This window comes from Zootoca vivipara, chromosome 2 (genome assembly GCF_965207765.1).
Source record: "Zootoca vivipara chromosome 2, rZooViv2.hap1.1, whole genome shotgun sequence".
NCBI classification, from domain to species: domain Eukaryota; kingdom Metazoa; phylum Chordata; class Lepidosauria; order Squamata; family Lacertidae; genus Zootoca; species Zootoca vivipara.
Genome location: NC_142584.1, coordinates 113461601 through 113690908, shown reverse-complemented (window position 1 = coordinate 113690908; position 229308 = coordinate 113461601). Strand labels below are relative to the sequence as shown.

General features: G+C 47.7%; 15 protein-coding genes, 1 long non-coding RNA gene and 1 pseudogene across 27 annotated transcripts; 8 read left to right on the top strand and 9 right to left on the bottom strand.

Moving 5' to 3' along the window:
* Positions 1-7521: 7521 nt before the first annotated feature.
* On the top strand, positions 7522-9620 carry LOC148687097 (uncharacterized; annotated as a pseudogene). The gene is made up of 3 exons (XR_015948290.1): positions 7522-7617; positions 7909-7985; positions 8460-9620. The product of XR_015948290.1 is annotated as an uncharacterized LOC148687097 (transcript).
* Positions 9621-15304: 5684 nt separating this feature from the next.
* LOC118081168 (uncharacterized) lies at positions 15305-33501 on the top strand. The gene is made up of 6 exons (XM_035107442.3): positions 15305-15434; positions 16324-17163; positions 17914-18043; positions 18334-19339; positions 29693-30331; positions 32661-33501. Exons 2-6 carry the CDS (start codon positions 16426-16428, stop codon positions 33475-33477), a joined length of 3330 nt encoding a protein of 1109 aa, XP_034963333.3. The 5' UTR covers positions 15305-15434; positions 16324-16425; the 3' UTR covers positions 33478-33501.
* Positions 19627-21811, bottom strand: LOC148687096 (uncharacterized). The gene is made up of 3 exons (XR_015948568.1): positions 21676-21811; positions 20894-20988; positions 19627-19820 (listed from the first exon to the last, which is right to left on the bottom strand). It is a non-coding gene; the product is annotated as an uncharacterized LOC148687096 (long non-coding RNA).
* On the top strand, positions 21881-31351 carry LOC118081203 (uncharacterized). The gene is made up of 4 exons (XM_088664222.1): positions 21881-22261; positions 24275-25162; positions 27368-27494; positions 29323-31351. The coding sequence occupies exons 2-4, from the start codon at positions 24398-24400 to the stop codon at positions 29334-29336; spliced, it is 906 nt and encodes a 301-aa protein (XP_088520348.1). The 5' UTR covers positions 21881-22261; positions 24275-24397; the 3' UTR covers positions 29337-31351.
* Positions 33502-36376: 2875 nt separating the features above from the next.
* Positions 36377-44374, top strand: LOC118081359 (uncharacterized). The gene is made up of 4 exons (XM_088663925.1): positions 36377-36698; positions 39229-40010; positions 42862-42970; positions 43284-44374. The coding sequence occupies exons 2-4, from the start codon at positions 39297-39299 to the stop codon at positions 44270-44272; spliced, it is 1812 nt and encodes a 603-aa protein (XP_088520051.1). The 5' UTR covers positions 36377-36698; positions 39229-39296; the 3' UTR covers positions 44273-44374.
* Positions 44375-48352: 3978 nt separating this feature from the next.
* Positions 48353-63274, top strand: LOC148687095 (uncharacterized). The gene is made up of 4 exons (XM_088664061.1): positions 48353-48539; positions 49868-50752; positions 52405-52519; positions 53749-63274. Exons 2-4 carry the CDS (start codon positions 49991-49993, stop codon positions 54405-54407), a joined length of 1536 nt encoding a protein of 511 aa, XP_088520187.1. The 5' UTR covers positions 48353-48539; positions 49868-49990; the 3' UTR covers positions 54408-63274.
* Positions 63275-65750: 2476 nt separating this feature from the next.
* Positions 65751-73116, bottom strand: LOC132591113 (zinc finger protein 24-like). 4 transcript variants are annotated; one of them, XM_060270925.2, is made up of 4 exons: positions 72989-73116; positions 71660-72113; positions 69811-69952; positions 65751-68859 (listed from the first exon to the last, which is right to left on the bottom strand). In XM_060270925.2, the coding sequence occupies exons 1-4, from the start codon at positions 73093-73095 to the stop codon at positions 68099-68101; spliced, it is 1464 nt and encodes a 487-aa protein (XP_060126908.2). In that variant the 5' UTR covers positions 73096-73116; the 3' UTR covers positions 65751-68098. The 4 variants fall into 4 exon arrangements, with proteins under 4 accessions (XP_060126908.2, XP_088520222.1, XP_088520220.1 ...); XM_088664096.1 differs by having other exon boundaries at positions 71660-72108; positions 72989-73077; XM_088664094.1 differs by lacking the exon at positions 72989-73116 and adding an exon at positions 72836-72942.
* A 784-nt stretch (positions 73117-73900) lies between these two features.
* LOC118081299 (zinc finger protein 879) lies at positions 73901-81692 on the bottom strand. Of its 4 annotated transcripts, none has more exons than XM_088664184.1 (6): positions 81287-81692; positions 80267-80391; positions 78964-79090; positions 77243-77338; positions 75858-75968; positions 73901-74804 (listed from the first exon to the last, which is right to left on the bottom strand). In XM_088664184.1, the coding sequence occupies exons 2-6, from the start codon at positions 80339-80341 to the stop codon at positions 74137-74139; spliced, it is 1077 nt and encodes a 358-aa protein (XP_088520310.1). In that variant the 5' UTR covers positions 80342-80391; positions 81287-81692; the 3' UTR covers positions 73901-74136. The 4 variants fall into 4 exon arrangements, with proteins under 4 accessions (XP_088520310.1, XP_088520311.1, XP_088520312.1 ...); XM_088664185.1 differs by having other exon boundaries at positions 73901-74801; XM_088664186.1 differs by having other exon boundaries at positions 73901-74801; positions 80267-80388; positions 81287-81660.
* Positions 81693-82825: 1133 nt separating this feature from the next.
* On the top strand, positions 82826-89437 carry LOC118081156 (uncharacterized). 2 transcript variants are annotated; one of them, XM_035107413.3, is made up of 3 exons: positions 82826-82961; positions 84538-84667; positions 85481-89437. In XM_035107413.3, the coding sequence occupies exons 1-3, from the start codon at positions 82956-82958 to the stop codon at positions 87499-87501; spliced, it is 2157 nt and encodes a 718-aa protein (XP_034963304.1). In that variant the 5' UTR covers positions 82826-82955; the 3' UTR covers positions 87502-89437. The 2 variants fall into 2 exon arrangements, with proteins under 2 accessions (XP_034963304.1, XP_034963303.3); XM_035107412.3 differs by having other exon boundaries at positions 82927-83147.
* Positions 89438-91504: 2067 nt separating this feature from the next.
* SURF2 (surfeit 2) lies at positions 91505-93051 on the bottom strand. Its single transcript, XM_035107878.3, has one exon. The coding sequence runs from the start codon at positions 92813-92815 to the stop codon at positions 91976-91978; it is 840 nt and encodes a 279-aa protein (XP_034963769.3). The 5' UTR covers positions 92816-93051; the 3' UTR covers positions 91505-91975.
* A 2200-nt stretch (positions 93052-95251) lies between these two features.
* Positions 95252-102336, bottom strand: LOC148687094 (uncharacterized). 2 transcript variants are annotated; one of them, XM_088663833.1, is made up of 5 exons: positions 102130-102336; positions 100596-101229; positions 98811-98937; positions 97920-98039; positions 95252-97679 (listed from the first exon to the last, which is right to left on the bottom strand). In XM_088663833.1, exons 2-5 carry the CDS (start codon positions 101130-101132, stop codon positions 96319-96321), a joined length of 2145 nt encoding a protein of 714 aa, XP_088519959.1. In that variant the 5' UTR covers positions 101133-101229; positions 102130-102336; the 3' UTR covers positions 95252-96318. The 2 variants fall into 2 exon arrangements, with proteins under 2 accessions (XP_088519959.1, XP_088519960.1); XM_088663834.1 differs by having other exon boundaries at positions 95252-97676; positions 102130-102266.
* Positions 102337-106688: 4352 nt separating this feature from the next.
* Positions 106689-114575, bottom strand: LOC148687093 (uncharacterized). The gene is made up of 4 exons (XM_088663942.1): positions 114473-114575; positions 110190-111113; positions 109920-110046; positions 106689-108440 (listed from the first exon to the last, which is right to left on the bottom strand). Exons 2-4 carry the CDS (start codon positions 110973-110975, stop codon positions 107587-107589), a joined length of 1767 nt encoding a protein of 588 aa, XP_088520068.1. The 5' UTR covers positions 110976-111113; positions 114473-114575; the 3' UTR covers positions 106689-107586.
* Positions 114576-118949: 4374 nt separating this feature from the next.
* LOC118080144 (uncharacterized) lies at positions 118950-127261 on the bottom strand. Of its 2 annotated transcripts, XM_060270715.2 has the most exons (5): positions 127096-127243; positions 126286-126365; positions 123790-124754; positions 122876-123002; positions 118950-121759 (listed from the first exon to the last, which is right to left on the bottom strand). In XM_060270715.2, exons 3-5 carry the CDS (start codon positions 124570-124572, stop codon positions 120915-120917), a joined length of 1755 nt encoding a protein of 584 aa, XP_060126698.1. In that variant the 5' UTR covers positions 124573-124754; positions 126286-126365; positions 127096-127243; the 3' UTR covers positions 118950-120914. The 2 variants fall into 2 exon arrangements, with proteins under 2 accessions (XP_060126698.1, XP_060126699.1); XM_060270716.2 differs by lacking the exon at positions 126286-126365 and having other exon boundaries at positions 127096-127261.
* Positions 127262-128790: 1529 nt separating this feature from the next.
* On the top strand, positions 128791-147430 carry LOC118080145 (uncharacterized). The gene is made up of 5 exons (XM_088664301.1): positions 128791-128954; positions 131836-132725; positions 134054-134180; positions 134722-136054; positions 145402-147430. The coding sequence occupies exons 2-5, from the start codon at positions 131982-131984 to the stop codon at positions 146081-146083; spliced, it is 2886 nt and encodes a 961-aa protein (XP_088520427.1). The 5' UTR covers positions 128791-128954; positions 131836-131981; the 3' UTR covers positions 146084-147430.
* LOC148687092 (uncharacterized) lies at positions 140472-147430 on the top strand. The gene is made up of 4 exons (XM_088664228.1): positions 140472-140628; positions 141590-142622; positions 143789-143962; positions 145086-147430. The coding sequence occupies exons 2-3, from the start codon at positions 141825-141827 to the stop codon at positions 143849-143851; spliced, it is 861 nt and encodes a 286-aa protein (XP_088520354.1). The 5' UTR covers positions 140472-140628; positions 141590-141824; the 3' UTR covers positions 143852-143962; positions 145086-147430.
* Positions 147431-147497: 67 nt separating this feature from the next.
* Positions 147498-155308, bottom strand: BRS3 (bombesin receptor subtype 3). The gene is made up of 3 exons (XM_035105076.3): positions 152816-155308; positions 148681-149032; positions 147498-147909 (listed from the first exon to the last, which is right to left on the bottom strand). Exons 1-3 carry the CDS (start codon positions 153292-153294, stop codon positions 147514-147516), a joined length of 1227 nt encoding a protein of 408 aa, XP_034960967.2. The 5' UTR covers positions 153295-155308; the 3' UTR covers positions 147498-147513.
* Positions 155309-168420: 13112 nt separating this feature from the next.
* On the bottom strand, positions 168421-222136 carry LOC118081119 (adhesion G protein-coupled receptor G4-like). Of its 2 annotated transcripts, none has more exons than XM_035107315.3 (25): positions 221937-222136; positions 221168-221309; positions 217425-218036; positions 212494-212565; positions 210260-210709; positions 206442-206536; positions 205598-205671; positions 204345-204366; positions 201296-201321; positions 197862-198004; positions 195657-195789; positions 193279-193397; positions 190841-191051; positions 186340-186505; positions 185390-185539; positions 184209-184322; positions 182162-182207; positions 181422-181525; positions 179277-179389; positions 176729-176997; positions 175227-175323; positions 173802-174091; positions 172449-172547; positions 170556-170699; positions 168421-169880 (listed from the first exon to the last, which is right to left on the bottom strand). In XM_035107315.3, exons 2-25 carry the CDS (start codon positions 221262-221264, stop codon positions 169753-169755), a joined length of 3774 nt encoding a protein of 1257 aa, XP_034963206.1. In that variant the 5' UTR covers positions 221265-221309; positions 221937-222136; the 3' UTR covers positions 168421-169752. The 2 variants fall into 2 exon arrangements, with proteins under 2 accessions (XP_034963206.1, XP_034963207.1); XM_035107316.3 differs by having other exon boundaries at positions 204345-204363.
* Between the last annotated feature and the right edge of the window lie 7172 nt (positions 222137-229308).

The window sequence follows — 229308 nt, the reverse complement described above, 5'->3', positions numbered from 1 at the left end:
GTTCCAGTGAGGCTAGCTTTTCCAAGTCCAAGTCTGGCGGTCATTTCCACCCCCACCCCTCCCCTTTCCCAGGGGGTAGTACCGCCCACTCTGGGAAGCACCGTTTGAAACACGGCCATGAGCATCTTAAATTCAGCGCAGAAACCACCGAGCGGAGAATGCAGCTGTTTGAGGGGTTCTAGGAGTACCAGCGTGTTACGGAACGGAGGGGGGTGGTACTGGCACATAAGCCAGAGGCCAGGTCCGTTTCCCCAGCCTCAGGCACACGCGGGCATGAGACCATTAGTTCGGGGGGGGGGTCCCTTTTCTTCTTCAATGTCGCACCAAGCAGCACATACACATCAAGGATAAAGTGCTACCTTTGCTAACCCTGGTTTAAACCCGCCAAGCCTAGGTGGGTAGACCGGACAACTGAACTCTATATCTGCATACTTGTGTGCCTCAGCCAATCAGGATGGTAGTCAGTTGGCAGACAGCCTATCACTTCCAAGCTACGCTCCCAACCTCCTAGCTTGGTCGCTATTTCCTTCCCAACCTTCCAAAACACCTCAGCTCAAGCCTTTCGCACGCCTCCGCCGCTGTCGGCATTGCATGCATTTCACAGACAGAGTCCCGCCATATAACAACCAGACAAAGAATCCCAAACGTTCCTAAAACACCTTCGGTTAAGCTCCATAAACTCCAGCTGGGGAGGTGCCTGCCATCAGAGAATCACAGAATTGTACAGTTGGAAGGTACTCCCACGGATCAGCTAGTCCAACCCCCTGCAGGGCAGGAATCTCAGTGAAAGCATCCGTGGCAGGTGGCCACGTGGCATCATAACCCCCATGGCATTTAGTCAATCCCAAGAAAATCCCCCCTCCCCTGAGTTCAATGGCTTAATTAATCATGCAGATTTGGAGGAACATCAAGAATATATTTTTCTTTCTGGGGGTGGGGAAGTGAGATTAATAATAAAGGTAAGGAAGATCAGCCGGACAACAGGTGTGTGGCAGCTCTTGTGCCATTGTTCTGCCTGGATTCGACCCGCTGGAAATCAAACAGAAAATGACATAAGGCTTGGAGAAGCAAGGGCTGATCCCTTCCCTCAAACCAATGGCCTCCTTTTGTAAACAGAACTTCACGGCGGGAGTCTCTCAGTGCAAACTAGATGGCATCAATTTGGTTAAGAAGGCAATGCAATATAAAGCACTGTTATCAAAGCAAGAAAAGGGAAAGGTCCAAATTTTCTCTCCTGGAAAGAAGCATTCATGGATATTCATTAAACATTTTCTTCCTATCTAAGGTTTACAGAGCAAGGAGCTATCCTGCCTGACGTGGGTGAAGGAGTTCATTTTTTAGTCCTCTGTTAATCCAATGATGCATGCATTTTCACAGCTGCAATAGGGTATTGTGGGGAGAGGAAGGTTTCCTAGAATTGCAGAGTTGTGAGGGATCCTGAGGGTCATCTAGTCCCACCCCCCGCAGTGCAGAAACCCACAACCCTGGGATTAAGTCTCATGCTCTGCCAAATCAGACATCTCAAAAGGAAAACAAGATTGAAGGTGAGGAAAATTATTAGGACTCCTAAAAGTGTGATTGTCTCTTTAAGAAGCAAACTGCAGAGGGAATTCTGGGAAAAGGGACATGCAAAGTAAAAAGCAACCCATTTTTGTTCTGTTATTTCTACTGATTTTGACTGGAATGAATCCTGCTGGGCCTGAGAGGCAGATTTAGTCTCCTCAGGAGATACTGAGGTGGGTTTGAAAGTCATCCAGATAAAAGAAAGGGAGGAGGGTCTCTCCAGAGAACGAGGCTCCTGAGAACGTGTAGAGTTCGGCTCCTGAGTCAGCGTCAGAAAAAGACACACATCCCCCTTCATAGTCCAGAGTCACCCGGATCCTCCTGGGATCCTCATTCAGGGACAGCGGAGAGTCATCAGGGGAGGTGAAGGCCCAGTACTCACCAAGCCACTTCCCCACAACCCATATTCATCCCCTCAGGGTTTAAGTAGAAGCCGCCCTTTTCTCCTCACAGACTTCCTGGCAACCCCCATAGCCCACATTTCCCCACTTCCCACAGTGACTTCCCAGAAATTTCTGCCTGCTGTGAATCCCTCACGTCCCAACACAGAAGGCATGATGTTGAATCTCTCAGGATTGTTGGGCAGGTTTTGCTTTTTCTCTCCCAATCTCACGCTTTTCCGATCCTCTGAGGGGTGAGCCAGGGATAGGCTGTGTCTGGATCCAGAGTCACATTTGCTGTTGGGGGAAAGTTGAGGAAAAGAGAGGATTAGGCAGAGTCAGCCAAGAGACAGAAACAGACATATTGTTAAAAATCTCCTTCTCCACCTCTTCCACAGACATTTTTCTTGTTCTTCCAGGAACTGGTACAGTTCTTTGAACTCCACAGTCTTCAGCCTCTCCATTTCTGTGAAAACAGAGACTCCTATTCCATACCCTCCCACATTTCTCTGGTGAAAATAGGAACGTCCTAAGGCAATGATGGGCAACCTTTTGAGCCTGGTGTGTCAAAATTCACCAAAAAAACCGAGCATAACTCAGGTGGTGTGTCACTTCGAGAAAAAAACCATAATTTTGTGATATTTATAGTTTAAATAACAAAAATGTATAATTGTTTCCCCTTTAAAAAAAGGAAAAAGGGGAGAAAAAAATTATAAAAGTTTTTAAAATTTTTTTAAATAAATAAAAAATTTAAAGGGAAAAACCCAGAGGTCTTTTCCAGTGGGCGTCTGGGCTCAGGCCTTCCTCCAACAGGTCTGCCGGTGTGGAGGTGGGGAGGTTGGGCCTGTGCTGAGGCTTCCTTTTCCACCTCGAGGCTGTCCGTCAGGTTCGCGGGATGGGGGTGGGGTCCGGCAGCTCTCCGGTTGCTGCACTGGTGGCCCCCAGTGTCCGGGCGGTGGTGGTGGTGGTTTCAGTGGCTCAGGAGCCCGTCCAGCAGCTCCTGCAGCGCTAGTCACTTTCAGTAGCTCCACGGCTTTGTGCCGACCGCCATCTTGCCTCCACAAGGCCCCCAGAGATGCGTCACCTGTGGCATTCTGCCGCCGGCCAGAAGTGAGGTCTTGGCATGCGGCCACGTGTCACCGAAAATGGCTATGCGTGTCACTGCTGACACGCATGTCATAGGTTCGCCATCACTGTCCTAAGGAAAAGCGGAACATTCCAGGTTCAAATCAGAAACTGGGATGGCTTCTGTCTATCTGGGGAAGATGGAGCCTTGGAGGGTCTGCAATTTCCAGCACAAGCATGCTGGATATTGGTATCTGAAGAAGTGTGCATGCACACGAAAGCTCATACCAATAACAAACTTAGTGAGGAGGAATTGAAGAAGCTTTTAATGAGGGTGAAAGAGGAGAGTGCAAAATATGGTCTGAAGCTCAACATCAAAAAAACTAAGATCATTGCCACTGGTCGCATCACCTCCTGGCAAATAGAAGGGGAAGAAATGGAGGCAGTAAGAGATTTTACTTTCTTGGGTTCCATGATCACTGCAGTTGGTGGCAGCAGTCATGAAATTAAAAGACGCCTGCTTCTTGGGAGAAAAGCAATGACAAACCTAGGCAGCATCTTAAAAAGCAGAGACATCACCTTGCCGACAAAGGTCTGTCTAATTCAAGCTATAGTTTTCCCAGGAGTGATGTATGGAAGTGAGAGCTGGACCATCAAGAAGGATGATCGCCAAATAATGGATGCTTTCAAATTATGGTGCTGGGGAAGACTCTTGAGAGTCGCATGGACTCCAAGAAGATCAAACCTATCCATTCTGAGGGAACTCAGCCCTGAGTTCTCAATGGAAGGACAGATCCTGAAGCTGAGGCTCCAATACTTTGGCCACCTCATGAGAAGAGAAGACTTCCTGGAAAAGACCCTGATGTTGGGAAAGATGGAGGGCACAAGGAGAAGGGGACGACAGGGGACGAGATGGTTGGACAGTGTCCAGAGATTCTTGGACAGTGTTCTTGAAGCTACCAACATGAGTCTGACCAAACTGCGGGAGACAGTGGAAGACAGGAGTGCCTGGCGTGCTCTGGTCCATGGGGTCATGAAGAGTTGGACACGACTAAATGACTAAACAGCAACAAAGGTGCTACTGGAAGGAATTTTTTTATTTTTTTATTTTGTTTCGGCTTGAGCTTCAGGTCCTCTCACTAAAGATTTGAAACCTCATTCTCAGGGTCAGGGGTCAGTTGCCTCGCAGCCCAGCCCAGCTCAGAGGGCTGGATGAATGCCACCCATTCTGCTGCTGGCTGACTGATCACAGAGAGGCCCTGAGCGTCACAGAATGTCACAGAAGACATTTGTGATGCAGGCGTTACCACAGGAGACAACAGAACTCCCTGCCTGAAATCCGGTCAGAGCCACAGAGCAGTTGCCCCAACTGGCAAACATGATGGAGGACATCGACCGTTGGTTGTCGCTGCTGCTGCTGCTGCTGCTTCTTTCCTGCCTGTGGGTAAGTAAGCCGCAGCCCAGTTTTTAAGCAGAGCTTGGACAGCCATCTGTCATGGATGCTTTTAGTTGAGATTCCTGCCTTGCAGGGGGTTGGACTAGATGACCCTTGGGTGTCCTTTCTAACTCTACAATTCTGAGCCTAGGGCTTGCCGATCAGAAGGTCGGCGGTTCGAATCCCCGCGATGGGGTGAGCGCCCCTTGCTCGGTCCCAGCTTCTGCCCTCCTAGCTGTTCGAAAACAGGTCAAAGTGCAAGTAGATAAATAGGTACCGCTCCAAGCAGGAAGGTGAATGGCATTTCTGTGTGCTCCTCTGGTTCGTCAGAAGTGGCTTAGTCCTGCTGGCCACATGACCTGGAAGCTGTACGCTGGCTCCCTCGGCCAAGAACACAAGCTGAGCACTGCAACCCCAGAGTCGGTCACAACTGGACCTAATGGTCAGAGGTCCCTTTATCTTTACCTTTAGCCTTCTACTCGCTTGTGATTACTACCGGTAGCTGCAAGTGGCTTTCAGATGCAGATCACCTCTGACAGTGGAGGCAGAGGGACAGATGCATCTTCGCACTCTCTTTGTATGGGCATTTCTGCTGCCTGGACAAAATGACCTCCCTTCCGCCTCTCACTCTGTGCTGTTCTGATGCTTTCAGAGGAAGCAGTGAGGGCCAATTTAAAGAAGGGGATTGAACAAGTTCATGGAGGAGGAGGAGGAGGAGGAGGAGGAGGAGGAGGAGGAGGAGGAGGCTATAGCTGGCTCCCAGCCACAATGGCTGTGCTCTGCCTCCACATTCAGAGACAGGAAGGCTTGTGAATTCAAGTTGCTGGGATCCACAGGAGGCAAGGGTGCTCTTATGCTCAGATCTTGCACCCACTAAACCAAGCCGCTGTCCTCTGGGTGTAAGGGAGGATGTTGAAATAAGATTCAGCCATCTGCCTGGGAGGAGGAAACTCCTTGCCCTTTGCTTCAGGCGGCAGAAAGCCTTGAACAGGCCCTGCAGACTATGAAAGGGATTCAGACCCATTCACCTCCCCACCTCCCCCCCCCACCTCTGTTGCTGTCGCTCTGTTGCCTTCAGCTCTGTTCTTTTTGCCTTGCTGTTCTCCAACAGGTTCTTCTTCATCTCAAAAAGAAGAAAATGCACCGTGCAGCAGCATGCAGGTGAGTCTTGATTCCTGAAGTGCAGGGGGTTGGACTAGATGACTTTGGGGGTGCCCTTTCAACTCTACAATTCTGTGATTCCATGAAAAATCAGACGGGCAGCATCATCTGTCCCAGTTCCCCCAAGGTCATAGAATTGTAGACACTGAGAGTCATCTAGACCAGTGTTTCTCAACCTTTTTTGGGCCACGGCACACTTGTTCCGTGAAAAAAATCACGAGGCACACCACCATTAAAAAAGTTAAAAAATTTAACTCTGTGCCGCCCTATATTATAATTATGACTGTAAGAAACACTTGCCAAATATTGCTTTCCGGCGGGTCAGTGTTGTGATTTGGCGGCCGCCAGGCTCGTTTGCACAGAGCTTTGGGAAAGAGGAGGAGAAATATTGCTTTCCGGCGGGTCAGTGTTGTGTATTGGCGGCCGCCAGGCACGTGACAATGCAAATCGCCCTTCTCGTCGCCGCACGTCGCGGCATACCAGCCAGCGTCTCGCGGCACACTAGTGTGCCGCGGAACAGTGGTTGAGAAACGCTGATCTAGACGGACCACTGGCCTGATCCAGCAGACCCTTATTATGTTCTTATGTTGCCCTGGTTCTCTGGTTTTTCTTAGGTCGTGCAGGATCCTGACCTCATATTTGCACAAGATGGACAGGAAGGTGAAGCATCTCGCTCAGCAATGGCAACGGATCAGATGCAGGTAAGGCACTCCTAGAAACCACCATGTGCTTGCAGTCAGATGGGCTTGCAGATCCAAGGTTCCTTGTGCTCTTACATAAATAAAATATATTATTCACTATATCATATCAAATAACTGGGTTAATATAACAGTTATTTATATAATATAACAGTTACTGGGTCTTCTGCTTACTCCGTTGAACTTTATGAGTTATTCTCGTTGAACTCTAAGTTATTTGATATGATATAGTGAATAAGAGCACAACCAGTTACGTCTTGTGTGTTTGTCAAAATACCATAAAACCTACAAAAGCAGGTAGGCTCAAATGGAGAAGCAAGGACACCCAACCTAAAATTATTATTTTTTAATATTCCCTACACTCCTCTTCTCTCTTCCCAGCTGAGTCTGCTGCCCCTAAAGCCCTGGTTTGGGGAAAAGGTATTTAAAATATCTTAAAACTTTGGTCTGGCTATTGTTTTCTTCACAGAGCAAGGATGCGCTGCACCGGTGGACCTGACACCTGTCACTGCAGAAACTGCCGGGATGTGCTTCCTCCCCTTTGCAGTGATTGTTGTCGTCCGTAAGTAACACCACCATTGCTTGCTGCAGAGGACTCCAATGTGGCGGGTTCAATCCCTGGCCTTGCTGCGGGTTGGACTGGATGACCCTTGGGGGACCCTTCCAACTCTACCATTGTATAATTTGGTGTTGAGATTCCTGCACTGAAGGGCAGTTGGACTAGATGAGCCTCAGTTTCACCCAGTTCCTTGCCTAACCTCCTCCAGGTAAAGGTCAATCAATCAATCAACATAATATGGACCTCTAGTACATATATATATATATATATATATATATATATATATATGGTGCATGTTTGTACGGCCGCACCTTTCTCCACAACCGCTTGCCCGATCGCCCTCAAATTTGACCACAACATCGGGTGCTCATGTGGGAGTGTCTCTATCCACTTACATTGGCCAGATGACACACGTAGGACAGGTAGAAACCTGGGTTTCTGTACAAAAAAAGTGCCCTCTCCAGTGGACATCCAACAAACAACATCCAACATACTGGCAAAATCCCGCCCACTCCCCATCCACCCCACCAAACAACATCCAACATACTGCCAAAATCCCGCCCACTCCCCATCCACCCCACCAAACAACATCCAACATACTGCCAAAATCCCGCCCACTCCCCATTTTTTTTAAGTTTCCCCTTAATTTAGACCTTATTTATGCCTCTGCGCAGGTCAAACAACCCCCCCCCCCCGAGATCCAACCCGACCCAGGAGCCAGCCTGCCCAGGGAGACAGACAACATCCACTGTCCAGGTAAGATGACACATATCGGGCACACCCTCCATAACTTTACACACTCCACATTTCCTACACTAACTCCTGACCCCCCCCCCCCATACACAACTCCCATCTCCTATCATGTCAACCCCACAACATCCCCCACCACTACACATAACTCTAACCATCACAACTTCCCCAATACCCTCTATACCTAACACACCCCTACTTAAATTACACAAATACATACGATTTATCCCAATTTTATTATGTTTCCCCTTTTTTTCACTTTTCCTTAATTTAGACCTCCTTTATGCCTCTCCACAGATCAAACAGCCCCCTGAGATCCATCCCGCCCCAGGACCAAGCCTGCCCAAGGAGACAGTCTGCAGGGACAGGGATAGGTAAGACCTTGTCTGGGTGGGGTGGGGCGCTCATCTCGCATTATTGGCCGAGGGAGCCGGCGTACAGCTTCCAGGTCTTGTGGCCAGCATGACTAAGCTGCTTCTGGCGAACCAGAGTAGCATACGGAAACGCCATTTACCTTGACACTTGGAGCGGTACCTATTTATCTACTTGCATTTTGACGTGTTTTCGAACTGCTAGGGGGGCAGGAGCTGGGACCGAGCAAGGGGAGCTCATCCCGTCATGGGGATTTGAACCGCCGACCTTCTGATCGGCAAGCCCTAGGCTCTGTGGTTTAACCCACAGCGCAACCCGCGTCCCAAAACTCATTTATGAGTATTTATTCTATAATTGAGACCTTAACATTCTTATAACATTCTGTTGCTGGTGACAAACAAGACAAAGTGAACGAAGGCCTGTTCTGACCTCCTTCCTTTGCCTTTCTGCCACCTCTCCCACCTGACCCCCTCCAGGCACCCCGTGGGCAAACATACCAGTGACCCGGCCCACCCACCGGAACCACCCAACAACATCAGCTTCCTGGACTACAAGTCCCAGGAGCTGGACTGCAAGGTGCAACGCCTGAGCTTGGCCAATGCCACTGCGCTCGAAGCCCGGAGGCCGTTGGCAACCAGCGATGCAATGAGCGCCACCCACCCACCTGCCAGTCCTGGATCTGTCATTATTCAGGGCCCAGCCAAGCTGCAGCAGGAGGCGTGCCAGTCTGCTGAGGAAGTGTGCCAGCCTGCTGTGCCGCCCAGCAAGACCCCGTTCCTGGCCCACCCGCTGGGGGCGTCGCTGGACCAGGAACAAGCCACACAGGACCTGCACCGGGCCCTGGCCAAGGGGCTCGAGAAGGGGCGCAGCCGGCCATATGTGGAGTACCGTCTGCCTGCTTTGCGGCCGCTGCACCCCCTACTGCATCCACCCGCCCACGCGGTACAGCCCTTCCCTCATGGTTTGAGCATGCTGAGTGGCTGAGCGTGCAGGAAGGCAAGGTCCACATGCCGGACTCCTCCCGGACGTGCCTGGGCAAAGAGGGGCTGCCCTCCAAGCTGGACAGGAGCAAGGGCAAGTGGTGGAAGAGCAAGGCCACTGCCCCCCAGCCTCAGGACCCAGAGAAGGCCGTCTGCCTGCCCGAGCAGCACTCGGCAGAGAGGCTGGACCTGAGGCCTAAAAGCCACAGCAGGAGCATCCCAAAACCCATCCCGCAACCGGAAATGAAGCCCGAGCCAGAATTGCCAATGCCGGCCCCCAGCACGATGCTTCCCATGCCCCCCCAACAGGTGCCGCAGAATCCTGAAGCCACTGGTTCTCTGGATGAAGAACTTCTTGCCGAGGGTGTGAGGCAAAGCCGGCAAGCCCCCCAAGAGGCAGTCCCCTGAGATGCCGTGGTCCCCTTCATCCTCTCCCGATGCCTCCAAACCATGAGGGGATCTTGCTCTACAGGCAGGACTCTCAGCTCAGCATGCCCAAGGCGCCAAGGTGCCACGGAGCCTGCAGAAGTCCGGGGCACTGCAGAAATTGTCCAGGCGACCCTCCCCAGTGCAATTCAGGAAGGCCTCGTCCAAGCAGAAATCCCGCAGGAGCAGCGTACCCTAAGCGCCTTGGCAAAGACGCTCAGCCCTCTTGCCTTTGCACGGAAAAGGCTCCTTGGCCAGAGGGCTGGGGAAGGGACTTTCCCACAGGGACCTTTGCTTTCCTTATCCTACACAGGCAGGACACCGCAGGTCTGTGTTGCTTCTGCACTTTCTCTGTCCATCCTGGGATCAAGCTGGGATGGCTGCTGTAATTCCAGGATGCTTTGCTCAAACTGGGGCAGTTGATGGGTCTGGGATGGGGGACTAGAGGGGCCCCCTTTGGAAGATCCATTCCAGCCCATCACGCACCCTGTAGTCGAACTGTGGAACTCTCTCCCACAAGAGGCGGTGATGGCCTCTTTCTCTGCCCCCCTCCCACCAACACCCCCCCCCAGCTCACAGAGAAAGTGCAGAAGCAACACAGACCTGCTGTGTCCTGCCTGTGGAGGATAAGGAAAGCAAAGGTCCCTGTAGGAAAGTCCCTTCCCCAGCCCTCTGGCCAAGGAGCCTTTTCCGTGCAAAGGCAAGAGGGCTGAGCGTCTTTGCCAAGGCGCTTAGGGTGCGCTGCTCCTGCGGGATTTCTGCTTGGACGAGGCCTTCCTGAATTGCACTGGGGAGGGTTGCCTGGACAATTTCTTCAGCGCCCCGGACGTCTGCGGGCTCCTGAGAGTCCTGACTGTGGAGCAAGACCACCTCGTGGTTTGGGGGCTTGGGGTCATCAGGAGAGGATTAAGGGGACCACGGCATATAAACATCTGGGGGCAAAGGGCCTTTCCAAGGATCCGGCTGCTAATTGAGAAATGCAACACCGTCAAAATGTGGGTGCAGCTGCTGATTCCCAGGACAGAGGACGGCAGCAACTTTGGCGTTTCTATTCAGGAAGCGACTGTGGCGGAGCTCTGAACTGTGGAGAGTGAAGCCGCTTCATACTTGGACCAGATCTCTAGATACTACATCACACGGGCAAAGCTGGTTTCTAAAATAGCTAAATATCCCCATGTGGAGGATTACCGTCGCACATTGACTGAGATGGAGGAAAAGGAATACATCAGCCTGCAGTTCATCATTTCGGAGCTCAGAAATCATTATGTGACTCTGCACGATATGATCCTAAAGAACATTGAGAAGATCAAGCAGCAACGCAGAGACCCTCTACTGAGCTGTCGACAATCTGAACTCATGAACTGTTCAGTAGGCTCAAGGCAGCCCTTTTGCCTCAGTTTATGTGGCTATCAAGATGGGGAATCTGGCTAGAAACAGTCCTCACCACACTTTTTTTGAAAATTGCTTGTTTTCCATAACTGCAAAATATATATATTATACAAAACATACAAAGAATATATACATTATACAAAATAGGCATCATACAGATTACCATTCTACAGTTTATCTAGTAATTATTACAAGTATTTCCTTTCTGTATTAATTTATCTTTCCTCTTTTTCGTTTTCTTGCATTTTCCTCCCCTAAATAAACTAGAATACCAAAGGAAACAGAAAAGAAAGAAAAATTAATTTTTTAAAAAAGAACCTGTAAAAAGTAAATATAATAAAAATAAAAATAAAGAGTAAAATAAAAATATGTATATATAATAAAAGTAAAAATAAAAGCTTTGGACTTCCGTTTAATTCCTCGAGTATATACTTATTCTTTATAATTGAATGTAAATACCTTAGTACAAACTTCTTTAGCAAATAATCTAGTACATCCTTACTTCCTTTTACATCCTAACAATTAGGATGTAACAATTAGGATGCATCTCCTCGTATCTTTTTAAAATCACTCAAACGCTTTCATGGATACTGCATTTTTACTATATTTCTGACCATATTTCTTGTACCCAAGCCTAAGAGGAAGGGCCCCCGGGGAAGTTGGACTGCGGGCTCAACTCGAGCCCAACTGGTGTTCTCAATTCGGGTTTGGCATTTCTGGGACCAAAACAGGAAGATAACCCCAGAAGCTTTCACTTTCAGCCTTGTACAGAAAAGGCTGTGTTGGCCCGTGAGACAAATCCCAATATCTGCATCAAGGTAACACTTTAATGAGCATTACCTCTACACCAGGGTTTTCTAAACTTGGGTCTCCAGCTGTTTTTGGACTACAATCCCCATCAACGCTGACCACTGGGTCCTGCTAGCTAGGGATGATGGGAGTCATAGTCCAAAACCAGCTGGAGACCCAAGTTTAGGGAACCCTGATCTAGACCAATTCACAAACACAGAGGGACTGAGAATTTCACTACATTGCTTCTCAGCCTTGGATTTTCTACCTTCCCCAGAATAATCTGTGAGAAAGCAGCAAAGACACATGCAGAAAACCCACATAAATTGATCAGCCATGTACAGTTGAGCCCCCTCCGTGACCTCTAGGATTCTGTGATTCTATGAAAAATCAGACAGGCAGCAGCATCTGATAAGTCATTGGCAGCTGCTCTGGAGAGCAACCCGATTCCAGATGCAGGAACCCACTGCTCATCAGATGCACAGAGCCAGGGAGGCAGGGGGCCACTCAACCAGGGTCCAAGAGGGGGCAAGATCTTGGCTGTCTGAGGGAATACGATCGTCGTAGAAGATCGCCTTAAATTGTTCTACCCATAACATAGATGGAATCAATGGCAGTCGATGACCTTGGGTCTGTGGGGGGTCTGCAATAACCTTCCAAAATTTCTTATGATCATTGGTAAGGATGGCTGAGAGCAACAAATCCCAGCAAGCTTGGCTGCATCTTACCTGGCTAAGCCGGATAGTTTCCCTAAGTTGCCTGATTCTAGAGAAATATATATTAGGCAATCGGGAGTTGCCTGCCTCTCTAATCTCTCTGTAGATACTCCTAATCTCCACGTTAATGCCTTTGATTTAGTTATCATTCCCCTCACCAGACCCTGGTTTCTTGGGAGGCCTGTGCGGATGTGAATGGGGCAATTCAGTTATTAAGGTGTCCATGAGTTCCTCAAACCAAGTGACTCTGGTTACTGGGGAGAGTTCACCACTCTCTACAGAGGTCAAATGAGTCACACGATCTGAATACACCAAGGTTTGAAAAAGCAATAGTGTATGCTCGTTAATTCAGATCCTTGTGTTCTGTACTGATAATAGGGCAACGAGATCGTACTGGCCTATTTACTTTGAATGTTTGTGATGCCAATAAAGGTTTTGATACTGATGCACAGAGCAGGCAAAAGAAGTAGATGGTCCCAGTGACCCACCTCGCTGTTTTGAGTCTCTCACAGACAGTGCCAGCCTCCGAAAGCAAAGAGTCAGCATGGAAAAAATGGATATAGAGAAACGCTTTCCTCCCTCTCTCATAACACTGGAACTCGTGGGCATCCAATGAAGCTGAATGTTGGAAGATTCAGCACAGAGAAAAGAAAGTTCCTTTTCACTCTCTGTGTTAACCTGTGGAACTCCCTCCAACAGGAAGCAGAGATGGACACCAACTGGGATGGCTTTGAAAGAGGGCTAGGCAAATTCATGGAGTAGAAGGCTGTATCTATAGCTCCTAGGCAGGATGGCTCTGCTCTGTTCTGCCTCCACTGCCAGAGGCAGCAAGGCTTCGGAATCCCAGTTGCTGGAAACCGCAAGAGGGGTTTGTGTTTGCGGGTTTCCTATAATGGTCACCTGGTTGGTCATTGTGAGAACAGGATGCTGAACTCGATGGGCCATTCATAGGCCTGTTCCAGCAGGCTCTCCTTATCAGGGGAAATCACACCCGGATGCCTCATTGCAACCCGATCCATCCCACAAGTGACTGATAAGCATTTGGTCTCATCCTCCTTGAGAACCTAGGAAGAACCGGCTGGATCAGACCAATGGCCCATCATCTCAGACCCTCCAAGTGTCCCTATTTTCCAGGGACTGTCCTGGATTTACAGAAGCCATCCCGGTTTATGATTAGATCCTGGAAAGTCCCGGTTTTCCTTAGGATGTCCCTATTTCCATCAGAGAAATGTTGGAGGGTAGGGAGTTACGCAACATTGGAGCCAAGGAGATAAGTAACTATACAAGCTTTAAAGGACAACTGAAGGCAGCCCTGTATAGGGAAGGTTTTTTTTATTGTTCAGTTATTTATTATGTTTTTATATATGTTGGAAGCCATCCAGAGTGACTGGGGCAACCCAGTCAGATGGGAGGGGTATTTTAAAAAAATATGATTATGGAATAGGATGTCCCTATTTTTCCCAGGGTAACGTTGGAGAGTGTATCATCTAGACCTGCATCCTGTTCTCACAGTAGCCAACCAGATGCCCATTGTGGGAAATCTGCAAGTAAGACTTTACAAGCCTGTGGTCTGTTTTGTAGCACCCTGGTTTTGGTCCCTGCTGCAGATCGCGTAGCAAGCTGTCCGTGTGTTATTTCCATGAACATTTCTTCATTTCTAAGAACCCTCTGTCTGCAATATGTGCATTTAAGTAAACATTGCTTGGTTGCAGAATGGCATTGCGGAATCCAAGCCCAGCCTGGGCCAAGGACCTTTTCCAGAGCTTCGCTCACTGGAATATGTCCAGAAGAATGGGGCTGCAAGCACTCCAGGGCATTTTCTCCCAACACTCATTTGAAAACAGCTGTAGGTGGTCTCAGCAATGTGGGGTTTATTCACACCTGCCAGATGACAATACAGTTGGGTGAAGCATCCCAAGACACCTTCCAGTAGCACCTTAAGGTGAAGGTAAAGGTACCCCTGACCGTTAGGTCCAGTCATGGACGACTCTGGGGTTGCAGTGCTCATCTCGCTTTATTGGTAGAGGGAGCCAGCGTACAGCTTCCAGGTCATGTGGCCAGCATGACTAAGCTGCTTCTGGCAAACCAGAGCAGCATACGGAAATGGCGGTTACCTTCCCGCTTGGAGCGGTACCTATTTATCTACTTGCACTTTGACATGCTTTCAAACTGCTAGGTAGGCAGGAGCTGGGACTGAGCAACGGGAACTCATCCCCTCACGGGGATTCGAACCGCCGACCTTCTGATCAGCAAGCCCTAGGCTCTGTGGTTTAACCCACAGCGAGACCAACTAAGTTTGTCATTGGTATGAGCTTTCGTGTGCATGCACACTTCTTCAGATACACATGCACATGAAAGCTCATACCAATGACAAACTTAGTTGGTCTCTAAGGTGCTACTGGAAGGATTTTTTTTATTTTGTTTCGACTACGGCAGACCAACTACATCCCAAGACTGCAACTGCTGCTTCCTTCTCCCTTCACCTGGGCATGTGCAGAGAGGAAAAGGTGTGAACATAATCAAGGGAAGGATTTCAATTCACATACACTTCCAGACAGAGGAAAACATTTTTTCTTCTACAGATGGGTTAGTGTACTTGGTCTATAACTGCCCAGATTTGTTAAAGTTGGCAGGCCTTTGGTTGATCTGACTTACATCCTATGCACTTTTAAAGTGTGTGTGTGTGTGTTTGAGGGGGCTATTGGGTTGTTTTTTTATTTTGTATTAAGTATTTTGTGGTTTTATATCTTGATTTTATTCTGTGAACTGCCCTGCAACCCCCGGGTATACTGTAGGGTGGTATATAAATTCAATAAATTATAATTAGCATTTTGGGGGGAATATACTTTTAAGTGCTGGTTTTATTTAGAATTTATTCCAGATCAATTTATTTTTAACTTTTGGCTTTTCCTCTCTCATGACACAGAAATTATAGGGGGGGAAGGGGGGAATCCTTTTAATCTTCTACTCTGTGCTCTGATTGTCACAAAGGGTTAAGCTTAGAGAGTCGGGATTTCTAGAGCGACACTTCGGATGAAATTGTTATTGAAGGCCCTCTTCCTTTTCTCCCCCTTAGCGACTCTATGGTGCTTTTCTTTGCTGCAAAGTAGAGGCTGGAAAAAGAGATTTTCAGCTCCTGGGAGGGAATCCGGTAAGTGAGAAGAGCCTTGAGGGAGGAGCAGAGAGCTCACCTGGAATAGGAAGGTTTGCTTTAGGGGTCTAAGAGGACTCCCTGCTGGATCAGACAAACCCCCCAGACCAGCCTCCTGCTCCCAACAGTGGGCAGCCAGACTTCTCTGGGATGCTCAGAGGCAGCGAGGCAGCGGCAAATCTCTTGCTGCTGTCTGCCTCCAGCATTTTGCGATCACAGGTAAACTGCTCCTGAACATGCAGGTTCCACGGAGCTGTGGTGAGTTTTAGAACATCCTCTGTGGATTTCTCTATCCCACCCCCACCCCTTTTAAACGTAAAGTCTATCAAGGACTATTCTTCATCATGGCTATATCTTGCCTATATCTGTCTTCAGGGACATTATGTCAGGGGTGGTCAGAAGTCAGATGGGGTGATTTGCAGTAGATCACTAAGTGTCTCTAAGGCTTCTTGATTGCCAGTTGATTCAAAATAGTGGCAGCAACTCCTTCTCCCACTCTGCAAAAATGAAATGAACAGCTTCTGAATGTGAGAAAGTGCAGTGGGAAACCAGAACACTGGACTCTCATGTGAAAGGGCTGTAATCAGGGTGCCATCTGCACTATGCATTTAGCACAATGTAATTCCACTTTAAACTGTCATGGCTTCCCCCAAAGAATCCTGGGAACTGTAGTTTGTTAAGGGTGCTGAGATTGTTAGGAGACCCCCCTATTCCCCTCACAGAGCTACAGTTCCCAGAGGACTGAGCATGCTCAGTATGCACGGAATACTGGCTGATGATTGGTGGGATGGAAAACATGGGGGCAGAGAACGGAATGGAGCATCCTGAGCAGGAGTGTTCCACGCTGCAACTTTTTGCTGCAGCTCCCACTGATTCTCTTTCCTTGCAGAGGCCTTGTAAAAAATCCTGGACCTGGCAGTTGACATAACCGAGAAACATGGGATAGCAGTGTGTGAGTGACCCCTGCCAAGCCCTGGAGTTAAGAGAGGTGATGGCATCCGAACGCAGGAACGCAGCTGTCTGGGCCGTCCCCCGAGATGCCCTGATGGAGGACACAGTGAAGATGGAGGCCCAGGAGGAGGAAGGAACAGGCCCCTTGGCCGTCCGCTCAGGGAGCCTCAAGGAATTGTGGGAAGGGCCCATAACAGAGCACATTAAGCAGGAACCCGAGGAAGGGCCTCGGGAGGAGTGCTGGGAAGCTCAGTGTCAGGGGCTCCTGAAGGCTGTGCGGTCTCCGCAGCCTGAACCAGGAAGCCTGCAGCTGGACAGCAATGGCCCAAGGGACACTCAGGCTTCCTTTGGAGGGCGATCAGACATCGGGCTGCAGTCTGGGCGAGGCAGGGTGATCCGCCATCTGCCTGGCCCTGGAGGAGACGTCCCCCAGCCCACCCACAGCGTTTTGGCCCTGGAGCGTGGGGAAGTGAAGAAGGAGGCTCCCAGCCAGGAGGTGGAGCGCCTGTGCTTCAGGCAGTTCCTCTACCAGGAGGCCGAGGGGCCGCGAGATCTCTGTGGGATGCTGTGGAGGCTCTGCCACCGGTGGCTGCAGCCAGAGAGGCGCACCAAGGAGCAGATGCTGGAGCTGGTGATCCTGGAGCAGTTCCTGGCTGTCCTGCCCCCGGAGATGCAGAACTGGGTCAGAGAAGGCGGGCCGGAGACTTGCGGTCAGGCAGTCGGCCTGGCAGAGGATTTCCTGGAGAGGCAGCAGGAGAACGAGCATGAAATACAACAGGTGAGAGAGCAGGAGATCAGTCCTGGGAAGAACAAAAGGAACGATGGCAAGGAGCCCAGAGGGCGAGCCGTTAGGGGCAGTTTTTGCTGACTGTAAATATGCATTGGATTGACTGCTCCCTTAGATGGTTCGAAAATGGGATCTGGCAGAATCAGCAGGGGTTGGCTCTATTGGCAAAGTAGAACCTCCAGGTTCCGAGGCAGTGTACCTTAGAACGCCACATGCTGGGGGAAGACGGGGGATGGTGGGCAACGCGCTCTCTGCCCTAACGGATCAGCTTCCACTGCTGTGAAGAGGCAGTCTGTGTTGCTCTCTGGCCCTTCAGGGCTCTGTATCTACCATCTTGAGAGAGAAGAGGGAGGCTATGTGGACGCAGGAGTGATGGATTCCTGTGCTCCAGTCCCTGTCTTGAGATGGGCTGCCACATCCTGCACCAGCTGGAGTGTTTAATGCATCCCCCTTCAAAGACAGCGCAGAGGACAGCCTTTGCCTGAAGAAGGTCTCATTGAGATTCTAGAGAGCTGGTGCCAGTCAGTGTAGGCAATACTGTGAAAGTTAGGCCAATGACCTGACTGAGTTGAAGCCAGGAAGCCTGTGGCCCTCCAGATCTTGCTTGACTCCTGTTCCCCTGACCCCTGACCCCTGGGAATTGGAGTCCCATAGCATCTGGAGAAGCTCCAGAGGTTCCCCACCCCTGAATCTCAGGCCATTCGCACCCATTTCTTTGTCTCGTTCTTTCTGCTGTTTCAGGTCCTCTGGCCCTTCAAGGAGAAAGCGGATGATTCCCCTGAGGCTGATGGGGCTCTGTCAGACTCTGGCGAGTGGCCGCTCATCAGAGTGGTCAAGCAGGAGGATACAGCTGCTGATGCCCCTTGGCTGGGTAAGGAGTCTTTGGCTGGGGGGAGTTCTCTTGGCGGAGCGAGTTATGCAAGTGAGGGGCCACCACAATAAAGGCTCTGGCTTGAGATCTAGTGCCCACCAATCTAACTGACCTTACAGGTGCACTAGCAAACAGGATCTCTGAGGCCACTCTTAGGGCCTGTGTGTGTTCCTGTAGGTGGTCCTTCAAATAACTGGGCCCCAGACCCCTTATTTGATGATCCAGGCCCTCCTTTTTCCCTGGGGAAGGAAAATCTCTCTTTCTAAGGATCCCTTTCCCCCCTCTAACAGATGGTGAGGAGGAGGAGATCGTGCCAGTCAATCCTGAAGAAGCAGAACCACGTTGCATACTGCCAGAGAGAGCAGAACAGACTGTATCCCGATATGCTGACTGGGTAGAAGCATCTGAAAACCAGCAGGAAACTCACCCCCATAATGAAGAAGGCAAATCCATTCATTTCCAGCTCCCTGCCATGCCAGTCCAGCAAAGATTCCTCAAGGGTGAGACATGCGCTGAGTGTGGAAAGTCCTTTCGCTGCAAGGAGGAGCTCACAGAACACCAGAGAATGCACTCAGGAGATAAACCCTACATCTGCTCTGACTGTGGGAAGAGCTTCTGCAGGAGGAATGTCCTGGTTGCCCATCAGAGAATCCACACCGGGGAGAAGCCCTTCAACTGCCCGGACTGCGGGAAAAACTTCAACCAGCGATCGCATCTTACGGCACATGAGAGAACCCACACGCAAGAGAAGCCCTTTGCTTGCCTGGACTGCGGACAGAGCTTTAGCAGGCGTACTGGGCTTGTGGCTCACCAGAGGATCCACACGGGAGAGAAGCCCTATCACTGCCAAGACTGCGGGAAAAGTTTCAGGCAGAGGTTCGATCTTATTCGGCACCAGAGAATCCACACAGGAGAGAAGCCGCACGAGTGCCCCGATTGCGCCAAAAGCTTCAGGAACAAATCCGCTTTCCTTGTGCACAGAAGGATCCACACCGAGGAGAAACCGTACCCGTGCTCTGGGTGCGGGAAGAACTTCCGGCATCGCACGAACCTCCTCGCGCACGAAAGGATCCACACGGGAGAGAAGCCGTACAAGTGCGGAGAGTGCGGGAAGAGTTTTGGCGACGGGTCGTCCCTCATGAAACACAAGCGAGCCCACACGGGCGAGAAGCCGTACGAGTGTGCCGAGTGCGGGAAATGTTTCTCTCAGAACGCCGGCCTGGTTCAGCACGAGAAGATCCACACGGGAGAAAAACCCTTCCAGTGCCCAGACTGCCCCAAAAGCTTCCGGGACAAGTCGGCCTTCGTCGTTCACCACAGGACGCACACAAGGGAGAAACCGTTTCAGTGCTCGGCCTGCGAGAAGAGCTTCAGCCATCGCTCCAACCTTCTCAAGCACGAAAGAACCCACACTGGGGTAAAGCCATACAAGTGCCTGGAGTGCGGAAAGGGCTTCACTCAGAAGCCAAATCTCCTTGTACACGCGAGAAGCCATTTGAAAGAGGAAGGGGAGATTGGCTCAGAGGGTGGGGAAAACTACCTCACTGGGCAACCCCAGCTGGAAAATAAAATAAGGTCCTGAGTCTGCTTTTAGAGATCTCTATTTTGTTACCATTTGCCACTGTTATTGAGTGGCAAAGAGGAAAATCAGGAGAAGAATGTGCTTTTTATCTGTGGCATAAAAGGAAGGGGAGGGTGCCAGGCTGCAGTCAAATCTCATAGCATATGGAGAGACCACCTTGAAAAGGTCCTTTCCGTATCATTCAGTAATTAAATCCTGTAGGAATAAAAGAGCCACTTAAGAATACAGTCGTACCTTGGATCTCAAACACCTTGGCTCCCAAACTATCAAAACCTGGAAGTGAGTGTTCCGGCTTTCAAACGATTTTTGGAAGCCGAGTTTGTGGCATGGCTTCCGCAGCTTCCGATTGGCTGCAGGACGTTCCTGCAGCCAATCGGAAGCCGCACCTTGGTTTTTGAACAGTTCGAGGAGTCGAATGGACTCCCGGAACGCATTCTGTTCGAGAACCAAGGTACAACTTTATCAGGAAAGCCAACGGTCTATTTAGTCCTACATCAAGTTTTGCACAGCTTAGTTTAGTTTCTTCTTCAAATGTCGCTGTCTCAGGAAGCTTTGCCCCAAAGCCACTCACAATGAACATTAACGTCTTCTCAATATACATTACAGTTAATTTATTTTAAAACAAAAACAAAAACCTGCCAATTTGCTGCAACAAATGTCAACGAATTCAGATGCAACCAAATCAACACGGTACATTTAGTATCACAGTAAAATAATATAGGCTTAATCCTCAAGTGCAGAGGTTACTGAAGTAAATACAAAAGAATGAACCTGATTTGAGTCATGCTGCCCTCCAAGGAGACAACAGTTCATGCCAACAAATGCCAGTCAGGTCAGGGTGTGTTGGAATTTCAGGCTAGATCAAGGGTGGCAAACCTGCGGCCCTCCAGGTGTTCCTGAACTACAGTTCCCATCACCCCTGGGCATTGGCTGCACTGCTTGCGGCTGCTGGGAGTTGTAGTTCATCAACATCTGGAAGGCCTCAGGTTAGCTATTCCTGGGATGGATGGTTCATTGTTGCTTCCTTCGTGTCTCTCAAGAGGAAGCTGACAGCAGCCAAAGGCAGGTGCTGGGGAGGAGGGCAAGTTGGCAATTATTTTTCCTTGCCCTACCAGGGGCTTCATCTCATAGTATTGGCCTTACTATATAGTGGCCAGATGCTTCTAGGAAATCCACACATAGGGGGCATGGAATTGGGGCAATTTTGCTGGCAATGTTTCCTGTCTTCATGAGTACAGCAAAAGGCTTAGCAAACAAATCAAACGAACCTGAGGAGCTGGGGATCCTGAGTTGTTTTCATCCTGAAGGTGAAAGGTTGTTTTCTGTTGCTCCAGAGAAGCAGACACGGAGCAATGGATTCAATCTACAAGAAAGAAGATTCCACCTAAACATTAGGAAGAACTTCCTGACAGTGAGAGCTGTTCGACAGTGGAACTTGCTGCCAAGGAGTGTGGTGGAGTCTCCTTCTTTGGAGGTCTTTAAGCAGAGGCTTGACAGGCATATGTCAAGAATGCTTTGATGGTGTTTCCTGCTTGGCAGGGGGTTGGACTGGATGGCCCTTGTGGTCTCTTCCAACTCTATGATTCTATGATTCTAAGTGAGCTACTCATTAAGTTCAGTAAGCTTTAGTTGAGCTTCCTGCATTGCAAGGGGTTGACTAGAATAGATGACCCTTGGGGGGGGGGCTCTTCCAATTAAAGGGACCCAGGTGGCGCTGTGGTTAAACCACTGAGCCTAGGGCTTGCTGATCAGAAGGTTGGCGGTTCGAATCCCTGTGACGGGGTGAGCTCCCGTTGCTTGGTCCCAGCTCCTGCCAACCTAGCAGTTCGAAAGCACGTCAAAATGCAAGTAGATAAATAGGAACCGCTACAGCGGGAAGGTAAACGGCGTTTCCATGTGCTGCTCTGGTTTGCCAGAAGCGGCTTTGTCATGCTGGCCACATGACCTGGAAGCTATACGCCGGCTCCGTCGGCCAATAATGCGAGATGAGCGCGCAACCCCAGAGTCGGTCACGACTGGACCTAATGGTCAGGGGTCCCTTTACCTTTACCTTTTAAGCTTTAGTTAAGCTTCCTGCATTGCAAGGGGTTGACTAGAATAGATGACCCTTGGGGGGGGGGCTCTTCCAATTCTTGGAATTGGAACCGGAGCAGCCTTGGTTCTGTTTTAGTACTACAACTCCCGTCATCCTTCAGCACTAGCCATGGTAAGCTGGGGCTGATGGGAGCTGGAGTCCAGCAGCAAGAAAACAAAAAAAAGGGGGGGGAGAGACACGCGTTTCCAATCCAAGCCAGGAATGCAAAATCCCCCTTTCCTCTCCCAGGAATTTCTTCCACCCCCCACCCCCGGCCTCGCGGGTCTTTGTTTCTCCCAGGGTCGGGGGCGGGGATGATATTGGGATCCACCCCAGTTTTGTGCAGGTTGCAACCCCCAAAGGGGCGAAGCCGAAAGGGTCGGTCCTTATAAAGACTTCCTCGCAAACGGGGAGAAAGTTGCGCCTGTGCGGAGTCACTTCCTGCTCCGCCTCTCCTGGGGGAAGCCTGGTGGGAGAGGGGAGACCCAAAGGAGCTTTTATGTATATACTGCATATTGCATCTCCGGAAAGCGGGAGGATCTCCTGGGATTTGAGGGATCAGGTGAGTTAAGTCGCTTGCAAGGGGCCGGGAGCTGGGGCTGCATGCAGTGCAAAAGAGAGGCGGAGGGAAAGGGAAAGGAAGATGTGATATACGAATTTCTAGATATAGATAGATAGATATAGATACACAGAAATAAAAAAGAAGCCACGAAAGGTGGGGGGAGTCAAATATATGTGTTCTAGAAATGTATGGGATTTTTCAAAGATATGCAGCCAAACAAATTACAAAAATACAAACCCCACACGTTTCTTATACACATATATTTCACTTCCTTCCCCACCCCACCCCCTTTGTGGTTTCTTTTTAGTTTTAATTTTCATACTGCATTTTTCTTATAACACCACATTACTCCATCTTTAACTTATTCTTTTTCGGAACAATACATCTAACTGCTTGTTTTACATTAATCCTGCTGATGAGCTTATTTGCATAAATAAGTTTTTTCAAATATTCCACAAATTCTCCCCAATTTTTAATTTAAAAAAAATTCTTCTCGGTTTCTTATTGCACCTGTTAACCTTGCCATTTCGGCATAATCTGTTAATTTAATTAGCCACTCTTCCTTGGCTGATACTGCAACTTTTTCCATCTCTGGGCAGTGATTTATGAATTCCTAAACCCTGCTTTCCTCAAAACATTCCAAGGCGGCATGCAACATCTGGAAACCAAGCCAGCAGAAAGCTTTAACTGGGAAAAATAATCAGTAAATACTGATTGATAGATGCAGGCAGGCACCTCGGGTGGAGGGCTTCAGAGCACAAATGGTGCTCCTGGGCATTTGTTTCATTTTTGTAAAAATAATAAATTTCGGGGCTGCCTTTCATTGCAAAGAAATAGCGAGTCACTTTATGGGGACATGGAACTTCGATCTAAGCCATATCGAGAAAGTAAAACAATCTCAGTCCAGGGGGTGAGGAGCATAGCTGCCAAGTATCCCGTATCCGCCGGGAAAACCCCTTTTTTCTTGCCGTTTCCCGGCGGTCTCCCGTTTAGGTTAAAATCCCGGTATTGTCCCTTAAATCGGCTTCGGCCCGGCGGCCATTTTTCTGGTGCCGCTTTGCCCTTCTATGGGCACCAGAAAATGGCGGCGCCGGAAGTCGCTTCCGCGCATGACCGGAAGTTGCGTGACGCGACTTCCGGTGGCGCTTTGCCCTTCTATGGGCATCAGAAAATGGTGGCGCCGGCGCCGGAAGTCGATTTTACGTGTTTCTGGTCATGCGCGGAAGCGACTTCCGGCGCTGGCGCCATTTTCTGGTGCCCATAGAAGGGCGAAGCGCCACCGGAAGTTGCGTCACGCAACTTCCGGTCATGCGTGCGCTGCCGATCCTGGATCTTCACGTCCGGAACTTGGCAGGTATGGTGAGGAGTGGTGTGGTTTGGTTTTGAAGGGGTAAATACATTTATGTGTTTCTCCTTTTTTCATATAATTTTTCAGATTTTGAAATTTACAAACATTTGTCAAACAAAAAAAATAAAAAGAGAATTTCAAAGATTCCCCTGGACTTGCCTCCTCCCCTTTGTGGGTCCTTATGTTAACTTTTTCCCTCCTGCATCTTTTCTATTAATCCAAATTAATCTATTAAATCTATTAAATCTCCATTACAACCATAGTTTGACATTAAACTACAAGTTTCATTCCAATCCTACTAATAATTTTAATTGTTTACAATGATTTTTAATGTAAATTATATATTTTCCCCAATTCCTTATTAAAATTTTGCTCCTGATTTTTAATTCTTCCAGCCATTTTTTGCCATTTTGGAATAACATACATTTGGAATAGTAACATACATTTATTTGTGTTTTTCAAGTCACTTTGAGACCTCCGGGCAACAAGCGAATAACAGATCTAAAGAAGAAGCAATAATCAGCATTGATTGGCAGCACTCTTTACACCCTGGGAGAAGGAAACTCATGTTATCAGTTCCCAGTTGGCGCTGCAAAATTTTGTTGCGGGTCCTGCTTATCCTCTCCGATTCAGAAATGTTCTTTCGTTCTTTCTTTTTCCCTCAGGCAAAGGATCCCGACCTAGAATCCAGCTGTGAACTCTGGAGGGCCTGCCATTTCCGCACTTGATTTGGTGGGAGGCTCATTTCACACACCCCAATTCAGGCCAGCCCTGGCCCCGGAACCAAAATGGCGGAAGATCATGGCGATGCATCCGATTTTGCCGCAGAGACGATCAGAAAGTTGGGTGTGAAGACTGAGAAGCAGGACCCAGTGGACACCGAGACAGGGAACGGCATAGGGAAAGAGCCTCGTGCCGCCCAGCCTGAGAGTGCCAAGGGATTCTGGGAGGGTGCCGCACTGCACCATGTCAAATGGGAGCGCGAGGGGGCAGCGCAAGGATGCTGGGAGACTCAGTGGCAGCGGTTTCTGAGGGCGGTACAGTCCCCGCACTCGGAACAAGGAAAGGCCCCACAGCCGGAACCTGGACTGAGGGATGTTTCTCAGGCCGATCTGCCTCCCTTTGAGGGAGTGTCGGAGACAGGCCTGCAGCTGAGGAGACAGGAAGGGGCTCAACTCCTGCCCAGCGGTGAAGCCCATAAGAACTCGGGGACCGAAGGCGAGGTCCTTGTTCCTGGGATGGTAAAGGAAGAGGACCTGGATGCAGAGAGTGTCCGCCAGCACTTCCGGCAGTTTTGCTACCGGGCGGCCGAGGGGCCCCGAGAGGTTTGCAGCCGCCTCCGGGACCTTTGCCGACAGTGGCTGCAGCCGGAGAGGCACACCAAGGAGCAGATCCTGGAGCTGCTGGTGTTGGAGCAATTTCTGACCGTTCTGCCTCCGGAAGTCCAGGCCTGGGTCAGGGAGGGAAGCCCGGAGTCCTGCGCACAAGCAGTGGCCCTGGCTGAGGACTTCCTGCTGCAACAATCCCGAGAGGAGGAGAGATGGGAAGAGGAGGTGAGCCAGGTGGTTTCAGCCAGCTCATTTTTTGGCCAATAATAAAAATAATAATAATACAGTGGTACCTGTAGTTGTGGACACAATCTGTTCCGGGGTGCCGTTTGCACCCTGAAAAGCCCGCAACTAGAGCGGCGCTTCTGCGCACGCGCAAAGCACAATTGAGCCCTTCTGTGCATGCGCAAAGCGCGGTAGAGTGCTGCTGCGCGTGCGCAAAGCGCGCAGAACACTTCTGCGCATGCGGCGAAACTCAGAAGTAAATACTTCTGGGTTTGCTGCGTTCGCATGCTGAAAAGACACAACCTGAAGCGGACACAACATGAGGTATGACTGTAATAATAATAAATGAATTTATATACAGTCGTAGATTGGTTGACGAATACCTTGCGACTCGAATGTTTTGGCTCCTGAACGCCAGGTGAACTTCCCTGGGAGAGCATTCCACAGACGGGGAAGGCCCCGTTCTCCTGTTGCCACCCTCTGGGCTTGCAAGAAAAACCTGGTTAATACAGATTTAGAACAGCCATGGCTTCTCCCGAAGAATCCTGGGAGCTACTTAAGGGTGCTGAGAGTTCTTAGGAGACTGCTTCCCTACTCCCACAGCTACAATTCCCAGAGTGGTTTATTAACAATCCCTTTTCCCGGGAACTCTGGGAATTATAGCTCTGGGAGGGGAGTAGGGTGTCTCCAAAGAGCTCTGAGCAGCCTTTCTTGTTGTTTAGTCATTTAGTCGTGTCTGACTCTTTGTGACCAGAGCACGCCAGGCACTCCTGTCTTCCACTGCCTCCCGCAGTTTGGTCAAACTCATGTTCGTAGCTTTGAGAACACTGTCCAACCATCTCATCCTCTGTCGTCCCCTTCTCTTTGTGCCCTCAATCTTTCCCAACATCAGGGTCTTTTCCAGGGAGTCTTCTCTTCTCATGAGGTGGCCAAAGTATTGGAGCCTCAGCTTCAGGATCTGTCCTTCCAGTGAGCACTCAGGGCTGATCTCCTTCAGAATGGATAGGTTTGATCTTTTTGCAGTCCATGGGACTCTCAAGAGCAGGGGTCCCCAGACTTTCTGCGCGGCGGGCCGGTGCCCGCCGCGCCGACCGCGCGGTGGGCCGGAGGGTAGGGGAGTGCGCGCGCAGCGGGCCGGAGGGCGGGGGAGTGCGCGCCCGTGCGCACACGCACACGGGCGGGAAAAAATCGCCAAAAATCGCTTGTGCGCATGCGTATGGGCCTCCCCCGACCCGGAAGTGCACCAGAAATGACCTCTTCCGGGTCGGGAGAGGCCCATACGCATGCGCACAAAGGATTTTCGGCGATTTTTTGCCGATTTTTTAGATCGTCGCTGCGCCGCGCGCCGTGAGAGCGGGCGGCGGCAGCAGGCGGCGGGAGTCGTCGCGGGCCGGATTGGAAGGCCGATTGGGCCGCATCCGGCCCGGGGGCCGTAGTTTGGGGACCCCTGCTCAAGAGTCTCCTCCAGCACCATAATTCAAAAGCATCAATTCTTCGGTGATCAGCCTTCTTTATGGTCCAGCTCTCACTTCCATACATCACTACTGGGAAAACCATAGCTTTAACTATACGGACCTTTGTCGGCAAGGTGATGTCTCTGCTTTTTAAGATGCTGTCTAGGTTTGTCATTGCTTTTCTCCCAGAAAGCAGGCGTCTTTTAATTTTGTGACTGCTGTCACCATCTGCAGTGATCAAGGAGCCCAAGAAGGTAAAATCTCTCACTGCCTCCATTTCTTCCCCTTCTATTTGCCAGGAGGTGATGGGACCAGTGGCCATGATCTTGGTTTTTTTGATGTTGAGCTTCAGACCACATTTTGCGCTCTCCTCTTTCACCCTCATTAAAAGGTTCTTTCATTCCTCCTCACTTACTGCCATCAAGGTTGTGTCATCTGCATATCTGAGGTTGTTGATATTTCTTCCGGCAATCTTAATTCTGGTTTGGGATTCATCTAGTCCAGCCTTTCGCATGATGAATTCTGCATATAAGTTAAATAAGCAGGGAGACAAACTAGATTTCCCAGGATTCTTTGGGGGAAGCCATGACTGTTTAAAGTGGTATCATAGCACTTAAAAGGTATGCTGTGAATGAGCACTTTCTTCCAGGACAGAAACAGCAGACACCTTCACTTTTGACTATTGAAGACCTTTTTATGCCAACGGGCCTCAGCAGCTGCTTAATTTCTATTTCTGCTTTTATTTTTCCAGGTGGCAGGGGTGTCTAAGGAGGTAGCTGCCCAGTCTTCAGAGGCAGAGCAGGCTCCGTCAGACACCTGGCAGGCGGTGCTCTGCAGAGAGGTCAAGCAGGAGGGGGACAGAGACGCCACCTATGCAGGTAAGGATGCTTTGCACCTGATTACCAGCTACAGTTACCCCAGGAGGTGGTTGAGAAATATGTCCCTCCCTCCAATAAGAACTACATAAATTGCCTAATGGGGCAGCAACCTCTCCTTGTACCTAGCTAAATAGAGAGTGAGCATGCTCTGTAACTCAGTGTTTCCCAACCTTGAGCCTCCAGCTGTTTTCGGACTACAATTCCCATCATTCCTGACCACTGGTCTTGCTAGCTAGGGATGATGGGAGTTGTAGTCCCAAAACATCTGGAGGCACAAGGTTGGGAAACACTGCTGTAACTAACCATTGAGTGTCTGTTAGAAAAGAAACAATGGAACACTGGGGGCAGGGCAAGTCGAAGTGGCCGGCTGGAAGAGATGTGGCTCAGCAATTTTACAGCGTGTACTAAATTTGTGTAATTTGGCGTTTTCAAGGTCTGCCTTTAAATTGCTATGTACCCGTATATTCCGGCATCTAAGACGACTGGGCATATAATACGACCCCCAACTTTCCCCGTTAAAATATAGAGTTTGGAATATACTCACCATATAAGAAATACGACCCGGCGTATAAGACGACCCCTGACTTTTGAGAAGATTTTCCTGGGTTAAAAAGTAGTCTTATACGCAGAAATATACAGTATATATTTATTTCTATTATAGATTTTGTTTTCTGATACTTCTGCTGTACTCTGTTTTGGAAACATGTTTTGGGAAGAAGTTTATTTACAATCTTATTGTAAATTTATTTACAATCTTAAATAAACAAACACATTGTGATATTTTGTTGTAGGTCCCATTTATTATTACAGTGGTACCTCGGTTTACAACCATAACCCGTTCCGGAGGTCTGTTTGTAAACCAAAACTGGTTGTAACCCAAGGTGTGCTTTTGCCAAAATATTTATAAGGGCTTCCAAAATATTTTTGTTTGTAATCCAAAAAAATGGGTTGTAATCCAAAAAAAAGTTTGCAAACCGGGACACGCACTTCTGGGTTTGGCGTGTTTGTCACCCAAAACATATGCAAACCAGACTGTTTGCAAACCAAGGTACCACTGTATTTTCATATTGATGATGGTGATGATATAAATTTTTAACTTACCTATTGCTAATAGTAGTCATAATTCACATCAGAGTCAGGTTAGACCAGGCATCCCCAAACTTCGGCCCTCCAGATGTTTTGGCCTACAACTCCCATGATCCCTAGCTAAGAGGACCAGTGGTCAGGGATTATGGGAATTGTAGTCCAAAAACATCTGGAGGGCCGAAATTTGGAGATGCCTAGGTTAGACCATTGAAATGAATGAGCCTGTTAGTCATGTCCATTAAATTTGGTGGGTTAATGCTGAATAGGACTAGCTAACTCGCCTTTTAGGAAACCTCCTAATTAGCATTTATCTAGAATTTTAGGGCAAAGGTTCTCAAACCATTCAGCCCCAGAACATGTTTGAGAGAGCTCAAGGCCCACCAGTAGTGGTTCAAGACTGAAGCCAGGAACAAAATGGAGATCGGGTCTGGCATAATCAGCAGGCAACAACTGAGATTACTGATACCTAATCCCTCTTTGGCGACTGCTACTTGTATCGCCACAAGGATTTAACTGTGGCAGGGAGTACCATGGCTCCACTTTCCTCAGGAAGCTGCCTTATACTGAGTCAGAACATTGCTCCCATCTAGCTCAGCATTGCCTGCTCTGACTGGCAGCAGCTCTCCAGGGTTTCAGACAAGGAATCTTTCCCAGACTGGGACTTTCTGCATGCAAAGCAGATGCTCTGCCTCGATCTTCCTTCCTGGTGTTGAGCTTGGCCTGTTGTTCCTTTATCCCTTAGCACAGAGAGACTGACATTTGGACGCTCTGCTTCTTCCAGCAGATGAACAGAAGAGGCCATTTGTGATGGAGCAAAATTGGACAGGACGTCCCGGGGAAGAAGATCCACGTGGGATATTGGCAGAAAGGGATAAACGGAGCATTGCCCAGTGCCCGATTCGGGGAGCAACTTCTGAAATCCAAGAGGGGAAGGAAAGGGGTGCAGTCACGAATTATTGGGGAGATGAGAAAGGACTGGAGGGAAATGGCAAGGGAGCAAAGGCCGACCTTGAATGCAGGAAAGCGCTTGGACACGATTCTGAAAACGAAATAAACCTTGGGCAAGAGAAGCTGTGCAAGTGCCCAATCTGCGGGCAAAGCCTTAGCAGGAGAACGGGGCTCCTTATACACCAGAGGATCCACACGGGAGAGAAACCCTACAGCTGCTCGGTCTGCAGGAAAAGCTTCCGGCACAAGTCGGTCCTTATTCGACATCAGAGAATCCACACGGGAGAGAAGCCACACAAGTGCCCCAACTGCACCAAAAGCTTCCGGGACAGATCCGCTTTGGATGTGCACCAGAGGACACACACGAGGGAAAAGCCCTATCAGTGTTCGGACTGTGGGAAAAGCTTCAGCCATCGCTCCAACTTGATTACTCATGAGCGGATCCACACGGGAGAGAAGCCGTTCAAGTGCTTGGAGTGCGAGAAAAGCTTCAGCGACCGGTCGTCCCTGACAGCACACAAACGGGCCCACACAGGAGAGAGGCCCTACACATGCGCTGAGTGCGGGAAGAGCTTCTCTCAGAGCTCCAGCCTCCTTTCGCACCAGAGAATCCACACGGGGGAGAGGCCCCACGAGTGCCCGGATTGCGTGAAGTGCTTCCGCGACAAATCTGCTTTCTTCGTTCACCGGAGGACCCACACGAGAGAGAAGCCGTATAACTGCTCTGGCTGTGGGAAGAGCTTCAGCCATCGCTCCAACCTGAACACGCACGAAAGGATACATACAGGGGAGAAGCCTTACAAGTGCTTGGACTGTGGGAAGACCTTCGCCCAGAGACCAAGCCTTACTGCACATGAGAGAATCCATTCCAAAAAGACATTGCAGGACTGCTGAAAGGTCGGGAACAAATTCTGTGTCAAGAGGAATGCATAGCTGACATCATTAGGAGACGATGCCTGTGTTTGTCGAGTGCCTTCTCCCATATTGTACCTCACCTGAACTTTTAAGATCCTCCTCAGAGGCCCTACTCAGAGATTTCCCGCCAGATGAAGGGATGAGAGTCCCCACTAGGGACAGGACCTTTTTAGAAGTGGGACCCTGGTACTTGAATAATAATAAGAAGAAGAGTTTGGATTTGATATCCCGCTTTATCACTACCCGAAGGAGTCTCAAAGCGGCTAACAATCTCCTTTCCCCTCCTCCCCCACAACAGACACCCTGTGAGATGGGTGGGGCTGAGAGACTTCAGAGAAGTGTGACTAGCCCAAGGTCACCCAGCAGCTGCATGTGGAGGAGTGGAGACGCAAACCCGGTTCCCCGGATTACAAGTCTACCGCTCTTAACCACTACACCACACTGGCTCTCCCAGAGAGGTTTAATTTGCCTGGTGCTACCTATTGGGCCCTTTAAATAACTGACCTTTTATAGTCTGGGCCTCTCAGTTATAAACTGAGTTTTTATCGGTGCTTCTTAATTGTGTTTCAGCTTTTTAATTAACTTGTTAGGAGTTTTTGTTGTTTGATATTGTATTTTAAATGTGCTTTTTCTTCTCCCAGGGACCTCTTGTCATGGGGTGACTATATAAATGTGGAAATTAACAAATGAAATGGTACATAGCTTCAGGAGGCCTGAGGTTCAGTCCTCATTCACGCATGAAGCCCTCTGCATGGGGCCTGGTCTCGCTCTCTCTCCTACTTCACAGGGTTGTTGTGAAAATGAAATGGGGAGGGGCCTTGCATGCTGTCTCTCAACCTCTTTGGAGGGAGAATGGGATAAAAATGTTAGAAAGTAAATAAAAATCAATTTATTTATGCAAAGAAAAATCGCTTGAGTAATAATAGTGTCTGTTTGGAAGGCAGGCATTGCCCCTGGTTGACAATGTGCTGTCATCGTTCCAACGAAATTCCCTGCCCCAAATCCCTTTCTCAACTATGCTGCTAAGAATTATGTGTTAGATGTATACAGTTGTACCTTGGAAGTTGAACGGAATCCGTTCCGGAAGTCCGTTCGCCTTCCAAGGCGCGGCTTCCGATTGGCTGCAGGAACATCCTGCCGCCAATCAGAAGCCGCGGGAGCCACGCCAGCCACTCGGCTTCGGAAAATAATTCGAAAACTGGAACAATCACTTTGGTTTTTGATCGTTCAGGAGCCGAAACATTTGAGTTTACAGGTGTTCGGCTTCCAAGGTTCCACTGTATCTAGAATATTTTCGTCTATTTTGCTTAATCCTTTTTTGTTTGTTCCCTTCATAGTCAGTGAATCCTATTCTGTTGGTGCCCATCCCTTGCAGTCAAAGTGAAGACTACAAGCCTAGCGTGTAAATATTGGGGAAATGGAGGTTGGGTCTGTCCCATATTGCCGATAATGTCAGACTATGTCTTAATTGAATCCCCTAATTAAATTCCCCAATTCTTTGCATTTCCTTGTTGCAAAAAGCTTTCGTCAAAAGTGAAAAGACCCTGGACTTAATTTATGTTTGTATTTATTCCACACCTTAATCCATTTTTGGTACATGAATTAACTTTAGTAATATTTTTAGCAGGTCCTGAACAAATACCATAAAACAGGGGTTGTCACTGTGGTGCCCTAGACCCTGAGCTTTCATTTAATAATAATAATAATAATAATAATAATAATAATAATAATACCCCGCCTAGCTCAGTAGCACACCATCTGCTTTGTCCCAGGTTTAATCCTCAGCATCTCGAGGTAGGGCTGGAAATGTCCCCCAACTCCATCCCTGGAGAGCAGCTGCCAGTCATTGCAGTTAACACTGAGCTATTTGGACCAGTGCCCTGACTCAGTTTCTGTGCCCTGTAGCCCCCTTTTTCTCCCCGGAGCAGGAGAGTGCTCACCTTTGGGGTTTATTTTTGTCCAAGCAGGTGGCAAGAGGCGCTGGGAGGAAGAGACTGACCACCCAGAAATGGCCGGGGATCTCCATCCGTACTGGGTCCTGCCGGGGAACGTTGAGCCAAACGTTCCCCAGCGTCCGGATCAGGGCAAAGTTTCGGTGAGCCGGCAAGGGGGCCACTCGAATACGGAAAGAGAGGCAGCACCCATTGTTTGTTACCAGCACTTCTATGAGCCGTGCGGCAACACACAGGTACAAGAGAAGCTCACCAAAGGCGGGAGAGAAAAGACATGCCCAGAGTGCGGGAAGGCCTTTCGGTGGAGGGCTGAATTGCTCACCCACAAGAGGATTCACGCCGGAGAGAAGCCGTACGAGTGCCTGGACTGCGGGCGAAGCTTTAGCTACCAATCCCGCCTCATCACCCACAAAAAGATGCACACGGGGGAGAAGCCGTACAAGTGCCCCGACTGCGGGAAGAGCTTCAGCCGGCAGCCGCACCTCATGTCGCACGAGAGAGTCCACACGGGGGAGAAGCCCTACATGTGTGCCGAGTGCGGGAGGAGCTTCAGCGACAGGTCTAACCTGAACACGCACAAGAGGACCCACACCGGGGAAAAGCCGTACCGGTGCTCGCACTGTGGGAAGAGCTTCAGCCAGAGCTCCACGTGCATGAAGCACGAGAGGATCCACACGGGGGAGAAGCCCTACAAGTGTGGGGAGTGTGGGAAGAGCTTCTGCCAGCGATCGCAGCTCACCAACCACGAGAGGACCCACACGGGAGTGAAGCCCTACAGATGCTCCGTCTGCGGGAAGGAGTTCAGCAGGAGGACGGACCTTGTCACTCATCAGAGGAGGCACACGGGGGAGAAGCCCTACATGTGCCTGGAGTGCGGGAAGAGCTTCGGCGCCGGGTCAAGTCTCAGCGAGCATAAGAAGACCCACACGCGGCAGAAAGCGCATCGGTGCTCGCACTGCGAGAAAAGCTTTGCTCGTGCTGCCGACTGTACGAGGCACGAAAGAAGCCATGCGTCACAGGAGTCGCAAACCGTTGGGTTGGTCCCAGGGCTGTTTGTGGGCACTCCGTGTTTAAATAAATAAAAAACACCGCTTTTTTCACCTTAAGCTGAGTTCTGCAACATGTGTGTTATGCAAATTTTGCAAAATCTGCATGTCATTGCTCTTATTTTGCATATTCCATTTTTTCCACTTAAGCATGCATACACACACACAAATGTGTGCTGACCTGAAGCAATCCTGTTCGGCATCTCTGCCTTTTGATGCTTCAACATGCATTGCCCCAACTTTTCATGCACATACTTGCACTCATAAGGACTAGAAACCTGAATTATTATTTTAAAAGAAAGCAAGTGGAGAGTTGCAGGAAGCAGAATTCTGCAGCCAGTGCTGATCCAGTTCTGTGCTGTGGCAGCACTCTGCCCCGGTTGTCCCTTATTACAATAACTATCCCTTCATTTGGGATGCATTTTCCGTCCTTTTTAAAGAATACTTGTTTAATCCCAGTGCCCCTTATGTCAGTGAGAAATTGCAAGAGGAGGATCAAAATCAGCCAGAAAATTCCAGAGGGCTGTAACTTTGTGGGATGTTCCACAGAGGGCTATAGGTTCAATCCCTGGAATCTCCAGGCATGTCCCTTGCAGACTGGGTCAGAATCATGCTGGCTTGCCTCACAGGGTTGTTGTGAAGGCTTACAACTAGACGGGTGTCAAGCACTTTTGAGCACTTGAAAGCGCTATACAAATGTTAGGTAGTATTTATTATAAGAATGGATTGGTATTATTACAACGATAAGCCTCCGAGGAATTCAAGGTGGCACACTGGTTCTCTCTCCTTGTTTTATCCTCAAAATAATCCTGTAAAGAAAGTTAGGCTAACTGCCCCAAGTTCACTTACTACCTGGCTGAGTTAGGGTTTGAATGCTAAACCACATGACCTTGTACTGAATGGGCGCTTTTATTACCCAAAGGGCAGGCTGGGGGGGGGGGGGGCAAAAAATAGACTCATTTTTTAAGGGGGGACTTTGCTTCCTGTAGTAATACTTATCTGCTTGGAAGCAAGTCTCACTCATTTCTGCGGGGCTTACTCTCCCACTGGCTGCAATCCTACACTTACTTACCTGGGAGCAAGCCCCACTGAATTTAATGAATTTGCTTCTGAGTAGACAAGTATGATAGGATTGAACTGCAAGCCCCACCCCATTGTAGACAGTGGGACCTACTTCCGAGTAAACTTGCACCTGAAATCATCAGAGAATGCATCAAAATAAGAGACCAGACATTAAATTGCAGGAAAAAAATGTGCACCACTCAACCAATAGCAAGCACTTTCTGGGGTGGGGGCGGCGGATCATAGCTAAGGGGCGGAGTATCTGCCTGCGTCCCAGATTCAATCCCTGGCTGTAACCTGGCTGATAGAGATCCTCCAGTCTGAAAGCCTGGAGAGCTGCTGCAGAACTGAGCCATTTGGACTCTTGTAGAAGGAAGCTTCCTATGCCCCTACATTATATTTTCTTTCAGAAGGCGCTCGGGGCTTTGATCACTTTCAACAGAATAAAATGAATGGAGCTCCCAAACCGGAAGCCGATGGGGCAGTTTGTGACTCAACCCTTTTCTATCTCTATGAGCCAATAGCGGCTTTCTATGAATCTATGTAATGTCTGGCCACCAATGATTTGTGGGAGAGCCTGCACCGTAGAGATTTTCTTTCAGAAAAGTAAAGAGTGACACACAGTCTGCGTTTCTGGTTTCGAAGATGGAGGGGAAACCTATAACCTTCCAGCTTTTGCTGGACTGCAACTTCCATCATCCCCGACCATTGGCCATGCTGGATGATGTGAGATAGGAGTCCCAACAACTTCTAGGTGGACCACACTCTCCACCCCCCCCCCAAAAACCCACTGCCCAACCAATATTTTATTGTAGCTGTAATTGGGTAAAGCCCCCCCCCCACCTTCCTCAAGACAACCTACAGCAGCATAGATGGGCCTCGTTTGCATGTAATAAGAGCCTTGCTGGATGAGAATAAAGGCCTCCTTAGTACCCAGTTTCCAACAGTGGTCAGCCTTTGGGAAGCTCGAAGGCAGAACGTGACCCTAAAAGTGCTCCACTTCTCCTGATCCCCAGCCACTGGTACCATTTCTGATCCTGAAGAAGTAGCATACAGTATATAATTATCATTAACAGTGGCCGTTGAAAGCCTTCTCCTCCGTTAATTGGTCTAATCCCCTTTTCAGCGCATCTAAGACAGTGGCAGTGAGTTCCACTGGTTAACCCGGTGCCGCTTAATATTTCACGCGACTCGTATTCTTTAGGGTTTCAACGGCAGCAAACCAGCCCCAACCTGAGCTCCCGACCTAAAACCAAACTACATTGCAGGGTTGTTGCGTGCGGAAATCTCGGTCTCTCATGGCTGAGATGCGGGGGTCATTGCAGCACTGGACTACACTGCAAGGCTTTTGTGTAGTAGCAACTCAGCTCCAGCCCCACCTCCAGCCTGGAAAGGGGATATGCTAACGATGCTCCTATACTGCAGGGTTGCTGTTGCAATTAACCCGCCCATTGCAGGGGGTTGGACTAGATGACCTTTTGGGTCCCATCCAACTCTAGTGTTTTATAATTCTGCGAGTCTATCTCAGTCTAAACACCAACCTGCAACGTTGGACTACACTGCCGGGTTGCTGTAAGCTAGAGCACCCCGCCCAACAACCCATAGCTGTCAAGTTCTCCCTTTTTTTTAAAGGGAAAATCCCTTATGCTGAATAGGCTTCCTCACGAGAAAAGGAAAAACTTGACAGCTATGCAACAACCTGTAATAGTATAATAATAATTATTTATTTCTTATACCCCGCCCATCTGAGGGATAATAGGCTAAATTTGCATTGGGATCATTTGCAAAGTCAGGCTTATGTTTTTTTTTAAAAAAACCTCACAACCTTGAATTGTATGCACCAAAAAAGAGAGGAGTTATCGATCCTTTTTCCATGGTTACTTTTCTGTTACCTGCTGGGAAACCGCGGTAAAATCCTGCATCTCTCCATAGATATCTATAAACAGATCGTTGGCACTGTTTTTTTTTAATGGTTTCTCCAATGTGAACCCGGGAATTTGCTATTCGCACCATGAAATGTGTCGCTCTTCCCTTTTCTCTCTGTACTCTGTGGATTTTTGGCGAGGGCACCTCTGTGATCATTTCCTCCTTATTCTGCTGTGGGAAACCCAAGCGGAGTTTGAATTTCCCAGGCGCCGCCAAGGCGAAATCGAAGGAGGAGAAGGGGCGGAAGAAAGCCTTGCAAAAGGGATCAGGTGAGTGCATGCAAATGCACTGGAGCTTCTCTTTCCAAGCCTGTTCTCTCTCCCCCCCACCGCAGTTCCTTGAGGACTAGTGCATTGTTCAGTGTAGCTTCCCATCTAAACACAAGGTTCCTAATCTTAGTACAGTATACCTAATAGGAAGGGATGATCTTGTCAGTGGGCCTCGCCTTTTAAGTTTTCTTCCTTCCCAGCTTTTGCTGGTTCTGAATATATCAGGGTGACCTGCTGCAAAGACTGCAGAGCTTTTTGCACCTTTAATAATAATTCTGTGTGCAAAAGAGGGCATGTCCTGCTAAGCTGCACCTGGTGAAAGAACCTCTTTTGCACAATTAATTAAAGGTACAAGAGCCTGGCCCCCATTTGCAGCCAGCCCAACCCCCCCCCCAGTAAATAAATGGAACACTGTGACATATAGTATACGATGATGATAAATATTGTGTTTTGTTTTAAGTTGGCTTGCGTTGTTAAGTGTATTTTATTTGCATATTTTTGTCTGCTAATATTAAACGAAAAGGCGAGGTTTAAGGGAGGGCACCTGCCACCTTCGTTGCATAGCTTTCAATGCACCTCTTTTCCCTTGCCCTTTTGCACCTGAGAGGTGTGTTTCTGGGATTCACCCTGTTCTTGTAGGTGTACATTGTTTTAACAGAATTTTAATCCTGCGTTTTTCTATTTTTGTAACCCACACCGGGAGCGTGCTGTGAAGGATAGGTGAGAAATTCTATTAAGATAGTTCCAATACATCATCATCATTATTTATTTCAATAAATAATGATGATAATAAATTATAGCTATAATAAGCCCCAAAAAATGACGAGGAAGATTTTGATCATAAATAAAATGAGGGAGATTTTGATAATAACTAAAAATAATAAAAGTACAAATAAATAATGATGATAATAAATTATAACAATAATTCCAGTATAGGATAATGACTAATAATAATAATACAATAAATAATGATAATAATAAATTATAGCTATAATAAGCCAAATAAATGATGAGGATTTTGATAATAAATAAAAATAATTAAAGTACAAATAATAATAAATTATTGTTGTTGTTGTTGTTTAGTCATGTCTGATTTTTCGTGACCCCATGGACCATAGCACACCAGGCACTCCTGTCTTCCACTGCCTTCCGCAGTTTGGTCAAACTCATGTTCGTAGCTTCGAGAACACTGTCCAACCATCTCGTCCTCTGTCGTCCCCTTCTCCTTGTGCCCTCAATCTTTCCCAGCATCAGGGTCTTTTCCAGGGAGTCTTCTCTTCTCATGAGGTGGCCAAAGTATTGGAGCCTCAGCTTCAGGATCTGTCCTTCCAGTGAGCACTCGGGGCTGATTTCCTTCAGAATGCATAGGTTAGATCTTCTTGCAGTCCATGGGACTCTCAAGAGTCTCCTCCAGCACCATAATTCAAAATTATTATTATTATGACAATAATAATTCCAGTAGAGGATAATGAATAGCAGCAGCAGCAATAATAATAATAATAATAATAATAATAATAATAATAATAATAATAAACAACTCTGGTGATGACAACCGAGGGCCTTCTCGGTGGTGGTGCCTGCCCTGTGGAACGCCCTCCCAACAGATGTCAAAAAGGAAAACAACTACCAGACTTTTAGAAGACATCTGAAGGCAGCCCTGTTCAGGGAGGCTTTTAATGTTTAATAGATTACTGTGTTTTATTCTTCTGTTGGAAGCCGCCCAGAGTGGCTTGGGAGACCTGGCCAGATGGGCGGGGTATAAATAATAAATTATTATTATTATTATTATTATTATTATTATTATTATTATTATTAGCCAGCTTGGATGGCTTTAAATGAGAATTGGACAAATTCAGGAAGGAGAAATCTATCTGTGCTACTAGCCGTAAAGGCTGTGCTCTGCCTCCACGGCTGGAGGCAGAAATGCTTCTGAATACCAGTTGCTTCTGAAACCACAGGAGGTGAGAGTGCTTTGGTGCTCTGGTCCTGCTGGCAGTTTCCCATTGGGGCCTCTGGTCAGTCACAGGATGCTGGACTAGATAGGCCCTTGACCTGATCCAGCAGGCAAACTTATTATGAGGAGCTATGAAGCAGATGAACGAGATGGTTGGACAGTGTTCTCAAAGCTACGAACATGAGTTTGACCAAACTGCGGGAGGCAGTGGAAGACAGGAGTGCCTGGTGTGCTCTGGTCCATGGGGTCACGAAGAGTCGGACACGACTAAACGACTAAACAACATGAAGCAGAAGTTCACAGGCAGATCTAATTTATTAGGCTTCCGATTCCACCCTCCACATGCCTTTGTGCACGACAGGAGAAGGAACTTCGTCTCTCCAGATGTTGCTGCACCACAACTCCCATCAACCCCAGAAAACATTGACGGGGGGAGTTGTAGTTCAGGAGCGTCTGGAGAACCAAACTTCCCTCACATCTGATTCTTTGTGGCTTAAGAGGATGAAAAATCTTTCTCTGGGCACCCCTTTCTTTCCTGTGAAGCACCTGGATTCTTTTTCTCCCCGCCTTTTGCAGCGAAACCTTCTTGTGGGACTGGCTAGCCGCGGCTTGAGCTTCGCCCGCCATTGGCTTGAAAAAGGAAAATGGCCACCGAGCCAGGAGATACGCTGACCTTGAGCCTACCGCCCGGTGCTGTGCTAAAGCAGAGGATGAAAGTGGAGGAGCCGGACCCAGCCGAAGTGGGAAAAGGCCTCGGGAAAGACTCTCGTGCCGTGCAGGATGGGAGTATGGGGGAATTCTGGGAGAGAAACGTGTTGGGCCACGTCAAGCAAGAGCCACAGAAGGGGTCGCAGCAGCCATGGGAGGCCCAGCTGCAGGAGTTCCTCAGAACGATGGAGTCTTCCCACTCCGACGGGAGAAACCCGCGCCAGAGGACATTGGCGTTGCGGGATGAGGCCCAAGTTGGCCCGTCTCCAGGTGACGCCAGGCCACGCCAGGTCCCTTTCCTGCCACATCCCGGAAGAGAAGCCAAAGAGGAGAGAGAGAGTGGGAAAGTGAAGGAGGAGGAAGCTGGTTCTGATGCACCGCGGCAACACTTCCGGCAGTTCAGCTACCAGGAGGGGCCTCGAGAGACTTGCACCCGGCTCCGGGAGCTTTGCCACCGGTGGCTGAAGCCAGAGAGGCACACCAAGGAGCAGATCTTGGAGCTGGTGATCCTGGAGCAGTTCCTGGCCGTCCTGCCCTCGGAGATGCAGAGCTGGGTCAAGGAATGTCGCCCGGAGACCTGCGCCCAAGTCGTTGCCCTGGCAGAGGAGTTCCTATTGAGGCAGCAGGAGGACGAGAGACTCAGAGGGAAGGTGAGAGGATTTAACGTAATAAATGGCCCATACCAAGTCAGACGCAGGTCAGTACTGTCTACACGGATTGGCAGGGGCTCTGCAGGGTTTCAAGCAGAGGACATTCCCATCTCTTGCATGCAACACAGATGCCTGAGCTACAGCCCTAATATGGTTCGTTCCAGTGGCTTTGTAAGGCCGCTCTATACATTTAAAGCCCTGTTGTGCTGCTTTAAACAGTCACGGCTTTCCCCCCAAATTCCTGGGAACTGTAGTTTATTTAGAGTACTGAGTGTTGTTAGGAGACTGTCTGCATAGAGCTGCAATACCCAGAGTGGTGTAGCAGTCGGTCCCAGGAAAGTCTGCATTGATTAAGAGAGTGAACTCAACTGCAAAAAGGGTTAATTGTGGGTAACCTTTAGGGCAGGGGTGTCAAACTCAAATTCATCGGGGGCCGCATCAGCAGTTTGGTCACCCTCAAAGGGCCGGTTGTGTCTGTAGGACTATGTGTCCACTCTTTATTATCATAAATTATTGTCACTGCATTCAATTATTGCTGTTTTTTGTAATAATGTAAGCTCATTCCCGCCCCCACGCGGATCACATTCCTGCGTCGTGCCACGTGTGTGGGAGGGGATGTAAATGAGGGAAATTTGAACAAAAGGTGGGGATCGACGGCTTCCGGGGGGGGGGCCTCAACTAAACCTTCGGCAGGAAGGAGAAAGCCACTGCTGGGATTAAAAACCTGCAGATGGAAAGAGGGCTTCCCTCTCCCGCCCTGCGCACACCCAAACCCCGCTAGGCAGGATGCCACACGCTGCAACCCACCCCATGCTTTAGAGAGGGGCAGGAACATGCGGTGCAGCGTCAACTCCCTGCTTTGCTTTTGCATCCTCCCTCCTCAGCGCCAGAGTCCCTTCCCCTCGCGCTGAGGGAGGGCAGTGGATTTCCCGAGGAGGAAGGCGGCGGCAGCCCCAGCGGACGTGCATCTTCGCCTCAGAGCTGCTCTTCCCCCCACCCGCGCTGTTGTCGTCTTCGCCGCCGCCTCTCCCTACCGGGACTGCAGGCAGAGGAGGCTTGAAAACCTCCCCCCCCAAAAAAATTCCCCTCCCACCTACTCAAACCGCAAGGCGACTCCATCTGGACCTCTACATCACGAGGGGCTGAGAGGAGGCGGCGGCAGAGCGGGAAGAGCAGGAACCCGTGCCGTCGCCGCCGCCTCCGTCCCGGCCGCCCCCCGGGGAGCAGCTCCGCCGGAACTGAGAAGCCAAAGGGCGGCTCGGGGGTGGGGGGCAGAGCAAAAGCCAGGCACCCTCCCGAGTGTCTATGAGAAGAAAACGGAAGAGGGAGGAGAAACCCGGCTCCATCAAGAGAGCGGCTGTTGCGCTTCGCCTACTTCCCCCTCAGGCTCACTCCGCGTCCCTTTCACCCGCTCGCTCGCCCACCTCCCGGATGCAGCCGAGGAGAGGAAGGGAAGCGGCGGGCGGCGGCTCCCCAGTGCCGCCTCACTCGCTCTCGGAGACAACAGCAAAGCCCGCCAAAAAAAAATCCAGCGCTGCTCCGTCCTGGCACCAACTTTACCGGCGGCGCCTGTATGGCTTTCCTACCTCGGCGGGCTTCCTCCTCCTCCTCCTGCATCTCACTTCCCCGTCTGGCTGCTGTGCCACCGCCTCGCTCAGCCTCATTCAAAATTGAAATTCCCTGGCCAAGGCCGTCAGCGCGGCTCCAGCGCCCCGGCCTCTGCCTGCAGCCCCGCCCCCGGTTTTGACCCTCGGCCAATCGCAGGCTCCAGAACTACTGTCGGCGGCTATTGTCGGCGGCGGCTACGCGGGCCACATGACAAGGTCTGGCGGGCCGGATTAGGCCCCCGGGCCTTGTGTTTGACACCCGTGCTTTAGGGGGAACTAGCCAGGATTTCATTTCATTTTCACTTTTAGTTTGTATACCACCTTTCTATATTGCTATGCGCAAGGCAGCTTACAAGCTGAAGAAACAACAAAATAGACAGAAAAGATCACACACATATTATTATTATTATTATTATTATTATTATTATTATTATTATTACTACCCCACCCATCTGGCTGGGTTTCCCCCGCCACTCTGGGTGGCTCCCAACAAATACCAAAATACATTAAAATATCACAGATTAAAAACTTCCCTAAACAGGGCTGCCTTTAGGTGTTTTCTAAATGTCAGGTACTGTAGTTGTTTATCTCCTTGACCTCCGATGGAAGGGCGTTCCACAGGGCGGGTGCCACTACCAAGAAGGCCCTCTGCTTGGTTCCCTGTAGCTTTGCTTCTCGCAGTGAGGGAACCGCCAGAAGGCCCTCGCCGCTGGATCTCAGTGTCCTGGGCATAACGAGCTGATCCAACACAAAAAGTCACAGTTACTTTAAAATAAACAACTCATATAAAATATTCAATAACTGATTAGAATGTAATAGTAAAATTAAATACCAGCAAATAATAATTAAACAGTTTACGCTTATCAATTGCAGTAAAGAATTACTAAACTATAATCAATAAAAACAACAGCAAGTCACAATGCATAAAATTCCACAAAAACATACAAAACTATCTAAAAGAATCAAATTGAGAAATAAGGATTCTTGTTGGGCAGAGGGCAGGGCTGATTGTCAACAGAAACATGGCACCCGCTTTTCGTTTGGAGGAAAAGCGAGCTGCGGGTCCTCCAATCTGGAACGCAGATGTGATCCGAAATAAAAGTAGGCCGGTTAAGCAGGCTAGTTTTCAACACAATGGTCCTGAAATAAGAGGATGGGTAGGCAACACAACAATCTGTGTGCTGGTATTTTATTTTATTTTAAAAATGAGACCCTCACTGTTTCTGTCTTATGTGCTGTTCAAGGAGGCGGTACGGGCCTTCCCTGAGATGGAACGGGCTCCACCAGATACCTGGCCGAGGCCTCACTTCAGGGAGATCAAGCAAGAGGCTGACAGAGATGCCACCTTGCTTGGTAAGGCTTTTGTTTTTATTTCCTTTACTTCTTTTTTATTTTTTTAAATGTGGGGCTCTGAAATCGCAAAAGGGAATGTTGAAGCTGCAGCGGCTTGCTGGGAGAAAGGGTGGCTATCCTGATACAATCATACCCTGGTTCTCGAATTTAATCCATTCCGGGAGTCCGTTTGACTCCAGAAACGGTTCGAAAACCAAGGTGCGGCTTCCGATTGGCTGCACCATACACTTCCTTCCTGTCTTGAGCCTGATTTCCGCCCACTTTCTCTGTTAGCAGAGGATAATAATACCTGGATTATTTCCCCCCACTCTAGCATGTTCTGCGGGGACACGTCAGAAGGAGAGGAATCGGTCGGGCAATCCTGAGGAACTGGAGCCGTTTGTAGCGTTGTCAAGGGAAGAAGAGCAGAACATCGCTGGTCAAGTGGAGGACTCTGAGAACCTGCAAGGAAACAAACCAGAAGCACAAGGCGGGAAATTCATTAATTCTGAGGGTGGGTACGAGGACCTTGATGACAGCATCATGCCACAGGCAGCCGCCCTGAAAGGTGGGCGGGAAAACACAGGGGTTCACTTGGGGCAAGTCCTCAGGCTGGGGTCCGATCTCATAGTGCACGAGAGGACACTGACAGGAGAGTCCCAGTACAAATGTTCGGTTTGTTGGAAAACCTTTTGCCGCAGGAACGTCCTCATCACTCATCAGAGAATCCACACCGGGGAGAAGCCGTACAAGTGCTCAGACTGCGGGAAAAGCTTCAGCCAGCGGTCGCACTTGATCTTGCACGAGAGGACTCACACCGGGGAGAAGCCCTACAAGTGCTCCGACTGCGGGAAAAGCTTCAGCCAGAGGCCCCACCTGGTCAAGCACGAGAGGATCCACACCGGGGAGAAGCCCTACAAGTGCCCCTACTGTGGGAAGAGCTTCAGCGACCGCTCCACCCTGACGACCCACAAGAGGACCCACACGGGGGAGAAGCCATACTCCTGCGCCGACTGCGGGAAGAGCTTCAGCGACCGGTCATCTCTGATCGCGCACAACCGGACTCACACGGGCGAAAAGCCCTACAAATGCTCAGAGTGTGGGAAGAGCTTCAGTCACCAATCGACCCTCATTCGACATGAGAGGATCCATAACGGGGACAAGACCCTGAAGTGTTTGGAAGCTGGGAAAAACATCGTCTCCGTCTTGGGGGCAGATAAGAGACCCCGCTTGGGGGACAAGCCCCCAGTGCCGTGGACCAATTCTGTGAGCTGGGGAGAGCCTCTGTCTCTGAGCCTCAGCAATGCCCCTTCTGAAAAATGAAAATAATATCATAATCTGCATCAGAGGGTTGTTTGGAAGGTGACAAATTTTAAAAAAAAGGTAAATAAAATAAAGATGATGAAGCATTTTGGAAAACGAAAAGGGTGCTCATAGTCTTTTTTTGCAGATTCTGATTTCACCCTGCTAGTTTTGCTAACAGTTATTTGGAAACTTACTTTATGGTAAACCATACTTTATGGGGACAGAAACGAGCCACAGCAAACCTTGGTCTTACATGCTCCCCCCCCCTTTGGCTTTTTACTTGTGAAACTCCTCGAGTTTAATTTTATCATGACCCAGTGAGGTACAAAAAAATTATAAATTGCAATATAAATTATATAAGCTAGTCCCTCCAGTATTATTTACTGCCTTGTAAGGTGGCAGCCTTTACTTCATCCAAGCAACAATACTACAAAGAGGCCTCTCTCCTCCAAAGCTGCAACAAGTCTCAATGCAACTTAGAATCATAGAATCATAGAGTTGGAAGAGACCACAAGGGCCATCCAGTCCAACCCCCTGCCAAGCAGGAAACACCATCAAAGCATTCCTGACAGATGGCTGTCAAGCCTCCGCTTAAAGACCTCTAAAGAAGGAGACTCCACCACACTCCTTGGCAGCAAATTCCACTGTTGAACAGCTCTTACTGTCAGGAGGTTCTTCCTAATGTTTAGGTGGAATCTTTCTTGTAGCTTGAATCCATTGCTCCGTGTCCGCTTTTCTAGAGCAGCAGAAAACAACCTTTCACCCTCTTCTATATGACATCCTTTTATATATTTGAACATGGCTATCATATCACCCCTTAACCTTCTCTTCTCCAGGCTAAACATACCCAGCTCCCTAAGCCGTTCCTCATAGGGCATTGTTTCCAGGCCTTTGACCATTTCTGTTGTCCTCTTCTGGACACGTTCCAGCTTGTCAGTATCCTTCTTGAACTGTGGTGCCCAGAACTGGACACAGTATTCCAGGTGAGGTCTGACCGGAGCGGAAGACAGTGGTACTATTACTTCCCTTCTGTGGGTTTTCGTCTCCTTCTCCTGTTGTGAGTTTAAGAGCAGTTTCATGGGGCAGGGGGAACAAGACTCAGATAAGGGAAATGATGTAACTGCCCGTACCGCCCCTGCAAAAAACCCAGAATTGCTCTGATAAAATCCGATGCCCCTAGGATTGCAAATGCTTTAAAGGAGAATATTGAAACTTCCACTCCGTCACTGACTTCCAATGCCTTGCCTAGTTTGAAGCATGATTTGCTTCATTTATTTATTTGATTTATATACCACCCCTCATTCGAAGATCACAAGGTGGTTTACAACATAAATGAAAAAAATGGTGCAGAATTCACTCACAATGAGACTGGAGGCCCTCTTACAGAACTCAGCTTTCTGACATGTTTAGTGGAACTGAAGTTTCTTGGGGATGTCTTTTGAGGCAAACAGATTCCAGCTGTCCTTTTTAAAATTATTATTAACACCTTTATCTCTATTACACCTGCTCTCTGTTCAGTTAAGGTTTTGTGGCAGACTTAGCTTTTCCTGAAGACACTCTTTCCTCACGACACAAAGCAGGCCCTGCTGCTCGGGTGTCGATTAGCCCCAAATCTTCATTTTGCATGGTCCTCCTTTTAAAAAAAGAAAGGTGGTTTTCCTTTTTTTATATTTTATTTTTGCATTTTCTATTTTACATATACAAGCAAAATATAATGATTTTATCATTCCATAGTTCAAATTTTTACTACAGGTTTTCTGTCAATCCTACCATTGTGTGCAATTGTTTACAGTAGTTTTTCAAATAGGTTGTAAAAAATAAAGATGGTTTTCCTCAGGACTTTTGCAGCTGCCTTGTAATTTTTATAGCAGAGATGGGAAACCTCCTGTGACCCTCCTCCAAACGTTTGGGCAGATTCACACCAAATGCACATTTAAAGCACACATGATTTCCTGCAGAGAATCCTGGTTACTGCCTTTTATTAAGGGGGCTGGGAATTGTAGCTCTGTGAAGGGAAAAATACAGTCCCCAGAATTTTTTGGGACTGGTGCTCATTGGGACTGGTAGGGCAGATGGCAGGAAGACCAACAGTAGGTGGAGCCAGAGAGCCAGTGACAGGCAGAGCCAACTACAGTTCTAGTTTTCATAGAATCATAGAGTTGGAAGTGACCTGACCCCAAGGGTCAACTAAAGAGAGAGATTTTGTCCCAATCCTCTTCCCTGCAGAGCTGCATACTGATGACCTGTCTAGTCCAGCATCCTGTGGACAACCAGATGCCTCAATGGGAAGCTGCTGCCCCGCCCCCACCAGCAGGACCTTGTATTCAAAGCATGACAGTGGAAGAAGAATCTACCGTAGCTGTCCGGTTTCGTATCCGTTGATAGCCTTACCCTCCATGAATTTGTCTAACCTCCTTTCAAGAGGGCCTTCTCAGTAGTGGCGCCCGCCCTGTGGAACACCCTCCCATCAGATGTCAAGGAAATAAACAACTATCTGACTTTTAGAAGACATCTGAAGGCAGCCCTGTTTAGGGAAGTTTTTAATGTTTGATGTTTTATTGTGCTTTTAAGAGTCTGTTGGGAGCCGCCCAAAGTGGCTGGGGAACCCAGTCAGACAAGCGGGATATAAATAAGAAATTATCATTGATATTATTATTATCTTGTGGCTGTGATTTCCACAGTTTATGCCCTGCGTGAAGAAGTCCCTCCTTTTGTTAGTGGATCCATGCCGTACTGTTAAAGCACACCCAATGCACCTTTAAAGTACACAGCTCCCACTCCCCAACAATCCTGGGAACTGTAGCTTCGCCCTAGCAGAGCTACAATTTCCAGCACCCTTAGCAAACTCCAGTTCCCAGGGTCCTTTGAGGGCAGCAACGTGCTTTCAAAGTGCATTGTTTAAAACAGGCACCCCCAAACTGCGGCCCTCCAGATGTTTTGGACTACAATTCCCATCTTCCCCGACCACTGGTCCTGTTAACTAGGGTTCATGGGAGTTGTAGGCCAAAACATCTGGAGGGCCACAGTTTGGGGGTGCCTGGTTTAAATGTATGGGGTTGGTCTGCGCCCCCTTTTCCCATCTCACAAGTCATTTTTTACCTCCTTTCTCGCCTTTTCTCTAATTAAAAAGTCCCAAATTAAATTAAAAATAAATTTAAATTTAAGAAATAAATTAAAAAGCCTCTAATAATTAAAAAGCACCTTTCCCCATAGGGGAGCTAGATATAATTCTATAGAGCAAGGATTTCCCAGACTGGTCCTTGGAGGTTTACGCCCTCATATTGAAGCTACCGTAAGGTGATCAGATGCACGAAGGAGTTAAAGCTAACGAATCGATGCCCAGAGGGGCTAGATTTTTTTTAGGCGAGGAGGGGAGACTGGCTGCGAGCAACCCGTGAGGTCATTTCCTGTTCCGCCCACCGTTGGAAAGTAGCGTTTGAACTTAGCCAGGATGCTGTAGCTGTGGCTTGCCCCTGAGGCATGGTGAACCTGTGGTCCTCCAGATGTTGGGGAACTCAGGGATGATGGGAAAGGGGAGTCCAATAATATCTTGAGGACCACAGGTCCTTTGCCCTTTATATAAATGACAGTGATCGCAGCCAACAGGAGACAGATGAATGGGAAGGCGGTTGCTACACCAGAGACCTCCAGCCATTTCGGACTCACAGTGCAATTGTTTAAGAAGGGCATCATTTTTATATTTTTATGCTGTGAACCGCCCTGAGATCTTCGGATGAAGGGCAGTGTATGAATTCAATCATAACAGCCCCTTGGATCAGGCCAAAGGCAACCCAGCCGGTCCAGCATCTGATTCTCACAGGGACCGACCAAATGCCCGGGGGAAGCCCCAGAAGCAAGGCTTTTCTCCCGCCCTATGGCCCCCAGCCCTTCCCTTCTCCGCCTGACACCCTGGAGGGTTGCTGCCAGCCAGAGCAGGCAGCACTGGGTTAGGCGGACAAGGATTCTCACCGGCACAAGCAGGCTTCCTATACACCCCAAAAAGAGGCCCTGCGTGGTTCTCTCTCGCAGCTCACAATTCCAGGAAGAATGTATTTCAGCCATGGGTAGCAAACCCCGCTTTGTATTTCATTTAATTGAATTATTCGCTTTCTAAGGGGTTAAAACGAACAAGAGGCGCGCTTTGGTTTCCTAGAGCGGACCGGATGTTGTGGCCGGAGGGCGGGATGTAAACAGTGGCGGTCACTTCCTGCCCCGCCCACCGTGGCTAAGTGGCCTTTGAATTTCCCAGATCCTTCCGTGCTTGTTCCTGGGAGGGGGAGATCAGGTGAGTTGGAGTGGGGTGGAGGGGGTAAGTGATCCTCTTGGGGGGCAATTGTGAGGGGAGGGATCCAGGGTGGGAGGTGGGAAATGGGCAGGAAGCCCAAGGCAGCAGAGGGAGGGGGCTACTTTCCAAGCTAAGAGGGTTGCCAACTTCTCCCTTTAGCTCCTGCTCCTCTGCCTTTTAACAACTGCCTGATTTGCAGAAGGTGGTGCACTTTTCTCCCTCTGTGCTGTTTGATCAAGGCAATAAGCAAATTAATTAATATAAAAGCCCTCAAACGTCCCACGTGCAGATGCTGCTGGTAAGTTCTGGGCACTGCGCGTAAATGAGGACGTGGGCACATTTGCAGTGGGGTTGCAGGAGGGCTCGGAAGGACCCTGGCCAGGGGGTACAAGATGTGGACGCTGGCAGGTTCAGGGTATGGCTCTCGAACACACCAGGAGAAACAGTGGAGGTAACGTAGCGCAGGAACGTAAGATCAGGCCAAAGGGCCCATCCTGTGCTCATGGGGGCTAACCAGAATCCTCATAGAGAAGCCCAGAAGCGGGACTCGAGTGCGACAGCACTGCTCTCCCCCACTTGTGATACCCAGCAACTGGCATTCAGAGGCACGCACTACCTCCGAACGTGGAGGTAAGAGGAGCTTGGCAGTGGGGCTGATTTCCTGGTTTGAAAATAGACCAGTTACAGCAGGGAAAGGCATCTGCTTTGCATGGAGAAGTTCCCAGCTTCAAACCCTGATTATCTTAGGGTAGCGTTGGGAATATCATAGAGAGCTGCTGCTGGCAAGTTTTGACAACACTGAGCTAGATGGACCAACGGTCTGACTCGGGATAAAGCAGGTTTGTACCGTGGGTCCTGTTTGCTTGGATCCTGCTGCTTGCAGGTTTCAAACAGGCACCTGGTTGGCCACTGTGGGAACAGGATGCTGGACTAGATGGGCCATCAGCCTGATCCAGACTCTTGTTGCGCTCTTAAATTCTCCAGAACAGTAGCTTTTTTCTGTTGAACTTTTTTAAAAAAGGCATTGATGTGCTTTTCTAAGATTCCCAGCACACCAAATCGGGCTTACTCCTGAGCAGACCTGTGAATTCTAATCTGAGCTGGCCATGGGAAGAATCGGAAGCTGGGCAGTTTTTATTCCAGATTAAATGATCTATAACATTATCTGCCTCTGGCTGTGCCCATCATCAGCCCCAGCTCTGACCACTGACCACCTGCAACCCACAAAGGATGACCTCTGAGGGAAACCTGGCTTTTGGGTAGAAAAGGCTGCCCGTGCTTGACTAACACCCTTTCTCTGATTCTGGCCTCTGGTTTTTCTGTTTCAGGGGCCAGGCCTGTTCGGCATTTGCTTCCCCCTGCACACAATTTCCTTGCTTTGAGTGTTCAGGACTTGGTGGTGCTTCCAGGGCTGACCGACAGAATCGACTGAGGGTGGGGTGGGGGTGGAAATGGCTGCGGAGTCCAGAGATACGTCGGCGCCAGGTCTTCAGCAGGCCGAGCAAGAGAAGAGGGTGGGGGAGCAGAACCCCGCGGGGCCCGAGGCGGGGAAAGGCAGAGGGAGGGGCCCTTGTGTCATCCGTGCGGAGAGCATCCGGGATTTCTGGGAAAGAACTGCCCCTGAGGAAGCGACCCGGGAGCCCCGCAAAGGCCTGCAGCAGCGGTGGGAATCTCAGCTGCAGGAGTTCCTGAAGGCCTTGGAGTCCCCCCAGGCGGACGGGGGCAGCCCACAACTCCCAAGAAACAGTGCACAGACTTCCCTGACCCCTTTTGATGGGATGGCTGCCACCAGCCGGTGGCCTAGGTGGGAGCCAGACTCCCAAACCCTGCCTGGTCTGAGCGGAGGAGCCTCCCAGGCCGAGAGGGGCCTCCTGGCCAAAGACAAGTCGGACTGTAGGAAGGCCCAGGAGGCTGCCAGCTCACGTGAAGAGTGCCGCCTCTTCCGGCAGTTCGGCTACCAGGAAGCGGAAGGGCCCCGCGAAGCTTGCCGGCACCTCCGGAGGCTTTGCCACCAGTGGCTGAAGCCGGAGAGGCACACCAAGGAGCAGATCCTGGAGCTGGTCATCCTGGAGCAGTTCCTGGCCATCCTGCCCACGAAGATGCAGAGCTGGGTCCGGGAGTGCAGCCCCCAGACCTGCACCCAGGCAGTGATCCTGGCGGAAGATTTCCTGCTGAGGCGGCGGGAGGACGAGGGGCGGGTGGGAGAGCAGCAGGTGAGTGTGGCTGGCCCTGGATGTGGGGAGGGCACTGGGGACAGGAGGTTTATTGGGAAGAGGGGATGGGCAAGCTTTGGGTTTAAAGGAGACAAGGGGGATGGGGAGCAAAGAAGACTCAAGAGGAAAACAAAGGCAGGAGGAGGAGGAGGAAGACTTGCAATTCTGGATATTATAAAGTGCTGATTTAGATTCAAATGAAATATGCCTCGCGCCAAGTGAGGCCTTAGTTTTTCTAGCTACGCATTGTCCACATTGATGGCAGAGCGGGGGTGTCTCCCAGCCCTCCTGATATTCCAGGGCTTAAAACTGGGACTCTCTGCACAGAGAGCCAATGTTCTACCCCTTGAGCTGTAACCTCTTTCCCTAGGTTTCTTCTCCCCTAGCAATGTACTTGAATTATTGAAGGCTGCCCAGAATAGCAGGCTAGATGCTGCTAGTTTTGCCACTACAGTGGTACTTCGACTTACGAAGACAATCCATTCCGCGGTCGACTTCATAAGCCGAGGTTTTTGGTTGCCGAAGTGCCACAACAGCGCATGCGCGAAGCGCGATTTCGCACATTGCGCATGCGCCAACCACGCACGGCACTCTGTGCAGGTGCAGAACATGCACGCTGGGAGGACTTCCGGAGGCTTCGATTTCGGAAGTCGAAGCCTTCAGATGTCGAGGCATGGCTCTACTCCATCTAGCATCTAGAGGGTTGCTGGCCTGACTTTTTTGCTTGAAAGCACTCCTTGGCTACACTGAACTGGAAAACGCTATTATTAGATTATTATTATTATGGAAAACTCTATTATTATAGTACTGGTATTATTATTATTATTTTAAACCCCACTCTCTCTATATCCCAATGCAATTTCCCATTGGTGACAGATCACTGCTCTGGTGTCACATTTTTAGAACACATTCTAACGTTATAACTCACCGGTTGTCAAGTACGGGAGTTCCCTTCTCCCTTCTTGGTAACTCACTGATAAGTATTAATGAGCATTTGGTAGATTTATAGACTTTTTACTACAGTATCATGTTGCGAGCACAGAATGGCAACTCTCTGCAAGGATAGCAGTTGCCTACTCTGACTGCTCCCCACTTCCACAGCAAGAAGTGCACAAATGGGATGTCCCTCCTCCTTTGTTCTCTGACTCGCTCAGACTTCCGAGTTCGGGAGGAGGGAGCTCCCCCCACTCTCGATTGATGTATCACCCAGTTGCTCCCTCCCTTCTGGTTGCTTAGCTACTATCGCAAAGCTGGGTAGCTCCTCTCTCAACTGTGCAGCTTCTGTCTCTGCCTGTTTCTCTGCTTCTGGAAATGCTGAGAAGGGGGGGCAGGGATATTCCCCTTCCTTTTTTTGTTAGGAGCTCCTCTCCCTGCGATTGCATTCCCCAGTCCTCCGATCCAGATCAGCCCCTGGCACCAGTGTAGATTAATTCCTTGTTTGGATAAGTGTTTGCTCCAACACGAGGGCAGCCCCATGGCGAATGGGCTGCAGTAATCCAGCTTGAGAGTTCCGTAGCGCACAAACCCCTGCAACCATGATTCCTCCTTTGTTGGTGCACTGCTGGCAAGGTAGGGGGGTAGAATCCATCCACTGTTCCTGCCCCCTTGACAACTGTGTCTCCCCTGAACGGGATCCTCTTCCCTGTTTTCAGGCAATCCGCCCATTTGCGGAGGAAGACTCTGCGGAGAAGGCTCCTCCGAACACCTGGCAGAGGCCGCTGCTTGGCGGGATGAAGGAGGAAAGCGAAGGAGACGCCCCCTTGCTGCGTAAGGATCTCTGAGGGGTAGTGGTTGCTCGGGGGCGAGCTGAACATCGTCACAGCCTCCTTTGCACCCCAATGACTGGGCTGCTGTTGGGGACATGGGAGGCAGGAGTTGCCATCGGTCTACCTGGCTCAGAATTGTCGACATTGATGGCCAGTGGCTTGGTGGGCAGGGAAAACTCTTCCAGCTTTACCTGGAAATGCTGGGGATTGAACTTGGGACCTTTGGGTCTTCTTTGGGTACTATGGTGCCCTGTGCAAGGCCAAAAGCTGGGGAAGCGCTAACTGGGCTTTGGAAAGGAGGCAGGAGGACCCTAGCACCCTGTCAGAGCCCTCACACCTCCTTCCAAAACTCCCCTTGGCTCAGTGCCCAGTGTGTGCTCCTGCTCTGATTCTTCGCCCTTGTGGCCTTTGGGAGACGTCCTGCCAAGCCTGATAGCTCAATGCTGTCCTTGTTTTCTCTTGAGCAGGGCAGCCTAATGCTGGCATGTGCCACTTCTGGCTGTGTGCATGTATTTGTGTGTGTATGGAATGCGGCAGAGGGAAGCTTAGAATCATAAAGTTTACCCACCAAGGGTAATCCAGGCCAACCTTGGATTGCAGCAATCACAGCTGAAGAATCCCGGGCGGACGACCAGCCAACCTCTGTTTAAAAACCTCCAATGATGGAGGGTCCATCGTCACCCAAGGGAGCCCATTTCATGGTCAAACATTCTTCCCCGCAAAATTGAATGCTCCTTGATACAATACTCTATGCCAGGCATCCCCAAACTGCAGCCCTCCAGGTGTTTTGGCCTACAACTCCCATGATCCCTAGCTAATAGGACCAGTGGTCGGGGAAGATGGGAACTGTAGTCCAAAACATCTGGAGAGCCGAAGTTTCGGGAGGCCTGCTGTATGCTATTGAGTCCATTTCCCTGTGTGCTACTCTTCTATGTGTGGGGATTTATTATTATCATCAGTATTATTTTCATATTGAAAAGGACTTCATCCTAGAGCCACTGGCCACACTGGGGGCTGATGGGAGTTGGTGTTTGACAGATTCTTTATCTCAAGGTCATGGGTTCAAACCCCACATTGGGCAAAAGACTATTGCATTGCAGGGGGCTGGACTAGATGGCCCCCATGGTCCCTTACAACTCCTACGATTCTTTGTTTCTATGAAAATTTGGAGGGTTACAGGCAGTTCCCCACCCCTGTCCTTAATGAACGCCATTCCTTTGCCCTTTCTAGCAGGTGACGAGAAGTTGTCCAGCCCGGAGAAGAATGACCCGGAAGCTTCCGGAGAGCTGGAGCCACGTTGGATGTTGTCTGGAAGGGTCGAACAGACCGTTCCCCACTGCCCCGGTCCAGGGGAACCTTCCGAGATGCTGTACGGCGGGATTTGCCTGGAGCGGGAAGCAGGGAAGTTCATCAACTCCCAGGGGACATACGAGGACTTAGACGAGAGCGCCATGCAGCCGGGGACTCTCCTCCCCGGCGAGAGGGATAATGCCTGCCACGTGTGCGGGAAGGTCTTTCGGCGGCGCTCCAACCTGATCGCGCACGAGAGGATCCACTCGGGGGAGAGGTGGTACAACTGCTCCGAGTGCGGGAAGAGCTTCGTCAGCCGGGCCGCCTTCCTCATCCACCAGCGGGTGCACACCGGGGAGAAGCCCTACAAGTGCTCCTACTGTGGGAAGGGCTTCAACACGGGCTCCAGCCTCATCCGCCACAAGAGGATCCACACGGGGGAGAAGCCCTACAAGTGCCCCGATTGCGGGAAGCGCTTCAACGACTACTCCAACTTCATCGTCCACAAGAGGATCCACACGGGAGAGAAGCCCTACGAGTGCTCTGTCTGCGGCAAGCGCTTCAGCGACAACTCCAACTTCATCAAGCACCACCACTGAGAGGTTGGCGGGCTGTGGGTGGGGCGGGGTTTTTTGGGGGGGACTGGGGAGTTGTTTTGTCTGTACTAAACAAAAACTGATTACAGACTACATAACAAGACAACAAAGGAGCACCTCTGTGAGTGAGGGCCGTGGCAAAAAAGAGGTCCCCCATAGCCTCTGTTGCCTTCTAAAGCAATCGATCGGGTAGAGGGGGGGATGTCTGGGAGTCGACAAGGAGAGCAGGTCGTTTGCAGATCAGAGAAAAAGAGCAAAACCCTGGCTAACTTACAGTTAGTTTCTTTGTTAAGGAAAGCAGAACTAAGAACACACAGAGACTTCTAAAGGTTGCTCCTGTCTTGATGAAGCAGTTGCTTGGACTGGCCTGTAGCTCCCCCTTCACTCCCTGGCCCTCTGTGTCAGGCCCCTCCTTCTGTCTACGGTGAGCTCCAAGGGACCCTCTCCGTGTCTGCCTGGTTCTCTGCTCGGCAACATGCAATAAATGCCTTGTTCTGGGGCAGGAGGGGCCTGCAAGCTGAAGGTATCTGAAGAGGTGTGCATGCACACGAAAGCTCATACCAATAACAAACTTAGTTGGTATCTAAGGTACTACTGGAAGGGATTTTTTGTTTTGTTTTGTTTCAGCAGAGAAGCTGTAAAGAGCGGCTCTGTGGGAGAGCTGCCAAGTCTCACTCCTGTCCCTGCCCTGTGCTGCGGCACCTGTCTGATTCTGCCTCTTCACTATCCCTCGAGCTCCTTGCCTCCAGTATTTCCCAGCTCATCCCCTCCTCTGGGGTGGTGGCCGGTTTCCCACCACCAGGAGCCAAATCCTCTCCCTCTGCACTTTCCATGGAGGGGGAGGAGGGACTCTTGGTCAGGCGGCGTCCCCCACTGCTCCTCATCCAGCCAGTCCCTGACAGGGGAGCTGGTCCAAAAAAGGCCGTGGGAGGTGGCAGGCTGGACTCCTTCCCCACTTCTGTCACCTTCCTTGTGCTAGTTTCCTACCTACCCCCCCCCCCACACACATGCTCCCTTCCACCTAGGCCCGGCCCAAGACATGTTGCCACCTGAAGCAAAACAGAAAATGGTGCCCTGCTGCCACCTGAGGCGACTGGAGGCAGACCCTGTGTGCTGAAAGTGGCAGGGGAGAGAATACGATGCTGGAGAGGAGGCAGCAAGTGGCGCATTCCTGGGGGGGGGGAGTCCGCCACCCCTTTCAGCTTATCTCCGGCCTGCCACCTGAGGCGACTGCCTCACCATGCCCAATGGGTGAGCTGGCCCTGCTTCCGTCATGCCTCCTGATCCTTTCCCCCCCACTGTCTGCAAATCCAGCTGCTTGCTCTGGTCAAGAGCAGCATTTCTCAATGGTTTGAGTGGGGAGGGAGGGACTTCTCTGTTTCCTCTCCTTTCTGAGCCCCTTAACGGCCAGCAGCCATCTCTCTTCAGCAGGTGAGCGAGCCGAATCTCCCCTTGCCCACCTGCTATGGAAATCCTGCTATGCATCACGAATCCATCACCGGTATGGGGTGGGGGGCAGCTCAAATGCCTGCCAAAAATACAACCAGCCAGGCAGAGAACGGAGGCTGGAGGGGCCAGAATCTCCCTATCCCCATTCTGCCCCTCCTGGTTCCTGCCTCCTCAGTGGTGCACCTAGGTAGTTTAGGCTGTGGACAATGCTCATGTTGGAGAAGGATGGTACAGGGGACGTCTGTTTTGGAGGGAATGTGTATTTCTTTCGTAGGTGGCAAGCCGGCCACTGCTGTGTTTGGGAATCCCTCCTCCTCATTCTGCTGTTTGAGGCTCCAGATTACAGGGCCCAACAGCCAGCCCTGATGGTGCCACAGTTCTGAGCGATTTCAGCACCTGTGACGGCCGCAGAGAAGCTTGCAACTGGCTTCGTGCTTGCTGCAGGCTCTTGCTCGGCCTCTTCCCGCCCATACAAGGGTCTCGTGGCCCATCGCATTCTTCAAGAAAGAGGAAGGGCAGTAGGATCAGCGGTTAGAGAACATGCTTTGCATGCAGAAGCTCCCAGCGCCAACTCTTAGCACCTCCACCTGTGTGGCAAGGTAATAACTTGCTTCCGCACCGCTCTGTTCGTTACGCGGGTGAGGGACCATCTTTTTTTTTTTTTAAAATGGGACCCAGGAATTTAATTCCAAGCCCAGCATCAAGGAGGGGCCTGGCGTTTATTATTATAGATATTGCCATAGGGCAGAGCTCAACTTAACGTGGTTGTTCTAGCCGAACCGCCACCTAAGAAGAAGTCTGGCACAAGGGTTTCATAGGCGGCACACAAAAAGCCACAGAACATCTAAAAATTCTTGAAATATAAACCTTCTTCTACATACACCAGGAAAGGTTACAGGACATCAGAACTAAAACACACATGGCTCCATATCGGTATCTTCACCCCTGCAATCACCTTGGAGTGACCCAAATGTGCCCAGGCCACGGGTCTCAAATGTCCTCCTATCACAGTTTCTCTAGCAACCAGGCCTTTGTTGGGCTGTTGACATTCATTCCCTTATCTCACTTCCCTTCCTTCTCCTTTCTCCAGGAAGTTTTAATGAAAAGTTTGGATTTACGCTCTGGTGCCAACTAGAACACCCTGAATGGCCATTTGTAACACATTTCAGGGTTATTGGAGGTGGAATGCAGCACAGGAGGGAGGCTTGCGAGTCACAAAATACACACAGGAATCATTTGTGGGAAAGGTTAAATGCAATTAATACCGAAATATTATTAAAGTAAACAAAACACTACACCCTGGCTCTCTTATTCTTACATCATTGGGAAGGACCTCCCTTTGCTAGAAACCCTTTAGAAGTACGGCCATTTATTTTTATTTTTTTATACGGAGCCTGCTCTTCATCCAAAAAGGCTCCTGGAGTGGCTTTACAAACAGAAAAAGTCAATCCTGACCCCGCAGGCTTACAATCTTTAAAAAAAAAAAAAAGGACGACACATGAGGAAAGGGTGACAGGGAGGGAAGAGGAAAATCAAAATCAAAGCTCAGGCTTTGATTTCTTAACAGTTGTTCCCACAATGACCAGCTGGCACGGTACAGGAGAACCGACCTTTCGACAGCCAAAAGAGCTACGTTTCAGGGTGTGGTGGCTGGTGTGGTGTAGTGGTTAAGAGCAGTAGACTCATAATCTGGGGAACCGGGTTCGCGTCTCCGCTCCTCCACATGCAGCTGCTGGGTGACCTTGGGCTAGTCACACTTCTTTGAAGTCTCTCAGCCCCACTCACACAGAGTGTTTGTTGTAGGAGAGGAAGGGAAAGGAGAATCACTATCCTTCAGGTAGTGATAAAGCGGGATATCAAATCCAAACTCTTCTTCCAAATGTTTCATCAAAATCTCTTTTTGTTCTTATTTGAATCTGTTGGTTCGGGTGCTATCTAGAGCAGTAATAGAGGAGCCTTTGCCCCTTTCTATGTTGCTGGACTACAGATCCCATCGTCCCTGACCGTCGGCCATGCTTCCCGGCAACATAATAATAATAATAATAATAATAATAATAATAATAATAATAATAATAATAATTTTTATTTATACCCCGCCCTCCCCAGTCAAAAACCGGGCTCAGGGCGGCTGACACCAACAGAACCACAATAAAACATAAAAACAAATTAATTAAAATACAGATTAAAACACAGTATCAAAATTTAAAGTGCAGCCCCATTTCAAGTAGGCCATAAGTGGCTGACACCAACAGAACCACAATAAATCATAAATACAATTAATTAAAATACAGATTAAAATACAGTATTCAAATTTAAAGTGCAGCCTCATTTCAAGTAGGCCATAAATCCAAGCCATGAGGGAGAAAAACACAGGGGTCAGGCTGAGTCTAACCCAAAGGCCAGGCGGAACAGCTCTGTCTTGCAGGCCCTGCGGAAAGATGACAAATCCCGCAGGGCCCTGGTCTCCTGGGAAAGAGCGTTCCACCAGGTTGGGGCCAGTACTGAAAAGGCCCTGGCTCTAGTAGAGGCCAATCTAGCCATCTTATGACTCGGGATCTCCAGAATATTATTATTTGTGGACCTTAAGGTCCTCCGCGGGGCATACCAGGAGAGGCGGTCCCGTAGGTACGAGGGTCCCAAGTCGCATAGGGCTTTAAAGGTCAAAACCAGCACCTTAAACCTGATCCTGTACTCCACCGGGAGCCAGTGCAGCTGGTAAAGCACTGGATGAATGTGATCCCACGGCCGGGACCCTGTAAGGAGCCTCGCTGCGGCATTCTGCACCCGCTGGAGTTTCTGGGTCAGCTTTAAGGGCAACCCTGCGTAGAGCGAGTTACAATAGTCAAGCCTGGAGGTGATCGTCGCATGGATCACTGTGGCCAGATCGGGGCGAGAGAGGTAAGGGACCAACTGCTTGATGCGGCGGAGATGGAAAAATGCCACCTTTGCTGTGGATGCAACCTGCGCCTCCATGGAAACATCTGGAGGGCCAAAGGTTCTCCATACCTGCTGTAGAGCAACAGAAAATAAATTGGCTCCCTTGTCACCCTGACAGCATTTAAGACTTGCATGTGTGTCTCCTGTAATCACTTCATTGTTACTGGGAAAAGGCCCCACAGGAACAAGGAAGTGGTTAACTGGGAACTGGAATCCAGTAATACATTAATTTTGGCTTCCTATCTCTGCCATTTATCTCACTGGCCATGTTCAACACTGACACAATCACATTGGTCCTTCTTGACTCTCGGCAGCAGAGTATGAAGTTTTGCTTGGGGATTAGCAATAGATCGACTTTTTTGAAACAGTCCAAAGGGTTGTACATGGAGCAAATCCCTTCTAGGCCTTTGGAAGAACCAAAGACATGAAAAACATCACAGATTAAGTACATATTGGGTGGTGCAGTGGTGCTTTTTAAAAAATAAACCCAGTAGGCCAATATAATATAGGTAGGTTGTTTTTTGTTTTGTAGGTCTACGCACTTAGCCCCAAAGACCTCCTTAAAAGCCACTGATGGAAAGCTCTTCAAGGGCTTTTGTGGTTTCTGACATCGTTCTTCTGGCCTTATCAGTGTAGACAAAATATTTTAGTTGGCTTACCAAGATTGTTTATTCTCAAGCAATATTTAATACCACTGCTCAGTGGTTCAGAGGGAAAACAATTGTTGACACAGCTGTGATAGCATCGCCCTTGGTGCCTGGTTTAAGATTGACGTTGTGGACGAATCTGATGATGATGATGATAATAATAATAATAATAATAATAATAATAATAATAATAATAATTGTATTATTTATACCCTGCCCATCTGGCTGGGTTTCCCCAGCCACTCTGGGCGGCTTCCAACAAAATATTAAAATGCAATAGTGCGCCAAACATTAAAAGCTTCCCTCAACAGGGCTGCCTTCAGATGTCTTCTAAAAGTCTGGTACTTGTTTTTCTCTTTGACATCTGGTGGGAGGGCGTTCCACAGGGTGGGTGCCACTACCGAGAAGGCCCTCTGCCGGATTCCCTGTAACTTGGCTTCTCACAGCGCCGGACCTCAGTGTCCGGGCAGAACAATGGGGGTGGAGACGCTCCTTCTGGTATACTGGACCGAGGACATTTAGGGCTTCAAAGGTCAGCACCAACACTTTTAATTGTGCTTGGAAACGTACTGGGAGCCAATGTAGGTCTTTCAAGACCAGTGTTACGTGGTCTCGGTGGCTGCTCCCAGTCACCAGCATAACTGCCAAGTTATCCCTTTTTAAAAGGGATTTTCCCTTATGCTGAATAGGCTTCCTCGCGAGAAAAGGGAAAACTTGGCAGCTATGGTCACCAGTCTAGCTGCCGCATTCTGAATTAGTTGTAGTTTCCGGGTCACCTTCAAAGGTAGCCCCACATAGAGCGCATTGCGGTAGTCCAAGCGGGAGATAACTAGAGCATGCACCATTCTGGTGAGACAGTCTGCGAGCAGGTAGGGTCTCAGCCTGTGTACCAGATGGAGCTGGTAAACAGCTGCCCTGGACACAGAATTGACCTGTGCCTCCATGGACAGCTGTGAGGCCAAAATGACTCCCAGGCTGTGCCCCTGGTCCTTCAGGGGCACAGTTACCTCATTCTGACACCTCCGGACCAGTGGTTTTTTTGTGGGTATAGTTAACAACATGACATTGATGCAATAATAGAGCATGAAATGGAAAAATTATACTGGACCTTCCACACATTGTTCCATGTTATCAATTGTTCTGCAATGCTTCCCGATGTTATGGAACAATTGCTGTCTGGAGGGACATTCTTATGCTGTGGTGGGACCAAAACAAGTTGCAGGATTTCAGCAGAGAGCTACGGAATATAGACTCCTATAAGTGTAGCGTTGGAAGGGACTATGAGGACCATCTAGTCCGAACCCTTGCAGCTGCCCTGTACGGGGATTGAACCTGCGACCTTGGCATTAGAAACAAAGCACTCCAAATCCACCCCCCCAAAAAAACTTTTCCAGGTGCAAAATGTATTCATGTATAACAAAGCACAAATCATCTTAAGGGCACAATACAGTGGTGCCTTGCAAGATGAATTTAATTCGTCCTGCGAGTCGCTTCGTATAGCGAAAAATTTGTTTTGCGAAGCGGCTCCCATAGGAACGCATTGGAGTGCGGTTTCCCATAGGGTGCCTCGCAAGACGAATAAAATTCATCTTGCGAAGGCACCCTATGGGACGAAAAAAATCGTCTTGCGAAGCGCACCATAGGAAACTTCGTATTGCGAGTCTCCATTGAAATCGCAAAACGCATTCGTCTTGCGAAAAATTCGTCTTGCGAGGCATTCATCTAGCGAAGTACCACTGTATAAAGGAATGTCTTCTGGGGCCAACATAGAAGATCTGTTGAAAACAATGGACTTAAAAAATAATTAAGTGGGTTTACTCAGAGTAGGACTCAGTTTGTTGCTTTCTTGGAGGAAGGGTGGTTATTACCGTAAATGTTTTTAAATGATTGACAGAGGACATGAGATGTATAAGCCTGTAGAAAGAGTAAATAAGGTCCTCCCCCCTTTACCATGGAAAGCTGGACTCACCCCAGTGAAATTGGCAGGGGATGTGGCTTCAGGGCACGAAAAAAGGAGCCCTTCTTCACACAACACTAAACTTCCCTGAAATTGAATTCTGTAAGGTGCTATGAGGGCTGCTGCTTAAATGCCTTTGAACAGTTCCTGTTGGCTGGGGCTGAGGGGAGAAGTCGCTAAGATTATCTGGAGGGCACCAGGTTGGGGAAGGCTGGTAGACAACACGGAAGAGAGCACTCTTAAGAGGCTATTGACTGGCGATACCTAAGAGTGGAGCCTCCTTTCCCAGAGGCTTCTGCAAACTAAAAGGTTGGGGGTTCCACCAGGTCCCCAATGGGGAGCGGCCATCTTCCCTCCCCCCCCACCTTTTCTTACACCTTTCTCACAAGCTTCACAGAAGCAGCGATCTTGGGGTAGCAAAGCAACCTGAGTTATGTACAATTTTGGGGTAACAATACAACTGGTTTGAAGAACGTGGGAACAAAAAAAGACCGGCCTTTCTTGCGGCACAACATCGTTTGAGTGTTTATAAAGAAATAAAAACGTTCTGCTCAAGATGGTGTGCTTCATCTCCCCCCCCCTTCCGTAATGTTTGGTGTTTCCGCCGTTATTTCAGCTTCATGGTCCACCGGAGATCCTTTGGGGGCCGGTGAGCTTTCTCCAGTCCACCAAGTCTTCTCTCAAATGGTCTAGGAATGTGCAGGGACAGGAAACATCATGGCCCTCCAGATTTCATTAGGCCCCCAACTCCTCAGCCCCAGCTAGCGTGGCCGAAGGGCAGCCATGATGGTGGTTGCAGTTCAACTGTCTGAGAATGGGAGCATATATCAAAAAAGAGGAAAAAACAGGCGACATTTGATTTTAAAAACTTATTTTCATGAACACTTTTCTAGCTTCCCCCCCCCCCTGTGCAAACACTAATTGTTGAGCGAAATCTCCTTTCTCAGTAGGTCTTGCCCCTATGAGGCAGTTGAGCTGGTGCAAAACAGTTGGCTAGCTATAGACTGCAGGTGGTGACACACTTCTGCCAGCATGTAACTGTGGCTCTTGGGCTGGCTGCTTGGATGCTACTGGGCTCAGTTCAAAATCCACATATTAATTTAAAAGGCCCTTAGCAGCTTGGGACCAGGATAACTCAAAAGACTGCCTAATCCTCGATATTCCTGCCTGGTCTCTGAGATCTGCAGGGGAGTCTCCCTTAGTGGTTCTCCCTGGGTCAGATGTACAGCTCACACCCCCTAGATTTGTGGGTCCAAAATTCTGTGCAACACCCTCCCAGCTGAGTTTAGGAAGACCCCTCTCTCCCTGTTGAAATTTCAGGTGTTTGACAAAGGCCTTTCTGTTTGGAACAGGAATGTTACGTTTCCTCCCATGATTTTCTGATTTATTGTAATTGGTCCTATCCATTGTATGCTTTGGAATGTGAAATTTGGGGCTTCCCTCGGGCTTAATCCAGTAGTTGCAGTTGGTGCTGAATGCTGCAGCATGATTGCTGACAGGACGGAGGCATTGTCAGCATATACTCAGAGATCTGTGCTTGTTGCTGATTTGCTACTGGGCCAAGTTCAAAGTGCTATTAGTATACAAGTAAATCCCTTTTAGAAACCCTATCCAGATTCGTAGAACAATGATGTGTATTTTAACTTGCTTTTTAGTTTCTCACTGTTTTTTTTTAATGTAATGTTTTAAATAGTTGTTTTTAACTTTATTCTTTTCATAAACCTCTTTAAGATTTTTTTGCAATCAATGGTGTATAAATTTATGAAATGAATAAATAAAATTAATTTGGATGTATACCACTTAGAAACTTTGGCAATTAAGCAATATATAAACCCAGTCAGATGGGCGGCATATAAATAATAAAAAGTTTTATTATTGTTGTTGTTCTTGTTTCCCTTTTATTGCTTGTCCTGTTATAACTAGTAATGGCTGATTGCCTTAAGTAAAGGACCCTGCTTAAATCTTACAGTGGCAACAGAAACAAGCAGGAAATGGCAGGCAGGAGGACGAGGATCTGATGTGTCAGGAAGCTGCTCCATGTAAAGGGAGGGGTGTCAGGGACCGTGCTGAGGAGGGCTGCACTGAGGAGGAATGGTGGGAGCCTCCCCCTGCTCCTGATCAGGATCCTGACTCTTCCCAGGAGTAGGAAGATAGTATAGATTTGGAACAGTAGTTCACAGAGCGCCTTCGTTCAGAAGGCAGAAGCTGGGAAATATTTGATGGGGAACAACTAGGAGAAGAAGCACTGGGAGGGAGGGAGTTAACAGATTCACTGTCTCTGGAAAGCATCCTCAGCCGAAGGTCAAGAAGAGCAGATAAGGTGGCAGCACAGAAAGGACAGTGGTTAAGAGCTCAGGTTACAAGATGCAGTAGTGATGTGGGTAACTAGGGAGGAAGTGGGTGGAATCCTTAATTGGGAGCACCGCCATTCCTAGGAAATGGATTCTTTGTTCTCTGTGTTCATTAAAGTTTCTAACTGGTAAGAAGACTTTTTATAGCGGGCAGATTTGCATACAAACATGCGAGGAACGAATCACAGCGGGGAGGGGGGAGGACAGATTTGCCCAGTCCAGCTTCTGAGACGACAAGCACAGGACTGTGCTGTTGATTTTGTTTCTTAAAATCCAAATAATGGATTGCAAGGGAAGCGCATGCTGTCAGCCACATTTGATTAACACCATCCAAGGTTTGTAAGCTAGCAATAAACCATGGCTTATGAGCATGGTTTGTGATTATCAAATTATGGTTATACCGCTGGTGGCATGTGTGTTCAGACATTCAAATAAACCATGGTTTAGTGCAACATACGAACCATTGAAGGCTATTCCCCTCAGAGAGCTACTGCTAACAGAGTCCCCTGTGAAGAGAAATAGACTAGTTACAGGTAGGTAGCCGTGCTGGTCTGACGTAGTCGAAACAATTTCCTTGTCCTCCTTCTAACCACAAAAATCCCTCTCTTTTATAAAGTAGATTTGTCACTTGCAAGAAACAGAGCCCTTTCATCCACTTTTAACTGTGCAAACCTAATGTTCTGATATGCGCTTAAATCCCTCCTGCAAATCAGCAGCAGGATGGTTGCCAACCACACATTCAAAGCCACACACACCCCACCCCATCACAGGACTACTGGGAACTGTAGTTTGCCCCTTGTTATGCTGCAAGTCCCAGCACCCTAAACAAACTATAATTCCCCGGATTCCTTGAAGGAAGCCAACTGCACCATACATTTAACACACATTCAGACCCCTCCCCAAAACTGGAACAGCATGGAAACTGTAACCCCTCACACAGCTACAATTCCCATCACTCTGAACAAACTACAGCTCCCAGGATTCTTGGGGTGGGTGTGGGTTAATGCACTTTAAATGGTTACTGAGACTCACAGCCGTTCTGCTGCCAAGGAAATCATTTTGTGACATTTTAGTGGGTGCAAATGAAAGCACTGCCTCGGGAGCAGGTGCCCACCCTACCCGCTGTCCTGCCATCCCAGGGGGACCAGCACAGCCACCTGGGTTTTCCAGGGGGCCCACTCAGTGTGGACCAATCACCTGACTCAGTCTCAGTAAGGGAGGGGGTCTCCATGCATCTGAGCAGGAATGGAGGGTGGGGGCAAAGCTTCATGGTCTTTAAACAGCCTGCCTTGATATTTTCCTCCTCCCCTGGAGCCCCCACTCCTTAAAAGCCCCTCTACCCTCTAAACTCACCTGATCCCCCCCCTCCCACTGCTAGTGGGGAAAAAATATCTCCCACTTGAATCCACGCCTGGGAAATTCAAAGGGCAGGTCACGTGGGGAGGCAGAGTAGGAAGTAAACTCCAAGCCACCCTCTTCTCTCTTTCCTGGAATGAGAGGCATCCAGGGCCCGTCTGGGAACCGACTCGGTCATCTTAACTCTTAAGAGACCGAGGCTGTGCCCAAAACCATACACTGAAAAGCAGTTTTATAAGACTGTCCCTCCCCAATTCCATCATTTTGCTTTTTAAAGGAACTCCCAACAGGAACAGTCTCTGCTTGAGCTTCCACCAGCTGCAACAGGTAACACTCAGGCCTGAGTAGTCTGACCCTGCGGCCCTCCAGATGTGTTGGGAATACAAATCCCACGAGCCCCTTCCAGCACGGCCAAGTTGGCAAGGGCAGTGGTAGACATTAGCTTCCTTTTTCATAGAATCACAGAATTCTAGAGTTGGGAGGGACACGAGGGTCATCTAGTCCAACCCCCTGCAATGCAGGAATCCTGCCCACAGATGCCCCTTGGTGGGCTTAAACCACTAACCTTCTGCTTAACAACCAGACAGATTGACATGTCCCAGCTCTTCGTTCCCTCCTCCCTCGGGGGCCGAGGAAATGCACACATCAAAAGTATCTACTTATTTATTTCATTGAGGACATAAAAAGCAACACTAGATTAAAAAGGCCTGCCTCTCAGGCTCACAATCTAAAAATAGGTCACATTTTTAAGATGACGTTTTGGAAAGCTTCTCAATGGTCAGCCTAATATTTATCAGGCATTCTGATGTTATCGTGTTTGTTTTGCTGTGTTAAGTCTTTTTTTGGGGTGGGAATATATGAGAAATGCAAGAATTTGGAAGAAACCTATTAAACAGGCTTATAAAACCTGCTCCTCAAAATCACTAACTTGCCAAGAGGCTAGTTAGCTTGTGTTTTCATGTTGGCTGAAGTAAAGTGGGGTGAAGGATTGTAGCCTGTTAGCAGGCAAGTAGAAAAGACAAAGAGCCTTTTACCAAGCGGACTGGCATCTAAGCAGCCCACCTTTGTGCCAAACCATTCACTCACATGGAATTCCTGGCTACCAAAGAAAGTGGTCAAAGAACAAGGCTGCATTATAATGTTAGGCACACCTCCCTGCTTATTCATGCAGGGCCTCAAATATAGAGGCCACACAAAAACATGGCAGTGGAAGGTTAACTAAGGTTTGGTTTAGTGTTGTGAATCAAACAAACCATGGTTACAATCAGCTTGCAAATGAGGACCGGAAACCGTGGCTTGAAACGGATTTGTAAACCATGGTTTGTGCTAGGATTTGACGACCCCCAACAGGGAGAGTTTCAGCAAGCTGAAAATGGCAGCAAACAAGGAATTCCGAAAGATGGTTAGGATTGTAAACCATAGCTGCCAAGTTATCCCCTTTTTAAAGGGATTTCCCCTTATGCTGAATAGGCTTCCTCGCGAGAAAAGGGAAAACTTGGCAGCTATGTTGTAAACCATGGTTTGGCACAAATGTCTCAGCTAAGGCAGCGAGAAAGGGATTCAACTGACAAGTGCCCACAAACAGAAGCTTGGGTAAGGACTTCCAATAGCACAACGGGGCTCCCCCTTCTCCCTGTATGCACCCCAAAAACTGGTTTGGAGAATTCCCCGAGTAGTACCGGTAGCATGCGGGGGACAAAGAGGGAGGATCATTCTGTCTGGCAAGCTGAAATGCTTGCGCTGATAGAACAATAAAAACTAAATTCCTTTCCTGAAGCTTCTGTTCATTTTCTGCAAGGAAATCCTTGCACACCATACTTTTTAAAAGTACAATACAGCTTGCTTGCTTGCTTTTTTTTAAGACACCCTTTGGTTTCAAATCCAGCTCCTCGTGTAACAGGGAGGGAGGATTGCCATCCAAGTGCAAAGCACCCTCAGGCACACCCAGCATCCAGAAAGGAGGTTCTTCAGATCCTCCTGGCCAAAGGTTACTTGTCAGAGTGAATATTTGCCATGAGCTGATTTCTATTAGAGCCGTTTAACACAATGGTTTCTGCATTAAAAACAAAAAACAAAAAAATGTCATTGGGTCAGTAGCTCAGGCTGACTTATCTCCAATTCCCTTCCTGACTTCCTGATTCAGGAAAACCAGAGTTTATTACACACTAACTACCAAAAACTGTGGTTAGCAGGAAACAGGAAGCCTGCTTAAAAGGTGTTTTGTCCAAAGCAGGAAGTGAGAAAGCAGGAATCTACCAGCCATGATGGCTATGTTGTACCTCCACAGCCAGGAGCAGTATATTCTTCTGAACACCAGTTGCTCTGAATCACGGAGGCTAGTGGTGTTGCGCTTTCAGGCTTCCCATTGGCAGAGCTTGTTGGCCACTGTGAGAACAGGATGCTGGACTAGATGGGCCCCATCTAGCAGGGCTGCTCTGGATCCAAGCACGCAAGGGAAAGGTGGCAGCGCTCAGCACCAAAGATGGCCAAGCCAAGGGTTTTTAAGCCCGGGACCTAGCCCATCTCTTCGTCCAGTTTTCACTGCATCTTTCTGTCTGTTCACTTAAAGAAGGTAGATTTCCAGGGGGTTGCTGAGTATTTTTTTTTTTTAAGTGGGAGACAGGCCAAATAAGTCTGGGAACCTCTAGGACACGTCCAACAGATTTGGCATCTGAACCAGCTCATCATGGAAACCCAGTGGGTCACCACTGAATGTGCATTTAACCGAGACCCATAACCAATCTTAGGTCTCTCTGGTAAGCCTTACATTCCTGATTACCTGTATAATACACTTGTTTACCTAATTCACACATTACATTTTCCCGATGTACAAAAGAAGCCATCAAATACTTAAAAGGGCGGGGGGAGCATGTTAAGCAGCCTTCCGTAAGGCTTCTTCTATGCAAAACCTTCATTAAAAAAAAACCAAAACCCAATTCCAGAATATATACAGTTATGAACTCCAAAGGGCATGCAGAACCGGGCAAAGGGACCGCTTCACAACCAGTCAGTGCACTGGAAGGCCTTCTCACGGGTGTGCAGTTTCTGGTGGGTCATGAGGATGTCCCTGCGGCCAAAGCTCTTCCCGCACACCAGGCACTTGAAGGGCTTCTCCCCGGTGTGGGCCCTCTCGTGGATGACCAGGCAAGTCCTTTGGCTGAAGCTCTTCCCGCACTCGGAGCACTTGTAGGGCTTCTCCCCCGTGTGGGTCCTCCGGTGGGTGACGAGGAACTGCTTCCTGCTGAAGCTCCTGCCACAGTCGGGGCAGATGTAGGGCTTCTCTCCCGTGTGGGTCCTCTCGTGCTTGATCAGGTCTGACTTGGAGATGAAGCCCTTGCCGCAGTGCGAGCAGATGTAGGGCTTTTCTCCCGTGTGGATCCTCTCGTGCTTGATGATGTATGACTTGCGGCTGAAGCTCTTGCCGCAGTAGGAGCAGGAGTAGGGCCTCTCCCCAGTGTGCGAGCGCTGGTGCTCGATCAGCTCTGACCGCCACACAAAGCCCTTCCCACATTCTGGGCACTTCTTCAGGCGCTCGTCTTGGATCCGCGGCTGGAGAGACACTCCTCCCTTGGCCGGCTGATAGCCCTGCGGCCCGCAAACCAGTTTGTCCCTCTTGTTCTCTGGGTGGCTTCCTGGCAGACTCTCAGAGGCTTCCCCTAGATCAGGACTGTTCCACTCAGCAATCCCCAAAAGCATCTCGTGAGGCCTCGGATCAGCAGAATAGTCTGTGTTGTCCTCCCTGCACGCTCTCTCGGAACCTGCCGGAAAGGAGGAAATCATAACATAAGTCATTCCCTGATTGGGGGGGGGGGGCAGGAAAATCTCAAGTAAGCTGCCTGTTGAGGCATCTGACTGGCTACTGTGAGGTAAAAAGTAAAGGTAAAGGCAAAAGGTAAAGGACCCCTGGACGGTTAAAGGCCAGTCAAAGGTGACTATGAGGTTTGGTGCTCATCTCGCTTTCAGCCTGAGGGAGCCGGCGTTTGTCCACATACAGCTTTCTGGGTCATGTGGCCAGCAGGACTAAACTGTTTCTGGCACAATGGGACACCGTGACGGAAACCAGAACGCATGGAAACGCCGTTTACCTTCCCGCCGCAGCGCTACCTATTCATCTACTTGCACTGGTGTGCTTTTGAACTGCTAGGTTGGCAGGAGTTGGGACAGAGCAATGGGAGCTCACCCCATTGTGGGGATTCAAACTGGGGTATTTCTGGGTTATTGTTTCTGTTTTGATTTTATATACTGTGATCTTTTTATGTGAACCACCCTGAGACCTCTGGGAATAGGGCAGTTGTTGTTGTTTAGTCATGTCCGACTCTTCATGACCCCATGGACCAGAGCACGCCAGGCACTCCTGTCTCGCACTGCCTCCCGCAGTTTGGTCAAACTCATGTTTGTAGCTTCAAGAACACTGTCCATGTGTTATAGGGCAGTATATAAATTCCATGTGTTATAGGGCAGTATATAAATTCCATGTGTTATAGGGCAGTATATAAATTCCATGTGTTATAGGGGAGTATATAAATTCCATGTGTTATAGGGGAGTATATAAATTCAATTATTAACAACAACAACACATACAGATAAGTAAAATGAGAGAGCACTGCAAGGCTGTATAATTTAGAATTGCTCAATCAAGGCAACATCTCACTCATACCACCACTGCCTGACACTCACACTCAAAACAGCATAGAAAGAGGAGTCCTCACCCAACAAGGCTGCGTCTCTGTCGTCGTCATTGTCGTCCTCCTCCTGCTTCATCTCCCCTAAGACGACCCTCCGCCAGGTGTCTGAGGAAGCGTCTTCAGCAGTGGGGAAATGAGCAGCCTCCTCTTTGAATGGGCCCAACATCTGAAAAAAGAGCACAGGATGTTGAAAGGAGACGAGGCAAGGATGAGGCTGGTTGCTGGTGAGTTCAAGGGGCTGGTTTGAGTGAGCCCTAGAAAGCTTGGGATCTGGATACCTGAGAAATCATCTCTCCCTTTAGAGACCCAACCGGTCACTGCACCACCTGCAGATACAATCTTATTGTATTTATTTGTTGCATTTAATTCCCCCTGTTTTCCTCAAACTGATAGATCTGGCTTTGTCATGGTGTTCCATTGCACCAGAAGCGGCTTAGTCATGCTGGCCGCATGACCCGGAAAGCTGTCTGTGGACAAACGCCGTCTCCCTCCGCCTGAAGCGAGATGAGCGCCACAACTCCACAGTCATCTTTGACTAGACTTAACCACTTAACCATCCAGGGGTCCTTTACCTTTTACCTTAGAATTGGAAGGGACCCAAAGGTTCATCTAGTCCAACCCCCTGCAAGGCAGGAATTCGTGCCCTGGGTGGGCACGAACCACCAACCTTCTGGTTAACAGTCACATGCGTTGACCCACTGTGCCAGAGGAGGAGGAGGGTGCCTGTGGAATACTTACAAGCAGGACCCAAGCACAGGAGCCCTCTCCCCCACTGTGGACAGTGACACGGAAACTACAATTAATCCAGAATGCTGCAGCTAGACTGGTGACTGTGAGCAATACCATATCACACCAGTCATGAAAGACCTGCATTGGCTCCCAGTAAGTTTCTGAGCATAATTCAAAGTGTTGGTGCTGACCTTAAAAACCCCAAGCGGCCTCGGCCCAGTATACCTGAAGGACCGTCTCCACCCCCATCATTCTGCCCAGACACTGAGGTCCAGCACTGAGGGCCTTCTAGCAGTTCCCTCACTGTGAGAAGCAATGTTACAGGGAACCAGGCAGAGGGTCTTCTTGGTAGTGGCTCCCGCCCTGTGGAACACCCTCCCATCAGACGCCAAAGTAATAAGCAACTATCTGACTTTTAGAAGACATCTGAAGGCAGCCCTGTTGAGGGAAGTTTTTAATGTTTGATGTTTTATTGTGTTCTTAATATTCTGTTGGGAGCCGCCCAGAGTGGCTGGGGAAACTCAGCCAGATGGGTGCCCTATACCGTACTTTTCTGTGTATAAGACTAGGGTTTTGGTTTTTTTTACTAAAAATAATGTTTAAAAAGGAGGGGTAGTCTTATACACGGGGGAATCTCCCCCCGTTTTTGAGTCCCCCAAAATAGTCTTATAGACGGGGGCGTGTTATACATGGAAAAATACGGTAAATAATAATAATAATTATTATTATTCAGAAGTGTTACCACTTCCAACTGTGGAGAAAGAGCAGGACCACCATGCTAGTAGCCATTGATGGGCCACTTCATGAATTAGTGCAAGACAGTGTACTTCTGAGTATCAGCTGCTGGAGGCTTCAGGAGGGGAGAAATGCTGTCGCAAGCAGGTCTTCCTTGGGGGCTTCCCATCGGAACATCTGTTTGGCCACTGTGGGAAACAAGATGTTGGGCTAGACCAGACATAGGCAACCTTGGCTCTCCAGATGTTTTGGAACTACAACTCCCATGATCCCTGACCACTGGCCCTGTTAGCTAGGGATCATGGGAGTTGTAGTTCCAAAACATCTGGAGAGCCAAGGTTGCCTATGCCTGGGCTAGACGGAGCCCCTTTGGCCTGACCTCTTCCTGGGTCCTTCCTAACATCCTCACCAGCTCTTCCTGCCTCTCGTCCTCTTGCTGCCGCAGCAGGAAGTCCTCCACCAGGGCCACCGCCTGGGAACAGTTCTCTGGCTCCACGTCCCTGATCCAGTTCTGCACCTCCGGTGGCAGGACAGCCAGGAACTGCTCCAGCACCACCAGCTCTAGGATCTGCTCCTTGGTGTGCCTCTCAGGCTTAAGCCACAGGTTGCACAGCTCCCAGAGCTGGTTGCACACCTCCCTCGGTCCTTCGTTCTCCTGGTAGCCGAACTGCCGGAAGTGCTGTCGCTGTGCCTCTGAGCTGGCTGGCTCTTCCTCCAGGACCTCCTCCTTCACCTTCAAGCAGCTGACTTTGTCGCTGCCCCACAAGCCGCTCTCTGTCAGCTGGGTTTCTTTACAGAGGTCCGGCAGGAGGCGGGCCATCCTCTCGCTCCCCTCAGAGATGCTGACCGGGGCGACGGCTGTGCTGTTGAAGGGAGAAAATAAAAATTGGAGCTGGAAATCTTCCTTGGCCAAAGGCTACCCGCTAGAGTAGGGGGAGCCTTGCATTAAGGCACCAGCCTGGTAGCCACAGAGTCATAGAATCATGGAATTCTGGAGTCGAAAGGGACCCAGAGGGTCATCCAGTCCAACCTGCTGCCATGCAGGAATATTTTTCCTGAACCCACGACCCTGAGATCAAGAGTCACATGCTCTGTTGACTGAGCTATCTATCGGGCAGTGTGGAGGAGTTGTGGAAGTTTCTGCCTGAACTCTATGGAACACAAATTGGAGTAGGATCAAGAGATGAGAAATAAAAGCAAAGAAATAAAAGAAGCAATAAAAATATAACTAAAAATCATCTGGACGTCTAGCATGGGGCATTACATTTGCTACAAAAGGCAGAAAAATAATCGAGGTTTGTCCTCCATCAGCAATATTCAAGTAGTCCATTGGGCGGAAGGGGGGTGGGAAGTTTGGAAACCACTGGTGTAATAAACAGACTATAGTATGTCTACAGGAAAGATGCTCTTTATTTTAAAGAACGTGAGGTAGCGTTCAAAGGCATGATACCCTGAGAGAGGATCCAGATTGCCACCCCCTCATTTGCACAAAGACTTACTCTCTGCTCCACTTGAAGTGTGCATTATAAAAATAAAAATAAAAATAATAAATCGAAGGGCTCATTTTTCTGCCGCTCTCCCCTACCTGGCAGGCAGAAATCCAACCAAAGATGTTTCCCCAGCCTTCCCTCTCCTCCCCAGCCCCATGGCAGGGAAAAGCGTCCCCAGTTGCACTTCTGCCATGGAGCCCATTCGAGGCCCAGCACACACTCCCTTCCCCTCCGCCCTCCCCACTTGCCTGATTCTTTCGCAGCCACCGGAAAAGTCCTTCCGAGCCCTGATTATCTGCGCGTGGGAAAATTCAAAGGCCACTTTCCCACGGGGAAGCGGAACAGGAAGTGGCATTTGATTGTTTTTGTTCTCTCCCATTTCGTGCCGCAGAGAAGCTTCCGGTCTCTCTAGGAGGCGGGATTCCCTCACCTTAACCCTTTGCCGAGCAAAAGAGTCGTAATGCAGATTGTGACAAAGGTCGCTGGCATGGGGGTACATCAGATGTTGCTGAACTACAACTCCCATCGCCCCTGGCTGGGGATGGCGAGAGTTGCACTCTGTTAACGTCTGGAGGACAGGACATTTGGGACTAACCCTGGGTTGGGAAACCTGTGGACATTGCTGGACTCAGATTGCGTACATAGCATACATTTTGAGTACATCTTCTTCCCCACCAAACGGTGGCTGGGGAAACCCAGCCAGATAGGTATAAATAATAAAATGATAATGATGATGATGATGAATTATTGGAGATGTAATTTTCTATGGGTCCTGGGAATTGTAGCTCTTTGTGGGGTAAACTGCAGTTCCCAGAATTGGGGCATGTGTGTGCTTTAAATATACAGTTGATTCCCATCAACCCCAGCCAGGATGACCAACAGATGGCATGAAAGGGGAGGAGGAGAAGTTAGCTTTGCACAGCTGCAGTCTCCAATTGCTTGGGGAAAACCCTGGAGAGGAGGGGACCTTCAGTCTCAGCAAGGGGGACACACCTGCCGGAGATCAGTTCCTGTGCTTATTAGGCCTGACACTCCTGTGTCGATCGTGTTTTTGCTAACTCCAACTTGCTGGGCATGTGTACATAGCACCTTCCAGGGTCTAGCTGCTTTCCCAAGGAGGCTAGTGCATGGTGTTTTAAAAACAACAACCAGTAAACAAATTTCAGTACAAAACCATCATGTATTTAATGCAAAAGTTCAGAAACCCCATAAAAACCCCAGTCAAGCCCTGCTTTTGGCAGTGATCAATGCTGCTCTGGAACTTCAGAGTAGAACCAAGCACAGTGGAGCACAGTCAACAATCAATAACACATTGAGGGCCACAGCTTCCCCTTGCCCCCGTAAGACAGGAACGTCCTAAGTTCACAGCAGAGGCGGCCGGGCCAGCCCATCTCCCTCAGGTGGATTCTCTGATGTCCTGTAAGGTTCCGCCGCTCCCTGAAACTTCCCCTACTCCCGGAGGAGGCCCTGCCTTCTCCGCCAAGTGGGTCATCTGATGCTTGGAGAAACTCGACCTGTTGCTGAAGCTGCTCCGGCACTCCAGGCAGGCATAGGACTTGTTGCCTGTGTGGATCTTCTCGTGGGCCGTCAAGCTGGAGTGGTGCTTGAAGCTCTTCCCGCACTCGGAGCACACGTACGGCTTCTCGCCCGTGTGGACCCTCTGGTGGTTCTTCAGGTCGATGCACTGGGCGAAGCGCCTCCCGCACTCAGAGCACTGGTACGGCCTTTCGCCCGTGTGGGTCCTCTGGTGCCGTGCCAGGACGGGCCTGGTGCTGTAACACTTCCCGCAAACCGGGCACCTGTATAGCTTCTCCCTTGGAGGTTTTGTTTCCTGTGGCACGAGGAACGACTTCCACCGGTAAGTCGTCCCAGAATTGGTCCACACCTCTTCTCTTTCATCTATGAGGAGGCTTCCAGAGGCCTCACCTTTCTGCTCTACTCTTCCCAAAGATTCCTCTCGTGTTCCCGGGTGCTTGGAATGGAGGAGTGGATCTTCAGCCTCACCAAACATTCTTTTATCACACAAAGAGGATGGGGAGAGACAATCCCGGCTCCAAGCTTCTTCTGCAGAAGGGAGAAGAGCAGATTGCACCTTACTTGTCTGGGGGAAAAGTTTAAAAGGAAAGCTATCTCTGCCTCAGAAACATTCCCCACCCCCCAAAAAGTATCCAGCTTCCTCCGCTGTTCCAGCGGTGGAACAAGATTGGAAGAAATTTAAAATTTATTTAGAAAAGAATTATAAGATTAGAAATATTTGATAAAGGAAGTGGAAGTATAAGGAGGTTGTAGAAGCTAATTTGATATATGTAGGATGATTTAAGATAAGTGATGATTAGTTAATGTGATTTCAAGATCCAATTTATATTATGAATTTTTGGAATTTGCCTGGGATAATGGATAGAGAATAAAATTTAGAATGAGTGATTTAGAAGAAGAATATTGATAAGATTTAGAAGTGCTAAATTAGTTATAAAGAGAAACGTAGAAGGGAGGACAGGAGGAAGTCTATAGAGACAAAGAATTGCATTTGAACAAAATAGTATTATATAAAGTTAAATTTTGATGTTGTTAGTGTTCAATGGTGTTTATGAATTGCTATATTTTTGCTCTCTTTTTTTCTTCTTTTTTGTTTTTATTTTTTTATTGTTGTATTTTTTTCTTTTTATTGTTACTTCTCTTTGTCTTAATATAAAATCAATAAAAAATATTTTTTTAAAAAAAAAGTATCCAGCTTCCTTAAATATATACCTGTATACCTGAAGAAGCGTCTCCACCCCCATCGTTCAGCCCGGACACTGAGATCCAGCGCCGAGGGCCTTCTGGCGGTTCCCTCATTGCAAGAAGTGAGGTTACAGAGAACCAGACAGAGGGCCTTCTCGGTAGTGGCGCCCGCCCTGTGGAACGCCCTCCCATCAGATGTCAAGGAAATAAACAACTAAAGTATCTGACTATTATTATTATTATTATTAGCTCTTCTTCAAAAAGCTCTTGATAAGGAAGACCAAATGATCAATGGGACAGATCAGCTCCCCTATGAGGAAAAGTTGCAGACTTTGGGGCGACATATGGACTTATCCCTGCTTGTTTCCCCCCGAAATGTTTTTCATGGGCACTCACTTGAAAAACAAACATTATTCTGGGATCTTCTCATTAAAGTCTTGTTGGCTTCGCAGGAGTAATCTTCTGGCTGAAGAGGCTTCTGCTTGGTCTCACTCGCCATAGAATCACCTTTTGGAAGAGAAGAACAAATATTCATAAAATGACAATGTAAAAACTTGTGAGACTGCACACACAAAAAGCACAGCCATAACTACTGGCTTCCAAAACAGGTGGCAGTGGTGGGAATGGTTAGACTAATTCGTGGAAGCAGATAGGTTTATAAGCCATGGCAGCTAAATGGAGCTTCCCTGTTCAAAGGCAGGTTATCTCCAAATGCCATAAGCACGTCAACAATATGGCCAGGGTTGTGGGCAGTGATGTCATCCAGCCAAGATGGCTCTCTACTCCTTTCTTTCCTTATATTCCAGCACCAAATGTATACTCAATTAACACCTTTCCACTCACAACAGCACCGAGAATAAAGGTTTACAGCTTCTGATACAACTCCGAAGTCTCAAGGATCTACAGCAGGCATCCCCAAACTGTGGCCCTCCAGATGTTTTGGCCTACAACTCCCATGATCCCTAGCTAACAGGACCAGTGGTCAGGGAAGATGGGAACTGTAGTCCAAAACATCTGGAGGGTTGAAGTTTGGGGATGCCTGATCTACAGAAAATGACTTGCGCTCTAATTTTGAATCCTGAGACTCACTTCTGTCAGCGGAGGGAGGAGACCAACCATGCGGCTTTTCAATACAGATCCAAAGAACAGAAAAGGCAGGAAACTCAGTTTAGGTACACAAGAATACTGGTCTCTCTACGGAGCAGAAATAAAAAATATTTCAAGACAGGTCGCTGATTTCAAAAGCCATTAATTGTGCAAAAGATCAGAGCATAAAGAATAAAAACTACTGTCACCAGACCAGCAATAAACTATATGGGAGGCTGATGGGAGCTGTAGTCTAAAACATTTAGACGGCAACAGGTTGGAAAGGCTGATACTGTACAGTGGTACCTCGGTTTACGGACGCAATTGGTTCTAGGGAGCCAGTCGCTTCCCAAGCAGTCCGTAAACGGAGCGCCTCTTCTGCGCATGCGCAAAGCGCCGATAGAGCACTTCTATGCATGCGCGAGCCGCGCAGATCGCTTCTGCGCATCCGCGCACCATGGAACCCGGATGTAAGCACTTCCGGGTCCGCAGCGTTCGCAAACCGATCGATCGCAAACCGCAGCACCACTGTATAGATATACATATTTTTTAAAAACCAACCAAGCCACCAACCCTGATATACATGTTTTCTGGCTTTATATCTATCTTGTCAGGAAAAGTGTTCAGGAAATATGATGCTCTGACTGAACTAGGAAGATTCAAGACTTCTGGCCACGTTCTTTGAAAGGCGTTACCTGAAATGCTCTCCATTTCCTTGGAGTCCTTTACACAGAGATTGTTGATGCCTTTAGGCCTGGAAATGAGGGTCAGCTTGGGAAATAAATATCCACCTTCAGAAGGGAAGACAAAAATACAAGTGGAATTAGGAAAGAAGCTACTCCTTCTGACACACTTCTCCATACCATCTTAGGTCCTAACCAGACCCCGAGATCGTCTTTTGGGGTCTTTCTTCATGTGCCTTCTCCACGAGAGATCCAGAGGGTGGCAGCATGAGAACAGGGCCTTTTCTGCAGTGGCTCCCTGTTTAGCGCCAGGCAAAAACGTTCCTCTTCAACCAGGCCTGTAGTTGATTAACATTCTGTGTCCTTTTAAATGTGTTTCGTGGGATGGAGGGATATTGGTTTATTTCGGTTTTCGTTCTTGTTTTTATTATGCATTTCGTGTTTTTTTATTTTATATTTTTATGCTGTGAAGTTCCCCGAGACCTTCGTATGAAAGGTGGTATACAAAATGAATAAATGCAGCTAAAGGGGCATAAGAATGCTTTAAATGTTGGTGAGGATGTGAACTTTGACAGGGAGCCTTTCCAAACCCTAAATGGGGATTGATCCTGGGGCCTTCTGTATGTATGCATGCATGCATGAATGAATGAATCGATTTATTTCGGTCCCTGACCAGAGTACAACATATGCAGTCGAACCTTGGATTCTGAACGCCTTGGTACTTGGACGTTTTGGATCCCAAATGCTGCAAACCTGGAAGTGAGTGTTCCAGTTGGCGAACGTTCTTTGGAACCCGAATGTCCAACGGGGCTCCTGTGGCTTCCGATTCGCTGCAGGAGCTTCCTGCAGCCAATCAGAAGCCGTGCTTTGGTTTCAGAACATTTTGGAAGTCGAACGGACTTCCAGAATGGATTCTGTTCGACTTCCAAGGTACGAGTGTACAACAACAGAGAACATACAAACATAAATAGATCAAAATTAAGCTCTATGAGATAATAAGCGATAAATAATTCAAACTGCTAAAATATATAAGTTAAAGCCTTAATTGCTAATTTAAAAGAACGAGCTCAACTCATTTTACCCCTTTTATCAAAATTTACACCCTTGCAATATTATTTGGAATTTCCCCTCAAACTCTTACGAAAATTCCTTCTGGAAGATTCCTCAAGCCCAGTGTCATATGACGTGGCTAAATTCTGCACTTTAGCTATCAAGAAACGTAAATTCCTTCTATTGAATGACACATTGCAAATCCCTTTTGTGTAATTGTTTTATTTCTGGTGTTGTTATAGCTGATTTTCTTTTGTTTGGAATTATGTTATTCTGTATTGCTGGCTTTTGCTGTAATAAAAACTGAACAGAACAGCTAATTTAATACATATTAAGACATTGGTGGTTAGATTCATTCAACGCTTGTCTCCTTAATTTTATAGCAGCAGCACAGAATTTAGCCACTTTTAAGGTAATCTCTAGTTCCCTGTCCTCTATTAAGTATTTCAAGTAATAATCACCAGTTCCGCTTGGGGTTTGCTGCATGATTGGAGCGATAAATATAGAGCACATAACCTTGTAATAGCGACAATGTTTGCAAAGCAAGTGCTCTAGCCACTGAGCTATGGCCCTTTCCTTACTCAAACTGAGAGATGGGGAAAGTAGAGCTGTGATATGCTTTCCTAGAGCCTTCCCAAGCCCTCTCAACACCATTTATTGAGCAGCAAAGGAGGGCTGCATACCCAGAGAGGCCCAGTTGATGTTGTTCTCTACCATGACATCTATATAGAGAGCTCTTTGGTCCGGATCCAAAAGGGCCCATTCTTCTTCACTGAAGTGGATCGCTACGTCCTGAAAGGTCACCAAAACCTGGAAAGGAGGCACAAGAACTTCAGAAGCGGCTTCATCCCAAGTCAGATAGTTTATCCGCCTAGTTCAGTAGTTTATAGACTGACCAACCAGAGAATCTCCAGGGTCCCAGGCAAGTAAATTGCATAGTACAGAGTCAGACCATTGGTCCATCTATTATCTATGCCAGGGGTAGTCAACAAGGTGCCCGGTTGACATTTTGCTGCACCACAAATCCCATCATCCCTGTCCATTGGCCATGCTGGCTGGGGCTGATGGGAGTTGGAGTCCAAAAACAAATCCAGAGGCCACCACAATAGCTACCCCTGCTCAATGCTAACTGGGTTTCAAGATAGGGCTCTTCCCAGGCCTAGCTGGAGAAGCCAGATTGAACCTGGGACATTCTACATGCAAAAGAGGTGCTCTACAACTGAGCTACATCCCTTCCACAAAGGACTTGACGCCTTCGCACAAGCCACATAGTTGATCCATCTAATTAACTTTATTTATTGAACTTACAGTTGTACCTTGGAAGTCGAACACCTTGCGAGTCAAACATTTTGGCTCCCAAACGCCACAAACCCGGAAGTGAGTGTTCCGGTTTGAGAACGTTCTTTGGAACCCCAATGTCCAATGCAGCTTATGCGGCTTCCGATTAGCTGCAGGAGCTTCCTGCAGCCAATCAGAAGTCGCGCCTTCGTTTCCAAACATTTTGAAAGTCGAACGGACTTCCGGAACGGATTCCGTTTGACTTCCGAGGTACCACTGTAAATACCGCCCTATACCCGGAGGTCTTAGCGCACTTCACAGAACAAAATGAAAATATAAAACCACAAAACATATAATCAAAATAAAAACAACAGTCCAATAACCCCCCAACCCCACATTTTAAAAGAGCATTGGATGTCTAATTAAGTATTTTCTACACTGATTGGCAGAGAATTCCAGGTTTTTAGGTAGGGTCCTTGCCAGCTCTATCTGAAGATGGCAGCAATTGTTTATGGGAGACTCTCAAACAAAGTACTTGTGTTATAAAATCCAACATACAGTATTCCCACTGCTCCTCTAACTGCTGCACCTCACTGTCTCTCCACAGAGCTTCTCAGGAGCAGCAGGTGGGGCTAAGGTCACCCTTCATACTGAAGCGAAGTGAAATTGGTAGGTTGTCACCCCAGAGCCAGTTGTCCCCTTGCTCACCTGAGCTGGAACCAGAGCAACTGTGGCCACACCAGCAGGAAGAGGGACTGGCCCAGATAGCGTCAGGGATGCCATCCTTCCGAACGCGGTGGTGAAAATGGGCTCGTCCCCACGGTTGAGCGCTGCTGAAAGAAACAGAAAGGAGACAGCAGGAGAGGAAGCGTTGCTACAAAAGGGAATGAGGAAGGTGGAAGAGGCAGTCTAAAATATTGCCATAAAATGGGAATGAGGACAACAGAAGAGGCAAGCTGCAGAAGTGAACCAGGATGGTGGAAGAGGCAAGCCTCTGTTTTTCTGGCTCACACAGGTATCTTAGGAACCCATGCCCTTGTTACTTTCTCCAAACATCCCCTGAGCCACACCTGGGTCACATGCCCACAATTTATTCACCTCTGACAAAGACAGCAAGGTGTCATCCTGAATGGCGATTTATAGTATTTATCCCATGTCATTTTAATATTTCAAATGCCCCTACAGATTTTTTGGCTCTCCTCTTGCCTTTGCAAAGCCTCTAAGTTTTCCAACTTTTTATAATTTAATTTTTGGTATTTTTTATTTTTATCTATTTTGAGGTAAACAGGAGACCATTGTATTTCCTATACCTTTATCTACAAGCTAGCACAATTGTTTTTTCAAAAAAGTAAATATAGTTTTTGACAGCAAATGGTTAAGTCTGATCATGTTAAGTTGGAAAATGTGCCCCGTATGTGGGGCAAGTTTTCCAGCCTACTAAAAATATAGAGGGGCAAATTTTCCAACTATAATTTAAACTATAACTTCAGCATCGCCCAGCCCTGCAAATTGCCAGGCGATAAAGGAGAGCTGTTCCCGGCTCATGTGCAGAGCGCTGTTCGATTCCCGCCCCCCGTCTCGCTCTCTCTTTAGTTCGCGAGCTGCAGATCAGCCTTGCATGGGCGGACACTTTCGGGGATGATCTCCCGCTCCCTTAAAAACAACCCTCCGCTCTGTGATCTACCCCGCCTGCCCGGTCCCCGGTCCTTTTCTCTCCCCAGGATCTACCTCCGCTTCCTTCTTCGTCCCTCGTGGCGCGGGGCAGCGGGCGCCCGTGCTCAGCGGCTTCTTGCTCCTCGCAAAGTCTCCCCGGTTTTGGCTTCCGCCTGCCCCCCGGCCCTGGCTACCCTTGGGGAAATCGAGACCACAAAGGAGCTGGAGGAAGAAGAGGAGAAGAAGCAGCAGCCACCGAAGCCCAGAGCCGCTCTGTTATGGACAAGGTTTCTGCATTGCAGGGGGTTGGACTAGATGACCACCAGGGGTCCCCTCTCAAGTCTACAGTTCTGTATCTCGCTTAAAACAGCTGCTTCAGGCTTCCGTTTCCCAGCTTCCGCCCCATCTTTGGCCATCCTGCTTCCGGAGAGGGGAGGTGGCTGGAGGAGGAGGAGGAGCGCAGGAGCTGCCTTGCCACCGACCTCTGAATGCTTTCCAAGCCGCAAGCTCAGAGCAGCGCCGCCTATCTCCTGCTTATAAGCGTGAAACTCTGGCGGGCTGCTGCCAATCAGTGTGGACAATACTGAGCTGGACCGGTATAAGGCAGCTTCCTAGGCTTCTAAGAACCAGAGCCCTAGATCTGTGATCCTCCAAGTGTCCTTATTTTCCTTCCATGCAGACTCTCTCGAAATGTGTTGGACCCTCCTTCATTGGAGGTTTTTAAACAGAGGCTGGGTGGGAATCTGTCAGGGATGCCTCAGCTGAGATACCTGTGTGACGGGGTTGGACTAGAGGACCTTCGGAGGTTCCCATTCAAAACACTATGATTCTATACAATCACTCAACTGTACTGTGCTCTGTAACGTTTGTATAGAAGGGAACTATTTATGGCAGCATATTGGAGATGTAATAAGGATAATGCTTCTTTGTTACATATGTTTATGCAATATCCTATGCTTATTAAGTTTTGGGAGAAAGTACCAGATAGTTTAAATATTATAAATATTACTTTTTTGGCGGCGGGGGACGGGGAGAAGCTAGTACTGTCAGAGGATAACATTATTTTAAATTACGTTGGATTTGACAACCTGTCAACGTAAATGGTTTTGCTGTGTCCTCACTACGGCTAAAAGACTGAGTCAGTGGAATGATAAATCTATAGCCCCCTTTATTCTGACAACTCTTGCAACATACAGACAGATAGCTTATACGGTAGACGCAGATTGTGTATGGACAAATAGAATGGCATTTGGAATACATTTATAAAAAAATACAGTGGGTTATAAATAAATGGATAGGTATTAAAATAATAATTTCACTTATATACCTCTGTATTATGGAATTATAGTGGTTGTTTCTTTTTGGTATTTTTTAATGCGCCTTTTCTCCCCCTCCCCCCCCCCCGGCCGCTTTATTTTGTTCAATTGAAATGTTTTAAATAAAATAGAATTAAAATAAATCAGCAGCAACATCATACTAAACGAGCACTCAAGGCAAAGCCCCATGGTGCTGATGGGAGGGCACCAAGCTTGGGGAAAACTGCATCGTGGCATCTGACGTTAGCATCCTTTCAGCTGTCACAAGACTCTGAAAATGGTTCTCCCACCCTACCGCCTTTTCCTCCTCCCGTAAATAGGGTTAAGGAGAGCGAGTCTTCGTTCCTAGAGAGGCCGCGAGAGCCTTTTCCGGCTTCGCTCAACCTTGGCTGGAGGACCCGAGAGAGCAGGGCAGCTGGTGGGAGGTGATGTCGGTGAGTGTGAAAAGCGCCCGCTTTCGGGTTCAGCAGAGCTCTTCGTCAGGCTGGAGGCTAAGCAGAGCAAGGGGCAAAGGAGAGAGGGGTGTGGAAAAGGGCTTGGCGATGTTGCGCCCACAAAGCCCGCATTTAATTGCATTAAATCCCAGTCTTCGATGGAGAGGAGACTGCAAGCTCAGTTGGGTAAGGGCGTAGTAGTTTTCTCTGCAAGTTTCAGGTTACACCGAGGGTTGCTGGGAGAAAATGTCTCCACAGCCCCAGATGGAAATCTGCAATCTCCTCCAACACTCCCTCTTAAAGCTGTTACTAAATACTATATTTAATAACGCACACTTTTTCTTGTTTGCTTAGCAGCCAGTCTCTTGGCAGCAGAAAGCGGGAAAGTTGGCCTCTATTTTTCCGATATTTAGGTTGTTGTGTCCAAATCGATGCCTTGCTATGAGGATCGTTGGAGAGGGCTTGGAATCGCTTCTAGACTGTCTCTATTTTTGAGTGTTTGGGGTATTTGGGGGAAGTCACATCTGTACGGCCAATAGAGGTTTCCCACCTGATGTTACTGGTTCAAACCACGGCAAAATCTTTACAGTGCAGAGAGAAAACAGCAAAGTCATCAATTTTCTCAACTGAAATTGAAGTTTTTTTGTGGGGGCGGGGAGGGAATACAGATGAAAACACAGACTTTCATAATTCAACAACAACAATAATCTCCTCTTAAGATTTGGAAACATGCATTGTCGCTGAATATTGATATTATTCTTTGTTTCCATTTGGCAGAAGCATTCCCCATGAAGAATATTGATTTATGATTATACCCTGCAGAGAGAGGATAATATTTTCAGGCAATGCATTGGTTTTTGGAGGGAACAAGTACTTGGAGTGCTTCTGGCTCAGCCCTGTTTTTTACTACAGTGTCTGCTGAGCCGAGAAGTGTGTCTGCCTGGGTCTCCAGCCGCAGTCTGCATTAGCAGGACTGAAGCAGAAGGGGATTCAGTGCGCCTTGAATCAGAGAAAGGAAGAGAAAAGGGCCTTTCTGTCAACATGGTCAAGATTACTAGGAAATTCTATCAAAGACGGAGTGCTCCAGACATATTATGAAAAAGGTCTTGAAATAGATGATGAGAGGATTATAATTCTAAAAGAGGTCTTGAAGAAGAGAGAGGATTATAAATTTTTGACAGAGGCCCTTAAAAAGTAAAAAAATATCTGCTTCAGATGGGAACTCCCTGAAGGGTTTTCCTTGTACTTACAAAGGCAAAAAAACAGAGGTGTGTAGATTTAGACAGAATTATATGGAAAACAGATTTGAAAGAAGGGAAATTACCAATTCAATTCCCCCGCCCCATGATATACAATCTCCCCTCCCATCATGGCAAGAGGGTCTTTCAACAGTCAAAGCTTTCCTCAAAGGATCCTGGGAACTGTAGCTTGTTAAATATCCTCAGAGTTCATAGGAGTCCCCTCCCCATCTTTTCCTCACAGGGCTATAATTCCCAGAATGGTTTAAATGATCAATGCTCCTCTTTCCTTTTCTGTACCTCGTTACTGAACAAGATCTCTGCTGCTCTGTTGCTAGGTTCTGAGTCCGCAGAAGCAAGAAAAAATGAATCTCCCCGGGACAGAGGATGCTCTTCAAGACACTTGGCAGGGATTGCTCTTCCAGGATATCAAGCAAGAGGCCGATGATGGAGCTGCCACCTTCTCAGGCAAGGATCCTCTTTGCTTGATTTGCCCTCTCATTCTATCCTGGGACCCACCCACCTCGGCACTTTGCAATTTGACCCCAAAGGATCAGTATCGACCACTTTGGGAAACTGTGCTTTAGAGATGGGGAACGATAGACATTCTGCTGTTATTCACCATGATTACTGGTCATTGCTAGATCTAATCTCCATGAATTTAGAGTCACACATACCCTGGTTTGTTTGTTTTAAAGGCAGAGATTATTTAATAATTTGGATTATGTTCAACAACCCGAGGTTTGACTGTATCAGATACAAAGGAGTAAAACTATCCTGACTGAAAACAATAGTTAAAAGTACATTGAAACACATTAAAAACACGCCTTAAGATGCAGTTTGCCCTGACGGCGGCCTAGTGGTCTGCATCGCCTGCACCTTGGTTTTCAATAGCCTGGATTAATAGGAAGGCCTTAGGATAACAAAAAGGAAGGCAGTTTAACATCTCCTGAGAGGGAATTCCGCAGTATGGGGGCTGCCACAGAAAAGGCTCTGTGCTTCTGACAGAGAATGGCCTCACCTGAGGATCTCAAAACCCAGGCAAGTTCGTATAGGGAGATATGATGTTTCAGGTGGGGCTTCCGAGCACATTTCAAAGGCAGCCCCACGTAGAGCAGGTTACAGCAGTCCAACTGGGATTCAGGCATGTAGCACCGTGGCTGTTTCCATGCAGCTGCTCCTAGTGTGTAGCCAGAGCTTGCTTGCTTGCTTCCTTTTTCTGCCCCTCGCATCTCTCTCCAAAAAAAGACGCACATTGGAATTCTGTTCTTATTCCGGCAGGTGATGAGTGGATGCGTGGGAATGAGCCAAATCAGTCTGGAAATCCTGCAGAAGTGGAACCGCATGCGATGCTACTGAGAGGAGCGGAACAGAATTCATCTTGGAGCCCCAATCTGAGAGATGAAGCCTCTGAGAGCCAGCAGGGAAACTGCCTAGCAGAAGAGGAGGACAACTTGATTGATCACCAGGGCAGGTACGAGGAACTGGAGGACAGAATATTCCAGCAGGGTCTCCCCGAGGATCAGCACGAAAAGGGACCCCTTGAGTGTGTAAAAGTCCCAAGGGAGGCATCTGATCTTCTGTCACATGGAATAATCCAAGCCAGCAGGACTACGTTCAAATGCCCAGATTGTGGCCAAAACTTTAACAGTAGATCGGTCCTCATTAAACATCAGAGGATCCACACGGGAGAGAAGCCTTTCAAATGCTCCGTTTGTGGGAAGGGCTTCCGCCAACACTCTCACCTTGTTAACCACGAGAGAATCCACACTGGAGAGAAACCGTACAGCTGTCCCAGCTGCGGGAAAAGCTTTGGTGACCCCTCGCACCTCATCAGGCACAAGAGGACCCACATGAGAGAGAGGCCATACAAGTGCTTGGTGTGTGGAAAGAGTTTCTGCACAGGGAACGAGCTTCTCATGCACGAGAGAATCCACACGAGCGAGAAACCGTGCCAGTGCACTGCCTGTGGGCAAAGCTTCACCAGGATGTCGGTCCTCATTAGCCACCAGAGGATGCATACGGGGGAGAAGCCACACAAATGCTCCGAGTGCGAGAAGTGCTTCCAATACAATTCGCAGCTCGCAAAACACCAGAGAATCCACACAGGAGAGAAGCCCTACAAATGCTCCGAGTGCGGGAAGTGCTTCCGACAGCATTCCCAGCTCATGAACCACCAGGGAATCCACACAGGCGAGAAGCCCTACAAATGCTCCGAGTGCGGGAAGTGCTTCCGGCAGCAGTCGCAACTTGTGAAACACCAGAGAATCCACACGGGAGAGAAGCCCTACAAGTGTGCAGAGTGCGGAAAATGCTTCCGACAGCACTCTCAGCTCGGGAGCCACCAGAGAATCCACACAGGGGAGAGGCCATATGCGTGTTCAGATTGTGGGAGGGCCTTCAGCGACCCGTCTCACCTCAACAGACACAAAAGAACCCATACTGGAGAGAAACCTTGTGAGTGCTCTGTTTGCGGGAAGAGCTTTAGCACCAGTGCCTATCTTACTACTCACATGAGAATCCACACAGGAGAGAAACCGTATCAGTGCTCAGAGTGTGGGAAAAGCTTCAACCACAATTCAGGTCTCCTTGCCCATGAGAGAATCCACAGGGGAGAGAAGCCATATAAATGCCCAGAATGTGGCCAGAGCTTTAGCAGCAGATCAGTCCTCATTAAACATCAGAGAATCCACACAGGAGAGAAACCTTTCAAATGCTCCATTTGTGGGAAGGACTTCCGCCAGCACTCGCAGCTCATGAACCATGAGAGAACCCACACGGGGGAGAAACCCTTTAGCTGCCCCGACTGTGGGAAAAGCTTTGGAGACCCCTCGCACCTGATCAGGCACAAGAGGACCCACACACGAGACAGGCCGTACAAATGCCTGGCCTGTGGGAAGAGCTTCTGCACAGGGAACGAGCTACTCGTGCACGAAAGGACCCACACAAGCGACAGGCCGTGTCGGTGCTCGGAATGTGGGAAATGCTTCCGGAGGAGGTCGGCCCTTATTAGTCACCAGAGAATCCACACGGGAGAGAAGCCGTACAAATGCTCCGAGTGCGGGAAATGCTTCCGAGAGCGCTCACCGCTTGTGAAACATCAGAGAATCCACACAGGGGAGAAACCGTACACGTGTTTGGAGTGTGGGAAGTGCTTCCGTCAGCTCTCGCAGCTTGTGAACCACCGGAGAATCCACACAGGGGAGAGGCCGTTTGTGTGTCCCGAATGTGGGCGGAACTTCAGTGACCCCTCACACCTCTTCAGGCACAAGAAAATCCACGTAGCACGAGAAACCCTGTAAAGGTTTGCATCATCTACCTTCTTACTCATCTGAGAATCCAAATCATTGAGTTAGGAGAGAAACCGTATCAGCAATCAAGAGTGCTTCAACCATGTTTATGGCTCCACAGCAGAGAGAAACTGTACAAAGGAACAGATTGCAGGAAAAGCTTCCATGGTGATCATCACACACAGGAAAGCAAAAACGGTGCAGAAACAAGATTACGGTGGAAGGGTTTTTTTAGCCAGGCTGAGCTAGTTTCTCACCAGAGCAGGATTGGTCTCAAAACTGTCCACCTCCAGCAAACACTTAAAAGGGCTGAAACTTACTTAAACCCCCAGCAACAAACATGAGGCCCACCAATCATAAGGTGCAAGGGCAGAGCTAGTCGCAAAATGGTGGCAGATCTGAGATGAACTTCAGCACAATCAGCTGCAAATCACTGCTCCCTGATCTCAGTTTCTAAATCCTTTGCCTTAGCCATTTCCTTGTAACACAGGCTTCCACAGTTAGCTTTCCTCAAGCTGTGAGCAGTATCATGGAAGTATCATGTTAGCTTCATTTTAGGCAGAATTTTGCTCTAAGTGGAGAAGTCAAATTATTTTATGTTTCCTTTCTCTCCATGCACCTATCACAAGTAATTTTATTCATCTCCTGCTATTTCTTCTCCTTTCCTCCTTTCACCGTTCCCTATGCCCACCCCAAGCTGCCAGTTTCTTTCATTCCTCCTGTTAACAGCTATCTTCCTTTTATCCTTTCATTGCTATTCTCAGGTGTGTGTGGATTTCTTAGGGGGAGGGCGAAATATTATTATTGTTATTTGAAATATTAACCTTTGAATATCTGATTTCCCTCAATATTTCCTCTGGCCCTTTCCCTCCAGAGGAAGGAGATCTTCATTTCTTCCTGCTCCTCTTTTCTGTCTCCCAGGAAACTTGACCCGGTGTGCAATAAAATTATATGGTGCTGACATTGGTCCAACAGTTTGGGAACCAGGCAGGCGAGTGAGGAGAAAGCACTGGACAGGTGATGGCGCTGAGCCTCACCTGAGACTGGATTGAGATTCCTGGCCTGCTGTTTTAAGAAATACTATTTAGCAGAACCCATAGGCAAAAGAAGCCTTACAGACTCTTTCGAGTTTAATGAACACCTGTTTACACACAGAGCATAAGAAGAACCTGCTGGATCAAGCCAGTGGCCCCTCTAGTCCAGCATCCTGTTCTCACAGTGGCCAACCAAATGTCTGGCTAGCAGGACTGATAAAACTGTCCCCAAATCTGGGTGGCACTGTGGTCTAAACCACTGAGCCTCTTGAACTTGCCTATCCTAAGGTTGGTAGTTTGAATCCCCGTGATGGGGTGAGCTCCCGTTACTCTGCCCCAGCTCCTGCCAACCTAGCAGTTTGAAAGCACACCAGCGCGAGTAGATACATAGGTACCACTGTGGTGGGAAGGTATACGGTGCTTCCGTGTGCTCTGGCACTCGTCACGGTGTCCCATTGCGCCAGAAGCTGTTTAGCTATGCTGGCCATATGACCTGGAAAGCAGTCTGTGCACAAATGCCGGCTCTCTTGGCCTGAAAGCGGAAATGAGTGCTTGCACCCAAAGTTGGATTCGACTGGACTTAACCAGAGGTCCTTTACCTTTACCCCAAATCAGCCATAAATATACTGTATAAGCTAAAAAGGTGTGGATTTTGGACTATTGCAGAATGGTAGGGTGTGTGAAAGTAAGTAAATGCTGAGACTGTTGTGGATCAAAATTTTAATACCATGGGGTTGGAAATACAGGTGAAACTCAGAAAATTAGAATATCGTTGAAAAGTGCATTTATTTCAGTAATGCAACTTATTATTTTTTCTTTTTCTTTTTACAAATGATTTCTTTTGGAAATTCCACAGTAATAAAACAAATAGTTACAATAATACAAAAATAAACATCGCTATTACATTTCATTAATTACATTCCATTTATAAATGACCCGCCTAACGACAAATAATTACAACAAATAAAGGCTTGACATATCTTGCTTTGCATGTCATGCATCTATCTCATATATTGGTTTCACCTTTCAAGTTGCGTTACTGAAATAAATGCACTTTTCGACAATAATCTAATTTTCCGAGTTTCGCCTGTATATTAAAATTTTGATCCACAGCAGTCTCAGTATCGACTTACTGGTGCTGATACGTTTGTTCAGGGTGGTCACGCAGTATGAATACAGCAGCCACACAATCCCTGCTGGGTTGTAGAGCTCTTCCTCCAACAAGGATGAGCCTGACAGGCTGGATCAGACAGGAGGCCCAGCCAGCATCCTGCTTTCCTAGTGGCCAAACAGATGCCCCAAAAGGAACCCCAAAAGCAGGACCTCCATGTAATAGCATTTTGCCCACTTGTGATTCCCAGCAGCTATTATCCAGAGGTAAACTACCTCTGGCAGTGGAGGTCGAACTTAGCCAGCTTTATGCCCCATGAATTTGATTTAAATCCTTTAAAGCCATTGCATCCTGCAGGAGCGAGTTCCATAATTAAACTCTGTGCTTGCCTGGAATCTTCCAACATCCTGCTTTGCTGGATGTCCCAGAGTTATTAAAATGTGTTCTGAGCATGTAAGAACAGCTGGATCAGGCCAAGGAGCCCATCTGGTCCAGCTTCCTTAATTCCTCCAAACATCCAGCCAGAGTCCTTTGGGTGGGCCATAGCAGAACATAAAGACCACATCCCTCCCATGCAACTGATACCCAGAGGTAGACTGGCCCTAGAGATGGAGTCTCCATTCGGCTGCCACGGCTAATAGCCTTTGCTTAGGGTTGCCAAAAGCTGTTGAGCTTTTTTTAGACACCCCCCCCCCCAATTCAGGACAAAGCGCCGCATTTCAGAAATTCACCCCGGACATCAATTCCACCTTTGAAATGTAAAATCCCAGTAATGTCCAGGAAAATCAGGATGTATAGGATCAGGATGCCTTATGTTTGAAAAGCATTCTCCCACACATAAGTTATGTGACTGCCACCTTTATTCTAGATTCTTTTTTTACAATTTTTTAACCAGTGTGGGTAGAGAGACCCCTGTAAGCTCATGTCAGATTGGAGAAGTGTTCCTTTCCCAGTCATGAGAGCACTGTGTTGGTGGTTCAGGAGGGAGAGACTTCAGAGTGTGGTCCATGTTGAATTAGTCCATATTTCTGAAGCTATGTATAAACCATGGAGAAATAAATATTTGCAGGAGGGGAATTCACTTTCAGGTGCTCAAAATTCTTCTAGAACTTTTGGGGGGAGTTTTGCTACCTGAATAAATTATCACCTTGCTTGGCATAACCTAGTCTGCAGTTTATTTCTATTTTGCAAAAAGATATGGTAAGTTATGGGGAGAAGGAAGGAGCTATGCAGGGCCCTGCGGCTAGATTCCAGCCCTGGGACCTCTGATGGACTCTTACTGGGTTCTGTGATTTCAGCAAGCATCACTCACATTGTATTTCAAGCACTTCTGAATCCACAAGGACTAGAAATTTGCTTTTTAAAAAACTGAGTTCCTTAGGAGACTTGAGTTGTGTCTTTCCTCATATTCTCTTTTTGGTGTGCCTACATTCACAGCCTGTCCAGAACTGTACTTATGGTTTAACACACCATTTATTTATTTTTTGAAAGAGCAGCTGCCAGTTTCGTAAGCTTTATTCCAGCCTTCCAGCTCCTACCCAATTATATAATTCTTGATTTGTTTTCCAGCATTTTCTGTACTGTCATTGAAGCTGCAGGCAAAGTTCGCAGTTCATCTAAAATAGGGTTTCTCAAACTTGGGTCTCTCTCCAGCTGTTTTTGGACTATAACTCCTATCATCTCTAGCTAGCAGAACCAGTAGTCAAGGATGATGGAAATTGTAGTCCAAAAAAATAGCTGGAGACTCAAGTTTGGGAAACCCTGATTCTTGGCAATCCCCCCCCCAAAAAAAAAGTATTCAGCAGTTTACATGCTGCTGTGCTGAAGTATAAAATATACTAACACTAAGAAAACATTGGCACACACAGAGTGGAATTTGAATTGTTTATTTTCCCCAACAATTGCAATCTGTAAGCTTAAAGGCCCAAAGGGTTGGATTTCTGAAATAATGCCATGGGCCTCCGGTTGTGACCTGACAGAAGATGGTCCGATGAACTAGAAATCACCCAAGATATTTGAACTAATTCATTAAACACTGTTCAACCAATGCACTTAACCTTGGCACATGAGAAGATGCCTGTTTTACAGCTGGGGTTTATTTTTTAACCCCTAAGGTATGAGCAATATCTACAACAGCCAAGGGCCACCTGCTAGGACTGGACTACATCCCTAGCCACTAGACATGCATATTATTATTATTTGGGGGGAGGGGTCAGAATTAGGGCAGACTAAACCCGTCTTCTTTCCCCAGCCCCTCCGCCACACACAATCGGTGTTTTGTGGGGTCAAGAAACGTCTCTTTCCCACAGACGTCTCTCCCAAAGCTTCCGGGTCTCTGGTTTCAACTTTTGAGCTTCTTCTTCAAGGGACCTGCTTGTCTCTTTGCCCTTTTGGTGCCTGTTTGCAAATCCACCTCCATGGGATCCCCTCTCTCTCCCTCCGCGACACTTTTATCCACCGATGGCTCTGCCACCTTTCGGTCGCGGCTCCTTCCCTTGGCTGCTGGATTTTTCTCCGGGAAAAGCCCAGGCGGGTACAAGTCGCTCATGCTGTCGTCCGTTCCGCTGCTCTCGCTGCTGGACGGATGCTCCCAGGATCCCTTCCGATCGGACTGCCGGTGGATCCCTGCCGGTGGATCATCCCGGGGACGGGGCTTCCGGAGCAAGCACGCGGGGACGTACTTCGTGCCCTCCTTCTCGCATTCTTCATACCTTCTCAGCGCCTTCTGATAGCGCCGGCCTTGCACGTGGCGGAGGACGTGCGCCGGGATCCTGTTGATGTGGCGTAGGGTGAGCTTGCAGAAGAGCTGCGCGGGGTTTTTAGTGCTGGGCACGATGTGCGGCCCATACTCGCCGTAGTCCAGCGCCCCGGCCGCCTGGACCAGCCGCGAGTACTTCTTGCCATTCGTGTAGGCCTGGAGCTCCGGCAACCGGCAGGGCAACTCGTGGCCGGTCAGGGCGCAGCGGACTTTGTCCCCCGCAGGCAGGAGGCGCAGCGCAGGATGCTCCCGCAAGAAGCTCCGCACCGCGTCTGCCGGACCATCGCGCGCCGCCTCGCACATGGCCGCTGTGGGTGGGGCTACGGTGGCCGCGAGGGAAATAAGGAGCGGCAACAGCCAATCAGGTCCGCCCTGGCTGCCGCTCCTAGAGACGTGGGAAACGATCGCAGACCTGGCACTCATAAACAGTTCCGGCTCCCTGCCCTCACCTCCCCCATATGCGGGGCGAAAAGCGAGGTGAAGAGCTGGTTTCTTAATAATGATGATGACGATAACAATAATAATGGTGGTGATGATGTTTGGGTGAAGACTCCATACAGGAATCTTGGAGAAAGATTATAGGCGTATAGGCGGCGAAGGGGTTCCCTGTGTGTTTTGTTTATTGTTATTGATTAAATTTGTATGCTGCCCTATAGGTACTGTACCTGCAGGTCTCAGGGTAATTCACAATCTAAAATCACAATATAAAAACAAAAAATACATAATATAAATAATAATAATAATAATAATCCAATAACCCACCCACCCCATTTTGTGGCAGAAGCACCTCCTCAACCCTTTGTGTTTTAACTTTTTGCCTGGGTGGGATGTTCTAATTTTATTTTTTTTTAAAGAAATTTCTTCTAGATTTTTTTTTAATGCTGGTTTTTATATATGTGTGTTTTTGCTTAAAATATTTAAGTCTCTTTGAACTGCTGGGTCAAAAAACGGCTAATAATTTTAATAAGTAATAAGAGGGACTGATAGTTAAACCCCTCTAAAAAATCATAGATCTGTGAGAATGATAGAGATCACCCAACAAGCACCATTAACAAACAACAGGTTCCCAATATTCTTTAAACCAGGGGTCAGCAAACTTTTCCAGCAGTTTGTGCTCAGACCTTGTGGGGACCGGACTATATTGGGGTGGGGGTGAACGAATTCCTATGCCCCACAAATAACCCAGAGATGCATTTTAAATTAAAGGACATATTCTACTCATGTAAAAACACAGATTCCCAGACCATCCGATGGCTGGATTGAGAAGGCGATTGGACTGCATCCGACCCCCAGGCCTTAGGTTGCCTACCCCTGCTTTAAACAGTCCCGTGACTAAAAATGAAAGTAGCAACCCACCGCCGTTATGTTGCCCAATTGAGCATTTGAAGAGCATTTGCTTCCTTTCAATCCGGTATTCAGCGTAGCAGACAGGTAAATGTGTGACTCTGGTGTATCAAAATACACTGCCTACGACGCACGTGCTTTAAAATGGGTCTGGGACTCAGTGAAATAAAATTCCTAATTGGCTGAATATCAGAAATCAAAGGCTTTGTTTCCAGAAATGTGAGGCATGGATAACAGTAGTAAATAATATTCAATGATTTCCCGGGGCTGGAAATGTCTTCCTATATACATAAAAACGTAAGGCTGTTGTTACACTTCAGTTCATGTGACTACTTCTCAGGGGACAAGCTATCTCCAACATACAACAGCATGGCAGGCAGCTGAACGAACAAGCAGCGCAGATGGCAGGCAGCTGTTTAAAGGAGAGTGAGAGGTGTGCTATGTTGAACACAGCTGCAGCCACCTTTAACAGCCAGGGAGGTGCTTCAGAGATCCATAGAATCCTATATAATAATATGCAAGTGTTTCTGCGTCCAGTCCCTGTGTCCGCACTACTGCGCATGTGCCCCACGGACACAGGGATTGGACGCAGAGACTGGACACACACACACCCCCACCTACCGTTTCCCTGCGGCCGCCAACCGCCGCTCCTGGCCGGACTGAGCGTTGGTGGCGGGGGGGGGGAGCGCGCGCAAGCGCTTCTCCAAACCCCGGGATGTCTCCTTCCTGTCGGCGGCTGGGGGAGAGGAAGGAAGGAGGAGAAAGGGCTGCTTTCCCCTCCTTCGTTCCTGCCCCCCTGCCGCCGACAGGAAGGACAGGTCCCGGGGTTCGGAGAAGCGCTGCGCTAGCGCTTCTCTGAACCCCGGGATGTTCTAGCGCCCGTTTACTTAACGGGCTGAATTACACTAGTTGCATATAAAATTGTAGAGCTGGAAGGGACCCCATGAGTCATCTAGTCCAACCCCCCTGCATTGCAGGAATCTCAACTAAATCCATGACAGATGGCCATCCAACCTCTGCTTTAAAAACTTCAAGGAAGTCCACCACCTCCCAAGGTAGACTGTTCCCCTGTCAAACAACGCTTACTGTCAGGGAGTTCTTCCTGATGTTAGCCAGAATCTCCTTTCTTGTAACTTGAAGCCATTGCTTCAGATTTTACCCTCCGAATGCAGGAGAAAACAAACTTGTTCCCTCTTCCATGTGAGAGCCCTTGAGGTATTTGAAGATGGCTATCATATTTCCTCTCAGTCTCGTCTTATCCAATCTAAACATACCCAACTTCCTCAACTGTTCTTAATTAAGGCTTGATTTCCACCTAGAGCTCCTGAAGGAGTTTTAAACTCCAAAACCCATAGAGCAAGCTACAATGAAGAATTTTGCTTCAATGAACACCAGAGCTTGCCCCCCCCTTCCCACTTTTTTTTTGTCCTGTCGTTTTAAGGTGTTCTGCCCCAGCCCCCATTCTGCTGCATACTCAAATCTTAGAGGGGCAAAACAAGATGTAATATGCATCCCTTTTAAAACAAGATATTTTTATTTTTAATTTCCAGATTTCCTTAGTTTCAGAAGCTGCAGTCTTTGCCTATACAGTGGTACCTCGGGTTACAAACGCTTCGGGTTACAAACGCTTCAGCTTACAGACTCTGCTAACCCGGAAGTAGTACCTCGGATTGAGAACTTTACCTCAGGATGAGAACGGAAATCGCGCACCGGCAGCAAAATGGTACCTCAGGTTAAGAACAGTTTCAGGTTAAGAACGGACCTCCAGAACGAATTAAGTTCTTAACCCGAGGTACCACTGTAGATACCAGGCTACTTTGTAACTGAACCAGCAGACATTCAAACTGAGGCACTTTTGCACCAAGGCCACCTTCACACAATCCATTTATAACGCACTTTCAAAAATCATGGCTTCCCTCCAAAGACTTCTGGGAGTTGCAGTTTGCTAAGGGTGCTGAGAGTTGATAGGAGACCCCACTATTCCCCTTCCAGTGTTACTATTCCCATAGTTGTTGTTATTATTACTATTTATTAAATTTGTACATCTGGGGGGTGGAGCAAGGGTCCCCTAACAACTCTTTAACAAACTACAGCTCCCAGAATTATTTTTGGGAAGCCATGACACTTCAAAGTGGTATCATGGCGTCTTAAAATGTGTGGCGTAAACATGGCCAAGTTCCGAAACTTAACAATTATGACGTGGGGTGGAAATGGGCTGGTAGAACTTTTGGGGGGTTTGAGGAAGGGCGAAACCAAGGATGGGGGGGGGGCTGCTGTGAGCACTCTAAATGTTGCTGAACTACAATTCGGCTAAGGGGAGTTCAAATGGATAAGCGGCCTGAGGGGATGTGGCCGGTTTATAAGAAACAGCTTCTACCCCAATACAAGAGTTTGTATTTCATTGACACAATGACCCTCTAGGTCTGTGTTGGACTCCAACTCCCCGGCCGGCATGGTCAGTGGTGAGGGAGAAAGGGCGTTATAGCCCGGCAAAAATAATTTGGGGGGGGGGAGGGAATCTGGAGGTCCACAGGTTCCCTACCCCTGCTGTTATGTGACTTCTTTCTTGGACGCCTCTTCTTTTAGAACGGTTGTTGAGCTGGAGTTTCCCTGCAACTGGGGCTGCCCCAGAGAATCTCCCCCATGTGGGTTTCTTCCTGTTTAATGAGCTGGGCTGGAGCTGGAAAGCTTTCCGAAAGCGGCTTCTCGCCTGTGTGGGTCAGTTTGTGCCGCCGGAAGGACGTCCCGTCTCTGTAGCACCTCCCGCAGTCCGAGCACTGATAGGGCTTCTCCCCCGTGTGGATCCTCCGATGCCTCCGCAAGGATGTCCGGGTGCCGAAGCATTTCGCGCACTCGGCGCATTCGTAGGGCTTCTCCCCCGTGTGCGTCTGCCAGTGGATCACCAGGTTGGTCCTCTGGCTGAAGCTGCGCCCGCACTCCGAGCACCCAAAGGCCTTCCCGGCTCCAGCACGTTTCAGGGCGCACTTGGCGAGCGAGCCTTCGCTGCACCCTCGGCCCTCACGCCCCTCTCTTGCGCACACCGATGATTCCTGCGTGGCCGCTTCCCCTTCGTGAGGGGAGCCTCTCTGGTCCTGCTGTTGCTGCTCACGCCGTTCCCTCACGTGTGTTATGCCGTGCCTGAAAAGGTACTGCGCCTTGCTGAAGCCTTGCGCGCAGACCGAGCACGTATACGGCTTGTCGCTCGGGTGCCCCTCTTCATGCTTCAGGAGCTCCTCCAGGTTCTGGAAGCCCTTCCCGCAGTCTGCGCACTTGTGGGCTTTGGTGCGCATCTGGGCCGCAATGTGCCTCCTGGCGGCCGTCCAGTCACTGAAGCGGCGCCCGCACTCTGTGCACTCGTAGGGCTTCTCTCCCGTGTGGATCCTCTCGTGCCTCTTGAATGAGGTCCTGTCGCTGAAGCTCCTTCCGCACTCAGCGCACTGGAAGGGCCTCTCCCCCGTGTGGGTCCTTCGGTGGCCGCTGAGGTGCGCCTGCTGGCTGAAGCACTTCCCGCAGTCGGAGCACGCAAACGGCTTCTCTCCCGTGTGGGTCCTTTCGTGGATGATGAGCTTCCCTCGGCTGGCCAGCCTTTTCCCGCACACCAAGCATTGGTGCGTCCTCCGTCCCGGAAGACTTGCTTGGTTCGGGACAAGGAGGTCAGGATTCTGCATGAAGGCCTTCATGCTTTCGAAAGCTCCCTCGCTCTGGAAGATTCCCAGCTGGGCCAAATAATCCTCAGGCTTGCCATATCCTTCCAGGCAATTAAGGAACTGGACTTGGCTTTCATGCGAGCGGCTCCCCAGTTGCCCCTCGTCGTCTTCTGCCCATGCGCTACCGAGCGCATCTTCTGGCTCAGCTCTTCTCAACAAAGCATCACCGCACAGTTCCACATCTCTAGAACTTTCCGGGCCATTCGTCTGCTTCTCACACCCCTTCTCAACCCCTGCTGGAAGAAGCAGAGAATTGTGACATAAGATTTTTGTTGGTTTTTTAAAATCTTCTGTCTGGTTTTTTTTTAATGCTGCCTGGTGTTTTGTTTAATTCTGCTGATAGCTTAGCATATTGTGGGGTGTGTGTGTGTGTGTGTGTGTGGTTTTAGTGTGGGATTTGGACTTTCTGTAAGCTACTTTGGGAACCTATTAAAGGGCAGCGTGTAAATCAAAGAAGAGTGAATCTAAATAAATACCCAAAGAACTCCTTCCTCTTGATCTCTCCTCTCTTTCAGCAGCTCCCTGGACAAATATATCACTTTCTTCTTCCTCTTCATCCAGCCAGGAGACGAATTCGGGTTTGAGAAGCCAAAGTCCTTCAGAGGAAACAAAACAAAAAACCACCAAAACAACCTTTTTAATTTTTGTGACTTCTCGAAAAGGGCTCCACTCCACCTTACTGGCGCTCTTCAGACACCAGAAAAGTGGCTAGACTCTTCCACAGGAAAGCTATCTCAGGATTGTCTTCACTGAATGGCAACAGCTTTCCAGGGAATCAGGCAAGGAGCCTTTCCTAATCCCGCCTGGAGGTGCTAGCGATTGAACCTGAGATTTTCTGCTCGGCCACAGAACTGCAACTCTTCCCCACTTTGCCATGTCCGCCCTCAAATGTGGAGCTGCCCCCGGCCGCGTTCCCCTATACAATTAAATAATTCTTATACCCCTTCAGCAGCCACAGCTTCCGCACCCAAAACATCCTGGGGACTGTAGTTGGTTAAGGGTGCTGAGAGCTGACAGCAGACCCCTGTTCTCACAAAGTGACAATTCCCAGACTGGTTTAACAATCAATCCCTCTTCCCAGGGAATTATGGGACTTTTACCTCTGCAAAGGGAATAGGGGCCTCCTAATAACTCTTAGCACCCTTAATAAACTACAGCTCCCAGAATTCTTTGGGGGCAGCCATGACTGTTTAAAGTGCTATCATAGAGCTGTAAATATGAAAGTGCCATCTGTGGGGTCAGGTGGATTATGAATATCCTGCCCCCAGCAGGGAAGGTGTTGAAATTCAGCTGCCAAAACACACCTTGAGATGAACCAAACCAATAACCAGTACCCACATTCTGTGCTTTTTGAACAACGTCCTTACCCAAGGAGACCACGTTCCCATAATTATCCAGCATAACTTCCCTGTACAGGGCTTTTTGGCCGGCATCCAGAAGACTCCACTCGGCGCTGGAGAAATACACGGCCACCTCTTCAAAAGTCACCTGCTCCTGAAAGAGGAAAGAGCACCGTCAACTTCTCAGCAGCGTGATTTCTCATTTGCTCACAGGGTTGCTATCTAGAGAGGGCTGTGCCACCGTTTCCAGGGAGCGTAGGAAAAGCATGGGATGTGGAGCTGAGCAAAGAATGCAGCTTCCACGCTTGTTTAAGGTTCTAGTCCTCATGGGTGTAAAGATCTGCTAGAAAGCAGGCGGAGCTACAGTTCCCAGAGTTCCCCGTGAAGAAGGGTTGCATGTTAAACCGCTCGGGGAATTGTAGCTCTGTGATGGGGATAGGGGCCCCCTAATAATAATAAATCTTATTTTTTAAGTAATACTTTTTATTAGTTTTCAATTACAATCCAATAATAGCCTCATTATAACAATGCCAATTTATAATACAATTACTAATACCAATCGTTCAAATACCGAATTATATAATTTAGATAAGGTGGTTCCCCGTGTGCTAGAATTGATGGTGGATGCGTTTCTTGATTTCGGCGTTCCAGAATCTTATTAATTTCAATTACATTCCTGTCATAATAATAATCCCATTATACAACAACTGCAATATTAACAACTTCTATTCATGTTGACACATTAAATGATTTATAAAACTACAAGTGAGGCACTCAAACTACAGTCATACCTCATGTTACGTCTGCTGCGGGTTATGTCTTTTCAGTTTACGGAGGCGCCGAGCCTGGAAGTCCCAGAACAGGTTACTTCCAGGTTCAGCATGCGCACATGCGCAGAATTGTGTCATGTGTGTGCGCAGACGCGGTGCTTCAGGATGCAGCCTTTTCATGTTCCGAACGGGCCTCTAGAACGGATCCTGTTCGCATCCAGAGGTACCACTGTATAACTTTATTCTTCCTGTGTTTGGCAATTATTCTTTCCGTGGTGTTTCTTCCTGTCCTTGCAAGATGTTATCAGTATGTCTATCTTTTCCCAGTTGTTGCTGTTCTCCATCATGCCTGAGCTGATATCCCATTGTTGTTCCAGAAATTTCTCCCATGCTCTGTCCTGTGCTTCGTTGTTTTGCAACTTTAACAACAGCTGCAAAAGTCACTCTGTCCCAATAAATAACCTGTTTTCGCCATTTTTCCTCTCACCCTGGGAAGAAGAGCAGCCTGTCAAACTGCAGATGACTCAGTAATGAATCTTATCAGTTCCTTGGCAAGTTGACAGACTCCTTTCATCCTACCATCCCAGATTCCTGGGAAGTGGATTTTTGTTTTTGTGTTTTTTTAGGATGCCCAGAATTGCCCCCTAAGAATTCTGGGCATCCTAAAAAACAACAACCCACTTTCCATGATTCTTTGGGAGAATTCATGACCATCTAAAGTGATGTCACAGAGCTTCAGAGGTATGGCTCAAATGTCATTTAAGAATGCTCATTCCTCTATGGGCTGTTTTGAGATTTTCTCCTGTCAAGATTTTCCGGACCCCCCCATAAAACCTTTTTGTACTTCTGCGGATAGACTGGGGTTCCCTAAGCCTGTTGGTCCCTCCCACTCATGGGTGGTGCTGTTTTGGCTACTTAAGGAACAGCACCCACTGCCCGAACATCGAGAGGAAAAAGGAACGGCGCAACAGTGGTCAGCAAGCACCCATCCTGCACCTACCTTCTCAACCCCTTCGGATCACTTGCAGCAAACCCTTCTTACCTTTTCTTCTTCTTGCTCCTCACTGCTTCTTTCCCTTGGGAGGAAATTGTCGGCCGAGGCCACCGCTCGCGAACCACCCTCTGGCCCAATCGCCCTGACCCAGCTCTGCATTTCTGGGGGCAAGGCCCTCAGGAACTCTTCCAGGGCCACCAGGTCCAAAATCTGCTCCTTGCCGTGTCTCTCCGGCTTCAGCCACCGGCAGCACAGCTCCCAGAGCTGCCGGCAAACCTGCCGCGGCCACTCGGCTTCGTGGTGACTAAATGGCCGGATATATTGATGCCAAGAGTTGGAGACGCTGCTGGTCCCCCTCAGGGTATCTTCCCCACCTCTTCTCTCAAGGCCCCACATGCTCCCGGCTTGAAGAATGCAAGGACCCGCAGCCCTGCCGGCAAGGTAGCTGGCCTGCTCCTCCTCCGCCATTTTCGTCCCCGCCTTCGGATCCGCCGGCAACTGGAAGCTTGGGGTGCGGGCGCTGCCTTGCTCAGTGGCCATTTTGTGTCTCAGGCCAAGCCGGGCATCTGCGACCGGGGTGACCATTAGTCCAACGCTGACTATTAGAAGGGTGGTTGGGCACCTCAAAGCAACACACACCGCAGGCCAAAGAGGCCCAAATTTGTTCCCAGTAAGCTTCTCCCTAAGGGAAGGAGTAAGCACCATTAAAAAGGTTATGAGAGACTCTAGAGGCGAGGAGAGAGAAATGTCAGTGCAAAAGACCAGTAGTTGCAAAACCACCAGAGTTCATGGTGTTAACATATTACTTGACTTTATTTTTTTAATATAAATATATATATATTAAATTTTCTGTTTAGCAATTTAAAATACACATTTTAAGATCCGTATAATATCAATGACTTCCCTTCTTCTCTTTCAATGGTTCATTTTACATATAAATCCCTATATAAACTAAACCATCCTGTATTCCATTATTACATCCATCTAAACATATTTACACTGTTGAATTTATCTTAATGCTGCCAACATTCTCAGGTATACACAATTCTTTCCCCATATATTCAGTAAACGTTTCCTAATCTTTTAGCTTTTGTGGGCTGCAGTCCACTCCCTCTGGTGCGTGAAGTGCCATTTTGTCTATTATTATTATTATTATTATTATTATTATTATTATTATTATTATTATTATTCCTGTTACATCCTTGGCTACCCCCCCTGCACTCCCCCAGCTTTGGGGTCGCAGCATATTAAAGCCCTATACTGAGCCTGGATGAAAACGGGGCTGGCTAATCCCTCCCCTAAAACTCGTTTATTTTTATTTTTTGCAAACACACAGCCCTTTTCTTCCAACCACATCCCGCTCCTCTTTCATTAGAACTATTGCTTTTGTTAATCGCCTTCCAAAGCCACGATTTGCACGTGAGATAATCAAAACATGGGAAAAACAATAAGAATATATATATACAGTATTTAGAAGTCCCTCCAGCCCCAGATCTTTCGCTCTGTCTCGTCTCCCTGGACTTTCCCCAGGAGCTTTGTTTGAAATCCCTCCCTCTGCAATTGCAACACGCCTTGCACTCACCAAAGGATCTTCTTGCAAAAGGTGGAGGGGGGCACGCAGGAGGCATCAACGGGGCAACGTGTCCCCCACCCCTCTTGCTGGGCTGCTACTTGGGCAAAGGACCCTACCGCCGGTGCCCCCCAACCCCACGCCCCCTATGGCCGGCAGGATAGGAAGTGATGTCCTCGGTTCCTCTCCCTCCTCTTCCTCCTAATGCATCCAGGCTGTTCTGGGAAACAGGAATCTGTCGCCTTAACCCTGAGAAAGTCATTTCCACGCACCCAATTCCCCCCCCCCCCACCAAAAAACCCAACCCTGCTGGATAGGACCCAAAAGGCTCACCTCTCCTTAAAAAGCCCAGCCTCCTGCTCTGACAGTGGCCAGCTAGAAGACTGCAAGCACAAGAGCCGGCTCCTTTTTCTGTTGCAAGTATTAAGAGATAGACTGCCTCTGGCACTGGAGGCTCCATTTAGCCCTTGGGGGTCGCTAGCTGTTGTAAAATCATGACAAACGACATCTCTGGGCAGCTCTTGGTCGAATTCAGAGCTGTGGCGTTGTGGTTAAACCACTGAGCCTAGGGCTTGCTGATCAGAAGGTCGGCGGTTCGAATCCCTGTGACGGGGTGAGCTCCCGTTGCTTGGTCCCAGCTCCTGCCAACCTAGCAGTTCGAAAGCACATCAAAATGCAAGTAGATAAATAGGAACCGCAACAGCGGGAAGGTAAACGGTGTTTCCATGTGCTGCTCTGGTTTGCCAGAAGCGGCTTTGTCATGCTGGCCACATGACCTGGAAGCTATACGCCGGCTCCCTCGGCCAATAATGCGAGATGAGCGCGCAACCCCAGAGTCGGTCACGACTGGACCTAATGGTCAGGGGTCCCTTTACCTTTACCTTTACATTTTCATAGAATAATAGAGTTGGAAGAGACCACAAGGGCCATCCAGTCCAACCCCCTACCAAGCAGGAAACACCATCAAAGCATTCCTGACAGATGGCTGTCAAGCCTCTGCTTAAAGACCTCCAAAGAAGGAGACTCCACCACACTCCTTGGCAGCAAATTCCACTGTTGAACAGCTCCTACTGTCAGTAAGTTCTTCCTAATTTTTAGGTGGAATCTTCTTTCTTGTAGCTTGAATCCATTGCTCCGTGTCCGCTTCTCTGGATCAGCGGATAACAACCTTTCTCCCTCCTCTATATGACATCCTTTAATATATTTGAACATGGCTATCATATCACCCCTTAACCTTCTCTTCTCCAGGCTAAACATACCCAGCTCCCTAAGCCGTTCCTCATAAGGCCTTTGACCATTTTGGTTGCCCTCTTCTGGACACGTTCCAGCTTGTCAGTATCCTCCTTGAACTGTGGTGCCCAGAGCTGGACACAGTACTTATGTTCTTATTTTTTATTATATTGACATTTTAATAATTTTCGTGCAAAGAATGTGCAATGGGGGGGGGGCGTTGGAGGAGGAGGAGGAAGAAGATAAGGAGATGAACAACTATATCTGAAGGCAGCCCTGTATAGAGAAGTTTTTTTTAATGTGTAATATGCAGTGTTTTACAGTGGTACCCTGGTTTCCATATGTCTTGGTTTGCATACATTTTGGGTTACAAACACGTCAAACCCAGAAGTGTGTGTCCCGGTTTGCCACTTTTTTTTTTTTATTACAACCCATTTTTTGGGGATTACGAACAATTTTTTTTTTTTAGGCCCCATTGGCAAAAGCGCGCCTTGGGTTACAACCTGTTTTGGTTTACACACGGACCTCCGGAGCAGATTATGGTTGTAAAACAAGGTACCACTGTATTATGTTTTTATATACATTGGAAGCCGCCCAGACTAGCTGGGGCAACCCAGTCTGATGGGTAGGGTACAAATAATAAAATTATTATTTATTATCTGTAAGCTGCCAGGGAAGAAGGTGGGGTATAAATAAATAAATGCATAACAACAACAACAACAACAACAACAACAACAACAACAACAACAACAACAAGGAGCTACCAAACAGCTGCCAAGGAGTGTGGTGGAGTCTCCTTCTTTGGAGGTCTTTAAGCAGAGGCTTGACAGGCATATGTCAAGAATGCTTTGATGGTGTTTCCTGCTTGGCAGGGGGTTGGACTGGATGGCCCTTGTGGTCTCTTCCAACTCTATGATTCTATGAACATTCTTGGCATCCATCTGTGGCTGCAGAGACCAATAGGGGAGAGAGATGTTTTGTTGCAGCTGGGGCAGAGGAAGGCGTCCAGAGATGCTGCTGCAGAAGCACTGCAATGTTTCTTCTCTCTGCACTCCTCCCAGCGGCCATTCCTCCTCTGGTCGCTGCTACGGATACACAACCTCACTGTTTGTTTCCAGTCACATCCATTCAAGAAAGCGACTGGGGTTTGTTCAATCTGGCATGTCTTTGCACCAAGAGGAAAGTGTCGCTGGTCCTTATCTGAGAGGCGTTGTTTGCAGATGGGAGCCCTACAGAGTCTCATAATAATAATAATAATAATAATAATAATAATAATAATAATAATAATTGTCTAATGCAGGGGTGGCAGCTGGCCTGGTGCCCTCCAGGTGTTGCAACTTCAACTCCCATCAGCCCCCAGGGATGATGGGACTTGTAGTCCAGACACCTTGAGTATGCCTGCTCTTTATAAGTTCCACTGAGCCTTCTCTGTGGTGGCCCCCCAGTGATGGAATGCTCCTCCATAAAGGATCTTTTTTGGTTCCAAGTGGTTCTCCCGCATCTGAAGCTGTGGCCCAACTAGATCTGGAAGGTTCAACAATGATTACCGCAACTCTAAACACTGCACTGACTCTCTTAACAAACCACCACAGTGTTAAGAGTTTACAATGAAAAATACACTTTTTCTTTTCAAAGGTATATCATGTCCATGCCATGCTTTTCACTTTTTTTTTTAAGAACTCCTTTTTATTTGTTATAATCAGTGTTTCCTACAGGTCCATAAAAACATTTTCTCTAAAATTCTTGGATTGGGGGAAAAAACCAAACAAGCCAAATCTGATCATCGTAGAACCCCTATGCTACTTAGGAACGGGGAAAAAATCTATTAGCTATGTGAGTCAAATGTCTTTCCAATGACAAATGTCCCCATCCTAGGGCAAAGCTAATCCCAAAACGCGGAGCCACTCCTGGAAGAAGTGCTGACATAAGAGGCTGGGCAGTGGGAGAGAAGAGAAATCTAAAGCTTAAAACTCTCTGCATATATACAAATCGGCATTCATCAGTACAGTACATCGCATTCCGTACTCTCCACCCTTCAATCCCACCTCCCTCCCGCTAGAAGTGGCAAGGACCGTGTACATGCTACAGATTTATACCCTACAAACTTAAAACCTACTATAAACTTCGGCCTGTACCCCTAACCGCTACTAAGCTACGGTACTACTAGGGTTCCGTTCCCCTTGCTAAATGACATGTGTCAAAGGGGCAGTGGAATTGCGAACATCATGCCACCCCTGCTGCCGTTTGCTTAAGGACTAGTCTCTTTGACAGGGCTGCGGAAGCTGCGGCCTTCCAGGTTTTTGCTGGAATATGACTCCCGTCATCACCCCCCCCCCCAGTTCCATGTACTGTACTTTCCCACCAACTCGCAACAAAAGAGGGCGTTTCCTGAGTGGAGAGTTATGGGTGCTGGGGGGGAATCCAAAGGGCGCCACTGCAGCCATGGCTGCCACACTAGCAAAACCCTTCACTCAGCGGTCAGCAAAGCTTTCCACTTCTCCAGAAATCAGGCTGGAAGTTAAGCAGAGCAGAGGGAGGAGGGAAAGGGCAGTGAAGAACCACTTAGGCGCTCTAGCCATGAGGTCTGCATTAAGTTACACCGGGGGTCCCCAAACTAAGGCCCGAGGGCCAGATGCGGCCCAATCGCCTTCTAAATCCGGCCTGCGGACGGTCCAGGAATCAACATGTTTTTCATGAGTGTATAATGTGTTTTTTTTAATTTAAAATGCACCTCTGGGTTATTTGTGGGGCCTGCCTGGTGTTTTTACATGAGTAGAATGTGTCCTTTTATTTAAAATGCACCTCTGGATTATTTGTGGGGCATAGGAATTTGTTCATATTTTTTTTCAAAATATAGTCCGGGACAGTGGACCGGCCCCCTGCTGAAAAAGTTTGCTGACCCCTGAGTTACACGGTCTGGCCATACCTCGGCTTAATGTGGACTGTGAATCGCTTGCGCATCCTTTAATTCCCCCCCCCCCGGTGTGGTGTTCTCCTACAAAGGCTACGGTCCCACACTTTCTCCTCCCTAATCCCAGAGATTCCCTGCGCATTTGCTGTGGCTCTCCTATTCGGATTTTCAAAGCATGTGACTTTGCGGCTACACCGGTGACTGAGCGAGTGTTTTCCTCCCTCCTTCTCCCTCCTGCTTTGCTTAACGTCCAACCTTATGGGAGAGTTCTGTGGACCTTGAGAATGGCTTGCACTTTTCTGGCATCTTGGGTCAGTCCTGATAAAGCTATTTATTGCCTGGTTGCGGACATTAGACGCTTTCTAGGTGTTCCCACTCAGCCATTTTGGCATGTGGTTCATATTAAAAGGCAGAAAGATGCATTAAAAAAAAAGAAAGAGGTCTGGGCGTAATCAGGGTGGGTCGTAAGGCAACTACAGCCACATTCACACTTCTGCCGGATTCAAGTTACAAAAAAAGAGAGATTCCGACTAAACACCAGGAAGAACTTTTTGACAGTAAAATCTGCTTGACAGTGAAACGGTCTCCCTTGGGAGGTTGTGGCCTCTCCTTCCCTGGAGGTTTTTGAATGGCCATCTGTCATGGATGCTTTAGCTGAGATTCCTTCATTGCAGGGGGTTGAACTAGATGACCCTCAGGACCAACTCTACAATTCTACGGTTCTATAAACAGTCATGGTTTCCCCCAAAAGAATCATGGGAACTGTGGTTTGCTAAGGGTGTCGAGAGTCCTCTATTCCCATCGCAGAGTTACAATTCCCAGAATGCTTTGAGATTAAGCAGAGGGCCTTCTCGGTAGTGGTGCCCGCCCTGTGGAACCGCCCTCCCATCAGATGTCAAGGAAATAAACAACTACAGTATCTCACTTTTAGAAGACATCTGGGGGCAGCCCTGTTTAAGGAAGTTTTTAATGTTTGATGTTTTTATTGTGTTTTTAATGTTCTGTTGGGAGCTGCCCAGAGTGGCTGGGGAAACCCAGCCAGATGGGCGGAGTATAAATAAAAAAATATTATTAGTATTATTATTCCCTCTTCAGAGGGAGCCCTGGGAATTGTGGCTCTGTGAAAGGAATAGAGGTCTTGCCTAACAACTCTGAGCACCTTTAACACAGCTCCCAGAATCCTTTCGGGGAAGCCATGACTGTTTAAAGCAGTACCACAGCACATTAAATGTATGTGTGAGTGGCGTACATGTGTGCATCAAAATGTCATTCTCCTAGACAGTATGGAACTCGAGTTCGTGTGTTGCTCCCCCCCAACCACCCCTTTTCTAACACTTCCCCTCTTGGTGGGTGCTCTGATGCCGCATGAGAAGCGAGCGGTCGCTGAAGACCTTCCCGCAGTCCGAGCACCTGTAGGGCTTCTCCCCTGTGTGGATCCTCATGTGGACCCTGAGGTTTGAGTTGCCGCCGAAGCTCTTGCCGCAGTCCGCGCACGTGTAGGGCTTCTCTCGCGTGTGGGTCCTCTCGTGCACCAGGAGGCCCGAGCTCTGGCTGAAGCTCTTGCCGCAGTCCCTGCATTTGTAGGGCTTCTCCCCCGTGTGGATCCGCTGGTGCCGGATGAGGACCGGCCTCTCCCAGAAGCTCTTCCCGCAGTCCGTGCACTTGTAGGGCCTCTCGCCCGTGTGGGTCCTCCGGTGGACTATCAGGTTGGAGTTGTCGCAGAAGCTCTTGCCGCAGTCCGAGCACTGGTACGGCTTCTCGCCCGTGTGGATCCTTTCGTGGGTGATCAGGTATGCCCTCGTGCTGAAGCCCTTCCCGCAGACGGAGCACTTGTAGGGCTTCTCGCCCGTGTGGGTCCTCTCGTGGGCCTGCAGGTTGCACTTCAGCTGGAAGTCCTTCCCGCAGTGGGCGCAGGACTTCTGCCTCTCGTGACCCGGCTTCTGCGACTCGTTTGGTGCAGGGACGGTGAGCTGGGCCACATTCCCATCGAATTCCACGTACCTGCCCTGGGAATTTATAAACTTGTCCCCTTCTTTCTCGGGGTTCGCTTCCTCCTGGCTGGCAGATGCTTCGCCCCGATTGGGCCAGCCAGAGGCATTCTGCCCGCCTCTTCCTGACAACAGCCAGTGTGGTTCCCGTTTCCGGGGATTTTCTTGTATGTTCTGCTCCTGCCCACCTCCTGCTGAAATAAGGAGAGAAACTCAGTGTTATTTGCTGTTTGCCTGTTAGCTACGAAGCCATGCTCAAAGGCTTGCTATTAATGTGCAGAGCCCTGAGGAACTTGGCACCAGGTTACCTGAAGGACAATGTTCTCTGTTTAGACTTTGTTTGTGACATAGCTGCCAAGTTCTCCCTTTTTTAAAGGGAAATTCCCTTATGCTGAATAGGCTTCCTCGCGAGAAAAGGGAAAACTTGGCAGCTATGGTTTGTGAGGGCCACATTCCCTTCTGCAGAACCTTCTGAGGGCCATATGCCCTCAGGGCAGGACCAGAGGAAAACATGGGAGGAGCAATGGATGTGAATTTCATCATTGTAGGGTAGTTCCTACACACCCAGATATCCTCCTCTTAATGTAATAATTCCTGTGCCGGATTACTAAATAGAGCAGGCACTGGCCTATGGGCCCTGTGCCTTTGAGGGGCCCTGCGACAATGGATCAAAATACTATTGTGCAATAAAATTGGTTTATTAAAATGGTTGGTAAAATAAAAAATGTATTGCAAGGTCGGCCCTCAGATTTCAACTTCCCAAGGGCCTCCACAGGATTTAATTCTGCACAGTATAATTCTGAGAGGCCCCTCACAGAGCTAAAGTTCCCAGCACCCTTAACAAAATATAGTTCTCAGGATTCTTTAGGGGGGAAGCTACAACTGTTTAAAGTGACATGATTATGCTTTAAAGGTATAGTGAGGATGAGGGGGTGGGGTGGGGGTGGGGGCAGCCCTCTTGGGCCACTTCTACTGGCAATTCTATCGCTGGTATGTGCCACCCCCCCCAAAAAAAACCCCACATTAGTCCGAATATAGGCTGCACTCTCCCCCACATATCTTGCATAAAATTAATTCTTATTAATATTCAATTTATATACCACCCTTTTATCAAAGCATGCCAGGGTGATGTACAACATTAAAAACGTATCACGGAACATCAATGGCAAAATCGTAATAGAAGCATAATATAAAGCAAACTGACAGACAGCCTAATAATAAAATAGCCCTCATAATAACACTCCTCTCCCCCACACTTTTACAGGCCATAGATTATTTAATAATAATAATAATAATAATAATAATAATAATAATAATAATTTATTATTTATACCCCGCCCATGTGGCCGGGTTCCCCCAGCCACTCTGGGCTAATAGCCATAGGCCTGGGTAAAAAGGAATGTTTTTTGTCAGCACCTAAGGACATGTAATGATCCACCACAGAACACCTGAGCGAGGCCTGTAATCCCCCTCTTGTAGTTACAGAAGCCGTGATTTAAGAGATCCCATTTTAGTGGGCAGCCTAAGTTCAGGGAACAGCTTATTTACGGACTGAAATGGAATTACTGCTGATAGGGGTGCAGGCCTCCATCACTGACCTAACCTTTTACCTGGTGACAAATCAAAAATGTTAACAACTGTGTGGTTAAAACTCTGCCACCAGGAACCCTTACCCAGCAAGGCCGCATCCCTGTCGCCTTCCTGTTTGATCTCTCTGAAGAGAGGCCTCGGCCAGGCACCCAAGGGAGATGCCTCCACTTCAGGGATCTTGGCAGCCCCCTCCTTGGAAACCCCCGGCACCTGAAACAGAAGGAGAGATTGTTCTTACTTATCCAGCCCCGGCTGTTATAGTGCCTTAATGTATGTTGTGAATGTGGCCCATCTCTGCCCTCTCCGCAACTCCGAAAGCCTCCGAAAGGTAGCAGGGAGAAGCAGGTGCTCACCTGCTCGGGCCGCTGCCTTAGCAGGAAGTCTTCCGCCAAGGCCACCGCCCGCGAGCAGCTCTCCGGCCCGCCTTTCCTGACCCAGCTCTGCATCTCCAAGGGCAGGACGGCCAGGAACTGCTCCAGGATCACCAGCTCTAGGATCTGCTCCTTGCTGCGCCTCTCCGGCTTCAGCCACCAGTGGCAAAGATCCCAGAGGCGGCTGCAAGTCTCTCGAGGCCCCCCGGCCTCCCGGTAGCTGAACTGCCGGAAGCGCTGGCGCTCGGCATCCATGCCAGCGGCCACGCCGTTCTCCTCCTCGCCCAGGACCTCTTCCTTGACTTTCCCGGACTCTCCTGTCTCTTTGGCCAAGAGGCTGTTAGCTGGCTGTTGGGCTTCTCTGCAGGGCCCTGGCAGTAGAGGGGTTGTCATCTCTCCCCTCAGATGCGGCCTGGCGCCATCCATTCCCACCGAAGGAGGCAGGGCGGGGTGGGCCTCGTCCCGCAATGCCAACGTCCGCTGGTGCGGGTTTCTTCCGTCGGAGTGGGAAGACTCCATCGCTCGGAGGAACTCCTGCAGCTGGGCCTCCCATGGGTGCTGCAGCCCCTTCTGTGGCTCCTGCTTAACGTGGCCCGGCACGTTTCTCTCCCAGAATTCCCTGGTATTCCTGGCCTGCAAGACGTGAGGGACGTTCCCCATTCCTGGGTCAAGGACCGCTAGATCTGGTTGCTCTGTTTTCACTCCCTGTTGAGGCCCAGCCTCGGGCTGGAGACCCAGCACCAATCCGTCCCTCGGCTTGGCTGCCATTTTATTTCTTCCCGTCAAACGTCCGCCCGAGCCCAAGTTACCAGTTCTTTCCGCCAGCCCAGGCTGTGAAGCTGTTGACCTCACGAAGCTGCTGGGTGTGCAGACATGCAAGCGGTTTGGAAGGGAAGTTTAAGCTTCCTGTGGAGGAAAAAAAAGGGGGGAGAGATATACTAATTTTATAAGAATATAAGACAGGCACTGCTAGATCAAAGCGAGGCCCAATATGCACTTAATGCCATGGCTTCCTGTAAAGAATCCTGGGAACTGTAGCTTGCTAAGGGTGCTGAGAGTTATTTGGAGACCCCTCTTCCCTACACAGAGCTACAGTTTCCAGAGTGGTTTAACTATCAATCCCTCTTCCTGGGGGACTCTGGGAATTGTAGATCTGTGAGGGGAATGGGGTGTGTGTGTCTCCTAACAACTGTCCATGACTCTTAAAATGGAACAAGAGTGTTTTCAAATGGTGTGAATGTCATTCTCTGTCGCCCCAGGGGATCGGACTAGATATAGGGCTGCCACATATACTAGGATTTCAAATGCGGAATTGAAAATTTGCCCTTGATCTATTGAGGTGTTCCTAAAAAAAGATAAATAACTTTTGGGGTTTCCTGGTTTTTACTTTCTGAAATATGACAACCCTAGGCTAGAACTTGTAGGAGGAAACCGCAGGGAAGATGCAGATTTTGGATAAATATCACAAGAAACCAATGGCCTCTCCGCTGGAGATGTTTAAACAGAGGCCGCACAGGGACACATTGAACAAAAGCATTGAATAGATTACCTCCCTGCTCATTTCTAGCTGTATAATTCTATGAACCTGGGACTTTCCACATGCAAAGCGAGGTATCTACCCCTGAGCTATAACATTTTCTTCATTTAGCAGAGATTTATTTCACCCTCCTGCCCATATTTCTCCTTCCATGCCTGTGTTCATACATATACATATTCAATACAATCAACACCCACAGCTCTTTTAGGGAATAACCCTAAGGTGTGTTGGGCCAGGACCCTGCGAGACCAGGGTTTAAATCCCCCTCGGCCATGAAGTTCACAGGGTGATTTTGGGCCAGTCAGCAATTCTCAGCCTAGCCTATTCCTAAGGGCTGTTGTGGGGATAAGTTGGAGAGGACTATGTCTTCCACCTTGAGTTCCTCGTAGGTAAGGTGGGATATAAAATATAATCCTATATAATAATGTCCAAGATGTCCCTGCGTCCAAGCTGTCCCGTGTGTCCCTGGGTCACTGCGCATGTGCCCCAGGGATACAGGGATTGGACAGCAGAGACTGCGCGCGCGCGCACTCTCCCCCCACTCTGCCTCCTCCAACCGCCGCTCCCGCCGGACACCGCCTCACTGCAGGGCACGTCAGGAAAGCGAGGGTGGAGGCCGGCGAAGGCCTCCTCACAACCCTCCCTGGCCGTGAGGAGCGGCGGTTGGAGGAGGCGGGGGGGGGGGAGAGTGCGCGCGTCCTTCCTGTCGGCGGCTGCGGGAGAGAAACGGAGGAGGAGAAAGCAGCGCTTTCTCCTCCTCCGTTCCTGTCCCCCTGCCGCCGACAGCAAGGACAGGTCCCAGGGTTCGGAGAAGCGCTGCGCAAGCGCTTCTCCGAACCCTGGGATGTCTGCTTCCTGTCGGCGGCTGCGGGAGAGGAACGGAGGAGGAGAAAGCAGCGCTTTCTCCTCCTCCGTTCCTGTCCCCCTGCCGCCGACAGCAAGGACAGGTCCCAGGGTTCGGAGAAGCGCTGCGCAAGCGCTTCTCCGAACCCTGGGATGTCTGCTTCCTGTCGGCGGCTGCGGGAGAGAAACGGAGGAGGAGAAAGCAGCGCTTTCTCCTCCTCCGTTCCTGTCCCCCTGCCGCCGACAGCAAGGACAGGTCCCAGGGTTCGGAGAAGCGCTGCGCAAGCGCTTCTCCGAACCCTGGGATGTCTGCTTCCTGTCGGCGGCTGCGGGAGAGGAACGGAGGAGGAGAAAGCAGCGCTTTCTCCTCCTCCGTTCCTGTCCCCTGCCGCCGACAGCAAGGACAGGTCCCAGGGTTCGGAGAAGCGCTGCGCAAGCGCTTCTCCGAACCCTGGGATGTCTGCTTCCTGTCGGCGGCTGCGGGAGAGAAACGGAGGAGGAGAAAGCAGCGCTTTCTCCTCCTCCGTTCCTGTCCCCCTGCCGCCGACAGCAAGGACAGGTCCCAGGGTTCGGAGAAGCGCTGCGCAAGCGCTTCTCCGAACCCTGGGATGTCTGCTTCCTGTCGGCGGCTGCGGGAGAGAAACGGAGGAGGAGAAAGCAGCGCTTTCTCCTCCTCCGTTCCTGTCCCCCTGCCGTCGACAGCAAGGACAGGTCCCAGGGTTCGGAGAAGCGCTGCGCAAGCGCTTCTCTGAACCCTGGGATGTCTGCTTCCTGTCGGCGGCTGCGGGAGAGGAACGGAGGAGGAGAAAGCAGCGCTTTCTCCTCCTCCGTTCCTGTCCCCCTGCCGCCGACAGCAAGGACAGGTCCCAGGGTTCGGAGAAGCGCTGCGCAAGCGCTTCTCCGAACCCTGGGATGTCTGCTTCCTGTCGGCGGCTGCGGGAGAGAAACGGAGGAGGAGAAAGCAGCGCTTTCTCCTCCTCCGTTCCTGTCCCCCTGCCGTCGACAGCAAGGACAGGTCCCAGGGTTCGGAGAAGCGCTGCGCAAGCGCTTCTCTGAACCCTGGGATGTCTGCTTCCTGTCGGCGGCTGCGGGAGAGGAACGGAGGAGGAGAAAGCAGCGCTTTCTCCTCCTCCGTTCCTGTCCCCCTGCCACCGACAGCAAGGACAGGTCCCAGGGTTCGGAGACGCGCTGCGCAAGCGCTTCTCCGAACCCCAGGATTCTAGCGCCCGTTATTGAACGGGCTGAAAACCACTAGTTAGTAAATAAATGGCCCATCTAGTCCAGCATTTTTTTCTCACAGTGGCAAAACCAGACACCCCAATGCGAAACCCCAAACAGGACATGAGTGTGTAACAGCACTGACTCCTCCCACTTGTGATTCCCAAAAATTGGTATCCAGAGACGTATTATGCCTTTCTCAGTGCAAGGAAAATGCAGACATTGTGGCTGGCAGCCACTGAATGCTTTTTCAAGCCAGGAAGCATAAAATCACAGAACTGCAGAGTTGGAAGGGACCACAAGAGTCATCTAGTCCCACCCCCTGCAATGCAGGGATCTTTTGCCCAAAGTGGGGTTCAAACCCACGACCCTGAGGTTAAGAATCTCATGCTCTACCGACTGAGCTACCTCCCTAGGTCCTTGATTCAGAGGGATCCAACAGAGGAAGGGCGTGTGTTCGTGGAAAAAGGCACCGTCACAAGCTAACCCCAGTGCAGAAATTCAGCAGGTACAGCTGCTCCCAAACACAGAAATGCCATGATGGAGGAAAGCTTCACCTGTTCAACTTCTGCCTGTCACCCAGTTCCGAAAGGCATACCGGCGGAGAATCTCTCTGCTGAAATTCCCCATCTCTTATTGCTGCAAACCCACTCCCCCCCCCACTCACCTGATCTTTCCTAAAAAGAACAAGGGAGGTGGGGGAATCAGCACCACCGCTCCTCCTGCATCGCCTGGGAAATTTAAACCCCTGCTTTCCCACAGTAGGCGGGGCAGGAAGTGAGTTGCGCATCCCTCTGCTCCCAAAGCCTCTTAGTATCTCTAGGAAATGCAAGTCTCCATGAACTTAACCCCTTTGGTGAATGGCCATAAAGCAAATTGCTCAGAAAGCTGAGGGCCATTTGTGTTTTGCATCCCTTGGGATCACAGCCCAGCATCCTGATGGGAAATCTTCAAGGAGGACCAGAGCAAAAGAGCACTCTCCCCCCATCTGTGGTTTCCAGCAAATGTTATTCAGAGGCGAAACAAAATTTTTAAAATTCCTTCCAGTAGCACCTTAGAGACCAACTGAGTTTGTCATTGGTATGAGCTTTCATGTGCATGCACATTTCTCCAGATGCCAGTGCATGCACACGAAAGCTCATACCAATGACAAACTCAGTTGGTCTCTAAGGTGCTCCTGGAAGGAATTTTAAATTTTTTAAAATTTTGTTTCGACTACAGCAGACCAACACGGCTACCTACCTGTAACTAGAACTGTGTTATTCAGAGGCATTATTGCCTCTGCGTGGTGTACTGGTTAAGAGCGGTGGGAGAAACTATGAAGAACCGCCGACTTGAAGATAAAAATAAATATTAAAGACACAACTCCAGTACAGATGCAGAAAGGGGGAAATCTCAAAAGGCTTGTTGGAAGAGGAATCATGGAATCATAGAATTGTAGAGTTGGAAGATTACCCAAGGGTCATCTAGTCCAACCCCCTACAATGCAGGAATCTCAACTAAAGCATCCATGAACTATGGCCATCCAACCTCTGCTTTAAAATCTCCAATGGCTTCAAGTTACATGAAAAGAGATTCCGACTAAACATCAGGAAGAACTTTCTGACTGCAAGAGCTGTTCAGCCGTGGAACAGACTCCCACAAGAGGTGGTGGACTCTCCTTCCTTGGAGGTCTTTAAGTGGAGGCCATCTGTCATGGATTTAGTTGAGATTCCTGCATTGCAGGGGGTTGGACTAGATGACCCTTGGGGTAGCTTCCAACTCTACAGTTCTATGATTCTATACATGCCAAGCAGCTTTTCCACCACTGAGCTATGCCCAATTAGTCACAGTCTAGATAAAGATACACTGGACTGCAGCTAGGGGGTTGGACTAGATAAGCCTTGGAGTCCTTTCAACTCTACAATTCTATGGTTCTGTGATTTTAGCAATAGAAAATTCTGAGCGCATGAATTTGGTTCATCAGACTGTTTATCAGACAGGGTGTGATAAAATTCTGGGTATACTGTGGTATACTGTAATAATAATAATAATAATAATAATAATAATAATAATAATAAAATAGCACTCACAATGCTCCCACACAAACAAAACCGTTTTAGTACAATAATTTAGGACTGTGTGAGTGTGTTTGGGGCTTTTTGCAGCTGTTGTTAAACAACTGGGAGTCATAAATCCTTGCTGATCTACTGCAAACCTCCCAGAGATCAACCAGTAGATCCATGCCAACTTTCTGCCCACCACTGACTTAGAGATGAGAGGAAGACAAGGCACCTGCCCCAAGGATCTTACAATTTAAGATTCAACATGCTTTGTCCTCCTTTGCTCTCCAAAAGCATGTCCTTTGATGGTTAAGTCCACAGAGCTCAGGTTCCTAGAGAGATCAGAAACTTGACAATGCCTCTTGTCAAATAATGACGCCATTTCCGGTATCTTACCTAACCCCTTTTTGCAGCTTTTTGCCAACCAGTGACTGTATCACAAGAAGTTGCAAAGAGTGGGTGAGTTTATGCAGGAGGCGCCCATCTCCTTGCAAGGAGCTCATCACAGGGGTAAAGGGAGAGAATAAAGAGAGAACAGGAAGAAACAGTGGGAGAAATAAAGCAAAATTCCTGGCAGGAGTTTAGGATTGCCATATTTCAAAAAGTGACAATCTGGACCCAAAAGTTGTTGAGCTTTTTTTTAGTTTTGTCCAAATATTTTGCTCTTGTGCCAAAATCTACACTTACGACATGAGCTGCCGTACATCCAGATTTTCCCGGACACTTTAAAAACGCAATTTCTGCCCAAACGCTGTTTACAAGGGACAAATACCATAGAGATGGGAAGGCCGGGGGGCGGGAAAAATCGGGGGGGGGACCCCAGGCCTTCCCATCTCTAATACCGGCTATGTCTGGGATATTCCGGACGTATGGCAACCCTAAAAATATTTTAATGGAGAGCAATAGAGGGGAAAACCCCATTTCCACCCACTGCCACCCTTCTGCATGGTGCAACATACAAAATTGCACAAGAGGACTCACCAGACAGTGAAGCCATACAAATGCTCTGAGTGCAGAAGCAGCTTTAACTGGAGCTCGGACCTTACAGTTAATCAGAGAAGACACAAGGACGCAGGGGAGATGGTGCTGGCCTGAGTTTTGTCGAGAAATATTTAAATATCAACAGTTTGGAGTCCTCCCATATTTCATCCGCAGCGAAGATTTTAACTAATAAATTTGGTACGATTTTAATAATTCAACATTGTTGCATTTTTTTTATTTAAAAAGTCTTATTTATCGCTGTAATAATATACCTCTGAAGATTTGTTGTGGTCTTTTCCTTTGTCCGGCATCAACAGTCAAGAGCAGCTGCTTGTTATTACTGCCCTGGTGTCCCGCAAATAATTTGCATCATTCCCAACTTTAAAAACTAAGCACCGAAGCCAATTCTGTGCCTTTCTTTTTGAATCCCAATTGCTGGAAAGTGGAAACCACAGAAGTGCTGTTGTGTCCGAATCCTGATTGAGTGTTTCCTTTGTTTTTGTTTTTATATATTTTTTAGATTTTCTGTTTACATCAAATCTTTTTGCATTATACATTTATAAAACCCATTCCCCACCTCAACCTTTGTCCCATGTATGCGGTTATGTATATCTTTTCCAACCGCATCTCCCAATTAAACCTAATTATTATTAGCTTTCCTTTCATGCATACAATCGTCTTTATGTCAATCCTGTTAATGTTTTTAGTTGTGTACAATGATTTTTTAAATAGTCAATAAAGCATTTCCACTCTAACTCAAAAAATTCCCTGGATTCTTATCTTGCCACTAAGTTTTGCCATTTCTGCATACTCTAGTAGTTTTTGTTGCCAATCTTCCAACACTACTATTCTATGATATGCGAATGTACAGTATTTTCTGTTTTAGTGGAGCCGACATTAAGGCAGGTGTCTTAGGCTGCAGTCCTAACCCCATTTACCCAGGAGATAGCCCCACCAAAATCCATCTGAGCAGATTTCAATCTTTCCCAACAGATGCCCCCTTTTTGCATTACAAGTGAAAATAAGAAAAGCCTTTAAGACGTGTGACCTTGGAAACACGTGAGAAACTGAGGAAGCTACCAGGCTGATTTTTATAATCTAACTCAGTGTTCTCTACACAGACTGCCAGTGGCTCTCCAAGGTTTCAGACGGGAGGGGGGGTAGTGTCTCTCTCCCCGCCCCCCCCTGGTGTTACCTAGAGATCCTGGGGAGTGAACCAGCGACCTTTCTGCAGCATCAGCATCCCAGGAGCTGAAGTTCGTGTACATGATTCTCCCTCTTCCCATTTTGCCCTCCCAAAAACCTGTATTCTCCTTGCAACTCTAGGATTCTAGGATTCCAACCTTGTGTGGCTGAGAGACAGTGACTGGCCAGTGAGTACCATGGCCGAGTGGGGATTTGAACCCTGATCTCCCAAGTCCTAGGTCAGCACTCTAACCGCTACCCTGCACTGCCTATTTGCAGAGCAGATGCTCTACCACAGGTCTCCTCAAACTCAGCCCTCCAGATGTTTTGAGAGTACAATTTCCATCATCCCCGACCTCTGGTCCTGCTAGCTAGGGATCATGGGAGTTGTAGGCCAAAAACATCTGGAGGGCCAAGTTTGAAGAAGCCTGCTCTACCACCTACCTCAATGCCTGAAAGTCCAGCCAGTCAGATTCACTGGATGACCCCTCCGTTTCTAATGTTATGGGAGAGAGAAAGCCTTCCCAGGCTTCATACAAGACACCACCTTTAAAGCACATTCAGAGTGTGTTCTTCCCACCTCAAAGAATTCTGGGCACTGTAGTTTGTTAAGGGCTGCTGGGCATTGTAACTGTGAGGGGTAAACTACAAGGCTCAGAATTCTTTGAGGGAAAGAATGTGCTTTAAAGGTACAGTGTTCACTTTCACCACACGAGTCATGGTTTTATAAAAAACAATGCTTTCGACCCTGAGGTGTATATTTTCAGGACTCAACTTATTTTTGTAATTTCAAGTTGTTTTACACTCTTTCTAAAATTAATGATGTTTTTCAATTGCTCTAACCTGCCCTGGGATCTTAGGGTGAGGGGTAGGTAATAATTTCTACCACTACTACTACTACCCCCCATGTATGTCACAATAATCACAACAGAAACATTTGAGAAAGTGTGTTACTAATTTTACCAGCGTTTCCTAAACTGCACATAGAAACACCGGCTCACAATGTCATGGATTGAGACCAGGAGGTTTAGGGAAGGGACCTGCCAGTTCAGATCCAAGTCTTTCTCTAAAAACGTTCCTTGCGGTCGTTCATGCTTCCACCGTCCAGCTATGATTCTGCGGTCAGAATGTTCTGAAGCCTTTCTCTCCATTATCAAGACTTTAAAAAATGACTCTTGTCCGAGGCAAGTCCACATTTGGCCCTTGAATGGTTTAAGTGGTTTCTGCCACTGAAGTCACTGTAATCTGTTGGTGGTCGGCTGTGTAAATTGCTTCTCAAAATGTTTGTCCACTGAGCAGAGGGTCTCCCTGCTCAAATTAGCAGGAATAGCTTAGTTTGCACAAATAGATCATCATTCCTCACATTCAGACAAACAAAGAAATGCACAGCTGTCTAGCCTTATGTGGATACAAAGATTTCGAGCATACAAGGCTAACTGAAACAAGGCAATAGGTTTTATAAGCAGTTATAAACAGGATAATAGGAAGATGCCTTCTCCTGAACTTGGCTGTTGCTCCATCTAGTTCAGTAGTGTCTACACTGACTGGCAGCTGCTGTCCAGGGTTTCAGGCAGGGAGACTCTTCCCTGCTGAACATGAAAATGCTTTTGGGCAATTGAACCTGGGACCTTCTGCATGTGCAGGTGAGATAAGGCCCTTCCACCGAGCAAGTGGATTCTCTCATGTCTGCAGGCTGGTGGGATTTTGGGAGCCTCAGGAGAGAAGCCCGGTGTCTGTGGTGTCTGACAGTGTCAAAGGAAAAGTGGGTTTTTATCATGGAATGATAATTGTTCCTGGAGGAGCGTCTCCACCTCCATCGTTCAGCCCGGACACTGAGGTCCTCCTCCGAAGGTCTTCTGGCAGTTTCCTCACTGCGAGAAGTGAAGCTACAGGGAACCAGGCAGAGGGCCTTCTTGGCAGTGGCGCCTGCCCTGTGGAACACCCACCTATGGGTGTAGCCGAGGGGTCAGGAGGGCAGCTACCCCCCATCAAGTAAATAAATAAAAATAATTAAAAGAATCAGAATATTTGAAATTGAAAGGCTCGCTGAGGTCACTTGTTGATGTGGTGCATTCTAGTGACACAACTGGCAACCCAACTGAGCGATCGGCATGGCTTCCGTGAACTGACCAATCGCGTTGCAAGTAGCTCAGTTCTGGAAGCTTCTCATTGTTTCCGGCGTTTTTTCCTGAGAGCGCGCACCTGCACGGCCAGCCTAGAAACAACTGGAAGTTTCTATACAGCAGAAAGCCCTCAGTCGATGATGTTTATTTTTTATTTAACTTCCTAGCTTTCAAATAACTGAAGGCTTTGACAGATTTTTTCGGGCACTTGGGGGTCAAAAGAAAGTAATTTAAAAGAACGGTTGTTGAGACGTTTCATTCCAAATCTGCTGGACAGAGCCAGACAGAGGAGGATGACATGTGTGTGTCCTGCCCCACCCCACCCCACCCCACCATAAATCCTGGCTACCTTCCTGCATCCTGCCCTCAGATGCCAAGGAGGTAATTATACAACTTTCCATAGAGATCTGAAGGCAGCCCTGCATCGGAAAGCTTTTGACATGTGACGACGGTGTGTGGTGTTTTAGTATATTCTGCGGGAAGCTGCCGAGAGTGGCCAAGGCAACCTGGTCAGATGGGCAGGGTGCATAAAATAAATTATTACAGTGGTACCTCGGGTTACAGACGCTTCAGGTTACAGACGCTTCAGGTTAAAGACTCCGCTAACCCAGAAATAGTACCCCAGGTTAAGAACTTTACCTCAGGATGGGAACAGAAACCGTGCGGCGGCAGCGGGAGGCCCCATTAGCTAAAGTTAAGAACAGTTTCAAGTTAAGAATGGACCTCCGGAACAAATTAAGTTCTTGACCCGAGGTACCACTGTATAAATTATTCCTCACTAGAGGATCCTGTCGCTCGTGTGGAGTCTCTGGTGTTTGGCGAAGTTTGAAACATAGCGGAAGACCTTCCCGCAGTCCTGGCACTCGTAGGCGTTCTCTTCCGCGTGGACCCGTTGGTGCTTGGCGAGGCTCTGCTTGCTGCAGAACCGCCGGCGGCACTCGGTGCACTCGTACGGCTTCTCCCCGGTGTGGCTGCGGTGGTGGGAGACCAGGTGGGCCTTGCTGATGAAGGCCTTGCTGCAGTGCAGACACCCGTAGGGCCTCTCGCCCGTGTGGATCCTCAGGTGCTTCACAAACTCCTCCTTCCAGCGGTAGGTCTTCTTGCAGGCCGGGCAGGCGTAGGGCTTCTCGCCGGTATGGATCCTCTGGTGGTTGGTGAGCTTCCCCCTCTCGCGGAAGCTCTTCCCGCACTCGGCACACTCGTGGGGCTTCTGCCCCGTGTGGATCCTCTGGTGCCGGATCAGCTTGTCCCTGCGGCGGAAGCTCTTTCCACACTCCAGGCAGACGTGGGGCTTCTCGCCCGTGTGCATTTTCTGGTGGCGGATTAAGGTCGATTTGTGCTGGAAGTTCCGGCCGCACTCGGGGCAAAGGTACTTGACCGCCACGCCATGGAGCGCCGCCTCGGGAACAGGCCCGTCAGCTTCCGACCGGTGCAACGGCGCCCCCCATGTCATCGCAGGAAGCCACTCCTGCTGCCGCTTTGATCCGCAAGCTTCCTCAAAGCTCTCGCTCCTCAGCGTGAGGTGGCTGGCAGATTTGCCCAGGAACATCCTGCGTGCTTCCGCTAACTCCGAACCTCTTTGCTGCCCGAGCTCTTCCTCCTCCTGGGACGTCGTACGGCTGTCTGAAGGAAAAGACACAGTTGAGTCATCGACACCACCACCACCCCCGCCAAATCATTTTTAGTTTTATTTAACAAGATTTAGATGCTACTTAAGAATAATTTAAAAATTGAAGCGGTTTCCCATCTAATGTCACTTTTTCCAGCCTTATACATTCAAAGCAGTATGATACCACATTAAACCTTGGTTCTGGAACGCCTTGTGACTCAAACATTTTGGCTCCCGAACGCCACAAACCCGGAAGTGAGGTGTTCCAGTTTGCAAACATCCAACACAGCTTCCGGCTGAGTGCAGGAAGCTCCTGCAGCCAATCAGAAGCCGTGCCTTGGTTTTAGAACATTTTCAGAAGTCGAACGGACTTCTGGAATGGATTCCGTTCGAGAACCAAGGTACAACTGTAATGGCTTAATCCACACCCAAAGAATCTTGGGAAATGTAGGTGGTTATGGGTGCTGGGAGCTGTTAGGAGGCATTCTATTCCCCTCTCAGAGCTACAGTTCACAGAGTTCCTGTGGAAGAGGGATTGATTGACTGTTAAACTACTGTTAAACTGTAACTCTGTGAGGGGTATAAAGTTGGGGGACGGGACGGGACTGTCTCTTAACAACTCTTGCCACCTTTAACAAACTACAGTTCTCAGGATTCCTTGGGGGGAGCCATGAATGAGTGGTGTGGCCTTCTTTTTGCTTATAAGTTTTCTAATATTATTAATAATAATTACTAATAATAATATTAAATAATAATAATAATAATAATAATAATAATAATACCGTTCCCATCTGGCTGGATTTCCTCAGCCACTTGGGGCAGCTCCCAACAGAATAGAAAAAACATGATAAAACATCAAACATTAAAAAATTTCCCTAAACAGGGCTGCCTTCAGATGTCTTCTAAAAGTCAGATAGTTGTTTATTTCCTTGACATCTGGTGGGAGGGTGTTTCACCGAGAAGGCCCTCTGCCTGGTTCCCTGTAACTTCACTTCTCGCAGTGAGGGAACAGCCAGAAGGACCTTGGAGCTGGACCTCAGTGTCCGGGCAGAACGATGGGGGTGGAGACACTCCTTCAGGTATATTATTAGCTCCTCACCCTCCCACCTGCTAGTTAACCGACTCCATACCGAGTGTTTCTGCATCTCTGTTGCCCTTCTGCTTGATCTCCTTGAAGAGCGGTTTCTGCCAAGCATCTGATGGAACATGCTCTCCCTCAGGAGAATTCACCATCACCTCCACAAAGGGTCCCAGCTCCTGTAAGAAGAGCGGAAAGGTTTCTGTCAGAGCTGGGAGAGGGAAAGGATCCACTAGAGGCGGCAGGGAGACCGGGGTGGGAGTCATTTCATAAAGTTAAATTGCAGTGGAATGTTATGACCAATTGTGATGGAGCAGTGAAAAAAGCTAATGCTATTCTAGGCTGCATCAACAGAAGTCTAGTGTCCAGATCAAGGGAAGTAATAGTATGGCTCTATTCTGCCTTGGTCAGAGCACACATGGAACACTGTGTCCAGTTCTGGGCACCACAAGGAACCAATGGATTCAAGTTAAAAGAAAGGAGATTCCGACTAAACATCAGGAAGGATTTTCTAAGCAGAGCTTGGATGGCATTATGAGGGGCAAAACTACAGCTCCCAGGAATCTTGGGGGGGAAGTCATGACTGCAAAAAGTGTGATGAATGTGCTTTGAATGCACAGCATGAGACTTTTAACCTCAGGGTCATGGGTTCAAGCCCCATGTTGGGCAAAAGATTCCTGTATTGCAGGGGGTGGAAACAGACGACCCTCGTGGTCCCTTCCAACTCTATCGTTCTAGGATTCTACAGTGTATACTGTGGATGTGGCCAGAGTCCAACCGCTACACCACACTGCTCTACACACTATACCACACTTCCAGTTCACTCCCGCGCCCCCTTTGGCACACCCACTCAAGTTCTATAGGTTAAACTCTGGTTTATCAACAGATCCAGGCACTTGCCCCCACCTAATCTAGCAAATTCCCATTAAACCTCCCAAACTTCAGGCCGACCCCCGCTCCAGTCACCTCCTGCCCCAATTGTTCTGCCTCTTGTTGCCTTAGCAGGAAATCCTCAGCCAGGACGATCACGTGGGCGCAGGTCTCAGGCTCCCGTTCCCTGACCCAGCTCTGCATCTCTGGGGGCAGAACAGCCAGGAACTGTTCCAATATCACCAGCTCCAAAATCTGCTCCTTGGAGTGCCTCTCCGGCTTCAGCCATCGATGGCACAGGCTCCGGAGTTGGCCGTAGGCATTGTGCAGACCCTCGGCCTCTTGGTAGCAGAAACGCCTGAACTGCTGGCGCCGGGCCTCTGCCCCGACTGCACCGCTCAGAAGAACAGTGGCCTTCCCTTTCCTGCTGCCCCTCCTCGCTCTGGCACTGGTCGGTGTGCCAGTCGCTCGTTGCCCTTCCATTTCAGAGGCGGGTGTCCTCTGCCGAGACCCCCACTCTCTGGCCAGCCATTTGCAAGTTGTGAGCGCTCCCTCAAAGGAGGCTGGGAACACCTTGACCCCGTCCCAAGGCAGGGCCTCCTGACACGGTGGCAGGCTTCCCCACCCTGAGCGAGGGGACGGCCTCGCCTTCAAGAACACCTCATTTTCTCGGGTTTCCCAATGCACTTCCTCCAGTTCCGGCTTGACATGGGTCGAGGCAGTCCACCCATGAGGCTCGCCAATGCACACCATCTGGATATCGTGATTGTTGGCGTCAGCCGGATCCTGGGCCTCTGTTTTTATACCGCCATGCTGTCCAAGCGCAACCCGGAACTGCAGGCTCAGGGATGGCGAGGCGCCTCCTTCCTCAGCGGCCATTTCGTCTTGGCCTTCCCTCAGCCGTGGCTCTCAAACTCATAGGGCTTAGCACACATCCGAGGGAAACATTGTGCCAGCACAGATGGCTAAGCATCCAAACAAGAGAATCGGAGTCTCTTTTTGCCAAACTGGTACCGAAAGAGAAGTTGGGGGCGTTCTCAATTGGCGACTGGGCCTTCTCCCTGAAAGAAGATAACCGAGAGAAGGAGAAAGAGCTGTTAAAGTGCAATTACTTTTGGAGCAGACGGCTTTTGGCTGCCTTCACACTGCAGTTTATTCCATTTCCCTGTTATTTTGCGCATAATATTTGAGCTGCAATGCAATGGCATATGGCACAAGTGGCATACGGAAACAAGTTTAGCAATGCATATGGCAATTATGGCATAGCACTTATTTCCATGACATTTGATTTCTGAATAATTCTGTTTGTATCCCCCTCAACCCGGTGGTGTTTCTCGCTGCAATTTTGCCACCTCTTTCATGGGTTCAGGCCGCTGCCACTCATGTTGCAAGATGTGAGGCGGCATGCGCTGCACCCTCTTCCCATTTCAAGGTTCACACCTCTTTGTTTTTTGCCTGATGAGAAGGCATGACAATATTTTGGCGTACATTGTCATGCTGGAAAGGGAATCCTTTGGCAATTTCCTTTTTAAAAAAACATTCCTCATGAAACTTTGTTAGTGCCCATTTGACCTAAAACAAACCTTTCCATGCATTTTTGCCTAATATGTACATTTTTGGCAAGCAACTTTCACTAACGGAACACATTTTTGCTATATTCTATGTCTCACAAATATATGCAGTTTCATACACATCCTTTTGGCTGGGGAACGGCACTGCAAATTTCGGATAACAACAACAACAACAACAACAATTTATTATTTATACCCCACCCATCTGGCTGGGTTTCCCCAGCCACTCTGAGCGGCTTCCAACAGAAATATTAAAATACACTAATTTATTAAAGATTAAAAGCTTCCCTAAACAGGGCTGCCTTCATATGTCCTCTAAAAGTCTGGTAGTTGCTTTTCTCTTTGACATCTGGTGGGAGGGCGTTCCACAGGGCGGGTGCCACTACCGAGAAGGCCCTCTGCCTTGTTCCCTGTAACTTGGCTTCTCGCAGCGAGGGAACCACCAGAAGGCCCTTGGTGCTGGACCTCAGTGTCCGGGCAGAATGATGGGGGTGGAGATGCTCCTTCATGTATATTGGACAGAGGCCGTTTAAGGGCTTTAAAGGTCAGCACATTTTGAAGGAACCCTGTGTTTCGGTCACATATTATTTCCAGGAAGTGTAAGTTAGGAGGGATGGGGGTTATTGGTTTCCTTTGTTCTTGTTTTCACTATGCATTTGTGGTTTTATCTTGTATTTCAATGCTGTGAACCTCCCTGAGATCTATGGATGAAAGGCGGTATGCAAATGTAATTAAGAATAAAAATTAGTAAACCAAATTTCTACCCTTGCCCTAGATATAGAGCTTTACAGTATATACATCAGCCTTCTCCAGGGCCCTCCTGACATTTAGTTTCGGACTACAACTCCCATCGGTGCCATCCTGCCCTGGCTGAGGCTGATGGGAGTTGTAGTCTGAAACATCTGGATAACACAAAGAAATAATAATGATAGTAATAAAATACTCTCCAGGTTTCTAGCTTTCCCCTTTCAAGGGAGAAGTATTCAAGACCCTTCCAGGGGAATATTTATTCAGTACATACCGGTACTCTGCCCTTCCCCCAAAAGAGCCCAGGGTGGAATAGGATTATCAAAATATGATTACGGCCAGGAAAATATGTTTCTACAAAGAGAAAAGGAAAAAGAAAGGGGGATCAAAACATTGTTAGTGCCCAATTGACCTAAAACAAACCTTTCTATGCATTTTTGCCTAATATGTACATTTTTGGCAAGCAACTTTCACTATAAGGCCACCTGAAGATCCTTATATCCTGGTTCAGATCAGAGGGATCACATCCAGGCTGAACTGAGAGCAGCAAGAAACAGGAGCCTTTAGGGTCATTGGCCCAATCCTGTGGAAGGCTCAACAGAGATCCAATGGATGCCTTCTCTTTAATCTTTAAAAGTCTGCTGTGAACTTTTCCATGCTGCCAGACTTATGCAGCCTACTAAAAATAGTTAGTGGGTGATCCTGGGTTTTCATTTTTACATGTTACTTTAGCGTGTGTTTGTTTGTACTCGTTTGTTGTAAACCACTCTGATATATTTTAGCGAATAGGGGCATGCAAACATTTTTTTATTGATAAAATTGGTTTTGTCTGCCTGCCCAAATATTTGACCATTTGTCTTTCTGTCTTATGATAGAACTGCACACCACCCTATTATGCCAATGAAAGCAGCTCAAAACGAACAGCGCAGCAGCAATGCGCCAGTGAATACAATTTTCTCTTTCCGGACACATTTGGGGGGAATGCCCCTCACTCTTTCCACAGTGCAAAAAGTAATCCCCCCCAACCCCAGTGAAACCTCCTCCCCCCCACAAAGATCACCCCATTCTCCTTCCTCCAACTCACCAGCTCCTTGCAGCTGCTGCCCTGCAATCCCTCTTGGGAATGTCCTGCCAAGGCTCTGGTTTTCCTCTGTGGCAAAACACAGGAAAGGATTCCTCGCCAGGGCACTGAAGGGAAGAGGAAAGAAGACCTTCCCTTGCAGCCTCCTACCTTTCCTGGCCTCTCTAGGAAGCAGAGAACTGCCTGGATGGCGCTTTATTGTTTTTAACCCTTATTGCAGACACCTCTCTCTCATATTCTAGGACAGCCATCAGGGACAAGTCACAAGGCCAGATACACCTAAAAATTAAAATAAAGCCCTGTCCTTTAAGCAGCAGTGTGACAGGCAGACATTTAACAGGTGCAGCCAGGCACAGCATTGCATTTCCATGTCAGGGAAAAGCTTTGCCTGCTGAATTTCTGCCTGCCACTGTGCTATGAAGACGCAAGATCCCTAGGGGAGAGGATGGTGGAGACCCCCCTAACTCAGGAAGAGCTGTGTTTGATGCGCACCAATATATTTTTTATAATTTTATTTCTAATTTTGTTTATACCCCACCTGTCTGGCTGGGTTGCCCCAGTAACTCTGGGCGCTTTGCAACACCTGTAAAAACATAACAAAAAAATATTGCATTCTCCCCACCTTTTTCTCTAAGGAACTCAAAGGGTTCTCCTTCTCCTCATTTAATTCCTACAACAACACTATGAGGTAGGTTAGGCTGCGAGGCAGTGGCTGGCCAGAGGTCACCCCATGAGTTGCATGGGCGAGTGGGGATTTGAACCCTGGTTTCCCTAGACCGACACTCTAACCACTACCCCACGCTGCCTCTGCGAGAAGGTTCAGTCTTATTCTGAAGTTCATGATGAACTAAGAAAGTATCGCAGCAGGCCGGGTGGTACCGGGTGGTCCTAAAATTGCATTGCTAAGCTTGTCCATTGGCGATTTAAAAGAACTAGTGTTTAAAGGCTTATTTAATTCCTGCATTGCTTTTTGTTAGGGGGGGGGCAGAACTTGAGCTTGCTATTGATTTTCATTGGCCCCCTTGGCCATGCCCATGACAGCAACAGTGAAACAATTAAAAGCCCAGCACTGTAAAGCAGCAGGCCGGTCTGTGACTGGGCATGTGGCTGGAAAGAGTCTGCAACAAATTCAGGGATATACAGGTGAAACTCGGAAAATTAGAATATCGTCGAAAAGTGCATTTATTTTAGGAATGCAACTTATTATTCATTTATTTTTCTTTTAATTTTTACAAATGCTTTCTTTTGGAAATTCCACAGTAATAAAACAAAGTTACATTAATACAAAAATAAACATCGCTATTGCATTTCATTAATTACACTCCATTTATAATTGACCCGCCTTAACAACAAATAATTACAATTACAACAAATAAAGGCTTGACATATCTTGCTTCGCATGTCATGCCTCTATCTCTTATATTGGTTTCACCTTTTAAGTTGCATTACTGAAATAAATGCACTTTTCGACGATATTCTAATTTTCCGAGTTTCACCTGTAAATGCAACGAATAAATAAAACTCTGGCTGGCAGGGAAATCTCCTCCTTCTCCTCGCCCTGCCAAACTCCTTGATCCTTTCAACTGAGCCCTTGGGATGCTGCAAAGAGTTAAATCAACAGAGGCTGTAGTTGCTAGAGAAGGGCCGGAAATCTGTGGGTTTTCCTTTCTCAAAAGTGTGTCTGTGTATGTGTGTGGCTGGGGGGTGGAGAATGGGAAACCCTCCAGTTTCCTTCCTGCTCCACCCTCTCCAGGAGGGAACCTGCCTTTTGAATCCCCAGCCTCGGTTTGCACTCCGTTGCTTGGCTGATCTGCAAAAGAGTTTTGCTCTGGATTTATTTCTGCTGCGCCTCTGGAAGGGAGGTGAGTTTTAAATGGGTGGGTGCAAGATCAGATGGGGGGGGGGAAGACACCAGGAGAGGGAGGTAATGGGCTGCAGGGACGAGGCACCTGTATCTCCAGTCATTCAAAAAGCAAACAAACATTTACATCTGTGCAACTTTCACGTGCCATAATCAGCTTCTACCTGGTTATTTCATCTGCTTCCTGCTTCCACTATGTGCTTTTGAGTGATCACTCGTAGCCGAGTAAGATTGTCTTCCATGAACACAGTCTTAACAGTGAGACCGTAAGTGACTGTGGAGGCCAATTCTAGATCCTTCCACAGTGGGGGACATTGGTTTCTGGGCAGAAGTTGATCATGGTGAGGGTTTGCCAAGCGTGCCTTCCTCTTAGCGCGTTTCTCCCTTGCGTCCTGAGTTCGAGCGTCTTCACAGCCCATGACACCTTTGGTAAAGGCTGTTCTCCAACTGGAGCGCTCGCAGGCCAGTGTTTCCCAATTGTTGGTGTTTATACCTGTACTACATTTTTAAAGATTTGCCCTGAGAGAGTCTTTAAACCTCTTTTGTTTTTGCCACCAGCATTATGCTTTCCATTCTTAAGTTGGGAATAGAGTAGTTGCTTTGGAAGACGATAACCAGGCATCCGCACAACATGCCTAGTCCAACGAAACTGATGTTGAAGAATCATTGCTTCGACACTAGTGATCTTTGCTTCTTCCAGTACACTGGCATTAGTTTGCATGTCGTCCCAAGTGATGTGTAAAGTTTTCGGAGACACCGTTGATAGAATATTTCAAGGAGCTGGAGATCGTCCATGTTTCACAAGTGTACAGTAAGGTTGGTAGTACAATAGCTTAGCATTTTGGTTTCCATGCAAATTTCCTGGCCCTTAAACACTCTGTGTTTCAACTGGGAGAAAGCTGCGCTCGCAGAGCTCAGGCAATGCCAGCCTTTGTAGAAAGATAACTACCCAGGTAGGAAAAGGGATTACACTTTCCAACTTTACACCATTAAATTGGATTTCACAGAATCATAGAGTTGGAAGAGACCACAGAGGCCATCCAGTCCAACCCCCTGCCAAGCAGGAAACACCATCAAAGCATTCTTGACATATGTCTGTCAAGCCTCTGCTTAAAGACCTCCAAAGAAGGAGACTCCACCACACTTCTTGGCAGCAAATTCCACTGCCGAACAGCTCTTACTGTCAGGAAGTTCTTCTTAATGTTTAGGTGGAATCTTCTTTCTTGTAGTTTGAATCCATTGCTCCGTGTCCGCTTCTCTGGAGCAGCAGAAAACAACCTTTCTCCCTCCTCTATATGACATCCTTTTATATATTTAAACATGGTTATCATATCACCCATTAACCTTCTCTTCTCCAGGCTAAACATACCCAGCTCCCTAAGCCGTTCCTCATAAAGCATCGTTTCCAGGCCTTTGACGACCATTTTGGTTGCCCTCTTCTGGACACGTTCCAGCTTGTCAGTATCCTTCTTGAACTGTGATGCCCAGAACTGGACACAGTACTCCAGAGTACTGTGGCACTGCAGAGGGGTTGCTTTGTGTTTGTTGGTGCAGCACTTTGTTTTTTGGGGGGATTTTGAACGATAGGCCAGGCTTTCCACAAGCTTCTGCGAAGATACTGGTTTAGAGGTCATCCTCTGAGTGTGCTCACACTACATTGTCATCAGCTCTATGAGGGAAGTTATGGTAACATTACTTTTTGCTTTCAGCCTACTCAGATTAAAGAGCTTTCCATCTGTTCAGTATATAATTTCTACCCTGGTGGGAAGTTTCCCTTTGACAATGTGTAGGATCATGGCGATGAAGATAATAAATAGAGTTGCGGCTGGGGAGAGCAGTACTGTTGTGTTCAGGACTTGCTTCCCTTTGTGGGCGCCTGGTTGGCCACTGTAAGAACAGGATGCTGGACTGGACTGGATCCATGGCTGTGTCCTTTCTCCACTGTCGGAGGCAGTATACTGGGACTTGCAACAAGTGTGTGGAGACCCATCTTAACACACTTTAATCCCCATCTCAACACTGGCAAAGATGGCACCCTTCCAATTTCACAGTTTGACAAATTACATTTTGATGTCTCTATTCTGATAAGCAACAATAGAAATAGTTACAGGTAGGTAGCCGTGTTGGTCTGAGTCGAAGCAAAATGAAAAAATTCCTTCAGTAGCACCTTAAAGACCAACTAAGTTTTAATTTTGTTATGAGCTTTCGTGTTCATGCACACTTCTTCAGATACACTTGAAACAGAAGAGCCAGACCCTTATTTATATACAGAGGGTGGTGGGGGTGGGTGGGAATGGGTGATGGGCTGATAGGAGTGGTAAACCTGTTGATGGCTGTTAACGACTGCTGATGACTGCAATAGGTCCAATAGAAAATACAATAGAAAATGCATCTTAAAAGGGAAGACAACTTTCAATTGTTAACTGGAGTGCTTACTACTTGAAATATTGTAACTACAGTATACATATATGCATACGTACACACACACACACACACATGCTGTTTTATTTACCGTATTTCTTTTTTTAAATATATTTTTATCAACACTGTTTTATTTCCGTGAAATTATTTTTATATATCATGCAAGTTATCTCATACAAGTTATCTCATACAATTTATATACTGCTTGATTGAAAAAACCGTTCAAAGCGATGTACAAAAAGAATAAAACTAAAAGTGATCAATAAAAACAGCTAAAAGCAGTTAAAAGCAGCTGCTTAAAACATTCAAATTGCCTGATGTCAGTGGGAGGGAATTCCAAAGTGTTACACTAACAGGTCAATTGTTATATATATACTGTGTATTTATTCGGCATATATCATATTAATACATGAATAAAAATGAAAACAAACCAAAAAATCCATGTCTTTTTCTGTAAACAGGTCCATCATCTGTGAGTGCAGCTTGTTTGAAGGACAGAAGTAAGGTCACAGGCCATTTATCCAAAAGTCTGAAGTTATAAGAAGGCAAGGAAGAGTGATATGAGGCTTGACTTGCAATAAGGCTGTCCCGTAGCTCGGGAAAGAAAATGACCGACCAGCAAAGGATTCTGGGAGGCCAGGCTGCTCTGGATGAAGACCAAATGGATGAGGAGGACCTCACAGGCCCTGAGCAAGTTGAGGGATCTGGAAGACGTGGGAAAGCACCTCACGGCATCCTTCGTCCCGGGAGCGTCAGGAGACTTATGAAGAGGATAACGATCCCCCGGGTTAAAGAGGAGGCTGAGGAGGGCCTGCTCCAGAGCCAGGGCTCCGGGTGGCTGGAGTCCCCCGGGGGGAAGCAGGCCCCTTGCTCGCAGCCGACAGAGCCCGCCATGCCCTGGGGAGACATCAAGGCCTTCCTGGCCCACTTTGAGGGGGCCGGCGAGGCCAACCAGTGGGCCACCCGGCTGGGAGAAGCAGCCGGGGAGGGCTTGGGTGGCCCCAACGCCCGAGAGAGTTACGGGACGATGAAGGCGGCCATCTTGCGCGGGGAGGCCAGCTGCAGGGAGTGGCAGCGCCAGCGCTTCCGTCTCTTCTGCTACGAGGAGGCTGAGGGCCCCCGGGAGGTTTGCGGGCAGCTGCGGGATTTCTGCCACCAGTGGCTGAAGCCGGAGAGGCGCAGCAAGGAGCAGATCCTGGAGCTGGTGATCCTGGAGCAGTTCCTGGCCGTCCTGCCCTCGGAGATGCAGGGCTGGGTGAAGGGAAGCGGCCCGGAGACCTGCGGGCAGGCGGTGGCCCTGGCGGAGGAGTTCCTGCTGAGGCAGCGAGAGGGCGAGCCCCAGGAAGAGGAGGTGAGGCTGCCGAGAGGGAGAGGGCAAGGCCTGAGAGCTGCTATTGCTCCGTATAGACTAGTATTGCTGGCACTGGTTGGCCAGCGCATTTCCCAGCCATGACCGGAGATGCGTGAGGCTGAACTCTGCCTCTGAAGTTGTGGTGCTTCAGACATGCAAGCTGGGCTTCATTTAGCTCAGGGGTTGGGAACTTCAGGCCTGGGGGCCACACACAGCTTCTGCTTGTCCCAGGCCACCCCCTCACTGCTCCTGCTTCCTAGAATTGTTGTGGTTGTTGCCTTCTCCCTATCTCGAGAGACATTGGAGTGTGACGACCTCGGAGCTCAAGCCTAGGTTTTGTGTATGGATGCCCTGGGTGCCCAGACTATTTGATTTTTCCACCCTGGAAAATCTTTAAATTTTATTGTTTAAAAACACAAAGAATAAAGAACACAAGAATACAAAAGAGTACAAAAGAACAACAAGATACAAATACACCAAATACAAAAGAAAAAAGCAACATCTAAAAGCACACAAATCACATTTCTACCATACCTATCATCGAAAAAAGATAAAGAATGAACACAGTCATTACATATATACACAAATACTTCCCATCCCTCTTATTATACAATTTTATATATCTTGTAGTCCACAGGTTTTTGCTTATAATATCTTTTTTTATATCTTTTCATTTCCACTTTCATCATTCCTCATTTTCTCAAACATCATTCAATGTCTGCGAGTAGAGAATTGTTTGGATAGTACAGTTTAAGATAATTTTTATACATGCTCCACTCTTTTGTTACTTTTTGCACAGGTAAGTCTCTTATTGAATCAGTCAATTTTGCCATTCGTATATAATTTAACATTAATATTTGCCAATCCGTTATTGTAGATAGCGTCTCATTTTTCCAGTTTTTTGCCACCAGTATTCTGGCAGACTATATGATTATTATCATTATATATTCATTCATATCCAGCTGTTTTTGGACTACAACTCATTCGAAATAGGCACTTCTCTGAGTTTTGCCATGCAGTTCTCTGGCCAGTTGACATGTACAGAAATGCATATATCTGGGTAAAGAAGTATGCATAAAAATTAGTGAAAATAACAGCCAAAAATGCATTATATTGTTGTGGGGGGGGGATGTGCTGCAAAAATGTGTATTTTATGCAAAATTGCATACAAAAAGTGTGTTGTGGTATCTCGTCCAGAAAAATAATAATAGCAAACTGACAAGGGAGAGTGAAGAGCTGAACTTACAATTAGGAAAATGGGAAACTGAGAGGAACTGTAATTGACAGATTCGCCCGTCCTTACTGTTGGGTACTTGCTGCCTTTCCAGGTCTTGCGGATATTTGAGGAAGGAGCTGGGGATTGCCTCGAGGATGAGCAGATCCTGCTGGATTCCAACCAGACACAGCTGGACAGTGAACATGAGCAAGAGAACAACCCAGATGAGAGCGTCTGTGGTAAGTGCAGTACATGGGTTAGTTGCCAGGTTTGATCTTCTCTTTGTGTTGCTTTTTAGCATCTCCACCCCCATTGTTCTGCCCAGACACTGAGGTCCAGTACCAAGGGCCTTTTGGCGGTTCCCTCATTGCGAGAAGCCAAGTTACAGGGAACCAGGCAGAGGGCCTTCTTGGTAGTGGCATCCGCCCTGTGGAACGCCCTTCCATCAGATGTCAAAGAGAAAAACAACTACCAGACTTTTAGAAGACATCTGAAGGCAGCCCTGTTTAGGGAGGCTTTTAATGTTTAATAGATCATTGTATTTTAGTATTCTGTTGGAAGCTGCCCAGAGTAGCTGGGGGAACCCAGCCAGATGGTTGGGGTATAAATAAATTATTATTATTATTATTATTATTATTATTATTATTATTATTATTATTATTATTCTTACCTGCCTTTGCAACCATGAAAGCTAGAGACATCCTTTGCCCTGCTGGGCAGAAACAGAGCCCCAGAACCTTGTCACTCATACAGATCTCTTTGGATGTTGTCTCTTAACAGGTGACCTTGAGGGATCCAGCGAAAACGAGGCTTCCATGGGAAATCCAAAGCAAACAGAGATTGATAGAGCCTTGCTCAGAAGAGAAAAATGTGTTTCCCGGCACCATCCAAAACCAGGACAAACTTCCAAGAAATGGCTCAGGACAAGGAGGAAGCAGGACACGGAGGAACCAGACAAAAGATCAGATGCGCCTTTCCTTGGAGTAGACGGTGTCAAGGACACCCCAGCGAGGCCTGCGTTCGAGAAGGTGGAGCCCTGTGAGGAAGAGGGGGGTGATTTTGGTGACGATGCGGACTTCTTAATCGATGCTGAGGGCAAGCCCCACAAACGCTCAGAGTTTGAGACGTCCAGTCAGAGAGCTGAGTTTATGAAGCATAGCGCGGGAGCCCAAGTGGCAAGTGAGAAGATATGCTGCTGTTTGAGCTGCGGGAAAAGCTTGCGCCCCAGTTTAAGCCCAGCTGAGCATGAGCAAAGCGACGCACGGGAAGAAGAGGCTTGCAGATGCTCAGACTGCGGGGAAAACCTCGACAGGGGCTTGGCACTTGTTAAGCGCGCAATAATCCACGCAGGAGAGAAGCGTTATGCGTGCTTAACCTGCGGGGAAAAGTTTAGCCTCTATTCAAGCCTCATGAAACACAAGCGCATCCACGCTGGAGAAGAGATGTATGCGCCCTTTGAGGCCGGGAAGCGAATCTGCCGGAGCGACAGCCCTCCTTCCGTGACAGAGAAAACTCTGGTGGCAGAGAAACCTTACACTTGCCCGACTTGTGGGAAGAGCTTCAGTAAGAGTTCCGGCCTCCGTTTCCACAAGAGAATCCACACCGGCGAGCGGCCTTACGCCTGTGGGGATTGCGGGAAGAGCTTCAGCCAGCGGTCCAACCTTATCCTGCACCAGAGGACCCACACCGGGGTGAAGCCTTTCCGGTGTTCCAAGTGCGGGAAGAGCTTCCTCCGCAGCTCGGACCTGGTGAGGCACGAAATCACCCACACGGGAGAGAAGCCGTACACGTGTGCTGAGTGTGGCAGGTCCTTCGGCCACAACTCAACGCTCATTGCCCACGAGAGGACCCACACGGGCGAGAAGCCGTACAAGTGCTCCATCTGCGGGAGAAGCTTCCGGCACCATTCGGGCCTTATCAAACATGAGAGGACCCACACTGGGGAGAGGCCATATGCCTGCCCGGCTTGCGGGAAAGGCTTCAGCCAGAGTTCAGGCCTCACGCTCCACATGAGGACCCACACGGGAGAGAAGCCTTACCAGTGTTTGGCTTGTGGGAAGAGCTACAGCCAGAGGTCAAAGCTTACCAAGCACGAGAGAACTCACCTGACGGAATAACTTTTCTCATTTTCTCATTCAGAGGATCAGGGTGTGAGGGGGTAGAGGTTGGACCTCAAACCTCTGGTCTGTAGGGTGCTTGGGGGGGGGGAAACATCAATTACATGTGAGGGCTGCCAAACAGTGGACTCCGTTAGCAAACCTGATTGTGGAGGCATCCCCTCAGCAGTGCCATGTGGCACATTTTGACCTGTGTCCACACCAGGTGTCGCCAAACAACACCTACAGGAGACAGTGTGCCCACCAGTACCTCCTGTGGCACCTATAGAAAACCTGATTAAATCGCCTCTCAAACATCCACAAGTTGAAAGGGACCCTGCTCTTCTTGCTCATTTCCTGCCTGCACTGTCTCAGCCCCTCCTACATTGAATGTGTCTCTTTATAGCTGCCCACATTTCACTAGGTGCCAGGGCTTCTGAATGGGAGAGAAGAGCAACTACCTTCTCTCTGTAAGTGAATGCAGTGGTGGCAGATGCAGGTGACTGTTTTTTCTTGAGGGGGAAGGTGCATGCCTGCATCTTTTTGCGGCCCTGTCCCTTTTCCTGCTCTTGTGGATGTGGCCACCATTTTGTGCTATGCCACATCCCCGCGGCAGCCATTTTGTGACTGGTGCCGTTGGCAGTTTCTCAGAATTCCACTGGCCCAAAAAATGTGGCCGACCACACGCTATTGTCCTCATCAGAATGCTATCCTGTATAATTTCCCCCTTAATTGAGATGTACCGTCTCTGTGGAAAACCTCTTGCTGTGGAATTTAATCCAATAAATTTAAAACAAACAAAGAAGCTGTAAAAACAGATTAAATTGGGCGGGGAGGAAGGGACATCACTTGGTTGAGGATGACATCGTCAAGATGCTGTGGAAAATGTGGACAGTACCAAGTCCGCAATAAACTGTGGAAGTGAATTGTGTTTCTCAGGGCTTCAGCATGAATTGTGGGTGGTCCTCGTAGCCCCCAACAACTCAAGTGTCTCCCATTTGAATGTTTGTTCAAACAATGAGCTATTCCCCAGCTTTTGTTGTTGTTCCAGTAAGCGAGGTGTTTGCTCTTTATTTTTCTAATCTTGACTTGTCTTTTTCTTAACGTGGTTTTACCTGCTACAAAGGGCGCTTCCAGACTCTCGCTATTTGGCGGGCAGGATTCCTTCATATACCAGCAAATTCAGGTTGCACAGTTGCAGTTGATGGGGAGGTCTTGTGCCACAAATCCACTTCCATCCCCCAAGAAAGGATTAGACTTTTTTCGGGAAGGAAAGTGATGGGGAAACTCACTGAGGTAACCCTTGCTTGGATGCAGTTTTATGTAGCATTCCCACAAACAAAGCAGAATTTGTGAGAACATAGGAAAGCTCCCTTATCTACCAAGTTCAGACCATGGGGTCCATCTTGCTCTCAGTAGTTTTTACTTTGACTGGCAGTGGCTCTCCTGGATTTCAAACAGGATCCTCTCCCAGCATTCCCACAGATTCCAGGGATTAAATCTGCATGCAAAGCAGATGCACTGCAGCCAACACCTGTCTAATCTGTGAACAAATGACAGCGAATGTTCAATAAACAAGACACCTGGAAGGTGTCCAAATGTAAATCTCACATTTGCTTATAATTGAAAATAGTTGTTTGGAAGGGGGAAAGCATACTGTCTTCGTTTTTTCAATGGTGTATGTATACGTGCTGGGGATTGAGGGGCACCCCTTCATGGGAAAGGGAAAATACCTCGCCTAAGGTGGTGTCTGTTGTATGCTTTTTTCACTTGCATCTGTATTAAAAAAAAGATATTTCTTTTAAAAATGGATGGTTAATTGGGATGTGTATTTAAAGGAGCTGTGGTTATTTTTTGGGGGGGGGGGTCTATTAAAATGTTTGATTAAAGCAAGGGTGGCTAATTCCCATTTAGCCTCAGTATGTTTTTCTGGATCCCTGAACACTGATTTTGGCAAGGGTAATGTCAGCCCAGCTCACACACAGTGAGAGCCCTGCCTTGAGCAGACCCCAGCCCTCTTGGGAGGGTAAAAAATGGCCCCTCCTCAGGCATCAGCACCATAGTTTGACAAGCACAGAGAGTATGGTAACTCCAGCCTCCCTTAGCTGATCAGCATGCACAGTCTCTCAGGTATTGCGATTTTATGAGGGATTATTTACTGAGGCCTGCAGGTGCCATCAGGGGTACTGGCACCCGCAGGCCCCACTCTGGCAACCCCTGAGGAGTGACAAATCCAGAAAACATTCCAATTAAAGCATTATTTTGGGGGACCCAGGTGGCACTGTGGGTTAAACCACTGGGCCTAGGGCTTGCTGATCAGAAGGTCGGCGGTTCGAATCCCTGTGACGGGGTGAGCTCCCGTTGCTTGGTCCCAGCTCCTGCCAACCTAGCAGTTCGAAAGCACGTCAAAATGCAAGTAGATAAATAGGAACCGCTACAGCGGGAAGGTAAACGACGTTTCCATGTGCTGCTCTGGTTTGCCAGAAGCGGCTTTGTCATGCTGGCCACATGACCTGGAAGCTATACGCCGGCTCCCTCGGCCAATAATGCGAGATGAGCGCGCAACCCCAGAGTCGGTTCACGGCTGGACCTAATGGTCCCTTTACCTTTACCTTTAAAGCATTATTTTATTGGTATTTAATCTTCATCAACAATAACCAGAACAAAAGAATAACTACAATAGATTCCGACTAAACATCAGGAAGAACTTTCTGCCGGAAAGAGCTGTTGGACAGTGGAAAGGACTCCCTCGGGAGGTGGTGGGCTCTCCTTCCTTGGAGGTTTTCGAGCAGAGGTTGGGTGGCCCTCTGTCACGGATGCTTTAGCTGAGATTCAGGGGCTTATACTAGATAACCCTCGGGGGTCCCTTCCAACTCTACAATTATAGGGTTCTCTGCTTATTCAACGGTTAAATTTGTCACTTCCAGTTCCTTTACATAGGCTGTGCTTTGGTGTTGAAAGTAAAGAACAGCTAAATGAGCAAATGAGCAAGCAAAATTCATAGCTGTCCCTTAGCCTGGTGGTTTTTTTTGGATATGCTGCTGGCGGATTATGTCCAAATTACACAGAGTTTGTGAAATTAATGAAATTGTTCTAAACTGCAAAAAAATAAAAATAAAACATTTTAAAAGGCCATTACAGGAACAGGGTGTTGTTGTCTGCTGTAATGTATCTGGATGGATGGCAGCTAAACGATTGAGGTTGAATCCTGACAAGACAGAAGTACTGTTTGTGGGGGACAGGAGGCGGGCAGGTGTGGAGGACTCCCTGGTCCTGAATGGGGTAACTGTGTCCCTGAAGGACGAGGTGTGCAGCCTGGGAGTCATTTTGGACTCACAGCTGTCCATGGAGGCGCAGGTCAATTCTGTGTCCAGGGCAGCTGTCAATCAGCTCTATCTGATACGCAGGCTGAGACCCTACCTGCCTGCAGACTGTCTCACCAGAGTGGTACATGCTCTAGTTATCTCCCGCTTGGACTACTGCAATGCGCTCTACGTGGGGCTACCTTTGAAGGTGACCCGGAAACTACAACTAATCCAGAATGCGGCAGCTAGACTGGTGACTGGGAGCGGCCGCCGAGACCACATAACACCGGTCTTGAAAGATCTACATTGGCTCCCAGTATGTTTCCGAGCAAAATTCAAAGTGTTGGTGCTGACCTTTAAAGCCCTAAACGGCCTCGGACCAGTATACCTGAAGGAGCGTCTCCATCTCCATAGTTTTGCCTGGACACTGAGGTCCAGCACCGAGGGCCTTCTGGCAGTTCCCTCGTTGCGAGAAGCCAAGGCAGAGGGCCTTCTCGGTAGTGGCGCCCGCCCTGTGGAACGCCCTCCCATCAGATGTCAAAGAGAAAAACAACTACCAGACTTTAGAAGATATCTGAAAGCAGCCCTGTTTAGGGAGGCTTTTAATGTTTAATAGATTACTGTGTTTTATTTTTCTGTTGGAAGCTGCCCAGAGTGGCTGGGGAAACCCAGCCAGATGGGCGGGGTATAAATAATAAATTCTTATTCTTATCATCTAATAAATAGAAGTCAAGCATGGAGATGTGATTTGGGGGTAAGAAATGTTAACTGGGCTTCAAAGTCAAAGCAATACAAATGGCCATCGGAAGAGGGTTGTGGGACCAGTAAGTTCAAGGCTAAAGTTAACCAGCAGCAAGATGCACTTTGACTCTGCATGTCCCACCCTCTTCAGAAGATTTTAACATTGCATTTTAATCTTGCAGCAACTGCTTAATGCACAGGTCAACGAGGTGCAGGAGCCCTGCCGTTTTTGGCATCGAGGCACCTTCAAAAGGAGGAGCACAAATCTCAAACAACCAAACAAACCTACTGGGTGCGTTTTAATCGATTCCAGAGGGCTGGTAGGTTTGAAAGGGTTAAGGGTTAAAAAAAAGGCGCGCCTCGCTTCCTAGAGTGGCCCTGAGAATGAGTGGGCACGTGGGTGTACGCCGATTTGTGTTGAAGGTTCCTTCCTGTTCCGCCTTCTGGACCCTCCCCCGCCTGCCCTCCCACTGTTGGCAGAAGTGGCACCTGGAGATTGGTGTTCAGCTGCAGCAGCGACCTTGCAGGGATCGCCCTCAAAGGAGGTGAGAGATGCGGGGAGCCTCCCTTCTCATCGGGGTGGAAAGCGAATTCAGCATTTTTTTTCCAGGCCGAGGTGAACAGTGGGGCTTTTTATTTTGCAGTTTTCCCTTAGTTTGGAGTCCCAAAAGGACCTGCAGATTCAGATTATTTTCCTTGCTTGGTTGAAAGCCACTGGGTGGGGTGGGGGCAACATAGATTTTCTCTCCTTCTCACCCCACACCGTTTCCCTTTCTTTTTAAAGCCAGGGTGGGTTGGGTTGCTAGGAATGTATCTTTGGAACCACAGAATTGTTGAATTGGAAGGGTCCCCGAGGGTCATCCAGTCCAACCCCCTGCAATGCAGGAATCTTTTTGCCCAACCTGGGGCTCGAATCCACAACAATATACCGATCATTTACACCAGGCATCCCCAAACTCGGCCCTCCAGATGTTTTGGGACTACAACTCCCATCATCCCTAGCTAACAGGACCAGTGGTCAGGGATGATGGGAATTGTAGTCCCAAAACAACTGGAGGGCCGAGTTTGGGGATGCCTGATTTAGACCATCTAGCGGAGCTGGCTGTAGCTCTTGTGGGGTTTTGGACAGGAGAAATTTCCAGCCTTTACATGGAGGTGCCGGGGATTGAACCTGACAGTCATTGATGACTATGCTTGGCTATGCTTGGAGGAAATAATGCTTCTAAATACCAGTTGCTGGAAACCACAGGAGGTGAGAGTGCCCTTGTGTTCGCATCCCGCTTGCAGGTTCATCTTATTTCAACATTCTCGGAGCCTCCCTCAGAGTGGAGACCTGGAGAAGGGCCTCAGAAGAAGATCTAAGGAGAGACATTCCAGAACATATTGGGGTCCTGAGCTGCCTCAGGGTGTAAGAAATATGAGTTTGTAATAAATCTTTTATTTAAAAAAAATTGTTTTCAAATAGGGGCAAAAATGTGCTGAGGCTTTTGTTTTTCTCACAAACAGGGAGAATTGAGTTTGTCCTGAGCCCATGGCATCCCTGCCATTACTTCCCCAAACTGTGACACTGCAGAAGGTTGCATCCGTGGCATCGGATCAGCCTGTTGAATGAGCATCAGGGTGAGCATAAAACTCATGGGCTGCGGGACTGCGAAGACTTCAAGGTGGGCTCTTCTGAGAGCAGCTGGAAGCCTGAGCTGGCGTTTGGAAACTGGAAGTAAGGCAACGGTTGACTTCAGAGATGTCTCTTGTGGAAAGAAAGAGGGCGTCAAAATGGGAGTCGGCAGGAAGCCAGGACCAAGATGTGCCTGAGAAGTCAGGAGCGAAGGTGGAGGAACTGGATCCAAAAGGCCGTGGGCCAGGGGACAGAGTGGAGGAAAAGCAAGAGGGGAAGGAAAAAACACGGATTATCCAGTGTGGAGCCACTGAGGACTTGCTGAGATGGCCGCCGCTCCCTCAGGTGAAGCAAGAACCGGGTGACAAAGTGACTGAGCATTGGGAAGCCCAGTGGCAAGAATTCTTGAAGGCCACACCATCCCTTCGCTCGACACTTGAAGACCCGCCGGTGTGTCCGCCATGGAGCGACTCGATGGCCTTTCTTGCCTCCTTTGAGGGAGCAGCTACCGTTCGCCGCTGGGCTCGAGGGGAGCGGGTGACCCGTCTCGCACCTTCCTCCGGCAGAGAAGCGGACCGAGCTTCCAGCCCCCTGAACGTCACCGAGGTGGGGTCCTCCAGGAAGGGTAGGGAAGACTTTGTGGGGACAGAGATGCAGGACCCACAGCTGTGTCCGCAGAAGGCCGAGGGCCTCCGGGAGGTTTGCTGCCGACTCCGGGAGCTTTGCCAACAGTGGCTGACGCCCAAGACACCCATGGAGGAGCAGGTTCTGGAGCTGGTCATCTTGGAGCAGTTCCTCTCCATCTTGCCCCCGGACATGCAGAGCTGGGTGAGGGAGCGCTGCCCGGCAGCATGTGCCCAGGCAGTGGCCCTGGCTGAGGCCTTCCTGCTGAGGTGTCGAGAGGCCGAGAAGCAGCAGCGTGAGGTGAGCATCTTTTGCCCCGATGGAGGGAGGCTGCCATGGGCTGCAGAGCAGATCTGAAGTGTCAGAAGGCAGACTTCTGGCGGGAGAGGGCAAGGATGGGTGCTGTGATGGTGTGTGTGTCCCCCCCCCCCATCTCCCTGCAACTGGAAGGGCCGTAGCTCAAAGGCAGCACTTCTGCTTTGCATGCAGAAGGTTCCAGGTTCAATCCTTGGCATTGCCGGGTCAGGGCTGGGAATGTCTCCCAACTCCAACCTTGGAGAGCCACTTGCAGGTAGACTATAGTGCAGGTAGACAATACTGAGCTAGGCGGAGCAGCAATTGCATGGCTCAAGATAATGTAGCTTCAAACATCGTTTCATATTCTATGCTACTTTACCCATCTAGATCTACTTTATCTGTAAAGGTAAAGGACCCCTGGACGGTTAAGTCCAGTCAAAGGCAACTATGGGGTTGCGGCGCTCATCTCGCTTTCAGGCCAAGGGAGCCAGTGTTTGTCTGCAGACAGCTTTCTGAGTTAGGTGGCCAGAATGACTAAACCGCTTCTGGCACAACAGAACACTGTGACAAGTGCCAGAGCGTATGGAAATGCCATTTACCTTCCCGCCATAGCAGTACCTATTTATCTACTTGCACTGGCATGCTTTCGAACTGCTAGGTTGGCAGGAGCTGGGACAGAGCAACGGGAGCTCATTCCTTTGTGGGGATTCGAACCACCGACCTTCCAATTTGCAAGCCCAAAAAGCTCAGTGGTTTAGACCACAGCATACAGGAGTTACTTCCTACATAAGGAAAACAAGTGAGGCAGAGCTACAATGCGCAGAGTGGTTGAAATATCAGTCCCTCTTTTTGTAGCTGTTTGAGGAGAACAGAGGGTTTCTTAACAACGCTCAGCACCCCCAGAAAACTACAGTTCCCTGGATGCTTTGGGGGAAGCACTGACTGTTTGACGTCGTATAATTCTGCTTTAAATGCAGCGTGCAGATGCGCCAGAGTGCAGTGTGTGTTGGAAACCAGCTATTAGACCCATTGCTGCCCTGCTAACTTGTAATGTTGCTCACAAAGGCATTCACATGGGTGACATTGGAAAGGAGCGCATGTGTCAGTATGTGTGCCGTTTGTGTGTGTGCACGGCATCCAGCCCTTGCCTGTAGCTTTTCCCTTTTCAGCCCTGCCACCCTGCACTGATGCAAGACCTTCACTGCTGCTGTTGCAGGTCCCGGGGCCTCTAGAGATGACGGCTCTGAACTTCTCAATGGCTGAGTGGACACTTTCCAACATCTGGCAGAAACACTTCAGCAGAGGGAGCAAGCTGGAGGGGGACAGAGATGCCGGCTTGCTGGGTAAGGAGAGAAGCATGTCACCGGCAGTAGACAGCAACATTAATAATGGGATTTCGGTGCTGGCTCTTTTTCCAATATGCAAGTTAAGTTTCTAGTCCTTCATGCTGTCTTCCTTGGGACGTTATCAGGTTCTTCTTCCTGCCACTCATTGGGAAAGGGGCTCTGGATTTTTATTTTTATTTTGTACTTCTGCAAACCTGGGTATATCCCTTCACTCCCAACCATGCCGATACTTCCTTTAAGCATGGATCATTCACCTTTTATTCATTCATTCATTCATACATACATACATACATTCATACATTCATACATTCACACATTCATTCATACATACATTTAGTGAGTTTCACCCCCACCCTTCCTCCCAAAGAAACCAAAGGCAGGAAGCAGTGAGTGATAGAAAAGAATGTTTACAAATCGTAAAACTTCTTTAAAGCGTCTGAAAAACAGTTCTGGCACATGCACACTGGGAAGGATCTCTGCTGAAAAGACTGGTTGGTCTTCAGTAGACAGCAAAAAGACAGCAGAGATGGGAGGAGATTCCCCAGGGAAGGTGCCACCCCCCACTACAGGCCCGATTCCTACATTGCACAAAACATAACTTATTATAAAGTGGCATTTGCAGGAGTACCCCGCCCCCTGCAGCAATCAATTGAGAATATAGGAATGAGATGATCTTTCAGGTATCCTGGCCCCTGGGCTATATAGCCTTTATACACCCAAGCCATGTGAGTTTTAATCTGTTTTTAGTCTCTTGCTGTCTTAATTTTTCAAATGTCTTCAATTGTTAATTTTTCTTTGTTTTTTTCTTTGCTTTTTTTTTGTAAACTGCCTTGGTAGAGAATCAGAGAGTTGTATTCCATGGTCAAACAGCTCTTAACCGCCAGAAAATTTGTTCAGCTGGTGGTTTTGGTCTTGTTTTACAATCAAGAGGTGGATTAATTTTATGAAATAAATAAACAAACCAGCATCTTGAACTTGGCCTGGTAGCTAATTGGCAGTCCATGTTGCAGAATACATGCACACGAAAAACCACTGCCCTGCCCAGGGCTGGGGAGCATCTCTCCCAGGCACAAGGTATGACTCACGTGCCGACTCTTTTTTTATTTTTACCTTATTCCAGGTGGGTGGCGAAGTGAGGATGAGAAAAACCTCTTACTCAGAAGAAGCGAGCAGATGACGACACTGAGGCAGGCCAAGGAGAACGTGGTCCAATGTCCTAACCAGGGGGATGCCCTTAAGAATCTGGACAGGCCAGAGAGGAAGCAGGAGCCTCTCAGAGGGATCAAGTCCAATAGACTCTCCCGTTGCAGTGGAGAAAAGGACAAGGGCGACCTCAGCGTGGCTGGGACTCTGCAAGGACTTTCTAAGGATGAAAGGGAGGAACTCTCGAGGGTGTGCCCCGACCGCCCAGCACACGAGGGAGCGAACGCAGACATGAAAATATACAACTGCGCGGATTGTGGGAAAAGCTTTTCCCGCAGCTCAAACCTCATGAGCCACCAGAGGACCCACGCGGGCGACAAGCCGTACAAATGTTCGGACTGCGGGAAGGGCTTCACCCGCAGCTCGAACCTGATCAACCACCAGAGGACCCACACAGGAGAGAGGCCCTACACATGCCTGGACTGCGGGGAGAGCTTTTCCCGAAGCTCGCAGCTCATCAGCCACCGTCGGATCCACACGGGGGAGAAGCCGTACCAGTGCTCCGAGTGCCGGAAGTCGTTCAGCTTGCGCTCGCTCCTTATCCGCCACCAGAAGATCCACACGGGCGAGAAGCCGTACCAGTGCGCCGAGTGCGGGAAGAGGTTCATCGAGAGCTCCGAGCTCATCACGCATGAGAGGACCCACACGGGCGAGAAGCCCTACAAGTGCGCCGACTGCGGCATCAGTTTTTGCCAAAGCTCGAACCTCTTGGCGCACACCCGGACCCACACGGGGGAAAAGCCCTACCGGTGCGCCAGCTGTGGGAAGAGCTTCAGCCGCAGCTCGAACCTCATTGTGCACGAGAGGACGCACACGGGCGAGAAGCCCTACGAGTGCTCCTACTGCGGGAAAGGCTTCAGCCAGAACTCCCGCCTTCTCAGCCACAAGAGAACCCACGCCAGGGAGGCCGTGTGAAAAGCCATTGGGAAAGCGCTCTGCTCTCGAGAGAAAAAGCAACACCAGGCACGCTTCGGACAAATGGGGACGTCGAAAACTCTGGATCTGTTAGGCACAAGAATGTCTGTGCATAACGGAAGCAGGGGAACCTGTGGTCCTCTGGGAGCTGCTGAACTAGAACTCACATTGTCCCTTCTCACTGGGGCGGATGGGAGTTGTAGCTCAGCAACGTTTAGAGCAGTTCCCCAAACTTGGGTTTCCTGCTGTTTTTGGACTACAACTCCCATCACCCCTAGCTAGCAGGGCCAGTGGTCAGGGACAATGGGAACTGTTGTCCAAAAACAGCTAGAAACCCTGGTTCAGAGGGCCACTATTCCTGATGCAGAAGGACATGGTAAAGAATCAAAATACGGTAGTTTCCGGTGGCTGCAGGGAGAGATTGGGTGGGGGTCTTGATGCTGCAGAAGCTGAGCTCCCTTGTGGTACAGACAGGCCTTCCTCTGCCTCGTCCCAAGGATCCTGGCTCCTCATCCTCAGATTGAGCCTGATCTGAGACTTACTCTGAAGCAGAGGTTTCCAGTCGCCCTCTGATGAGCACTCCTTGGACTGAGACATCTTACGAAACTCAAATACAGTACCGTTTTGGAGTTCCTGATTCCACCGGGTCGGCATTGTGATGGTTATTTTATTTGCCCCAGTGGAGTTACTTGAAATCTGCTTATGGCTTTGCTTAATCTTCTTCGTTGCTGCTTTTGTCCTGCACGTGTTTGAATTGTTGCAGAGTTTGAGATACTTGAAAAAAATTAATAAAATGCCAATGGGAAAAAAATAGAATAAGAAATGTTTATAGTACAGTACTTCTCTCTCTCCTAGTCAATAATGTATTGATGTTGGATTAGATTCAGTGGAATTTGCGCAGATGGAAAAGTGATCAAGGAGAGAGGAACTCTTAACATAACATTGAGATATTGCCCATGAAATATTTTTGTTCTCCAGACGCTTCAGGTTACAGACACTTTAGAAAGATTTTTCCTCCAAAAGCATTTCATTTTAAAAATCCAATTTAAATAGAAAAAAATCCGATTTTTGGAAGGAAGATTGGAAGGAATTTATTGTATATATACAGAAGCAATATACACAGCTTAATACATTAGCAGGATTTTTAAAAGACTTGTAAAGGCATTATGATTGGACCATAAGTAATTTTAATGATTTCATAATTTAAAATGGACATGTGGTAGGATGATAAACAATGGAACCAGGGAAGGGAATAGGGGGAAGTTTGAATATGTATTGTTGCTTTTATTTTTTGTTGGTTTTGGAAAATAAATAAATAAAATAATATTTTTTAAAAAGCAAAAAAAAGTGGCTTTACCTCTTTTCTGCACCCTGACATGCTTTGATCTCAGTGGACCTCGGCAGGACAATTATCCACAGGCCGGGCAGAATTAAACGCTCTCCTCTTCTTTAGTGATGCTATAATCTGTCAGCAGAGTGACACTGATTTCAGAGCCTGTGACCGACATGGCCCTGGTGGGAGTTGCACTCTGCACGATGCGGGAAGGTTGCGGAGGGGTCTTGGCTTGGCAGCACAGGACTTCCTTCTTAAAATGTTGGCGGAAACTTTTGCTCAGCCAGTAGAGAGCAAAGGGGTTGACGCAGGAATTGCTGAAAGCCAGAGCCCGGGAGAATATTGTGGCAATGAGGTGGAAGGTGGATGTGTCGACGGAAGCGTAGTAAGTGAAGGAACGATAAAGGTAAAGGACATGATTCGGGAGCCAACAGAGGGCAAACAGGCCAACCAAGACCAGCACAGTTTTGGCAACTCTCTTGCGAGATTCAATCTGCAGAGGGAAATCATTGCACATGTAAAAAAACAACAACCCATTTTTAAAATAAAAAATCTGCATGCAGGAGTCACAAAAAGCAATGTGTACACCAGATGCCACCACTCCACCCCCCGTGTACGTCGAGAAAGGGAGCCATCTGAAGAAGGTCGTCGCCTTCGGAAAGCATGCTGAGGAGGAAGAAGAAGAGTCTGTGGATCTTTTAACTACTGTCAGGGAGCATTGTGAACAGATTGAGAAATGTGTGAAAGCTTGGGAACATTTGGAGGAGTGTAATGCTCGGTGGCACTGTAGGTTAAACCACAGAGTCTAGGGCTTGCTGATCAGAAGGTCGGCGGTTTGAATCCCTGCAACAGGGTGAGCTCCCGTTGTTCGGTCCCAGCTCCTGCCCACCTAGCAGTTCGAAAGCGCATCAAATTGCAAGGTGCCATCAAAGCATTCTTGACATATGGCTGTTAAGCCTCTGCTTAAAGACCTCAAAAGAAGGAGACTCCACCACACTTCTTGGCAGCAAATTCCACTGTCGAACAGCTCTTACTGTCAGGAAGTTCTTCCTAATGTTTAGGTGGAATCTTCTTTCTTGTAGTTTGAATACATTGCTCCGTGTCCGCTTCTCTGGAGCAGCAGAAAACAACCTTTCACCCTCCTCTATATGACATCCTTTTATATATATGAACATGGCTATCATATCAGCCATGTGCCCGAGCAACAACCCCAAACATCTGGAGGGCACCAGGTTGGCGAAGGCTGCCCTAGATCTCTACTTACCTGCTTACGAGCATGGCTGTGCTCTTCTGCCGGCATGTTGGACGTGCTTTTGTACAGCGCCTTTGCAATGAGAAAGTAGTAGATTGATACAACTGCTAGCGGTATGATATAAAACATCAAGAAGCACACCAGAGAATGAGCCTCCTGGATGATTCTCTCGGAGACGGGGTAAGGCGCGCAGGTCTCAAAGGAGCCGTTTTTATCCGGAATGTGAAAGGCGTAGAGATCGGAGGACACGGCCTCTGGAACGGCTAATAACATGGAGATGATCCAGACAGCAGCGGCTTTGCAGCAGGTCTTCAGGACGGCATCGGCCCTTTGCAGTTCCAAGGGCTTCACAATTGCCTTGTACCTGGAATGGCAATTAATGTCAAAGTGATAAAAGCAATGAAAGAACTGAGCAAAATCAAAGGAACATCTCGTTTCCCGAAAATTGTCTCCCTGGCATTCTTTGTGCCCCATCAGACTCTGGGAAATGTGTTTGGCTTCCAAAATTTTGGAACAATCTGTTACGAGTGCCTAACTCTTGCGTGCATATGGGAATTAATTAAATTGAACGCTGATCTCAGCCTGTTGGGCCAAATATATTGAGCCTTGGAGATTCTGCCTTTTGGTTGGGGCTACAGTCACCATGGGTAGGCAAACTAAGGCCCGGGGCCAGATTCGGTCCAATCGCCTTCTAAATCCGGCCCGCGGACGGTCCGGGAATCAGTGTGTTTTTACATGAGTAGAATGTGTCCTTTTATTTAAAATGCATCTCTGGGTTATTTGTGGGGCATAGGAATTTGTTCACCCCCCCAAAAAAAAATATAGGCTGGCCCCCCACAAGGTCTGAGGGACAGTGGACCGGCCCCCTGCTGAAAAAGTTTGTTGACCCCTGATCTACACTGATAAATGGGCTGCAAAGGTTTAGCCGTCATTCTTACACTTCCATTTTTGCTCTTCCTGAACTGCTTTAATACACCACTAGGTGGCACCAAGACACAGCTTACTTTCTCCTGCCTTTTGGCACTTGGTTTGTATCCTCATCTTCATCTCATCATCATCATTATCACTATCATATAAAATGGGAAATGTTCTTCTTCCAGATGCTAGCAGTTTAATCATTTGGGATCTGTTCCAAATATTCCATGTCACATTCAGCTTCCGTTATTCAGGAATCAAGAGTTAACATTTTACATATCTGAGACAAAGTGCTTAAAAATACAATTGCTACTATTAACATAAAGGTAAAGGTACCCCTGACCATTGGATGCAGTCGTGACTGACTCTGGGGTTGTGGTGCTCATCTCGCATTATTGGCCAAGGGAGCCGGCGTACAGCTTCCAGGTCATGTGGCCAGCATGACTAAGCCGCTTCTGGCGAACCAGAGCAGCACATGGAAACGCTGTTTACCTTCCCGGAGTGGTACCTATTTATCTACTTGCACTTTGATGTGCTTTCGAACTGCTAGATTGGCAGGAGCTGGGACCGAGAAACGGGATGCGGGGATGCAGGGATTTGAACCGCCAACCTTCTGATCGGCAAGCCCTAGGCTCTGTGGTTTAACCCACAGTGCCACCTGCGTCCCAACCATAAAGGGAGGTCTAAATTTCCAAGCACAGACTGGAAATTCAAAGCTTTGAAATAATGGGAAACAGGGACATCAAAAGCTCCCATCACCTCTGGCTGTTGTGGCCGTACTGGTTGGGGAGGTGGAATTCCATACATTGTACATTAAAAGCACATGACTGCCCCCCTCCGCCCAAATGATCCTGGGAATTGCAATTTACCCCTCACAGAGCTACAATTCCCAGCTCCCCTTACAGTTAAAAAAGGTAAAGGACCCATCAAAGAATCTGGAAACTGGTTGTAAGTTGCTTTGGGTTGCCTTGAGCAACATAAATGTAATTAATAACAACAACAACAGTAACTACAACTGTAGAGAGCCAGTGTGGCATAATGGTTAGAGACACCAGGGTTCAAAACTCAGCCATGAAGCTCACTGGGTGAGCTTGGGCCAGTCGCTGCTTCTTGGCCTAACCTACTTCACAGAGTTGTTGTGAGGATGAATTGGGGGAGGGGGAGAGAGAAGCCTGTACACTACCTTGGAAGAAAAATGTAGACTATGAAGGTAATAATTATAGAACACCTTTGACCTCCTCACAGCATTACAATTCCCAACACCCTTAACAAACCATAGAATCATAGAGTTGGAAGAGACCACAAGGGCCATCCAGTACAACCCCCTGCCAAGCAGGAAACACCATCAAAGCATTCGTGACAGATGGCTGTCAAGCCTCTTAAAGACTGTCAAGCCCCTTAAAGACCTCCAAAGAAGGAGACTCCACCACACTTCTTGGCAGCAAATTCCACTGTTGAACAACTCTTACTGTCAGGAAGTTCTTCCTAATGTTTAGGTGGAATCTTCTTTCTTGTAGCTTGAATCCATTGCTCCGTGTCCGCTTCTCTGGATCAGCAGAACCTTTCTCCCTCCTCTATATGACATCCTTTTATATATCTGAACATGGCTATCATATCACCCCTTAACCTTCTCTTCTCCAGGCTAAACATACCCAGCTCCCTAAGCCGTTCCTCATAAGGCATCGTTTCCAGGCCTTTGACCATTTTGGTTGCCCTCTTCTGGACACGTTCCAGCTTGTCAGTATCCTTCTTGATTTAGATGCTATACTCCTATTGATATTGTTACCAGGATTATTTTGGGGGCAGTGGGTGGGGGACAACACTCTGTAAATAACTAGCATGCTGAGATATTGTTAGAAGGCAGTTTTTGTTAAATGAGAGGTGATAAATACAGGGTGTCATGGCCCCTATGGATTCTTTCACTGGTGTCCCTGGGCAAGTGCCCCTTTCCCCCCAGAAACAGTCCCGGATTTACAGAAGCCGTCCCAGTTTCTGATTTGATCCCAGAATATCCTGCTTTTCCTTAAGACGTCCCAATTTTCATCAGAGAAATGTTGGAGGGTATGGAATTATGCGACCCCCAAGCCAAGTTGATTGGAAGACATCTGAAGGCAGCCTTGTATATGTTTTATTATGTTTTTACAGTCATTCCTCGTTTTAAGTATGCTTCGGTTTGAGTACTTTCAGTTTAATTACTCCACGGACCCGTCTGGAACAGATTAATCCACTTTCCATTACTTTCAATGGGAAAGTTCGCTTCAGGTTAAGTATGCTTCAGGTTAAGTACGGACTTCCATAACCAATTGCACTCATACTTCAGGTTAAATAAGCTTCAGGTTGAGTACTCCGTGGACCCGTCTGGAACGGATTAATCCACTTTCCATTAGTTTCAATGGGAAAGTACGCTTCAGGTTAAGTACGCTTCAGGTTGAGTATTCCGCGGACCCGTCTGGAATGGATTAATCCACTTTCTATTCGCTTCAGGTTCAGTACGCTTCAGGTTAAGTAATCCGTGGACCATCTGGAACAGATTAATCCACTTTCCATTACTTTCAATTGGAAAGTTTGCTTCAGGTTAAGTACGCTTCAGTTTAAGTACTCCGCTGACCGTCTGGAATGGATTAATCCACTTTCCATTACTTTCAATGGGAAAGTTCGCTTCAGGTTAAGTACGCTTCAGGTTAAGTACAGACTTCCAGAACCAATTGTGTACTTAAACCGAGGTAATTTCGTTGTTCCCGCAAGGGGACAATGACAATAAAGATATCTTATCTGAAAGCTGCTCAGAGTGGCTAGGGCAACCCAGTCAGATGGACGGGGTAGAAACTAGAGATGGGAAGGCCTGGAAAAAAACCCAGAAAAATGGGGGGGGGGAACGACACCAGGTTTTTTCCGCCCTTCCCCAAAGCCGTCTTTTACCGGAAAAACTGGGAAAAAAAGTTTGATATAGTTTTAATATTTCCAAACCCCCTCCCCCATTTTTCCTGGGAGAAAAAACAGACCCAGGGAAAAACGGAGAACCCTCGGTTTTCCTCCAATTTTTCCAGTCCCCCCCCCAGGCCCTCCCATCTTTAGTAGAAACAGGAAATTTATCATTATGGACGTCCCTATTTTTACCGGAGAAATGTTGGAGGGTGTGCAAGACTCAGAACTCAGCCCCATCCAACCCAACGCGGGAGCAAGCCCCGCCCCGCTGTCAAACTCTTGGTCCGTCGCCTTCCTTCCAACTTACCTGTCCGCACTGAGCACGGTTAAAGTGAACACGGACACGCCGACAGACGTCCTCTGGATGAAGGAGAGCAGCTTGCAGCCCATCCTTCCAAACAGCCATGTGTCCACAATGTAGCAAGCAGCATCCACAGGCACGCAGGTGAGCAGCAGCAGGAGATCTCCAAAAGCCAGGCTGGTAATGAAGATATTTGGGACGGTCTGCATCGATTTGATCTTGAAGAAGACTTGGACGAGGATCACATTCCCAAGGAGACCGACTGCAATGATCGCGGCGTATGCCACGCAAATTGTGCAGAGCACTCCCAAGCCGAGCGAAGTGTCTTCGGACCCCCTTTCCTCCGCGGTTTGATTCCCCGTGGCGGCAGGTACCGGGCGCCCAGTTGCATTTGCAAAATCGGAAAGAGCCGCATTCATCCCCAGCGGAGGTGCCCTGGACATTTTGCCAGCTGAGGGTGGAATTAAATTGGCCAGAAGAAGCATTAATGGGGGAGAGAGAGAGAGAGAGAGAGAGAGAGAGAGAGAGAGAGAGAGAGAGAGAGAGAGAGAGAGAGAGAGAGAGAGAGAGAGAGAGAGAGAGAGAGAGAGAGAGAGAGAGAGATTCCACAAGATGTTTTACTCACATCTCCTCGCTCTGGAGTCTCAAAGCTTGATAGGAATGGATGCTCACAGATTCATTGCTGAACTGTGTGGGAGGTGTGGAACGTCTTTATCATTTTTTTTTAAAAAAATATGCCTTTCAGCAGCTACTGTGGGGGAAAGAGAGAGGAGGAGGAAATTGGGGCGGGGGTGGGGGTTGATTGCTTTTTCTCACTGGTTTCCCTGTCAACAGTACTCTGTTATTTCGATTAGGCTGGCTCTTTGCACAATTTGCACGCTGAATTGACTTCTCCATATAAAAAAGTGTCTATGGAGCACAGACTGAGTGCCTATGTACCCAATATAACATTATAACAGTGGGAATTAGGGAACACCTTGTCTCAAAATAGAGGCAAAAAAGAGAAACCATGTTTAGCTCTTGCTTTACTCAGTCCTTATATCGAGTTCTGAAAGACTTCACAAATGCAACCTCAGGCATCCTTTAAAAGGTAAAGGTAAAGGACCCCTGATGGCTAGTTCCAGTCGTGAACGACTCTGGAGTTGCGGTGCTCATCTTGCTTTACTGGCCGAGGGAGCCGATGTTTGTCCGCAGACAGTTTTTCCGGGTCATGTGGCCAGCATGACTAAGTCGCTTCTCGCAAAACCAGAGCAGTACACGGAAACGCCGTTTCCCTCCCCGCCGGAGTGGTACCTATTTATCTATTTGCACTTGGACGTGCTTTCGAACTGCTAGGTTGGCAGGAGCAGGGACCGAGCAACGGGAGCTCGCCCCGTTGCAGGGATTCGAACCGCTGACATTCCGATGGGAAAGCCCTAGGCTCAGTGGTTTACACCACAGCGTCACCCACGCCCCAAACATCCTTACAACAGACCTATAAGGTAGGCCACTTATACCCACCTAAAGTTCAACTCAGGGTAGTCCCATTGATATTAATGCCCCAAATAAACCATGACCATTAATTTAAATGGGTCTACCCTGAGTATGAATAACAGTTACAACACATTGTGAAGTGAGGATTGAAAATGCTTTGTCTATAATTTCTCCCAGACAAACCATTATGGAGAAATTATGGAAAGAAGGAACAAATTTTACTGCATGTAATGCTTTGAAAGAAAATGTAATGAAAATGATGTATAATGACGGTATATTCCGGCGTATAAGACGACTGGGCGTATAAGATGACCCCCACTTTTCCAGTTAAAATATAGAGTTTGGGATATACTCGCCGTATAAGAAATACAACTCGGCGTATAAGATGACCCCCGACTTTTGAAAATATTTTCCTGGATTAAAAAGTAGTCTTATACGCAGGAATATACAGTACACCAGCGAAATTAGCTAAAATGTATAAAATAAGTAATAAATGTTGGAAATGTAAGGAAAAGGAAGGCACTTTTTATCTGTGGTGGGAATGTAAGAAAGTGAAAGGCTTCTGGGAAATGATTTATAATGACAACTGCAACAAGAGTATTATTGGCACAGAAATGGAAGCAGGAAGAACTACCGACGAAAGAGGAATGGCAGTTGAAATTGATGGACTACACAGAATTGGATAAGATGACGGAGAATTCAGGACCAGAAATTCTTGAAAGATTGGAGTAAATATATGCGTTATCTGAAAGACAATTGCAACCCGACTATGCTTGTAGGACTACAATAAGCTTTGTGAAGAGAACTATATGAAATATTGCAGAAAAGATTTATGAGAATGGATTTTAAGTTATGGATTATTAATAGTAATAGTTAGGATAACAAATGTAAGATTAAGAGATGAGGTTTGAAAATCATTAGACATGGTTGATGGAAGTATCAAGCTAAAATAGCCAAAATATTGTATAAGATGAGATGAGATGATATGTTCTGTTTGGAAAATATATGTAAAAACTAATAAAAATGTATATTAAAAAGAAAAGAAAATTGTTTGTCTAAGACAGGGGTCCCCCAAACTACGGCCCCCGGGCCGGATGCGGCCCAATTGGCCTCCCAATCTGGCCCGCGACGACCCCCGCCGCCCGCTACCGCCGCCCGCTGCCGCCGCCCGCTCTTACGGCGCACGGCGCGGCGGCGATCTTCAAAATCGGCAAAAAATCGCCGAAAATCCTTCAAAGGTAGCCCCACAATAGAGCGCATTGCAGTAGTCCAAGCAGGAGATAACTAGAGCATGCACCACTCTGGCAAGACAGTCTGCGGGCAGGTAGGTTCTCAGCCTGCATACCAGATGGAGCTGGTAAACAGCTGCCCTGAACACAGAAATGACCTGTGCCTCCATGGACAGCTGTGAATCCAAAATGACTCCAAGGTTGCGCACCTGCTCCATCAGGGGCACAATTACCCCATTCAGGACCAGGGAGTCCTCCATACCTGCCCGTCCCCTGTCCCCTCAAAACAGTACTTCTGTCTTGTCAGTATTCAACCTCAATCTGTTAGCCGCCATCCATCTTCCAACCGCCTCCAGACACTCACACAGGACTTTCACCACCTTCACTGGTTCCGACAGGGCCGGCTCTAGGGGTAGGCTGGGTGGCGCGGGTCGCCAGGGCGCGGGTCCGGCAGGGGGGGCGCCGCGGCAAGAAACGGGGCGGGGTGGGGGCGCCGGAGTGATCTCCACACCACGGCGCCCGGGTGCCCGACATGCTTGAGACGGCCCTGGGTTCCGATGAACACCCAGCCCAAACCCCCTGATGATCTCTCTCAGTAGTTTCATGTAGACGTTAAAAAGCATGGGGGAGAGGGTAATGCTTTTTATAGGGTTGCACAGAGCCAAAGGGCAGTGGCCCACAAAGGCTTGAGAACTGCTGGTGTGGACAATGCTGTGCCAGCTGGACTGAGCAATGAGGTCCCAAGTGGGTTTTGCAGTGACCCTGCCCTGACCACCAGGCATAACTCATAGATGGGTGTTATGAAAAATGTACCCCAAAATGTGTTGCCTTTTAAGAAGGATAGACGCGGGTCGGAAGCTCCAAAATTTGCACTAAGTTCAGCTCCGCCGGGAAAATGACAGAGACCACACGATGCTGTCAGGAAAAACAAACTGATCCCTTTATTGCAGAATGCAAAGCTAAAGCTGTAGGGTCCCTGCCTCTGGAAAGAAGGAAGGAACCCCGGAAAATGGTAAAGTCCCCTTATATACCCTCCTGTCCCTGCATGGAAATCTCTGGACTGGGAGGGAGGGGGAGACAAGGGCGACGGGTGGGGGATCGGATTAGCTGGGTGCGGAGATGACTTTTCCTTTCAGATGGAGAGATGTCAATCGCTCTTCTCCTGTCGCTGATGGTGCTCCCTGTTGTTTGGCAGGAAGGGCAATCAGTCGAGATGGGTGCAGAGGTGGGGCAGTTCCTGGCGATTTCCGTGGGGTGGAAGTCCGCCCGGCAGGTGTTTTCCTCCAGGCCATGGAAGGGTGGGCTACGTTGAGGATGGCAATTTATTTGAATAAAGTTGTTCCAGCTAATCCCTCTATTGTCCGTGTGTCCTTGAATGGGTATAGGGTGGTAGTAGGGCAAGGTTCAGGTGGGTTGGGATCATACAGGGTTCATACAGAAAATATACCTGGAAAACATACCTAATGCAGGGATTTCTAATTAAAAGGTAGCAGTCCTGACATGTACAGTTCTAAGATATAAAACAGCAATTCCAATACAGAGAGATACTAGCAATTCTAATACAGAGGCAGCGGATAGAGATTTCATGGTAAGAGAACATATAATAGGCTGTATTATTAACTTGAGTAGAAAAGTGTCACTTTGGATTTGGGCGGTTTCCCCCCCCCCTTCTTCTGGAAACATTGTTTTGTTCTGGGCGGAGGGGAGGTGGAGAGGGGAAATGTGTGAGTTTATGCTAACTGTTGTGCATATGCAGATCCTTAAGCCTTCCTTCAGGCAGGGTCGAGTCCTAGCAGGAGGGGTGGGGAGACAGGGAAGATGGCATTGAACAGGATTCTGGGTATTGCAGCTGTCAAATTCTGTCACCCCTCTCTGTTCATTAATAATGGTGTCCTGCAAACCCCCCCCATATGATTTTATAACATGGGGTTGCTTGGTTCATCCCCCAAAGGGAAGGAGATGCAAGAACCCTACTTCCCACAAAGCATGGTGCCATTTGCTTCTCCCTCAGACACCTCTGCGCACTGTTCCTGGTTGTCACCCAGCTTAGCTGGGCATAGCTGAGCCTGAAGCCTGGCTCCCCACCAGAGAGGGCCTCCTGCCAGCTTGAAATGCTGGGTGAGCAAGTTGGAAGGTGCCGTCTTTTTCCTTGATGGATCTTTCTCCAGAGGGGAGCAAAGGCGGCAAGTTGACTCTCTTCTAAAGAGATGGGGTGAAGCATTCCACGCTCTGATAAAAGCCACCACCCTTTCCCCTGGGGGGGGGGGAAACAGTATCTCTGCAGCTGAAAGAACAATAGATGCCATTATGCAAGAACTGGGAGGAGGGGGAGCAAGGATGTCTCAATGGGGGAAAAGGATTCATTCTGGAAGGAAAGAAAGAAATACGCAACTTGCAAAACAGACAATTTCTTCATCTTAACTTTGTTCAATTGCAAAATCTGGAGAAGGTGGGAGAAAGCATTGTAATAGGGGAAGGTAAAAGCCGCAGAAGGCGGTTTTTAATAACTGTGCACGAAGAAGCGAATGACTTGGAACCAAGAGCGACAGGCAAGTGTGCAATACTTTCTCCCTGGCTACTAAAAGGCCTGTACAGTGCTACCTCGACTTACGAAGGCGATCCGTTCCGTGGCGCTCTTCATAAGTCGCAACCTTCAGATGCCGAAGCGTCCATTTTGCTCTTAAGTCCAGTCAAAGGCGACTATGGGGTTGCGGCGCTCATCTTGCTTTCAGGCCGAGGGAGCCGGCGTTTGTCCACAGACAGCTTTCCGGGTCATGTGGCCAGCAGGACTAAACCACTTCTGGCAAACCAGAGCAGCACATGGAAATGCCGTTTACCTTCCTATTTATCTACTTGCATTTTGACGTGCTTTCGAACTGCTAGGTTGGCAGGAAAATATTCATAAATGCACACATATTTAAATACATGAACCATGTGTCTGAAATAGCACAGGAGAGCAATCCTGGAGCCATTTCGACTCTCCTAATGACTTCAAATATTCCTCTGCAGTAAGGGAGGCAAATGCGGAAAGGTGACCAAGATGATCAAGGGTCTGGAAACCAAGCCATATGAGGAATGGTTGAAGGAGTTGGGTATGCTTAGCCTGGAAAACAGGAGACTGAGAGGAGATAGGATAGCCATATTCAAATACCTTAAGGGCTGTCACGTGGAAGATGGAGCAAGCTTGTTTTCTCCTGCTCTGGAGGGTAGGGTTCGAACCCATGGCTTCAAGTTGCGAGAAAGGAGATTCCAACTAAATATCAGTAACAGCTGTTTGACAGTGGTACGGTCTCCCTTGGGAGGTGGTGGTCTCTCCTTCCTTGGAGGTTTTAAAGCAGAGGTTGGATGGCCATCTGTCATGGATGCTTTAGTTGAGATTCCTACATTGCAGGGGGTTGGACTAGAGGACCGCCGGGGTACCTTCTGACTCTACAATTCTACAATTCTCTTATTCTAACCCCCTTCCTCCCCAGCTGGCATGGGCACTGGTCAGGGTTGATGGAAGCTGGTGTCAAACATTATCTGGAGGCCCCGTCCTTGGGCTAAGAGAGTGAGGTGTAAGGGTTTTTCTCCAGAGAAATAAAATAAAAAAATTCCTTCAGTAGCACCTTAAAGACCAACTAAGTTTTTATTTTGGTATGAGCTTTCGTGTGCATGCACACTTCTTCAGATAAACTGAAATAGGAGTCCCCAGGCGCTTATGTAGAGAAGGGGTGGGGAGAGGGTGGGGAGGGGAGGGGGTATAACTCAGAAGGGTGGTGGAAGTGGGTGATTGACTGACTGATAGCTGTTGATGACCTAAAACGACTGCAAATGGTTTTGCATGAAAAAGCAAGGGTTCTTCAGCCATCTCATTGTCTCAACCCTTGCTTTTTTAAATTTTACTTCGACCCAGACCAACACGGCTACCTACCTGTCTCCAGAGAAAGTTTGCTATGTCATCTTAGACCAGGGGTCCCCAGACTTACCGGGCTTCAGGCCGGTGCCCGCCGCGCCAACCGCGCGGCGGGCCGGAGGGTAGGGGAGTGCGCGCGCAGCAGGCCGGAGGGCGGGGGAGTGCGCGCCTGTGCACATGCGCACATGCAAACGGTCGGGAAAAAATCACCGAAAATCGCTTGTGCGCATGCGTACGGGCCTCCCCCGACCCGGAAGTGCATCGGAAATGACCTCTTCTGGGTTGGGAGAGGTGGAAACTACAACTAATCCAGAATGAGGCAGCTAGACTGGTGACTGGGAGCGGCCGCCAAGACCATGTAACACCGGTCTGGAAAGACCTACATTGGCTCCCAATATGTTTCCGAGCACAATTCAAATGTTGGAGCTGACCTTTAAAGTGCTAAACGACCTCCACCCCCATCTTTCAGCCCAGACACTGAGGTCCAGTGCTGAGGGCCTACTGGCAGTTCCCTCAGTGCAAGAAGAAATGTTACAGGGAACCAGGCAGAGGGCCTTCTTGGTAGTAGTGGTGCCCGCCATGTGGAACGCTCTCCCATCAGATGTCAAAGAAATAAACAACTACATGACATTTAGAAGACATGTGAAGGGAAGTTTTAGGGAAGTTTTTAATGACTGATGTTTAAATGTATTTTTAACCTTCTGTTGGAAGCCGCCCAGAGTGGCTTGGGAAGAAATAATATATTATTATTATTCAGAATAGTGCTTTGCAGGACCCCCTAAGGAACATAACAAACAATAGAATTCAAAACAGTAACAGGCTAGTAAAGGGCAGCTCATGCCTCAAAGCCGGATGTCTGTCCATCCTCTTCCTCTCATGCCCCAAAGAACAGAGACAGGCAACTTCATTTTAGCATTGCTCTTTGAGATGAAGACACACTCCACACATCCAGTTTTATTAATTAAGAACATTGCAACTTAGGACATATTTTACTCAAAGAGGGATCATCCAGACATTTTTTTTTGCCGTGTTTCTAGCCACAGGGCTGTGCTTTAAAGCTCTGTGTCTGAGCATTTTTCCTTCCTTCCTTCCTTCCTTCCTTCCTTCCTTCCTTCCTTCCTTCCTTCCTTCCTTCCTTCCTTCCTTCCTTCCTTCCTTCCTTCCCCAGCACATTCCCCACAAAAACCTGCTTCTTACCGCTGAAAACAATTCTGCGGAAAACCTGAATTGCTGTTTGTTCCGATTCAGCACTGAAGAGCAGGTTTTCCTGGTGAAAGTAGCCAAGCCAGAAAGAAAGAAAGAAAGAAAGAAAGAAAGAAAGAAAGAAAGAAAGAAAGAAAGAAAGAAAGAAAAGTGTTTGGACACATCAGGTTGAAATGTGGACCCGTGCCTAGAAATTGTAGTGCATGTGTGGGCGTGTGGAAATGCAAATAATATGTTTAGAGTCTGAAAGTTCTTTAAAGTCCCTTAATTGCATAACACAGGGCCTATTAAAAGCCTATCAGTAATCTGAATCTACTTCCATTTGGGCAATTCATCTCTGGTATATATTAATATTCTCAAGATTTGAGTCACTGGGATAATAGAAGATTGTGCTCACTCTTTCGAAAAGGCTAATCAAATTCATCGTTGCTTTGTTAGCCCACATTTTCTGGAGCTGGTGTGTGCAAAAGCCGAGAGCGAGAGTGTGGGTAAAGGGGGTAGAGAGATATTTCTCATTTTAAAAAGTCTTTTGGAGATTGGCTGGAGAGCTGGAGAGCTCAGCTCAGGCCCTGACAAGGAGAGAGACAACTTCCAAATGCCCAAACTAGAAACCAGGTGTTAATTGCAAATGCAATCAACCAACATGCTTTCAAATACATAAATAGGGATCCTGGATAAGCCTGAGCAGTCTCAGAAGCAGGGCAGTGGGAGGAGGTTGAGAAGGACAGTTTAACTCTTTGTTGTGTGTCACCCCAATCTCCAAGCAGGGTTAGATCCCAGCATCGCCTGAGCTCTGCAAGTGTGGCTTTCTCCCGATTAAAGTGCAGAGTGTTTGAGGACTGGGACATTCGCAGGGAAACCAAAATGCTTGTTTACAAAGCTATTGTACTACCAACCTTATTATATGCTTGTGAAACATGGACCACTTATAAATGCCATCTCTAACTTCTCGAAAGATTCCATCAACGGCGTCTCTGAAAAATGGTACACATCACTTGGGAAGACAGGCGAACTAATATCAGTGTACTGGAAGAAGCAAAGATCACCAGTGTTGAAGCAATGATTCTTCAACATCAGCTTCATTGGACTGGTCATGTTGTGTGGTGCGGAGGCCTGATGATCATCTTCCAAAGCAACTACTCTATTCCCAACTTAAAAATGGAAAGCGTAATGCTGGTGGTCAACAAAAGAGGTTTAAAGACTCTCTCAAGACAAGTCTTTAAAAATGTAGTATAAACACTGACAACTGGGAAACACTGGCCTGCGAGTGCTCCAGTTGGAGAACAGCCTTTACCAAAGGTGTCGTGGGCTTTGAAGACACTCAAACTCAGGATGCAAGGGAGAAACGTGCTAAGAAAAAGGCACATTTGGCAAACCCTCACCTTGATCAACTCCCACCCCGGAAACCAATGTCCCCATTGTGGAAGGACGTGTGGATCCAGGATTGGCCTCCACAGTCACTTACGGACTCATTGTTAAAACCATGTTTATGGAAGGCAATCTTAATTGGTTACGAGTGATCGCCAAAGAAAGAAGAAGAAGAGATCCCAGTGTTTCCAGGCACCATTTACTCAGACGCCAGCAGCTTTTCTGGTGTGCATACACTGGCCTCGGGCTTTTCCTGTGTGTTCTCCTCCACCATTTCTTCCAGTGCCCGCTGCTTTTCTTGCCCATTCAGATGCACCTCCTGCTCCCCCTTCCACGGAAGGCATCCAGGGAGTGGAGAAATCAGTTAGCTGCAGCTCCTCAGCTCTCGCCAGCACAGCCTTTTCCAAGGCATTGTCAGTAGCTGAAGGCGAGGAAAGACTGCATCTCTTTGTAGCCCCTCAGCTGCCCATCCACACTTGCATCTCCTTGGCCACCCCTTCTGCCTGGGTGCCTTGCAGCTGGACACCTGCGTCATTTTTTTGTTTTAAAAATAATAATATTTATTAATAAATAATAATAATAAATTTATTTATTTTAACAATCCAAATTAAACCACATTAAAATCATTCCAAATTATAATAAGATCAAACAGTCCAAATTTTATGCCGAATTATAAGTCTTTGGGTGACTTTCCATGCTCTGGAGGTCGAGGAGCGATGATCTCACATAGCGCTGCATTCCTTATTTAGATCAGGTAATTCCAATAAAACATTCCGATGTTGCTCCTTCATTGATTTTTAACAGCCCCTGAATTCGTCTGACAAGCAGCTAAGTCCTGTGAAGTTCTCTGTGAAAAGTTTCTTGGTGCTCATTTTCCTTGTTTCCCTTTTTGTAATCCAAACAATCTGTACTCGGCGTTCACTTTTGTTTTCCCTCGAAGGCAATTCTTCGTGCGACACAACTCAGAAACCGAACGAAATCTGGTTTTCCACCATTTGCACCGGGAATGTATCCGAAATTCATTTTTTATCTCCTTCCAACTAATTAATGAACCGGTGCTTCAGCGAAAACCCATAATTCCCATCATCAATTCTTTTTATTGTTCCGTTGAAAGTGATTACCAAAATGTAGTCCAATTTCGCACAGTCAGTTCTATAGTTAAACCACAGTCACAATGGTAATAAAATGTTCTTTCAATCCCGCTTGTGTACTCCTCTTCCAGAGGAGACAGCACCGGCTCCTCAGCTGAGCAGTTCGGGTGGAGAGGGTGCTCCACCAGTCCCATCACCCCAACAGCAAAGGGGGAGAAAGAGGCGCAAGGAGAGGAGTAGATTCAAGGCACCAAGGGTGCTTTGCTGGCAAAAGTCCCGACGGGCAGTGCTTCCGGATTCTGATTCGGACTAAGACAGTAATGGACTTTGGCGCTGTGGGTTAAACCATGGAGCCTAGGGCTTGCTGATCAGAAGGTCGGTGGTTCGAATCCCTGTGATGGGGTGAGCTCCCATTGCTCAGTCCCAGCTCCTGCCAACCTAGCAGTTCGAAAGCATGTCAAAGTGCAAGTAGATAAATAGGTATCGCTAGAGTGGGAAGGTAAACGGCGTTTCTGTGTGCTGCTCTGGTTCGCCAGAAGCGGCTTTGTCATGCTGGCCACATGACCTGGAAGCTGTACGCTGGCTCCCTCGGCCAATAACACGAGATGAGCGCCGCAACCCCAGAGTCAGTCACGACTGGACCTAATGGTCATGGGTCCCTTTACCTTTACTTGTAATAATAATAATAATAATAATAATAATAATAATAATAATAATATATTTATACCCCGCCCATCTGGCTGGGTTTCCCCAGCCACTCTGGGCGGCTTACAACAGAAGTATTAAAATACAATAATTTATTAAACATTAAAAGCTTCCCTAAACAGGGCTGCCTTCATATGTCCTCTAGAAGTCTGGTAGTTGCTTTTCTCTTTGACATCTGGTGGGAGGGTGTTCCACAGGGCGGGTGCCACTACCAAGAAGGCCCTCTGCCTGGTTCCCTGTAACTTGGCTTCTTGCAACGAGGGAACCGCCGGAAGGCCCTTGCGCTGGACCTCAGTGTCCGAGCAGAACGATGGAGGTGGAGATGCTCCTTCAGGTATACTGGACCGAGGCCGTATAGGGCTTTAAAGGTCAGCACCAACACTTATATACTTTATATATAATATAAAACTGTAAAAACAAGGGACAGAGTTTGGAGCGCCAGCATCATTACACCCAACCCTGAGGGTTGGGAGGGTGATTACTCCCATCTCACCCTCAAAAATTCCGTATGAAACGGCTCTGATGTAATGGGCAGCCATTCACCATGGCAGCCAAACAGGAAGTTGCGCCTGGGTCACTTTGAACCCCCTCCAGCATCTCCTCCAGTTTGAGTGTTGCTATTCTTCCCTTCATTTCGGCTCAGGCACAGGTCGCCCACAGGCACACCTCCAGGAAACACAAACCCCACCAGTGGCCATTCAGACATCATTGGACCTCGGTGCCCATCATGGCCCACCTGCAGCCTTGCTGCCTGGGGCTGATGCGCACTGGAGGCCAAAGGCTCTCCCTCCCTTTCCTCCACGCATGCACATCCCATAATAGGTAAGAGGTGTCATCATGACATCAAAGGTGTCTCTTATGTCTTTGGCATGAGAAGAGCCTTTTAGCTGCGCAGGTGCTGTTAGCGAGGCATTGAGGAGGGGATGTTTTCAACTCCAGTGTACAGTAAAAAAAACGGTAAACATGCCATTTGAGAGTAATTTGGATCAGCTCCATGCAGCCACATCGTAAACACATCCGCATATATCACCAGCCCCCCACCCCACCCCCAACTGGATCTCTGTTACCACCTCTGCCTTTAGGTGTATCTTCATGTTCACATTTGCATACTCTTTGAGGTGATCAGGAAATGACTCGAGATGAATTCAGCAGGTGTTATTGTCTTTGCAGCTCTCACTCTGCACCTCCATACCTGTCGCAATGCGCCCCCCCCATATCTTGCAAGGAGGCATCAGAGAGACAAATGAGAGGGTGCCAGGTGCAGAGAGAGGCTGATTCACGCCCCATCATAAAATTATATGCCTTCATTCCACCTGACAACTTAAACAATGCTGCGTTTGAAGTTAAAATGAAGCACTCTTGAGTTATGGAATGAAGGGGGGGGGCTGGCTTAGATAGAAGATAGCAACAGGGACCAGCCAAAAGCTCCTTTCTGCTCTTATTCCCCCCCCCCCCACAGGAACCAAAAGGTCTGTGTTTTGCTTTGGCTTCTAATTGCTTTTAAAGACAGGGCTTAAAATAAATGAAAAATAAATGCGACCAAAAGTAATAATTGAAATACTTTTCTTTACCAAGACACACACACCCTTTCCCCCAAGTGTGCTGTTCTTCACAAAGGGACGCGGGTGGCGCTGTGCTCTAAACTACTGAGCCTCTTGGGCTTGCTGATCGGAAGGTCTGCGGTTCAGATCTGCATGACGGGGTGAGCTCCCGTTGCTCTGTCCCAGCTCCTGCCAACCCAGCAGTTCGAAAGCACGCCAGCACAAGTAGATAAATAGGTACTGCAGTGGCGGGTAGGTTAGACAGTGTTTCTGTGTGTTCTGGTTTCCGTCACGGTGTCCTGTTGTGCCAGAAGCGGTTTAGTCCTGCTGGCATGACCCGGAAAGCTATCTGTGGACAAACTCCGTCTCCCTCGGCCTGAAAGCGAGATGAGCGCCGCAACCCCATAGTCGCCTTTGACTGGACTTCACCGTCCGGGGGTCCTTTACATTTTTACCTGTTCTGAACAAAAGAAGAGCCTGCTAGATGAAGCCCAACGAGGCCCATCCAGTTCTCCCAGTGGCCAACTACGCAGGACTCAAGCACAAGAGCCACTCTCCCTCTCTGTGGGTCTCTGTAATGCTGCTTTCACCTTGTGCTCGCTTTTCCTCTAAACTAGAAAGTCCCACGGGCAGTTGCTCCATCCCCTCGACCATTTTTTGGTTGCCTTTTCTGAGTTAGGAAGTTTAGGAGGTTGAGCCCAATGTGCTAAAGAAGTGATACATTGGCGTGCACCATTTCTTCACTCAATTTTACTCCGCTGGTGATGTGAAAGTTAACTTTCTCTTCTGCCGTCTAGAGACACATGCAGTCTTCTTGAGTCCACCTTGGGCATTCTTATTCTTGGGTCTGTTCCCCCCCCCCCATTTCAATATGGTCCTGATCCAAAGTTTTCCCTTGGCTCATAGGCTTGATAACTCCTAAGGATGTAGTTTTAAGGATCAATTCCTGTCTCCTAACCCAGTGGCGTAGCATGGGATGCCAGTGCCCAGGGCAAGAATTGCGAACCTTGTCAGGGCAGGGCGGCAGCAGCGATGGTGGTAGGGAAGGGTCTTCCCAGCAAAGGGGAGCTAGGGAGGGGACAGTGGCAGTGGCCATTTATTTTATGATTTGTTTCATGACATTTTTACTCCAATTGGTTGTTTAAAAAAGCCCCTCAAAGTAGTTTATTTCCCTTTTGAAATTTTGCAGGCCCCTCTTTTGTTTTGCTCCCAGGGCAACAGCCCCTCTGGCTCCCCTCACGCTATGCCACTGTCCTTCTGGCTGCTCTGGAAGATTTATTTCATTTTATTAGTTACCGCATTCCCATTCCAGCTTATTCTTCAAGGAGCTGAACGTGGCATACAGTGGTACCTCAGGTTAAGTACTTAATTGGTTCCGGGGTGCCATTTGAACCCCGAAAAGTACTTAATCTGAGCACCGATAGAGCGCTTCTGCGCATGCGCAAAGCGTGCAGATCGCTTCTGCGCATGTGCGTGTGGCGGAACCCGGAAGTAAACACTTCTGGGTCCGCGGAGTACTTAAACTGAAAGTACTCAAACTTAAAAGTGTACTTAACCCAGGTATGACTCTACATGGTTCCCCCCTCTCCTCAATTAATCCCCAGAACCACCCTGTGAGGGATGTTAGACTGAGAGAGGCAGTGAGATGCTTTGAACCCTGGTCTCCTAGGTCCTAGTCTGACACTTTGCCATGCTGGATCTCAAAGGGGCAGAATTCAGGGGTGCTGAATATCCTCATCACAGATCTTCTCTGTGCATCTCCACAAAAACTTTTACATTGTCTTCCTTGCCAGTTACAGCCCGATTCAAGGCATTGCGTGATCAGCCTGGGAGCTCTCGCTGCTGCCTTCAGGGAAAGGTTCTTACTGAAATATTCCTCCTCTCCCTCTCCCCCAGCCATCGCTAACTGCTACTGCGTGGGAATAAAAGAGCCCTTTGTCTTTTGCTCCCCTATGTGGGGGAGACTCACTCAGCCCCCATCCCTGCTAAGGCAGCTCTGGGTACCAATGATGAGCAACTATCGAAAGCCTTCCTGGGCGGGAAGTGAGGCTGAATGGCACAGCCATCAACCATATTCACTTCCATAGGCCAGATTTATTAACCATCATACATATCCTCAGGGTGAAATAAACTGTCTTCAAGGGGAAAGATCTGCTGCCCCCCCCCAATCAATAAAAAAAGGTATTTTTAACTTAAGTGGATAGAGCGCTCTCTCTCTCTCGTGGTGTGTGTGTGTGCCTGTCTGTCTGTCCATCTCCTTGTCTTCCCATGGAAGGGACTAGCAGGCACAAAGGAGGAAGTTTTTAGTACAATTCAGAACTGACCTGCAGAATTTTCCGCCATGAACTGTGTCGACGGCTACTAGCAGGTAGCTTTCTAAAAGGCTCAGTTGAGTTCATAAAGAGAAAACAGGTCTTGCAGTGGCTATAAGCCAGGCACCCCCAGATTCGGCCCTCCAGATGTTTTGGGACTACAACTCCCATCATCCCTAGCTAACAGGGCCAGCGGTCAATACTAGCAGGTGATGTGTGTGTCAGGGGGAGGAGGCAAATGACAAGAAAGAGCAGGTGCCCCCTAGCGCTGCTTGGGGGCTTCCTGGGGGCACCTGGTTGGCCATTGTAGGAAGCCAGATGTTGGGTGAGATGGGCCTTTGGTTCAATCCAAAAAGGCTCTTCCATGTTCTGAGATCTCCCTTCTCTCTCCTGCCAATTTGGGAAACTGCGAGATCACTAGGATATGCAGAGAAGTCCAAGGAAAATGTATAAAATTCAGCTTGTGATGTACTTTTGGACTGCTGCCTTCACAACTGCTTTTACAGGAGACACACACGCAGACAGAGAGTCATAGAACTGTAGAGTTGGAAGGGACCCGAGGGTCATCTAGTCCAACCCCTTGCAAGGCAGGAGTAATGCAGACAGACTCCACACACATGCACCCCTCAGCAGTGCTTGGGAGCAGCTGGATCAGGCCAGAGGCCCCTTTACCAAGCACCCTGCCTTCAGGGGCAGCTGCCAGTCAAACACAGGCATGTGCGCGCACACGCACCCTGGGGGGCAGTCCATGAGCCAGCGCAGTCTTGCAACATCTTTAAATAAAATGCAACATCTTTAAATAAAATGCAGAGCTCAGTGGGTGACCTTGAGCCTGCCACCACCTTTCAGCCTAGCCTGCCCCACAGGGTTCTTCTGAAGCATGAAATCGGAGGAAAGTGGGAGGAATAACCACGTAAACTGCCCTGAGCTCTTGGGAAGAAAGGTGGGATTTAAAAAACACTAATGAATCAGTGACGGACAACGGTGCAAGCAAAGGGAAGGCATGTTTTTTCTTCTTCTTGCAATGGGCCTTATAAGCAAGAACAGGAGGTTTTGGAGACAACTGACTCTGACACCGCCCAATTAGCCAACCTGGTTCTTCATTTATCATTTTATATTGCAAGGGACTGTGTGTATTTTGCTCCTACTCTCTCACTGTTGAATCTAAGACCCATATGGTTTCCTTTCTTTCTCTGAACCCTGAGTTCCCATTGTTCAGGTGAGCCCTGATCCATTCTGGCAAAGCACAGCAAGAGCCCAGGTGAGGCTTTAGGACTCAGGCATTCCCAAACTTTGGCCCTTCAGATGTTTTGGACTACAATTCCCATCTTCCCCAGCCACTGGTCCTGTTAGCTAGGGAGTGTGGGAGTTGTAGGCCAAAACATCTGGAGGGCCGCAGTTTGGGGATGCCAACTTTAGGTTATCAGGACTCCAGGCAGCTGCTTACCAGATGCAAGGCAAGCTCAAAAGCAGAGATATTTCAGTGTTGCTCCAGCAACAGAGTCCAGCACCTGCTGCAAACTTAAATAGGTGGCTTTCTCAAGCTCCACCTCCTCAGAGGAGAACTTAGGGTTAGGGTCAGGATTAGAGGTCAGACTGCCTCCTCCTCCTCCTCCTCCTCCTCCTTCGTCGTCTCCTTCTTCTTCTCCTGCTTATATATTATATTTTATTGAGTTTTCCAATTTAATAATCCAATAAGAAACACATTGTAACATTCAAAATTACAATACAATAAAAAAGCCAAATATATTGCCAAATTATATATCTTTGGGTGACTTCCCATGCTCTGAATTTCGCGGAGTGCTAATAATCTAATATCACATTGCATTTCTTAATTAGTCAGTAAACCATTCCGATGTTAATCCTTCACTTATTTCTCATTTATGTTTGCAACCATTGGTCTGTCCAAACTTTCGTCTTCATGGGGCATAGGTTGAGAGCTTTGCCTGCTCAGCTGGTAGGCTTTTCAAAATCCTTAACTGAAACTAACTTATTGAACTGGCTCAGAATACTTTGAGAAGGGTGGAAGGAGAGGCTGAAAGAAGATCTTCAGCCGACCATTGATTTGTCATGACTGTAAAGAGCAGACTGGGCAGCCGGAGACCCAGGAAGAACCAGACAGGCCCTCAAGGCAAAAAACTCGTTTTCTGAGTGCAGTGAAGCTCTGCATCCATTGGTGACATTCTTCTCACGCGAGGAAGCTTGACCTTCTGGTGAGTAAAGGATGCATGGCGGGTGCTGTGCAAAACATCATCTAGGAAATAAATACAGAGGGAGTCAACCACCCCTCCAACGATTCACGCCTTTGAAAATAATCCAGGAGAGCTTAAATTGGAAATTGCAATTTTTCTTTCTCCGTTTTCAAGATGTTCTCTAAAACCTAGGAAACTATTAGGAACATTTCTTTAAACAAAGGAAGATGCTTCACCCACTAAGCCACCCACCTCGCAAGCCAGTGCCGGATTTGCTCAAGAGACAGGCTAAGGGGGGGCTGCTTCCGGCACCAGACAAGCAAACGTATAAAAAATAAATAAAATAAGAGGGAGATAAATTTTTGAAAGAATTTGATATTTTTTAAAAAAGTATCAAAGCAGCCATCGTGGCAGGTGGCAGAATGAGAACTTTATTACCTTTTGTGCTAGCTTTCTACTTTGGGGGAGTCCATCACACAGAAAAGCACTCAAAAACAGGGTGCACAAACCCCCTCACCTTGAAATGCCATCCTCCATAGTGACAGTTCCAGACTCTATTGCCCACTTCCCATCTCATCCTGCAGCACTGGTAGCCTGTGACCTACAATCCTATCCATCATCTATCTATCTATCTATCTATCTATCTATCTATCTATCTATCTATCTATCTATCTATCTATCCAGCTCTCCAGCTCTCCAGCTCTCCAGCTATCTAGCTATATATAGTTCCCACTCACCAGTCTCAGGAGCAGCCCCAGGTAAGCTTCCTGAACCGTTTGATGTGGAGCTGGCGGTGCAAGAGCTCTGCGACTTCAGAGAATGGGGTGATGTGTTCTGCGAGTGATGGTGATATCCCAGAGTTGTGGCAGAGCTGCTCCAATCTGAAACAGCGTAGGAGGGCAGGCTTTGGAGGGTGTGAAAGCGTAAATGGTCTCCTGCCCCCCTGAAATTCATTTTTTATTTGCTGCCTTTTATGCCTAGAACTGGGACGCGGGTGGCGCTGTGGGTTAATCCACAGAGCCTAGGGCTTGCCGATCAGAAGGTTGGCGGTTCGAATCCCCGCGATGGGGTGAGCTCCCGTTGCTTGGTCCCTGCTCCTGCCATTCTAGCAGTTCGAAAGCACGTCAAAGTGCAAGTAGATAAATAGGTACCACTCCGGCAGGAAGGTAAATGGCGTTTCCGTGTACTGCTCTGGTTCGCCAGAAGCAGCTTAGTCATGCTGGCTACATGACCCGGAAGCTGTACGCCGGCTCCCTCGGCCAATAACGCGAGATGAGCACCGCAACCCCAGAGTCGGTCACAACCGGACCTAATGGTCAGGGGTCCCTTTACCTTATGCCTAGAACTGCCTCTCAGAATGCCTCCGCACAACCTCTTCTCTAATCTAGATTACTTTAGGTCTTTCTTCAAAACTCGGCTTTCCCCAGAAGCCTTTTGGGTCATCCCACTAGTTCCCCATGCCTTATTGTAAACTAAGCCAAAGAACTTGGAATTAAGGCCATCAGATATTCTTTCCATTACTTCCTTCACCCTCTTCTCATCTGCCGCTGCCTCCTCTGTTGTTTAGCTGTGTCTGTATGAGATTGGATTCCCCCCCCCCCCGGGACAAGGACTGGTCATGCTTGGAGTTTGTAAAGCCCTAAAAAAACAGAACCACCACACAGAGACACAGACACAGAACCTGTGCCTTCGCTTAACTTAAATAGATTTTTTTAAAGGCTTCCTGTTGCTTTGTTTTCCCTTTAACTGCTGTTTCACTCTATTTAAAGCCCTCTATATGAGGTTCTTGGCCTTTTTTAATAGCTCACTTTAATTTTTGTTGCAATGTTTTAACTCATTTAGTATTTTAAGCCTTTGTTGTTGGCCACACTTAAATCTATTTTTAAAAAAAGATTAAAAAATGGGATGTTCATTTTAAAATATAATAACTAATACAGTCATACCTTGGTTTAAGTACGCTTCGGTTTGAGTACTTTCAATTTAAGTACTCCGCGGACCCATCTGGAACTGATTATTCCACTTTCCATTACTTTCAATGGGAAAGTTCGCTTCAGGTTAAGTATGCTTCAGGTTAAGTATGGACTTCCAGAACCAATTACATTCATACTTCAGGTTAAGCACACTTCAGGTTGAGTACTCCGCGGACCCATCTGGAACGGATTAATCCACTTTCCATTACTTTTAATAGGAAAGTTGGCTTCAGGTTAAGTACGCTTCAGTTTAAGTACTCCACCGACCATCTGGAACGGATTAATCCACTTTCCATTACTTGCAATGGGAAAGTTTGCTTCAGGTTAAGTACGCTTCAGGTTAAGTACAAACTTCCAGAACCAATTGTGTACTTAAACTGAGGTACCACTGTAATCCTAACACATATTATAGCATACGGGATTGGTGGATTGTATCTGAGGACTTTCGTAGGGGGTCTAGTTCCCTCACTCTCTGTGCTATAATGGCCTCTTATTGGGCAAGGCAATGGCTGGGCTGCTCCATCACAGCCCCTCCAGTACAGGTAGTGGGCAGCTCAGATGACAACAACTGCAAAAGCAGCCACACAGCCACTGTTGCCCTCAGAGAACAATGTCAGCCCATAGCCAAGAGTTGGTTTTATATATATGAGAATGTCATACCAGAATAGCTGAGCCGAAACTTTCCCAAGCAGAAATGCACTCGGCATTGCTTCCTCACGTTCTCCTTCATGAGACAGTGAAACACGAAAATGAAGAATCCTAGAGTAAGGAGACGGGGAGGAGAGGGGGAGCAGGAAAAACATTCATTAGATTCCCCACTCCTCTGGCCACAATTCTGCCATCATCTCTTCAACTACAGAACGGGTCAGAGTCAGACCAAGAGATTTTCCTGCCTGCAGAGAGCAAGGTACTCGTAATGCTTCTGTGTTCTAGTTGCTGGAACAACAACAACAACTTATTTATTCCCCAGCCACTCTGGGCGGCTCCCAACTGAATATTAAAAACACAATACAACATTAAAAACTTCCCTAAACAGGCCTGCCTTCAGATGTCTTTTAAAAGTAAGATAGTTATTTATTTCTTTGACATCTGCTGAGAGGGTGTTTCACAGGGCAGGCGCCACTACCGAGAAGGCCCTCTGCTTGGTTCCTTGTAACCTCACTTCTCGCAGGGTGCAAACCACCAGAAGGCCTTCGGCGCTGGACCTCAGTGTCCGGGCTGAACAGTGGGGGTGGAGACGCTCCTTCAGGTATACTGGTCCGAGGCCATTTAGGGCTTTAAAGGTTAGCATCAACACTTTGAATTGTGCTCGGAAACGCACTGGGAGCCAATGTAGGTCTCTTAGGACCGGTGTTATGTGGTCTCGGCGGCCACTCAGTCACCAGTCTAGCTGCCGCATTCTGGATTAGTTGTAGTTTCGTTTCCGGGTCACCTTCAAAGACAACCCCACGTAGAGAGCATTGCAGTAGTCCAAGCGGCAGATAACTAGAGCATGCACCACTCTGGCGAGACAGTCGGTGGGCAGGTAGGGTCTCAGCCTGCATACCAAATGGAGCTGGTAGACAACCGCCCTGGACACAGAATTAACCTGTGCCTCCATGGACAGCTGTGAGTCCAAAATGACTCCCAGGTTGCAGACCTGGTCCTTCAGGGACACAGTTACCCCATTCAGGACCAGGGAGTCCTCCACACCTGCCTGACTCCTGTCCCTCAAGAACAGTACTTCTGTCTTGTCAGGATTCATCCTCAATCCGTTATCCGCCGTCCATCCTCCAACCGCCTCCAGGCGGTTCTGATTTAAAAGAGAGGTAGAGGTAGAACCACAGGAGGGGGAGATAGGGCTCCTCTTGGACTCACGTCCGGCTTGCAGGTTTCCCATAATGGACATCTGGTCGGCCACTGTGAGAACAAGAGGCTGGACTAGATGGGCCTCTGGCCTGACCCAGCAGGCTCCTCTGCTGCTGAGCTACGGTCCCTCCTCTGAAGCCCACCCACCTGTGTGCAAACGCTTACCTTGGAAGGTGTTGCAAATGGCAAAGAGGTAGGAGAACAATGTCTGTGTGGGCCCCACAGAGAAAAAGGCAAAACTCCACGTTAAGCTGAGCAGAACCATTAAGCTGGCTACCCGCTTCAAGCCGTGGAGGAAGCTGTGATTCCAGTTGCTGACGCGGCCCGGGCTCTTCGTTTTCATGGTGTGAATCTGCAGAAGGACCGCGATGAACATGACGGTGTTCATCAGGAACACCAAGCAGAAATAGGCCAGCACAGAGATGTAAAACACAAGGTCATCGCGGATCCAGCAACTGTAGCAGACAAGGCGAGGAGGGAGAGAAGTGCTGTTAAGGCTGCTGGCAGGGCCATTTCTTTCAGATGGGCTCTTGATAGCTGGAAGCCTCTCTTGAGGCTTTTCAATGAGACACCCATCAGTAGTGGTGGTTAGTTAAATTCACATCCTGTCCTTTCCCCCAAACAAATGATAAGAAAATAAACACATCTTAAAACAGATTCCAGCGCAGAATCAGACTCAACTTAAAAGCCTTGTTGAAATATACCTAAGTATATTTGTCTATACCTAAGTATAGACATTCCTTCTCCATGGCCAGATTTAATGTACTCCCCTCTGCCCTGTTGCAAGGCAGGTACGAGGGTAAACCTTATGAGACACGTATTTGCCCATGTGGCTCATCGGAAGTAGAAACAAATGCACATGTATTGCTATACTGCAGCCTCTATGAGGATTTACGTTTGTCCTTTATTACCCCAGTTTTACAAAAGTTTAAGTACGAACCAGAACCCCAACGCCTGAGAGCCCTGGTGGAAGACAAGGATCCCGAAATCACGACCAATGTTGCAAAATTTTGTGTATCTGCTATTAGACGTAGGAAACAAGAGTTTCCCAACGGCAATTTGCAGGGGAATGCTAACATTTAATTTTATTATGTTTCTAACTCTAAAGTGTAATTGTTGTTTAACTTGTACTGAAATTGTCTCCGGTATCTTTCTATGTTATGCTCTGCTGACTCGCCACAATAAACTTTGATTTGAAGGCTGGATACAATCCTCAATAAACAAAACTGAATTTTATGTTGGAAATTGCAGGATAAGTTCTAGAGTGGGTTATGCAGGAGGTCAGGCTTTCTGGATACAAATTCTGCATGATCTTAATATATATGATCTGCAAAGTGCTGAAGGAATTGTAGGCTTCGGATGTTTGGGCATTTATATGCATGCAGCTGAACAGACAGAGGAATCTCCTTGAGAAAGGCCAGGACCATCAATTGACCCATAGATGGAAGGGAGTGAACAGGTTGGTGTACCGAAAAGTAAGGAAGGTTGAATTCTCTCCCCAACACACACTCAAAAAAGGGGGGATACCTGCTGGGGATACCTGCTGTCAGGTAGATCTGAGGCGAATCAAAGCATACCATACAGACTTACAAAGGTGTGATTGGACTGCTGCTTAGGGGGTCGCTTAAAACCCCATAAAAGTCTGTGCTTATAATGAGAACCGTGGAAACGATGACCGCTGGAATTCCTAATGGCAAAGGGGGAGAAACGAGAATGGGTTAGCCGGAAAGGAAAAAGAGCAGCATGGATGCAATTGTGACCTGACTAAGGAAGGCGAGTCCTCAGGAAGACCTGTATCACCAGGGGAGTGCGGGGATGGGGGACATGCAATCGAAGCACCCAGCATTTTGGGGCTGCGGTGCCATTCTGAGCTGCCCGTTGTTCCTTCTTGGGTGCTAGGTGCTATCAAGCCAAAATGGCAGGCTCAACCCTCCATGCCAAGCTGGGGAGTTGCAGGACCAGGGCCAAATGTGGCCCTCCTGACGTCCCTGCCTGGCCCTTGGTAGCCTCCCCAGGCCATTCCTCCTCCCAGAGGCCATGCTCTCTCTCTCTCTCTCTCTCTCTCTCTCACATACCGGTACACACACACACACACACACACACAGAGAGAGAGAGAGAGAGAAAGCTTTCCTTGGCCTAGAGAAGGCATCTCCAAACTTTGGCCCTACAGATGTTTTGGACCACAATTCCCATCATCCCTGACCACTGGTCCTGTTAGCTAGGGATCATGGGAGTTGTAGGCCAAAACATCTGGAGGGCAGCAGTTTGGGGATGCCTGGCCTAGAGCGAGTTCTTGAAATGTGACAATGCCTCTTGCTTACTTGGATGGAGAAGGTGTGCAAGGATTTTAGTGGTACCTTGGTTCTCAAACGCCTTGGTACTCAAACATCTTGGAACCCAAACACTGCAAACCTGGAAGTAAGTGTTCTGGTTTGCAAACCTTTTTCAGAAGCTGAACGCACTCCGTTTTGAGCACTATGCTTCTGAATTGAGTGCCAATCAATCAGCTACTGATTGATTGTTTGATTGCGTGACTCTAGGATATTGTTTATCACTTTCATTTTATGGATCAATGGTCTCGTTGGATAGCAAAATTCATGTTCAATTGCTGTTTTTAAAAGGGGTTGTTTTTAAAAACGGATTAATCCGTTTTCCAATACTTTCTATGGGAAAGCGCGCCTTGGTTTTGGAACGCTTTGGTTTTGGAACGGACTTCCGGAAGTTTGAGAACAAAGGTACCACTGTATTGATGGAGACAAAGAGAGACAAAACAGATAGAAGGACAGACAGACAAAGACAGAGAGAGAAACACAGAGAGAGAGAGGGAGAGGGAGAGGGAGAGGGAGAGGGAGAGGGAGAGGGAGAGGGAGAGGGAGAGGGAGAAGGAGGAACGGGCAGAGAGACGGAGAGACAGATGCGATGCCCCTCTGCCTTCTGCAAGGTCTTAATGCCACCTACTGCACCAAGGGGGAAATCACATATCCGGCCCCGCCCACTGCTAGTATATGGCCCCCAGAAGATTCCCCTTGCGGGGATGTGGCCGTTAGATGGGAAGTGACCCCCCCCCACCCTTTCCCCTGCCCTGCACTTACCCCAGCCAGCCAGGGAAACCTTGAGCATGTAATGCGGGACGTAAGTGTTGAAGACCCTGACCAGCGCATAGTACATGTGGATGGCTTCCAGGCCCATCCAGGTGAAGGCAGCCAGCAGGAAGTAGTGAAGAGCCACGGACACCGTGATGCAGAGGCCGCGCACCTGGAAAGAGGCCAGCCAGGAGTCCAGCAGGAAGGCGAGGTTGAGCATCAGCAGCGCGGAGCAGAGGTGGACGAGGATTCTGGACGGGTCGTCCCCGCGGAGCTTGCTGAAACGAAAGAGGTGAAGGCCTCGCTCGCCCCCTGTGCCCTTTAAGTCCACAGTGGGGCAGCCGGGCATGGGAAGGGTCTGGAGCAGGGTGCAGCACCGAAGTAAGGGCAGCACAGGCATGGGGTGGGTGAGTGGGGGTGGAGCCAAATGACAACAACAACAACAACAACAACAACAACAACAACAACAACAACAACAGGCCTGTATTTATACCTGCTGAGAGAAGCTGCATAAAAAAGCAAAGGCACCAAAATGAATTATTGTGAAAATAAGAAATTTGGGGAGGGAGGGGGCAAATGTTGTCCTTGCTCAGAGTACCATATTGCCTAAGCCTGCCCCTCCTGCGTGGCAAGAACCCCACACCGTTTGCCACAAAGATGGCAACCGACAAACCAGATTTGGCTTATGTAGCTCCCCACACACACAACAGCTCTGCCAAATTTCAATGGAGGTGGGATTATAAAACAATGCCAATCAAGTCACTTGTTGGGAAAAGCAGTGCTGGAGACTTCATCTGGGCGCGCGCACACACACACACAAAAGATGGAAAGGCCAGCTCTGAGAGCTGCCTCTTTTTGGGAATGGTGTGCGGGGGGGGGGTCTTAATAGCAAACTGGAGTGGGATCCCAACAGAGGTTTAGCATTGCATTAGACCTGGAACAGAACCTCTGCATAAGCGGGGATTCCCGTGTGTGTGTGAGTGAAATGCGCTGCTTGGTTGTAAAAACAAAAACCCTAGCAACCTCAAAGCAGGTAGCAAAAAGATAAAACAAGAAAATCAAGAAAAGTTTACAACAGCCCTTTAAAACAGGCAGAAAGTCAAAATACTAAAACAGATTGAACTTTTGCATCCCCTGGCATGGGAAAGGTTATGGAATGAAGGAATTAAATTTACGGCCTGTAGTGTAGTGCATGAAAAGAAAATATTATGAAAGTGATGTATGGGTGGTACTTAACACCAACTAAACTTTCCAAAATGTATAAGATGAAAAATAAGGAAAGTTGGAAATGTAAAGAAAAAGAAGGAAATTTCTATCCTATGTGGTGAACTGGCAGCAAAGTAAAAAACCTTCTGGAATCTGATATATAATGAGTTAAAGAAAACGTACAAAAGTACATTTGTTAAAAAAAAAAACCAGAAGCATTTTTACTGGGTATAGTAGGAGAAAAAATTGCTAAGAGAGATCAAACACTATTTATGTATGCAACTACTGCAGCAAGGACTTTATTCGCCCCCAAATGGAAGCAACAGGAATTACCAACAATAGCAGAGTGGCAGACGAAGATGATGGAATATGCAGAGCTGGCGAAACTGACTGGGGAACTCCGAAACCAGCATGATCAAGCTTTCCAAAAAGACTGGGGTAAATTTATACAATACTTGAAGGACAACTGTAAACAATTAACAGCGCTAGCAGGACTGACTTAAGAAGACTTGCAATGCTGATGATTCTACCTTTTTATATTTTCTTTTAAAAAATGTGACAATGGAAATGGATGTCATGTAAACAGGAAGAAGTATACTGTAAATGCAATGACATAGTAAAGAATTAAGGCGGGAGGGGGGGAGTCAACCAGCTCTTATGAGCAAAAATTAATGTGAAAAATGAGGATGTCTTTACATATTGTGAAATGGAAACTTAATAAAATATTATATATAAAAAAGAACTTGGCACCCCCTTCCTAAGAGGGGTCCCCTTTAGCCTGAGTCAGCAGCCAGGCTAATCTGATATTCACATGTTGTATACAGTATTAAGCTTTTAAATAAAAAGAGGTCCAGGCATAGCTGCCAAGTCTCCCGTATTCCCCGGGAAACCCACGTTTTTCCAGCTGTTCCCATCTGAAAAAATGGATTTTTTTGTTTTCTCCCGGTTTATTCTGGCACGGTGGCCATTTTGGAACTGGGCGGAGCATGCTCAGAAGCGACTTTTGATGCTGCTTTGCCCAGTTCCAAAATGGCTGCAGTGTGACTTCTGGTGCGGTGGCCATTTTGGAACAGGGTAGAGCAGCATCAAAAGTAGCTTCTGAGCATGCTCCGCCCAGTTCCAAAATGGTGGCAGCGCTACTTCCGGTCTGCTACTTTCAGTCCAGTCCCTTATTTCTCAGGCCGGAACTTGGCAGCTATGGGTGCAGGGAGGAGGGGGTTAGGACTAATTCAGTATCCAGGTTGGCCTAAAGAGCACAGGAAGGAAGGGGCAGTGAATGGGCTGGGGAGAGGGGGATCTAAGTAAATAAACGTTGTTGTAGTATAGAAAATGGCAGGTGGGTCCTACTTACTCGATGGAAAGGTACACCACTAGAGCCAAGCCGAGGAAGATGGAGGAAAGGCCACATCCCACGTGGGAGACCAATGTTAAAACCTTGTCCTCACGTACCGTCCGGTATACATCCTAGAAACCAGGGTGGAAGTGAATAAGCCTCTCATTGGAAGAGTTGGTGAGAAAGCAGACCCAAAATGATATCTGTTTGGGCATTGCTGACTGAGGTGTGAATTATGTGGCTTCTATGGTTCATGATTCCCCTGTCCCACTCCCCCCCCCCCAAAAAAAAGTATTCTGTGAAGTTTGGAGCGAAAGGAAAGATTCACATGGGACCTAAGGCTCAGGATGAGCCAATTCTTTCTTCAGCTCGTCCTTCTTCCTGTATTCTGTTACCTCACGGCTCATGCTTCTTTACTGCAAATTTTGGAATCTCTGTAAGTGATAAGGCTTACAGTAGGTGCAAAAACAGTTTGCAAAACCCTCAGGAGCAAATTTTCCACACAATTTTGCAAATTCCAGAAGTACCGTGCTTCTCCGAAAATAAGCTATACCCCAAAAATATGCCATACCCCGAAAATAAGCCATACCCCGAAAATGAGCCATAGTGATAGGCAGTTTAACCTTGTAGGTTAAACTGTACCATACTTAATATAAAAAAAATAAGACATCCCCTGAAAATAAGCCACCGTGTTTTTTTTTGAGGAAAAATAAATATAAGACGGTGTCTTATTTTTGGAGAAACACAGTAGTATTACAAGTTCTGGAATTTCACCAGTGTGTGTGTGTGTGTGTGTGTGTGTGTGTGTGTACAAGTGAGTGATTTGGATCAGGCCCAAGGCACTACAGGAGAAGGTTTAATCCTTTCGCCCTGTGCCATTTTCTTGGTTGAAACTGTTTCCCCAAATCTGCTGTTTGCCCCAGGATATAAACGTAAAGATACCAAACTATTACACTAATACTAGTTAGTTGCTTCAAAATAATCCAATGACATCATGGCTGTGGGATGGGATTTGACTTGGGAGGAGCGGAGGGGGGCACATTTTTTAGCCGCTATACCAACTCTACCAGGCCAAAGATACTGAATCCACAGCTTAAGCCAAGCCCTCTTTTTTGATGTTGAAGATAGGATTTTAAAAGAAATACAACCAGTGCTTTTTTTTTCTGGGGGGATGCGGGGGGAACACATACCCCTAAACATTTTGCGAATCTTTGTACTTTTGTCCATTTACTGTATTTATTTCCCCCAATTTGAACTATAAAATGGTGATTTTCTTGAGTCAAAATGAGAGTACCCCTAAACATTTTTTTGGGGGGGGGAGTACGTTTCCGAGCACAGTTCAAAGTGTTGGTGCTGACCTTTAAAGCCCTAAATGGCCTCGGTCCAGTATACCTGAAGGAGCGTCTCCACCCCTATCGTTCTGCCCAGACACTGAGGTCCAGTACCGAGGGCCTTCTGGCGGTTCCCTCGTTGCGAGAAGCCAAGTTGCAGGGAACCAGGCAGAGGGCCTTCTCAGTGGTGGCGCCCGCCCTGTGGAACGCCCTCCCATCAGATGTCAAAGAGAAAAACAGCTACCAGATTTTTAGAAGACATCTGAAGGCAGCCCTGTTTAGGGAGGCTTTTAATGTTTAATAGATTATTTTATTTCATTTTTCTGTTGTAAGCCGCCCAGAGTGGCTGGGGAAACCCAGCCAGATGGGCGGGGTATAAATATTATTATTATTATTATTGTTATTGTTATTGTTATTGTTTTGTACTAAGCTTGGATCCTAGAATGCAACAACTGATTGGCTTGCACGAGAAGACCAATCAGGCTCCAGGAAGAAGTTAATCAGCCTATTAGGCTGGTAGCATCCTGGAATGCAACAACTGATTGGCCTGCAGGAAAAGACCAATCAGGCTCCAGGAGGGAAGCAAAATCAACCAATCAGACGGGACTCATTGTGTAAATAATGTATATAAAAGCCTGAGGTTTGGGGGGGGGGAGGATTTCATTCACTGTTTTACAAGCTGCAATAAAGAGCATGAAGTCACTACAGGCGTCCGAGTATATTTCAGCACTGAATACAGCTATAGAACTGAACGAAAGGAGACATTCCGTGCTGTCCTTTGCAGGAACCACACAGGGCAATTGGTTCTGACACGACAGTGACAAAAGCTTACCAGCAAGACTCCAAAATGGGTGAGGTGGCTGCAGTTGCAGATTGTGTAATTTGAATTTGTGCGTTGTACCTCACACCCTGATGTATCCCAGCCTCCTTGGTTATCTGTGCAGCAGAGAAGAGACGATATTTCATCTGTAGTTACTTGTCCCTCACCATTTATAGATCTTTCCCAACAGAACACGGGGGATGTGTGACTCTCTGCAGAGCCTCATGCTGACTTGGGGCTTAGCTGCAACCATCGCAGGGAGGGGTGGAGAAGTGCTAAAGGCTTCTCATGCTCCCACCATGCACTTCTCAGATCGCCCACTTAAGATTGGTGGTGGGAAACTTGTGGGAGAAAGAAATAATGAAAGTTGTGCTTTGCTTGGCTGCATCCCATTTAAAAAGAGGCATAATTCTCTGCTGCCTAGAGCTGCTGCACTGGAACTTTGAAGTACAGACACGCATTTGAACGCATCAAAATACTATTTCAGTTACAGCTCCCCTCAAGCTACTCCTTCAAATCATGCAACTCTCGGCTAACGTTGAATTTGCTGCATTTTTGGCTAGAAGTCTTTGACCTAAATATTACATTTGTTCTGGGTTTAACAAAAGAGGGTCATACTGAAGTTACTCACTTTGGAGCAAGCCCAACATTTTGCCCTCCATTCCGGTTTTAAATAAGTTAAATCAGTACACCAGACTAAATGGACCTTTGTTCTGGCCCAGAGCAGAGCTAGTTATATCCTTCATACTCACCGTTCTTCTTAAAGTTCCAAAATACACAGTGCACAGACTCATCACCCTGAAAAGCAAAAGGAATGGCTTAGGACAGTGGTGGCAGGGCTGTTGCTGGGGGTTTGCAAAGTGGGCAGCCGCTCCCCCCCCACGCCACAATTGAAAACAGACAGGCCGATCAGTTAAGAGCCAGATACAGTAGATATTTATGTTGTTAGCTGTTATGATGATACCGTAATAAGCCGAAGGTGGATGCACACACGAAATAAAGCCAGCCAGGTACTACTAGTCCCCAAGCAAGTTCAGCCTCCAAAATCAGTATTGGTACCTCTAGCTCCAAAAAATTTATAATGATAGCATTCTCTTGCAGGACAAATTATTCAGATTTTATCTTGGTTGCGGTGAGTGCTTCTCTGCAAGAAGGACATAGCAAGAAATCTGTTCCGAGAGGGGCAGTAGGTACACCTTTACTGAAGAAGCCTCCTCTCAAGTTGGTGATTTTGGAAATTACAGACCAGCTTGAAATCCAACAGTTTTGGCTGAATGGTGTTTATCCTGATTTAGAGCTGAATAACGGGTTGGAAAGGCAAAGCCACCTGGACCTGTGCTTTTCCTTCTCTAGGTGACCTATGTGGTCTGGCATGTACCTTCTTTCAGCTGATATTATTCTTTCATATAGGGGTAGCCAACATGGTACTCTGCAGATGCTACTCATAGCTGCCAAGTCTCCCGTATTCCCCGGGAAACCCCCGTTTTTCCAGCTGTCCCCAGCCGAAAAAATGGATTTTTTTGTCCCCCCCCCCCGGTTTATTCTGGCGTGGTGGCCATTTTGGAACTGGGCGGAGCATGCTCAGAAGCGACTTTTGATGCTGCTCTGCCCAGTTCCAAAATGGCCGCAGCGTGACTTCTGGTGCGGCGGCCATTTTGGAACAGGGCAGAGCAGCATCAAAAGTAGCTTCTGAGCATGCTCCGCCCAGTTCCAAAATGGCGGCAGCACTACTTCCAGTCTGCTACTTCCGGTCGAGTCCCTTATTTCTCAGGCCGGAACTTGGCAGCTATGGATGCTACTGAATTATAACACTTCTAATCTCTGCCTATTCACCATGCTGGTGGGATTGGGAGTCCATCAACATCTGAAGGGCACCATAATGGCTGCCCCTGCGTACACCAATAGCCTGCCTTTCCTTCATCACGGAACTGGAGGTTAGCATTCATGGGGTTCTTAGGCAAACTCTCATCAAACAGCAAAACACAACAACAACAACAACAACAACAACAACAACAACAACAACAAAAATTCATACCCTGCCCATCTGGCTGGGTTTATTTATTTATTTATTTGTATGTGCGCATGCAGACAATCGTTATTATCCCATATTAAATGGCCGTGTTGGCACTTTGCGATAAATAAGTGGGTTTGGGATGCAGTTTGGGCACTCGGTCTCTAAAAGGTTCCCCACCACTGGCTTAGGAGGTGCTTTGCTTCCAGAAGTTGGGAAGGGCCACATGTGAGCAGCAGAGCGCAGTGGCAAAGCTACCTGCTCTGACACCGGGAGCAGCGTACATCTGGGGGCGTGGCTGGCATGCGTGTCAGGGGGCGTGGCACATGTCTGGGTGGGGTGCATGGCAAGCGACCCACGTCCTGGGGTGTGTGCAGCAAGTGGTGAGTGCCGAGTGTCCCAGGGGGCGGGGGCGACTGCGATGTCACCCCCCGATGTCACCCGTGGCTGACCGCCCCCCCTGCCCCCACCTTCGTCTGCCAGTGGCAGAGTGTCTGCTTTGCATGCAGAAGTTCCCAAGTTCAATCCCCGATGGCATCTCCAGGTAGGCCTGGGAATTTTCCCTGCTTGAAACCCTGGAGAGCTGTTGCTGCCAGTCAGTGTAAAAATATGGAATTAGCACTGGTCTGGCTCTGTGTTCAGGCAGCTTCCTGCGTTCTTGAATTCCAACAGCTGGCCTTTAGCATCATCCCCAAGTCAAAGCAAAGCATCTCTATCCACCAGCAATCAATGTGCTTTAATGCTGCAGAATCAACACTTATGCAACTGGAGACAACAGGATACTATACCGTCGTTGAGTTTATATGTTGTAGAATTATATTCACTGGCTCCGAGAGGTTTTGAACAGACACATTTTCAACACTGGCGCCCACAACATAGGTGATCAGATTTTTATTCTTTTCCTGTAACAGACAGGTGCAATGTTTCACAGCTCGGGAGCCAACCATTGGTAAACAAAACACAAAACAAAACAAAACACAAAACAAAACCCCTCTTTTTCTCTTATACATTTTTGGTTAAATGAGCGATTTGCAAAAGATCTGAATTAACTGTCAACCCTACCAGCTCTTCCTCTTCCACCCACCTCCTCTTTTCCTTTTAAATTGCTTTTATTAATTTTGGGAAAGAAAAACAAGGAACGGTACCCACCAAATTTCAAATAAGTCCACATCCAAAAATCTCCAATATTTGGCTATAATTAAACAACCACTGCCATCAAAAAGATGATCAAATCTTTGTTTCTTAAAACTTTATTTTTAAATATAGAAAGCAAAGTTTTTGTCCGCCTCCCCCTAACTATCACTCTATATTCTGCAGTTACTGAGTATGCTTACTCCTTGCTGGACTAATTTGGAAGAATTTTCCACCCCCTTTAAATATTTTTTGTGCTACTTGCTTCTCATTTTCACTTGGGCTACAATTCTGGTGGGCCTCGCCATCCAAATTAGCCATTATAAGGAGTGCTGTTAAAGTGCAACTGTTAGCAGATGGTTCCTCGGCCCAATTCAAGCTGTCCTCAAAAACGTTTGTGGTCTGGACTCCCAAATATCCTCTGCATGTACCCCACCAGCATGAGCTGTTAAAATCTGCCAGCAAAGCCCTTTCTCCAGGCACCATCCTCTCATGAGGTGAGAATGCTACCTGACAGGAGCGGGGCCATCTCTGTGGTGGCCTCGGGGGCAACCTTGAGAGACACACACACTCTGTCTTTCTCCCCAGCCTCTTTGACGAAAAATAAGGCATGTGGAAACTGAGATTGTGATATGCCTGATTTGGATCTGTTTTGGAATTTTGAGAACTGTGTAGACCGCCTTGTGAACCTATGTGGAAAATCGGAAGGAAGGAAGGAAGGGCAGTCAAAAGACTAGGCTGAAGGCCAACCTGAAATGTGTGAGGGAGAGATTCTGGAGCTTCCTCTTGCCATTTGCTTCCTGATCTGCCTGTACCATTCAGCGGTGGCCACATTTACCTGAAACGGCGAAGTTGTTCCGAAAAAAGAAAACTGGATCTTTGTGTGATCTTCTGGCTCAAAGGATTGGGCCCCCAAGTAATGCCTCAGCAGTTCTGGCAAAAATATGGATGCCAGGGCCATTTCAAAGGGTGCCTGGCGGATATCAATCTGCGTGGAAGAGAAAATGTTTGGGGGGCTAGAGTCACCTCCAGATAAAATATAACAACAACAACAACAACAACACAACAACAACAACAACATATTTATACCCCGCCCATCTGGCTGGGTTTCCCCAGCCACTCTGGGCAGCTTCCAACAGAAAAATAAAATAAAATAATCGATTAAACATTAAAAGCCTCCCTAAACAGGGCTGCCTTCAGATGTCCTCTAAAAGTCTGGTAGTTATTTTTCTTTTTGACATCTGGTGGGAGGGCGTTCCACAGGGCGGGTGCCACTACCGAGAAGGCCCTCTGCCTGTTTCCCTGCAACTTGGCTTCTCGCAGCGAGGGAACCGCCAGAAGGCCCTCAGCGCTGGATCTCGGTGTCCGGGCAGAGCGATGGAGGTGGAGACGCTCCTTCAGGTATACTGGACCGAGGCCGTTTAGGGCTTTAAAGGTCAGCACCAACACTTTGAATTGTGCTCGGAAACGTACTGGGAGCCAATGCAGGTCTTTCAAGACCGGTGTTATGTGGTCTCGGCGGCCGCTCCCAGTCACCAGTCTAGCTGCCGCATTCTGAATTAGTTGTAGTTCCGGGTCACCTACAGATGGTCACATATCGTCATCCTCCTCACACCTGTGTGCCTTTCCAAGTTCCCTATGTAGGTCTAAGCCATAGTCCAGAGAGCAAAGCCCATTTTCACCCCATTTTTCACTGGAAGAGTGGGAGACGTTGACTTAGCAGCTCTCTGGATCTGGCAGGAACCGGTCGTGGGGCAGAAGGACAGAGTCAAAAGAAGGGCCTCTTACCTGTGGATCCATTGCAGAGTCATAGGATGTGACCCCAAAAGCAACTCCCTGGAAATTCATGGGATCTGGGCGCAACAGAGCCAAAGCCAGCCGCGGGAGAACGATGGACTCACTTCTCCCACTGAATTTCAGCTTGAAACCTATTTGTTCCAGTACCTGTAGGATGCTAAACAACAAAGGGAACAAAACAAATGAGCTTTGTTTATGGCTCTCACAACTAGACCGTGGGATCCCCTTCTCTCTCATTATTGACCCTGTATTATTCTATTTGGTCCCTACTACACCAACATACACAATGTAAGGGATATGTCAGTGATGGCAAACCTATGACACGCGTGTCAGACGTGACACGCAGAGCCCTCACTGCTGGCACGCGCCCCACCGGCCCATTCGCGCTGTTGTTGTTTTCCCCCCATTTGTTCTCCCGCTCCTCCTCACACTACAGCTTGTCTCCGCTGTTAAAACCCGGATCCTTTTTTGTTTTTGTTGTTGCTGGTAAAACCCTTTCTGCGCTGTTTTTTCTGGCGCTTTGGCAGACTATGATTAGGTGTAACAGCGTTCGTTTTTTAACCCGTTCTGTGCTGGGTTTTTTGGTGCTTTGGCAGACTATGTCGGTGCTGCGTGTTAGTTCCAGCGAAGGTATTATTCGTCATTTATTTCTGTTCTCTCTCCCCCCCCCAAAAAAAACCCCTCCAAAACTTTGGTCAGCAGCTCCCCCCAAAAAGCTCAACAACTCTGGGCACTTTGTGATAAATAAGGGTTTTTTGGTTTGGTTTGGTTAAAAAATTAGTTTTTGGTTTATTAAATACAGTTATATATTACAATTATACATTTTTGTTATTAAAACCATAAATATCACGAAATTATGGGTTTTTTTCTCGAAGTGACACACCACCCGAGTTATGCTCTTTTTTTTTGGGCGAATTTTGACACACCCAGCTCAAAAGGTTGCCCATCACTGGGATATGTCAATGCGGGGGTGGAGTGGGGAGCAATCCCTTCTGGCCCTTTTGCAGTTGGAGATGTGGTCCTGTGTGGATAATGCGGAAGATTATTGTAATTTTGAGGAGATAATGATCTGGCATTGTCAACTCTTCCTCTCTGGTTATCTCTTCCTGATTCTGGTTTCTATATTACTTTTTATATCCCTTGTAAAAAGGTCTTTGATATGTTCACTGGTCAGCAAAGCCTTTGATGTATAGCCTGGCATTTTTGTCTTTTGATGTAGAGCAGCTCTCTTTTGATGTAAAGTACCTCTAGTTGGGCCTGTATTAGCTCAAACGGACACAGATCTATAAAATATCTAGCTTTGGGGCATGTCAAGCAGAAACTCAGCACATAGCTGCCAGGTTTTCCCTTTTCTCGCGAGGAAGCCTATTCAGCATAAAGTAATTTCCCTTAAAAAAAGGGAGAACTTGGCAGCTATGGCTCAGCACAGTCTATCAGCTGTACAGCTGGGCACCAAGAGACTATCTGGGGGACACTTCGCCACTCCTTCAGAGCTTCTCAGTGGCAGATTGAAGTGCTGTTTGGTAATGTATATTTTGCTTGCTATTTGGAATAAAATCTTTAATTTTCTCACCCACTTGGGTTTGTATTGCTTCTGAATCTAATTTTAAAAGAACCATCTTTTAAAATGGTCAAAGGCCTGGAAACGATGCCTTATGAGGGACGGCTTAGGGAGCTGGGTATGTTTAGCCTGGAGAAGAGAAGGTTAAGGGGTGATATGATAGCCATGTTCAGATATATAAAAGGATGTCATATAGAGGAGGGAGAAAGGTTGTTTTCTGCTGCACCAGAGAAGCGGACACGGAGCAATGGATTCAAGCTACAAGAAAGAAGATTCCACCTAAACAATAGGAAGAACTTCCTGACAGTAAGAGCTGTTCGGCAGTGGAATTTGCTACCAAGGAGTGTGGTGGAGTCTCCTTCTTTGGAGGTCTTTAAGCAGAGTCTTGACAGGCATATGTCAAGAATGCTTTGATGGTGTTTCCTGCTTGGCAGGGGGTTGGGCTGGATGGCCCTTGTGGTCTCTTCCAACTCTATGATTCTGTGATTCTATGATTCGATCTTGCATTTGGCAAGACAGGTCCAGGTTCCAGTCTCTTCCTTTCTCCACAAGGAGCTGCAGGTAGAATTACTTTGCACAGGTGAGCAGTGGCTATTGACCACGGTGGCTCTGCCCTGCCTCCACAGCTGGAGGCGGCAATGATTCTGAGTCCCAGTTGCTGGAAACCACAGGTGGGCAGACTTGATTGTGGGCTTCCCATTGGGGCATCTGGGCAGCCATTTAATGTATTTTTAATCTTTTGTTGGAAGCTGCCCAGAGTGGCTGGGGAATCCCAGCCAGATGGGCGGGGTATAAATAAATATATTATTATTATTATTATTAATTATTATTATTATTATTGCCATTGTGAGAATAGGATGCTGGACTTGATGGGCCATTGCCTGTTCCAGCAGCCAGTCCCTTCTGATGCTCTCACTGAATTAAGTGGGCAAATGGAGGACAGGAGCAAAACATGTCGCCTCCTCATAGCATTAGGAAGCCTGCCTCCAGTTTCACAGTTTTTCACACCATCTGCTACCCGAAAAGGTGCTGAAGTGAGAAACAAAAATAAGAAGAGACACTTGCTTGGTCCAGGTTTTTTAAGCAGCCTTCAGATTTTTCAGTTCGGCTTGTAGCAATTGCAAACTACTCTCCTAGTAAGTGCTTGCATGTCTTGCATGCATAGTGGATCTAGCTGTCCTAAGGGTGAAGGGGAAGGGATAGAGCACCCCCTTGTCTGGATCCCTGGGTCTCCGCTGCCCAAGGAATCTGCCTGTACTGCCTATGACCCTGATGTGGAAGAAAACAGCCTAATTTAACTAGGGAAAAGGTGCTGTGTGAAAGCTGCTACTCAGATCACTACAGCTTGGGAGGTTACAGTAGGAGGGGGAACACTGTGGGGAGAATCACGACACAACCCAGTGCTTTTTATTTTATCTATTTTCAGCACACGCATAGCGCCCCCCCCACATAACGTTTGATTCCCATGTGTTAAAAAATGAGAGGCTGAGGAGCCCACATTGCATTTCAAAAGACCCTGACAATTTTAGGCACCGCCTCCATATGCCAAACTCATCCCGCTACCATGAGATTGGTTTAGGTCCAGGGTTGAACCAGCAGCCTTTGGAGTGAATCTGGCTGCCAAAATTGATTTGGTCCACAGTCAGCAAGCTCTAAATGAGTTGCAGCATTTTGATTCAATGGCCTCCCCCATTCTGAGCATTTTCGTCAGGGGGACGATAGCACTTCCACTGCTCTTGGGGCTGGGTCTCACCACCCGCCATGATTCTGTGGAAGAATTCGCCCCTTTGGGGATTCCTAGCTTGCAGGATTAAATCTGTCTTTAACATACAGGGTGACAGCACTGCTCTGTTCTTCTCCATTCCAACAATATAGTGTGCCCACTATATTGTTATAGATTTGGGGGGTGGGGAACCCCCAACCCTATAAATCAGTCACGTCCAACTCCCAAGAGACTGGGATCTACTCCCAATATTAAAAAAAACTGGCAGGTGATCTACCCATTGTCATTGGAAGGGGGAGGAGCTTGTGTGGGGTGGTAGGATTGCCCAGAGTTCTTCAGCTTTTATTTGTTTAACTTTTGGTAAACTTTATTTAATCCCACAATCGATCAGGGTCCCGTGATCTACCAGGATCAGTCGGGGATCTACCGGTAGATCACGATCTACTGGTTGGACATGTCTGCTATAAGTTAATAAATGGTAGGGATTTTGATTGTTTTGAGTAGTGAAGGGAAGATTGGAGGCCAGTGGAAAAGTATAGGCTAAGTTTCCTTTCAAAGTCAGGGCCTTACCTGGGATTAGAGACATTAGTGTGACAAAAAGTGCTGATGGCTCTTCTAAGAGGATCTTGGGCCTGGGAGAAAGAAGGTTGCCAGGGTAACTGGGTGTGAAGTGACAGGAAAAGAGAGTCTTTAGATAGGTGTGCTGGGAAGAAGAAGGAGAGAACCCAGAGAGAGATCCATCTTGGGCAGGCTGGCTGAAGGCTGGCTGGGAGAGATGCTTTTGACTGCTGTGGGGAACAAGTTCCTCTTGAAAGCACCATGCTGTGAGATCCAGACTCCTCCATGTAGACTGTATGCCATGAAGGAGGGCCCTCCTACACTAGCCATTCCCTGACAAAGTTTCCTTTATGAATGTTGGGGTTGGGGTTTGGGGGGGGGAAGGGGTTAATACAAGGGAGTATTAAATCCCCTAACCAGGCTTTGCAAAGCTTATTCCCTCCAAATGTTTGTGAACTACAACTCCCATCAGCCAGCATGGCTGTATAATGTGGGGGCTGATAGGCATCGGAGGCAAATGGGAACAGGAGCACAAAAAACCTTGGAGAATAACCAGCTGGGCAAAGGCTGTCCTAGTCGCACTTTAAAGTCACACAAGGAACCTTCTTTCCTGTGTGGGTAGCAACTGATTCTCTGGCAAGCCCCCTTACCTGTTGATGTGTCCTCGCAAGCCCTGGGCATTGGTAGCCTGTGTCAGAATGATATCTATTATTTGTAAGGCTTTCCTCGCCAGCGCCTCACTGATCTCCTCACAGTTGGCAATATCAGTGAGCTTGCTCACAAGGACCTCGATTTTTTCCTTACTCAGCTTAGTAGAATTCAGCAGAATCAAAATGTGATCTGCCACTTCCTCGGCGTTTTCTGCAACAGAAAAAATGCAAGTAAGTTTTTCTTCCTCATGAATGAAGGCATCGCCAGGAGGCTACTTGGTCTTGGCCTTGGCATGGGGAACAACATGCCTCTCTTTCTCTCGAAGGAGGCAGACCTGGGAATGGTAGTCACGGAAGGATATAAGCTTATAAGGATTGCGAAACCTGTTTGAACAAGTTGCCTTGCCTAGGGGGCTGAAAGACCTTGTTCTCTGGTCTGTGGCTCCTGACCTTGAACGGGTGAGGCAACCCCTGGTCACATTTTTATGGCTCTCACCATTATCCCAAGGCTCCTTGCTAGATTTCCATCCTCCCAAACCTTGTGTGATTTTTTTCCACAGGCAGGGCACCCAAGAACTTGGAGCCATTGTTTAGCCCACCCCCGGAGAGCCACACAGAGCTCCAGAGAGCCATGCTCATGAAGTAAGCACAAGTTCAGATTCCTAGCAAAGTTGAGCATAAGAAGAGCCTGCTGGCTCTAAGCACAAGACCCCTCTCCTCCCTTGAGTTTTCCAGAAACTGGCATTCAGAAACATTGCTGCCTCTGACCATGTAAGCGGGGCATAGCTATTGTGGCTAGTAGCCACCGATAGCCCTCTCCTCCTCCACGAATTCCTTCAACCCTCTTTTAAAGCCATCCAAGTTGGTGGCTATCGCTGCCTCTTGCATCAACAAAGTCCATGTGCTGCATGAAAGAGGACTTTCTCTTCTATGTCTTGAAAACCCCTGACCATTGGTTATATGGGCTGCTAGAACCGGAGCCAAACAACACCTGGAGATCTTCAGGTCCCCTGTCCCTGGTGTTTGAAGGAACGGACAAACAATAACCTCATGACATCATGGATAAGAGCAGGCACCCCCAAACTGTGGCCCTCCAGATGTTTTGGCCTACAACTCCCATGATCCCTAGCTAACAGGACCAGTGGTCAGGGATGATGGGGATTGTAGTCCAAAACATCTGGAGGGCCGAAGTTTGGGGATGCCTGGATAAGAGGATACAGAGAGGACATATGATAGCCAGTGCTTTTTCTTCTAGGGGGGAAAATGTCGGTACTCACCATGAAGCTGTTACAGTAAGTGCCACACATTTAATCAGTGCTTTTCTTCTAAAGAAAAAAAGGTGTCGGTACTGTGTACCTTTGAGTACCCCCAGAACAAAAGCCTGATGATAGCCATCTTCAAATATCTAAAGGGCTGTCCCATGGCAGATGGAGCAAGCTTGTTTTCTCCTGCTCCGCAGAGTAGGACCCCTGTGTCCCCGGTTTTCCAGTTACAAAATAAAAGGAAATTCCAACTAAACATCCAGTGTGGTGTAGTGGTTAAGAGCGGTAGACTCTGGGGAACCGGGTTCGCATCTCCGCTCCTCCACATGCAGCTGCTGGGTGACCTTGGGCTACTCACACTTCTCTGAAGTCTCTCAGCCCCACTCACCTCACAGAGTGTTTGTTGTGGGGGGAGGAAGGGAAAGGAGAATGTTAGCTGCTTTGAGACTCCTTAGGGTAGTGATAAAGCGGGATATCAAATCCAAACTCCTCCTCCTCTTCTTCTTCTTCTGGAAGAACATTCTGACAGTAAGAGGTGTTCAACACTTACCTTCCAAGTTCCGGACTGCAGAATCCGGGACCGGCAGCCATTTGACACCGGAAGTTGCGTCGATGTAACTTCCGGTGTCGCTTTGCCCTTCTATGGGCACCCAAAATGGCTGCCGCCGGCTTCAAAAGTCGCTTGTACGCATGTCAGGAAGTGTGCCGACGCAACTTCCGGTGTCGCTCCGGCCATCTATGGGCACCAAAGTCACGTCTATGCACTTCCGGACATGCGTAGATGCGACTTTTGAAGCTGGCGGTGGCCATTTTTTGTGCCCATAGAAGGGCAAATCGGAAAGAAAAAAAATGGCCGCCGGCAGGAGAAAATAACGGAGAAAAACGGGAGACGAAGTGATACGGGGGACCACCGGGAAAAGATAAGTAAATAAGGGGTTTTCCCGGGGAAAACGGGAGACTTGGCAGCTATGGTTCAACAGCAGAATGGTCTCTCCCAGGTGGTGGTGGTGGACATTCCTTCCTTGGAGGCTTTTATGCAGAAGTTGGATGGTCATCTGTCATATTTAATCTAGTTGAGGTTCCTGCATTGCAGCAGGTTGGACTAGATTACTCTTGGGGGCCCCTTCCAACTCTACGATTCTATGATTGTATGTTAAGCAAAGATAACCCACTTACCCACTGTGATGGTCATGTTTTTCAGTTCCATAATATTATCAGGTAGCTTTTGCACCAGCTGGCACAGAGTCAGGTCTTGTCTCCTCCAATAAGCATTTCCCGTGTTGATATTAATCAAGCTTTAAAATGTAAAGGAGAGAAAGTGAAACCAAGAGAAATTAAGAGCATGCATTACTTTTATTATATTTTAAGCAGGGCTGCCAGGAACCATGATGTATCATTCTGGGCCAGGGGAACAAGGACAGCGGTCGCAGGCTTCAGAGAGCACAGAGGTGGGTTGCATAGAAGCATGATGAGAGCCATCTTAAAATATCACAGGGACCTTCCCATGGAAGAGGGAGCAAGCCTGTTTTTTCCTGCTCTGGAGAGTAGGCCACAAACTAATGGCTTCAATTTACAATAAAGGAGATTCCTACTCGACGTCAGCAAGACCCTTCTGACAGTTAAGAGCCCTTCAACAGTGGAAGGGACAACCTTGGAACATGGTAGACCATCCTTCATTGGAGGTTACTAAGCCGAGCATCTTAAAAAGCAGAGACATCACCTTGCCGACAAAGGTCCATATAGTTAAAGCCATGGTTTTCCCAGTAGTGATGTATGGAAGTGAGAGCTGGACCATAAAGAAGGCTGATTGCCGAAGAATTGATGCTTTTGAATTATGGTGCTGGAGGAGACTCTTGAGAGTCCCATGGACTGCAAGAAGATCAAACCTATCCATTCTTCAGGAAATCAGCCCTGAGTGCTCACTGGAAGGACAGATCGTGAAGCTGAGGCTCCAATACTTTGGCCACCTCATGAGAAGAGAAGACTCCCTGGAAAAGACCCTGATGTTGGGAACGACAGAGGATGAGATGGTTGGACAGTGTTCTCGAAGCTACCAATGTGAGTTTTACCAAGCTGTGGGAGGCAGTGGAAGACAGGAGTGCCTGGCGTGCTATGGTCCATGGGGTCACGAAGAGTCGGACACGACTAAATGACTAAACAACAAGCTGAGATTGGATGGCCACCTGTCAGGCATTGTTTAGCTGGGATTCCTGCATTGCAGAGGGTTGGACTGGAAGACTCCAACTCTATGCATTTGGGTCTATGCATTTAATATTGTCTTCCTGTTTGGCTGCCATGGCGAATGGCTGCCCATTACATCAGAGCCGTCTCGCACGGAATATTTTGAGGATGAGATGGGAGTAATCATCCTCCCAAACCCCCCAGGGTTTACCCACAGATCGCCGAACACTTGCTCCCAGTCCGGAAGGAATGAGGGGGCAGGGCAGGCTGGGTGTAAAGCACCCTGCGTTACTTTGGCAACTCTCCAAAGCTGTCGCCATGAGCAATGAACACCTGCTTTTTAAGATGAAATTTGGACTTAATTAACAGGCATGCTCTGAGCGAGGGGAGATAAAGTATTCTGTTAACTGATTCAGCCACTGGGGTGCCAAGGGATTTGAGTGGAAGAAGGATTATTATCATCATGGGACTGGTATGTTTGAATGGAAGGTGAGCCTCCATTCTTTCTTTTTGATATATTTTCTATTTGAAATCTCCCTGGAAGGACTGGCTGCCTGATTGTTTGAGTATGCAAGCGGGACTGAAAAGAAAGATCAATTCATTGTTGTTGTTTAGTCATTTAGTCGTTTCCAGACTCATGTTGGTGGCTTCGAGAACACTGTCCAACCATCTCATCCTCTGTCATCCCCTTCTGCTTGTGCTTCATTATTGTACTTCATTATTGTTATGATTATGGTTTAACTACAGAATTAACTGATCGATAAAAGAATAGATGATGGAAATTATGTTTTCTAGCTAAAGTACAGGCTTATTTGTTTTGGAAGGAGATAAAACAAAGAAGTTTGGATATATGCCTGGTACCAATGGCAGAAAGCCAGATTTCCTCTAGCTCGGGATGTGTCACAGTGGAAATTACAGGCGTGAGAAGTGAAAGTGAACTGCCACGGACAGACTGTCGGAGTACAAAGACGGAAACAAAGAAAATAAACATGAAGGAATTTTCTCCACACAGAATCATACTATATTGGTCCAATCCACTTGCTAGACAAACTCAGAAGCTGTTAAAAACAAACGAAAGATCAACATCAGAATGTCTTATTGGAACTACTTTGGCATAAAATTTTGATCGTTCGATTATTTTATAATTTGGAATGCTTTTAGTGTGGCTTTTATTGGATTGTTAAAAATGGAAAACTTAATGAATATTATTTAAAAATAATAATAATCTTGTATTGTAAAAGGCCTTGAAAGCACTGTTGCTTTCATGTAAACTGCCTTATGAACCTTCACAGAAAGGTGGGGTATAAATGCATTCATACAGGTGAAATGTGTTGAGGTTGAGGGAGAGAAAGAGAGAAGGACCCACAACTCACCACGCTCTGCTAGCAAGCTGGTCTCCATTCATCTTGCAGGACTGAGATGCCACAGTGGCAGGAGCTGTCTCCAGCCACTCGTAGGTCCCCTTGTATTTGGATGGTGGTGTGTGCTGAGAGCACGTCTTTGGGTCTTGGGGCAAGAGCAGACAATGAGAGCCAATCCCTGTGTTCACTAGATTCTAATATTTAGGTGCCATTCAATTTTTACCTAGCTTATTGAAAGTCATCCCAGCCAATCCAGCATCCTTTTCCCCAACAACCTCCAGAGCATGAAGGCAAGAGCCCTTCCCCTGTTTTGCTGCCCGGAACAATCAGGGCAGCCGGCTTCTAAAAGTGGATATTCTAGCTGTCATGGCTGATAGCAGTTAGTCCAGCCCTGCATGCAATTGTCTTAACTTACTTCTAAAACTCCCATTGCATCCACAGTATACTGCTGTTGAATTGTATACAGTATATGCAACAGTGAATTTACCAGGCGATGGTAAAAAGATCTCTTCATATACAGTGGTACCTTGGTTCTCAAACTTAATCTGTTCCAGAGGTCTATTCCAAAACCAAAGCGTTCCAAAACCAAAGCACACTTTCCCATAGAAAGTAATGCAAAACGGATTAATCCGTTCCAAACGTTTAAAACAATCCCTAAAACAGCAATGTAACATGAATTTTACTAGCTAACGAGACCATTGATCCATTAAATGAAAGCAATCATCAATGTACTGTACTATAAAATAAATAAGACAGTATTGTAGAAGATACAAATTTAAATTAATTTTTTTTTCTCAACTGCACTGATGATAGTAATTGTTTGGATGTGGGCCTTTTATCCATTTCCGCAGTTACACAATCAAGCAATCAGTAGCTGAACAGGGTTCCACACAGTCACAAAAACAAATTAACCAAAAAAGCCTCAAAAGAAAAAAAGCACACAAAATAAATAGCAAAAGCGCCAAACTTAAACTGTTCCAGAAGTCCGTTTGACTTCCGAAAGGTTCGAAAACCAAGGCGTGGCTTCTGATTGGTGCAGGTGCCCCAGAAACAATAGCTGACAGCTGCATCGGATGTTCAGCTTCCCAAAAACGTTCAAAAAATGGAACACTTACTTCTGGGTTTTCGGTGTTTGAGAACTAGGGCATTTGAGTACCAAGGCATTTGAGAACCAAGGTACCACTGTATATATACAACAGTCCATTTACCAGGAGATGGTAAAGAGATCTCTTCATACACACAGATTTACATTGGCCAGGGCACTGCTCACACCCACCACAATGAAAATTGTGTTTTCCTTTTCCTTTGAGGGCACAAAGTGCAGAATTGCAGCCCAGCAATTCCTTTATCGGTGAGAGCGCAGCAACGGGCATGTTCACAGCAACAGATGTTGCGGCAGGGCTACACCCCTCACCTGACCTCTGTTCAACTGAGCCTTGAGGCCGCAGGCAGCCGGGTTCGAATCCCCTCCCAGCCACAAAGCTCACTGCGTCATCTTGCGCTGTTCACCATCTTTCAGCCTAGCCTACCGCGCAGGGTCATTGTGAGAACAGGAAACTAGGTGTGCTGTTTTGCGCTCCTTGGGGGATGGTCAGTATTACGAAACCACCACCATCTGTTTACTAGTGTGCCACTTTCCCACAGAATTGTGCCCAAAGGGGCTGACAACAAACCAAACAAGCCTTAAGTCTAACAACTGTTTGTTCTCAGCAGGCATTTCAAAGAAGGTTTTTTGCCCCCTGTATATCCCCTCCTGGTTTTCTACTATAAAGCGCTTAGAGCAGGCACCCCCAAACTTCGGCCCTCCAGATGTTTTGGACTACAATTCCCATCTTCCCCGACCACTGGTCCTGTTAGCTAGGGATCATGGGAGTTGTAGGCCAAAACATCTGGAGGGCCGCAGTTTGGGGATGCCTGGCTTAGAGGCTGAGGGGTTTAGCAGTAAATAAATTGCTAAACTGAAAAATGTATTAGAAAAGTATTGTATGTTAATATTCTGTTGGAAGCCGCCCAGAGTGGCTGGAGAAACCCAGCCAGATGGGCGGGGTATAAATAATAAATTATATTATTATTATTATTATTATTATTATTATTATTATTATTATTATTATCACACACACTTTCCATCCATCCATCCATCCATCCATGCAACACTATGTGAAACAGCACAAATAAGCCAACCTCGATTTAACAGCTTAAATCTGATGAATACATTACCAAAGTGAACAACAGCGACATCTTTAGATTCCATGGAAAGAGGCTTCTCAGTATGACTGCCACTCAAAGTATCCTGTAACATTTTCCTGATGTTTTCTCTGGGTTGGTGAGATGTGGCCTTGACGACAGACTTTGAGGAAAAGCTGAAAGCACAACAGACAGACAACCCTTGGAAGGCTTGCGCTTTCCATTGGGGCTCAACCTTGGCATCTCTTTCCAATACAGACTTCTACCTTTGCCCCTAAGCCAGTGCAGAGAGCATTTACCTCATCTCTGAAGTCACGAAGGGAACCCTCACACATCAAGGATCAGGGGAGGTTCTTCTGGCTCAGAGGATGCCACTTATTATACAGTCACAGGGACATTAAGCTCAAAGGGTATTATTGCCAACATGGGTGTACCCAGCGAGGGGCGGGGGGGCAGCTGCCCCCCCAAGCAAAAAAAAATTCCGTATTTTACAGATCATAACCCGCACTTTTTCCCTCCGAAAACTGAAGGGGAAAAGTTGCTGCGGGTTATGGAAATTGGGCTGTTTTCGCCCCCTCCGCGGCTGCAGCCAGCGACAGGGACGTGGGGAGGGCGAGAAGCAGCCTGAGATCGGGCTGTTTCCGCCCCCTCCGCAGCTGCAGCCAGCGACAGGAACGTGGGAGGGGGGAGCAGCAGCCTGAGCTGGGGGGCGGGGCGGACGGGAGCTCCATCCTTCCTTCCCCCCTCTTTATTTCTTCCTTTCTCTCCCCCTCTCTCTCTCCCTCCCTTTTCTTTCTCTCACCCCTTCCTTCCTTCCTTCCTTCCTTCCTTCCTTCCTTCCTTCCTTCCTTCCTTCTCTCTCTCTCCCACCCACCCCTTCCTTCCTTCCTTCCTTCCTTCCTTCCTTCCTTCCTTCCTTCCTTCCTTCCTTCCTTCCTTCCTTCCTTCTCTCTTTTCCCTCCCTCCCTCCTTCCTTCCCTCTCTCTTCCCCTCTCTTGCCCCTCCCCCAGTTTTGATCCTGGGTACGCCCCTGGTTGCCAAAGAACATCCCGTCAACTCCGTCTCTTTGTCTAGAAATGGTAAAACTGCACCAGCACTAACACACTAATGATGGAGCCAGTTTGGAAAAGGAGGAGGAGCATCTCTCATAACTTCCGAGGGGCTTTAACACGGTTTTCACATTAAGTCCTTTCTGACGGTTGGTTCCAGTCTTCTTTCTGACAATGGTAATCTTCTCGCCCTTTGGAACGCCCTCCCATCAGATGCCAAAGTAGTAAACAACTATATGACATTTAGAAGACATCTGAAAGCAGCCCCGTTTAGGGAGGTTTTTAATGGCTGATGTTTTAATGTATTTTAATATTTTGTTGGAAGCCGTCCAGAGTGGCTAGGGAAAACCAGCCAGATGGGCGGGGTAGAAATAATAATAATGTTTATTATTATTATTATTATTATTAGTATTATTATTATTATTCTCCATTGAGTCAGCCAGTCCTATGGATTTCCATGGTGCTTATTTACTGGGAAAAGATGCTGGGGTGGACGAGTTCCTTTTGAAACACAGGAGGTTGCCTTGTACCAAGTTGGACCATTGTTTCATCTAGCTCAGGCTGAGTACGCATTACACCAGGGGTAGGCAACCTCAGGCCCGTGGGCCGGAAGCGGCCCAATCGCCTTCTCAATCCGGCCCACGGACGGTCCGGGAATCAGCGTGTTTTTACATGAGTAGAATGTGCCCTTTGATTTAAAATGCATCTCTGGGTTATTTGTGGGGCCTGCCTGGTGTTTTTACATGAGAAGAATGTGTGCTTTTATTTAAAATGCATCTCTGGGTTATTTGTGGGGCATAGGAATTCGTTCATTTTTTTCCTTCAAAATATAGTCCGGCCCACCGCATGGTCTGAGGGACGGTGGACCGGCCCACGGCTGAAAAAGGTTGCTGACCCCTGCCTTACACCTTTAAAACACATTCAGAGCACTAGATTCAGGTAGGCAGCCATGTTGGTCTGACGTAGTTGAAATAAATTAAATAAATAAAAACTTGTCCAGTAGCACCTTAGAGACCAACTAAGTTTGTTCTGGGCATAAGCTTTTGTGTGCATGCACACTTCTTCGGATACAGTGAAACAGAAGTCACCAGACCCTTATATATAGTGGGAGAGTGGGGTGGGGTGTTTCCAAGAAGGGTAGTAGGAGATGGTTGATTGACTCAATGGGTATGGTAAACCTGTTGAGGGCTGTTAACAACTGTAATTAGCCCTACAGGAAAAAGCAAGGGATAGTATACAGATGACCAAAAATAGCTTTAGCATATGTAATGAGACAAGAATCCAATGTCTCTATTCAGACCATAGTTTTCAGTTTAGTAATAAGTTGAAATTCAGCAACTACTCTCTCCAGTCTATTTCTGAAATTCTTTTGTAATAAGACAGCTACTTTGAGATCTTGTATTGAATGTCCTGGGAGACTGAAGTGTTCTCCTATTGGCTTCTCTATCTTGTGATTCCTGATGACAGATTTATGTCCATTTATCCTTTGGCGTAGGGTTTGGCCTGTTGGTCCAATATAGAGAGCTGAAGGGCACTGCTGCCTCCTTCCCTAAAGCTGGGTAGGCTTTGAGGAGGTTCTTGGACCCTTTAGGGGACTAGCCTAGTCCCTCTAGTCAGAGCATAGCCATCATGGTGAGCAGCCATCGACAGCCGTCTCCTCCTCCAAGCATTTGTCTTTTAAAGCCATCCAATCCGGTGGCCATCACTGCCTGCCGTTGGAACCATTTCCATCCTTTCAACAATGCCCTCCCCTTCATGGATCAATGCCTTGTCGTGGCGAAGGGGCTTGAATAAGCTATGAGCTATGCCCTGTGTGAAGAAAGCCTTCCTTTCATCTGTCCCAAATCTGCCAACGTTCCGCTTCCAATGTTATGAGAAAGAAAAGCTTTTCTCCATCCACTGTTTGTACACCATGGATGCACTTTTTCTCTAAAAAGCGCTAAACTCTGCAACCATTTCCCATGGGGGAGGCGCTCCATCCTCTTGATTATGTTGGCTGCCCCTTTCTGACAGCTGCCTGCCTTTGAGTAGCAACTGCTTCTAGCCTTCCTGACCCTCTCAAGCAGGGTCTCTCCTCTGACCCTTCTCTGCTTGCTTTGGGACTCAGCCCCTGTCTGATGGTCAAGCACAGACATTTGTCCCTGGCCCACTACAAGGCAGTTCATGGTGGAGAAGCTCCTGAGTAAGGACGGGTGCAAACCACCCCCTCTTCATCAACATGCCACTTCCTGGAAGCATTTGTGGCGCGTTCTAAGCGCTCGACATTACATGGGTTAATGGTGAGGTCTGTGGCAACATAGCCCAGAATCCTTTGCAATGTGCATGTAGATTTTGCAGCATGAGCACAGTAAATGTGCAAATCACTTTCCGGAGGCAGAAAGTATAGAAGCTACTACTCGAGGAAAATGAACAGCTTACCTTTCAGGAGCCAGCTTTTCATCTCTCTTCAGTTCACAATATGCAAAGTAAAAAAAAAACATTCAAAAAGATGTGATTACTAAGGAATGATATCTTAAGTGCAAGAGCTCAATCAAGATGATTTAGCAGAAGAAAGGCAGCTGATTAGCTCATACTTGTTACAATGAAATATTCTAACATCAATTGGCCTCCGTGTGCCATGAATGCCTTTGGAAGGACACCATGTTTCTCTGACATCAGACAGCATTTTGAGTAGTCCCTTAGTTTGGCTATTAAATGCTCTGATAATTGCCATCTGCAGTTTTTCACTCTGTGATGAGGAAAAACTGAAAGTCACTCAGCTCTCCTAGAACATTTGGAGCAATTTAATTTTAAAGCAATTTCAGGTTCCTTGGATACAGGAAATCTCAAAAGGGTGACTTTAGGGACTTGGGGGGGGGAGGAACAGCCAGTTTTGAAAAATGGATGTACCTGAGGACGGGAAAGGCAGATTCTACGAAGCAAACAAAAACAAAAACCATTTATTATGTTACAAGATCGGGGCCAGGGGTCAGTGGATTCATTCCAAGCCTGCTACTCTAGTTTAGAATCTAGCAGAAAAGGCCACTAAACTGGTCAGACCACTTTCTTTGTAAGATACTGGTAATAACTTTAGTTGTCTAGTTAAGTACCACCACTGACATGTCCAAAGAGGCTGCTCTGTTGCCATAGAGACAAATAGAGGCATAGAGACAACAGGCAGGATGCCACATCATCCTAGGAGGGAGAATAGGCCAAGGAGACCTGTGTGTTTGTGAGTTTTGGCTGATGCTGGAAGCTTACCTTCCAAATCCCGGACTGCAGAATCCGGGACCGGCAGCCGTGTGACACCGGAAGTTGCGTCAACGTAACTTCCAGTGTCGCTCTGCCCTTCTATGGGCACCCAAAATGGCCGCCACCGGCTTCGAAAGTCGCTTGTACGCATGTCAGGAAGTGCGTCAACGCAACTTCTGGTGTCACTCCGCCCATCTATGGGCACAAAAAATGGCCGCCGCCGACACCAGAAGTCGCGTCTATGCACTTTCGGACATGTGTAGATGCGACTTTTGAAGCCGGCGGCGGCCATTTTTTGTGCCCATAGAAGGGCAAATCGGAAAGAAAAAAAATGGCCGCCGGCAGGAGAAAATAACGGAGAAAAACGGGAGACGAAGTGATACGGGGGATCACCGGGAAAAGGTAAGTAAAATCGGGGTTTTCCCGGAGAAAACGGGGTACTTGGCAGCTATGGCTGGAAGCGGGATATACAGGGGCTTGTATTGCTCTGTGCTGGACCCAAAGCTGGACTTGGGGCTTCCCTGGAGACCTAATGCAGAACCAAAATCTGTTGGGGTGTTAATGCTGTGAGTCCCTCCATTCTACAGTCAGTTTGTATATAGGTGGAGATTAAACCATATATCTTGAAGACACCACAATCTCCAATGACCTTCATGGTAAGAAAACCAATTCTCAACAGCCGCAGGCATCCCTGAAGTCTCTCACCACTCAAGAGACTAGAGTGAGCACAACAATATTTCCAAGATTTGAGGTGTCGGCCAGAGAATATTATGCATGCTTGAATTCCACTGGAAACCAAGAAGACAGTTTCCAGTAAGCTGCAAAGCAGACATTACAATGGATGCAAGAACGCTCTTAACCACTCAACTCATTCTCAGCGTACGGATTTCTGACGGAAAGGCATCACTCACACACAAAAGTGGAGCTACCAGCAGGCTTGGGAGAACTTCAAAGTCTGCAGAAGCACAAAAAGTATTTGTGTGTGTGTGTGGGGGGGGGGAACCCTAAAAGGGAGGAGGCAATATTCCAATATTCCAGTGGGAACCAAGCACTATTCGGAGAGCATGGTCTGCTGCTTGACTGTGGGAGGAGAGAAAAATGGTCCATCTTGTATCTCGGAAAAGAAAATACCTGGCACGACATCCATAGCTGCCAAGTACCCCGTTTTCCTCGGGAAAGCCCCGTTTTTACTTACCTTTTCCCGGTGGTCCCCCGTATCACTTCGTCTCCCGTTTTTCTCCGTTATTTTCTCCTGCCGGCGGCCATTTTTTTTCTTTCCGATTTGCCCTTCTATGGGCACCAAAAATGGCCGCCGCGGGCTTCAAAAGTCACATCTACGCATGTCCGGAAGTGCATAGAAGCGACTTCCGGTGTTGGCGGCGGCCTATTTTTGTGCCCATAGATGGGCGGAGTGACACCGGAAGTTGCGTCGACGCACTTCCTGACATGCGTACAAGTGACTTTCGAAGCCCGCGGCGGCCATTTTTGGTGCCCATAGAAGGACAAAGCGACACCGGAAGTTATGTCGACGCAACTTCCGGTGTCACACGGCTGCCGGTCCCGGATTCTGCAGTCCGGGACTTGGAAGGTAAGACGACATCTTCGTGCTCAGAGCCGCCTTGTCCTGACACGCACGCACACACTTTCCTCACCATTGGCAGGCAAGGGAATTCTAAGCATGATGACATCACACCACCCATCTTCTCTAGGCAGGTGTTACTGAAAAGAAAGGCAGGGCATCTACTCTTGGTGGTAACCACAGGACTTGCAAAATTAGTTACAAGTCTGATTAGGTTTAAGATGGCCTTTCCATTGTCTACTCTGGCTGGGGCTGATGGGAGTTAAAGTTCCAAACACCTGGAAAGCAGCAGTATAAGGAAGCATCATGTCTCTGTTCTGGCTACTGTTGGCCCACAGTTGATGGCAATGGGAAGTGGCAGAGAATTGTGACAGGCTGAATTGTTCTGGACCAGTTGCGTAAAAGATTATACGCCACCGTTGTTTATCTTTGCATAATGTACAAAGGCAAGACATGTTTACCATTAAACCTCCTCAAACCAGTTGCCATGGCGCATCCTTTACTGCTGCCATGGCAATCCCCCGTGAGAACTAATTTCCTAAAAGCATGCGGTGCAAAAAGATTGAAGAAAAGAGGAAAACAACACCCAAGTGACTATTTTACGTAAGAAGGTGAAGAGGCTTGGTGCAAACTATGGCGCATAAAATGCATACATACCCCAGTTTTCATGCGCTCCCTCCTTTGTGGAATCAAAAAGCAGTGGGGGGGGAGAACAGGACATACAGAACAGACAGAAACAGGAAAAAAGAGGCAAACATCAGTATGAGAGGGGAGGACGCTGAGCAACCCTGCATAGTATTATGGGCTGGGGGGGGGAGGGTCCAGTCTGGATGTAACCCTGAGTTCCTTCCAAAACCTGTGATCTATATCTTTGAGGCTAGGGTGCATGAGGGAACCTGGTGGAGCAGCCAAACTGGTCCCTTTGTGAAGGAAATGACCATGGGTCAACAAACTAAGGCCTGCGGGCCGGATTCGGCCCAATTGCCTTCTGGATCCAGCCTGCGGACGGTCCGGGAATCGCCATGTGAATCGCCAGCGCGCTCGTTCTTTCCCTCTCTCTCCCTCAGCGGTGGTGGTGGTGGCTCCTCCCTCCCTCCTCCTGGCTCCTCCCCGCCCTGCCTAGAGGAGGAAGGGGGCTGGGCTCTGTTGGTGCCAGCAGCAGCAGCACTCGAGCGGCCGCCATATTAAGCAGCCCCTCTCCGGAGCCCATTTCGCACACCGCTCATCGTCCCTCCGCTGCCAGCCCCTGCCGCTCGCAAGACACAGGTAAGCAGCCACCGGGGCTCGTGGTGCTCTTGCATCACCCCCTCCCCAATACAGTCTGGCCCCCCACAAGGTCTGAGGGACAGTGGACCGGCCCCCTGATGAAAAGGTTTGCTGACCCCTGGCCAATGACCTTAGCTGCTCAGCTAAGCACCCAACACCTGCATCTTAAAAGAGTTGGTTCCATCTTAAATGAGTGAGCTCCATGGAAACACTGCCCTCCTCCTCATCCTGCTCACTTGGCTGATATATGTGGGATATTCTTACCCTCACAGAAACCCTGAGAGGTAGGTTAGACTGCTGAGAGACAGTGACGGAGCCCCAAGTTCACCCAGTGAGCTTCAGGGCTGAGTGGGGATTTGATCCCCCGTCTCCTGGGTCCGAGCCTGATCACTACACCACCCTGGCTCAGAGACAGCAGATCCTGGAGGAGAACTCTCTCTCTCTCTCTCTCTCTCTCTCTCTCTCTCTCTCTCTCTCTCTCTCTCTCTCCCCCTGGAATATAGTACTGCGTTGCCCATACTGCTACTCCTTAGTAATGTGAGTTTTTAGTCTGGTTGTAAATGTATTCTTGCTAACCACCTATTCCTATATTTGATAAGAGTGGCAGAAAGCAAAACAAACAAACAAACAAATAAAATACTCACCGAGCATTTGCCTTGATGTTATGGTTTGTAACAACAAATTCAGGATCATGGAATAACTGTATAACTCCCATTAACTGTAAGAGAGAGAAAAAGTTAACTACAGTTTGCTTCCCTGGGTGAAATTTGTTCAGCATTTTGTCTAACGATGGTGATCCTCTGTGAAAAGCTAACCATTTAATATTGCGGTAAAGGTAAAGGGACCCCTGACCATTAGGTCCAGTCGTGACCGACTCTGGGGTTGCGGCGCTCATCTTGCGTTATTGGCCGAGGGAGCCGGCGTACAGCTTCCGGGTCATGTGGCCAGCATGACTAAGCCGCTTCTGGTGAACCATAGCAGCACACGGAAACGCCATTTACCTTCCTGCTGTAGCGGTACCTATTTATCTACTTGCACTTTGACATGCTTTAGAACTGCTAGGTGGGCAGGAGCTGGGACCAAGCAATGGGAGCTCACCCCGTCGCGGGGATTCGAACCGCTGACCTTCTGATCTTCAAGCCCTAGGCTCAGTGGTTTAGACCACAGCGCCACCCGCGTCCCTCAATGTTGCGGTAGTAGCTGCCTTAAAGAGCTGATTGCTGCTAATCCATTGAGTTTGCCCCACAACTAGGAATGAATACACCCACCCCAGAACAGACCCCTAAGCATTCACACATAGTGGTGCACACACAAGGTAAATGCTGTTCTGTAATTAAGTCTTCAATAGTGCTAGATGAAAACCAGAGGCCTATAGTTTGGGTTGTACGACTGGCTTTGTGCTTCACTTTCTGTACAGTGGAATTGATTACAATCTGCTAACCTGTAAACTGGTGTTCAGGGGTGGGCAAGAGAAGAATTAGCACTCACCCAGTTTGTTGAGAGCTTCTTAACATCATAGTAATCAAATGTCTCTGGAGGATCGGAGAACACAGAGAAGTTCATCTGGATGTTATAGAACGTTACTGCAACAAGAGAGGAAGGAAAATTACATCCGCATTGCATTTCGCAAGTGACCTTTCCTACACATCATCCTTTGTGGGGAACACAGCTATTTTTTGGGAAGTGGGCATTTAATCTGCCAAATGCAAAGCTGTGCCTGATGCCCCTGAGATGGTGGCCTTGCGTATGCTTTCCCCCCAGTGGTTCCTTTCACTTATCTCTCCTTATTGCTCTCAAACTTTTTTGTTAAGTAAATGCCTGCTTCTTGGGAGAAAAGCAATGACAAACCAAGACAGCATCTTAAAAAGCAGAGACATCACCTTGCTGACAAAGGTCTGTATAGTTAAAGCTATGGTTTTCCCAGTAGTGATGTATGAAAGTGAGAGCTGGACCATAAAGAAGGCTGATCGCTGAAGAATGGATGCTTTTGAATTATGGTGCTGGAGGACTTCCGGTCTATCGCGCTGTTGTGAGGACGCAGAAGCCCCGAGCTGCGGGGCTTCTGGCATTCGCGGAGGGGGGGGGAATACCGCGGGGGCACGCGGATCCCCATAGAACCCCGGGTTGAGCTTCCCGGGGGCCAAATTTGCCCTGCAGAGCTCCTGACGCGACTCCTCCGCTGCCCGGGGAGCCCAGCAGAGTCCCTGAGAGTCAGCGGAGTCGCAGTCGCGGGAGCCATTTTGGGCACCAGCATTACCTCCAGAAGCGACGTCCCAAGTCTTCACACAGAGAGCGGTGGATTCCTTCCGTAAAAAGCAACGATCAGGAAAAAACAAAACTCAGCGTGAGTAAAAAAGCTTGATTGGCAATATTTTTTTAAAAAAAAAATTGGACATGGTGGGTGACTATAAAAACGGAAGTTGGTCTCCCACTTTGATTGTTATGTGAAGCAGTAACCTGATCCCCAGCAGGGGAAGAGAGAGGAAGTAATTAATTTACCAAGAATCAGACTCTTAAAACCCTCCAGGAGACTGGAACTAGGTCCCTGGAGAGATCAGTGAATGGATTGATATTCTGCTATTATTAAGAAGAGACTATGTTATTGATATTTGGATTTATGAAATAGCCAGGACTGGACTTAAAATGGACTCCATCTGGGAATTTGACACCTGTCACATCCGGTTTTATTATCTGCTGCTTTCCCACGGGATTTGAGAGCAAGGACGATGGCAGTCTCAACATCAGTACAGGACTTACAGTACCAAAAGATTTATTTGGAACTTTTATACATCAAGGGACAGCTGGTCAAGAACAATGAACAAGTGTGACAAATTAACAACAGACTTGAGGACACGAAGGGAGATATGGACAAGGATTCTGGAAGAGAACTGACCTGCGCAGACAACACGGAGGAAGAAATAAAAATGATAGACATTAATGATAATTTAGAAGAACTTCAAAATTGCAAAGAAGAGAGGGAAGAAGACTGTCAAAAAGCCCCACAAGTGGGAGATGTGGGACAAGTTTTGGACTTAAAAAAAGAACTCTCCAACGGAGAACCAGGGGGGGTCTCTGCACACCCAGTGAGAGAGGGTGTGCAGGGAAGGCTCTGGGTTGAGGGGAAGGAAGAAGGGGGGTGTTGGGAAACAGCAAGGAAAGTGTGGAGACAGCAGAGTGGCTTTAAAAAATATTGCTGGAAGTTTTTGGAAAGGGTGGGAGTGGGATAAAATGTTTAATCATGTAAATTTAGGCTGGTCTGATTGGAAATGTCCGACACTGGTATGAAATATGGAATTTGCTGAGGTATCTAGGGAATCTGGGTCCAGGGGAAGGGGGGGGGGAAGAATGAAGTATTAAAATGCAGTTTCATTGTTGGTAAAAATTCTAAGTTGGGGAGATATATTAGAATATGAGTATTTAAAAATTGAGTTTATAGATATAATTAAATGGTGATAATGAATGAGGAAATGTTAATTAATTAAAAATTATCTGGTATAAGGTGAAAACTGCTCTACGAGGAAGTAAATTAGGGAATCAAAGAGGGGGGAACCGGGGAAGTCTCAATGTTATGAGAATGATATAAGATTATTAGATTGATTTTTTTTTCTCTTTATTGCTGTTATATTTTCCTTTTTTCCTTTTTTGGGGGGGTAGGGGGATCTTTTTCTTTTTCTTTTTTTGTATGCTGAATTTGTATTTTGTGTTATTTTTTTAATATGTAAAATGAATAAATATCATTTTTTTAAAAAAAAAAAGAATTATGGTGCTGGAGGAGACTCTTGAGAGTCCCATGGACTGCAAGAAGATCTAACCTCTCCATTCTGAAGGAAATCAGCCCTGAGTGCTCACTGGAAGGACAGATTGTGAAGCTGAGGCTCCAATACTTTGGCCACCTCATGAGAAGAGAAGACTCCCTAAAAAAGACCCTGATGTTGGGAAAGATTGAGGGCACTAGGAGAAGGGGACGACAGAGGACGAGATGGTTGGACAGAGTTCTTGAAGCTACGAACATGAGTTTGACCAAACTGCGGGAGGCAGTGGAAGACAGGAGTGCCTGGCATGCTCTGGTCCATGGGGTCACGAAGAGTCGGACACGACTAAACGACTAAACAACAACAACAAATGTATGTGAAAGATGAAGAAAGTGATATTTAGGATGGGCTTCTTTTCTGAAGTCTTGGGAAATTATGGGCTACAGAAAGCTCAGATATTTTTGCTCTCCAGAGTTTTGTAGGTTTGTGTCTATGTTATCCAAGAGCTGCAGCTACCAGTCAAGTCCTCTATTATTCAGCTGCCCTTCAAATCATGGAATCACCACAACTTCACACTTGTACACGTTAATCATCTCCAGATAATAGGAGTAGTTACAGGTAGGTAGCCGTGTTGGTCTGACGTAGTCGAAATAAATTTTTTTCTTTCTGTAGCACCTTAGAGACCAACTAAGTTTGTCATTGGTATGAGCTTTCGTGTGCATGAAGGTATCTGAAGAAGTGTGCATGCACACGAAAGCTCATACCAATGACAAACTTGGTTGGTCTCTAAGGTGCTGCTTACTGCATTGCTAATGGCTGACTGTGATTGTGTGGAATAACATATTAATTCTCCTGCTACTAAGAACTCTCCTGGAAAGGTCTCCCAAATATTTTGTAGCGTTGGGGGTTGGTAGTTAGCAAGGGGGCTCATCTCGAAGCTACCAAGATGAGTCTGACCTAACTGCGGGAGGCAGTGGAAGACAGGAGTGCCTGGCGTGCTCTGGCCCAGAGTCGGACACGGCTAAACGACTAAACAACAACAAGAAGTTGGCAAGGATCCACATTCCTCTTCTTTTCTTAATTTCTGATTTGATTGGAATCTACTAGCTGCTGGCATTTTAGCCAATTCAATTAATTCACAAAGCTTGTATTGCCACTCTGCTACTGATGGAATCTTATCCCCTTTCCAAATTTTAGCTCTTAGTAGCATATAAAAACACTTTTTTATTTTCACTAGGGATGTCCTTTGAAACTAAGCCTAATAGAAACGCTTCTGGTTTTTCCTCAAATGATGTTTTAAGCATCTTTTTTAATATTGAATATTGCTCCAGAATTTTTTTCCCCCACATCCCCACCACACATGATACATTGTTCCCTCTACCTCACGACATCTCCAACACTTACTTGATTTTAATTTGTATACTTTGGCTAGTCTGATGGGAGTCATATACCACCTGTACATCATCTTCAGCTGGTTTTCTCTAATTGTGTAACAGGCAGTAAACTTAATATCTTGCTTCCACATTAAGTTTTAACACAAATCCCATCTATTACCTGAAACTGGCATGGTTCCTGTGGGTGTTGGTGTAGACCAAAAAGTCTGCGGCGTGGTCTTGGCATTTATATCGATGGTTGATGCTTTCGATTCAGTGATAAGCTTTGTATTGGTAAAAGGAAGAACAGATACTGTTTCAGAAGCCTGTTGTGTCGCCCCATCGTATCTAGAAGTTGAGGAAACTTGGGTAGGTTTGGAGGTGGGCACAGTCCAGGTGCTTTTGGGAGCTGTCTCAGCATACTGAGAAGTTGGCATGTACCATGTGGGTTGAGTTGGGACGCCCTGCGGGGTAGCTCCATCGGGTCGAGTGGTGGATGCAATCAACTCCTGTTGATGTGTTGTTCCATCTCTGCCAGAGGTTGGTATTTTCACATAAGAGTTAGAAGGAACAGCTGTTGATGCCGTTGGTTCTGCTTTGGGTGTGGCTTCATCAGACCTGGAAGGAGACACTGTCCATTTGGTTTTATAATACTATAATAATAATAATAATAATAATAATAATAATAATAATAATAATAATAATATATTATTTATACCCCACCCATCTGGCTGGGTTTCCCTAGCCACTCTGGGTGGCTCCCAATCAAATATCAAAAACAGCATTAAACATTAAAGACTCCCCTAAACAGGGCTGCCTTCAGATGTCTTTTAAAAGTAGGATAGTTGCTTGTTTCCTTGACTTCTGGTGGGAGGGCGTTCCACAGGGCAGGAGCCACTACCGAGAAGGCCCTCTGCCTGGTTCCCTGTAACCTCACTTCTCGCAGGGAGGGAACCGCCAGAAGGCCCTCGGCGCTGGATCTGAGTTTCCGGGTTGAATGATGGGGGTGGAGACGCTCCTTCAGGTATACAGGCCGAGGCCATTTAGGGCTTTAAAGGTCAGCACCAACACTTTGAATTGTGCTCGGAAACATACTGGGAGCCAATGTAGGTCTTTCAGGACCGGTGTTATGTGGTCTCGATGGCCACTCCCAGTCACCAGTCTAGCTGCCGCATTCTGGATTAGTTGGAGTTTCTGAGTCACCTTCAAAGGTAAGCCCCACGTAGAGCGCATTGCAGTAATCCAAGCGAGAGATAACTAGAGCATGCACTACTTTGGTGAGAGTGTCTGCGGGCAGGTAGGGTCTCAGCCTGCGTACCAGATGGAGCTGATAAACAGCTGCCCTGGACACAGAATTGACCTGTGCCTCCATGGACAGCTGTGAGCCCAAAATGACTCCCAGGCTGCACACCTGGTCCTTCAGGGGCACAGTTACCCCATTCAGGACCAAGGAGTCCTCCACACCAGCCCGTGAAGGAACAGTCCCAGAAGAGATCCATGGAAGACCATCGTCCAGAAGTGTGACTGCAGACTTACAGGTTGTTGCTAAAGAAGACAGAGGCACAGTTATAACCACATCAGAGTTGGCTGTTGGAGAAACCTCCGTTACTCAGGATTTCACGGAGTCTCAGGAGGTCCAATAGGAAATGTGGTAGAAGCTGTACTGGGGTCCTTGATAACTACAACTGTGGCTTCCAGGGTAGCATTTCCAGTGGGAATGAACATCTTGAAATATATTTCATCTCTGTCACTCTACAAAACCCACTCAAATCTGATGGCTTCAGCTGTTTCGGAAGGAAGGTTCAGAAATACGCCATATTCTGAATTGAATCTACCTGTCCTTGGGTGAAAATCTTGTACAAATTTTAATATATATATTGCTCTTTACATAATGCATTGAGGGAGCAATACTTGGGACATTTTTTTTTACCTATGCCAGCCAAGAGAAATACGTAACTTAGAAAACTGGGCATTTTAAAATTTGTGATAACTTATAAGAGGAGAATATTATCAGGAGAATTTTATTATTTATTATATACATTTTTGTTAGCTACCTTGGATGATTCAACAGCTTTGAGATGATGGTGATGATGATTTTACTACAATCAATTGGTAAATAATATATTTTGTGATATAAATAAAAAGTGGATATAAATTTAGCAAATAAATAATTGTAAGAAGACCCATCCAGGGTCCTGCTACCTCCCTGTAATGCAGGACTTGGGACTGGGCACACTGTCCTCCAGATGCTGCCGGACTCCAACTCCCATCAGCCCTGACCATTGGCCATGCTGGGTGCAGGGGCTGATGGGAGCTGGAGCCCAACACCTGCAGGGCCACAGGTTCCCTGTCCAGGGCCAGCTGCCCATGAGGCAAGATTTTAACCCGGATCACTCCATTCTATTCCCCACGTACCTGTAACTGAGGGGTCAGGGGCTTTGCTTGTCAGTGGTGGAGCTAAAGATGTATGGTTAAAGTCACGTGACCCTGTTGAAAAGAGGGAGAAATGCAGAGAGACGAAATTGAGGAATGCATAAATATGAATAAAGACAGGGCTCACCAATTTATATGGATGCCAACTCTTTGAAAATACCAAGATCTTGGATTTTGAGTAATTAATCACTAGGTTAATGAAAGAATGCTTTTAGATACCTCTGGAGCCCAACTCTGGTGCAGGAGAGGAGGACATTGTCATTGGCATATAAAAGTATGGGGACTGCCTTCCTAGGAGGGCAGCCATTCGCAACAGGTAGATGTTTCATATCATTCAAAAATAGATTCAATAGGTGTGGGGCAAGAATACAGCCTTGTTTGACTCCTTTAGTAGTTGTAAAGGGAGGTGATAAGTGGCCGTCCAGGGAGATCTTCACCTGACACAGTGTTTGTATGCATATTTTTATCAAGGAAAATATTCTTATCAAGAAAAAGTTGGGGTTCTAGCCCAATGGCATTCAATTTCTCCCATGGCAGCCCTCTGGGTATCCAGTCAAAAGCACTTTTCAGATCAATAAAGGCCACATATCACTTTCCCATTTCAGATTTCGGATTTGCTAGAAAGGCAAGTGAGAGACAGTGATCAATAGCTGATTTCCATTTTGTAAATCCGATCTGTTCAGGGCCAATAATTCTATTCGTTTTAATCCAATCCAATAGATAGCGCTCCAAATGTTTAGAGTAGAGTTTATAGTGGACAGGAGACTAATAGGGCGATAATTACACGGCTGCTCAAGGTCGCCTTTTTTTTTACAAATTGGGATAATTACAGAAGTTAATCACATTTTTTGTATAATTCCATATTGGTCTACAAGAGCGAAAAGGTTAGCAAGTGATGATGCCCCCAATCTGCACACTTCTTCAGAATCTCAGCAGAAATCCCATCAGAGCCAGGGGCCCTACCGGGTTTTAGTTCTGCAATAAGTTCCATAATTTCGTCTGAGTTTATCAGGGCCCAGTTTGGTAAATTAGAGAGGTTCGACTTTCCCGGGACCTGTGCTCCCTTTTCCATTTTTTATCTCCTTGATCACTTGGGACTTAAATTCCTTTCATTTTAAGCCCATTGTTTCTTCTGTGTTGCACAATTTAAGTCATGTTAAACAGCTTCTCAATAAATCTAGCCTATCCAATATTTCTATTTGGGCCCTGGTTGGCAATGTCCAAAATTGACGCATTAAGGCTTTCTCCTCTAAAGCAAAATTTTCTATCCGCTTGATAGCAGAGTATCATGGGTCGTGTGTAAGTGGCATCTTCCATTCTGGTTTTGGTGTCTCTTGGGCAAGGATTCTTGGGTCCAATTCAAATCTGTAAGATTTTCATTGCTGTTTGGTTTCGGAGAATCTTTATATTTGCACTCGAGAGCCATATCACCAAGAAGAGAGGCTACTGGTGGTGCCTGGTTTTTGAAAAATCTTATGATTTCTAGCCGGTCCTTTATGTAAATACTCCCTGATTTTATAAATAAAGTTGGCTGGATCAGGGTACTTAGCAGAGGTCTTTAAAGCTAAATCTAAAGTTTCCTGATTTATTCAGTGGTGGCTATCTAGTCTTTTATATATCGTATGTGTTTGGATTATGAATGTATTTGGATGACTTTGTATGAGTTTACTGTTTTAACACAGGACGAGATGGTTGGACAGTGTTCTCGAAGCCGCCAACATGAGTCTGACCGAACTGCGGGAGGCAGTGGAAGACAGGGGTGCCTGGCATGCTCTGGTCCATGGGGTCACGAAGAGTCGGACACAACTAAACGACTAAACAACAACAACTTATGCCAATAAAGGCTAGTAGAAAGGATTCAGAAATGAGGAAGTCTGGGGGTTGCAATGAACCTTCTGGTCTTGTTTCAGAGGAGGAATGCACATGAGCCCATCTACAATCCTGGGTGAATTATATGGTCCAGTCCTCCTTGGACTGCCCACTTTAGCAAGCTGGTGAGGTGGGGGGGGGGGATGTCATGTGACTGAATGATCCACCATCTATGAAAAACACACAGGAATAACAAAACATGGACCTGTCTAGTACGAGTGAACAGTGCTACAAGACTTCTGTTTTTTATTTATTCCTTGAAAAGACTAGCATGGGAGGGCTAAAGCAGATACTGTATGGCATTTTAAATTGGATGGCTTTTTTTGTTTCTTAAATGTAAACTGCATCACCAGGGGAAAGGGGTAAGCCTTTCCTTCTTCTGCTGCTGGAGTTCTGAAGAAAAGTCCTTCCTCTGGTCACCGTATTTTTCCGTGTATAAGACACACCCATGTGTAAGATGACCCCTATTTTTTGAGCCCCAAATTGATAAATAAATAATTGCAGCATTCTGTGTATAAGATGACCCCCAATTCTAAATTGGGGGGGGATATAGCCTTATACACGGGAAAATACAGTATTTGGAGCCACTGTGGAATTTCATTCTAATGCAAATACTAGTTTCCTTTAGAGCCAGTGTGGTGTAGTGGTTAAGAGCGGTAAGACTCCTAATCTGGGGAGCCGGGTTCTTGTCTCCGCTCCTCCACATGCAGCTGCTGGGTGACCTTGGGCTAGTCACACTTCTTTGAAGTCTCTCAGCCCCACTCACCTCACAGGGTGTCTGTTGTGGGGGAGGAGGGAAAGGGAGAATGTTAGCCACTCTGAGACTCCTTCGGGTAGTGATAAAGCGGGATATCAAATCCAAACTCTTCTTAAAATGTGTTAATTTTTTTTAAAAAATGGGGAAACACTGAGGGCCAAACAAACAGGTTGGGCTGCTAATCTTCTACCTTAGCTTTCGGTGGACAGGGAGTTGTCGAGATGGAATAAAATCCCACAGCTTGAACCCACTACAAGCCCCCGAGGGCCATTTCCCATGATGCTCATGAATGGGCAGAGCTGCTTTTCAGTGAACAGCATCAGGACCTTGGAGAGGCTCTTATCTGCTGGCCAGTCCTGCGCTCCAATAAACTCAACCACCTGCTTGTTGTTCTCCTGCTTTGGTCCTTATTCCCCATTATCTGTTCCGGGTACTATCAGCTTTTCATAAATTTCAGGTTGTCAAAAACAGTCGTAAAAGGCAAAGGAGGAAATTTATAGCTTGTGCAAGAGTTCCCACACGCCATGGCAGATATTTCGCACAACAGATTAATAAATAAAGCTTTACCGCCCTGTCTCCAACCAGGCTCTCAAAAGCTTAGTCAGAGAACTTGTCCACACTGGAGTTAGGTGGGTTTGCACTGGCCTGTCTCCCCATTGACGTAGTGACATACACCCCACCCTAGTGTCGTCTCAAGGCTCGTCCCTCTACCCTGCTTGAATTAGGGTTTTGAAAAAATCCTGGCCATTTTGGGCTTCCCAAGGATTACTCCCCCCCCTCCCCGCCCATAAAGTTGTGATTCCTGCATTGCAGAAAGTTGGACTAGAGGATGTTTGTGATTCCATACAATTCTATGATTCTGTGATATGATTCTGAAGGGTGGAAGATCTGGGACAGCGCTGGGATGGGAAGGGCATCACGTGGATTCCTCTACACCATGCATCCCCAAACTTCGGCCCTCCAGATGTTTTGGACTACAATTCCCATCATCCCTGACCACTGGTCCTGTTAGCTAGGGATCATGGGAGTTGTAGGCCAAAACATCTGGAGGGCCGCAGTTTGGGGATGCCTGCTCTACACTGATGGGGAGGCAGGCTGGTGTGGATCCACCTTCTGCTCCAGCACAGACAAACCCCTAGATAACAAAGCATTTGGTTGCATCATGCAACCAGCCATCCTAGGATGGGGAACAAGAGGGCAAAGCAGGCTGTCTATGCTTGAGAGTTTGGGCTGATGCTGGAAGCTGGAGAGACAAAGGATTGTCTTGCTCTGTGTGCTGGACCCAAAGCTGTGGCTTGAGGATCTCCCTGGGAATCTAATGGGAAACAAGATCCGCTGCAGGATTAATGCTGTGAGCCATTCCATCCCATGTTCAGGTTGTAAAGGTAAAGGGACCCCTGACCATTAGGTTTAGGGAGGCTTTTAATGTTTAATAAATTATTGCATTTTATTTTTCAGTTGGAAGCCACCCAGAGTGGCTGGGGAAACCCAGCCAGATGGGCGGGGTATAAATAATATATTATTATTATTATTATTATTATTATTATTATTATTATTATTATCATTTATTATTATTAAGTCCAGTCGCGGATGACTCTGGGGTTGCGGTGCTCATCTTGCTTTACTGGCCGAGGGAGCTGGCGTTTGTCCACAGACAGCTTCCTGGTCATGTGGCCAGCATGACTAAGCTGCTTCTGGCGAAACCAGAGCAGTGCACGGAAACACCGTTTACCTTCCCGCTGGAGTGGTACCTATTTACCTACTTACACTTTGACGTGTCAGGAGCTGGGGCCGAGCAACGGGAGCTCACCCTATACATATGTGCAAATCAAACTATATATCCTAAAGTCTGACCCCTGTGTTTTCCTCCCTCGGGGTTTTGATTTATGGACTACTTAAAATGAGGCTGCATTTTAAATTTTAGTATTGTATTTTAATCTGTATTTTAATTGTTTTCTTTTCTTTTATGTCTTATTGTAATTTTATTATGTCTTATTGTAATTTTATTAGTGTTAGCCGCCCTGAGCCCGGTTTTGACTGGGGAGGGCGGGGTTTAAATAAAATATTATTATTATTATTATTATTATTATTATTATTATTATTATTATTAAAGGCACCACAGTCTCTACCAGCCTTCATGCTGAGGAAACTGAAACCCGGGTGAGCACAGGCAGCCCTGGGGGTCTCCTGAGTTTGGGGTGTGTGTGTGAAAACGTATTGTTCAAAATGATGGGAGCGAGCAAGATGGAGGAGGCTCCTGCGAAGACTCTGTTGGCATGATACTCACCGCAATCTTGGTGATGGTCGGACTCAAGTGTTGCGCCGTTCAAGGACCAGTAATCGCCTTCCCAGCTAATGACATCTCCAGAAAAGCACTTCTTCATTTGCTGCTCCTCTATCACGGAACTCCACATTTGGAAGTAGTGCAAGGTTCCCACGAAGCGGAAGGGCGAAGCCTGCTTCTTGTGGAGGCACCCAATCCTGAAAGTCCCATTAGGCTTCAGGTGCTTGCGCTTGAGCAGAGGGAGATCTTCGCTCTTCATCCTGCCCCCGTCATGGAAGACCTCGAGCAAGCTCTTGTACCCGTCCCACACACAGCACATCTGGCGCATCTTGGGGGCCACGACATCTTTCCCCAAATCAACCAGGGTGCCGAAAAGGGACATTTGCAGGGTATCGTTACTGGCAAACAAAGCCAGCTCCGCATCTTTGGGGTCCCTGGAGGAACTGCTGATGTCATAAGAAAAGGCCGCCCAAGTACCCACACTTCTATTAGTCTTGCTCAGATAGATGCACACGGTAAAGATGTGCAAGTCGTGGGCAATGCGGCCGGCCAAGGAAGGGTATTTCTCTGTCTGTCCAGACAGGACCAGTTGCTTCCCTTTCAGGGAAGCAGTTTCTGTTCGTGACATGGGTAGCAAGAGAAATAAGAGAAGAGAGTGAGGACATTTTTCAATCAATCCGTCAGCTGCATAGCCTAGCCTTCCCTAAGCCGGTGCCCTGAATGTGTCGATCTGAATCCTGCACCAGCCCCAGTGAACACAGCCACAATCTGTTTGGATGTTTTTAAGATTAAGCACTATACAAATCCTTTTAAATAAAATATGTAGACTATCTGGAGCACACCTGGCCGTGTTCTGGGGCAGCCAGTGATTTTCTACAGAGATCCACGACTGCTGAAATATAAAGCATAACTATAGAAAAATAAGAAAAAGTTGCACAATGCAAAGATAAAGGTAAAGGGACCCCTGACCGTTAGGTCCAGTCATGGACAACTCTAGGGTTGTGGCACTCATCTCACTTTAGTGGCCGAGGGAGCCAGCGTACAGTCACGGATGACTCTGGGGTTGCAGTGCTCATCTTGTTTTACTGACCGAGGGAGCCGGCGTTTGTCCACAGACAGCTTCCGGGTCATGTGGCCAGCATGACAAAGCCGCTTCTGGCGAACCAGAGCAGCGCACGGAAACACCGTTTACCTTCCCGCCGGAGCAGTACCTATTTATCTACTTGTACTTTGATGTGCTTTTGAACTGCTAGGTTGGCAGGAGCTGGAACAGAGCAACGGGAGCTCACCCTGTTGCGGGGATTCGAACCACCAACCTTCTGATCGGCAAGCTCTAGGCTCAGTGGTCTAGGCTCAGTGGTCTAGGCTCTAGGCCACAGCACCATCCGCATCCCTAAAGTGCAAAAAAAAAAAGTACTTTCACATAAACTCTGAACTGGAGGTGATGGATCAGGTGGCTCAATGAACAGAGGAGAGCGCAAAATATGGTCTGAAGCTCAACATCAAAAAAACCAAGATCATGGCCACTGGTCCCATCACCTCCTGGCAAATAGAAGGGGAAGAAATGGAGGCAGTGAGAGATTTGACTTTCTTGGGCTCCTTGATCACTGCAGATGGTGACGGAAGTCATGAAATTAAAAGACGCCTGCTTCTTGGGAGAAAAGCAATGACAAACCTAGACAGCATCTTAAAAAGCAGAGACATCACCTTGCCTACAAAGGTCCGTATAGTTAAAGCTATGGTTTTCCCAGTAGTGATGTATGGAAGTGAGAGCTGGACCATAAAGATGGCTGATCGCCGAAGAATTGATGCTTTTGAATTATGGTGCTGGAGGAGATTCTTGAGAGTCCCATGGACTGCAAGAAGATCAAACCTATCCATTCTTAAGGAAATCAGCCCTGAGTGCTCACTGGAAGGACAGATCGTGAAGCTGAGGCTCCAATACTTTGGCCACCTCATGAGAAGAGAAGAATCCTTGGAAAAGACCTTGATGTTGGGAAAGATGGAGGGCACTAGGAGAAGGGGACGACAAAGGACGAGATGGTTGGACAGTGTTCTCGAAGCTACGAACATGAGTTTGACCAAACTGCGGGAGGCAGTGGAAGACAGGAGTGCCTGGCGTGCTCTAGTCCATGGGGTCACGAAGAGTCGGACACGACTAAACGACTAAACAACAACAACAGGAGCAGCCATGAAAGGCAAATTACATGGAAAGGAACTGAAAATAAAACCGCCACTTTCATAATGCTATTTTACAGATCTATGATGTGACCCCTTTTGGAATATATTGTGTACTGTGTTCTGCTTGCCTCATCTCAAAAAGGGTCTTGTGAACTTGGAAAAGGTCCAGTAAAGGGCACCCCCCAAAATGAGCAAGAGGAAACTGTGACCCTTTTATGGGAACCGCCCTGAGACCTCTGGGTATAGGGCGGTATATAAATCCTATAAAAAAATATTTAAAAAATCATTCCTCCCCAAAGTCCTTCTTCATGCAGCACAGAGTTAAATGATGGAACTCCCTTCCCCAGGAGGTAGCGATGGTCAACAACTTGGATGGCTTTAAAAGGGTGTTGGACAAATTCATGGAGTAGATTCAGGCCCTCCATGGCTTCCTCCTAGGATGGCTCTGGTCTGCCTCTACATTCAGGGCAGCTGGAAGCCACTGGAGGGAGAAAGCTTGGAACTGCTTAAGAAGAGCCCTGTGGCCCATCTAATCCAGGATCCCCTTTTCATCATTATTAATCACTACTATTACTATTCATTTGTTCATTTCCCACGCAACACCCTAATGTCACAGGGCAGGTTACAACCACAGAGCCTAGGGCTTGCCAATCAGAAGGTCGGCGGTTTGAATCCCCGCGACGGGGTGAGCTCCCGTGGCTCGGTCCCAGCTCCTGCCAACCTAGCAGTTCGAAAGCATGTCAAAGTGCAAGTAGATAAATAGGGACCGCTACAGCGGGAAGGTAAACGGTGTTTCCATGTGCTGCTCTGATTTGCCAGAAGCGGCTTTGTCATGCTGGCCACATGACCTGGAAGCTGTATGCCGGCTCGCTTGGCCAATAAAGCGAGATGAGCGCCGCAACCCCAGAGTCGGTCACGACTGGACCTAATGATCAGGGGTTCCTTTACCTTTACTGACCTTAACTCACCCTGACCCATTAAATGGGTCTGATGTCACATCTAGATTCAAATGTTCCACAGCCTGTGGTCTAGTCCTTAAGGGCTGCAACACTTCACATGGCAAGTGTAAGGGAGACATTGGATGTAATTAGGTACAATATGAATCCCACTGAAATGTGCCTTGTATTGCCTCCCTCTTCCTGCTAAAGTCCCCTGCAGCAGCAGCAGCCCAGAAAAGATGACCCCCAGGGTCAAGGGACACCCAAGAAAGGGATGGGATGGGATACTGGAAGCTGCAAAGTGGAAGAGTGGGGAAACACACACACACACACACACACACACACACACACACACACACATTCTGCTTTGCACAAGAAGAAGAGATCAGACCATGCATTTGTTTGTTTCTTTAAATATTGCAAATGGCCCTTCAGGTCGGAGCTTTGGAAAAACCCAGCATGCCACAGAAAGAGCAGGTGACGAGCAAACTGACTTTTGGGTCAATGTCTTGAATGGTGGGGATGAACCACAGGTCACTGGGGGCCTGGCTAGGCAACGGGCCCTTGCAAGCGTGCCTACTCCTGAATTTGTAGGCAAATGAACAGGAGCACTGGGGAAACCTTTACCTGAGAGAAGGAACAAGCCCACAAGAATGACGACCAGGCTGCAGAGGGTCTTGTCTGAAGAACTTCCAGCTAAACTCCCCATTCGCCCTCTCATCATCTAGACACGCTTTGAAAGGCAGAAGGGAATCCCACGAGGCACTTTCTGGATAGTGAGGGATACACACAAGAAGAAGAGGTGACGCTTGCTTGATTCTGGATCAAACCAAAGCTCCCTTGGAGAAACTGGATTTTTTGTGCATGCTAAGGGGATACACCCATTTCACACTTCTAGAACCGAAACACAGCTAACCTTCAAAACTCAAACTTCTACAAATTTTTGTAATGCACCTCTTCAGCCAAACTGTATGTACAGAAATGCATATATTTGGGGGAAATGTGGATTAGAAATGTGGACTAATTAAGGAATGCGGTACTACGTGAGATCGTTGCTCCTCGACCTCCAGAGCATGGGAAGTAACCTAAAGATTTATAATTTGGCATAAAATTTGGACTGTTTGATTGTATTATAATTTGGAATGTTTTTAATGTGGTTTTTATTGTATTGTTAAAATGGAAAACTTTATTAAAAATAAAGAAATGCATAGTCTATATGGAGTTAAATGGAGTCTAAGGCTATTAGGGTTAGAACATAAGGTCAATGGCAGCCTTGCATTTTAATATCCTCCTTATCCAAGTTCTTGCACATTTTTAATTCGCTTGTTCATTGATTTGTATCTAAATGAATTCATTACAAGACATTTCGCAAAGATTCAAAAATAAGACCACTTACCTGACAGGGAAGCCGCTAAAAAGATTTGCAGTGATATTTTGCCAGCTCTAGTCCCTTCTGCAGGCCCTACAAATGAGCTTCTTGCCAATTGTGTGGTGTTTTGTTTTTTTGCAGAAGGACAATTTCAATGCCGCACAAGTGTTGCAAATGGGACTCTCCCTGCCAGTGTGAAGAAGGACTTCCCCTTATAGGCTGGCAGGAGATCACTCTGCTTTTTAACTATGGGCTCATTTCCTCCCCCCTTTTTATGGGTAGCAGTTATCTGTTATCTACTGAGATTTTAAGGATAAGAATTACCGTATTTTTCCGTGTACAAGACTTGGGTTTTTTTACCAAACTGGTTTAAAATAGGGGCTCATCTTATACATGGGTAGTGCTGAGGGGTGTTTTCTTAATTTGGAGTCCCCCAAAATAGGGGTCGTCTTATACACGGAAAAATGCAATAATTCTGTGTGAAGTTGACCTGCAATCAACTCCATAATAATAATAATAATAATAATAATAATAATAATAATAATAATAATAATATAATTTATTATTCATACCCCGTCCATCTGGCTGGGTTTCCCCAGCCACTCTGGGCGGCTTCCAACAGAAGTATTAAAATACAATAATTTATTAAACATTAAAAGCTTCCCTAAACAGGGCTGCCTTCAGATGTCCTCTAAAAGTCTGATAGTTGTTTTTCTCTCTGACATCTGGTGGGAGGGTGTTCTACAGGGCGGGTGCCACTACCGAGAAGGCCCTCTGCCTGGTTCCCTGCAACATTTCTTCTCGCACCGAGGGAACCGCCAGTAGGCCCTCAGCGCTGGATCTCGGTGTCCGGGCAGAACAATGGGGGTGGAGACGCTCCTTCAGGTATACTGGACCGAGGCCGTTTAGGGCTTTAAAGGTCAGCACCAACACTTTGAATTGTGCTCAGAAATGTACTGGGAGCCAATGTAGAATCATAGAATCATAGAGTTGGAAGAGACCACAAGGGCCATCCAGCCCAACCCCCTCCCAAGCAGGAAACACCATCAAAGCATGTAGGTCTTTCAAGACCGGTGTTATGTGGTCTCGGCAGCCGCTCCCAGTCACCAGTCTAGCTGCCGCATTCAGGATTAATTGTAGTTTCCAGGTCACCTTCAAAGGTAGCCCCACATAGTGCACATTGCAGTAGTCCAAGCGAGAGATAACTAGAGCATGCACCACTCTGGTGAGACAGTCTGTAGGCAGGTAGGGTCTCAGCCTGCGTACCAGATGGAGCTGATAAACAGCTGCCCTGGACACAGAATTGACCTGTGCCTCCATGGACAGCTGTGAGTCCAGAATGACTCCCAGTCTGCACACCTGGTCCTTCATGGACACATTTACCCCATTCAGGACCAGGGAGTCCACAGGAGTCCTGCCCGCCTCCTGTCCCCCACAAACAGTACTTCTGTCTTGTCAGGATTCATCCTCAATCTGGATCAGAGATACTGGGAAACTAAAGAGCACCGTCAGAAGTTCTCCAAGGGATGAGGGGACGGGGGGAGGGGGTATTCAGCTCATATTTGGAACCAAATTTTCCAAATTCACACTTTCTGAAACAATGTGATAACCAAAATACACCCATCCTTCCTCTATTTGCACTTCTCTGAATTTTGCACTCTTGTTCACCAACAAGCCAAAGTTTACGAAAAGCATGTATTAGGCAAATGTATATCTAAATTGAATGTATTAGTGAAAATAGCATACAAAAATGCATTATATTGGGGGAAATTGCTTGAAATGATGTTCGTGTTAGTCAAAACAGCATACAAAAAAAGGTGTTGATTCGGAGAAATCCACACAAAAATTTAGATGTATATCTAAATTGAATGTATTAGTGAAAATAGCATACAAAAATGCATTATATTGGGGAAAATTGCTTGAAATGATGTTCGTGTTGGTCAAAACAGCATACAAAAAAAGGTGTTGATTCGGAGAAATCCACACAAAAGTTTATACCAAGGAAGGACAAACTTAGTTGGTCTCTAAGGTGTTACTGGACATTACTTTTATTATATATATATATTACACTAAAATGTTGCAGAATTCCCATGAGGATTTCTGAAAAGAAGGTTTGAAGATTGCTGCAAAAATGTAGAGAACCAAATTTAAGAGTGGGAAAACCGAGAACGCAAGGGAACTGAGATTGGGAGACCTCCATCCCTACTCCTGCTGCAGGTGAGGTGCAGACAGGACAGCTGAGAGTTACAGGTAACAGTGGAAAGAAACACCCCTTATACCTGACCAATGCCCTTCCTTTGTGCCTCATCCTTATCTAACACCTCACAGCCTGCCCAAACCTCTTCTTCCCCTCCCACCACAACACCCCCTCAACCAGGGTGGATAAAAATCAATGATTTTTTAAAAAATAAAATAAATCAGATTTTTTAAAAATTAAATCAGTTTTTTAAATTATATATTTAAAATAAAATGCTTTTTATTTCTTTAGAAAGAAAAAATCTTTCTAAAGATAGTTTTCTATTTAAGTTACATTATAGTCCAAAGGCTATTCATCAGGAAATAAGGATTTGTTTTAAGTTTTTCATGTGTGCTGAAACTCAGTCTAAGTTTTTGGTTTTTTTAAAAATTGTTTAACCACATCAGTTAAGAAACATGGATACATATGCTACCATGTTATTGTATTAGTTAAATAAATTGTTTAAATTGTTATTAAGGAAATGTTTATTTATCTCCTTCCAATAAAGTGCAACAGAAAAGTTGTCCAAATATAAACAGTTAACTTATTAAACCTCACAATAATTTCATAAATATCTGTCTATGTATTTCCAATAGTATAAACAAATCAGTAATTTTTGATATAACTGCAAAAACTACCCTGAAAATTTATTTTTTCCAAAAATGAAACCTTCATCTGGTTGTAAATATTAAGATTGTACCTGCAACAATTAGTCTTTCTGTAAAAAAAAAAAAGATTTAAATCAAGTCTTACTGACTAGTGATTTAAATCGTTATTTAAATCAATTTGATTTAAATCAAATCCACCCTGCTTTCAACCCCTTTTAAAGCACCCCTCTGCTTTAAACATTGATCCAGTGGTGTTTTTAATGGAGAGAAGAAGGCACTTCAGTTTGCCATACCATGCGCTGAAGCACCTCCCTCCCTCCTTTAAAAGGCTCACCTGGGCCACCAGCCCTTACTTGCCTACCTGCTGTTTTGTCACCACACAGGAGTTATCATGGCCACCTGTTGGGGGCATTGCAAATGGCAGCATGATGACAGCATTACAACTTTATAATATAGTAAGATCAAATTATGTTTTCAAGGTCTTTCTGCAATTAGGAGGGCTAGAAGCTTGGATTTATTTCTTAGGTTGATTCGCAGGGAAGCTTCCAGATCCCCATGTATTCACTGTACTCTAAATTAAGGCAGACACTTAAAGCTGTTAAACTGTTCTACTCTGCAAAGTTAACCAGATTGGGTGGTACTGACCTCTGACCACCAACCTTTACAGTGTTTAACAACCATATAAATACAAATGTTAAGTTACATATTTGCTCATAAAATGTAATCTTGCCAGAAAGCTATAGCAAAGATTAGATTAGAGTAATAAAATAAAGGAGATTTGAACAGGCAAGATTAACAGCATCTCAGTGACACATTTGTGGTTGTTGTGGTTGTTTTAAATAAACTCCTGTACGTACTTTTCCCAGCTCCCAGCTCCATGGGAGAGATTCTTGGTAAGGCCATAAAATGATGAGGAAAGCTGTTCCAGTTGGATTCCTTCCTGCCACATCGCTTGTGCATCTCCCGATGGGGAGAGGTGAGCCCTGTGAGCCTTGTCTGTAGGGAGTCAGGCTTCATATGTTTCACAGTGGATGGACCAGGAGAAGAAAAAACACAGAGAGGAAACACTGGAAACTGTAATGTCTACACTGACTGGCAGTGGCTCTCTGCGGTTTCATGCAGGAAATCTCCCCCAACCCTACCTGGAGATTCCATAGGGATAACCCAATAACACACACATGCCCCCCCCCACCAAAAAACCCACACATTTTAAAAGGGTATAGGATGTTGATCAGGTTAACCAAAAGCCTGGTAAAAAAGGAACATTTTTGCCTGCCGCCTAAAGGTGTATAATGAAGGTGCCAGGTGAACTTCCCTGGGGAGAGCATTCCACAGACAGGGAACCACTGCAGAGAAGGCCCCGTTCTCATGTTGCCACCCTCCGGACCTCTCGAGAAGGAGGCACACAAAGGAGGGCCTCGGAAGATGATCTCAGGGTCCAGGTAGGTTCATATGGAAAGAGGCGGTCCTTGAGGTATTGCGGTCCTGAGCTGTTTAAGGCTTTATAGGTCAAAACCAGCACTTTGAATTGGGCCCAGAAACTAATCGGTAGCCAGTGCAGTTGGACCAGGATCGGTGTAATATGCTCAAAACATCTCGCTCCGATGAGCAACCTGAATCATAGAATCATAGAGTTGGAAGAGACCACAAGGGCCATCCAGTCCAACCCCCTGCCAAGCAGGAAACACCATCAAAGCATTCTTGACATATGCCTGTCAAGCCTCTGCTTAAAGACCTCCAAAGAAGGAGACTCCACCACACTCCTTGGTAGCAAATTCCACTGCCGAACAGCTCTTACTGTTAGGAAGTTCTTCCTAATGTTTAGGTGGAATCTTCTTTCTTGTAGTTTGAATCCATTGCTCTGTGTCCGCTTCTCTGGAGCAGCAGAAAACAACCTGGCTGCTGAATTTACTGTGTTTGATGGAAGCTGTCCAGAGGGCAACCCAGTCAGTTGGGTAGCGTGTAAACAAACAAACAATAAAGCAGCTCAGTATTGTCCAAACTGACTTACAACAGCTCAATAGGATTTCTGACAGGGAGTCTTTACCCTGCCTTGAGTCCTACCTAGAGTTGGGGCAACCAACTCTGATGCTCTACGACTCAGCTACAGCCCCTTCCCTGTCCGTTCGGATGTAACCCAGACCTCTGTCGTCATGACATTTGAAACTGAGCCGGCTAACCTTGGCTTGGCCTACCACTGCTCTTTCGGTCCTCTTGCCGTTATGTCCAGGATTCAGGACTGCGGTTAGGCCCGCCTCATAGACTGGCCTTCCAAAGCACATTGGTGCTTCTTCAGCTTGGCCTCGTTTCCAGACTGGAAGCCATTTTGTTGACACTGGCCAGAGTCCCAACTACTCAGATGGGCTTTGTTCTGCAAAAATAGAAAGAGCAAACCAAGCGTCTGAAGGAAACAGATGGTATTAAATGAAAATACAAGGTGCTGCTGTGTACTGAGATGGTCTTCTCCAAAGATGCTCCAAAGATGGGGAACCTGTGGCCCTTCAACACCATCATTTTATCTGCAAGCTGTATTTCCATGGTTAAAGCCATGCTCAAGGCGGCTTACAATGTGAAGAGTCACACAATTACCTACGTAACAAAAGTAGTCATAAACAATAAATAACACACATCGAAAAGTACAGAACAGAACTGAACAATTTCCCCATTCAGATATTGCGGGCCTGCAGTTCCCACAGCTCCCCATCTGTGGCATGCTCTCCCCGGAGAGGCTCGCCTGGCGCGATCATTACTTGTCTTTAGCCGCCAGATCAAGGGCGTACCCACCATGGGGCAAGTTAGGGCAGCTGCCCTACTCTAGAAGCAGGGCTGGTGGGCAGAGGCGGAGCACAGCCCGGCGGAGCGCGAGTTCGCCGTTCCCGCCCGCCGCGCTGCGCCCTCCCTCCAGCTCCCCGTCGCGCCCTCTGGCAAGGCCAAGTGCGGCGGGGAACCAGAGAGCGCAGCGCGGCGGGCGGGAATGCTGAACTCGCGCTCCGCTGGGCTGGGCTCCGCCTCCGCCCACCAGCCCTGCTTCTAGGGAGGGGCACAGCCCGGCGGAGCGCGAGTTCGCCGTTCCCGCCCACTTTGTGGCCCCTCCCCTTCCGTGCCTTGGCCCCTCCCCTTGCCCCCCCCCTAGTTTTGATCCTGGGTACGCCCATGCGCCAGATGAAAACATTCCTGTTCACCCAGGCCTTTGGCCGTTAAATAATCTATGGCCTGTTAAATAGGGGTGTGTGTGTGTGTGTCATGATGATTATTTTACTTTATACCATGCTTTATTATTATTTATTATGCTGAATAAATTATGTTCTCAATGTTGCACACCACCCTGGGATCTTTGGATAAAGGACAGTATATTAATTAATTAATTAATTAATTAATTAATTAAATTTCTCCCCCTCCCCAACTCCCAATTAGTATTCAGAAGCATATACGTACTGCCTTCAACGTGAAGTTCATAAGGTGCCTTTGAGCCAGTCACAATCTCTCTCATCTTCACCTACCTCACAGGTTTGTTGTGAGGATATAATTAATATTGTGTTTATGTAAGGATGTTTAGAACTGTAAGAAAGAAATAGCAACAAAGCTAGAATATGATAGTGGGGTACTGAAAAAATTGAGGAACCATAACATGGAATGTTCCATATTCTCCCCTTCCCCTGTGGAAGGAAAAATGGAAGACTATGACTTGGCTCCAGGAACTCAGAGGGTTAGCTGTCTGGATGCTGGGTGTAGAAGCAACCCGACCACACAAAGGTAGGATTTTCATCACCTTGCGTACAAAGGTCCGTATAGTTTTCCCAGTAGTGATGTATGGAAGTGAGAGCTGGACCATAAAGAAGGCTGATCGCCGAAGAATTGATGCTTTTGAATTATGGTGCTGGAGGAGACTCTTGAGAGTCCCATGGACTGCTAGAAAATCAAACCTATCCATTCTGAAGGAAATCAGCCCTGAGTGCTCACTGGAAGGACAGATCCTGAAGCTGAGGCTCCAATACTTTGGCCACATCATGAGAAGAGAAGACTCCCTAAAAAAGACCCTGATGTTGGGAAAGATTGAGGGCACTAGGAGAAGGGGACGACAGAGGACGAGATGGTTGGACAGTGTTCTTGAAGCTACGAACATGAGTTTGACCAAACTGCAGGAGGCAGTGCAAGACAGGAGTGCCTGGCATGCTATGGTCCATGGGGTCACGAAGAGTCGGACACGACTAAACAACAACAACAATTCCTGCCTCTCTGTCTCCCAACAGTGTTGAAACACAGAAGCACCAGGGAGGCCACCTCAGATGTTTCCCTTTCCTGCTGCAACCACTACACCACACTGCCTCTGGTCTGCAATGCTCTGGGGAAGGAGCTGCTGTGCTAAGATCAGCCACTCTGCCCTCTTCCTCTGACCTTGATAGAAGTTGGGAAGGATGCAATAGATGTGCCATGCAATCTGCATGCAACACGCAGCAAAAGCCCCCCTTTTAAACTCATCCTTGCAGCAGAAATCCCAAGTCACTCTCCAAAATGCACCAGCCTAGGAAAGTCAAAAGGCAAGAGATGCACCCTA

Coding starts and splice junctions, on each gene's coding strand:
- BRS3 (XM_035105076.3), bottom strand. CDS start 153,294: ATGCTTCTTCTGGCCAATTTAATTCCACCCTCAGCTGGCAAAATGTCC. Junction 149,033..152,815: donor ACCGTGCTCAGTGCGGACAG/GTAAGTTGGAAG, acceptor TTGCCATTCCAG/GTACAAGGCAATTGTGAAGC. Junction 147,910..148,680: donor ACAGCCATGCTCGTAAGCAG/GTAAGTAGAGAT, acceptor TTCCCTCTGCAG/ATTGAATCTCGCAAGAGAGT.
- SURF2 (XM_035107878.3), bottom strand. CDS start 92,815: ATGAGTGCCAGGTCTGCGATCGTTTCCCACGTCTCTAGGAGCGGCAGC.
- LOC148687093 (XM_088663942.1), bottom strand. CDS start 110,975: ATGGCAGCCAAGCCGAGGGACGGATTGGTGCTGGGTCTCCAGCCCGAG. Junction 110,047..110,189: donor TAAGGCAGCGGCCCGAGCAG/GTGAGCACCTGC, acceptor CTTCTGTTTCAG/GTGCCGGGGGTTTCCAAGGA. Junction 108,441..109,919: donor CAGGGATGCGGCCTTGCTGG/GTAAGGGTTCCT, acceptor TCCTTATTTCAG/CAGGAGGTGGGCAGGAGCAG.
- LOC148687092 (XM_088664228.1), top strand. CDS start 141,825: ATGTCTCTTGTGGAAAGAAAGAGGGCGTCAAAATGGGAGTCGGCAGGA. Junction 142,623..143,788: donor CCGAGAAGCAGCAGCGTGAG/GTGAGCATCTTT, acceptor TTCCCTTTTCAG/CCCTGCCACCCTGCACTGAT.
- LOC118081299 (XM_088664184.1), bottom strand. CDS start 80,341: ATGGCATCCCTGACGCTATCTGGGCCAGTCCCTCTTCCTGCTGGTGTG. Junction 79,091..80,266: donor TTGCTCTGGTTCCAGCTCAG/GTGAGCAAGGGG, acceptor CCTCCTTTCCAG/GTTTTGGTGACCTTTCAGGA. Junction 75,969..77,242: donor GGAAATGGAGAGCATTTCAG/GTAACGCCTTTC, acceptor CTCTTCCAAAAG/GTGATTCTATGGCGAGTGAG.
- LOC118081203 (XM_088664222.1), top strand. CDS start 24,398: ATGGCGGAAGATCATGGCGATGCATCCGATTTTGCCGCAGAGACGATC. Junction 25,163..27,367: donor AGGAGAGATGGGAAGAGGAG/GTGAGCCAGGTG, acceptor TTATTTTTCCAG/GTGGCAGGGGTGTCTAAGGA.
- LOC118080144 (XM_060270716.2), bottom strand. CDS start 124,572: ATGGCCGCTGAGGAAGGAGGCGCCTCGCCATCCCTGAGCCTGCAGTTC. Junction 123,003..123,789: donor CAGAACAATTGGGGCAGGAG/GTGACTGGAGCG, acceptor CTCTTCTTACAG/GAGCTGGGACCCTTTGTGGA. Junction 121,760..122,875: donor CAGAGATGCAGAAACACTCG/GTATGGAGTCGG, acceptor CTTTTCCTTCAG/ACAGCCGTACGACGTCCCAG.
- LOC118081156 (XM_035107412.3), top strand. CDS start 82,956: ATGTCGGTGAGTGTGAAAAGCGCCCGCTTTCGGGTTCAGCAGAGCTCT. Junction 83,148..84,537: donor GAGACTGCAAGCTCAGTTGG/GTAAGGGCGTAG, acceptor CTCTGTTGCTAG/GTTCTGAGTCCGCAGAAGCA. Junction 84,668..85,480: donor TGGAGCTGCCACCTTCTCAG/GCAAGGATCCTC, acceptor TTATTCCGGCAG/GTGATGAGTGGATGCGTGGG.
- LOC118081119 (XM_035107315.3), bottom strand. CDS start 221,264: ATGATGAGAGGGCGAATGGGGAGTTTAGCTGGAAGTTCTTCAGACAAG. Junction 210,710..212,493: donor CCCTGACCCCTCAGTTACAG/GTACGTGGGGAA, acceptor CCAAATGGACAG/TGTCTCCTTCCAGGTCTGAT. Junction 204,367..205,597: donor AACATCAAGGCAAATGCTCG/GTGAGTATTTTA, acceptor GATTCCACAAAG/GAGGGAGCGCATGAAAACTG.
- LOC118080145 (XM_088664301.1), top strand. CDS start 131,982: ATGACCGACCAGCAAAGGATTCTGGGAGGCCAGGCTGCTCTGGATGAA. Junction 134,181..134,721: donor CCCAGATGAGAGCGTCTGTG/GTAAGTGCAGTA, acceptor GTCTCTTAACAG/GTGACCTTGAGGGATCCAGC. Junction 136,055..145,401: donor GAGAGAACTCACCTGACGGA/ATAACTTTTCTC, acceptor GAACGCAGACAT/GAAAATATACAACTGCGCGG.
- LOC118081168 (XM_035107442.3), top strand. CDS start 16,426: ATGGCATCCGAACGCAGGAACGCAGCTGTCTGGGCCGTCCCCCGAGAT. Junction 17,164..17,913: donor ACGAGCATGAAATACAACAG/GTGAGAGAGCAG, acceptor CTGCTGTTTCAG/GTCCTCTGGCCCTTCAAGGA. Junction 30,332..32,660: donor ACAGGGGAGAAGCCTTACAA/GTGCTTGGACTG, acceptor CAAAGGCGGGAG/AGAAAAGACATGCCCAGAGT.
- LOC148687095 (XM_088664061.1), top strand. CDS start 49,991: ATGGCTGCGGAGTCCAGAGATACGTCGGCGCCAGGTCTTCAGCAGGCC. Junction 50,753..52,404: donor GGCGGGTGGGAGAGCAGCAG/GTGAGTGTGGCT, acceptor CCCTGTTTTCAG/GCAATCCGCCCATTTGCGGA. Junction 52,520..53,748: donor AGGAGACGCCCCCTTGCTGC/GTAAGGATCTCT, acceptor TGCCCTTTCTAG/CAGGTGACGAGAAGTTGTCC.
- LOC118081359 (XM_088663925.1), top strand. CDS start 39,297: ATGGCCACCGAGCCAGGAGATACGCTGACCTTGAGCCTACCGCCCGGT. Junction 40,011..42,861: donor ACGAGAGACTCAGAGGGAAG/GTGAGAGGATTT, acceptor GTGCTGTTCAAG/GAGGCGGTACGGGCCTTCCC. Junction 42,971..43,283: donor CAGAGATGCCACCTTGCTTG/GTAAGGCTTTTG, acceptor CCCCCACTCTAG/CATGTTCTGCGGGGACACGT.
- LOC148687094 (XM_088663833.1), bottom strand. CDS start 101,132: ATGGTCACCCCGGTCGCAGATGCCCGGCTTGGCCTGAGACACAAAATG. Junction 98,938..100,595: donor AGGAGCAAGAAGAAGAAAAG/GTAAGAAGGGTT, acceptor TTCCTCTTTCAG/GAGCAGGTGACTTTTGAAGA. Junction 98,040..98,810: donor TGGGAACGTGGTCTCCTTGG/GTAAGGACGTTG, acceptor TTTCCTCTGAAG/GACTTTGGCTTCTCAAACCC.
- LOC132591113 (XM_060270925.2), bottom strand. CDS start 73,095: ATGCCACTTCCTGTTCCGCTTCCCCGTGGGAAAGTGGCCTTTGAATTT. Junction 72,114..72,988: donor GGTGGCTGCGAAAGAATCAG/GCAAGTGGGGAG, acceptor TCCCTTCAACAG/CACAGCCGTCGCCCCGGTCA. Junction 68,860..69,810: donor CAGAGACGCAGCCTTGTTGG/GTGAGGACTCCT, acceptor CCTTTCCGGCAG/GTTCCGAGAGAGCGTGCAGG.